This window comes from Dendrobates tinctorius, unplaced genomic scaffold, assembly GCF_039654945.1.
Source record: "Dendrobates tinctorius isolate UK_male_01 unplaced genomic scaffold, ASM3965494v1 ptg000039l, whole genome shotgun sequence".
NCBI lineage: Eukaryota > Metazoa > Chordata > Amphibia > Anura > Dendrobatidae > Dendrobates > Dendrobates tinctorius.
Genome location: NW_027361707.1, coordinates 22,073,297 through 22,361,654, shown reverse-complemented (window position 1 = coordinate 22,361,654; position 288,358 = coordinate 22,073,297). Strand labels below are relative to the sequence as shown.

Sequence of the window (288,358 nt, the reverse complement as noted above, 5' to 3'; positions counted from 1 at the left end):
AGGGGCAGATTTTATAAATGTGGTTAAAAAAACACCAAAGCGATGAACTGCAATTACCTATATTCACCCCGTTGCAAAGTCGCCATGTTAAGATATGTTATAAGTCATTGTTGAAAGAAATATTACTGCCACTGTAATGTTATGTCATTCTTGCCATTGCTGCAAATCCTGCCACTGCTGAATCCTCCAACAAACTGTTGGACAACAGAATTTTAAGAAGTTTTCTTACATGTTGTTCAAATGTTGCAGAGCATGGAGAAAGTGACAGAAGACAGAAGGTAGAGAGTGACAGACCCAGCACTACACATGGAGGGTAGGTAGGGAGTGACAGACCCAGCACTACACATGGAGGGTAGGTAGGGAGTGACAGACCCTGCACTGCATATGGAGGGCAGGTAGGGAGTGACAGACCCTGCACTACACATGGAAAGCAGGTAGGGAGTGACAGACCCTGCACTACACATGGAGGGCAGGTAGGGAGTGACAGACCCTGCACTACACACAGAGGGCAGGTAGGGAGTGACAGACCCCACACTACACATGGAGGGCAGGTAGAGAGTAACAGACCCTGCACTACAGATTGAGGGCAGGTAGAGAGTAACAGACCCCCAAACCCCACACTACACATGGAAGGTAGGTAGAGAGTGACAGATCCTTCACTACACATGGAGGACAGGTAGGGAGTGACAGACCCCACACCACACCTGGAGGGCAGGTAGAGGATGACAGACCCTGTAGTACACATGGAGGGCAGGTAAAGAGTGACAGACCCCACACTACAAATTGAGGACAGGTAGGGAGTGACAGACCCCACACTACACATGGAGGAAAGGTAGAGAATGACAGACCCCGCACTACACATGGAGGGCAGGTAGGGCGTGACAAACCCACAATACACATGGAAGACATGTAGAGAATGACAGACCCCGCACTGCACATGGAGAACAGGTAGAGAGACAGACCCCCCACCACACACGGAAGTTTCAAATAACAGTGTATAGGAAACGGGCAAAATGCTGCGGACACTATGGGTATGTTCCTATGGTCAGTAAACGCTGCTGGTTGGACGCTGTGTCCAGATGTTACAGCATAGTGGATGGGATTGCATGAAATCCCATCTCCACTATGTGTGCTCCAACACCCGCTCCTTCTCTGCATACACGCACATGCGACTCATCTTTCCAGACCGCAACATGTCTATTTATCTTGCAGAGACGCGAGTCTCCGTAAGATAAAGTCACCCATACAATGTATTGGACGCGGTGAATCACATGCGGTATCACCTGCATTCAAAAGCCGGCAGCGCTTTGGATGCAGCAGACATGTGTTGTGTCTAACGCGCTGCCTAATACTGAACGTCTGCACTAGGGTGACCGGATCTCATATGGGGGGGAAAAATGTCAGAATCTTGTTCGTCTGGACCCCACAAAACAATTCCCCTTTCCAGATATTGAGATAGCCAAAATTTGAGCTCGATCAAACAACGTTAACCCGTGCCGCTCGTCGCTCAAAGTTTGAAAAAATCCAAATTGAGGTATTTTAAGATTTAGGTATTTTGCATAGTCTGTTAGACTATAAAGAATGTGACAACAACATTGCAGAAATAGCCCTGACCAAATTTTCGAACCATTTGTGGTATTTGAATGCAGAGTTGGTGGGATTATCGTTTTTTGATCCCACCATTACAGACAATGAAAAGTTGTTAATGGCTAATAAATTGCTCAGTAGCACAGATTATTATTATTATTATTATTATTATTATTTATTGTTATAGCGCCATTTATTCCATGGCGCTTTACATGTGAGGGGGGTATACATAAAAACAAGTACAATAATCTTAAACAATACAAGTCATAACTGGTACAGGAGGAGAGAGGACCCTGCCCGCGAGGGCTCACAATCTTCAAGGGATGGGTGATAATACAGTAGGCGAGGGTAGAGCTGGTCGTGCAGCGGTTTGGTCGATCGGTGGTTACTGCAGGTTATAGGCTTGTCGGAAGAGGTGGGTCTTCAGGCTCTTTTTGAAGGTTTCGATGGTAGGTGAGAGTCTGATATGTTGTGGTAGAGAGTTCCAGAGTAGGGGTGATGCGCGAGAGAAATCTTGTATGCGATTGTGGGAAGAGGAGATAAGAGGGGAGTAGAGAAGGAGATCTTGTGAGGATCGGAGGTTGCGTGCAGGAAAGTACCGGGAGACGAGGTCACAGATGTATGGAGGAGACAAGTTGTGGATGGCTTTGTATGTCATGGTTAGGGTTTTGTAATGGAGTCTCTGGGCAATTGGGAGCCAGTGAAGGGATTGACAGAGGGGAGAAGCTGGGGAATAGCGGGGGGACAGGTGGATTAGCCGGGCAGCAGAGTTTAGAATAGATTGGAGGGGTGCGAGAGTGTTTGAGGGGAGGCCGCAGAGCATGAGGTTGCAGTAGTCAAGGCGAGAGATGATGAGGGCATGGACTAGGGTTTTTGCAGATTCTTGGGTGAGGAATGAACGGATGCGTGAAATATTTTTGAGTTGAAGTCGGCAGGAAGTGGAAAGGGTTTGGATATGTGGTTTGAAGGAGAGATCAGCATCAAGGATTACTCCGAGGCAGCGAGCTTGTGGGACTGGGGAGAGTGGGCAGTCATTTACTGTAATTGATAGGTTCGTAGGGGGGGTCACGTGAGATGGGGGAAAGATGATGAATTCTGTTTTGTCCATGTTGAGTTTCAGATATCTAGTGGAGAAGAAGGATGAAATAGTGGACAGACATTGAGGGATTCTGGTTAGTAGGGAGGTGATATCTGGTCCAGAGATGTAGATCTGTGTGTCATCAGCATAAAGATGATACTGAAAGCCATGAGATTCTATGAGCTGTCCCAGGCCAAAGGTGTAAATAGAGAACAGCAGGGGCCCTAGGACTGAACCTTGTGGGACTCCGACAGATAGGGGGCGAGGTGAGGAGGTGGTGTGTGAGTGGGAGACGCTGAATGTCCGGTCTGTTAGGTATGATGAGATCCAGGAGAGGGCCAAGTCTGTGATGCCGAGGGATGAGAGGGTCTGTAATAATAGGGAATGGTCCACTGTGTCAAAGGCAGCCGACAGGTCCAGGAGGAGGAGGACAGAGTAGTGTCGCTTGCTCTTGGCAGTTAAGAGGTCATTGGTGACCTTAGTAAGGGCAGTTTCAGTGGAGTGGTGTGACCGGAAGCCAGATTGTAAGCGGTCGAAGAGGGAGCAAGAAGAGAGATGGGAGGACAGTTCAAGGTAGACGTGTTGTTCCAGTAGCTTGGAGGCGTATGGGAGAAGTGATATAGGGCGATAGCTAGATGCAGAGGATGGGTCAAGAGATGAACCATCAGAGCACGCTAACCTACATGAGTTGATAATTTTACATAGTTATCTAATCTATTCTAGAGCTTTTGTTAAAGTAGTTTTTGAAACGTCAGAATATAATGCTCGGCATTTGCTTACAACTTGCAGGACATATTGCTTTTGTTCTTCATCTTTTGTCAGAAGGACGTTAAAGTCGGTTACTTCCTACCTCTTTTAATTTTTCTTTCCTAACTTTTGGCTTTACAACCCTAGCGTGCTCTGATGGTTCATCTGTGCTACTGAGCAATTTATTAGCCATTAACAACTTTTCATTGTCTGTAATGGTGGGATCAAAAAACGATAATCCCACCAACTCTGCATTCAAATACCACAAATGGTTCGAAAATTTGGTCAGGGCTATTTCTGCAATGTTGTTGTCACATTCTTTATAGTCTAACAGACTATGCAAAATACCTAAATCTTAAAATACCTCAATTTGGATTTTTTCAAACTTTGAGCGACGAGCGGCACGGGTTAACGTCGTTTGATCGAGCTCAAACTTTGGCTATCTCAATATCTGGAAAGGGGAATCGTTTTGTGGGGTCCAGACGGACAAAATTCCGACATCGATTTTTTGCGGTCACCCTAGTCTGCACATACCCTAAGAGGAAAGGAGCAAGTGTCCAGCATGAGGACTCCAACTTTTGATTGAACCATGAGGGGTTGCTATACTGTTAACAAAAATATTATTGTTTACAAATAGTATTATAATTGTTCTCTAATATATGGCTGACGCTTTCCGGTTTGACTTTAGTTGCGGAACTGCAGTTCCCAGAATGCCAGAATTGTGTGAATGAAATATATAATTATAAGGGAAACTATAATATCAGTAAAATAACTAGTTAAAACCCCCTTCACACATAGCGAGATTGCTAGCGATATCGCTAAAGCTTCACCGATTTTGTGACGCAACAGCGATATCACTAGCGATCTCGCTACATGTGACACCTCCGACCCGGCTCCCCGCTGGATATCGCTGATCACACGAGAACGGGATGGTCCATTTCTCGTCGTCGGCTTCCTTCTGGCGCCGACGAGCGACTCCATGGACGCGGGCGGTAGACACCCTCGCTGTGTGTGACAGGTAAGTGACGACCGCCGACCGCTTCTGCATCGCTGGTGAGATCTGCCTGTTTGGCAGCTCACTAGCGACCATTTAGCAATGCACCAGTGATCCTGACCGGGTCGTATCGTTGTCGGGATCACTGGTGCATCGCTAAATGTAACGGGACCTTAAGGCTGCATCCACATACTGTATCTACACAAAGGAGATAACATCTGCCTACTCTTATTTCAGGAAATCAGATCCACAGGAGGGTCTCCTGAGAGAATACTGAGAGGTGTCAAACATGGCAGCTCAGCTCCTGGACCCTTAGATTCAAAGAACTAGCAGATAGTTTCTGACTAGGTAGAATATTTCCTATTGACTGTATAGAGATGAGGGGGTAGACACAAGATATTTTAAATCCAAGGCCCTTAGCCCGCCACCCAACCACAAACAGCAATTTTTAAATAGTTCAATCCAGGTTGTTATGAGTGGCGGAAGGCACTAAAAAAAAAAATAATTAAAGTGCCTTCGCCACTCAGGGTCCACCGTGCGGCAGATGGCAAAACCGCTGCTAAGGGAGGCAGTGCACTACAGTGGTAGTGTGCACAGGGTTCTAAATCACCCAAGTGCAAAAGAGACAGTCTCTGTTATGGGACACAGAGCTGCACAGAAAAATAATAAAGAAAAGGTAACGCTGAGCCTGTTAAACTCACAGGGACACAGCGGCACACGTACGGTAGCCGAATACAGGAGTAGTTAAAGTGGCACTACAACCAAATGGACTTACCGTGAATTAGCGTGTGCATGGCGTCGCAACTGCGAATGCCACAGAAGTCTGCAACCGCAATAACGCAAGCGCGATGCAGGACGCTTTGCTGCTGAGATGGCTGAAGCTTGAGCGCGCTGCCGCTAGCGCTGCTACTGGCTGACCCAATCACTCACACATTCGTAATAACCGAGGGAAGGGGTTTCATAATGAGTCATCCACCAGACCAAGCATCCATCAACAAACATACAGCAGCAAGTATCAGAAAATACTAGCGCATGGCATAGCGGCCATGCGCACTTTTCATAGCGTACGGGACCTGCCGGAAATCTCCTGAGCCCCGAGCATAACCAATCAAATCAGGAGCAGGACCTGAGCACCTGACTCCTGAACTCCAATGAGAGCTAGTCCCATGAGCATGCTCAGAAGCAGGGCAGAAGGACTTAGCCTCTGGAGATAAATGTGAGAATCTGGGTTGCTGCATATGCATAGAATGACCCAGATTCCTAACATTACCCCCCCCCTAGGGCCCCCTCCTCCCTGAACCCTCCGATCCACCAGCCTGTGCCCGACAGCAGCACAGGTCTCAGACTCGTCAAAAGGCGAGCCTGATCTCCTGGTAGGTGAAACCGAGAACCGGGAGATACGGACGGTATCGGGGGAGACCAGATCACTAGGTCTCAGGAGGGACACCCGGGAGACAGTGGGAGTTTTAGGAGAAGGCCGCCGTGTATCGGCGGGCGTAGCCACTCTCCGTTCGGGAAAGCTATCCCGAGCACACAGGGTGCATGCCCGAATAAATTTTTTTACATCCCGAGCCCTGTGCGGCCACCAATACGAACCGGCCAGTGACTTCGTGGTCTGCATATAGCCACGATGGCCGTCCGCATTGGGCGCGTGTGCCCACGCGAGAACTTTAGGCCGCTGGCGAGGAGGGACAAAAGTCTCGCCTACCGATTCGCAATCAGACCATTGCGGGGCGCTGTCTTCCGGGGAAGCAGCAGGCAGATGGTGACAACCGCACATGGTCTCCTGCGCAGGAGATGTCTCCGAAATGGCACGAGACACCTCCATGGGCTCGGGGGGTGGAACCTCTGGCTCGGACAGATCCAAAGGCTCAAAAAATTTGGGAGCCAGAGTACCTCTACGTTTGGTGTGAGCACGTTCCAAACCACGCTCCGAAAAACGGAGGTCGATACGGGAGGAGATGGCGATTAATTCCTCCAGAGTGGTAGGGATCTCTCTAGTGGAGAGAGCATCCTTCACGTGCTCAGCTAGACCTCTCCAAAAAACCGGAATAAGTGCCTTGTCAGACCACTCTAACTCAGACGCCAGTGTCCGAAAACGGACGGCGTATTGACTCACTGAGAGTGAGCCTTGAGACAAGGCAAGTAATTGGAGTGAGGTATCGTGTGTAACCCGAGGACCGAGAAACACCTGCTTGATAGCGGTAAGCAGATTAGCCGCGGTCCGAACATCCGGGTCACCACGCTCCCAAAGTGGCGTTGCCCATTCCAGCGCCTTGCCTGACAGTAGGGAAATAATAAAGGCCACCTTAGCCCGTTCTGTAGGGAATTGCGCAGCCAGCAGCTCCAGATGGATTGAGCACTGGCTGATAAAACCCCTACAGGAGGCGCCATCCCCAGAATATTTTTCAGGTAACGGGAGTCGGGTAACTGTCGGTGCAAGGGCGGACATGGACATACGACCCACCACGTCCGTAAGTGCCTGGACAGCAGCATCCGTGGCCTGCGAAGCTGCGAGGGCCCTCTCAAGGGTAGTCAAGCGAGCCTCGAGCTATCGCACGCATTGCATGAGTTGCTGCTGATCTGCCATTTAGCCAGACCCTGGCGCTAGTATTATGTTATGAGTGGCGGAAGGCACTAAAAAAATAAATAATTAAAGTGCCTTCGCCACTCGGGGTCCACCGTGCGGCAGATGGCAATACCGCTGCTAAGGGAGGCAGTGCACTACAGCGGTAGTGTGCACAGGGTTCTAAATCACCCAAGTGCAAAAGAGACAATCTCTATTTTGCGACACAGAGCTGCACAGAAAAATAATAAAGAAAAGGTAACGCTGAGCCTGTTAAACGCACAGGGACACAGCGGCACACGTACGGTAGCCGAATACAGGAGTAGTTAAAGTGGCACTACAACCAAACGGACTTACCGTGAATTAGCGTGTGCACGGCGTCGCAACTGCGAACGCCACAGAAGTCTTCAACCGCAATAACGCAAGCGCGATGCAGGACGCTTTGCTGCTGAGATGGCTGAAGCTTGAGCGCGCTGCCGTTAGCACTGCTACTGGCTGACCCAATCACTCACACATTCGTAATAACCGAGGGAAGGGGTTTCATAATGAGTCATCCACCCGACCAAGCATCCATCAACAAACATACAGCAGCAAGTATCAGAAAATACTAGCGCATGGCATAGCAGCCATGCGCACTTTTTATAGCGTACGGGACCTGCCGGAAATCTCCTGAGCCCCGAGCATAACCAATCAAATCAGGAGCAGGACCTGAGCACCTGACTCCTGAACTCCAATGAGAGCTAGTCCCGTGAGCATGCTCAGAAGCAGGGCAGAAGGACTTAGCCTCTGGAGATAAATGTGAGAATCTGGGTTGCTGCATATGCCCAGACCCAGATTCCTAACACAGGTGATCCTGGAAATATGAGCCTAGCCAGGACTATAAAAAGCTGGGTGGCACAAAAGAAATTGTTGATGTAGTGACATGGGGACAGTGTCACTGGGGTTAAGCCTGGAGGCGCTAAGAGGGGAGGTGAACCTCTAGACAGAGTGTGCGGAGACCGAGGAGCGACGTGAGCACAGGACATGAGTAACCTGGGTGAGCGACCTCTAACCGAGTAGGCAGAAGTATCACCGACACTGAACTCAGGAACTACCAACATTTAATAGCTGCCCCAGAACCAATGAGAGGCGGACAGACTTAACCCTTACCTGGATGGAGCCAGAATCACCCCATCTCGAGTCATGACAGTTCACATGTGGGAGCTGCGTATGCTGATGTGATCCTTAACTCATTTCTTCTTCCTTCAAGGTAACTGTAGACGGAAACCTTTAGGTATTTCTGTTATTTCTCCCTTTTTATTTTATAACTGTTTTGCATATTTGTGTGTCGATTTATTTTTTATATATTTTATTGTAAGCACTGTATATTTTTATATTAAAGCTTAAAATCTTTAATACGTTTGATCCTTGTATTCTCTAAAGAATCCATAGCTTTCAGAGAATGTGTGACCTTTTGATTGTCAGACAGCAATATATTTTGGAGACTCAATGAAAGAAAGGAAATACGACATTCCCGCTCAGAAGTAGGTGCCTAGACAGGAGTAGCAAGAAAAATCTGACATTCTGAGGTGAGTATAGTGAAAAAACATGATACTTTTATTACAGTGGTCCTAATAGATGCTGTGTATCATATGTGATGTTTCGGTCAATGGAGACCTTTATCAAACATACATATGTGTACACATACAAACCAAACAGTCACTAATAACTCCTCCAACTCTCCTTCTCATATGTCCTCCTCTTCCTCCATTAGCCATGCAGCAAACGCTTGCTCTGACAAGTATTTGTATCAGAGCTCAGATTATAAAGGGAAAAGGAGTGGCTAACTGAGCTCAGCTGTGAGCACAGGGATTTTCAACATGGTCAATAAACACCTATTCTGCCAGAAGGAATAAACACATTTAAAATGGAAGAGAAGTGCTTCTTCTCAGCTGTGTTTTACAGTGCCAGCAAAAGCTAGGAGATTTCAGAAATCTCATGCAGACACATTGTTATTTTTATTTTTTTTTCCAGGTAGAATTGGAAACTACTGCGTTTTTGAAAACTGCAGCATGTCACTTCTTTCATCGTTTTTGTAGCATTTTTTCACTCTTAGAAAGCAATGAGTAAGTGCAAAAACAAAGCAAAGAATGCAGGTATCAGGTTAAGCTGCGTTTTTGGTGCAAAAACCTAAGAAAGTTGCATCATGCTTTTGTCTATGCACTAAACTTTAGCAGCCTGCACAAGAGACAAATGTACCATGACAAAACCGCAGCCAAAAGACGCAGCAAATACACCTAAAAAAAAAAGCAGCAAAACCTGCTTTTTGTAATCAGCTTTTTTTTACTGAAAAGAGAGCAGGTTTTGGCTGCAGAAAAAAAACGGAGCAAAAACGCAACGTGTGAACATAGCCTTAATGTCCCAGGCAAATGATGTCGTGCCACTGTGCGAGATCACCCGAGAAGCTGTGTGTACATGGATAGTGATGCGTTTCATATGTGGATGGTGAAGAAGCAACACAGAGAAGATATCGATGAGGGTGTTGGTAAACATGCGGAGAAACATTTGCTAGAAGCACAACCAGAAGAAGCTTCTACAGGGGACACAGTGACTAAGGCCTGTTTCACACATCCATTTTTGGTCATCAGTCAAAATCCGCCAATTTTATAAAAAAATGGATCCGCCAAAAAATGGGCGGATCCATTTTTTGCCCCCATTGATTTGCATTAGTAGCGGATTTTGACTGATGGTCGTCCGTTGGGTCCGTTTTTTGACGGATCCGTGAGAATTTTAGCGGCTCCCGGGCGGACCAGACGGACACTGCAACTTTTTTTTGGTTGACAGTCAGCTATTTTTAACTGTGCATGCCCGAAAGGTGAAAGCCGGGAGCAGTTTTAACCCTGAAATGCTGTCCCGGGAGCCGCTAAAATTCTCTCTCTCCCCCCCTTTTTTCCGTGGACGGGTTCCTTTAAAATTCAACCTTCGCCGGATCCGTAAAAACAACAGTCCGGTGCCACACGTTGCTGTCAATCCGCCGACGGATCCTTTTTCCACCATTTTCGCTGATTACAACTGATCTGAAAAACGGATGTGTGAAACAGGCCTAGAAGTGAAAGCCCGCCGAGGCGGGTCCTGATACCATGCGGAAAAAGAAAAACCTGAAGGACAATTGTAGAGATTGAACATGTATTGTTGCTGTAACATTTAGGCCAAGCACCTCCTCTGAATAGAGTTCATTGTTACTCTTGCTAAAAGAGATCGTGTCATGTGGGCGCATCTGCGGAGAAGTGAGACCCCAGGCAGGACCATCTTGTCGGTTATACTGTGGTTGCAACCACGGAAAATATGGGCATTTCTTACACAGTAGATAACACAGGATCAGTCACTCACAATTAAAGTTGAGCGAAACGGGTCGGTCAATTTCATAAGTCGCCGACTTTCGCTGAAGTCAGGTTTCATGAAATGAAACCCGACCATAGCGTGAGGTCGGCCATGAGGTCGGTGACCAGAGCGCCAAAGTCGCGTTTCAAAAGATGCTTCCAGCGCCCTTTTTCAGCCAATGATGGAGGACGCGCACTGTGAGCAACGCGATGACATGGGCAGCGGTCACCACCATCTTTGAGAAGGGCATGCAAGTGATTGGCTGGCTTTGTGTGGTGTCACAGGGGCTATAAAAGGGCGTGCACGCTGACCGCCATCTTACTTCTGCCGATATTAGCATTAGGGAGAGGTTGCAGCTGCTGATTCTGAATAAGGGAGAGCGTTAGGCAGGGAAGAAAAACAAAAAAACTGCTTCTGCTGGTAGCGATTTTCACTGTACAACACAACAGTTTGTGTGCAGTGACAGCGGAGGCTATATTTTTATGCATCAGCTCTGATGGTTATTAGGCTGCCTTATAAGGCTCCCTAATAGCTGCATTGCTGTTTGCACACTGCTGTGCAACTGCTTTTTTAAAAGCAAAAATACTTTTCTTCCTCTTTTCTGCACAGTTACCAAGCGTTCATTTTTCCACACTTTTGTGTGCAGCAGTCCTGCTTATTAGGCTGCCTGCGTCCATACTTGGACTGAGAGCATCATTGTCAGCCTCCTAAGATCTCTAGGGAGCTTCCAATTCTCCCCAATACTATAGACACACCTTGTGCCTGTGACGAGCGTCAGCTTAAGCTGAGTCGTTTTTTCTTGAATTAGTGGACCCTCTGGGCCGTGGCACCCACCCACCTAGGGCTAGCTGACCTAGTGAAGAGCCACCCCCTATACAGGGAGTGTCAGGAGCAAGACCAAGGGGGTGAGCCACCACAGCAGCTGGACCAGACGGCCGGCTCAGGGAAACAAGACAAGGCGAGACAAGACGTTAGTTCTAGGAAACTTCATTAAAGAACACTTCAGGGTACAACAGGTGCAAAACGTGAACACACAAAGTACATAAAGCAAGGTGCGTGCAAGGGCACGCCAAAGTCCAAGGCAGGGTGCAAGGGCATCGGACTCCGGAAGACTGGCAAGGACTGACAGGATCCAGGCATCAGGGTGCAGACATCTGGCTCCAGACCTCCGGCAGCGGTCAGCAGGCTTCAGGAATCCGGCAGACAAACTAGGAGACAAAACAGGGTGCGTGCTAGGACACGCCAGGATCAGATTCACAGAACGGAGGCCTGTCCATGCCGAGGGGCATGCCAGGGACAGGTACAAGGACGGAGGCCTGCGCGTGCAGAGGGCACGCCAGGGACAGGTACAAGGACGGAGACCTGCGCGTGTGAGGGCACGCCAGGGAGAGGCACAAGGACGGTGGCCTGCGCGTGCGAGGGCACGCCAGGGACAGGTACAAAGACGGAGACCTGTGCGTGCGAAGGCACACCAGGGAGAGGCACAAGGACGGTGGCCTATGCGTGCGAGGGCACGCCAGGGACAGAGTACGAGAACAGGGTTAGGGCCTGTGCATGCCAGAGAGCATGACAGGAAATATGGCAAAACCTGCGCGTACTTTTATAGAACCACGGGGAGGTGTGCCATGGGCAGGCAAGGGCCTGTGCGTGCTTTAGAGAGCACGGGAAGCACAGTGTGGAAACAGCGTGAAGTGCAAGGAAGCACAGAGAGCTCGGCTGGGGCACTGGCTAGCTGGACGGGCTGCAGCACTGACAGACGGGCACGACTCCAGCGAACCCGTCTGAGGCATAGCAGGCGACACAGCTGTCACTGACCAACGAGCACGGCTGAGGCACAAGCAGGTGGGCACGGCTAGGACGGGCACGGCTGAGGCACAAACAGGAGGCTAGGAAGGCCAGGCGCATGCAAAGGGCACACAAAGCAACAGAGCAAGGCAAGACAAGAAACCAGGCAGAGCATAGGCAGAGTACGGAACAAGGCATAGCGAAAACAGGCAAGGCAGGGAACATAGAAAGTACTACAAGGAAAAGCAATGCACGGACAAACATGGCACGAAGGACAAACACTAGACAAGACACGAGACAAGAGACAGAGTACGAGCTCGGAGCGTGTGCAGAGACGCACGACGGAGCAAAGTGCAAGGGCACAGAAGAGAGGGAGCGACCCAGTAGGCCAAGCAGCCATGCAGGGAAGCAACACAATACTCAGGCCCTGAGCATAGGAAGGAGCGGTCTGATATAGGGCATAGCACCTCCACTTCCGGGTCAGAACCAGAGAAGAACTTCCAGTTCAGATCCTCCAGGATCACAGGGAGCAGTCATATGATCAGGATTCCAGAAATGCAGGGATGACCGCAGAACCAGTGCTGAAACCTAGGCAGGTCACATGATCAGAATTCCAGACATGCAGAGACGATAGCAGAACCAGCCTCTGCTGGAACAGAGGAAGGACACATAATCAGGGGTTCTAGACATGATGAGACGATCACAGAAGGCAGAGCAGAAACGCAGGCATCCCGCAGCTCAACAGTCATGAGGTGAGTGTGCACACTGCTCTAGGGAACATGCAGGATAGCAGACATGAGATGCACGTGCACACCGCTCCAGGGGTCCAAAACAGACATGGCGAGCATGACAGTGCCTAGTCATACACCTGCCTATTTCAGCCTGTTCAATTGAGGTGTAATCTATAGTGGGCCTGAGGATAGTTCAGCCTCCTAAAATCTCTAGGGAGCTTCCAATTCTCCCCAATACTATAGACACACTTTGTGCATGGTCATACAGCTGCCTATTTCAGCCTGTTCAATTGAGGTGTAATCTATAGTGGGCCTGAGATAATAGTTCAGCCTCCTAAAATCTCTAGGGAGCTTCCAATTCTCCCCAATACTATAGACACACTTTGTGCATGGTCATACAGCTGCCTATTTCAGCCTGTTCAATTGAGGTGTAATCTATAGTGGGCCTGAGATAATAGTTCAGCCTCCTAAAATCTCTAGGGAGATTCAATTTCTCCCCAATACTATATACACCTTGTACCTTGTTTTACAGTACCATATATGGTGGTATTTTGGGTACATTTTTCCAAAAATGAGGAAGTATGGTGGAAGATGCCGTGGAAGTGGGCGGGGGTTGCCAGCTGGTACTGATGGTGGTGGGGGTGGTGGTGCATCTGCTGGTAGTGGCAAAAGCACAATAGCACCTAAGGCAGGAGGTGTTGAGCCTGCTTCGTCTGGCTCCACAAGGCCTCGAAGGCTCCCTTTTCTGGGAGTAGGTAAACCGCTTTTAAAGCCGGAGCTTCAGGAACAAGTTTTGGCTTACATTGCTGACACAGCCTCCAGCTCTATCACCTCCTCTTCTGAAGTGTCAAAAAATTAAAGCACGGAGTCGTCAGTGGAGGCTCCTGGTCAGGAACAACACCTTTCCTTGTGTCCTTCACCCCTACCGAAAGTGAAGGATGCGGCAGGCCACACTACAGATTACTCCATGGAGCTCTTTTCACATACCATGCCTGGGTTATGAAGTCAAATCGTGAATTCCCCTGTCCAAGATGAATCAGACAAGGAGTGTACTGATGCACAGCCACTGCTAGATTTTTCTGCTGGTACATTCACTCAGAGCACTACATTGTCCTCGCAGTGTACTGAGCCAGAATCTGACCCTGATGAAACTCAGGTGCCCCTTCCTGCATACTATACCACCTTACACGGTGCACATGAAATTGAAGAGGAGGTGATGGATGACCCAGTTGTTGACCCAGATTGGCATCCATTGGGGGAATAGGGTGCCGCTGCCAATAGCTCAGAAGAGGAGGAGGATCTGCAGCAGGCATCGACATCGCAACAGCTGTTATCTGGCAGGCCCGTAGCAGTCCAAAAACGGTTTACAAAAACCCAAAGAGTTACAGGACAGCTTGGCCAGACAGTCAAATTAGCACAGCGTGCAAGGCCTCAAAATGTCTTCCATAGTAGGAAGAGTGAAGTGTGGCACTTTTTTGAACAAAATCCTAATGTTCAGGCAAAGGTTATCTATAAGAAGTGCGCAAAGACCTTTAGCCGAGGGAAAAATCTGAGAAATTTGAATACCAGTTGCATGCTTAGACATTTAACCACCATGCACTTGCAAATGTGGACGGACTACCGAACCTCACGTACCACATGTGCACCTACTCCGAATGAAGGTAGTCAGCAACGCTACATCGCTTCCCCCACTGTAAGCCCACCAGTTAGCACACCACCAGCAGCAAATGTTGAGGTGTCGTCGCAAGGCCAAAGCAGTCAGGGAATCACAATGTTATTGCTACAAAAGACTGAATCTAGGCCATCAGCAACACCACCAACACCATCACCATCACCAACCCACTCTCAGTCCGCCATGTCCACCGCTAGTTCCACCATATGCAGCTCTCAAGTCCAGCTCACCCTACCAGAGACTCTCAGTAGGACAAGAAAGTACTCATCCTCTCATCCGCGTACACAGTGTTTGAACGCCCACATTGCCAAACTAATCTCGTTAGAGATGATGCCTTACCGGTTGGTTGAAAGCAAAGCTTTCCGCGAGCTCATGGCCTACGCAGTACCACGCTATGACCTACCCAGTCGGCACTTCTTTTCTCGAAAAGCCATCCCAGCCCTCCACCTGCATGTGAAAGACCGCATTGTCCATGCACTCAAGAAAACAGTGAGTGGAAAGGTGCACCTCACAACAGATGCATGGTCCAGTAGGCATGGCCAGGGCCGTTACGTGTCCATCACTGCGCACTGGGTTAATGTGGTGGATGCAGGGTCCACAGGGGACAGCGGCGGTGGGACAGTGCTGCCTAGCCCTCGGTATAGGAAACAGTTGGCTGTAGGTGTTCGACCCTCCTCCTCCAGAAGCGAAAGCTCGTCCACAGAGCGCAGTCGCATGAGCACTCCATCCGCAGCTGCCAGTGTTGCACACGAGGTGTCCCACTATCGAACAGCTAGTGGTAAGCGTCAGCAGGCTGTGTTGAAGATGATGTGTTTGGGCGACAGCAACCACACCACGGAGGTACTGGCCGACTACTTGCAGCGACAAACTGAGTCATAGCTGGGCAGTCTACATTTTGAGGCAGGCAAGGTAGTTAGTGATAACGGCCGGAATTTTGTGGCAGCCATAGTCCTTTCAAAACTCAGACACATACCTTGCCTGGCTCACACCTTGAACCTGGTGGTGCAGTGCTTCCTCAATAATTATCCGGAGTTAACAGCCCTGCTCCATAAGGCGCGAAGACTGTGCTCGCACATCCGCCGGTCGTCCGTACACTCCAGTCTTATGCAGAAGCTGCAGCAATTGCTCCACCTTCCCAAGCACCGCCTAATTATCGACGTTGCAACAAGGTGGAACTCCACCCTGCACATGGTTCAGAGGCTGTGCGAACAGAGGCAGGCTGTAATGCATTTGTGGGAGGATACATGGGCAGGCAGTTTGAGGGCAGACATGGAGTTGTCTGGTATGCAGGGGTCGAAGCTGAAAGACCTCTGTAAAGTCCTTCAGTGTTTTGAGGAATGCACATGGCTGGTAAGCGCAGACGACGCCATCATAAGCATGAGCATCCCACTTATGCGTCTGCTCATGTAAACTTTGACGCACATTAAGGAGCAGGCGTCTGCAGCCGAGGAGGAAGAGGAACTCGGGGAACTTTCCTGGACGAGGTGGAGGAAGAAGAGGAAGAGGCGGAGGATGATGGGGATGATTATTTAGGGGAGGAGGATGCTTCTGAGGGGGCAAGAGAAAATGTTGGCGTGGCAAGGTCAGGTACAGGGTTTGTGCGTGACTGGAGGGATTTTGATTTGCCAGAAAGTGCTCCTCCACCCAGCACTCGCAGTGCATCATTGACACCTGGAACATTGGCCCACACGTGTGATTATGCCTTGCAGATCCTAAAAAGGGACTCCCGCATTGCCAAAATGATGAACGATGATGACTACTGGTTGGCCAGCATCCTGGATCCACGCTCTAAAGGCAAATTCCAAAACATCATGCCACAGGAGAACCTAGAGCTAATATTGGCTAACAAACAAGCAACTCTGGTAAACCGTTTGCCAGCACACAGCGGCGGTGATGGTTCTCCCACGAGCCGTAAGGGGCAACATGGAAAAGGTGTTCATGGTGTTCACAGCCGAAGTGGCGTTGGACACAGGGGTTTCATGACCATGTTGCGGACTGATTTTTCAAGTACCGCTCACACGACTGGTAATACTGCATCGATTGAAAGTGACAGGAGACAGCAGTTGTCAACTATGGTTACAAATTAATTCTTCTCCAATATCGATGTTCTCCCTCACAGGTCATTCCACTTTGACTATTGGGCCTGTAAACAGGACACCTGGCCTGAATTGGCACAATATACTTTACAGGAGCTCGCTTCCCCTGCTGCTAGTGTGCTATCTGAAAGAGTCTTCAGTGCTGCTGGATCAATCCTGACAGAAAAAAGGACCCGTCTGTCGACCCAAAATGTTGATGATCTAACCTTCATTAAAATGAACCATGCATGGGTTTCAAAGGATTTTCTCCCACCTTCCCCTGCTGACACGTAGGTTGCCAGAAAAATGGCTTGCTTTTGTCCTTCTCTTCCTCGGACTTCTCCAATTCCTACATTTGCAGCTGCTGAATGTCCAACATCAACATATGCCATTTTTTTAACCTCCCTAACTGGGCTGCCTCCCCCCCAGGGCCGGGGTCACCACCTGGCACATGCACCCGTGCAAGTGCCTTTGCCCTGGACAGGTGGGTGGGCCCACTCTTGGGCGACGGCACTGGCACACGGTCCCTCATAGTACAATCAAGTGTCTCTGACGGTGGGGGTGCACACCCGCCGTCAGACACACCGGTGTACTATGAGGGGCCCTGTGCCAGTACCGCCGCCCACGAGTGGCCCCCCCCTGCTTGCTCAGGACCCCAGCACTTGCAATACTTACCTCTCCCTGCTCCACCGCTGCGTTACCAAAATCACAACATGTAAGGATTGATAGGATCGTTTCTGATCCATTCACTAGAATATTGAGACATCAAGAGATGGAGACACGTTTTCAAAAAAGGGGTTTTCCGATTCGGATTTTAGAACAATCGAGGTTATCTTCTCCTCAAAGAAAGAAGACCTCTAAATTAGCATTTGTCAGCACTTTTCATCCCTACAGTACTCTTATCAAAGGCTGCATATTACGCCATTGGGATGTATTGAAAAATTCATATCCCAGTATCCCTGAGTTTATGTCTAGACCCCTTATGTGTTATAAAAGGTCCAATAATATTAGGAATCTTTTGGTGAGGGCTGACGTTGGCTCTGGTAAGAAGGAGATGGTCCAGAAAACTTTGATTACATCACGTAATGGGACTTTTCCCTGTTTGGGATGTCTACAGTGCTCAAACATAATGAAAGGTGATACTTTTACTCATCCCCGTACTGGACGACGTTTTTCCATTAACGGATACTTCACATGTGATTCTTCCTTTGTCGTATACTTGATCAAGTGTCCATGCGGTCTCGGATATGTTGGGGAGACTACCCAACATATCCGCGACCGCATTTCTCAACATAAATCCACCATTAGATGTGGAAAAATATTGTTACCTATTCCGGCCCACTTTGTATCATGTGGGCATTCGGTGGCACAATTAAGGTACCAAGTCATAGACTGGGTGCCAAAAATTAGAAGAGGTGGCAATAGGATTAAAAGATTGAAGGAGCGAGAATCCTTTTGGATTCATACTTTGCAGACCCTAACACCGTTGGGGTTAAATAGAGAATATGAAATCGGGTGTTAGTCTGGTTACTTTTATCTTGGCCATATTTTATATCACCCATGACCACTCTGCTCTGTCTATTATTTATTTATATATAAATATTTTTATGTATATAAATTACTTTCATGTATTGTTTTATATCACATTATATGGAGGTTTTTGTAACCTGTGGTTCTTCTCCAGTGTTTGCCATGTATAGCATGCTTTTTTGCTTATTTTTCTTGTAATTAAACATTGGTGGAAATAATTATTATATATTTGTACATTTTCATATGACCTGATTTATTCTAATTTTTCTTGTTTTTTCTTATTTTTCTTTTTCTTAGTTTGATAGTACACGTGGGAAATGATCCCTTATCCTGATATGTCGGACGGTGGTGGTGGCTTTAAACTCTCCCTCTCTTCAGTATCGGTCTCCGGTTCTAGTTCGGCATTTTCCTGTAAGCCTGCTTACGTCATCTTACAGGCATTCGGATTTTCACAGCCATTTGGCCTTTCACTTCGCTTTTTCCGGCATATGCGGATGACGCATGCGCAGTCCACCCTGTGGGACGCTGACTCTTACCCCGGAAGTTTTCAGCTTTTCCGGTATATGAGAGCCGCGTTCTCTCATGGCAGAGATGGGCCACACTGCACGGATTCGCACAGGTCACCCGGGAGCACATGTATGCAATCCACGGACTTTATTAGGTATTTCTAGACCGAGTTATGTCTGGATATGGGTAGTGAGCGCACCATGTACCTGGATCTTGTTTTTCCACTTTTTCTTCATTTGTTATTATTCTTATGGAGCCAAGTATTTTTCTATATATCATATATTCATAGAACGCACTATGCATTTTCATTGGGATGCTCTTGGCTCTATTGTAATCCTCTGTAATTATTTAGGTGGAGCATATTATGTTCATATGTTGTATATCTGGGCAATTTCTTTTGGTGACGCATTATTCTTTTTTGTACTAAAGAATTTTTTGTCTTTCTCTTCATAAGGCATTCTACACCTACAGTGGGGAAAAAAAGTATTTAGTCAGTCAGCAATAGTGCAAGTTCCACCACTTAAAAAGATGAGAGGCGTCTGTAATTTACATCATAGGTAGACCTCAACTATGGGAGACAAACTGAGAAAAAAAATCCAGAAAATCACATTGTCTGTTTTTTTTTCATTTTATTTGCATATTATGGTAGAAAATAAGTATTTGGTCAGAAACAAGCAATCAAGATTTCTGGCTCTCACAGACCTGTAACTTCTTCTTTAAGAGTCTCCTCTTTCCTCCACTCATTACCTGTAGTAATGGCACCTGTTTAAACTTGTTATCAGTATAAAAAGACACCTGTGCACACCCTCAAACAGTCTGACTCCAAACTCCACTATGGTGAAGACCAAAGAGCTGTCAAAGGACACCAGAAACAAAATTGTAGCCCTGCACCAGGCTGGGAAGACTGAATCTGCAATAGCCAACCAGCTTGGAGTGAAGAAATCAACTGTGGGAGCAATAATTAGAAAATGGAAGACATACAAGACCACTGATAATCTCCCTCGATCTGGTGCTCCACGCAAAATCCCACCCCGTGGGGTCAGAATGATCACAAGAACGGTGAGCAAAAATCCCAGAACCACGCGGGGGGCCTTAGTGAATGAACTGCAGAGAGCTGGGACCAATGTAACAAGGCCTACCATAAGTAACACACTACGCCACCATGGACTCAGATCCTGCAGTGCCAGACGTGTCCCACTGCTTAAGCCTGTACATGTCCGGGCCCGTCTGAAGTTTGCTAGAGAGCATTTGGATGATCCAGAGGAGTTTTGGGAGAATGTCCTATGGTCTGATGAAACCAAACTGGAACTGTTTGGTAGAAACACAACTTGTCGTGTTTGGAGGAAAAAGAATACTGAGTTACATCCATCAAACACCATACCTACTGTAAAGCATGGTGGTGGAAACATCATGCTTTGGGGCTGTTTCTCTGCAAAGGGGCCAGGACGACTGATCCGGGTACATGAAAGAATGAATGGGGCCATGTATCGTGAGATTTTGAGTGCAAACCTCCTTCCATCAGCAAGGGCATTGAAGATGAAACGTGGCTGGGTCTTTCAACATGACAATGATCCGAAGCACACCACCAGGGCAACGAAGGAGTGGCTTCGTAAGAAGCATTTCAAGGTCCTGGGAGTGGCCTAGCCAGTCTCCAGATCTCAACCCTATAGAAAACCTTTGGAGGGAGTTGAAAGTCTGTGTTGCCAAGCGAAAAGCCAAAAACATCACTGCTCTAGAGGAGATCTGCATGGAGGAATGGGCCAACATACCAACAACAGTGTGTGGCAACCTTGTGAAGACTTACAGAAAACGTTTGACCTCTGTCATTGCCAACAAAGGATATATCACAAAGTATTGAGATGAAATTTTGTTTCTGACCAAATACTTATTTTCCACCATAATATGCAAATAAAATGAAAAAAAAAACAGACAATGTGATTTTCTGGATTTTTTTTTCTCAGTTTGTCTCCCATAGTTGAGGTCTACCTATGATGTAAATTACAGACGCCTCTCATCTTTTTAAGTGGTGGAACTTGCACTATTGCTGACTGACTAAATACTTTTTTTCCCCACTGTATGTGACATGTATGATGAATTTGACTCTGATGTCCATGGATGATTATTATTTCCACAGGTATTACTCTGGGTCTATGTTGATCATTTAAATGAATATGATGCTCTACGTATTGGTTTTTTATTTTTATTTTTATTTTTATGTGAATTTTTCATGTATAATGAGTGCATATATTGTTTACTCTGCAGATAAATTCTTGAAAAAGGCACTTTAGCCGAAACGTCAAATTTTTTTCTGTGGAATATTGATATTGATTTTGATGATACTTTGGAAACAATAATAATAAACTCTTTATTCATACTTATTTGAGTTTCTTGAAGTGTGAGTGCCGAGGTTTTTTGATATTATACTCAGCATTGGATTTTACCTCTGGGCACCTAATATTACAGTGAGCACCCCGTTTATCTTTAAATATTCATTAAAATGAACCATGCATGGGTTTCAAAGGATTTTCTCCCACCTTCCCCTGCTGACACGTAGGTTGCCAGAAAAATGGCTTGCTTTTGTCCTTCTCTTCCTCGGACTTCTCCAATTCCTACATTTGCAGCTGCTGAATGTCCAACATCAACATATGCCATTTTTTTAACCTCCCTAACTGGGCTGCCTCCCCCCCAGGGCCGGGGTCACCACCTGGCACATGCACCCGTGCAAGTGCCTTTGCCCTGGACAGGTGGGTGGGCCCACTCTTGGGCGACGGCACTGGCACACGGTCCCTCATAGTACAATCAAGTGTCTCTGACGGTGGGGGTGCACACCCGCCGTCAGACACACCGGTGTACTATGAGGGGCCCTGTGCCAGTACCGCCGCCCACGAGTGGCCCCCCCCTGCTTGCTCAGGACCCCAGCACTTGCAATACTTACCTCTCCCTGCTCCACCGCTGTGTAGTCTGGGCTGTTAAATCCTTCACTGGGACTGCCAATACAAATTTGGTGAACTGATAGATGATGGTTAAGACGTAGCTATGCCCTGTCCTGCTGGGCTCTATCTTCAGATGATCAATGGCTTCCATTTGTTATGGACGTCAACTCACAATGAAATGCAGTGGTGGTTTATCATCAGCTTTCACGGTTTTCCTACTCACAGACGTGTGACATTCCTGCCCACATTTTTAAATGTGTCCTCTCATGCCAATCCAATAGAATCGCCTACGGCCTGTGGCTTCTGTCTTTTGCACTCCAAAGTTACCTGACAGATCATGATAGGCAATGAGGACAATGTCTATGGAGCGCCCTCACTCGCCAGGGCCGTGGGGTACTCGGTACCGGGCCTGTTGTGAGTTCATTTTCCCCTTAGTCACTGAGGTCTGGTGAACTCCCTATTCTGGTAAAGGAAGGTAATGAGCCTGATTATCAGGCACATGAGCCTGATGATGATGACTGGCTGAGTGGAGTCACGGACTGGATATAAGGCTGCCGACGCCCTTCTTCCCTGCGGGTGATTTCTCTGTGGACTTCTAGGAGACCAGTCTGATTCCTGCTCCTCTAAAGCTAAGTTTTCTGCTTTGCCTGTTAGCATTTGTGTTTTGTTTTTGTTTGCCTTGCTTTTCTGGATTCTGCCATTCCCTGCTGGGATGAGCTGAATCTCCTTTTGCCGGTTGCTCTGTCTTCAGAATATTCCTGAGTACTGACATAGCTTTTTGAAGCCTAGCGTCTTCAGGGCCTTTTTCACTGTCAGTTTGTTGGCTCTTATTTTCATAGGGTTTTTCACGGATTGCAGACAGCAGTCTTCCTGTCCTTTCCTATCTAGTTAGCTTGGGCCCCGTCTTTGCTCAGTCTATCTTTCTGTCTGTGTTAGTGTTCTTTCTTCTTGCTTCACCGTCATTATATGTTGGGGGCTGCCTTTTGCTTTGGGGTCTGCTCTGGGGCAGTTTAGATTTCCCTTTCTGTCTTTAGGCTATATAGTCCTCCGGCTGTGATCAAGGGGTCTAGGGCATCGTAGGAACCCCCCACGGCTACTGCTAGTTGTGTTGATAGGTTCAGGGGTCTGCAATCCGATAGCTGCCAACTTCTCTGGTTTTCTGGACTTAGCTAGCATTTCTGTTTTTGCCTCCTACGGTGACTCATTCATAACACGGGCCGTTTGATCTTCTCAACGTTGGTTGTCACGGCAGCAGTGACCCGGTCCATGGCCCTGGGGCTCCATTGTAAAAGGGATTGTTTCAGTGTGCTTATGGTGGTGAAAGTTTCTAAGGGATTCGTGACGCCACCTGTGGTGTTCGGCAACTGTTGAGCCGACGCTGCAGACAAATCCTCTGGGACAGATGGTGTAGTTCAGCAATGATGTTATAGCCCTCCACAGGCAGGGCTGTAGTCCCAGGGCAGTGAAGGTGACGTGACACTTAGATGGTGTAGTGTCGGGCACAGGAAGAATGTAGCAGTGTCGGGCAGGCTGGCTCAGGAATAAGTGGAGGACACCAGGGCATGTAGTTCCAAAGCTTTACTCACAGTCTGTTGTGGTACAGGTGCCCACATCCGTGCCGTGTCCTCCGGGTCAGGAGCTCAGCCAACTTCCAGGCAAGATGAAGTATTCCCTTCCAACACTCCGCCAACATATGTGCCTTTTCTGAACGTCTCCCTCTTAGCGCCTTTGAGTGAAGTACTCACAGTACTGAGTTACACTGGAGTTCCTCCTGTCAGATGTTCCTAAGAATCCTACTTGTACGGCAGACAGCTGTAGCCTACTTCGGGGACTCCTTCTACCTAGTCCCGGCTCACACACGTTGCTGTTGTGCCTCCAAGTCTGGTGTGGGAATAAAGTGGTCACTACTTCTATTCCTCCGGTGTCTGCTGCAGGACCAAGTGTATCCATACAACCTCGGGGACCAGACCCCGGCCTTGCGCTTAGAACTTGGGAAGGGTTCTCCTCTAACCCTGGTCCTTCTTCTCTTATTCTCCTCACGTTCCGTATCAATCCTTTCTTTCTTATGGAGAGTCAGGCTTTCTATCAATGTTCCTTTCTTGTGCCAGCAGACCCAGATCACTGAGGTCGGCTGCAGCACTTCCTTCCTCCATCCCACTCAGGGCATCTCCTTTCACAGACTGACCTCGTCAGACTCCTGTGACTAACTAACTAAATCCTATCCTCTTCCCGCTCTTTTAGTGCAAACTAAACTCCACCTGCCTCCCAACACGCTTCGTGTTCCAAGCAGGGAGCCACCAAAGGATGCTTTGCTACACTACTATGTTGTGTGGGATGCAGGTGTTGGAGCATGATCAAGTGTCTCCACCTTACCTGGATAGTGGGGTACCACACATCAGGAGGAGGTGCAGTATCTCTGTGGCGACTGAACCCTCAGGGGCGCCACATATACATCTCTCCCTGTGATCACAATTTGATGGAGATGAGTAACGTGATGGGATCCATGGTACTGCGATACAGCAAACCTTTCTAAACAAAGAACTGTTTTCGCTGTCTCCACAGACAAAGTAATTGAGGGTCAGCATCACCTCTGAGAATTCTCCCGGGAGTTTTTCCCGTGATTAGTAATTCCAAAACTTCTGCAATCGCTCGACTTTCCGTCTGTACTTGTATCCATCTCGTTTCCTCTTGCGGAGAGTCTGGACTGTCTTACTGAGACTGAAATTTATATGAAGATTGAAAAATACCCCAACAGTGTATACTGGTGTACGCTTCGAATACATTACCCTTTTTCTACTTTTTAGATTCTTGTCTAATCCATACTGAGGCTGTGAGTGTCTTTGTCGGACTCCAGAAATATACACGGAGATTTTTTAATGTTTAAACTATGCTATATATACCTGGTATCCAGTGATACTGTACCCTTTCTCAACTTTCTATAATCTTGTCGAATCCATACTGGGCCTGAGACCGACTGAGTCTGCCTCCTGACATATAGACATAGATTTTTAATGTGTAAACTATGCTACATATATACCTGTTATCCGGTGATACTGTACCCTTTCTCAACTTTCGACAATCTTGTCGAATCCATACTGGGCCTGAGACCGTCTGAGTCTGCCTCCTGATTAGAGATGAGTGGTGTTCGAGTCGACCTATTCACCAAGTTCAAATTCAAGCTGTTTTGGGCGGTGTTCGAGCCGTTCGTCGAACTCGAACACTTTGCTTAAAATTCGGCTGTTCGAGGTTCCGTTCGAGAACGGTTCGTTCACCAAAAGCATAATTTTATTTTCACATTAATAATGGTTTTAAATGTTAATAGACAGTTTCATGGCATAGTAGCGGTGTCTGGTAGCCAGCGGTGTAGTGCACCTGTCAAGGAGCTACACCATGTGTGTTTCTAATCATTTTTTACCGCATCTTGTCCAGAAAATCCTTTTGGGCCTTGTAGCACTGTCTGCTACTCAGCAGAGGAGCCCACCTGTGAACCAAGCTGTGCCGCCTGATTATGTAAGAGCCATTTTTTAACTCCATTTAGCCCAGTCAATACTTTGGGCCTAGTACCTGTGTCTACTGCTCAGCAGAGGAGCCCACCTGTGAACCTAGCTATGCCACCTGTTTATGTAAGAACTGCGTGCTACTCAGCAGAGGAGCCCAGCTGTTAAGCAAGCTACAGCACCTGTGGTTTGGACAATTAATTTTTTCACATTCTTTCTGGAATGGCGGTTAGGCCTAATTCTGGAATTCTGGTTGACCTGCACTTACTGGGAAATCCTCGTTCGCGGGGAAGAATTGGAATCCCAGATCACCATCACTAATGGGGTTCAGCGGGTTATCCGCAACTGTAAGTGACACATGCTGGTCCTTTCAGTGTAGTGCGCATGCAGCCCTGGACATGTAAGGGCATGACAGACCTGTTATTGCTCGATCTCTCGTGCCAGAGCCTCGCGTGTCCCTCTAGTAAGCTGGACGCGGACCGCGGGGTCATGCCGGAGTCTCGTTCGTTAATGGAATTAAGCTGACAAATCGGTAGCACAACTAAAAACGGCCATGCACCACCACACACAGAATCGACAAAGCTTGCAATCTGTCCATCTTTTCCGTAGCTGGCATGGTTGAGGTTGCCCATGTGGAGTCCAATTAAGCCGCAGGCTCCACTCCTGGTGGTGTCCTTCTGGACATTCCTTTAAGGTTCAGCTTTGCAACCATACTGCCCCCGGAAACCAAACACTTTGCCTTCATGGACGTTGTTCGGAAGGTCGTGGGAATAACACCGCCCAATCGGCAGTAGGCATAATTTATGGTGGGAAGTCCAACGGTATATGATCGTCTTCGATTTTAGAATTTTAGATTTTTTTTATTTTAGATTTTTAGTCCAGCCTTTCTTGACTTTATAAGGGCATGACATGCCTATATCTGTGTCTCCTCCTCCTCCTTTTACTCCACCTGTTTTCTATATGTAGTTGCACTTTTCCGTATGTTATTTTTGTCTTCTGAGCAATGTGTCTGCTTTGGGGCACCTTTTAAGGTGTTTTGTAATTGTTTAATTGTTTTCTGTGTGTTTGTATGTGTTTGTATTTGCATGCCATCCTTTTCCATGGGGCTCGATGGTGATCGTCGAACGTTCGCCGAACATTCGAAAACTTGCCTCCTGTTCGACGAACCGAACTCTAGCGGGGTGGCTCAACACTACTCCTGATATATAGACGTACATTTTTAATGTTTAAACTATGCTATATATACCTGGTATCTGGTGATACTGCACCCTTTCTGCCAGGAAGTCCTCCTCCACCCACCACTCTAAGTGTATCATTGACACCTGGAACATTGGCCCACATGTGTACATGTGTAATTATTTCTTGCGGATCTTCTTTTTATATTGTGGTGTGATCCATCCTGAGCGTATGAGAGTCTGTGGGTTTATATGTAAATTTTAAAATTACCCCAACACTGTATACAGCTCTACGCTTGTGATACATTACCCATTTACTGCTTTTTATATTCTGGACTAATCCAAACTGACCAAGTGAGAGTCTGTTTCTGACTGTGGAAATAAATACTGAGATTGACAATGACTAGAGTTAAGCGAAACGGGTCGAACAATTTCAAAAGTCGCCGACTTTTGGCAAAGTCGGGTTTCATGAAACGAAACCCGACCCTAGGATGAGGTCGGCCACGAGGTCGGCGACTTACGCGCCAAAGTCGCGTTTCAAAAGTTTGTTTTGCGCTCTTTTTCAGCCAATCAGGATCCACGGACACTGTGGGCAACGTGATGACATAGGCAGGGGTCACCACCATCTTTCAGAAGGGCATGCAAGTGATTGGCTTGCTTTGGTGGGCGTCACAGGGGGTATAAAAGGGCGTGCACGCCGACCACCATCTTCTGCCCATCTCAGTATAGGGAGAGGTTGCTGATTCTGTAGGGAGAGCGTTAGGCAGGGAAGAAGACAAAAAAACTGCTTCTGCTGCTAGCGATTTGGCCTGCACAACACACCAGTCACTGTGTGTGCAGTGCAAGGGGAGGCTATATAGTGGTGTATCAGTGGTGTTGGTTGTTGGGCTGCCTTCTAAGGCTTCCTGACATTCCTGCATTGCTGTTTACCCACTGCTCCGCAAACTGCTTTTTTAAAAGCAATCCAATCTCCCTTATCCTCTAGTCACTTTTGTCACAGCTGTGCCATCGAGCCTGTGACATAGCGCTCAGATATCAGTGGGCCTCACACAATCCAAAAGTGTCCAGTGTCCAAAAGTGTGTGCAGAGATTCAAAATCTCCCTTATCCTCTAGTCACTTTGGTCACAGCTGTGCCATCGAGCCTGTCACATAGCGCTCAGATATTCATTGGGCCTCACACAATCCAGAAGTGTACAGTGTCCAAAAGTGTGTGCAGAGATTCAAAATCTCCCTTATCCTCTAGTCACTTTGGTCACAGCTGTGCCATCGAGCCTGTCACATAGCGCTCAGATATTCATTGGGCCTCACACAATCCAAAAGTGTCCAGTGTCCAAAAGTGTGTGCAGAGATTCAAAATCTCCCTTATCCTCTAGTCACTTTGGTCACAGCTGTGCCATCGAGCCTGTCACATAGCGCTCAGATATCAGTGGGCCTCACACAATCCAAAAGTGTCCAGTGTCCACAAGTGTCTGCAGAAATTCAAAATCTCCCCTGTCCTATAGACACCTTGTACCTTGTTTTACATTACTATATAGTTTGTTGGATTTGGTCTACATTTCTACCAAAAATGAGGAAGGCTGGTGGAAGAGGCCGTGGAATTGGGCGGGGGTTGGCAGCTGGTAATGATGGTGTTGGTGGTGGATCTGATGGTAGTGGCAAGAGCAAAATAGGACCGAATGCAGGAGGTGTTGAGCCTGCGTCATCATCTGGCTACATAAGGCCTCGAACGCTTAGTTTTCTAGGAGTTGGCAAACCGCTTTTAAAGCCAGAGCATCAGGAAAAAGTTTTGTCTTACATTGCTGACTCAGCCTCCAGCTCTATCGCCTCCTCTTCTTCAGTTGTAAAAAGTAAAAGCACTGAGTCGTCATTGGAGGCTAATGTTCATGAACCACACCTTTCCTTGTGTCCTTCACCCCAACCAAGATTGAAGGATGACGCAGGCCATACTACTGATTACTCCATGGAGCTGTTTTCACATACCATGCCTGGATTATCAAGTCAAAGGGTGAATTACCCAGGCCAAGATGAATCTGACATGGAGTGCACTGATGCACAGCCGCTGATGGATGATTCTGCTGGTACATTCACTCAGAGCACTACATTGTCCTCGCAGTGTACAGAGCCAGATTCTGACCCTGATGAGACTCAGGTGCCCCTTCCCGCACACTATACCACCATACACGGTGACACAGAGGAAGGTGCACATGACATAGAAGAGGAGGTGATGGATGACCCAGTTGTTGACCCAGATTGGCATCCATTGGGGGAAGAGGGTGCTGCTTCCAATAGCTCAGATGAGGAGCATCCACAGCAGACATCGACATCGCAACAGCTGTTATCTGGCAGGCCCGTAGCACTCCAAAGACAGGTTCCAAACATCAAAAGAGTTGCTGGACAGCTTGTCCAGAGGGTCAAAAGATCACAGCGTGCTAGGCCGCAAAATGTCTGCCAAAGTAGGAAGAGTGCAGTGTGGCACTTTTTTTAACAAAATCCTCATGATCAGGCCAAGGTTATCTGTAAGAAGTGCGCAAAGACCTTTAGCCGAGGGAAAAATCTGAAAAATTTGAATACCAGTTGCATGCTTAGACATTTAACCAGCATGCACTTGCAAGCGTGGACACAACACCAAACCTCAAGTGCCACATGTGTAACTGATCACAACGAAGGTAGTCAGCAACGCTTCATTGTTTCCCCCACTGTAAGCCCACCGGTTAGCACAGCAGCAAATGTTGAGGTGTCGTTGCAAGGCCACAACAGTCAGGGAATCCCACTGTTATATCAACGAAAGACTGATTCTAGGCCATCAGAAAGAACACCAACTCCATCACCATCATCAACCCTCTCTCAGTCCGCCCTGTCCACCGCTACTTCCACCATATGCAGCTCTCAAGTCCAGCTCACCCTCCCAGACACTATGAGTAGGTCAAGAAAGTACTCAGTCTCTCATCCGCGTACACTGGGTTTGAACGCCCACATTGCCAAACTAATCTCGTTTGAGATGATGCCCTTTCGGTTGGTGGAAAGCACAGCTTTCCGCGAACTCATGGCCTATGCAGTACCATGCTATGACCTACCCAGTCGCCACTTCTTCTCTCGCAAAGCCATCCCAGCCCTCCACCATCATGTGAAAGACCGCATTGTCCATGCACTCAAGCAGTCAGTGAGCGTAAAGGTGCACCTCACAACTGATGCATGGTCCAGTCGGCATGGCCAGGGCCGTTACGTGTCCATCACTGCGCACTGGGTTAATGTGGTGGATGCAGGGTCCACAGGGGACAGCGGTGGTGGGACAGTGCTGCCTAGCCCACGGTATAGGAAACAGTTGGCTGTAGGCGTTCGACCCTCCTCCTCCAGAAGCGAAAGCTCGTCCACAGACCGCAGTCGTACGAGCACTCCATCTGCAGCTGCCACTGTTGCACACGATGTGTCCCCCTATCGAGCAGCTAGTGGAAAGCGTCAGCAGGCTGTGTTGCAGATGATGTGTTTGGGCAACAGACACACCGCCGAGGTGCTGGCCGAGTACTTGAAGCGACAAACTGAGTCATGGCTGGGCAGTGTACATCTTGATGCAGGCAAGGTAGTTAGTGATAACGGCCGTAATTTTGTGGCAGCCATAGCCCTTTCAAAACTCAGCCACATACCTTGCTTGGCTCACACCTTGAACCTGGTGGTGCAGTGCTTCCTCAAAAATTATCTGGAGTTAACAGCCCTGCTCCAGAAGGTGCGAAGACTGTGCGCGCACATCCGCCGGTCGCCTGTACACTCCGTTCGTATGCAGAAGCTGCAGCGATTGCTCCACCTTTCCAACCACCGCCTCATTATCGACATTGCAACAAGGTGGAACTCCACCCTGCACATGGTGGAGCGGCTGTGCGAGCAGAGGCAGGCCATAATGCATTTGTGGGAGGATACACGGCCAGGCACTTTGAGAGCAGACGTGGAGTTGACAGGTGTGCAGTGGTCGAAGCTGAAAGACCTCTGTAAAGTCCTTCAGTGTTTTGAGGAATGCACATGGCTGGTAAGTGCAGACGACGCCATCCTAAGCATGAGCATCCCACTTATGCGTCTGCTCATGCAAACTTTGACGCACCTTAAGGAGCAGGCGTCTGCAGCCAATGTTGATGAGGAGGAAGAGGAGGAGGGAATCCTTGATGACATTCAGCCATTGTCTGTTCAGGGACCTCTCCTGGACGAGGTGGAGGAAGAAGAGGAGGATGATGATGGGGATGATTACTTAGGGGAGGAGGATGCATCTCGTGGGGCAAGTGAAAATGTTGGCGTGGCAAGGTCTGGTACAGGGTTTGTGCGTGACTGGAGGGATGTGGATTTGCCAGAAAGTGCTCCTCCACCCAGCACTCGCAGTGAATCATTGACACCGGGAACATTGGCCCACATGTCAGATTATGCCTTGCAGATCCTAAAAAGGGACCCCCGCATTGCCAAAATGATGAACGATGACGACTACTGGTTGGCCAGCATCCTGGATCCACGCTATAAAGGCAAATTACAAAACATCATGCCACAGGAGAACCTTGACCTAATATTGGCTAATAAACAAGCAACTCTGGTAAATCGGTTGCTTGAGGCATTCCCAGCACACAGCAGCGGTGATGGTTCTCACACGAGCCGTACGGGCCGGGGGCAGCTTGGCAGAGGTGTTCGTGGTGCACACAGCAGAAGTGGCGTTGGAGACAGGGGTTTCATGACAATGTTGTGGACTGATTTTTCAAATACCGCTCACACAACTGGTAATACTGCATCGATGGAAAGTGACAGGAGACAGCAGTTGTCAACTATGGTTACAAACTACTTTTCCTCCCATATCGATGTTCTCCCACACAGGTCATTCCCCTTTGACTATTGGGCCGCTAAACTGGACACCTGGCCTGAATTGGCCCAATATGCCTTACAGGAGCTCGCTTGCCCAGCTGCAAGTGTGCTATCGGAAAGAGTCTTCAGTGCAGCTGGATCAATCCTGACAGAAAAAAGGACCCGTCTGTCAACCCAAAATGTGGATGATCTAACCTTCATTAAAATGAACCATGCATGGGTTTCCAAGGATTTTGTCCCACCTTCCCCTGATGACACATAGGGTGACAGAAAAATGGCTTGCTTTGGTCCACCTCTTCATGGGACTTCACCTATTTCGCCTTTTGCATCAGCTGAATGTCCAACATCAACATATGCCACTTTCTAAAACTCCCTAACTGTGCTGCCTCCCCCCCCATGGCCGGGGTCACCACCTAGCGCACGACACCGTGCAAGTGCCGTTGCCCTGGACAGGTGGGTAGGCCGACTCTTGGGCGCGGGCACTGGCACAGGGCCCCTCATAGTGCAATCAAGTGTCTCTGACGGTGGTGGTGCACACCCGCCGTCAGACACACCGCTGTACTATGAGGGGCCCAGTGCCAGTACCGACGCCCACGAGTGGGCCCCCCTTGCTTGGGCAGGGCCCCAGCATTTGCAATCTTTACCTCTCCCTGCTCCTCCGCTGTGTAGTCTGGGCCGTCAAATCCATACTGTGCCTGACACCGTCTGAGCCTGCCTCCTGATGTATAGACATATATTTTGAATGTGTACGCTATCCATACATGTTATCTGGGGATACGGTACCCTTTCTAACCTTTGTGCAATCACGTGCAATCCATACTGGGCCTAACACCGTCTGAGCCTGCCTCCTGAGACATATATTTTGAATGTGTACGCTATCCATACATGTTATCTGGGGATACGGTACCCTTTCTAACCTTTGTGCAATCACGTGCAATCCATACTGGGCCTAACACCGTCTGAGCCTGCCTCCTGAGACATATATTTTGAATGTGTATGCTATCCATACATGTTATCTGGGGATACGGTACCCTTTCTAACCTTTGTGCAATCACGTGCAATCCATATTGGGCCTAACACCGTCTGAGCCTGCCTCCTGAGACATATATTTTGAATGTGTACGCTATCCATACATGTTATCCGGGGATACGGTACCCTTTCTAACCTTTGTGCAATCACGTGCAATCCATACTAGGCCTAACACCGTCTGAGCCTGCCTCCTGAGACATATATTTTGAATGTGTACGCTATCCATACATGTTATCTGGGGAAACGGTACCCTTTCTAACCTTTGTGCAATCACGTGCAATCCATACTGGGCCTAACACCGTCTGAGCCTGCCTCCTGATGTATAGACATATATTTTGAATGTGTACGCTATCCATACATGTTATCTGGGGATACGGTACCCTTTCTAACCTTTGAGCAATCACGTGCAATCCATACTGGGCCTAACACCGTCTGAGCCTGCCTCCTGAGACATATATTTTGAATGTGTACGCTATCCATACATGTTATCTGGGGATACGGTACCCTTTTTAACCTTTGTGCAATCACGTGCAATCCATACTGGGCCTAACACCGTCTGAGCCTGCCTCCTGAGACATATATTTTGAATATGTACGCTATCCATACATGTTATCCGGGGATACGGTACCCTTTCTAACCTTTGTGCAATCACGTGCAATCCATACTGGGCCTAACACAGTCTGAGCCTGCCTCCTGAGACATATATTTTGAATGTGTACGCTATCCATACATGTTATCCGGTGATACGGTACCCTTTCTCACCTTTGTGCAATCACGTGTAATCCATACTGGGCGTGGTTTGCACACGTAAGTTTTTCATTTTTTCAGGAATGACGGTTAGGCCTAATTCCGGAACTGCGGTTGACCTGCACTTACTGGGAAATCATTGTTCGCGGGTAATAATTGTAATCAGTGATCCCCATCACTAACGTTGTTCAGCGGGTTATCTGCACCTGTAAGCGACAAACGCTGGCCTTTTTAGTGTAGCGCACATGCAGCCACGGACATGTAAGGGCATGACACACCAGTTATTGGCCAATCTCATGTGCCAGAGCCTCACGTGTCCCTCTAGTAAGCCGGACTCGGACCGCGGGGCATGACGGAGTCTCGTTCGTTAACGGAATTAAGCTTGCAATGTGTGCATCTGTTCTGTAGCTGGCATGGTTGAGGTTTCCCAGGTGGAGTCGAATTTAACCGTAGGCTCCACTCCTGGCGGTGCCCTTCTGGACATTCCTTTAAGGTTCAGCTTTGCAACCATACTGCCCACGTAAAACAAACACTTTGCCTTCATGAACGCTGTTTGGAGGGTCATGACTCGTGGGAATAACGCCGCCCAATCAGTTAACCTGCTAGAGAGATCCTTCGTTGCTCCCAAGCATGACATCACACTCCCTAGGAAGAAGGTAATGCCACTGTGGCGACCGTACTCCTGGGGGGCGACACAAGTGCACTGATGCCCAGCCACTGCTCGATGAATCTGCTGGTACATTGACCCAGACCACTACATTCCCCTCGCACGCTACCCGGCCTGAATCTGACCCTGATAAAACTCAGGTTACCCTTCCCATATACAGTTCCATCTTACACTGTGACAAAGAGGAAGCTGCAGATGAAAGTGCAGGTTCGGCCCACCCGCCATCAGACACACCACCGTACTATCAGGGGCCCTGTGCCAGTGCCGTCGCCAACGAGTGGGCCCCCCCTGCTTGCCCAGGATCACAGCACTTGCAAAGTTGAAATACTGTGCAGTGAGATGGAAGATGGGGACGACGAGGAGTCTAGACTAGTACAGGGATTCCCTAGCGAGGAGACTTATTTCATTGTTTTCAATGTTGGGACAGCAATTTTTGGGGAGCACTATACTCTGGAGAATGATAGATGGGGCCCACCATACACTGGAACATTCCAAAGGTGGACATCAGACACTGGAGCAGCATTTACAGGGCCCATTATACACTAGAGCATTAGAAATGGGGCCCATTATGTTTGGAGCATTATTTGGGCCCATAAGACAGTGGAGCTTCATCCATGGGGACCAACATATACTGTAGCATTATGTGGAGCTCATCATATACTGTTTCAAACATTATATGGGACCAATGATTCTGTATGGAGAAATAGATGGGCCTCGTCATGAGATGTAAAAAGTGAGGTATTTTTCATTGTACTATACCGCTATTTCTCTGCCGTATCGGAGCATGATGAGTTGTGGTATGTGTTAAAGGGGCGCTCTTTCACCCAGGGCACATGAAAACCTGCAGCCAGCCCTCCCCCCCCACAACTTTAGCCAAATAACCCCCATTTTTCAGTGCGTAACTTGTATTATGAAGTTAATTAAGGTTGACAAGCTTAAGTAAGAAGAATTGATGCTTTTGGCATTCAAATGGGCACTGTAGGTGTGTTTCCTGTCCTCCTCTCACTGCCGACTTTTATTCCCCATTGACTTACATTGGGTTTCGTGTTTCGGGACGACCCCGACTTTTCCCTATAATCGGACGATCTTGCTCGACCCGACTTTTGGAAAAGTCGGGTTTCACGAAACGAAACGCGACCCTAAAAAACCAAAAGTCGCTCAACTCTAACAATGACCCCTACACTGTGCACAGCTGAACGCTTCAGATCCATTACCGTTTTACTGCTTTTTATATTGTGTTGTAATCCATAATGAGCCTTAGAGCGTCTGTGCCTGCATCCTGAAATATATACGGAGATTTAGAATGTTTAAACTATACTATACACTCACTGGCCACTTTATTAGGTACACCTGTCCAACTGTGTGTTAAGACTTAATTTCTAATCAGCCAATCACATGGCGGCAACTCAGTGCATTTAGGCATGTAGACATGGTCAAGACAATCTCCTGCAGTTCAAACCGAGCATCAGTATGGGGAAGAAAGGTGATTTGAGTGCCTTTGAACGTGGCATGATTGTTGGTGCCAGAAGGGCTGGTCTGAGAATTTCAGAAACTGCTGATCTACTGGGATTTTCACGCACAACCATCTCTAGGGTTTACAGAGAATGGTCCGAAAAAGAAAAAAAATCCAGTGAGCAGCAGTTCTGTGGCCGGAAATGCCATGTTGATGCCAGAGGTCAGAGGAGAATGGGCAGACTGGTTCGAGCTGATAGAAAGGCAACAGTGACTCAAATTGCCACCCGTTACAACCAAGGTAGGCAGAAGAGCATCTCTGAACGCACAGTGCGTCGAACTTTGAGGCAGATGGGCTACAGCAGCAGAAGACCACACTGGGTACCACTCCTCTCAGCTAAGAACAGGAAACTGAGGCTACAATTTGCACAAGCTCATCGAAATTGGACAGTAGAAGATTGGAAAAACGTTGCCTGGTCTGATGAGTCTCGATTTCTGCTGCGACATTCGGATGGTAGGGTCAGAATTTGGCGTAAACAACATGAAAGCATGGATCCATCCTGCCTTGTATCAACGGTTCAGGCTGGTGGTGGTGGTGTCATGGTGTGGGGAATTTTTTCTGGGCACTCTTTGGGCCCCTTGGTACCAATTGAGCATCGTTGCAACGCCACAGCCTACCTGAGTATTGTTGCTGACCATGTCCATCCCTTTATGACCACAATGTACCCAACATCTGATGGCTACTTTCAGCAGGATAATGCGCCATGTCATAAAGCTCGATTCATCTCAGATTGGTTTCTTGAACATGACAATGAGTTTACTGTACTCAAATGGCCTCCTCAGTCACCAGATCTCAATCCAATAGAGCATCTTTGGGATGTGGTGGAACGGGAGATTCGCATCAGGGATGTGCAGCCGACAAATCTGCGCCAACTGTGTGATGCCATCATGTCAATATGGTCCAAAATCTCTGAGGAATGCTTCCAGCACCTTGTTGAATCTCTGCCACGAAGAATTGAGGCAGTTCTGAAGGCAAAAGGGGGTCCAACCCCTTACTAGCATGGTGTACCTAATAAAGTGGCCAGTGAGTGTATATACCTGGTATCTGATGATACTGTACCCTTTTTCTACTTTTTATATTCTTGTCTATTCCATACTAAGCCTGTGAGCGTCTCGGTGTGACTCATAAAATATATAGGGAGATTGACAATTATCCTTTGACTGTATAGAGCTGTACGCTTCTGATACAATACCATATATCTGATGTTATTTTGGGTACATTTTCTCCAAAATTTGGAAGTATGGTGGAAGAGGCCGCGAACGTGGGCGTGGGGGGCCAGCTGGTACTGATGGTGGTGGTGCATCTGCTGGTAGTGGCAAAAGCACAATAGCAGCTAAGGCAGAAGGTGTTGAGCCTGCGTCATGGTCTGGCTCCGGAACGCCTGGAAGGCTACCTTTTCTGGGAGTAGGTTAACCGCTTTTAAAGCCGGAGCATCAGGAACTGGTTTTGGCTTACATTGCCGAAGCTGACTCCAGCAAATATGACCTCCTCTTCTGAAGTTTCAAAAAATGCAAGCACTGAGTCATCAAGTGCTCGCTCCGGGTGAGGAAGAACCCCTTTCCTTGTATCCTTCACCCCCACCAAAAGTGAATGATGCAGCAGGCCACACTTCACATTAGTCCATGTAGCTCTTTCCCACCTACCATGCCTGGGTTATCAAGTCAAATCATGAATTCCCCAGTCCAAGATGAATCTAACATCGAGTGAGGGTGGCCAGCCAGGGCAATGAGGTTAATCGGTACCGGGCCGGCGTCTCAGAGGGATGTGTCACAGTGGTGGTGACCCGGTCCGTGGGCATGGGCATCTGTTGTGAGTTCATTCTCTGGTTCACCAGTTGTGAGTTCTCCTTCCAGACTCCCTCTGGTGGTAACGGGAGGTAGTGAGGCTGATTTGATCGGTGGAGATCTGCCACCTGAGAATGAGGATGACGATTGGATCTCAGGAGTCTCAGATTGGATTTAAGACAGCCGACGCCCTATTCAGTTGCTGGTGATTCCTTCTGCTTGTCAGGTTTTGGTTCTTAGCTCTGTTCCAGTCAGCTCAAGCTAAGTTTCTCTGTTAATGTTCACACTTGATTTTGTTGTTCTATTCAGTTTTTTGTGTGGTCAGCCAGCCCCGGCTTGGGCTGTGCTGAATTTCCACTCTTATTTATCTGTGTTTGCCAATTTGCTTTTTGTCCCTTATTAGATTGGCCTCTTTTTGCTCTGTCTCAGAATATTTCAGAGTGCTGATATAGTGGGAGAAGTCTAGTGACTTCAGGGTTAATTTTGTTATCAGAAGTGTTGGATGTTATTTTGTAGGGTTTTGGGTAGATTGCAGACAGTGTCTGTCCTTTCCTCTCCTTTCTAGTTAGTTTGGGCCCCATCGTTTGCTCAGCCTATTTTCCTGCCTGTGTTTGTGTTTTCATATTGTTTCACCGTCAATACATGTGTGGGGGCTGTCTATTCTTTTGGGGTGTGCTCTGGGGCAGTTAGTTTTCCCTTTTCTTGCTTTGGGCTTATTTGGTCCTCCGGCCGTGACGAGGCGTCTAGGTTCATCATGGGCACGCTCCACGGCTGCTGCTAGTTGTGTGGTGGGATCAGGGATCTGCAATCTGCATAGTTACCAACCTCTCTGTTTTTTCTGGGCTTAGTATGTTTAGGTTTTTTCCTCCTCGGTAACCCATTCATAACAGAATCACCAGCCATACCGCAGATTCTAGGGTACTCAAAAGCAGGAAAAAGTTGTTAAAAAAAGAAAAAAAAAAGTGTCAGAATTTTTTTTTATATACAGTATATATATATATTTTTCTCTGGGGCCATAGGAGGATTTTTTTTTCTTTTTCCTAATGGAGATTAAGCAATTGTCTGATCGTGTGGAGCAGCTGGCTGCTGAAGTGCAGGGAATTTCCACCTACCTCATTCAGTCACATGCTGCTGAACCTAAGATCCCTACTCCTGATGTGTTTTCTGGGGATTGGTCTAAATTTCTGAATTTTAAGAATAATTGCAAATTATTTCTGGCCTTGAAGCCTAACTCATCGGGGAGCTCTGTGCAGCAGGTTAAAATTGTCATCTCCTTGCTGCGCGGCGATCCCCAGGATTGGGCTTTTTCTCTGACACCTGAAAATCCTATTCTGACTAATGTGGATGCATTTTTTCAAGCCTTGGGGTTGTTGTATGATGAACCTAATGCTGTTGATCAAGCTGAGAGAACCCTGTTGGCATTAAACCAGGGTCAGGATTCTGCAGAGTTATACTGTCAAAAATTCAGAAAGTGGGCGGTCCTTACTACATGGATGATAGTGCATTGGCAGCTCTCTTTCGGAAGGGATTATCAGAGACGTAAAAGATGTTATGGTGGGATTTCATGTTCCCTCTGGCCTGGATGATTCTGTGTCATTAGCCATTCAAGTTGATCGGCGTTTACGTGAACGGAAAACTACACGGGAGGCGCTGCCACCTTTTGAACAAGCGTCTGAACCTATGCAATGTGATGGGGTTTTGTCTAGGGCGCAACGTCAGGAGTTTAGAAGGCGTAATAAGCTGTGTTTTTTCTGTGGAGATGCCTCTCATACTATTTCTGTCTGCCCTAAATGAGAGAAACGTTTTGCACACACATTTGCTGTGGGCAGTGTACAACCTAAGTTCCTTTTGGCAATTACTCTGATCTGCTCCTTATCCACGTTTTCCACTAATGCTTTTGTGGATTCAGGAGCAGCGTTGAATCTGATGGATTTGGACTTTGTTAAACGTTGTGGTTTTTTCATGACGCCTCTGCGGACGCCTATTCCTTTGAGGGGTATTGATGCTACTCTTTGGCGGAATATAAACCTCAGTTTTGGACCCAGGTGACGATGCGAGTTGCCCCAGACCGCCAAGAAAATTGTAAATTTTTGGTGCTGCATAATTTGCATGATACTATTGTGCTGGGTTTTCCTTGGTTGCAGACTCATAACCCAGTTTTGGATTGGAAATCTGGGTCTGTGGTGAGTTGGGGTTGTCAGTGTGTTCTTAGGGACGCTCCTGTTTTCTCCACCTCTCCTCAGTCTCATGATATTCCTGATTATCTAGCCGATTTTTCTGAAGTATTTAGTGAGAGCAAGTCTGCGTCTTTGCCTCCTCATAGGAGTTATGACTGTGCAATTGAGTTGATGCCTGGGTGTAAATTTCCCAAGGGTCGGCTTTTCAACTTATCAGTACCCGAACATGATGCTATGCAATCCTATATTATGGAGTCATTGGAGAAGGGTCGTATTAGACCATCCTTGTCACCTTTAGGTGCTGGGTTTTTTTTTGTGGCCATGAAAGATGGTTCATTAAGACCGTGTATTGATTATCGTTCCCTTAACAAGATGACGGTTAAATATCAGTACCCGTTACCTCTGATGTCTGATTTATTCTCCAGAGTTAAGAGTGTCTGCTGGTTTACTAAGCTTGACCTCAGGGGGGCATATAATCTTATTCGCATCAAGCACGGGGATGAATGGAAGACGGCGTTTAATACTCCGGAGGGACATTTTGAGTACCTGGTGATGCCTTTTGGGCTCACTAATGCCCTTTCTGTCTTCCAGTCCTTTATGAATGATATTTTCCGTGACTTTGTGTTTTTGATCATATATCTGGATGATATTTCGATCTTTTCTAGTGATTGGGATTCTCATGTGGAACACGTCCGGACTGTGTTCCGTATTTTGGGGGAGAATTCCCTGTTTGTTAAGGGTTCGAAATGCCTCTTTGGTGTACAGAGGATTTCATTTTTGAGATTTATCTTATCTCCATCGACTATTGAAATGGACCCGGCCAAGGTACAGGCCATTTATGATTGGGTTCAGCCTACTTCTTTGAAGGCCCTCCAGAAGTTTTTGGGTTTTGCTAATTTCTATCGTAAATTTATAGGTAATTTTTCTGGTATTGTCAAACCACTGACTGATCTGACCAAGAAGGGCGCTGATGTGCTGAATTGGTCTCCTGAGGCTATCTCAGCATTTCAGAAGCTTAAGCAGAGATTTACTTCAGCTTCAGTTTTACGGCAACCTGATGTCTCACTTCCATTTCAGGTGGAGGTAGATGCTTCTGAGATTGGTGCAGGAGCTGTTTTGTCCCAAAAAGACCCTGTGACTTCTAAGATGAATCCCTGTGCCTTCTTTTCTCAAAAGTTCTCCCTGAACGCAACTATGACGTGGGGAATCGGGAATTGTTGGCCATGAAGTGGGCATTTGAGGAGTGGAGACATTGGTTGGAGGGAGCTAGATCAAGTTGTGGTCCTCACCGATCACAAGAATTTGATTTATCTGGAGTCGGCCAAACGCTTGAATCCTAGACAGGCTAGATGGGCCTTGTTTTTCACGCGTTTTAATTTTGTGGTCTTTTTTCTTCCGGGCACTAAGAATGTTAAGGCAGACGCCCTTTTTAGAATGTCCCCATTAGGCAGCACAGGTCCCCATTAGGCAGCACAGGTCCCCAATAGGCAGGTAAATGTCCCCATTAGGCAGCACAGGTCCCCATTAGGCAGCACAGGTCCCCATTAGGCAGGTAAATGTCCCCATTAGGTCCCCATTAGGCAGGTAAATGTCCCCATTAGGCGGCACAGGTCCCCATTAGGCAGCACAGGTCCCCAATAGGCAGGTAAATGTCCCCATTAGGCAGCACAGGTCCCTATTAGGCAGCACAGGTCCCCAATTGGCAGGTAAATGTCCCCATTAGGCAGGTAAATGTCCCCATTAGGCATGTAAATGACCCCAATAGGATCCGGCGTTTAAAAAAAAAAAGTACTCACCTATGTCCCCCGCTGCTCTGAAGAGGCGCCCGCTCATCTCAGTCTTCTTCCTGCACAGGCACACACAGATAATCACGCCGTCTGTGTGCACTGTACTCTGCTGCATACGGAGGGCTGCGTAACGCCTTTCCTCGGCGCCTCGTCCCGCCCGCGATTACAGGGCCCGCCGGCATTGAACTGCAGTGCAGTTCATGAGTTCATTGTCGGCCTGGCGGGGGGGCCGGATAAAAGTCCTTGGCGGGCCGCATGTGGCCCCCGGGCCGTAGTTTGAGGACCCATGCCCTTGCCGGTGCCCAAGAGGCCATGGACCCATATCTCAATGGATTTTATTTCTGATCTTCCTGTCTCTCAGAGAATGACTGTTATCTGGGTGATTTGTGATAGATTTTCGAAGATGGTCCATCTTGTACCACTCCCAAAGTTGCCATCTTCCGCTGAGTTGGTGCCCTTGTTTTTACAACAGGTGGTTCGGTTACATGGGATTACTGAGAACATTGTGTCCGACAGAGGAGTCCAGTTTGTTTCCAGATTCTGGAAAGCCTTTTGTTAAAATCTGGGAACTCAGTTATCCTTCTCCTCCGCGTTTCATCCCCAGACCAATGGACAGACTGAGAGAACAAACCAGACCTTGGAGTCTTATTTGAGATGTTTTATATCTGCTGATCAGGATGATTGGGTCTCATTTTTGCCCTTGGCCGAATTCGCACTGAACAATAGAGCTAGTTCTGCCACTTTGATGTCACCCTTTTTCTGTAATTTTGGGTTTCATCCTCGATTCTCTTCAGGGCAAGTGGAATCTTCGTCCTGCCCAGGTGTGGACACTGTGGTTAAGAGAATGCAGCGGATATGGGACCAAGTGGTGGATAAGTTGTCACTCTCTCAGGAAAAGGCCCAGCGATTTTCCAACCGGCATAGGACCATTAGTCCCCGGTTTAAAGTGGGTGATATGGTTTGGTTGTCGTCTAAGAATATTCCTATGAAGGTTGCATCTCCTAAATTTAAGCCAAGATTTATTGGTCCTTATAAGATTTTGGAAATTCTTAATCCTGTTTCGTTTCGATTGGCTCTTCCAGTTACGTTCAAGATCCATAACGTATTTCACAAATCTCTGTTGAAGAGGTTTGTTGAGCCAGTGGTTCCTATGGCAGCACCTCCTGTCCCTGTGTTGGTTGAAGGCAATGTGGAATATGAGGTTGAGAAAATATTGGATTCTCTTTTGGTTAGACGGACACTTGTTGTGAGTTCATTTTCCCCTTCGTCACTGAGGTCTGGTGAACTCCCTATTCTGGTGAAGGAAGGTAATGAGCCTGATTATCAGGCACCTGAGCCTGATGAGGATGACTGGCTGAGTGGAGTCACGTACTGGATATAAGGCTGCCGACGCCCTTCTGCCCTGCGGGTGATTTCTCTGTGGACTTCTAGGACACCAGTCTGATTCCTGCTCCTCTAAAGCTAAGTTTTCTGCTTTGCCTGTTAGCATTAGTGTTTTGTTTTTGTTTTCCTTGCTTTTCTGGATTCTGCCATTCCCTGCTGGGGTGAGCTGAATCTCCTTTTGCCTGTAGCTCTGTCTTCAGAATATTCCTGAGTACTGACATAGCTTTGTTGAAGCCTAGCGTCTTCAGGGCCTTTTTCACTGTCAGTCTGTTGGCTCTTATTTTCATAGGGTTTTTCACGGATTGCAGACAGCAGCCTTCCTGTCCTTTTCTATCTAGTTAGCTTGGGCCCCGTCTTTGCTCAGTCTATCTTTCTGTCTGTGTTAGTGTTTTCATCTTGCTTCACCGTCATTATATGTTGGGGGCTGCCTATTGCTTTGGGGTCTGCTCTGGGGCAGTTTAGATTTCCCCTTTCTTTCTTCAGGCCTATTTATTTCTCCGGCTGTGATCGAGGGGTCTAGGGCATCGTAGGAACCCCCCACGGCTACTGCTAGTTGTGTTGATAGGTTCAGGGGTCTGCAATCCGATAGCTGCCAACTTCTCTGGTTTTCTGGACTTAGCTAGCATTTCTGTTTTTGCCTCCTACGGTGACTCAATCATAACAGAATCACCCGCCATACCGCAGATCCTAGGGTACAAAATAGCAGGAAAGAATTGTGTTTAAAAAAAAAAAAAAAAAAAAAAAAAAGGTGTGTGTATATTCTTTCCTCTATATCTCTGAGGCCGTAGGGGGAATTTTTTTTTCTCTCAATGGAGATAAAGCAATTGTCTGATCGTGTGGAGCAGCTCGCTGTGGAAGTGCAGGGAATTTCCGCCTACCTTGCTCGTTCGCATGCTGTTGAACCAAAGATCCCTACACCTGATGTATTTTTTGGGGATCGATCTAAATTTTTGAGTTTCAAAAATAATTGTAAATTATTTTTTGCCTTGAAGCCTAACTCGTCAGGGAGCTCCGCGCAGCAGGTTAAAATTTGTCATCTCTTTGCTGCATGGCGATCCCCAGGATTGGGCGTTTTCTTTGAAACCAGATGATCCTATTCTGACTAATGTGAACGCATTCTTTCAAGCTTTGGGGTTGTTGTATGACGAACCTAATGCTATTGATCAGGCTGAAAAGACCCTGTTGGCATTGAACCAGGGTCGAGATTCTGCAGAGTTGTACTGTCAAAAGTTCCGAAAGTGGGCGGCCCTTACTACCTGGAATGATAATGCCTTGGCTGCTCTCTTTCGGAAGGGTTTGTCAGAAGCCGTTAAAGATACTATGGTGGGATTTCCTGTTCCCTCTGGTCTGGACGATTCTATGTCATTAGCCATTCAGGTTGATCGGCGTTTACGTGAACGCAGGATTGCACGAGAGGTGTTGCCACTGGTTGAACAGACGTCTGAACCTATGCAATGTGATAGAGTTTTGTCTAAGGCTCAACGTCAGGAGTTCAGAAGGCGTAATAAGCTGTGTTTTTTCTGTGGAGATGCCTCGCATATTATTTCTGTTTGTCCTAAACGAGAGAAACGCTTTGCACACACGTTTTCTGTTGGTGGTGTTCAACCTAAGTTTCTTCTGGTAATTACTCTGATCTGCTCCCTGTCCACATTTTCCGCCAAGGCTTTTGTGGATTCGGTAGCAGCGCTAAACCTAATGGACTTGGATTTTGCTAAACGTTGTGGATTTCTGATGACACCTCTGCAGACGCCTATCCCTTTGAGGGGGATTGATGCTACTCCTTTGGCTAAAAATAAACCTCAGTTTTGGACCCAGGTGGTCATGCGGGTCGCCCCAGACCATCAAGAAAATTGCAGATTTTTGGTGTTGCATGGTCTGCATGATGCCGTTGTTCTGGGGTTTCCCTGGTTGCAAATTCATAATCCAGTTTTGGATTGGAAATCTGTGTCTGTGGTGAGTTGGGGTTGTCGGTGTGCCTTTAGTGAGGCTCCGGTTTTTTCCACCTCTCCTCAGTCGCATGATGTTCCTGACTATTTGGCGGACTTTTATGATGTATTTAGTGAGAATGAGTCTGCGTCCTTGCCTCCTCATAGGAGTTATGACTGTGCAATTGAACTAAGCCCGGGGTGTAAATTTCCCAAGGGTCGGCTCTTCAATTTATCTGTACCCGAGCACGAGGCTATGCGGTCCTATATTAAGGAGGCGTTGGAGAAGGGTCATATTAGACCATCCTCTTCACCCTTAGGTGCCGGTTTTTTTTTTGTGGCCAAAAAGGATGGTTCTTTAAGGCCTTGTATTGATTATCGTGCCCTCAATAAAATTACTATTAAATATCAGTATCCGTTACCCCTGATTTCGGATCTAGTCTATAGAGTTATAGGTGCTTGCTGGTTTACCAAGCTTGACCTCAGGGGGGCGTATAATCTTATCCGCATTAAGCAGGGGGATGAATGGAAGATGGCGTTTATTACTCCGGAGGGACATTTTGAGTACCTGGTGATGCCTTTTGGGCTCACTAATGCCCCTTCTGTCTTCCAGTGCTTCATGAACGATATTTTCCGAGACTTTGTCGATAAATTTTTGATTATCTATCTGGATGATATTTTGATCTTCTCCAAGGATTGGGATTCTCATGTGGAACATATTCGGACTGTGTTCCGGATCTTGAGGGAGAATTCCCTGTATGTCAAAGGATCGAAATGCCTTTTTGGAGTACAGAGGATTTCATTTTTGGGATTTATTTTGTCTCCGTCAACTATTGAAATGGACCCGGCCAAGGTACAGGCCATTTATGATTGGGTTCAGCCCACTTCTTTGAAGGCTCTCCAGAAGTTTTTGGGTTTTGCCAATTTTTATCGGAAATTTATAGCAAAATTTTCTAGTATTGCCAAGCCATTGACCTGACTAAGAAGGGTGCTGATGTGTTGAATTGGTCTCCGGAGGCTGTTGCTTCCTTTCAGGAGCTGAAGCGAAGATTTACCTCCGCCCCGGTTTTGCGGCAACCTGATGTCTCACTCCCGTTCCAGGTAGAGGTGGATGCTTCTGAGATTGGTGCAGGAGCTGTTTTGTCCCAAAAGGATCCTGTAACATCTAAAATGAATCCCTGTGCTTTCTTTTCCCGAAAGTTCTCTCCATCTGAACGTAACTATGATGTGGGGAATCGGGAACTGTTGGCCATGAAATGGGCATTTGAGGAGTGGAGACATTGGTTGGAGGGAGCTAAACATCAAGTTGTGGTCCTCACTGACCACAAGAATTTGATTTACCTAGAGTCGGCTAAACGCTTGAACCCTAGACAGGCTAGGTGGGCCTTGTTTTTTACACGTTTTGATTTTGTGGTCTCTTTTCTTCCTGGAACTAAGAATGTCAAGGCAGATGCCCTCTCTAGGAGTTTCTTTGCTGATTCTCCTGTGGTGACCAAGCCTGCTACCATCTTAGGCGAAGGGGTAGTTCTTTCTGCCATCTCGCCCGATTTGAGACTTGCTCTGCAAGAGTTCCAGGAGGACAAACCTGAGCGTTGTCCCAGTGGAAAGTTGTATGTTCCTGACCAGTGGAAGAAGAGTTGATGTCTGAAGTTCATTGCTCTGCATTGGCTGGTCATCCAGGTATTTTTGGTACTAGAGATCTGGTGAGTCGCTCTTTTTGGTGGCCCACCTTGTCTCATGATGTCAGGAATTTTGTGCAGTCCTATGGGACTTGCTCCCGGTCTAAATCTTGTTCTCACTCTAGTGGGTTGTTGATGCCTTTGCCGGTCCCCAGGAGGCCATGGACCCATATTTCTATGGATTTCATCTCTGATATGCCGGTCTCTCAAAGAATGACTGTTATTTGGGTGATTTGTAATAGGTTCTCTAAGATGGTTCATCTTGTACCACTCCCTAAGTTGCCATCTTCCTCTGAGTTGGTGCCCCTGTTTTTGCAACAGGTGGTTCGCTTGCACGGGATTCCTGAGAACATTGTATCTGACAGAGGAGTTCAGTTTGTGTCTAGATTTTGGAGGACTTTCTGTTCCAAGCTGGGAATTCAGTTGTCCTTCTCCTCTGCTTTTCACCCTCAGACCAATGGGCAGACAGAGAGAACAAACCAGACCTTGGAGTCGTATTTGAGATGTTTTTTTTCCGCTGATCAGGATGATTGGGTTTCATTTTTGCCCTTAGCCGAATTTGCTTTAAATAATAGAGCTAGTTCTGCCACTTTGATGTCACCTTTTTTTTTGTAACTTTGGGTTTCATCCTCGATTTTCTTCAGGGCAGGTGGAGCCTTCTGCCTGCCCAGGTGTTGACACTGTGGTGGAGAGAATGCACCAGATCTGGGACCAAGTGGTGGATAAGTTATCTCTCTCCCAGGAAAAGGCCCAGCGGTTTTCCAATCGACATAGGACCATGGGTCCCCAGTTTAAGATTGGTGAAATGGTGTGGTTATCATCAAAAAATATTGCTATGAAGGTGGCTTCTCCTAAGTTTAAGCCTAGATTTATTGGACCTTACAAGATTTTGGAGATTATTAATCCTGTCTCTTTTCGTTTGGCTCTTCCTGTCACAAAAACCAGGGGAAGAGTCTTGAGGAGATCATTTGCATATTCCCAGTGCCTTCTGGGATAAGTGAAGAGTCTCCGCGAGCTCAACGATCACTGGGTTTTGGCCGTTGCAGCTGAAAAGAGGAAATCGGAATTGGCTCATCTTTCATCGTTTCTAAGAAATCTCAAGATGGAAGAGGCCAGGAGCCATTTGGTGAGCTGCATTTCTTGCTACATGTTCACAGATTTACCAGTGGAAAAGCCAAACTTCACATGCCACAAATGCAAGCTTGTGTCCCTGTTGGAGGAAAAGTTGCAAAATCTCGAAGAGAGGTTAGCTACATTGAAGATCATTAAGGAAGGTGAAGAGTTCTTAGACAGAGCAGAATTATCTCTTCATGTTACAGAAAGAGAAGAAATTCGAAGTGCACCTGAAGAAACAGAGGAATGGAGACATGTGACCCAGAGAAGCAGGAGGATCAGGAGGCAGTCAGCACCCATACTGCTCAGAAACCAGTACCAGGCTCTCACGCAGGAAAACGATGAAGAAATACATCAGGATAAGACTTTGCCAACAAACAGCAACCTTGTACGCCTTCAGAGTCCTCCCGGATGGAGAAAGAAAAATGTTGTGAAGAAGAAACGGAGAGTGGTGGTCATGGGGGATTCCCTGTTGAGAGGAACAGAGGCCGCTATCTGCAGACCGGATATAACTTCAAGAGAAATGTGCTGTCTTCCAGGTGCAAAAATTAAAGATGTGTCTGACAGGATATCAGGACTCTTCAGACCTACAGATGACTACCCATTCCTGCTACTACACGTGGGGACAAATGACACCGCAAGAAACGACCTGGAAACCATCTGCAGAGACTTTGAAGACTTAGGCAAGAAAGTGAAAGAACTGGGAGCGCAGGTGGTCTTCTCTTCCATCCTCCCAGTGGATGGCCATGGAACAAGGAGGTGGAATAAGATTCTGCAGGTGAACAACTGGCTACGTCGATGGTGCCGTCAGCAACGATTTGGATTTCTGGATCACGGAGTGAACTACTTATACGATGGACTACTTGCTAGAGATGGGGTGCACCTTACGAAGACTGGAAAGCATGTATTTGGAAGTCGCCTTGCTACACTTGTAAGGAGAGCTTTAAACTAGAACAACATGGGAAGGGAAGCAAAAGACCAGAAAAAGCCATACACCTGACAAATGCTATTGAGAACTCTGCTATTAGAAGTGGAAAGGAAGAACAAAGACGAAAGAATCTAATTAATAAAAATATTGGAGAAAGAGAAACCAATCACAAACTAAAATGTTTCTATACTAATGCACAAAGCATGGGCACCAAACAAGGAGAATTGGAACTACTAACACAGGAAAAGAAATATGATGTAATTGGAATCACTGAAACTTGGTGGGACAATACACATGATTGGAATACAAGACTAGAAGGATACAACTTATTTACAAGAAACAGACTTGAAAAACGAGGAGGGGGTGTCGCATTGTATGTTAGAAATGCGTATAACTGCACAGAGATTGAATCTTCAGAGACTGGGAGTTCTGTGGAAACTGTTTGGGTAAGAGTACAAGGACAGAACAATGGAAAGGACACCATTGAAGGCATTTACTACAGGCCGCCTGTGCAAGCTGAAGATATGGATGAACTCTTTATGCATCAAATGGCCAAGTTCTCCAAGAAATATGACATAGTTGTCATGGGAGATTTCAACTATCCAGACATTTGTTGGGAAACTCTCTCAGGCAAAACTAACAGGTCAAGGAAATTCTTATCCTCTCTTGCTGACAACTTTATCTTCCAAAAGGTAAGGGAGAAAACAAGGGGAACTGCTACCTTGGATCTAATCCTTATAAACAGGGAGGAAATGGTTGAGGAGGTAAAAGTGGCTGGGACCCTAGGAGGTAGCGACCATGCTATTTTAGAATTTTGGATAACTAGAGGCGGAAGACCTGTGAAGACTCAGACGTCAAGGTTAGATTTCAGAAAGGCAGATTTTAAGGGATTCAGAAAGAGAATTGGAGGGATCCAATGGCTGGATATCCTAAAAGACAAAAATGTCCAGGAGGGATGGGAAATCTTGAAAAATGAAATTCTCAAAGCACAGTTGTTAACAATTCCGAAAAGAGGGAAGAATAGGAAGCATTTAAGGAAACCAGGATGGATGAACACAGAACTTAAGCACATGCTAAAAAGGAAGAAAAAAATGTTTATAAAATGGAAAGAGGGAGGCATATCTAAAGAAGAATATAATGCTGTCTGCAGAACCTGCAGGGCACAAATCAGATTATCTAAAGCTGAAAATGAATTGAGGCTTGCAAGAGATGTCAAAAGCAATAATAAAGGATTTTGGGGATATGTCAAAAGTAAAAGAAAAGTCAAAGATGCTATAGGATTTTTACAGGATGAAAATGATGAAATGGTAAGACAGGATGTTGAGAAGGCTGAACTTTTAAATTCCTATTTTGCATCTGTTTTCTCTCAGAAAGGAAATGTAACATCAACTTTTATTCACTGTCCTATTAAGGGAATAGAAGAATCCAGGATATCTATAAACAGAAAGATTGTGAGGAAACACTTAGCTAACCTAAATGAATTCAAGTCTCCAGGTCCAGATGAATTACACCCCAGAGTACTGAAGGAGATAGCAGAAGAAATTTTTGAACCCCTCTCCATAATCTTTGAAAATTCTTGGAGAACAGGAGAAGTGCCAGAAGACTGGAGAAGAGCAAATGTTGTTCCTATCTTCAAAAAGGGGAAGAAGGTGGACCCAGGCAACTATAGGCCGGTGAGTCTGACTTCTATACCAGGAAAGATCTTTGAACAAATTATTAAACAACATGTATGTCAATACCTGGATAAGAATGAAGTGATTAAACAGAGTCAGCATGGGTTTGTAACTAATAAGTCATGTCAGACTAACTTAATTTCCTTCTATGACGGTATCACTGATTGGGTGGATCAAGGAAATGCTGTAGATATAGTATATCTTGACTTCAGCAAAGCATTTGACAAAGTCTCTCATACAATCCTTATTGAAAAAATGACTAAGTATGGAATGGACAAGGCAACTGTTAGGTGGATTCATAACTGGCTTAGTGATCGGACCCAAAGAGTGGTCGTAAATGGCTGCACATCCAGTTGGAAGAATGTCTCAAGTGGGGTACCACAGGGCTCTGTCCTGGGCCCTGTATTGTTCAACGATTTAGATGAAGGAATTGAGGGTAAACTGATTAAATTTGCTGATGACACAAAGCTAGGAGGGATAGCTAATACTAGAGAAGAGAGAGAGAGGATTCAAAAAGATATAAATAAACTGGAGAAGTGGGCAGCAACAAACAGAATGGTTTTTAACAGGGAAAAATGCAAAGTACTACATCTGGGCAATAAAAATGAAAAAAGCATATATAGAATGGGAGGAATAGGGCTAAGTGACAGCACATGTGAAAAAGACTTGGGTATACTAATAGATCACAGACTGAATATGAGTCAACAGTGTGATGCAGCAGCAAAAAAGGCAAATGCAATTCTAGGATGTATTAACAGAAGCATACAGTCTAGATCACGTGAAGTCATTATTTCCCTCTACTCCTCTTTGGTCAGACCTCATCTGGAATATTGTGTCCAGTTTTGGGCACCACATTTTAAAAAAGACATCAACAAACTGGAGCAAGTTCAGAAAAGAGCGACCAGAATGGTGACCGGTCTGCAAACCCTGTCTTATGAGGAAAGGTTGCAGGATTTGGGAATGTTTAGTTTGCAAAAGAGAAGACTGAGAGGAGACTTAATAGCGGTCTACAAATATCTAAAGGGCTGTCACATTGTAGAAGGATCAACTTTATTCTCATTTGCACAAGGAAAGACTAGAAGCAATGGGATGAAACTGAATGGGAGGAGACACAGATTAGATATTAGAAAAAACTTTTTGACAGTTAGAGTGATCAATGAGTGGAACAGGCTGCCACGAGAAGTGGTGAGTTCTCCTTCAATGGAAGTCTTCAAACAGAGGCTGGACAGACATCTGACTGGGATGATTTAGCGAATCCTGCTTTGAGCAGGGGGTTGGACCAGATGGCCCAGGAGGTCCCTTCCAACTCTACGATTCTATGATTCTATGATTTAAAATCCATAATGTGTTCCATAAGTCCTTGTTGAAGAGGTTTGTTGAACCAGTTGTTCCTGGGGTGGCACCTCCGGACCCTGTATTGGTTGAGGGTAACATGGAATATGAGGAAGAGAAGATACTGGATTCCCGTCTGGCTAGACGGAGACTCCAGTATTTGGTTAAGTGGAAGGGTTATGGTCAGGAGGATAATTCCTGGGTCTCTGCCTCTGATATTCATGCCAAAAGATTGGTGCGTGCCTTTCATCGGGCTCACCCTGATCACCCTGGTGGCATGGTTGAGGGTTCGGTGACCCCTCCTCAAGGGGGAGGTACTGTTGTGAGTTCATTTTCCCCTTCGTCAATGAGGTCTGGTGAACTCCCTATTCTGGTGAAGGAAGGTAATGAGCCTGATTATCAGGCACCTGAGCCTGATGAGGATGACTGGCTGAGTGGAGTCACGGACTGGATATAAGGCTGCCGACGCCCTTCTGCCCTGCGGGTGATTTCTCTGTGGACTTCTAGGACACCAGTCTGATTCCTGCTCTTCTAAAGCTAAGTTTTCTGCTTTGCCTGTTTAGCATTAGTGTTTTGTTTTTGTTTTCCTTGCTTTTCTGGATTCTGCCATTCCCTGCTGGGGTGAGCTGAATCTCCTTTTGCCTGTAGCTCTGTCTTCAGAATATTCCTGAGTACTGACATAGCTTTGTTGAAGCCTAGCGTCTTCAGGGCCTTTTTCACTGTCAGTCTGTTGGCTCTTATTTTCATAGGGTTTTTCACGGATTGCAGACAGCAGCCTTCCTGTCCTTTTCTATCTAGTTAGCTTGGGCCCCGTCTTTGCTCAGTCTATCTTTCTGCCTGTGTTAGTGTTTTCATCTTGCTTCACCGTCATTATATGTTGGGGGCTGCCTATTGCTTTGGGGTCTGCTCTGGGGCAGTTTAGATTTCCCCTTTCTTTCTTTAGGCCTATTTATTTCTCCGGCTGTGATCGAGGGGTCTAGGGCATCGTAGGAACCCCCCACGGCTACTGCTAGTTGTGTTGATAGGTTCAGGGGTCTGCAATCCGATAGCTGCCAACTTCTCTGGTTTTCTGGACTTAGCTAGCATTTCTGTTTTTGCCTCCTACGGTGACTCAATCATAACAGAGACTCCAGTATTTGGTCAAATGGAAGGGTTATGGTCAGGAGGATAATTCTTGGGTCTCTGCCTCCGATATTCATGCCAATTCGTGCTTTTCACCAGGCCCATCCTGATCGGCCTGGTGGCATGGATGAGGGTTCGGTGACCCCTCCTCAAGGGGAGGTACTGTTGTGAGTTCATTCTCTGGTTCACCAGTTGTGAGTTCTCCTTCCAGACTCCCTCTGGTGGTAACAGGAGGTAGTGAGGCTGATTTGTTCAGTGGAAATCTGCCACCTGAGAATGAGGATGACGATTGGCTCTTAGGAGTCTCAGATTGGATTTAAGACAGCCGACGCCCTATTCAGTTGCTGGTGATTCCTTGCTGGTGATTCTCAGCTCTGTTCCAGTCAGCTCAAGCTAAGTTTCTCTGTTAATGTTCACACTTGATTTTTGTTGTTCTATTCAGTTTTTTGTGTGGTCAGCCAGCCCCGTCTTGGGCTGTGCTGAATTTCCACTCTTATTTATCTGTGTTTGCCAATTTGCTTTTTGTCCCTTATTAGATTGGCCTCTTTTTGCTCTGTCTCAGAATATTTCAGAGTGCTGATATAGTGGGAGAAGTCTAGTGACTTCAGGGTTAATTTTGTTATCAGAAGTGTTGGACATTATTTTGTAGGGTTTTGGGCAGATTGCAGACAGTGTCTGTCCTTTCCTCTCCTTTGTAGTTATTTTGGGCCCCATCATTTGCTCAGCCTATTTTCCTGCCTGTGTTTGTGTTTTCATCTTGTTTCACCGTCAATACATGTGTGGGTGCTGTCTATTCCTTTGGGGTCTGCTCTGGGGCAGTTAGTTTTCCCTTTTCTTGCTTTGGGCTTATTTGGTCCTCCGGCCGTGACGAGGCATCTAGGTTCATCGTGGGCACGCTCCACGGCTGCTGCTAGTTGTGTGGTGGGATCAGGGATCTGCAATCTGCATAGTTACCAATCTCTCTGGTTTTTCTGGGCTTAGCATGTTTAGGTTTTTTCCTCCTTGGTGACCCATTCATAACAGGCGTCCATGCAAAGGGGTGAATAACGTTTATAGGTGAATAATACGTGACTCCACCTGTGGTTTCTGATCAGATTGACCAGCGCTGCAGTGTCGCTTCTCTGGGACAGAAGTTGTGGTGCAGTTAAGATGTAGAAGCCCTACACAGGTAGGGCCGTAGTCGCAGGGCAGATGAAAGAGTTGGTAGATGGTGTGCAGTGCAGGATGTAGCAGAGCTGTGCGCCAGGCGCAGGAGAAAGATGACAGACACAGTTGTGCAGTTCCTTTACCTGTACTTGGTAAGTGCTGTACAGGACCCAGAGTACAGATGGAGAAGGAGTTGGTCAGCCTGGAAGCAAATTAGGAATTCTGTCTCTGCAGATAGGTAGTGTGGCCTCCGTTCTAGCGCTTATCTGAGGTACTCGCAGTACTGAGTTCACTGAAGTTCCCCCTGTTGACTCTCTTTTGAAACTTTCTCGTATGGCAGGCAGCCGTAGCCTTTTCCTTCTGGCTCACACAAGTCGCTGCTGGGGCCTCCGAGCCTTAGTTGGGAACAGAGCATTTACAACTGCTACTTCCTCCGGTTTCTGCTGCAGGACCGTCAGTGTCCCTACAGTCTCGGAGACCGGAATCCGGACCATGCGCTCCAGCTAGGAGTGAGCCTTAACTCTGCTCATCCTCCAGCTCCCCTTCTCACATCCACACACTTCCCCTTCCCTTTACAGACTGCCTTAACTTCCCTCCTCCCGACCACAGAGAGCAGCTCCTCAGCAGTCAGGTTCAGAGCTCTCCCTACTGGCCTGGAGTGGGAAATGTGTTGTGTGTTGGTTTAACTACTAGAGAGATCCTTCATTGCTCCCAAGCATGACATCACACTCCCTAGGAGGAAGGTAATGCCACTGTGGCGACCGTACTCCTGGGGGCGCCACAAGTGCACTGATGCCCAGCCACTGCTAGATGATTCTGCTGGTACACTGACCCAGACCACTACATTCCCCTCGCACTCTACACAGGCAGAATCTGACCCTGATGAAACTCAGGTTCCCCTTCCCGCATACTATACCACCTTACACAGTGACAAAGAGGAAGGTGCATATGAAAGTGCAGGTTGCTTGAGCAAGTGGGGGGGCATACCCATGGGCGACGGCCCTAGCACAGGGCCCCTCATAGTACACAAAAGTGTCTCTGCCGGTGGGGGTGCACACCCGCCGTCAGACACACCGCCGTAATATGAGGGGACCTGTGCCAGTGCCGTCGCCAATGAGTGGGCCCCCCCTGCTTGCTCAGGATCACAGCACTTGCAAAGTTGAAATACTTACCACTCCCTGCTCCACTGCAGTGACGTCTTCCTCGTTTCCTGACAGTGACATTCTGGTCAGAGCGCGGTGATGAGATCACGTCTGTACGCCCTCTGCCTAAACAGTCCAAGTGCAGAGAGATGGAAGATGGTGACGATGAGGAGTCCAGACTAGTACAGGGATTCCCTAGCGAGGAGACTTATTTAATTGTTTAAAGGTTGGGACAGCTATTTTTGGGGAGCACTATACTCTGGAGATTGATATATGGGGCCCACCATACACTGGAACATTCCAAAGGTGGACATCATACACTGGAGCAGCATTTACAGGGCCCATTATACACTAGAGCATTAGAAATGGGGCCCATTATATATGAAGCATTATTTGGGCCCATAAGACAGTGGAGCTTCATCCATGGGGATCAACATATACTGTAGCATTTTGTGGAGCTCATCATATCCTGTATCAAACATTATATGGGACCAATGATTCTGTATGGAGAAATATATGGGCCTCATTACTCTGTATAGCACACTATGCAGTGGCCATAATACTGTATGGAGTAATATACTGTCCGTTTTTGGAGCTATTGGAGAATTTAAAATGGATATCATTCATGAGATGTAAGAAGTGAAGTATTTTTCATTGTACTATACCGCTATTTCTCTGCCGTATCAGAGGATCATGAATTGTGTCATGTGTTAAAGGAGCCCAGTGACACTCTTTGGCCCTGGGCCCATGAAAATCTGGAGCCAGCCATACCCCCTCACCACTTTAGCCAAATAACCCCCAGTCTTCAATGCCTAACTATTATTATAAAGTAAATTAAGGTTGACATGCTTGAGTAATAAGAATTGATGTTTTTGGCATTAAAATGGGCACTGTAGGTGTGTTTCCTGTCCTCCACTCCCGCCGACCTTGGTTCCCCATTGACTTGCATTGGGTTTCGTGTTTCAGTCGGCCTTCGACTTTTCACGATAATCGGCCGATTTCGTTCGACCCGACTTTTGCGAAAGTTGGGTTTCATGAAACCCGACTCAACCCGAAAAAAGGCAAAGTCGCTCATCTCTACTCACAATAGGTGATATCAAAGCTCACCTCCTCGCCCTCCCTTGACAATTTCTACTGCAAAGATCACAGTGCATGCTTTGAACGCTCTTCATTAAAAGTAAAGCATCTTTATTGCTGTCCAATGTCCATGTACAGTGGGTGCGGAAAGTATTCAGTCCCCTTTAAATTTTTCACTCTTTGTTTCATTGCAGCCATTTGGTAAATTCAAAAAAGTTCACTTTTTTCTCATTAATATACACTCTGCACCCCATCTTGACTGAAAAAAAAAGAAATGTAGAAATTTTTGCAAATTTATTAAAAAAGAAAAACTGAAATATCCCATGGTCATAAGTATTCAGACCCTTTGCTCAGACTCTCATATTTAGGTCACATGCTGTCCATTTCCTTGTGATCCTCCTTGAGATGGTTCTACTCCTTCATTGGAGTCCAGCGGTGTTTAATTAAACTGATGCGCCAGGCCAGGGCAGCGTGATTCCACACTTAATGTAAGTTATTAGACAATACTGGCACTTTACCATTGTGTTTATTGAAGCAGCTTATGCACTTTATTTAGCAATAGCATATACTGTATTTAGCACTTTATCCCCCGTTTCCTCACTAGAGGTTTACTTACCTATATTGGTTACATCGGGGTTTGTTTATGCTTATGCAGGCTTGAGTTATTGTGTTACACTATGTTCATTGGTAAATTAGACTTGTTAGGCTGTGTGCACACGCCCGGAATTCCCGCGGATTTTATGCGTTTTTGCCGTGTTTTTTCATGGATGGTACCCAGGGTCTGGAGGAGAGGAGACTGTTCTCCAGGCTCTGGATACCAGATCCCTGTAAAAAAAAGAATTAAAATAAAAAATATGACCCAAGATGACATAGCGGTCGCAAGGCATCACTGGGACCGGAAGATTCCGGGAGCATCGCTGAGGCCTGGTAACGCTGCGTGGGACGCCGGAAGGTGAGAATATGACGATTTTTTAATTTTTTAAATTATTTTTAACATTATATCTTTTTACTACTGATGCCGCATAGGCAGCCTCAAAAGTAAAAAGTTGGTCACACTAGTCAAACACTATGTTTGACTTTGACGAGTGTGACCAACCTGTCAATCAGTTTTCCAAGTGATGCTCCAGATCGCTTGGAAAACTCTAGCATTCTGCAAGCTAATTACGCTTGCAAAATGCTAGTTTTTCACGGGAATTATGCATGCAGAATTCTAGCGTATTTCATACGGCAGGGAGTTGTGGAATTCCCGTGGAAATTTCCGCGGCAAGCCGCAACGTGTGCACATAGCATTAAGGTGCTTTTTTGTTATTTATTTACGCCCTGTGTCACCTGCATTAGCAATAACGCTCTGTTTTTGTTTTAACATATTTTGTCAATAACACTAAGGCATTTCTGCAACTCCCCGACGCGGGTATGCGGAATTCACATGCATTTTCCCACTAAACAGAAGCGTTTTGCAAGCGTTGCTTGGAAAGTGATTGACAGGTTGGTCACACCTGACACCTGCCTATGCAACATCAATAGTAAAAGAATGCTAAAAATAATTTAAAAAAAGTAACAAAATATGGATATACTTACCTTCTGTCAGCCCCCGATCTCCTCAGCAGCAATCCCGGTCCTCAGCGTGACCGCTGCGTCATCAGAGGTCATTCTCGCAACGCCCGCCTGGGAGAGGAACTTGCCGACTGCGCCTCTGAGGACTCCTGGGGCAGACAGAGGGCGAGTATATCCCTATTTTTTATTTTAATTCTATTTTTTACAGGATTATGATACCCAAAGCCCGGAGGACAGTCTCCTCTCCTCCAGACCCTGGGTACCATCCGCACATGAAGCGCTCACTTTATGCATGGTGGGCATAGCCACATGTGTAAAGTGAGCATTTCAATGCAGTCCGCAATCCTGTGGCGATTCTATGGTGGGGGAATCGCCACGATTCTGCAAATTTAATGGACATGCTGCGGATTTTTCCACTATGCGATTCTGCAGCGGAAAAATCGTCAGCATTGGCACAGCAACTGCGGAATCGCATAGGATTCCATGGGGATGTGTTTTAACTAGCGTTTTTTAAGCATTTCCATAGCGGAAAAAACGCAGCAGAAACGATTAAAAAGTGCAACGTGGGCACACAGCCTTAATATTTTAGCTTGAAAACTCTTTTGATTACCGTTCTGCTCAATTGGCTCTGATATTTGAGTTGTGCTATTTATTTTTCATTCCGGTGCATAGGGAATTTTTAGTATTTAATCTGCAAATATCAGCCTGCACTGAACTGCAGCCAATGCATCCGCAATCCAATCTGCTCCAAAGCTATAGTCCTGACGGGATCACATACACTTGGATGAATATACAGTATATACCTTAAGAGATTTTTTTTTTAACTTAAATGCATGTATTTTGGGCACCTTTTCAGGAATTTAGGTTCCCTGTAAATTGCTGGTAGCAGAATGAGTTATTTGAGAATCCATCAGTGAGCTTGTTCTGAGTTTTTAACACTTTTATCTGTTGATTTGTGGTCGTACCAAATTTCAGCTCAACTTTAATGCGATTTGTTATTATAAAAATGCAAAATTTGTAATGAAACCCTGTTGCAAACATTATTTTATCCCAAAATACATGCATTTAAGTAATAAAAAACTAATAAAAAAATAATAATAATTGTTGCCAAAGGCGTCCAATTGCTTTCAGTATTGCTGGACTGATGAAATAGGTTATTGAGCAGCAGTAATGGATATCCAAGCACACTCTGTGAGGTAGTGTAAGGCCGGGGTCACACTAACCTGCGCAAAATACGGTCCGTAGTTTACATGCGTAATACGGATGAATGACCCCTAAATAGTGCTCCGTATGTCATCCGTAAGCAAGGTGTGGTTGCGTATTTTGCGCATGTCTGCATCCGTATGTAATCCGTATGTAATCCGTATGGCGAGATTTTCTCGTAGCCTTGCAAAATGGACATTTAACGGTTTTGAGGCCTACTAACTATTTAAAACATTAGCCTGCACTGTATTTATTGGCTCAGGAACAGGTGGCTGCCTCCATTCTGTCCATTTGTCACCTTGCCTTCACTAGGTGTGTTGGGGTTGTATGTGCAACATGTCAGACAGTCTGACTTTCAACACAACTGAGCAGGTTCTCTTCAACTGGCTTTTGTCATGGTGCTTTGGCCAACCATACCCAGTGATAGTGGATCCGCGGAGGAGGAGACGCATGTGGGTACATCCACTTTTGAGGCAACGACTCACAAGAGGTCATTTTCACCGCCTCTATTATTCTCTGTGGGAGCATCCTGTCAAATTCTACCAATACTGTCGCATGAGCCTTGCAACATTTGCTACACTCTTGGAGACAGTGCGCCCTGGGATAACCTTTCAGGATACAAGGATGCGCAAAGCGATATCTGCAGAGGAGCGACTTGTACTCACAATACGGTATATACTAAACAACCACATTCTCTATGTTCATGATGTGTTGGGCAAAGTTTGAATTTTTGCCTTCATGGAGTAAGTTTTAGGCCCTCATCTTAGTCCACATATGTTTCAACTTACAGACACGAATGTTGGGTGGAATATGGACTGAATATCACTTACTCATTGTGCAAAGCAAGATGTGTGTGTTCTGGCATAGTCAGGTCAATATGTATTGAAATATGGACAAGACTATATCAAGTCGTCATGCCCGAGGTCAGGATGGAAGACTGGTTGAGGATATCAAGGGACTTTGAGGAAGAATGCCAGTTTCCAAATGGTATTGGGGCCCTTGATGGCAAACATATCCGGGGGCGTAATCCGCCGAACTCTGGCTCCCAATTCTTCGATTATAAACAATACTTTTCTGTTGTATTGTTGGCTGTGGTCGACCCTCAATACAAGTTTATAATTGTTGACATTGGGGCCTATGGAAGGACGGGAGACTCTAGAGTCTTCAATACTTCCATTATGGCTCGGCGGCTACGCACCAACCATTTTGATCTACCACCACCACACCAGTTACCAGGCTCCACTCAAGAATCTGTCCCTTATGTTCTTGTGGCAGATGAGGCCTTTCAGTTAACGCGCAATGTCATGAGGCCATATCCCCGGTGCAACCTTCACCACAGGCGCAGGATATGTAACTTGCGCCTATCACGTGTTTGGCGACTGGTGGAGTGTTCCTTTGGCATTCTTTGTGCCAAATGGCGCCTACTCCAGTCTGCCATTCAGCTGAGTGAGCAAAATGTTAATGAAGTAGTGAAAGCCTGTGTGGTACTTCATAACTTCACCAGGATACATGATTGTTCCTCCTCTGCTGGTGTTGTGCGTAGGCCGGACAATGTGTGAAGGGTGAGACCACCTATCAACCATCAACGTAGACCGATCTCTGGCCTCAATGTGCGTGATCATTTGACTAATTACTTTATGGCACCTCAGGGGGAACCTTCTTGGCAAGAGCATGCTGGATCTATGTTGGCAATGTTGGTTTGATGTGTGTCAAAATATATATATTTCTACCCCTTCTGAATCTCTGACTGTTGCTTTGATTTGGTACGCGTATTTTGATATGGGTTTGGACAATTAAGACAGAGACGTAAAGTGTAGTTGGCCAATTTTTACTTTTGCCTTTTTTGTGGGTTTTTTTTAAGTTTGTAAGGCAAACATATTCTTGCCCTATGAAAAACTTGGGCAATGGCCCAAATTGGGCTTTTGGCATATTTCAACATTGTTGTTCAAACAAAATTACTAACATATCCTACAACATACATAGTGCAATAACAACATTGCAACTGTACACATTTGGAATCCAAAGTAAAAAAGAGGAGTTTTCCATCATCAAAATGAGCTACAAAACAGAATACTAACATTTATTATGAATGTTTTCAAATCATATTAATAAGCCACCATGACAGGCAAGGCTACCTTACGCGTTTCTGACACATATTACATGTCTGTAATAAACACAATATTTCACCGCACTATACTGGGAAAGTCAAAGGATCAAAATAGAAGACTGACTTGATAATACATAGAGAGAGCGTGATGGTCTTGAGGCTGTTTGCCTTGATTTTGGAATATAGTTAGCTGGCCTAAATTGGACTAAGAGAATATGGACAGCACGCCTTTTCTATGCATTATCAAGTGAGTACTCTATTTTGATCCTTTGACTTTGCCAGTATAGCCCCGTGAAATATTGTATTTTTTACAGACATGTAATATGTATCAGAAACACATAAGGTAGCCTTGCCTGTCATGGTGTCTTAATCATATGATTTGAAAACCGTCATAAGAAATGTTATTATTATCTGTTTTAGCTCATGTTGCTGCTGGATAAAACCTCTTTTTGACTTTGCCTTGGGATTTTAACCACCAGTTCAAACACACTGCACATCTCCTCCCATCAAAACAATTAACAACAGTCATATACAGTATGGGTTTACTAAGTCCATGTTTTAAGCCACTTATAAATTGTGGAATGTTGGGGAAGGAGAAGGCGGAGGACAGCCTGTGGTTGCTGCTGACTACTTTGAGCAACATCGCCCTGTGTGGGTGCATACTGTTGCCCATGCTGTTGGTAGTAACCTTCCTCCTGTGATTGTTGGGGGTAGTAATACTGCTGAGGGGCATCTTGTTGGGGTGGGTAGGCCCGTGTCTCATACCCACCAATATAGCCATGTCGTCCCCAACCAGGTTGGGACCAGCCTCCAACACTGGGTGGGACAAAGTGGCCATATTGGTGGGGTTGGCTAGAGCCAGAAATCTGTTGCTGGTGTTGGGAAGGTTGGGTAGGGGGAGGAAGGGGGTGAGGTGTAGGCCCACGTATTAGAGGATGTTCGGACCCTGCTTGAGCAAGCATCTGTGTGGATGGTCTTATGCGCATTAGATTTCTGGGGGAAAGCTGCCACCTCTCCAGATATTCGAAAAGCTCATATGGGGTATTGGGGGGGGTGCTTGCATCAAGCAGGATCTGAAAACATCCCCTAATACGGAGCCTGACCTCACGGGTAAGGGCACGGAGATAAAGGGTCAGGCTACGTGAGTAGGCCTCCTCCCCATCATCTGTAGTTACTCGAGATAAATAATTTAGCACCCCTGTGTCCACATTGGTCCTGCTCTCTTGAACAGTGACCTGGCGCCTTCTTCGGGCTCCCTGGGATGTAACAGCAGCCTGTGGGGATCCCCTGATATGGCCAGTTGGGCTGCTGCTCAAGTTGCCCAGCTCTTCCAGGATGGGTGATGGGGCAGCAGCAGACCGTCCTGGTGGTGTTGTGTGTTGGGCAGCCAATGAGTTCTCCTGTGATGACTCATCTTCTGCCATGCTTCTTGTAGGGGGAGAAGATGGGCCAGCCACCTCATCTCCTACAGGATCAATTATGGGCTCTGTCTCTGAGGCCGTTCCTCGATCCGTAAGGTTGGATTGAGTTCTGTTATGAAATAGAACATAGGCAAAAATACATCAATATTTTTGGCCCTGTAAAGTATTTGTGTAATGTTGTGTGAGGTATCTACTTACGGTCTCAGATCCAGAACTGGGGCGAGGAAGGAGAGCCTGTCGTAATAGATATATTTTCTTTTTACGTATCCCGCATCCCCACTCCTGGACTGCTGCTGGCGTTCCCGGCGGTATTGGTCCCGGATGCTTCGCCAGTGTTTCATCACATCTTCCACTGCAATGTAACAGGAAATATTGTCAAATTCACATATTTGAGAGGTCACATTTGCTACCAGTAGTCTAGGCATGGGGCCTTCTGGGGTGTGCTTTCTACCCATGGTGGCATATCTAATTGGGCAGATACACAGGGTCTCTTTAGCTACACTTAATAATTGGTTTGTCTAGGAGGATGAGGAGCTTGTGGCCTAAACCCAAATTATGGCTGTGTGAATCCACGTGTCACATCCAAATCTAACGGCCTCATGAGGCAAAAAGTGCTGATTCTATATTCCTTTTTTGTTGTGCGCTAAGGTTACTCATGTTTTGGCTTGTACTTACAAATTTTATGCTGCTCCTCACGTGGTCGGTCACCAAAGTCATGGTACATCTGGCGACAGATGCGCCTCCATGACACCTCCTTTCTTGCCCGGTTTAAATAATTGGCATCGCGTTGGTCCCAGATTTCGGGACGCTCCTGCACCAGGACTATTAACATCTCCACATTTATGTAAGTGGACGCCATGCTGCTGCTGTACTCCGTAGAGGCTGACTTCCTGGATGTCTGGAGCGCTTTTTGAGCTCATTTGCATGTCTAGGCTTCCTGATGATGGATTGGCCCATTTCCTGTCACCAGCCAAAAGACCTGCGTATTGCTCGCAGGTCACACGTCTGGTCCGTGTGTAATCCGTATTTTTTGCGCACCCATAGATTTGCATTGGCGTACTACGGGCGTAGTACGCTGACAATCGCAGCATGCTGCGATTGGCATGGAGCGTAGAATACGGATGAGAAATATACGCCTGGTGCGAGGGACCCCATAGAGAATCATTTGTCCGTGTCTAATGCGTGCTTTTAGCGCCTCTCACTCGGCCGTATTCCTCGCCAGTGTGACCCCGGCCTAAGGTCAAACTACAGAAAGAAACCTCTTCAGAACTAAGCAGCAGCCATGGTATCCATTATTACTGTGGTTAATTGAAGTTATTATTAATTCTGTACACACGGCGATACACCGGGACAGGTTACCCGGCCAAGTATGGCTCCCTACTTGGATGACATCGCTGTGTCCACACTATTATTCTTTATGGCCTCACCACTAACCGGGAACATGCTGGGATTATAGAGGAATGTGAGTCCATGGCCAAACAAAACAAGCCGAAGCGAAGGAGAGCTGCGGAACACAGCGCCCATGATGGGATCTGGACTTTAAACCTTTCTACACAATTTAACCATTTTAGTCCCTTATGCCTCGCTATCAATAATGTAGTTATTGTGGAAGAAATACTTTAGCCGCCTCTTTTATAAATACTTATAATAATTCACGTTTCATTTTGGAGTGAAGTCTCCATTGTTGGCCTTGAAGGCGACATTCATCAAGTTGGCTCATTTCCTAATTTTGGCTCCTGCTTAGTGTAAGGTTTCACGTGAAGCATGCAAGTAAGACAAGTTCATTCATTTGTCCAAGTAACTTAAAATAATTGGTGCTTTATACATCACATTTTAATGGGGCCACTAATACATAGGAAGGTGACCTATGCTGCTGTCGCCCTTAATGTTATTCTGACTGTTACTCACCTCTGCTGGATCCAGCGCCGGACTCTGCTTCTTCCACCTTCCTCTGTTGACAGGTCCCATTGCTCTTCTGTGTGTTATTTTCCTATGGCAACATGGCGCTCTCCTGTAACATCACTCTTCCAACTCTGCTGTTGACTCAGTTCTCCTACACCAGTTCCTCACCATTGAGTCAAGTCTTCTACATCGCTGTGCCAGCTCTGCCACATTGAGCTCTTCCAAGCTAATCTCTCCTACACCTGTTCCTTTCTGTTAAAGGGTTCGTCCACTACTCGGTCAACCTCTTCTTAATGACTATATTCCACTGCATAAAATAATAACAGCCTGCACTAACCACTGGTGATGGCGCCGTTCTAGCAATGTTGGAGCTAGTCTCTGGAGGCTCACATGACGTCACCTCACCTGAACCCTGGAATAAATCAGCGGCCACTAATGAGCTGCTTCTCCTTCATTTCCTTTAGACAAAACTGACTCTCAGAACAAGTTAGAGAGCAGCAGCGGTTCACAGTTCCTCCAGTGATGTTAGTTTACATCCAAACAAGTGAAGTGGCCCATTAACGTCACCGGAGAACCTGCACCGACATTGCTGGAATGGCATCACATTGAGTATAGGCTGTTTTTACTTTACACGGGGAGTATAGTAATTGATAAGGGGTTGTCCAAGTAGTGGACCCTTTTAAGTCTATTCTTGTTCACCACTATCTGTCACTCTTATGCTTCTACTCCAGTCGCCATTGTTTCCTTTCGGCCACTTCTACCACCATGATGTCACGGGTTTTCCGCAACAGAGAGGAGCGAGAACACCACAGCAATTGATTTCTCCTACTAAAGCACTGATTAGAAGCACTTCACCTTCATATTACACTGTATAAGTTTCTTTTAGCACTGCATGGGTTAATCTGCTCTGTTAAGGCCTCCCTGCCTTTAGGCACTCAGCTGTTCACTGCTAGGCGCTCCTATCTCCTAAATAAACTAGGTAATAAACTAGGTCCTGGCTAGCACTCATTGTCAGAGCTATTGTTGATGGTTGTTGTTGGACAAGGAGTTTAGTGGATTTATCTGTGACTGTTGCTAGGTTTTCTTCTCCTACTTTGGTTTAACCCCATCCTCCACTCCCTGGTGTTTACCTCTGTTGTTTATGTGTGTATATTTGTATGATTGGTATTTTCCTTTATCCCTGTTCGTATTACCTTGCTACTCTGGTTGGCGTATTACGGTACACTACTACTCCCCTCTTCCCTGGATGGGGGAAGGGTACAGATTGAGGATAGATTTAGGCGCTAAGGCAAAGTACATGGCCCTGACGTCTTCACCATCAGAAGTAATCAGGGAACAGAGCAAGCTAGGGCACCCCTAGCGTTAGGGACAGGGAAGGAGCCCCTCGTCTCAGGACATCTGACAACAGAGTCGTGACACGTGGTCCAGCGTGATTGACCTGCTGTACCAGCACCACGTATCCGTGCTTTATAAATAGAATGAACATCATGGATCCAACTCTCCGGTAAGCTATAACAACTTTGCACCAGTAACTATACCATGCAGTGCCAAATTATAAGTGCCAAATAACTTGGTGCCACAATAATAGTGACATATAAAGTATTTGCCAGTTAACACCATACAGTTATCTAAGTAATAATGCTATACAGTGTCACCACCATAGAACAATACTACAATAATATACTGCATAGTGCCTAAGTAGCAGTGCTGCACACCGACAACAAGGTATTCTGCAGTAGAATCGCTATATACTGAAGTGTAAAACTAATACCAAGTGTGCGTACCCCCCTCTCTTCCATTGCATCCGATGATTGCCGACAGGTCCATCGACATACAATAATATAATGATATTGTCAACCTTTCCAATATATTTATAGGAAGTTTGTGATATCCAGTGCCTGCCACAAACAATCACTAAAAACCAAAGCCGAATTGCTGTTTTTTGCCATAAAAAAATATATAAATTAAATGCTAATGTACTTGCATTACATCTAATGTGGTATACTTAATTATTTGTACTAAATGTCCAACTGGGGGTCTGTATGTGGGGGAGACAGGGCAAAAGCTTAGAACAAGGATGAATGCTCATCGTCACACAATAAGAGAAAAAAGAATGGATCTACCTGTGGCAAAACATTTCTGTATCCCTGATCACAGCAGCATGGATATGAAATTACTGGTATTGAAAGGTAACTTCACATCTCAGAGAGAGAGACGAGTTTGGGAGTACAAATTTATGACGAACTTTGACACTCTCAGTGCTGGAATGAATGTGTCGCATGGATTTATGTCTTTTTACATCAATTAAGGAATTTCCTTTTAAAACCTTGCAGGGCAACACAGAACTAGACCCCAATCAGAGGACCATAAAACATCCAGACTCCTTATCTATGAACTGGTCCAATGTTTATATTTATGTTTCTCCCTCTCCCATATTGATAGTTCTGCTTCACGTCACTTGTTTTATCTATTGCATTTTTTCTAGGCTGTATTGTGCATAAATATGTGACTTCAGATTTTGTATTAGTCTAGCCTGATGAAGAGACCTGAGTAGTCTCGAAAGCTTGCAGTTTGTTACCATCTTTTCAGTTAGCCATTAAAAGGTATCAACTACTGAGGACTCTCAATCCTGAATATTATGCTAATGTACAAGAACCTAAAATGGCTTTTCCATACAATACAAATCATCCCACAAAAAACATAAACAGAATGTAGAGAAGAAACATTAAAAAATGTTTTTTTTTTATCCGAAGCTCTCTCTGTCTTCAAGGGGTTAAGAAACACCAGCACTTAAACAAGGAACATTTGGACCGATCCCTCCTTGTAATTTAAGATAAAGAATAAGATGTAATAACATTTACTCCTATTTTGAGATACAGCAGATAAAAGTGATTATAGATGAATCTGCCAGGAGATCACGTTTCAAGCCAGGGGCGCAATTTCTGTCAAACAGAGATGAAAATGTTTATAGCAAAATTTAATGGACACGCCGTCTTTTCCATCCCGTGTGCGATATTTATCAGGTTCTGGTCACAGATGTTCCCACATGTGTCTTGCTGGACCCCTGCCATTCCTGACGATGCCCTGTGGGACTAAACTGTAGAATATTTATATATTGTATTCCTATGGCTTCAGTCACTTCCATTCTTCCAGCTGGAAAACTCTTGTTCAAATTTCCTATTATTAGCTTTCCTCTGTCTAAGGCTGGAGTCAGACACAGCGCATAAAAATACGGTCCGTATTTTACGTTCGAAATACGCAAAAATGTTCCCTGAACAGTGATCTGTATGTCATCCGTTGGCAATGCTAGGATGCGATTTTTGCGCATGTAAGCGTCCATGTGACATCCGTATTGCATGCGTATGACGAGATTTTCTCGCCAGCTTACAAAATGGACATATAATGGATCTCAATGACAGGTTAAAACAAAAACAAAAGAATAGATATAGACACATAGAATATATGTGTATATATATATATATATATATATATATATATATATATATATATAAAAAATATATAAGAGCACAGCAGCACCCTGTGAATGCCAAGACATATGATGGCAATGGAAATATAAACTTCCAAACGCTCTGTCCCTCAGTATGATGTACTTACAAAAGTGAAGGTTCTTAGCGCATGATTTGGCCAATTCATCTGTGCCCGGCAACCGCGGCAAGGTGACACTTCTCTGACGGGTCCTGTCTGAACCCTACCATATCCTACTATATATGCCACTTTCAGGTTAAAAAATAAAACCTATTATAATGGACAAACATGTCTCTCCTGTGCTGCAAGCTGTGGTGTGACGGGTGGTTGCGTGGTTATTGGGAGGTATATGTCACATGGATGAATGCTCCCTGCGATGCAACCCGGAGTATTCTGTCTATAGTGTACATGAGCGCTAAAGATGTCATTTAGTGCACTGGGTCCCGGTTGTGGGTAGCTATGAGAGATGGGAGGGTCTGGCTACCCATATTGCCTCACCTTTGGGTGAGGGTGCGGACTGTACCCCATTTTGCCTGAAGATATGTGTATGTTCAGGACCTGTGGTGAGGTCCTGACCATGTGACCAGCTCATGTGATCCATACTTCACCTATGGGTGTGGTTACACGGCTATGTAATTGAGGTGTTTAGCACAGTGAGTGAGTGTGAGGGAGTCTGTCAGAGTGTGGACAGACTTCCATGTGTCCAGGTGGGACACTACAGAGTGGTTTGTGTTCTAAGGAAGGAGAAGCCTTCCAGTGTCTGCGGCTGCAGATAGAGCTCTGCTATGGACATTGCCCTGGCCTGTGTGCACAGGACCTGAGGGAACACAGCCCGGCTAAGGACTGTTTATGTTACTTTTGCCTGCTGTGAAGGCTGGAAACCGTGTTTTGTTACTGTGAGGTTTATGGAGCAAATAAACCGAAAGGAATCGTCTTAACTCTGAATGTGCCAGTGTTTACCTCCAAGACCTGCAAAGTGGGTAATCCCCGTCCACTCACATGGTGGAACGCTACAATTGGTGACAGACTGCGGGCAGCAGTTCCAAGAAGCACATGTTGCCGTATTGGCGGCTCTGAGCCAGGAGAGCAGACAGTCTGGAAAATCGTAATACTGACCGAGGTCAGAGCAAGTGACTGTTTTGATAGTTGTGGGATACCTCTGAGGAGAAGAGGCGTCCAGGAACCTGTGTGGCTGTCACCAACAGGTAACAGACAGGAGTCTGTGGTATGCTGACCGGGGTCAGGGAAAGACTATTTGAGAAGTCGCTATAGGGTGCCTCTGTGGATGAGAGGTACCCGGGAACCTGTGTTGTCGACACCAGCAGGTAACGGACAGGAGTCCGTGTTGTACTGACCGGAGACAGTGAGAGACTATGCATGGTTTTTTTTTTCTCTCTCTTTATAAGAGCTGAAGGTGTTGCTGTGACTCGGCAGGGTCACAAAGTTTTCAAGGTAGCTTGCTGTGGCTCAGTGGGGTCACGAAGGTGACAAGCATCTGGATGTAACTTGGCGGGGTTACGAAGCTTGCGGTGGATCGGCGGGTCCACAAAGTCTGTGGTAGCAGGAGCTGCAGTTGCAAGTTGCAGCAAGAGGTTCTGCAGCAGCAGGAGCTGCAGTGGCATTAGCAGCAGCAGCTTGTGAGCGGCATCCGGAGGTGCCAGTGGTTTGTGACTGCAACAGGAGTGGTGACGTATCATAGGAAGACAGTGTGAACCAGATCACACAAACTCTTAAAGGAGCCCAGAAAGTCCTAAGTGTACTGTGGTACTGTTGGAGCAGATGGACTGCTGTGTACAGGTCTCTAGAGGGGACATGGGGAAATCCCGAAAAGGGGTGGTTGGCCCAAAAAGGGGTGGAGTCCCAGAGAGACGAGGAGTCCCAAAAGGGGATAATGGCCCAAAAAGAGGCGGAGATTTCAAAAGGGGCGGCACTGGTTACCTCAGTGGACATGTCTGGGGAACAGCAGTGTTTATGTCTTACCTATTCTGAGTGCAGCATAGACTTTCCGACTGATGACAAGCCACAGGTGTGTACCGTGATGCTACAGCGGGAAGGAGTCTCTGGACGGCTGGACTCAAAGAGTCAGGTGACTCTGACAGGAACTCCTCTCGTTTTCTGTCTGACCGAGAAAAAGGTCAAGGTTCGCTGCAAACATGGGGTCACTGTGGATTATACTATGGACAGAGTAATGATTGAGGGGTCCAAAAGCGTTGAGTGCCAAGGTGGCAGTATACCACCAAACTTATTGTATCCCTTTGAGAGGGGCCGGGACTTTGTCTTGTTTGATGATGCATGGGAAGTTGATGAAGTGTGGGGTGGCTCAAAGGAGGAGGTAGCACCACCTAAGATCGATGTTCCAGGTGACTGAGAGAAAGTGTGGGTCTGAGCAATTCGCGGATTTGGCTGGGGTGACCAAACGTGTGACCGTGGGATACAGGGTTCCTCCAGGAAAGGGGTCCGACACCGGAGTGAGTAGGGACTTGCTGTTCCAGGATAACAGGGTGAGTGGGGGTGACTCCAATTCAGACTGTGACTCGAACACAAGGGAAAGAGTGTGTAGTAAGGAGGTCACTTTGTCTCGGACAAACTCCAGCACAGAGGAAGTTAGCGTTGGGCTGGAATTAAAACAGACCTGTAGTAGGCTCGCTGAGACCATAGAGGAGGATACTGGAACAGGTGGAGCTCTGAAGAGGCAGAGTGTACGTGGGCAAGAGAGCCCATGTGAAAGTCTAATTAAAGAGCTGATGGTGCGACACGTGCTGGCCAAAAGAGAGCAGGACCGTGAGGTAGAGCTGCTTAAAGAGACAGTCGAGCGAGAAAGGGTCCTGAGACAAGTGACTGAGCACAGAGTGGATGAGCTGGAGAAGGAAGTCTCTGAGCTCAGAGGTCACCTGTCAGCGTGTAAAACCATGAACAAGACCCTGTTGGAAGATATAGAAGTGCTCAGAGAGACCCAAGAGAAGCAACAACAGGAGATTCTCTGGAGAGAGGATGAGCGTCGCTGCTTGGCAGAGGAGCGAGATGGAGTTCTTCAAGGACTCAAGATAAAGGAGACTAAGGCCCAGCTTCAGAAATCCATGGATGACCGGGAAATCAAACTGTTGCGCTCTCCCGAGCTGATCACAATGAAGGAGAGTGAGCTGGAGAGGCTGACCAAAGAAGGGGCCTCCATGGAGGAAGAAATCCAGCTGGGGAAGTGCCACGCAGATGGCCATACAAGGGATGCCGATGTCTTGGAAAATTGCGCTGACGCTCAGGACGAGGAGGTCCAACAGCATGTCCAAGAAGGGGAGACTTCGCTTTTCAAGTGTATAATAGAGGTACCCGAAGACATGCGAAAAGCGTGTGTCATTGAGAATGTGCATGAGGCCTTTAGGAAGGCTATAGAAGCATGTAGTGTGATCTGGGCACCAGAGTCGAAGCAGTTGGTCATACTGTCAACTAAGGAAGTCACAAGGAAGCGGGTTGCTATCCTGAGGGATATGGATCTACAATGCCTCCGCACAAAGCAGATGATCCTGTTGAAGAAAAAAGAAGCCGCTCGATGTCTAGAGTGTGCGAGGAAAGTTCAAAGTCAGTGGGGCATTGCAGAAGACATCATTCAAGTGCCCGGAGGTCTGGTGAGGAAAGTCATTGGAAGGTTTGGGAAAGTGATGCAGGAGATGGTGAACAGGTCTGGCGTGATGAGAGTGAGGATTCTGGCTGATGACAAAGCCCAGGACATGGGTGAGGATGGGATGGTTCCATTCCTCGTTGTCGGGTCCATGGAGAGCCTTGGGAATTTCCGGATGCTCCTGGAGTATCGCGTGTCATACCTGAAAGAAGTAGAGCAGCTAAGACTTGAGAGGGAGCAGATCAACAGAGAGCTGCAGGAAATGGAAAGAAGATGGCCCCCACCTTCAATTCGCGGTATAGAAAGGTGAAGAGGTTCGCTTAAGACTGGAAGTCCTCAAGCTGGAAATAAGAGAGTACATAGAGATAAATGGAAGGGCTGCTCTCGGGACCATATAGACCTTAGGAGAAATGGCCAGCAGAGAGATGACAGTAGGTGGCCTGATGGAAGAAGAAGTAGTGATGCCTCAGTTAGCTTAGAGCCGAGTGACCTAGGCGGGAGACCCTGTAGAAGACGTGGTGACAAAGAGTCAGTCCAGACAAGAGGTATGAGGGCAAGGGAGTCGCAACACCATACTGACGGCCGGGGATGCGGGTGGTCTGACATGAGCCCATCTTTATCAAAGAACGAGACAGAGTCGGATAATGGACGCCTACTGAAGGGTTCAGTAGCAGGGCCTGACTTTGATAGACGATTCGACTGGCAGAGACGACCGTGAAGGATCTCTGGTTGAGTAATAGAAAGTGCCAAGCCCCACGGCTTTAGGCAGAGGGGGGGAATATGTGGTGTGACGGGTGGTCGCGTGGTTAATGGGAGGTATATGTCACATGGATGGATGCTCCCTGCGATGCAACCCGGAGTATTTTGTCTATAGTGTACATGAGCACTAAAGATGTCATTTAGTGCACTGGATCCGGGTTGCGGGTAGCTATGAGAGATGGGAGGGTCTGGCTACCCATATTGCCTCACCTTTGGGTGAGGGTGCGGACTATACCCCATTTTGCTTGAAGATATGTGTATGTTCAGGACCTGTGGTGAGGTCCTGACCATTTGACCAGCTCATGTGGTCCATACCTCACCTATGGGTGTGGTTACACAGCTATGTAATTGAGGTGTTTAGCACATGTGAGTGTGAGGGACTCTGTCAGAGTGTGGACAGACTTCCATGTGTCCAGTTGGGACACTGCAGAGTGTTCTGGGTTCTAAGGAAGGAGAAGCCTTCCTGTGTCTGCGGCTGCAGATAGAGCTCTGCTATGGACATTTCCCTGGCCTGTGTGCACAGGACCTGAGGGAACACAGCCCAGCTAAGGACTGCTTATGTTACTTTTGCCTGCTGTGAAAGCTGGAAACCGTGTTTTGTTACTGTGAGGTTTATGGAGCAAATAAACCGAAAGGAATCGTCTTAACTCTGAATGTGCCAGTGTTTACCTCCAAAACCTGCAAAGTGGGTAATCCCCGTCCACTCACATGGTGGAATGCTACAAAGCCTACAAGTGAATGGGCTAGTAGAACTGGTTGAGAACACCTGCAGGTTAACTGGAGGAGTGCAAGGGTCAAGCAGAAGGAGTCATACCCCCCTATATTTAGCTATACAAAAAAACCTGACTTGAATCTTCCAAGTGTGAATAGGTGCAAGCTGCAGTGACTGCAAAACATATATAAAAAAAAAAGCACAGCAGCACCCTGTGAATGCCAAGACATATGATGTCAATGGAAATAAAAACTTCCAAACGCTCTGTCCCTCAGCAAGATGTACTTACAAAAGTGAAGGTTCTTAGTGCATGATTTGGCCAATTCATGTGTGCCTGTCAACCGCGGCAAGGTGACACTTCTCTGACGGGTCCTGTCTGAACCCTACCATATCCTACTATATATGACACTTTTTTTTTTGTATAGATATATGTATATTTATCCACATGTCATTGAGGCACATATATATATATATAAATATATTTATATTTCATAGAATTCTACATAGCAGAATAGCCGCTAAATCACTTGCCGGCTTCTGTAAAATCATTACAAAACCCGACATGAAATGACACATGGTTTACATACCGGAAACCATTTCATTTCATTTAGTTTTTTATATGTCTCTGACTATTAATTAGATTAGGGTATGTGTGTAAAATTTTGGACATGTAGGTGTTAAATTAACGGGATAAATTTGTTGTAAAAAATTGTGTGGGCTCCCGCAGTATTTTCTCAGCCAGAGAGGGAAAGCAGGTGAGTGAGGGCAGATATTAATATCCTAGAGAGACCATTGTTTTTGTCCCCCCCCTGGTTAAAAAAATCTGCCCCCAGCCACCCCAGAAAAGGTGCATCTATAAGCCTCTCTATTCCCATTGCCTTTAGCGGTGGCTCGTGGGTTAATAACGCTACCGGCCCCGCTGTAAACCACTGCAGAATGAATTAAATCATGTCTGCTCAGGCGCCCCGGCCTACCAGGGATGAACTGATTAGCGTGTGAAAGTTTCTGAATTTTTTCCCACGCTGTCAGTTCACCTCAGGTCAAACGGGGACTCCGCACAGCCTCACTGACTACCGCTGACGTCACTGAGGCTGCGCGGTGTGCCCAGCTGGCCTGAGGTGAACTCAGGAGCGTGGGAAAAAGTTCAGAAACTTTCCCACACTAAACAGTTCACTCCCGGTCAGCCGGGGGAACCTGCGCAGACATGATTTCATTTATTCTGCAGTGGTTTACAGCTGGGCCCATAGCATTAGCACTGGTCTCTGTTGTAAACTAGTTAGCCCCTTGTGATGGATTGCAGCGGGGGACCTGACTGAATGGCGGAGAGGTATGGATATTGTTGTTTTTTTATTTTATTTTTTTTTACAGGACAATAAGGGATTCTTTTGGATTGGCAGAATAAGGGTATGTGCACACATTGCTGCGTTTTTATCCGCGGATTACCTACGGATTTTGCTAAATCCGCAGGTAAATTGACCTGCGTTTTACCTGCAGATTTCCTACGGATTTGCTGCAGATTTTGTGTGGATTTCCCCTGCGTTTTTACACCTGCGGTCTTCTATAATGGAGCAGGTGTGAAAACACTGCGGATTCCGCACAAAGAATTGACATGCTGCGGATTCAAAACCACAGCAAATCTGCGTGGAAAAATCCACATCATGTGCACAGCGTTTTTTGTTTTACATTGATTAGAATGGTACTGTACATCGCAGGCCAAATCCGCTGTGGATCCGCAGCAGAATCCGCAACATGTGCACATACCCTTATAAATTTTGTCAAAAACTTTGTGTAATTATTTCATTAAAATAATTTTTAATTAATGTGTGTCTTTTTTAACCCTTTACTACTATAGGATTAATAATGGATAGGTGTTTCCATTATTAACCTTAACCTTTCAATAGCAAGGTCACATTAACCCATTATTAACCCATGAGCCACCGCTAAAGGCAATGGGAATAAAGAGGCTAAGTGCCAGAAAAGGTGCATCTTATAGATGAGCCTTTTCTAGGGTGGCTGGGGGCAGATTTTTTGAGCCAGGGGGGGCCAAAAACAATGGTCCTTCTCTAGGCTAGTAATATCTGCCCTCACTCACTGGCTTTCCCTCTCTGGTGGAGAAAATAGGGCGGGAGCCCACGCAATTTTTTACAACGAATTTACCCGTTAATTTAACACCTACATGTCCAAAATTTTACACAATACACTAATCTAATTATTAGTCAAAGACATATTAAAAACTAAATTAAATGAAATGGTTTTCTGTATGTAAACTATGTGTCATTTCATGTCTGGTTTTGTAATGATTTTACATAATCCAGCAATTGATTTAGCGGCTATTATGCTATGTAGAACGCTATGAACTATAAATATATAAATATATAAATATATAGTGTGTTTCAATGACATGTGTATATATATATATACAGTATATATATGTATTCTATGTGTCTATATCTAATCTTTCGATTCTTTATTAAACATGTCAGTGTGATTTTACTGTATCACGCACTGAATTGCCGGCTTTTGTTAAAGGACACCGGTGCGTATTTCTCGCAAGTCACAAGTCTGGTCCGTGTGTAATCCGTATTTTTCTCGCCCCCATAGACTTGCATTGGCGTTTTACGGGCGTAATACGGTGACAATCACAGCATGCTACGATTTTCTCAGCACGTATAATACGGCCGAGACAAAATCGGCTGATGTGAGCTGCCCCATAGATTAACTTTGGGACGAGTGCAATGCTTTTATTGCGCATAGAACTCGTCCATATTTCTCGCTAGTGTGATCCCGGCCTAATACAGGTGGTCCCACATTTAAGACCCCTTACACTGAGCAAAGAGAAACCACAGTGAGCATCTTTTGGTCTTGTGGAGTCAGTGTGACCATGTTCAAGTGAACATCTTCAACCATTAATATGAATAGTTGACCATAGCATGGGAACTGTGTGTCTGGCCACATTCTCTACTGGCTTAACAATTGGGACTTTTCCTATTTTTTCCAAAGGGCCATTTCTTTGCCCTTGTTTGAACTTTACATAATGGTTCACAATCCGAAGCACCAAACCTGCTTCCAAATGTAAGGACTCCACACACCCTCTGTACCTGTGTCACGGTGTGACTGTGGGATAATAGATGTGCACCTATACTGACCCTTCGGCAGGGTGCGCGATGACGTCACTTCATCACGCACTCGCTGTGTTCTGGGTAGTGCAGCTGCTGAGACCAGAGCAGAGCTTGGAGCAGCGGAGGGGAACAAGGAGAGGTGAGGATTGTGTGGTGTTTGCTTTTTTAAACTATATGAGTGAATGAGTACTGGACTGTGGGGCTGTATTATATTCTATGGGGGGAGGGTGGGGGGCTACATTATATTCTATAAGGGTGTGGGCTGTATTATATTCTATGAGGGAGGCTGCATCATACTCTGAGGAGGCTTTATTATACTATATGAGTGGGCTACATTATAGTCTATGGGGGGCTGCATTATACCCTATGCGGGGGCTACATTATATTCTGTGGGGGGTGGCTGCATTGTACTGTGTGAGGGGGCTACATTATATTCTATGGAGAGGGCTGCATTATACTCTGTGAGAGGGCTACATTATATTCTATGGGGGTCTGCATTATACTCTATGAGGGTGCTGCATTATATTCTATGGGGGTCCTGCATTATACTCTATGAGGAGGCTACATTATATTCTATGGAGGGCTGCATTATACTATATGAGGGGACTGCATTATATTTTATGGTGGGGCTGCATTATATTCTATTAGGGTCCTGCATTATACTCTATGAAGGGGCTACATTATATTCTATGGGGGGCTGCATTATACTATATGAAAGGGGCTGCAATATATTCTATGTTGGGGCTGCATTATATTCTATGGGGTGGCTGCATTATATTCTGTGGGGTGGCTGCATTATGCTATATGGGGTGACTGCATTATGATCTATGAGGGGACTACATTATATTCTGTGAGGGGGCTACATTATATTCTATGGGAGTCTGCATTATACCATATGAGGGGGCTGCATTATATTCTATGAGGGGGCTACATTATATTCTGTGGGGTGGCTGCATTATGCTATATGGGGTGACTGCATTATGATCTATGAGGGGACTACATTATATTCTGTGGGGTGGCTGCATTATACTCTATGGGGTGGCTGCATTATACTATATGGGGGCTGCATTATACTCTGTCAGACTATGGGCAGTGCATTATACTATATGTATTACATGCGACCTGCATTATACTGTATTGAGGACTATGGGGAATATATTATACTATATGAAGAACTATGGGGTGCATTATACAATGGGGAGTGAATTGTACTATATGGAGGACTATAGGGGGTGCATTATACTATATGGTGGACTGAGGAGTGTATTTTAATATATGGAGGACTATGAGGAGTGCATTATACTATATGGAGGACTATGGGGAGTGTATTATACTATATGGAGGACTATGGGGCACATTATATGGCGGACTATGGGGCACATTACATTATATGGAGGACTATGGGGTGTGCATTATACAATATGTAGGACTGTGGTGCACTTTATACTATATGGAGGACTGTGGTGGGGTGAATTATATTATAAACAACCAAAATGCTGCCTATCATCGAGAGAGTGACTTATTTATGCCAGAACAAAAATCATTGTGAAAACTGCAGATGTGCTGCTGATAACATGATACTTTATGGGGACAGATTGATCTAATAGTGATTGTTCTGTCCCCATTATTCTTCCTCAGCCGGTGGAAAGAGGCCAGGAAGCAAGCGTCGAACGACTTCAATATTGTCGATCACACTTGTTTAGCGGCCTGAACTCAGAAACATTTTGGTTGTAGTTACATGCGCTGTGTGATGTGCAATATATCAGCATTCGGGGCCCCATTTTAAACTTTTGCCCAGGGACCTACTTTGCCTAAAACCGGCCCTACCCTTAGGCTAGGGCTCCCTGGCTATCCCTGTCCCAGGATTACCCCTGAAGGTGGAGATGCCCGAGCCTTGTTCCTTCCTATGCTCCTGAGTAGCACTAATCTGGGAAATATAAAACAAGACAGACAGGCCAGAAACGGAAGGACAATCATACAACACTCTCTCAGGGAAATTCAGAGAGGAATATAAAGTGTACAGCCCGAGACGTATAATAACCAGTAACCAGTATGCAAACAGCTATGAGCTGATAGTAATAGCTTAGGAACCTTTAGGGCTATTGGCCTGTTTCCAGAATATTAACAGCAGCCACCAGCCGTTGGCTTTCCTTCAGCTGTCTATAACAATAAAGGGGGACCTCACATCGTTTTTTTCATTTATTTTTATATTTTAAGGTTACCGCAGGTCAGAGACATGGTTTCCCATGTTGTCAAACAGACGACATTGTGAGAAACGCAGGATGTTTTGACCCCCCCATTCACTGGAATTGGGTCCGGGTTACCCAAACCAAACTTTTTTAAAAGTTTGTCCCAACCTGCAGAACCCGAACATCCACGGGTTTGCCCATCACTAGTTTCTATATGTGAACAGGATCCAAGGTTTCCCAACAGAGCATTGCTCATAGCATCAGGGTGCCTTTACCAGCTTCTGTTCATGGGGCATCCTGGTGTCATCTCTTCCTGGGTGAATGACGCATATGCATCTGGCCGTCCACATCATGTAAAAGAAAACATGATTCATCAGTCCAATAGCATTTCAGCATTTTGTGCTACTGTAGCTTTTCTGTGTGACTGGACCACACAGGCTAGCGTTCACTCCCCATGCCTATGACCTCATTGCCAGTTCTCCAGTTTTCCTTTCTTGGACCACTTTTGGTAGATACGAACTACTGCATATCAGGAAGACCTGCCATCTTGGAGATGCATCTAGGAATCACAATTTGTCCCTTCTCAAGCTTTTTTTCTACTTCCAACACATAAACTTCAAGCACTGAATGTTCACTTCATTAAACTGTTCCACTCCTCAAAAACCTCTTTAACATGTTTGTCAATGTAAGAATAAGGATCGGACCAGGGGTACCTGTTTTGCACCGGATCTGGAACTGTCAAGGCTGTCTCCTCTGTTGTCCCGGGAAAAGCTTAGAGAACTGCACCAACCTTTGTACTTAGGCACAGGTGGCATGGCTAAGTCTCTGAGGCAACAGCGCGCGTGGGAACAGAGAGACTTGGCGAGAAGGGACAGTGCGCAGCAGAGAGGGGTGAGCGTTCCTTACCTCAAGCACCGTCACGACGCAGGCCCGCACAGAAGCATCCCTGCTGCTGCCAGCAGAAATTGTGAGAAAAGACGTGCAGTGAGCCCGCTGATCGTGACTAATCAAGAAGCTGAGCGCTCCGAGCCCGTGAGTACCACGCGAGTGCCGCTTGAGAGAGACTAAGAGTGGAACTGCTGTCAGCGCTCTGCTTCCCCAGTATACTTTTGCCGGACCACGTTGGGCTGAGACCGTGCGGTGGCTTCCATCCTTCCAGCCACACTGGTACATGGACTAGGGGCTCAGCGAAAGGTACCAGAGACCAACCACTGCCGCCAGAAGGCGGACCACTGTTATTTCCAGAACTTACGTGGACAGTCATCGCGTCAGCTGTTGTTGGCGCCATCATCGCTTCATAACACCCATGGCCTGAGGACCAGCGGATAGGATAAGTTAACCCCCCCACAAGAACTGTCCCTACTGTCTTCATTGTTCTTTAACCCTACCCACAATTTCACCATTGAACTGTTTTATTCCCTGTTTAACCCTTTACCTCCCTGCGTGGAGTATCCCACTGTTGATTAAAAACCAGTTAACCCTTGCTCTGTCTCCTGCCTGTCACTGCATCCCGCAACCTGCTCACATCGATATCCACCACAGTTGGCAATGAGAAGGCCTCCACCACCGTCCCTGCCAAGGCTCATTCTTCAGATCTAATTGTTAAAATCACCCCAAGATTGAGGGAACCAGATGCCCACATCCTACAGGTGCCAGCATGAGTAAATGCCATTATCACATCCACCCACAAGGAGCCCAAGAGAACTTTCTGGACACCAACATAGATATAACACTGGTCCATTGTGAATCAGTTTCCAGAAATAAGATGGTGACCATCAAAGAAAGGGAATTTAGACTGGTGATCAGGATTTCTTTAAAGGAGTTGTCCCGTTTACCTACATTGGAAGGTGAGAGGTGCTACTGACATGGCATCTGTGGCCAACTAGCCAGGTATTGTGTAGACGTCTATTAATAGAGCAATAACTGCCAGCCATGCCCAATATCTGGCAATAGGCCGATTGACAACCCATCAGAAGTGCCTTTTTCCTTTCAGTGTAGAAGTGGGAGGCACCAGATAACTATTTTAATGGAATAATCGAGCTTCCAATCAGCAGAAATCTGTCTCAGCATTCAGTGTGAGCTTTGGGCTATGAAATCTCTTGCAGATGTCACCACTTCATGACATAATAAATACTAGGAGTGAACTCCAACTGTATCTACCAGTAAATATTCCAATCATACATGTGTTTTCTACATCATGGCACAAATTAGGAGGCTCCTGTGCCTCATCCATGAAGCTGGGTTTAAAGCTTGGAAGAAAGTTTACGGAGTATGGAAAAAATGACTCACTCTCCAGTGCTCCATGGATGAAGAAATGAGAAGGTTCAGATCATTTGGTCGGAGGTTTCATGAGGTTTTTATTCTATGAAGAACCAAGCCGGTACATAGACATAATCAATCTGCTGATTGCCTACAGAGGCACAGGTTATGGGCAGACATACCATCCTGGCACATGGATGAGCAATATTGGCCAATGTTCACCAAAGTGGAAAAAAGAAAAAAAGTCCTCAAGGCTAAGAAGATAATTTTCCTATGGTATCATCACTCTATAACAGCTGGATAAAGTCATTGTTAACCTTTTCTGCTTTGACCAATTTTTGTTTTTGCATTTTTATTTTTTTCCTCCCCTTTTTCTAAAAGCCGTAACTTTTTAAAAAATTTTTTTTCATCCACTTTGCCATATGAGGACTTGTTTGTTTGAAGGACGAGTTTTGAATGACATCATTCACTTGACAATTGACATTTTATGAGATCTGTAACTTTTTTACTTTTCTGCCAATGCGGTATTGCCAAGGCTTATTAATTGTGTTGACAACTGATGTTTTCATTGGTACTATTTTGGGATGCGAGCAATGTTTTAATCACTTTTTAATGCCGAGGCCCTGAGCAAGAGGGAAATCTCACTCACTGTTGAGAACACTGGCACGCTACGGGGGGAGTCCAGTGACAGCGACCACGAGTGGGCCCCCCGCTTGCAATATTTACCTCTCTATGTTCCCCTGCAGCTCCGGTGTCTTCTGCGTTTGTGATGCCTCAGGGCAGAGGGCATGGGCATGATGACATCACTACTGTATGCCCTACGCTTTGAGCAGTCACAGTGCAGAGAACCAGAAGACGGTGAAGCTGATGAGTCCGGACCTGCGGCCAGCGAGCAGAGGTCAATATTTGATTTTTTTATGTATGGAGCAATATACGGGGCCCATTCTATATGGAGTCTAATATGGGGACCATTCTCTATAGAGCATTACATAGGGCCCATTATTTTGTATATAGCATTGTATGGGGCCCATTATTCTGTATGGAACAATATTTGTGGACCATTCTGTTTGGAGCATTATATGGGGCCCATTAATCTTATGGAGCACTATATGTGGTCCATTATCCTGTAAGGAGCATTATATGGGGCCCTTTCTGTATGGATCGTTACATGGGGCCTATTATTTTATATAGAGCATTATATGGTGCCCATTAATCTATATGGAGAAGTATATGGGGCCCATTATTCTGTATAGAGCAATATTTGGGGACCATTCTGTTTGGAACATTATATGGGGCTCATTAATCTGTAAGGAGCATTATATGAGGCCGATTACTCTGTATGGAGCATTATATGGGGTCCTTTATTCTATATCGAGATTTATATGGGCTCCATTATTCTGTATGGAGCAATATATGGGGTGTATTATTCTGTATGAGCAATTTATGGGGCCAATATACTGTATGGAGTATTACATAGTGCCTTGCGAAAGTATTCGACCCCCTGGAACTTTTCAACCTTTTCCCACATATCATGCTTCAAAAATAAAGATACCAAATGTCAATTTTTTTATTAAAAAAAAAAAAAAGAGAAAGTGAAATATCACATAGTCATAAGTTTTCAGACCCTTTGCTCAGACACTCATATTTAAGTCAAATGCTGTCCATTTCCTTGTGATCCTCCTTGAGATGGTTCTACTCTTTCATTGGAGTCCAACTGTGTTTAAACTGCTAGGACTTGATTTGTAAAGGCACACACCTGTCTATATAAGACCTCACAGCTCACAGTGCATGTCAGACCAAATGAGAATCATGAGGTCAAAGGAACTGGCCAAGGAGCTCAAAGACAGAAATGTGGCAAAGCACACATCTGACCAAGGTTACAAAGGAATTTCTGCAGTACTCAAGGTTCCTAAGAGCACAGTGGCCGCCATAATCCTTAAATGGAAGACGTTTGGGACAACCAGAAGTCTTCCTAGACCTGGCTGTCCAGTCAAACTGAGCAATCGTGGGAGAAGAGCCTTCGTGGGAGAGGTAAAGAAGAACCCCAAGATCACTATGGCTGAGCTCCACAGATGCAATAGGGAGATGGGAGAAAGTTCCACAAAGTCACTGCAGCCCTCCACCAATCAGGCCTTTACGGCAGAGTGGCCGGACGGATGCCTCCTCAGTGAAACATGGTGGTGGCAACATCATGCTATGGGGGTGTTTTTCAGCTGCAGGGACAGGACGACTGGTTGCAATTGAAGGAAACATGAATGCGGCCAAGTATAGAGATATCCTGGATGAAAACCTCTTTCAGAGTGCTCTAGACCTCAGACTTGGCCGAAGGTTCACCTTCCAAAAAGACAATGACCCTAAGCACACAGCTAAAATAACAAAGGAAAGGCTACAGAACAACTCTGTGACCATTCTTGACTGGCCCAGCCAGAGCCCTGACCTAAACCCAATTGAGCATCTCTGGAGAGATCTGAAAATGGCTGTCCACCAACGTTCACCATCCAACCTGATGGAACTGGAGAGGATCTGCAAGGAAGAATGGCAGAGGATCCCCAAATCCAAGTGTGAAAAAGTTGTTGCATCATTCCCAAGATGACTCACGGCTGTACTAGCTCAAAAAGTGTAGAAGTTTGAGTAGAAGCTCAATACTCAGTATTGAGTAGAAGCTCAATACTGAGCAGAGGATCTGAATAGGTATGGCCATGTGATATTTCAGTTTTTCTTTTTTAATAAATTTGCAAAAATTTCTACATTTGTTTTTTTCAGTCAAGATGGGGTGCAGAGTGTACATTAATGAGAAAAAAAATGAACTTGTTTGAATTTGCCAAATGGCTGCAATGAAACAAAGCGTGAAAAATTTAAAGGGGTCTGAACATTTTCCATACCACTGTATCTCTTGACCTTTGGTGTTTGTATGTTTGTTGCTTTCTGTTATCCGTGTTTTGTCTTTATTTCTTGTTTACCTTATATTTCTATTCCAAGCCTCATGGGGTGGGGAGAGGACAAATCAGAGTTTTACAGGAGCTTATTAAGGTCAGAGACTTTGGGCTTTCTACCTTCAAGAGTACCCTTGGTACTGGGATAGTTCCACGGAAAATTTGAAGCCCCCCTTCTCAACCAAAGTCCCTCATTGCGTGACACAGAGCCTGATCAAATCTTCGGATCGCACTCAGCCATGCAAGTCAATGACTGTGTGGAAACCATCAGTCTGCACTTGTATGACATCTGAGTGCAGTCTGATTTCCATCCAATGACACAATGGAGAAGATGGAGAATTCTTTTCTCCATCTCTTCAGCTGAGAGAGTCGGATCACACTATGATCAAACTCTGATCAGAGTGTAATCAGAGTGTGATTTGCTTAAATCGGGCCAATTTTCTTGGATGAGAAAGCATACGGTCTTCTGCCCTGTCCTAAACATCCCAATTACCAAAACCTCGCCCGTAATGATGCAAAACAAAAAAAAAGACTAAACCAATTACTGGAAAAACTTAAAAGGTGCAAAATAAATAACAAATGAAGTGAAAAATTAAAAAAGTAATTGCTGCAACTATTTAGCCCCTATTCATTAAATATCATTTTGTAGTAAGTGTCTTGAATGTGCTTAACGTATTACTGGTCAGGATCCATATCCATTTTGTTGAACCGCTGCAGGTGAGCTGGCAAAATCCGTTTTTTTTTGTCATTTACGACACCTTGTCTGCTTGTCGTGGTTGGCCATGCCCCATCCCATTTGAGCAAGGCAAAATTGGCAAAGCTGGCCATGACTGGTGTAAAAATTCCAAAAAGTCAAGTTGTACAACATTTTTGAGACCTTTCAAGAAGACTTTTGCCAGAACCTAGGTGAGAAAGTTTGGGTGAATCAGGGCCTTTAACTCTAGAAAAAAGGCACAAAAGCCGGGATGAATCGTCCCCATAGTGCTGGTGCAATTAGTCATAACGTGCATAATAATATACATAATCATTTATATTGATGCAAAAGAGAAGAAAAACAAAATCCATCATGTGCCATTAGTCAGTGCTTCTACATCTGTGTGACTGGTTCTAATAGTGCGGCTGTCAGAATTTAATGGGCTTAAATGCTTCCAAATGGGAATCACATCTGTGTAAATGCATTTTCGTTCCATCTTAAAATTCCATGTAATGAATATTTGCATTCGGGAAATCTCGATACCATTACCGCCCCCTGGAGGCCAAAAAAAAAAACCGTAATTGTAATGCAGTAAGACATTCTATTTACAGTGGGTTGTACTCTCTTATAAAATTACATCTCATTTTCTGGGGTCCTGCAGAGAGAGGGGCCCATCATCAAATCAAAAAAGCAAACAAGGCGCTCCCTACTGTTTAAAGTACGTTGGAAAAGCTGACATTTTTTATCCCATTCATTCCAAAGGCTATTTCCATTTTCCTGACCAGGGTCACTTTATGTTGTTATAACACTGGAACACTTCAACAGATCCCACTGATTCTGAGAGGGTTTTCTTAGAACATCTTATACTTCATGATAGTGGTAAAACTTGTTCAATACAACTTGCATTGATTTGTGAAAATATTGGAAATTTGGTGAAAATGTTGAAAATTTTGCAATTTTCAAACCTTTAATTTTTATGCCCTCAAATAAGAGAGTGATGTCACACTGTATAGTTAATCAATAACATTTCCCACATGTCTACTTTACATCAGCACAATTTTTGAAATTCATTTTTTCTTTGTTAGGACGTTATAAGGGTTAAAAGTTGACCAGCGATTTCTCATTTTTTACAACAAAATTTACAAAACCATTTTTTTTCAGGGACCACCTCGCATTGGATGTGACTTTGACGGGTTTATATGTCAGAAAATACCCAAAAGTGACTCCGTTCTAAAAACTGCACCCCTCAAGGTGCTCAAAACCACATTCAAGAAGATTATTAACCCTTCAGGTGCACACAGGGGCGAATGGAATGTGGAAGGAAATGAATTCTTAACCGTTTTTTTTTTCACAAAAATGTTGCTTCAGGCCCAATTTGTTTTTTTTTATTTTCACAAGGGTAAGAGAAGAAAACTGAACAAAAAATTTATTTTTCAATAGAGTGAAGCATGGTGGTGGCAGTGTGCTCTTACATGGGGCTGCAAGAACGCTGCTGGAGTCGGAGAGCTATATTTCATTGGTGCTTCCATGAATTCACCGATGGACTGCTCTATATCAAAAGAGAAGATGCTGCTATCACCATGCCTAGAAGAATTGGTGATGTACTTTAAAATCATAGCGGTCGTACAAAATACTAGATGCAACTAATTTGAGTAAAAACAAGATTTTTTTTAATGAAAGTTATATTATTAACCTTACTTTAATGTTATGGGTTAAAAAAAATGTCCTGTGAAACTCAGTCTTGTCAAAATTATTAAAATTGTTCTTTTGTTTATTGAGATATTGATTTAACTCTTACTTCTGGAAAGGGGGTGTACTCATTTATGCTGAGCACTGTATATAAGTTCCATCCGCTTTGCTGGAACTGGAAGACGCTGCATTTTTTTTTCGCTCACTGAAACACACAGCAGAAAAAGTCCACCAAATACTCATTGTGGGAACTTGGACTTAAGGGAAGATTCCGGTCCTACTGTTTCTTCAGGATGGTTGTGCAGGGTCACGTCTGAAGTCTTCATAACACCATATTACCCGAAGGGTAAATAGATCCCATATTAAGGAATGTTAAAATATGAATTTTATTAGTTTTCAATTTAAAAATGGTCACTAAAGGATCAATAAAATTATTGCTAAACTGCTCCTATATTATATCACATTCCAACCTCTTGAACCCTAGTGCAATAATTCTTTCATTCTGGTCTATCACGGCTGCAGTCCGTGATCATATAGTAAGCAACAGATGAGTATCAATGTTATTGACCTATCAGAATCATTCAAGCTAGTTAAAAATCATTCATAGCCTCCCTAAAGGGCCTGTCGCACTAAGCGATATCGCTATGTCTGATACTTACCTCCGACCGGCTCCCCCGCTGGTTATCGCTGATCGCGCGAGAACGTCCTGGGCTGTTTCTCGTCAGCGTCCTGCTGGGCTTCCTGTGGCGCCGACGAGCAACGCGTGGACGCGGGCGGGAGGACGTCAGGATCGCCTCGTCTGACAGATAAGTAGCGACCCCCGACCTCTGCTATGTCGCTGGTGAGATCTGCCTGTGTGGCAGCTCACTAGCGACCACTTAGCGAAGGACCAGCGATCCTGACCGCGTCATATCACTGGTGCATCACTAAGTGTGACAGTACCTTTACAAGTTTCACCTTAGCAGGCTTCCTCAGGGGCCTGGGGCTGTAATGACCTCCAAAATGGTATGTTGGATCTTTTGAAACCTTTGTTTCTGACATCTGAGACAAACAGAGTGGTTTTAGCAATTGGCTTTAATACAGAATCAAACACATTGCAGAATTTACACAAGGAAATGATAAAAGTCGTCTTTTCAACACAACCTTTCAGTGGCTGTGAGTCCGCGCTAGATTTTGGCATTGCTGCCCAGGAGACAGGTTTATCCTTCGTACATTCAGCTCGGTGGCGAAGGTTCGGGCTTTCTGATAAAAGTAAAGTGACTTTTCTCGGTCAACTAGAAAATTATGGTAGATGACGGCAAGTCGGGTATAAATCTTCAACTGCGATTTCTTGTTGCCTAAATCCATTGCAGCGGCTAGGGCGAGGTGATAGTATCCAGCGGCATCATAGGGATCCTGCAAGACACAGTAGGGTTAGCTTTGGTCCTGACTCTCTACCAACCAGGATCATTCACACCTATGCAGTATAGGAATGCTCCTGGTAAGGTCTATAGGGGGCAGTATTATATAAGACGACTCTGGTGTTCTTGTATCGGCTTCTGGTGTTAGGAAACCCCTGTCCCCAGCTGCAGTTTATCTAAAAAACAAACTAAGCTTTACTCACTCTCCACAAGTCAAGCACTGCGTCTCTGCTGCTGCTACTGGTGTATGTTATTGTCTGCAGCTAATCATTGGGCTCACTGACATTGCCTATGTTGATGGCACAAGAACTGATTGGACACAGTGCTATGAGAATGACGTAATCGTTGCAGACATTAACACACGCTGAGAGCAGCAGTGGGGACTCAGGTCTGGACCCCAGGAGAGTGAGTATGGCATCGTTTTTTTTTTTTGATAAACTGCAGCGATAAAACCCACATTTTACTCCTCTCTGCACCCAGTTGTGGAGAAGTACAAGTCAGGGTTGGAATATAAAAAGTATCCCAATCTCTGATGATCCCCCTGAGCTCCATCAAATCCAGACTGGAGTATATGTCCATACGACTACAATAAGCCGTACAAGCCATAAAGGTGGACATGTGAAAGACTCCCAAAATGTATGGAGAAAGGTGCTGTGGTCAGATCAGATTAAAATTGAACTTTCCACCACCAAGGTAAACACTATGTCTGGCGCCAAACCAATACAGCTCATCACACCAAGAACACCATCCCCACAGTAAAACATGGTGGCAGCAGCATCATGCTGTGGGGATGTTTTCTGGCAGCAGGTATATGGAAAGTGGTCTGAGTTGAGGGGAAGATGGATGGTGTGAAATACAGGGATATTTTTGAGTAAAACTGGTTTCAGTCTGTCAGTGATTTGAGACTGGGACAGAGGTTCGCCTTCCAACAAGCAAACTACTCAAAGCATACTACTAAAGCAACTCTCAAATGGTTTAAGGGGAAACGTGTAAATGTTTTGGAGTGACTTCGTCAAAGCCCAAACCTTAATCCAAATGAGAATCTGTGGACAGACTTGAAGATTTCTTTTCACCAGAGGAAACCATCTAACTTTAAGGAGCTTGAGCCATTTTTGTTATGAATGAGTCACCGAAGGAGGAAAAAACAAAAATACAAGCTAAGTCCAGAAAACCGGAGAGGTTGGTAGCTATTGTAATGCAGACCCCTGATCCTATCCACAACAACTAACAGTAGCCGTGGGGGGTTCCTACGAGGCCCTAGACCCCTCGATCACAGCCGGAGAACTAAATAGGCCTAAAGAAAGAAAGGGGAAATCTAAACTGCCCCAGAGCAGACCCCAAAGCAATAGGCAGCCCCAACATATAATGACGGTGAAGCAAGATGAAAACACTAACACAGATAGAAAGATAGGTTGAGCAAACGATGGGGCCCAAGCTAACTAAAAAGGACAGGATAGAAAAGCTGCTGTCTGCAATCCGTAAAAAACCCTACCAAAAAATGTCCCAACCGTCTGATAGGAAAAACAGGCCCTGAAGTTGCTAGGACTTCAAAAAGACTATATCAGCACTCAGGTAAATTCTGAAAACAGAGCAAAGAGACAAACTGATCAGAGACAAAAATGGAACTCAGCACACCCCCGACCGGGGATGGCTGAACTCCAAAAAACAAGGTAAACAAAACAAAACTAATAAGTTCAATAGCAGAGCAAAAACTTATCTTTGGGAAGCAGGAATCAGACTGGTCTCCAAGAATCCAGCAGAGAAATCACCAGCGACTCAGAAGGGCGTCGGCTGCCTTATATCCAGTCAGAATTTCCTGTTACCCAGTCATCATCTACCAGATCAGGTGTTTGGTAATCAGCCTCACTACCTGCCTTCACCAGAAGAGGGAGTTCATCAGACATTGACGGTGAAGGGGATGATGAACTCACAACAGTACCTCCCCCTTGAGGAGGGGTCACCGAACCCTCATCCACGCCACCAGGGTGATCAGGATGGGCCCGATGAAAGTCACGAACCAATCTTTCGGCATGAATATCGGATGCAGGGACCCAAGAATTATCCTCCTGGCCATAACCCTTCCACTTAACCAAATACTGGAGTCTCCGTCTAGCCAGGCGAGAATCCAGTATCTTCTCAACCTCATATTCCACATTACCTTCAACCAATACCGGGTCAGGAGGTGCCACCACAGGAACTACTGGCTCAACAAACCTCTTTAACAGAGACTTGTGAAACACGTTATGGATCTTAAATGTAACAGGAAGAGCCAATCAAAAAGAGACTGGATTAAGAATCTCCAAAATCTTGTAAGGTCCAATAAATCTAGGTTTAAACTTTGGAGAAGCCACCTTCATAGCGATATTCTTTGATGACAACCAAACCATATCACCCACCTTAAACTGGGGACCAATGGTCCTATGCCGGTTGGAAAACCGCTGGGCCTTTTCCTGGGAGAGAGACAACTTATCCACCACTTGGTCCCAGATTTGGTGCATTCTCTCCACCACAGTGTCAACACCTGGGCAGGCAGAAGGCTCCACCTGCCCTGATGAGAATCGAGGATGAAACCCAAAGTTACAGAAAAAAGGTGACATCAAAGTGGCAGAACTAGCTCTATTATTTAAAGCAAATTCGGCCAAGGGCAAAAATGAAACCCAATCATCCTGATCAGCAGAAATAAAACATCTCAAATACGACTCCAAAGTCTGGTTTGTTCTCTCCGTCTGCCCATTGGTCTGAGGGCGAAACGCAGAGGAGAAGGACAACTGAATTCCCAGCTTGGAACAGAAAGTCCTCCAAAATCTAGACACAAACTGAACTCCTCTGTCAGATACAATATCTCAGGAATCCCATGCAAGCGAACCACCTGTTGCAAAAACAAGGGCACCAACTCTGAGGAAGATGGCAACTTAGGGAGTGGTACAAGATGGACCATCTTAGAGAATCTATCACAAATCACCCAAATAACAGTCATTCTCTGAGAGACAGGCATATCAGAGATAAAATCCATTGAAATATGGGTCCATGGCCTCCTGGGCACCGGCAAAGGCATCAACAACCCACTAGAGCGAGAACAAGGTTTAGACCGAGAGCAAGTCCCACAGGACTGCACAAAATTCCTGACATCACGAGACAAGGCGGGCCACCAAAAATACCGACTCACCAAATCTCTAGTACCAAAAATACCTGGATGACCAGTCAATGCAGAGCAATGAACTTCAGACATCACTCTCTTCCTCCACTGGTCAGGAACATACAATTTTCCAATGGGACAACGCTCAGGTTTGTCCTCCTGAAACTCTTCCAGAGCACGTCTCAAATCGGGCGAGATGGCAGAAAGAACTACCCCCTCACCTAAGATGGTAGCAGGCTTGGTCACAACAGGAGAATCAGCAAAGAAACTCCTAGAGAGGGCATCTGCCTTGACATTCTTAGTGCCGGAAGAAAAGAGACCACAAAATCAAAACGTGTGAAAAACAAGGCCCACCTAGCCTGTCTAGGATTCAAGCTTTTGGCCGACTCCAGGTAAATGAAATTCTTGTGGTCAGTAAGGACCACGACTTGATGTTTAGCTCCCTCCAACCAATGTCTCCACTCCTCAAATGCCCATTTCATGGCTAACAGTTCCCTATTCCCCACATCATAGTTACGTTCGGATGGGGAGAACTTTCGGGAAAAGAAAGCACAGGGATTCATTTTAGATGTTACAGGATCTTTTTGGGACAAAACAGCTCCTGCACCAATCTCAGAAGCGTGCACCTCTACCTGAAACGGGAGTGAGACATCAGGTTGCCGCAAAACCGGAGCAGAAGTGAACCTTCGCTTTAGCTCCTGAAAGGAAGAAACAGCCTCCGGAGACCAATTCAGCACATCAGCACCCTTCTTAGTCAAATCAGTCAATGGTTTGGCAATACCAGAAAAATTAGCTATAAATTTCCGATAAAAATTAGCAAAACCCCAAAACTTCTGGAGGGCCTTCAAAGAAGTGGGCTGAACCCAATCATAAATGGCCTGTACCTTGGCCGGGTCCATTTCAATAGTTGACGGAGACAAAATAAATCCCAAAAATGAAATCCTCTGTACACCAAAAAGGCATTTCGATCCCTTAACATACAGGGAATTCTCCCTCAAAATCCGGAACACAGTCCGAACATGTTCCACATGAGAGTCCCAATCCTTGTAAAAGATCAAAATATTATCCAGATAGATGATCAAAAATTTATCCACCAAGTCTCGGAAAATATCATTCATGAAGCACTGGAAGACAGAAGGGACATTAGTGAGCCCAAAAGGCATCACCAGGTACTCAAAATGTCCCTCCGGAGTATTAAACGCCGTCTTCCATTCATCCCCATGCTTAATGCGGATAAGATTATACACCCCCCTGAGGTCAAGCTTTGTAAACCAGCAAGCACCTTTAACTCTGGAGAATAGATCAGAAATCAGGGGTAACGGATACTGATATTTAACAGTAATTTTGTTGAGGGAACGATAGTCAATACAAGGCCTTAATGACCCATCTTTCTTAGCCACGAAAAAAAACCCAGCACCTAAGGGTGAAGAGGATGGTCTAATATGACCCTTCTCCAACGACTCCTTAATATAGGATCGCATAGCCTCGTACTCGGGTACAGATAAATTGAAAAGTCGACCCTTGGGAAATTTAAACCCAGGGCTCAGCTCAATTGCACAGTCATAACTCCTATGAGGAGGCAAAGACCACTCATTCTCACTAAATACATCATAAAAATCAGCCAAATAGTCAGGAACATCATGCGACTGGGGAGAGGTGGAGAAAACAGGAGCATCACTAAGGGCACACCAACAACCCCAACTCACCACAGACACAGATTTCCAATCCAAAACTGGATTATGGATTTGCAACCAGGGAAACCCCAGAACAGTGGTATCATGCAAATTATGCAACACCAAAAATCTGCAATTCTCTTGATGGTCTGGGGCAACCCGCATTACCACCTGGGTCCAAAACTGAGGTTTATTCTTCGCCAAAGGAGTAGCATCAATACCCCTCAAAGGAATAGGCGTCCGCAGAGGTGTCATAGGAAAGCCACAACGTTTAGCAAAATCCAAGTCCATCAAGTTCAGAGCTGCTCCCGAATCCACAAAAGCCTTAGCGGAAAATGTGGACAGGGAGCAGATCAGAGTAATTGCCAGAAGAAACTTAGGTTGAACACCACCCACAGCAAATGTGTGTGAAAAACGTTTCTCTTGTTTAGGGCAGACAGAAATAATATGCGAGGCATCACCACAGAAGAAACACAGCTCATTACGCCTTCTGAACTCCTGACATTGCGCCCCAGACAAAACTCCATCACATTGCATAGGTTCAGACATTTGTTCAATAGGTGGCAACACCTCTCGTGCGGTTTTGCGTTCACGCAAACGCCGATCAACCTGAATGGCTAATGACATAGAATCGTCAAGACCAAAGTGAACAGGAAATCCCACCACAGTATCTTTTACGGTTTCTGACAAACCCTTCCGAAAGAGAGCTGCCAAGGCACCATCATTTCAGGTAGTAAGGACCGCCCACTTTCGGAATTTTTGACAGTACAACTCTGCAGAATCCCGACCCTGGCTCAATGCCAACAGGGCCTTTTCAGCCTGATCAATAGCATTAGGTTCATCATACAACAACCCCAATCCTGGGGATCACCGCGCAGCAAAGAGATGACAATTTTAACCTGCTGCGCGGAGCTCCCCGACGAGTTAGGCTTCAAGGCAAAATATAATTTACAATTATTCTTAAAATTCAAAAATTTAGACCGATCCCCAAAAAAACACATCAGGAGTAGGGATCTTTGGTTCAGCAGCATGTGAATGAGCAAGATAGGCAGAAATTCCCCGCACTTCAGCAGTGAGCTGCTCCACACGATCAGACAATTGCTTCATCTCCATTGAGAAAGAAAAAAAAAAATTCCCCTTACGGCCTCAGAGACATAGAGGAAAAAATAAACAAAAAAAAAAAATTCTGACAAACTTTTTTTTTTTTATTTTTTTACAATTCTTTCCTGCTATTGAGTACCCTAGGATCTGCGGTATGGCTGGTGATTCTGTTATGAATGAGTCACCGAAGGAGGAAAAAACAAAAATACAAGCTAAGTACAGAAAACCGGAGAGGTTGGTAGCTATCGGATTGCAGACCCCTGATCCTATCCACAACAACTAACAGTAGCCGTGGGGGGTTCCTACGAGGCCCTAGACCCCTCGATCACAGCCGGAGAACTAAATAGGCCTAAAGAAAGAAAGGGGAAATCTAAACTGCCCCAGAGCAGACCCCAAAGCAATAGGCAGCCCCCAACATATAATGACGGTGAAGCAAGATGAAAACACTAACACAGATAGAAAGATAGGTTGAGCAAACGATGGGGCCCAAGCTAACTAAAAAGGACAGGATAGAAAAGCTGCTGTCTGCAATCTGTAAAAAACCCTACCAAAAAATGTCCCAACCGTCTGATAGGAAAAACTGATCAGAGACAAAAATGGAACTCAGCACACCCCCAACCGGGGATGGCTGAACTCCAAAAAACAAGGTAAACAAAACAAAACTAATAAGTTCAATAGCAGAGCAAAAACTTATCTTTGGGAAGCAGGAATCAGACTGGTCTCCAAGAATCCAGCAGAGAAATCACCAGCGACTCAGAAGGGCGTCGGCTGCCTTATATCCAGTCAGAATTTCCTGTTACCCAGTCATCGTCTACCAGATCAGGTGTTTGGTATTCAGCCTCACTACCTTCCTTCACCAGAAGAGGGAGTTCAACAGACATCGACGGTGAAGGGGAAAATGAACTCAACACATTTTGCCTTGAGGAATGGGCAATAATCCCAAGTGGTGAGATGTGGAAGGCCCACAGAGACTTATCCAAACGACTTGCAGCTGTAATTGCTGGAAAAGGAGGCTCTACAAAGTACTGACTTTAGGTGGGTGAATAGTTATGCACACTGAATTTTTCAGTTATTTTGTCCTGTATGTTGTTTACTTCACAGTAAAAAAGGTTGTAGGGTACTAAAACACGAAAAATGCCAAGGGGGTGAATACTTTCACAAGCCACTGTACATTTATGTCATATGTCGTGTCCCTGACTTTGATGCGGGCACGCTTACCAAGCCTGCATCTTTCTTGGCAGATGATGGTTTATTTAGTCAGCCATTATGTACCTTTACCAGCTCCACCAGAAGATGTTAACCTGTTAAATGTCGCTGTTAGTCTCTGATTGCGGAGCGCCTGTGGCTTGTCATGACAGCCGAGGGTCTGCTGAACGCCCCCATGCGTGTCATTGCAATCCTCCCGTGATAGCCAACATTTTAACTTGCATTCATAGGAGATTCTTATTTTCACTACACATAGCTGTGCTTATGCACTGCTATGTAGAGAACAAGCGATCAGATGATCGCAGCTTCAAGTCCCCTAAAGGGGACTAATAAATATAGTAAAAAGTTAAAAAAAGCTTTTAAAAATATGAAAAAAAGTGAAAAAAAAACACAAAAGTTCAAATCGCCCCCTTTTCCCCCTTTAAAAATAAAACAATTAAAAATGCAAATATTTAATATTGTAAAAATCCTATCTATATAAATTAATCCGATCAGTAAACAGCGTAACAAGAAAGAGAATCGAACTGCCAGAAATATGTTTTTTGGCAGCAATATTACAATAAAATGCAGTAAGAGGCGATCAAAATATCCTATGTACCCCAAAATTGTATCAGTAAAAACGCCAGCTTGGCATGTAAGAAATAAGCCGCCACACAGCCCCATATCTAGAAAATTGAAAGTGTTAAGAGGCTTGGAAAACGGGGACACAAGCAAAAAATGTTTCTTTTTACATATTTCTGAATTTCGTTTTATCATATAGCGTATATTTTAAATTAAAAAACAAAAAACAATTGTTGCACTTTTTTTTGCAATTTCAACGCACTTGGATTTTTTCCCCACTTTCCAATTGCATCACACGAAAAAATGGTATTATTCAAAAGTGCAACTCTTCCTCCAAAAAAAACAAACCCTCACATGGTTATGTGGACAGAAAAATTTAAAAAAGCTATGACTTTGGGAAGAAGGGGCGTTAAAAGTGAAGATGGAAAAACTGATTGTCCCCCTTGGTGCACAGTCCCGCTCTGGAACACTCCTAAATTGAACTGGACTGCCCACTTTGGGTTGATTTTCTACAAAAACCTTCCCGTTTTGGTCCAAACAGCCCTAAAATTTTGTTTCCAAAAAATTTGGACAGTTCTGTAAAGTTCAGGACAATTAGTGCCTTTGCGGGTAGATAACAGAATGTACAGTGAAGGAGAGCTTTAAACTAGAACAATGCGGGAAGGGCCAGAAAAAGCCATACACCTGACAAATGCTATTGAGAACTCTGCTATTAGAAGTGGAAAGGAAGAACAAAGACAAAAAATCTAAAAAATAAAAATATTGGAGAAAGAGAAACCAATCACAAACTAAAATGTTTCTATACTAATGCACAAAGCATGGGCAACAAACAAGGAGAATTGGAACTACTAACACAGGAAAAGAAATATGATGTCATTGGAATCACTGAAACTTGGTGGGACGATACACGATTGGAATACAAGACTAGAAGGATACAACTTATTTGCAAGAAACAGACTTGATAAACGAGGAGGAGGTGTCGCATTGTATGTTAGAAACGCGTATATCTGCACAGAGATTGAAGCTTCAGAGACTGGGAGTTCTGTGAAAACTGTTTGGGTAAGAATACAAGAACAATGGAAAGGACACCATTGTAGGCATTTACTACAGGCCGCCTGTGCAAGCTGAAGATATGGATGAACTCTTTATGCATCAAATGGCCAAGTTCTCCAAAAAATATGACATAGTTGTCATGGGAGATTTCAACTATCCAGACATTTGTTGGGAATCTCTTTCAGGCAAAACTAACAGGTCAAGGAAATTCTCATCCTCTCTTGCTGACAACTTTATCTTCCAAAAGGTAGGGGAGAAAACAAGGGGATCTGCTACCTTGGATCTAATCCTTATAAACAGGGAGGAAATGGTTGAGGAGGTAAAAGTGGCTGGGACCCTAGGAGGTAGCGACCATGCTATTTTAGAATTTTGGATAACTAGAGGAGGAAGACCTGTGAAGACTCAGACGTCAAGGATAGATTTCAGAAAGGCAGATTTTGAGGGATTCAGAAAGAGAATTGGAGGGATCCAATGGCTGGATATCCTTAAGAACAAAAATGTCCAGGAAGGATGGGAAATCTTGAAAAATGAAATTCTCAAAGCACAATTGTTAACAATTCCGAAAAGAGGGAAGAATAGGAAGCGTTTAAGGAAACAAGGATGGATGAACATAGAACTTAAGCACATACTAAAAAGGAAGAAAGAGATGTTTATAAAATGGAAAGAGGGAGGCATATCTAAAGAAGAATATAATGCTGTCTGCAGAACTTGCAGGGCACAAATCAGATTAACTAAAGCTGACAATAAATTGAGGCTAGCAAGAGACGTCAAAAGCAATAATAAAGGATTTTGGGGATATGTCAAAAGTAAAAGAAAAGTCAAAGATGCTATAGGATTTTTACAGGATGAAAATGATGAAATGGTAAGACAAGGATGTTGAGAAGGCCGAACTTTTAAATTCCTATTTTGCATCTGTTTTCTCTCAGAAAGAAAATGTAACATCAACTGTTCTTCACAGAAGAATCCAGGATATCTATAAACAAAAATATAGTGAGGAAACACTTAGCTAACCTAAATGAATTCAAGTCTCCAGGTCCAGATGAATTACACCCCAGAGTACTGAAGGAGATAGCAGAAGAAATTTTTGAACCCCTCTCCATAATCTTTGAAAATTCTTGGAGAACAGGAGAAGTCCCAGAAGACCGGAGAAGAGCAAATGTTGCTCCTATCTTCAAAAAGGGGAAGAAGGTGGACCCAGGCAACTATAGGCCGGTGAGTCTGACTTCTATACCAGGAAAGATCTTTGAACAAATTATTAAACATGTATGTCAGTACCTGGATAAGAATGAAGTGGTTAAACAGAGTCAGCATGGGTTTGTAACTAATAAGTCATGTCAGACTAACTTAATTTCCTTCTATGACAGAATCACTGATTGGGTGGATCAGTGAAATGCTGTAGATATAGTATATCTTGACTTCAGCAAAGCATTTGATAAAGTATCTCACACAATCCTTATTGAAAAAATGGCTAAGTATGGAATGGACAAGGCAACTGTAAGGTGGATTCATAACTGGCTTAGTGATCGGACCCAAAGAGTGGTTGTAAATGGCTGCACATCCAGTTGGATGAATGTCTCTAGTGGGGTACCACAGGGCTCTGTCCTGGGCCCTGTATTGTTCAACATCTTTATCAACGATTTAGATGAAGGAATTGAGGGTAAACTGATTAAATTTGCTGATGACACAAAGCTAGGAGGGATAGCTAATACTAGAGAAGAGAGAGAGAGGATTCAAAAAGATATAAATAAACTGGAGCAGTGGGCAGCAACTAACAGAATGGTTTTTAACAGGGAAAAATGCAAAGTACTACATCTGGGCAATGTAAGGAACACCGCACTGCACTTGCCCACTGAGCCAGTGCGTGTGTCCTGAGTACAAGAACAGTGCTCAAAGATACCTTTGGAGCGGGCAGAAGCAGTGACGGGGGCGTGGCCTAAGCTCCACAGAGCTAGGAGCTGCAGGGAAACTCCTGGAAAGGTAACTACAGGACAATGTTACCAAGGGGCATAGACAGAGACAGAAACCAGATCAAGCCGGGTCAAAGCATGAGATAGCAGGACAGTACCAAAGGGTTAGACAGAGCAAATAGTCAGGACGTAGCAATAGATCAGAAAACCAGAACGGGCAATGGACGGTACAATAGGGACAAACTGCAACGGAGTAACAATAGCCAAGCCAGGAGGTCCGAACCGGAGAAGACAATAATACCAAAACTTGAGACAGAGAACAGCGTGAGGGGACAGACCGGGTCATACACGGGCATCAAACAAGCAATGCAGAATACACGCACACGGGGGGGTTGGTCAGACACACAGCCAGAATAACAGTATAGCTGACAGAGAATGCTAGTCTGGAGTGAGTATAAATACCCCTCCCAGATCCAAAGAGAGGCCGGCAAAGGTTAACCCTGTGAGAACAAGACATTTTCCATGTCCTAACCATGACAGTACCCCCCTCTTAATGGGGAGGCCACTGGACCCCCAGGTTTCTCAGGATATCTGGCATGAAAAGCCCGCACCAGTCGATCAGCGTGCACCGAACTGGCCGGAACCCATGACCGATCCTCCACGGAATATCCCTTCCAATGAATAAGGTACTGAAGTCTCCGGCGCACCCACCGTGAATCAATGATGCGCCCTACCTCGTACTCCAGTTGACCCTCTACCAACACTGGTGGAGCCACAGATGAGGGATCTTCTCTCTGTCCCCACAGGTTTTAATAGGGACCTGTGGAAGACGTTAGATATTTTGAAGGAGGTGGGCAACTAATCTGTATGCCACCGGGTTGATCACCTCTACAATCTTGTATGGGCCAATAAATTTTGGGTCCAACTTCGTAGAGGGTATTTTAAGTTTGATGTTACGGGTGGACAACCAGACTTTTTCCCCCACTGTCAACGCAGGACCCAACCCCCTCCTCCTGTCCGCAAAATGTTTATACTTCTTCTGGGCTTTGGAGATGTTCCCCTGCACCTCCCTCCAGAGGGTTTTCAACTGTTGTACCATCCCCTCGGCACCAGGGCAATCCGAGTTCATATGGGAAAATTCCCCAAACTGCGGAACGAACCCATAAGTGACCTGAAAGGGAGACTTTCCGGTAGACTGATTAATAAGACAGTTGAATGCAAATTCTCCCATGGGCAATACCTCACACCAGTCCTCCTGTGTGGAGGAGTCCAGGCATCTCAGAATCTGCTCCAATGACTGGTTGGTGCGTTCAGTCTGTCCATTGGATTCCGGGTGATAGGCAGAGGAGAATGACAACGTGACCCCCAACTTCATAAAAAACGCTCTCCAAAACCTGGCCACAAATTGCACACCCCTGTCCAACACCGAGTTCACGGGCACTTCATGCAATCGAACAATGTGCTGTATAAACAAGCGGCCCAAGGTTTCAGCAAATGGTAATGCAGGTAATGGCACAAAGTGGGCTTGCTTAGAAAATCTATCAACCACTACCCATACCACTGAGTTGCCCTTTGAAGATGGAAGATTAGTGATTAAGTCCATGGACAGGTGTGTCCATGGTTTATCCAGAATTGGCAAAGGCACCAATTCCCCGGCCGGCTGGACCTGAGAGCTTTTAGAGCGCGTGCACACCCCACAAACCTTTTTATATCAGTACCCATAGAGGGCCACCAAAAGCCCCTAGCTACTGCCCCCCGGGTAGCTGCAATACCAGGGTGTGCACTTAACACAGAATCAGGAAATTCTTGAAGGAGTGTGAGACGGAATTGTTCGGATACAAACAATTTACCTGGGGGTTTATTCCTGGGAGCTTGTGCTTGTGCTTCCAGAATCTCTCTCTGTAACTCAGAGGAGATTTCAGCTACAACCACTCCCGGTTGAAGAATGGAGGAAGGAGGTTCTGGAGGAGACACAGAATCAAAACTTCGGGATAAGGCATCTGCCTTTACATTTTTAGACCCTGGTCGGAACGTGATGGTAAAATGAAATCTAGAAAAAAAAAGTGCCCACCAAGCCTGTCTGGGGGTCAATCTCTTAGCAGACTCGATATAGGCCAGGTTTTTATGATCAGTGATGACTAATGGGATGAGCACCCCCTCCAAAAAATGCCTCCATTCTTTGAAGGCCAATTTAACCGCTAACAATTCCCTGTTACCGACATCATAGTTTCTCTCGGCCGAAGAGAACTTCTTAGAGAAAAAGGCACAGGGTTTGAGATTAGTCAGGGTAGAGGGGCCCTGTGACAATACTGCCCCCACCCCCACCTCCGAAGCGTCGACCTCGATGGTAAAAAGTCTTGACGAATCGGGTTGTACCAACACAGGGGCTGTGGTAAAACACTTCTTTAGTGTAAGGAAGTAATTTTTTGCGGCCACGGACCAATTTTTTACATCTGCCCCTTTAAGAGTGAGGTCCGTCAAGGGTTTCACCACCTGCGAGAACCCTTTAATGAACTTAGATCAGGTTTCACATTAAGTTTGTGGAACATTTGGGTCAGGTGCTTGACCTGATCAGCCAAAGCTTGTATGGGATCCATGAGGATAACACACTTTTTTTTTTTCCTTCAGAGAAAAAAACCTGAAAGGGTCAGCTGTAATGTCAGGAACACTGTACTGCACTTGCCCACTGAGCCAGTGCGCGTGTCCTGAGTACAAAAACAGTGCTCAAAGATACCTGTGGAGTGGGCAGCAGCGGTGACAGAGGCGTGGCCTAAGCTCCACAGAGCTAGGAGCTGCAGGGAAACTCCTAGAAAGGAAACTACGGGACAATGTTACCAAGGGGCATAGACAAAGACAGAAAACAGATCAAGCCGGGTCAAAGCACAAGATAGCAGGACAGTACCAAAGGGTTAGACAGAGCGAATAGTCAGGACGTAGCAATAGATCTGAAAACCAGAACGGGCAATGGACGGTACAATAGGGACAAACTGCAACGGAGTAACAATAGCCAAGCCAGGAGGTCAGAACCGGAGAAGACAATAGTACCAAAACGAGAGACGGAGGACAGAGTGAGGGAACAGGCCGGTTCATACACGGGAATCAAACAAGCAATGCAGAATACACGCACACTGGGGGGGTCGGTCAGACACATAGCCAGAATAACGGTATAGCTGACAGAGAATGCTAGTCTGGAGTGAGTATAAATACCCCTCCCAGATCCAAAGAGAGGCCGGCAAAAGTTAACCCTGTGAGAACAGGACATTAACCATGTCCTAACCATGACAGGCATTAAAAATGAAAAAAACATGTACAGAATGGGAGGAATAGGGCTAAGCAACAGCACATGTGAAAAAGACTTGGGTATACTAATAGATCACAGACTGAATATGAGTCAACAGTGTGATTCAGCAGCAAAAAAGGCAAATGCAATTCTAGGATGCATTAACAGAAGCATACAGTCTAGATCACGTGAAGTCATTATTGCCCTCTACTCCTCTTTGGTCAGACCTCATCTGGAATACTGTATCCAGTTTTGGGCGCCACATTTTAAAAAAGACATCAACAAACTGGAGCAAGTTCAGAAAAGAGCGACCAGAATGGTGACCGGTCTGCAAACCCTGTCTTATGAGGAAAGGTTGCAGGATTTGGGAATGTTTAGTTTGCAAAAGAGAAGACTGAGAGGAGACTTAATAGCTGTCTACAAATATCTCAAGGGCTGTCACATTGTAGAAGGATCAAATTTATTCTCATTTGCACAAGGAAAGACTAGAAGCAATGGGATGAAACTGAATGGGAGGAGACACAGATTAGATATTAGAAAAAACTTTTTGACAGTTAGAGTGATCAATGAGCGGAACAGGCTGCCATGAGAAGTGGTGAGTTCTCCTTCAATGGAAGTCTTCAAACAGAGGCTGGAAAGACATCTGTCTGGGATGATTTAGCGAATCCTGCTTTGAGCAGGGGGTTGGACCAGATGGCCCAGGAGGTCCCTTCCAACTCTACAATTCTATGATATAATTATTTGATCCCTTGCTGATTTTGTAAGTTTGCCCACTGACAAAGACAAGAACAGTCTATAATTTTAAGGGTAGGTTAATTTTAACATTGAGAGATAGAATATCAAAAATAAAATCAAGAAAATCACATTGTATAAATTATATAAATGTATTTGCATTTTGCAGTGAGAAATAAGTATTTGATCCCCTACCAACCATTAAGAGTTCTGTTTTCTACAGACCAGTTAGACGCTCCTAATCAACTCGTAACCTGCATTAAAGACAGCTGTCTTACATAGTCACCTTTATAAAAGACTCCTGTCTTTTGCATTGCATCTAGGATTTCACTGTGATTGAGCGCCTTTGCCGGCTGCCGCAGTGTTTTCTTTGACTGGTCTCCCTGAGGTCAGTGATTGCTTTGTGATGTTGGTCTACTTGGCATTGCTCCCACCTAGCCAGACTCCTACTCCACACTGATGAGGGGCAACACCCCGAACAGCTGTCTGTGGATGGATACCTGGCCTTGGTATTTCCCTTGTCATATCTGTAAACTCGTAAAGAGCTGGATATTGACTTAAAGGGCCACTTAATATGGTGGTAATGGTGATTTCCGAAAGGAGCCACTCCTTGGCTGGGTCCTTCCCTGGAGGAAGATCTGGCTAGTCTCATGTTTGAGACTATTAAATGAGGCTCCACGGACTTTATTTGCATATTCGCATTTCCCAGGGAGCAATGCACCTAGGATTTCACTGATTGAGCGCCTTTGCCGGCTGCCGCAGTGTTTTCTTTGACTGGTCTCCCTGAGGTCAGTGATGGTTTCGCGAATCTGATTTTGACATATTTGGGCCGTATTCGAACATTATTCGGGCCGAGTGTATGTCTTATGATCGGTTCCGAACATATTCGGTAATTTCTACTCCCACTGACGTTCGGCTGTGTTCAACAAATATTGAAAAAACAATATTCGAATACGATCGTATTCGGAACCAAATCCAAATAAATTCGCTCATCTCTAGTCCTCACCTTCAGGTCGTAGAATATGATGTCTCCTAAGACCAGGTACACCCTCATGTAGTACACGGACTCCTCTTCTAGCTCCAGGGGCGATGAGCAGAGAGACAAAGCCTTCAGGTAGAAATGTTCAGCGAGTTCGGACTGATTCTGGTGGCTGTAAATTCTGGCTAGTCGGTGATAAGAGACCCGTTCATTCAGCTGATTCCCTGTAATGGCAGATATCATCACTCATGGAATTGATCATCCTGGAATTATAACTAGAGATATAAAAAATAATAATAAAAACATAGTTTCTTTCTTTTATACACAGCGCCACACCTGTATTCAGGCCATTTCTGGTATTGCAGCTCAGTTCCATGGAATTGAATTTGGTACACAGCTGCAATATCGCACACAACCTGTGGTAGGGGAGGTGCTGTTTTCGGAAGATAGCAGCTATATTATGCAACGCCTTTGACTCGAAGGGTCGTTTTTTTTAACTTTAAATGTATGTATTTTTGGCTAAAAAATTTCTTTGCCATCGAGAGATTAATTAAAACATTGCACCATTTGCCTATTATAACCTCTGTGTTACACGTTCTATTTCTAGGCTGCAGAATGAGTTATCTGAGAATTTGTCAGTGAGCTCGCTCTGACGATGCAATGGGAGAGTTTGTAACTCATTTATCTGTCTTTTTCTGAGCTGCTATCAGCTGATTTATGACCACAGACAACATCAAAGTGGAACGCCGCAGAGAAGCAAAAAAAAAAAAAACACGTGTCAATATTATTAATGAAACCCTATTGCAAAAATTATTTTTGGTGCCAAATTCATGCATTTAAGTTAAAAAAAAAAAAAAAAAAAAAGGTCTCCCAGAGCTGCACTACCCCCTCTAATCTTGGTAATATTGGAATTTATCATACACCAACCTGCTGGGATAAAGTACCCAAAATATATTAAGAGGTGCAAGCCCTTTAATAAATTTGGCGCATCTGTGGACTGTTTGCGAGGTAGAAAAATTAAAAATATGCCAGGAATACCAGTTTTTTTAGATCGACTATCAGCGTTTTAGAAAAGTGGCATAAAAGGGCAAAAAGTAATTTTTTTTTATTATGTTATTATTATATATATTAATTTTTATATATTTGATTATTTTGATTTATTTTTGAGGACAAATATGCATCATGCCGAATAATGTGAATGTTTAACACAAGAAAACTGAGGCAAGGTAAAGTATACATTTGGTATACTATCCACTTAAAGACCACCTGTCGCTTTCTATAAACATGTCATTTGTTTGAGCTGGTGTAAATGCTCCTGTTCTCCTGACTCTAGTGATGTTTTTCTTTTTTTTCTACACCTCTCCATTCACGAGATATGGCCTCCTCTTCCCTGTATGTAAATCTAATCTTTTTTAGCCAAAAGGGCAGGGCCCTGGAGAACACGCCCACAGAGTAGAGTTCAGTGCCGCGCCCACTTGTCACAAGACCACTTGCTAACAAACAGGGAATAAGAGGCCGTATCTCAGGAATGGAAAGTCACAGAAACAAAAGAAAAGTAACCCCAGATTCAGGGGAACGGCGGCGTTTACGTCAGGCGACTTTCTTTGCTTGTACCCTCTCTATAGTTATTCCTCCTTACTATCCCATACACATGTACGCTCAATTTGGCTGACTATGTATGTGTTTTCAGTGGGGGAGAAGGCTGCTTCCAGGTACTTCTTTAACTTTCTAGAAAATAAAAGGATCAGGCATGTTAAAATTCAACATGCTCAATCTTTCTTACTTTCACGTCATCTGTTGGTAGAGAGTTGTTCAGGCCCCGACACTTGTGATTTTTTACCTAAATTGACACTCAGGACCAGAGCCATTTTTGCATGTTCCAGGGCTTCCTCGTAGCTTTCCCCGCTCATCAGTATCTCCGTGAGTTTATTACACAGCCGCAGTTCAGCCGTCACATTCTCTGTCTTCACAGCAAGCGGCAGAGCGCAGTCCTGAAAGGTAAAGAACATACAACGCGCCCGATTCGTTATTGCATTTACACCTTCTTTATGATCATTTTTGGCTGTTTTTTGCCTCTTTTTTGATTTGCACAAATTTCCTCTTTTAATTTGTGCCATCTTTTGAAGTTCACCTGTTTTTTTGTTTTTTTTTAACGTTCATCATTGTGAGCGGGTTTTCTGTTTTTTTTTCCCATATTTCATCAATTGCAACTTTTTTTTTTCCATTTTAAAACTTTACTAAAACTTTTAGCAAATATATTTCAGTCTCTCCTTGAAGTTACTTTGTGTACCCCTGAAATTTTTAACGCTAATTTTGCATCATTTTAGCTGAACCTGCAATTTTTTGATCTAAAAAGGCTAAAACGAATGAGAATTTTTTTTATTTTGCGCAAAATTCATGGAGCACGTGCCCCATTTTTTTGAGAATTTGTCATAAAAAAAGTCAAATACCCCAAAAGCAAGACAGAAAAAAGTGACCTTTGGGTACATTGAAATGCATGTATTTGGGGGCTAATTTTTTTTTTTCCATTAAAAAAATGTTGCACCATTTGACTTTTGTGGGCTGTTTCCCTGCATTTTCCACTTTGATGTGGTCTGTGGTCATAAATCAGCTGAGAGGAGCTCAGAAAATAGAAAGAACGGTTATAAACTCCCTATAGGATCAGCATAGCGAGCTGGCTGACAGATTCTCAGTTAACTCATTCTGCAGTCAGCAATAGACGATGTAATATAGCGGCTATAGAAAACAAATGGTGTAACTTTTTTTAATGAAACCCAATTGCAAAAATGATTTTTAGCCCCAATGACATGCAGTTAAGTAAAAAATAAAAATTGTCCCCAAAGGTGGAATTTTTGATTATTTTAAAAGAAGAATAAATGAATAATTTCTCTTTTGTATACTATGGTAGCTGAATATTCACCAGCTCTGCAACCTGTGGGGGAAAAAAACTGCTTCCATTGCTTTATAGTAAAGAGATGACATAGAAAAGGTTTTGTCCCCACCTGCTGGTCAGAGACTCTCATTGCAAAAAAAAAAACATCTAAAAAGCAACAATCATCAAAATTACAAATATGTATAAGCCGAATAAAACCTATTATAATAACTAAAGTCTTTTACGTTGGTTATGCCATCAATAAGTTAGGGATTCCCAATCTCATGCTGGGCAACTTTTAGCATCCAGGAAAGGATAAATGTTGTGGCACTGATCGTACCAGTTTTGTAGTTCACACCCCCTCCATACCATTCTCCAGCCACTCTGTGCCTCCCCTTGTTCTGAAGACCTCCAGAACTCTCCAGTAGAGTCGACACATATGATCTATATGGAGTGGCCACTTTATTGCAGCAAAAGTGAAGAAAAGGGTCAGAGGAAGATGTCAGGACCCTTAAAGGAGTCCTATATGAGAAAGTAAAATAAATGGGGAATGCAGCTTGCTCAGCTATTTTCTATAACTTCCATAGAAGTGAATGTCGAGAGCGGTGCATTCACTATAGGTCATGTCCCAAAAGGCAGGTCATGCATCTGACACTTGTGGCACATCCTGTGGATATCCTGCAGCTAAGTTGGAAAACCCTTTAAGCACATGAGAATATATTAAACAATGACTCAGATCTTTTACACCCCTCAGCAGTCACTATTTCTACCTCTGGGACCCCCACCTCCCAGGAAATCATAGGGTCCCATAATAGGCGTTTTGCAATTGCATCCAGTCTAGAGGAGGTGGAAACGTGTAACTCATACTTTACAAAGGATTGTTGTGAGGTTCCCTTCAACTTCAATAGACCTTAAATGGAGAAGAAGAAGCAAAATTGGTCTGAAAAAGAAATATCCCATCACAGACCAATAACATACAGTATATTATACTCACCCTGTAGAAGGTCGTTGCCTTACTTCTGTCCCTGTCACCATTGAAGAATATATCCCCGCCGGCTTCATACAGCTGCATGCCGAGATGTGGATCCCCCGTGCAAAGAGCAACGTTCTGCGCCACCTGGAAAGGAGAATATTAGAATCATAGAATGTTAGAGTTGAAAGAGACCTCCAGGGTCATCGTGTCCAACCCCCTACTCAATGCAGGATTCACTTGTATACCCAAGTCTTTTTCACACGTTCTGTTGCTTAGTTCTATTCCTCCCAATCTGAAGATGTAATTTTCGTTTTCCTTGCCGAGATGTAAAATTTAGCATGTCTCCCTTGTTAAATACCATTCTATTAGTCGCTGCCCATTGTTCAAGCTTATCTAGATCCTTCTGAATCCTTTCTCTGTCTTCTCTAGCGTTAGCTATCCCTCCTAGCTTTGCAATGTCTGCAAATTTGATCAGTTTAACTTCAGTTCCCTTACCTAGATCATTTACTCAAATGTTGAACAACACTGGGGCCAAGACAGAGCCTTGTGGTACTCCACTTGCAACACTCTTCTAATTGCATGTGCAACCATTTTTACTTCTCTTTGAGTACGATCGCTGTGCCAGTTATGAATCCACCTAATCGTAGCCTTGTCAATCCCATACTTCATTTTTTCAATAAGGATAGTATGAGATACTTTATCAAATGCTTTGTGAAGTCAAGATATACTATATCTACAGCATTTCCCTGATCCACCTAGTCAGTGATTCCATCATAGAAGGAAATTAGATTAGTCTGACATGACATTACTTACAAACCCATGCTGGCTCTGGTTAATTACTGTATTCTTATGCAAGTACTTACATACATGCTGTTTAATAATTTGTTCAAATATCTTTCCTGGTATAGAAGTAAGGCTGTCTGACCTGTAATTTCCTGGTTCCATCTTCTTTCCTTTTTTGAAGATAGGGACAACATTTGCACTTCTCTCCAATATTCTGGGACTTCTCCTGTTCTCCAGGATTTTTCAAAGATTCTGTCTAGTGGTTCTGCAATTTCCTTTGCTTACTCTTTCAGTATCCTAGGATGTAATTAATCTGCACCAGGAGATTTAAATTCATTTAAATTAGCTAAGTGCTCCCTCACCATCTCTCTGTTTATGGATAGAGTGGATTCTTTTATTCCCTCGTTAGCACTATGAAGGCATAGGGAAGAATCGTGCACTTCCCTGAGACACTCGGAACAACGCGATGTGCTCCTCCCTGCAGGCCCCCATATTCAAGATGGCTGCGGGTGCCTTCGGGGTCCTGTAGGGAGGTGGCTTCTCAGTGCCTGCTGAGAGCAGGCGCTGAGAAGCCAGCTTCACTGCCTGTCAGATCGCTGATCTGACACAGTGCAGTGCAAAGTGTCAGATCAGCGATCTGACACTATATAGTAATGTCCCCCCGGGACAATGTAATAAAATAAAAAAAAAAAAAACACGTGTAAGAATAATTTTTTAAAAACTCCTAAATAAATTAAAAAAATCCCTAATTATTTTTTGTAAATAAAAAAAACAAAAACAGTAAATGAAAACATATTTAGTATCTACGCGTCCATAATGATCCACCCTATAAAACAGTCCCACTAGTTAACCATTTTAGTGAACCCCTTAAAATAAAAAACAAGGCAAAAAACAATGCTTTATCATCATACCGCCGAACAAAAAGTGCAATAACGCGATCAAAAAGACGGATATAAAGATGGTACCGCTGAAAACGTCATCTTGTCCCGCAAAAAACGAGCCACCACTCAGCAAAAAAATTAAGAAGTTATAGCTCTCAGAATAAAGTGATGCAAAAATAACTATTTTTTATATAAAATTGCTTTTATTGTATAAAAGCGCCAAAACATAAAAAGTTATATAAATGAGGTATCGCTGTAATCGTACTGACCCGAAGAATAAAACCACTTTATCAATTTTACCACACGTGGAACGATGTAAACGCCCCCCCCCCAAAAAAAAAGAAATTCTTGAATTGCTGGTTTTTGTTCACTCTGCGTCCCAAAATCGGATTAAAAAGTGATCAATAAAAAGATGTCATGTGCCCGAAAATGGTACCAATAAAAACGTCAACTCATCCTGCAAAAATTAAGACCTCACATGACTCTGTGGGTCAAAATATGGAAAAATTATAGCTCTGGTGATATGGTGATGCGAAAACTATTTTTTGCAATAAAAAGTGTCTTTTAGCGTGACAGCTGCCAAACATAAAAACCCGCTATAAATAGTAAATCAAACCCCCCTTTATCACCCCCTTAGTTAGGGAAAAATAATAAAATAAAAAAAAAGTATTTATTTCCATTTTCCGATTAGGGTTAGGGATAGGGTTGGGATTAGTGTTAGGGGTGTGTTGGGGTTAGGGTTGGAGTTAGAATTGGGGTGGTTTCCACTATTTAGGCACATCAGGTGCTCTCCAAACGCGACATGGCATCTGATCTCAATTCCATCCAATTCTGCGTTGAAAAAGTCAAACGGTGCTCCTTTCATTCCAAGCTGCCTTGCACCCAAACAGTGGTTTACCCACACATATGGGGTATCAGCCTACTCAGGACAAATTGCACAACAACTTTTGGGGTCCAATTTAACTTGCTACCCTTGAGAAAATAAAAAAAATGGCACTCCTTCCCTTCCGAGCTCTGCCATGTGCCCAAACAGTGGTTTACCCCCACATTTGGGGTATCAGCATACTCAGGACAAATTGCACAATAACTTTTGGGGTTCTGTTTCCCTTGGGAAAATAAAAATTGGGTGTGAAAAGATCATTTTTGTGGAAAAAATATGAATTTTTAATTTTACGCTTTACGCTATAAACTTCTGTGAAGCCCTTGGGGGTTCAAAGTTCTCACCACACATCTAGATAAGTTTCTTGGGGGGGTCTAGTTTTCAAAATGGTGTCATTTATGGCGGGTTTCCACTGTTTAGGCACATCAGGGGCTCTCCAAACGCTACATGGCATCCAGCCAATTCTGCATTGAAAAAGTCAAACGGCGCTCCTTCCCTTCTGAGCTCTGCCATGTGCCCAAACAGTGGTTTGCTCCCACATATGGGGTATCAGCGTACTCAGGACAAATTTCACAATAACTTTTGGGGTCCTGTTTCCCTTGGGAAAATAAAAATTGGTGGTGAAAAGATCATTTTTGAGGAAAAATTATGATTTTTTAATTGTACGGCTGTACGTTATAAACTTCTGTGAAGCCCTTGGGGGTTCAAAGTTCTCACCACATATCTAGATAAGTTCCTTGGGGTCATTTGTAGGGGGTTTCCACTGTTTTGGCACATCAGGGGCTTGCCAAATGTGACATGGCATCCAATCTCAATTCCAGTCAATTTTGCGTTGAAAAAGTCAAACGGCGCTCCTTTCCTATTGAGCTCTGCCATGCGCCGAAACAGTGGTTCCCATATCAGGTATCAGCGTACTCAGGACAAATTGCACAATAACGTTTCCAGTCCGATTTCTCCTGTTACCCTTGGTAAAATAAAAAAAATTGGACCTGAAGAAATTTTTTTTTTAAAAAAAAGTTAAATGTTCATTTTTTTTTTAAACATTCCAAAAATTCCTGTGAAGCACCTGAAGGGTTAATAAACTTCTTGAATGTGGTTTTGAGCACCTTGAGGGGTGCAGTTTTTAAAATGGTGTCACTTTTGGTTATTTTCTATCATATAGATCCCTCAAAGTGGCTTCAAATGTGCTGTGGTCCCTAAAAAAAAATGGTGTTGTAAAATTGAGAAAACGCTGATCAACAAAAAAAAAATTTTGGTTCCAAAATTGTGCTGATGTAAAGTAAACCTGTGGGAAATGTTACTTATTAAGTATTTTATGTGCCATATCTCTTTGATTTAAGGGCATGAAAATTCAAAGCTGGGGGTAAAGGGGTTAACTTTTCTTTTTATATATTCTTCATTTGTGTATTGGTATGTGCCATGTATATGATCCAGGGTCTTAGAAGTATCCAGAAGAAGTATGTTAGGTTACTTTCTATAAAAATCAGCAAGAAAGGGGTCCAGGTTAGGGCAAAGAGAAGACATAACAGCCGAAGGTCCTCTGATTGGGGCCCTATCATATGAGTCAGATCAGACAGCAGCTCCGATTCTGGCAAACGTGAACAGTCCTTGTATTACAAGGATGGTCATTCATCTGAAAGACCGCCATGTAATACTACTTTTTCCCTGCATATCTCCTGCAGCAAAATCAGCTGTTTGGTGGGAACAAGCCGGGATCAGCTGAATCTACTGGGTATCACATTTCCAATAAAAAACAATTAAACTACCAAATACTACTTAATGGTTATCAGAGCCAGGGGTGCGTAAAAGGGCTGTCTCGGGCTAGAATATTAACCCCTTCCTGACATCAGAAGTACTATCCCGTCCATGGGACCCGGGCCCCTATGCCCATGGACGGGACAGTACGTCTCAGCGATAAGCGGCGCCCACGTAGTGAGCGCCGCTGATCGCGGCCGGGTGACAGCTAATTATCACAGCTGACACCCGGCACAATGTGTCAGGGGCGGTCACGGACCGCCCCGACACGTTAACCCCTTGCACACCGCGATCAAACATGATCGCGGTGTACCGGGGTTAAAAGGAAGCATCGGCAGGGAGGGGGCGCCCTCTGTGCTTCACTGAGCCCCCCACAGCAGCGCAATGTGCAGTGCTGCTGCGGGGGGCTCCTTCCCTGCAGGCCCCCGAATCCAAGATGGCGATGGGGGCCTTCGGGGGCCTGCAGGGAGCTGACTTCCTCAGTGCCTGCAAAGCGCAGGCAAGAGGAAGTCTGCTTCTATGCCTGTGACAGATCGCTGATCTGTCACAGTGATCTGTGATGTGACAGATCAGCGATCTGTCACAGGACAGTGATGTCCCCCCTGGGACAACCTAATAAAGTTAAAAAAAAAAGTGTTAAAATAATTTAAACAAAATCGCCAAATAAATTAGAAAAAAAAAAAAATCCATTTTTTGGAAATAAAAAAAAACAAAACAATAAAAGTACACATATTTGGTATCGCCGCGTCCGTAGCGACCCGCCCTATAAAACTGTCCCATTAGTTAACTCCTTTAGCGAACCCCTTAAAAAATAAAAAACGAAGCAAAAACTAATGATTTATTATCATACTGCCAAACAAAAAGTGCAATAACGCGCGATCAAAAAGACGCATATAAATATCCATGGTACCGCTGAAAATGTCATCTTGTCCCGCAAAAAACGAGCCACAACACAGCATCATCAGTGAAAAAATAAAAAAGTTATAGCTCGCAGAATAAAGCGATGCAAAAATAATTATTTTTTTATATAAAATTGTTTTCATTGCATAAAACCGACAAAACATAAAACAATGACATAAATGAGGTATCACTGTAACTGTACTGACCCGAAGAATAAAACCGCTTTATCAATTTTACCGCACGCGGAACAGTGTAAACGCACCCCCCAAAAGAAATTCATGAAACGCTGGTTTTTGTTCATTCTGCGTCCCAAAAATCGGAATAAAAAGCGATCAAAAAATCTCACGTGCCCGAAAATGGTACCAATAAAAACGTCAACTCGTCCCGCAAAAAATAAGACTCGGTGGGTCAAAATACGGAAAAATTATAGCTCTCAAAATGTGGTGATACAAAAACTATTTTTACAATAAAAAGCGTCTTTTAGCGTGCGACAGCTGCCAAATATAAAAACCGCCATAAATAGTAAATCAAACCCCCCGTTATCACCCCCTTAGTTAGGGAAAAATAATAAAATTAAAAGAAAATGTATTTATTTCCATTTTCCCATTAAGGTTAGGGCTAGGGTTAGGGCTGAGATTAGGGTTAGGGGTGTGTTGGGGTTAGGGTTGGAGTTAGAATTGGGGATTTCCACTGTTTGCGCACATCAGGTGCTCTCCAAATGCAACATGGCGTCTAATCTCAATTCCAGCCAATTCTGAGTTGAAAAAGTCAAATGGTGCTCCTTCCCTTCCAAGCTCTGCCATGCGCCCAAACAGTGTTTTACCCCCACATATAGGGTATCAGCCTACTCAGGACAAATTGCCAAACAACTTTTGGGGTCCAATTTCTCCTGTTACCATTAGGAAAATAAAAAATTGGGGGCAAAAATATCATTTTTGTGGAAAAAAAATGTTTTTTTTATTTTCACGCCTGGGCGTTATAAACTTCTGTGAAGCACTTGGGGGTTCAAAGTGCTCATCACACATCTAGATAAGTTCCTTGGGGGGTCTAGTTTCCAAAATGGTGTCATTTGTGGGGGGTTTCCAGTGTTTTGGTACATCAAGGGCTTTCCAAACGCGACATGGTGTCAGATCTCAATTCCAGCCAAAAACGTCAAATGGCGCTGCTTCCCTTCCGAGCTCTGCCATGCGCCCAAATAGTGGTTTACCCCCACATGTGGGGTATCAGCGTACTCAGGACAAATTGCACAATAACTTTTAGGGTCCTGTTACCCTTGGAAAAATAAGAATTGAGGGTGAAAAGATCATTTTTGTGGAAAAAATATGATTTTTTAATTGTACGGCTGTATGTTATAAACTTCTGTGAAGCCCTTGGGGGTTCAAAGTTCTCACCACACATCTAGATAAGTTACTTGGGGGATCTAGTTTCCAAAATGGGGTCACTTGTGGGGGGTTTCCACTGTTTAGGTACATCAGGGGCTCTCCAAACCTGACATGGCGTCCGATCTGAATTCCAGCCAATTTTGCATTGAAAAAGTCAAACGGCGCTCCTTCCCTTCTGAGCTCTGCCATGCGCCGAAACAGTGGGTCCCCCCCACATATCAGGTATCAGCGTATTCAGAACAAATTGCACAATAACTTTTGCAGTCCAATTTGTCCTGTTACCCTTGGTAAAATAAAAAAAATTGAACCTGAAGTATTTTTTTTGTGAAAAAAGTTAGATGTTCATTTTTTTTTTAAATATTCAAAAAATTCCTGTGACGCACCTGAAGGGTTAATAAACTTCTTGAATGTGGTTTTGAGCACCTTAAGGGGTGCAGTTTTTAGAATGGTGTCACTTTTGGGTATTTTCTATCATATAGACCCCGCAAAGTGGCTTCAAATGTGATGTGGTCCGTAAAAGTAAAATGGTGTGGCAAAAATGAGTAATCGGTGGTTAATTTTTAACCCTTATAACTTCCTAACAAAAAAAAATTTTGGTTCCAAAATTGTGCTGATGTAAAGTAAACATGTGGGAAATGTTACTTATTAAGTTTTTTGTGTGCCGTATCTCTGTGATTTAAGGGCATAAAAATTAAAAGTTGGAAAAATGCGAAATTTTCAAAATTTTCGCCAAATTTCCGTTTTTTTCACAAATAAACACAAGTTATATGAATGAAATTTTACCACTAACATGAAGTATAATATGTCATGAGAAAACAATGTCAGAATCACCGGGATCCATGGAAGCGTTTCAGAGTTATTACCTCATAAAGGGACAGTGGTCAGAATTGTAAAAATTGGCCCGGTCATGAACGTGCAAACCACCCTTGGGGGTGAAGGGGTTAATGATATATCATAATATTAGTGCCAGTTCTTGAGTTCTGAAGCTCAGCTCCCGTTCACTTCAGTAGGTAGGAGCTGAGCCACTACACAGTGTATGGAGCTGTGGTGTTTTGGCACCTTACTCGGTTTATAGCCAGTGCCTGCGGGATCTGCAAACAGCTGATCAGTAGGGTTGCTGGGTGCCAGGTACCACCGTTCTAAAACGGATGACCTATCCTCAGGATACGTCATCAATAATGTATAGCTGGATGACTTCTTTAATCATTGAATGCCAAGAATGTGGGCATTAGCCACCTACTGGAACAAGTAAGGCCTCTTTCACACTTCAGTTTTTTGTGTCAGTTAAAATCCGCCAAAAACCGCTGAGAGAGAGAGAATTTTTTTCCTCCACCAGAAAGGATTTCAGGGTTAATTTTCTCCCTGAGTTCCTTTCTCTGGGCATGCGCAATGGAGAATGCGGATCCAACAACAAAAAAAGTTAAAAATAAAATTCAAAGATGGTTTAAAATAAAAAACCAGGATGAAAAAGATGGTAAAAAATAATAAATAATAATAACAATAATAATAAGTAAAAATGCCTTTATTGGAATATTGGCACAACAATTAAATGCATTAAAAATGTATATATATATAAAATAAAATAAAATAAGATAATAGCATATACAACCACAAAAGCAATATATTTATGGACAATGAAAAAGCCAGTCCATAACAAAAGGCTTAATTAATGATCCAGGTACAAAAAAGTGCATGAATAAAGTGACATAAAATATCTAATGATCTATCCCCCTGACGAAGGAGATTCTATTTCCGAAACGCGCGTCGGGGCGCGTTCTTATACTGCCCATATAGCACCAATTGGCTTACAGGTATTAATTATTTTGTGTCTTGCACACGCCTCACGGCGATTTGTATGCATAATTCTTTTGCACAACAGCACTTTTTTGCACTTTGGGCACATTCATTAGATATTTTATGTCACTTTATTCATGCACTTTTTTGTACCTGGATCATTAATTAAGCCTTTTGTTATGGACTGGCTTTTTCATTGTCCATAAATATATTGCTTTTGTGGTTGTATATGCTATTATCTTATTTTATTTTATTTTATATATATATACATTTTTAATGCATTTAATTGTTGTGCCAATATTCCAATAAAGGCATTTTTACTTATTATTATTGTTATTATTATTTATTATTTTTTACCATCTTTTTCATCCTGGTTTTTTATTTTAAACCATCTTTGAATTTTATTTTTATTTATACCCGGATGGTCTGCCATCCTTTGTTTGAGGGATTGATTCTATCACACTTTTGATATTGATAATTGCATTATTACATACTCTTTTTAAATTATTGTATCTTATATAGACATTGTGTGATTGGTTCTTTTCCCTTGTTTATTAACAAAAAAAAGTTGCAGGGTCCGTCCAGGCATGCCGGCGGACGAAAAAATGTTGGTGGATCCTCACAAAAACGGATCCAGCGGATGGCCATCCGTCAAGATCCGCTAGTAATGCAACTCAATGGGGAAAAAAACGGATCCGCAAAAAAAAATGGCAGATCCGTTTTTTTCAAAACCTGACGGATTTTGACTGATGGTCAAAAACGGAAGTGTGAAAGAGGCCTAACACTGCCATATTTCCAAGGATACTTTCACAATCCTAGACACACCACACATGACAATGATATCTCCAAAATTCAGATTGATATTAAATTTATGTGATTTCCCAAGGCCGAAAATCCACTTGGAACCCCAGAAGCAATTCTGCCCTCCGATTAGAGATGCATGTAATAATATTGCGCTTCCATTGTGCCATGTGATGTCCCTGGTATGGACTGGAGACGTCCAGGCTCCCTAGGGGCAATGATCTTCTTCTGCGTATATTAGCATCTCTTTCTGGCGAGGAAATACTAAGAAAGCATTTGGTCTCCCTGTAGACTGCCTGACACGGTGCTAATTTATGGTCTACTCACAGAGGAGATTCTGCCCAGCAGGGGCGGGCTGGGCCGGGATGCTGCCCGGCAGGGGCGGGCTGGGCCGGGAGGCATATGCCCCCCGGCCGCTCCCCCAGGCGCACACGTCGGGCCATTGCTGTCTGCGCAGCTCCGACTCTCTCCCTCCGCCCTCCCTGGACTTCTGGTCATGTGACATGGCTGTAGTTAGAATGTAGGGGCTCCTTGCAGTCCTGACTACATCCCATACATTCTAGCTGTCTCAGTAGTGAATGTGCTAGACTGTAGGGGCTTCTTTCAGGGCCTCTCAGCATCCCATACAGTCTAGCTGATTCACTGCTGAAAGTGATACAATGCATGGGGGCTCCTTCCAGGTACAGCGTCTACCATGACAAGAGGAGCTGCAGCTGTGCCTGCTGGGGATCACTGGTGAGGTAAGTATGAAAAACGTTATTTTTTTCTTTATCAGATGAATTAAATGGTGGAGGGGGGCTGCCAATGATGGAGAGGTGCTGCAAATGATGGAGGGGGTGCTGAAAATGATGAAAGGGGGGATGCAAATGATGGAGGGGGTGCTGCAATTTGCAAATTATGGAATGGGACCTGCAAATGTTGGAAGGGGCTGCAAATGGGAGGGGATAGGGGACTGCACATGAAATGCGGGGAGAATGGGGGACTGCAAATGATGAAATGAGGGACGGGGACAGCAATTGAATTGAAGGTGTGGGATGGGGAGAACAAATGAGGACCTGGGGGGGAGCAAATAATGAATTTTCAGGGTGATGGGAGTAAATGATGTATTGAATGTGGGGTAGAGCAGTTGATAATGAATAGAGGGTGGGAGAGAAAGACATGACAATGAATTGGGGCAGAAGGGGCATGTAAATATAATGAATTGGGGGAGCGGTAGGCACATATTGGGGGACGTTGAGGAAGCAGTGACTGGTAATGAATTGGAGGAAGAGTACAGGGGCTAATTAATGTATATATTTATTAGGTGTGGAAATTACTATTTATTGTTGGTGGGGGCGCAGTGGTGAATTATAATTTATATTTGGAATGGTGGATTATTATATATTAATGGTGGGTGCACGTCTGTATTTAGATGTGTAGTGTAGAAGAAAGGGGAAAAATGGGGAATGTGCTCTGGAAGCCGTGCTCAAGGTAACTTTGTGTTATTTTATGCAGAGACGAGTCCTGGCTGAAAGAAATGATGGTGGTCTGCCCTGCATAAAAAAGAAAAGCAAAGATGAGGGACATCAGCTGGAGACGTCACTGGTGAGTCAGTGTGCTACCTGTACACTGACACTATAACCTGTTCACTGTGCACTATATACAGAGCTTCTGTGTATAATGTCACAGGTAATCACTGTATTACCTGGACACTGACACTATATACAGAGCTTCTGTGTATAATGTCACTGGTGATCACTGTATTACCTGTACACTGACACTATATACAGACCTCCTGTGTATAATGTCCCTGGTAATCATTGTATTACCTGTACACTGACACTATACACTATAACCTGTTCACTGTGCACTATATACAGAGCTTCTGTGTATAATGTCACAGGTAACCACTGTATTACCTGTACACTGACACTATATACAGAGCTCCTGTCTATAATGTCCCTGGTGATCATTGTATTACCTGTACACTGACACTATATACAGAGCTCCTGTGTATAATGTCACTGGGGATCACTGTATTACCTGTACACTGACACTATATACAGAGCTTCTGTGTATAATGTCACAGGTAACCACTGTATTACCTGTACACTGACACTATATATAGAGCTCCTGTCTATAATGTCCCTGGTGATCATTGTATTACCTGTACACTGACACTATATACAGAGCTCCTGTGTATAATGTCACTGGTGATCACTGTATTACCTGTACACTATACACTATATACAGAGCTCCTGTGTATAATGTCACAGGTAATCACTGTATTACCTGTACACTGACACTATATACAGAGCTCCTGTGTATAATGTCACTGATGAGCTCTGTATTACCTGTACACTATATACAAAGCTCCTGTGTATAATGGCATTAGTGTTGTGTATTTTTTTTAATAATGATCTGTATTGTAGTATTCGGTCACTATATGGTGGTAGTATGTGATCTGGTTATGGTGTGGAGGTATTTCTCCCTGTATGTGGTATTATTTGGCACTATGTGATGGTAATATGTGGTCTGGTCATGGTATGGAGGTATTTGTTCCTTATATATGGTATTATTCGCTCGCTATGTGGTGGTAATATATGGTCTGGTCATGGTGTGACAGTTTTTGTCCCTTGTATAGTATTCGGTCACTATATGGTGGTAGTATGTGATCTGGTTATGGTGTGGAGGTATTTCTCCCTGTATGTGGTATTATTTGGCACTATGTGATGGTAATATGTGGTCTGGTCATGGTATGGAGGTATTTGTTCCTTATATATGGTATTATTCGCTCGCTATGTGGTGGTAATATATGGTCTGGTCATGGTGTGACAGTTTTTGTCCCTTGTATGTGGTATTAATGGTCATTCTAAAAAATATATGCGACTCATTCCCTTAAAGAAAAATAAATAAAAATAAACCTAAAAAGAGTATTGGATATTTTAGGAAATGTTTAAAAAGTAAGAGTAGAATATGGCCCGGCCAAAAGAGTCTACCTTGTTGTGGTGGTGGCTTAAAAATTCTTTTGGCCAAAACAAAAGCTGCTGGTTATGTATGTGATCTGGTGTTTGCTGGGAACTGTTAATAGATTGGTGAGGACGTGGTGTAGAAGATGAGTTTTTCCAAGAGAGGGCGGTGGGACTGTGGCAGGCTCGAGGTGTGGAGGCAGAACTGGGGTGGAGCCTGGGTGGAGTCTCAAGGGGTCCCGTAAATTTTGCCAGTATGGGGCCCCGAAATTCCTAGTGGCAGCCCTGACTATAATCATGTATGTGTTCTGCAGGACTGGTATCTACCAATATATGGTTCCTGTAAGGTGGGACTAGTGCTCTTTTTAGTAGCCTTTGTTTTTTTTAATTTATTTAGTAACAGCTTAATGTGTTTCGGTCATTATGTAGTAGAAGGTGTATGGTGGTGTCATTGGTCTTTGAATAGAGTGTTTTGTTATTTAGAGGTAGGCATTGTGCAGACGTATTATTTTGGCCTTTTATAGTAGTAATATTGATCATATTGGTCTTTGCATTGTGTGTTTTTGGGTAGCAACAGTGGTATACTGTAATTATATATACATGCTATTTTAAATGGCTAAAGGTTGGTCTTATGGGGAGACATGCTTTTTGGGGCTTGGGCCCTTGAGCTTTAAGGGCCCTGGCAATGCCCCTGCCATATTGTGTGTTTAAATGTCTGTGTTCCTGGAGTTGTATGTTTGTAAGTAAGCTCAGTTATGGTACCATATCTAAGCCTACGGTGGCTTACAATTCTCTCACTCCCCGAGACACACAAACAGACCTGGTGGTGGAGTCGGCATACTCCTGTCCCCACAATGCACTTTCCAGGTCATCCCCCCAGTTCCATCACTCTTATTCCCTTCTTTTGAGGTCCACACCATCAGGCTCTTCAGTCCCCTCTCCCTCAGAGTAGCGGTCATATACCGGCCCCCAAGCTCACCCACCCACTTCCTTGACCACTTTTCAGCCTGGCTGCCGCACTTCATGTCCTCCGAACTACCAACCCTCATCCTGGGAGACTTCAACATCCCCATTAACAGCCCTACTTCCACATCTGCATCCCAGCTTCTATCACTAACCACCTCTCTAGGCCTCTCACAGCTTTCAATCTCTGAGACACATAAGGACGGTAACACCCTTGATCTGGTCTTCTGCCGGCTCTGTTCAATCTCCCACCTAAATAACTCACCGCTTCCACTCTCTGACCACAACATTCTCTCCTTCACGCTCACAAATCCTCACCCACCCCAGCACACTCCTACCTATCACACATTCAGAAATCTACAAGCCATTAACCCTCACACACTTTCAGATTCCCTACACTCATCACTGTCCCCAATCTCCTCTCTTTCCTGTCCTAATCTGGCTGTTCATCACTACAATGACACTCTTAAGGTACTGTCACACTTAGCGATGTACCAGCGATCCCGACCAGCGATATGACGCGGTCAGGATCGCTGGTGCATCGCTAAGTGGTCGCTAGTGAGCTGCCACATAGGCAGATCTCACCAGCGACATTGCTGGGGACGGGGGTCGCTACTTACCTGTCACACCAGGCGATCCTGCGTCCTCCCGCCTGGCTCCACGCATCGCTCGTCTTCACAGCAGGAAGCGCCGCAGGAAGCTGACGACGAGAAACGGTCCTGAATGTTCTCGCGCGATCAGCGATAACCAGCGGGGGAGCCGGTCGTAGGTAAGTATCAGACACAGAGATATCGCTAGCAATATCGCTATAACGTCACTAGTTATAGCGATATTGCTAGCGATATCTGTTAGTGTGACATGCCCTTTAGAAGCACCCTTGACCAAGTAGCTCCCCTCACCCTCAGAACCTCCAAACACAGAGTAAAACAGCCCTGGCTCACATCGCAAACTCAACTTCTCCAGCGATGCTCCAGGAGTGCTGAACGCCTATGGAGAAAAACCCGCACACCAGAAGACTTCATCCACTTCAAATTTATGTTAAGAACCTATAACGCTGCCCTTCACCTCGCCAAACAGACCTACTTCACCACCCTGATCTCCTCACTAGCCAACAACCCCAAGAAACTTTTTGACACTTTTCACTCCCTCCTCAGGCCAAAAGCACAAGCCCCTATCACAGACATTTGTGCTGATGACCTGGCCTCCCACTTTACAGAAAAAATAGATAATATCCATCATGAAATCTGCTCCCAACCACCAAGTGCTGTGACTCCCATCCCTTCCTGCATCTCCCCTGGCTCACTTTCCACATTTGATCCCATCACAGAAGAAGAAGTCTCCAGACTCCTCTCTTCTTCTCGTCCGACCCCATGCCCTCACATCTCCTCCAGTCTCTCTCTCCAGTCGTCACAACCCACCTAACTACAATCTTTAATCTCTCCCTCTCCTCGGGCATTTCCCCATCCTCCTTCAAACACACAATTGTTACTCCATTACTAAAGAAACCTGCTCTCGACCCATCCTGCACAAACAACTACAGACCAGTCTCCAATCTCCCCTTCATCTCTAAACTTTTGGAACGCCTAGTTTACTCCCGCCTTACCCGTTACCTCTCCACTCACTCCCTTCTAGACCCTTCACAGTCTGGCTTCCGCCCCTTACATTCGACTGAAACTGCACTCATCAAGGTGACCAATGACCTTCTGACAGCAAAACGTAACGGTGACCACTCTCTGCTCATTCTTCTTGACCTATCTGCAGCTTTCGATACTGTTGACCACCATCTCCTACTCTCTAGGCTCTTGTCACTAGGCATTAAGGACACTGCTCTCTCCTGGTTCTCTTCCTATCTCTCTGACCGCTCCTTCAGTGTTTTGTTCTCTGGCTTCACGTCATCTCCTCTTCCTCTTGCTGTTGGGGTACCTCAGAGCTCAGTCCTTGGCCCCCTTCTTTTCTCTCTCTACACGGCCCCAATTGGACAGACCATCAGCAGATTTGGCTTTCAGTACCATCTTTATGCTGATGACACACAACTATACACATCTTCCCCCGACCTCACCCCCGCTGTACTACAGAACGCCAGTGACTGTCTGTCCGCAGTCTCCAATATCATGTCCACTCTCTATCTGAAACTCAACCTCTCTAAAACTGAACTTCTTCTGCTCCCGCCGTCTACTAACCTCCCTAAATCTGACATTTTCCTCTCCGTGGATGGTACCACAATAACACCCCGGCAGCAGGCACGCTGTCTGGGTGTTTTGTTTGACACCAATCTCTCCTTCACATCCCATATACAATCTCTTGCCCGCTCTTGCCGCTTACACCTAAAGAACATCTCTAGAATCCGCCCTTTTCTCACTATGGAAACAACAAAAACCCTCACTGTTGCATTGATCCACTCCCGCCTGGATTACTGCAATGCTCTATTAATTGGCCTCCCCGTCACTCGACTATCCCCCCTCCAGTTCATACTTAATGCAGCGGCCAGGATCGTCCATCTGGCTAATCGGTACTCGGACGCGTCCGCTCTTCGCCAGTCCTTACATTGGCTGCCTATTCATTATAGGATCCAATTCAAAGTACTTGTTCTCACCCACAAAACTCTCCACAGTGCGGCACCCCTTTACATTTCTTCCCTCATTTCTGTCTATCGGCCTAGCCGATCGCTGCGCTCTGCAAACGTCTTTCGACTAACCTCTGCACTAATCTGTACCTCCCACTCCCGACTCCAAGACTTCTCCCGTGCTGCTCCTATCCTCTGGAATGCTCTACCCCAAGAAATCAGGACTATCCACAATTTGCATAGTTTTAGGCGCTCCCTCAAAACACACTTGTTCAGAGCGGCCTATCACGTTCACTGATCAAAGTAATTCTCTGTGTAAGTGTGCTTGTGTAGCCCATTCACTATCTCCATCCATCCTTCACTCCCTCAAGATGGCTGGACCGTCATTGTAAATACACACTTGTAAATACACACCTGTACTTTGTATCTCCCTCACCTCATTGTAGATTGTACGCTCTCACTAGCAGGGTCGTCTCATTTCGTCTTATTTTGCTTCAATTATTGTATTGTTAACATTGTTACTAATGACTTGTGTTTTGAAACTGTTAAACTGTAAAGCGCTGCTGAATATGTTGGCGCTATATAAATAAAGATTATTATTATTATTATTATTATTGAGCAGTAACCTTGGTTCTGATACTGTATTGATGTAGTAATCTAGATTCTGGTACACTATGTATGCCATAAGCTTGGTTCTGTTTCTGTATCTTGTAGTAGACATAGTAAGCTATGTTCTGCTTCCTTATCTTTGTAGTAAGCTCGGTTCTGCTCCCATATCTCTGTAGTAAGCTCGATTCTGCTCCCTTATCTCTGTTGTAAACTCGGTTCTGCTCCTTTATTTCTGTAGTAAGCTTGGTTCTGCTTCCATAGCTCTGTAGTAAGATCTGTTCTGTTCCCATATCTCTGTAGTAAGCTCGGTTCTGCTTCCATATCTTTGTAGTTAGCTTGCTTCTGTTACAGTATCTGTGTAGGCAGCAAGCTTGGTTCTGCTCCCATATCTCTGTAGTAAGCTCTGTTCTGCTCCCATATCTCTGTAGTAAGCTCCAGTCAGTTTCCTTGTCTACGTAGCAATCTTGGTTCCGGGCTCATGTCTATGTAGTCAGCTTGCTTCTGTTACAGTATCTATGTAGGCAGCAAACTTGGTTCTGCTCCCATATATATGCAGCTAGCTCCGTTCTGTTCCCATATCTATGTACCAGCCTGTTATTAAAGCCTGTAAATCAACCATAAAAAAGTGTGCGCTTGGATAAACTCAAGTGTGGGTGGTACCAAAAAGGGGATGAGTAAGAATAAAGCTATTTAGGACGCTGTTTATTTGGCAGATAGCAGCGGTTTTCAGAGTATTAGCGGTAGTAGTTAAATGACCTCAAACGGTCCCTAGAAGACTAAACTGTTAGCGCCTCAGAAATAGTCAATACAAGACAATACAGATAAACAGCGTCCTAAATAGCTTTATTCTTACTCATCCCCTTTTTGGTACCACCCACATTTGTGTTTATCCAAGCGCACACTTTTTTATGGTTGATTTACAAGCATTCTTCTGACACTGCTGTGACGGGTGTCTTAGTGTTGCTGCTGGAATCAATCTCTCACATAAGCGCCACTGAATCTCCATTTATATTTGTTATTAAAGCCTGTTATCTCTGCTGCTTTAATGCAGCGGCCAGAGATAAGCAGGGGAAAAGCACCACAATTGGAGGGCCACTGGCTTGTGATTGCCCCCAGGCTGAAAAGTGTCAGCCAGCCCCTGCTGCCCGGTGTCCGGTGATATCAGATTTTTATTTTTGGAATCCATAACATGATCCATAACATAGAGGAGAAATATTCTCTGAATGTTAATCAACGTTAAACCCACCGGTGTCATATAAAAGTACCTGAATATATAGATCCACCAGCTCGTTCTGTTCCAGAATGTAATAAATCTTGCCAGCCATTAACCAAGCTCGGGCTTCTCTCTCTTTAGATTGAAGATCAATAAAAATGCCCAGACTTCTTTTGGTATATTCCAGTGCCGATCTACAAGCTCTAGACCAATGACAGGAGGACATGTTATTATTATTATTAATATTATTTATTATTATAGCACCATATATTCCATGGCACTTTACATGTGAGGAGGGGTATATATAATAAAAACGAGGAAAGTAATCTTACACAAAACAAGTCATCGACTGGTACAGGATGAGAGGGGACCCTAACCAAGAGGGCTCGCAATCTACAAAGGATGGGTGAGGATACAGTAGGCGAGGGTAGAGCTGGTCGTGCAGCGGTTTGGTGGATTGGTGGTTACTGCAGGTTGTAGGCTTGTCGAAAGAGGTAGGTTTTCAGGTTCTTTATGAAGGTTTCCATGGTAGGCGAGAGTCTGATATGTTGTGGTAGAGAGTTCCAGAGTAGAGGGGATGCGCGGGAGAAATCTTGTATGCGATTGTGGGAAGAGGAGATAAGAGGGGAGTAGAGAAGGAGATCTTGTGCGGATCGGAAGTTTCGTGCAGGTAAATACCGGGAGACGAGGTCACAGATGTATGGAGGACTCAGGTTGTGGATGGCTTTGTATGTCATGGTTAGGGTTTGGAACTGGAATCTTTGGGTAATGGGGAGCCAGTGCAGGGATTGACAGAGGGAGGTGCAGATCACCAAAGATCAATTACCTAAAGGTCAACATGTTGCAAGGGTGAATATTAGGGCAGCAACAATTTTAGGTAAAATGATTTAATGTCTAATGAGCTTTCTCCACATTCCTCTGGATCAACCATGGGAAACAAAATTGTAAGATTTTCCTCCTTACCTTAATTTTACCAATATACTTACCCCTTGTAAAACTTGATGGACCAATGTAAATTAAAATTGCTCAATAAATGTGTTATTAATATAAGACAGGTGTAATCTCATGATACTGTAATAAGAATTTGTCACCATTAAACCCCTTCACTAAATTTACCATACTAGTACTGCGCATGTCATGTCCCTCTCTTTGATGTGGGCCCCAGCGCTGATCCCACATCTTTCCCGGAACATGTCAGCTGTTTTGAACAGCTGACATGTGCCCCCAACAGCCTTGGGTGGAATCACCATCCACACGCAGCTGTTAACCCATTAAATGCCGTTGTCATTCTCTGACAGTGGCATTTAATGTGATTGCGACGGAAGCGAGTCACTAATCCCGCCCATCGGTGCCCGTGTCACGTGACTGTGGGACGCCGATGTGTTGGAATGAAAACTCTGCAGGAAACCCCTGTAGTTGTCATTGTTTGGATTGCTATGAGCGCCACCCAGCAGTCAATGATCTGTGTGTAGCACAGGCGATCAGACAACTGCAGCTTCTAGTCTCCCATGGAGACTATTGGAACATGCCAAAAGTAAAAAAAATATGTTTTTAAAATATTAAAAAAATAAAAAATATATAAATGTTGAAATCACCCCCCCTTTCGCCCCATTCAAAACAAAACAATGTAAAAAAAAAATCAAATATACACATATTTGGTATCGCCGCAATCAGAATCGCACGATCTATCAAGCTATAAAAAGAAATAATTTGATCGGTAAATGGCATAGCGAAAAAAAAGTCAAAACGCCAGAATTACATTTTTTTGGATGCCACAACATTGAATTAAAAAGCAATAACGAGCAGTCAAAAAATCGTTTCCACATCAAAATGGTATCAATAAACACGTCAGCTAGGCATGCCAAAAATAAACCCTCATCTAACCAGAGATCACGAAAAATGGAGACGCTACGATTTTTTTTTTTAGCAAACTTTGGATTTTTTTTTACCATATAAACAAAAAACAACCTAGACATGTTTGGTATCTACGAACTCAAAATGATCTGGAGAATCATAATGGCAGGTCGGTTTTAGCATTGGTAAACGTGGTAAATAAAAAAATCCAAAAAACAGTTGTGGAATTGCACTTTTTTTGCAATTTCACAGCACCTTGAATTTTTTTCCTGTTTTCAAGTACACAATATGGCAAAACCAATGGTGTTGTTCAAAAGTACAACTCGTCCCGCAAAAAAACAAGCCCTCACATGGCCATATTGACAGAAAAATAAAAAAGTTATGGCTCTGGGAAGAAGGGGAGCAAAAAACGTAAACGCAAAAATGAAAAAGGTCTGTGGCGTGAAGGGGTTAAACTAATGAGAAGTGGATGGTTCTGTTGATTTTTTTGTTTGATTTTAAGTTACTCAGAGAATGACATCAGAAAAAATTCTACTACCACTGCTGTATATTTTTAGGCTATTTTCACATGAGTTGACTTTGTCATGAATTTAGATTCGAATTCTGTATAAAAATAATCCATGTCAAATCCGATGACAATCTGCATACCATATGAGTGATTAGGGTTTGCACAAGTCATTTACATTCAAAAGAAAATTTCAATGTGTATTTTTCACGTCTGTCAAAATAAATGCACCAAAATAATAAGTAAACTGTAGATACACCATGCAGGTAAAAATATTAGCTTATAGTGTCAGAATCATGTACGGGTGTTTCCAGTTCCAACAACCATCTTCTGAAAAGCAGACATGGAGATCAAATCTTTGGCAATACCTGGATTTAAAATTCTCACCAGCTGACGTGCTGGGAAAGATGTGGGTTCAACGCCGGAGCCCACATCAAAGGGAAGGAGTCCAACATCGGCGTACATTTATGCCCGATGTCGGAAAGGGGTTAAACCCATTTTCAAATACACTATTAGGGTATATCGAGGGGACCTTTGCTTAGGATCCTCATCTCTTGGCTAGAATGGGAAGTTCAATCCTCTTAATGTGCATTGTGTAATGCTTCATTTTTCCTGTAAATCCTTTGTTCTCCCATAGATAAGCCAATGGCAGAGATGTCAGTTGGTGACTTTCTCATAAAGAACATAGGACTTTAGGCCGTACGAGTGCCGTGACTGAGATGGTTGTCACCACGTTTGACTCGCACTGTTAGTGGACGTCATCAGACTCACTGTGTTCGCCACTCTGCTCCTCTTTGTGTCAAGCCATCTCGCTGAGTTACCTCTTGCAGCACTCCCACACTGCTGCATCTTCCTGCTGTCTCCACTGGACTATAAGGAGGCACGGCCAGACTCTGCAAGTATTTAACCCTGCTATGTCCTGTGGAGGTTTGCTTCCCCGTCCTATCCTCTGCCAGCAGGTGATACATTAGGCAGCTTCTCCCTCCACACCTTACCTGAACTTAGGTTCCTAGCTGCACTGCATTCTCTGGTATCTTGTCTAGGTGCATTATAGTTTTAACTCTCCTGTTACTGACCTGGCTTGTGTACTCCTTTCGTCAGACCTCTCCACTCCTGATCAGAGCTTTGTATTTTGTACCTGTGCTGCATGCCCCGACACCGGACCTACTGACTATGTTTCTGTTTACTCCTCTGTGCCTTGCATTTTTGCCTCTGACACTTCGGCCTGGTGGCTATCCTAATAGCTCAAGCCTATCCTCACCATCAGAGGCTCTATTGAAGCATAAGCCCAGCTAGTGGTCTATTCCACACCCACCGTTGTCACAATGGTTGTCGGATGAACGATTGGCCAAAGCATTGATTATATGACAGGCTTCTAATGTGCATTGGGGGCTTAACTAGACATTTATTTTAATGGAGGTCCCAACAGCAGAACATTTTGTAAATAGCGTATTGTCAAGGACCCCTTCTATTAAGTATTGATAACCCCCTTTTAAAGAGCTTTAAAACTTCAAATCCTTCCTCTTTTTTCAACTATAAGGTCAAAAGGGCACTTTCACAATTGGAGAAAATGAGGAAGACGTCTCACTGAACACAAGTGTCCACAGACTTCTTACAATTTATTGTGGCATTACCAATATTGGTTCATGTTCTTCTTCAGAAACACAGATCATCACAATTACATGGATCATAAAATATACTGATCTCTACCTTTACCTCCTCTCTTACCTTTCTGTGCCTAATGATAGATACAGCTGGCTGATTGTTTCGAGCACGTGACCCTCCAAAACTTTGTCAGCTAGTTTCTTGGCTAAGGACAACTGGTATTCATTATAAATAATACACTGAGCCTCATTTACTGCAAGAGTCTTGTAAAAATGACAAAGGAGCTGGATGGCATGAAGTTGACCTGTCCAAAAAAAAGAGTAAAGAATGCTTTTATTTAATTTGCATCTAAAAAAGTCTACATAAGTGTAAAATAGTTGCATTGTTTTTTAGTATGCAAATGGAAGGGTCTTCATACGATTTAGCCATTTAAGGGATTTTCCCACTAACTAATGTGTAGCTGCTGATACCCCCTCTGATCACTAGAATTGGGACCCTCAAGCCTCTTACTCCCCACATTCACTCCTTGTAATGAGCAGAAGCTATAATGGAGCAACGCTTGATCAGTTATGGTGCCAATTCCTAAAATCTCCATGGGACCATTCAATTCAAAGTTGTCCTTGTAGGGGGAGTGGACTGACACGTGGACCTGTCTGATGGAAAAAGTGAGTGTAAAATGTGTAGTGTACAATGCTTAACGGGAATTGGTATATATGTGTGAGGAAACAGCTGGAATTAGTAAGAGACGGTGTAGTACTGAGTTTTGGTCACTAGAGGGAGACACAGGCCAGTGAGAAAAGGACGTAATAGCAGCTGAAGCTAGAAAACGCTGTCATGATGGGCGGAGCTACGGGACTAAGAAGGGGAATTCCAAGGAAAGGGAATAAAAGGAGGGAGAGTCCTAGGATTAGAGAGAGCTCAGGAGGAGACAGAGGAAAGGAGAGCTCAGGAGGAGACAGAGGAGAGAGACGGACAGTCGGGGGGTGGCCCTGACAGGACAGCTGCAGGACAGAGGACGCCTGGGGTACCGGACGGCTGGACACCGAAAAGGTAGTAAGTGTCGCAGCGCACAGACGGACTAGACCAGAGGAAGCACTGTGGCCATGGGCATAGCGGCAGCCACAGTGAAAGAACCTAAAAGGCCATCGCAAACAGGAGAAGGAGGAGGTGGCAGGTACCCAGGCCAGTATGCAGGAACTGTCGTATTGCTGTGGATGTCGAAGAAGACACCCAATAAAGAGGACATTGATTGAACGTACTTCTGCGTCTGTCTCCAGTCTGTTTCGCAGCCGAAAAGGGACCACCCCCCAGTCAGCACATGTTCCTATATCCTCACTTCAAGGAGTGCAACAAAGAAGAATAAAAGGTTCAAAAACCTGTTTCCAGTGGGTGATGGGGGTCCCAATAGTGGAGCCATGAGTAATCAGAAATATATCACTTGTCCTTAACCCTATAGTTACATGCACATTTAATATACTCTACCTTCCAAATGATCTGTTTCCATTGCAACAAGGAGTGCCCATTCATAATAACATCTTCCGTTTTCTTTATCGCCTCCAGTGATGTAGTGGCTTCCAAGCATTAATAAGACATATATAAAATTGGCACCATTTTCAAAAATTGAAAGCCCAGAATAAAGGGTCATTGATTTTTGCAAAAACACTTCTGACAGAATTCGAGCTTTTAAGTGCAAAAATAAGATCCCGAAGTTAGCCAGCATGGCTGCCTGGTTCTGCAAATTATCTAGCTCTCTTGAGATCTGTAAAGCTGTGCTGTAGTGTCTAGCTGCTTCTTCAATTTTATCTCCTCTTCTTAGAGCAATACCAAGAAGGTTATGTGCGATTCCAAACTGGTGTTGAGTACAGGAAGGTAAGGACAGCATTCTGGTCAATAAATCAAGAGCTACATCATTCTCTCTGTCAAGCAAATAGAGCCAAGCAAGTGACACCAATATATCCGCCCTGTACATTGCATCCATGGAGAAAGTGTCCATTGCCTTCATGATATAGGAACGAGCCTCTTTGTACAATTTTTGCCTTGAGCACATGTCCGATAAGCTCAGATAGATGAAACAGCACAGCTCCCGGTCTTGTTCAGAGACCACTGATTTAAGGGCTTGTCTTAAGTGATATGCAACTTGCGATGGAAATATCTGCCTTTTCCTTTTCACTCCGCAAGGTCTAGAAGTATTTTCTATGATGACACTAATCCTTTTTAAAGAGTCCACGATGCTACAAGAAGTCGGAGAAGCTACTTTAACGCAGCTTAAGGTCAAGTTTGGCAAACACTTTTTAGTGTAGATATCGGCTAACTGAAAGTAGTATCCTGATGAAGTCCTCTTACTGGAGTCCATTGAGTTCTCCAAGGTTTGTAGCCTCTCGATAAATGGCAATGCTTCATTGTGTTGCCTCAAGTCAATGAAAGTCTTGACCAGAAGCTGACACACTTTGATCTCAGTCTTCCGGTCTTGACTCAATATTGCTTTTTTCATGGCATACTTCAGAAATGAGGACTCCATATCAGTGCTGCTTATATAGTTTTGTAATCCAAGGAACAACGCTGAAGACTTGTCAATCATTTGACAACTTTTTTCCTTCGATTTTTGCTTTAAGTAAATGGCGTTGAGGTTCATGTGGACAGTGGTAAACAGAAAGATATCTGATAAATCCCCATTAATAACTCCCATTGCTTCTTCCAAGTAAACCCGAGCTTGGGAAAACTTGTTCTTCTTGGTACAGAGCCTGCCCAGAAGAAAGCAAATTCTTGCCTGTGCCCATTTCATACAAGACTTCTTAGCTGCTCCTCGTGCTATACTAAGGTACCGAACTAACTCTTCATCTTCATTGTATCCATGAAATGAAGTTTGTAGGAAAGTGCATGAGACATCATAAAGTTTTTGGAAACTTGGTTGATACTGTTCACTGTTCAAAAATAAGAGCAAAGGTTTTAATGAGTCATGATTCTCCTCTTCTGCATGAATGTAAAAGATGGGTTCCTCATATTCATCAAGTGGGGTCTGGATATGGGAAGGAATGGAGCTCGTATCTTGAAAGTCACCGGAGGGATCCAAACAAGGTGGGCAAGTGACAGAAATGCTCATGAATGTCTCCAACTTTTCTTTTAAGTTGCTGGTGTCACAGCTTGACAATCCATGTAAATTTTCTAAAATTTACAAAATCAAAATTAGTATTGTAAATATGTAAAATCTGTCACCAGTAACTACTCACCTTCTTTACAATATCTGAAAAGATTTACAGTTTTTTTCTTTAAATTTTGTTAAAGTTTTGCTTTATAAGGCTACTTTCAGAATTGCATTAGGAGGCGCAGCGCAGGGCCACCGCAAAGCTCCGCCCCCGACCGCGCCTCCTCCGGTCAGCTCCTCCTTTGGGCGCATGACGCTGCATGTGATCAGAGCACCCTATATTTAGCATTGGCCGTGCGCTGGTATGTTTTTGCCAGCGTACCCAACACCAAATATAGGGTACGCTGATTGCATGCAGCGTCGTGCGTCCATAGGAGGAGCTGACCGGAGGAGGCGTGGCCGGGAGCACAGCTTAGCGGCAGCCCTGCGCTGCGCCTGCTAACGCAAGTCTGAAAATAGCCTAATATACATTTTGAAAAGAGTAAGATAAATAATAAATCTAACCCTTCTCAGCATCTCAACCATCCCGAACTGCCAGGAAAAAAAATGAAAAGATAAATGTTTAAACAAGACAGAACTATATTTCTTTCAGGTGTCCCGATATTTTTGGCAATGGCGGACGTATCGCCGATGCCGGTGGTGCAACTGCACTAGGACCTGGAGGCAGAGGTGGGTCTGCCGCCACAAGCGACTAGTTTAGATGCATATGCGTCCTCGGATATATTGCAGTGCAGAGAACCCGTCGGCTCCCTACGCTGCAATACATGCTGCCAGCCAATCAGAGTTCAATACAGATAGCAGTGGTGTATCCACTCCTCTTATATTATTATAGCAGCCAATGGATAGGAATAATTATAAAATATAACTTTTATTTCACAACTATAAAATCTGAAAGAGTGCAAGGTGCTCAAGTGAATAATGAACAAACAAAACAAAAGAAAAGCTGGTAAATACAGCATCAATCACCAATTCTATTGCATCCTTTTAGTCATACAGACTTTGATTGGATGCTGTAAATTGATCCTGTATAAATAGACTGCCCTCGGGCACAAGGTATAAACACACGGATGTTACCCAGAATCACCACTATACCTTGGTACAGAATATTGCAATTTGCCCACACGGCCTTAAAACAATGGCATCCGGTGGGAATGAATAACCAAACAACATCAGGATACAGGAGATTTGGCATATGAAATATTCACCTCACTATATAGTAAATACCACACTCTGATTAGATAGACTTTTTCTAATATACTGCCCTAATATGGTGGATAAATACCAAAACCAGCTTTTTCTAAAAAACCTCAGTTTTATGCTCACTGCAGGCTCTATTTAGAAGCATAATGCACAAATAATCATTACATCATAGTGCTTCATTTGTGTCACGTTTGAGGTATTATATTAGACATATCGGAACGTATCCCCTCAATCTGGGTATTAAATTTCACATATATGAATGTAACCTCATTATTCCAATATACACCTCCTACTTACAGTTTAGGCGTTTTTTGACACAGATCTCGTGACATGTATACAAAAAGGAACGGTCTCACCAAATTAGCAGGGTTGTGCTCAGGTATGTTACCATCCCCATAAGTGGTGAACGCGATACCCCTTTCTCCCGACGCGTTTCGTTATATCTCATCAGGGGAGTCGATTGGGGCCATAATTACTGTGTATCACAGGTGGCCGTTTCATATCCAGACTGACATCATGTGTGCATATAGTAGCGCGTTACCTCCTTTTATATGTTCGCGCCTTGCCGTCCAGGGAAGCCAACACTTCCGGTTCCTTGTTTATCTCACATCCTATGGCTGGGCCGCATACGTCATCAGCGCGTTCGCTCTGTGGAGTGCATCACGCGCTGGGAGCGCGCCAGACAGCCACCGGGCATGCGCTAAAAAGCGCTGCCCTGATTGGAAGGGAGCATGACATCACACATGTCATTGCAGCGCTCATTTCTTAGGACGTATAACACACTAACATAGCGGAACATTCTTAAAAGTATAGGCGCTCAGTACTACTGCTAGCATAGTAGGAATATACACAATTGCTTGTTTCAAATATCCTACTTTAATCCTTCCTATATTAATTTAAATATTAGAAAAATCCATACAACTTTCCTAATGGATTATTCACCACTATTTAGACCATATGCAAGTACCTAGACACAGGAGACTTTTTAGGATTTCTCTTAGAGATTTTCAATGTATGCGTTCAAGTTGCCCTTTCCTCAGTTTGAAATGTAATTAAGAAATCATAGAATCGAAGAATGTTAGAATTGGAAGGAACCTCGAGGGTCTTCATGTCCATCCCTTGCTCAATGAAGGTTTGAATAAACCATCTCAGACAGATGTCTGTCCATAATATGTTTAAAGACTTCTACTGACGGACAATTCACAGTCTGTCTCTAAGACGAGGAACATGTTTGTGCCTTGGGGCAGGACTGTGGGCAGGTCTTTGCTTTGTTTCTCTGGCTTAGAGCAGGTTAGGGCAGTAAGATAAGACTCTGTCTACAGTCCCACCCCGGAGCACGAGCATCTCATTAACTTCTAACACTGATTACACAAGAACCACAATACGGACTTATTCTCCCCAGGTATCATTTTAATTAGTGTAATAGTGCCAACCTGAACGTGTCTGTAGGTTACTTAGCAAAATCCTACTAACAGGTTCACATTATATACCATTCTATCAGTTCTGCCCATTATTCAAGCTTATGTTGTACCTTCTGAATACTTTTCCGGTCTTTTCTAGTGTTAGCTATCCCTCCTAGCTTTGCATCGTCTACAAAATTGATCAGTTTACCTTCAGTTCCCTTATCTAGATCATTTATAAAAATGTTGAACAACACTGGGGCCAGGAAAGAGATTTGTGGTAACTGACTTAAAACACTCTTGAAATTGGATGTGCAACAGTTTATTACTTCTCTTTGACTACGATTACAGAGTTAGTTATGAACCCACCTAACCATAACCTTGTCAATCCCATACTTGGCCATATTTTCAATAAAGATAGTATCAGATACTTTATCAAATGGTTTGCTGAAGTTGAGATATACTATTTCTACCGCATTTCCCTGATCCACCCAGTCAGTGATTCCATCAAAGAAGGAAATTAAATTAGTCTGGCATGGCTTGTCTGCTCAAACCCATGCTGGCTCGGGTTATTTACTGCATTCTTATCCAAGTACTTACATTCATGTTGTTTAATAATTTATTCAAAGATCTTTCCTGGTATAGAAGTAAGGCTCACAGGCCTGTAATTTCCTGGTTACATCTTTTCTTTTTTGAAGATAGGGACAACAATTGCCCTTCCCCAATCTTCTGGGACTTCTCCTGTTCTGCAGGATTTTTTGAAGATTCTGGCGAGTGATTCTGCAATTTCCTCTGCTATCTCTTTTTAGTACTCTAGGAAGTAATTAATATGGACCAGGAGATTGAAATTCACTTATAGATAGTATGGATTATTTTACACCTTTGATAGTTCAGTGAAGATTAGTGATGAGCGAGTATTCTCGTTGATGGGTTTTCCTGAGCATGCTCGGGTGTCCGAGTATTTTGGCGTGCTCGGAGATTTAGTTTTTGTCGCCTCAACTGCATGATTTGTGGCTGCTGGACATCCTGAATACATGTGGGAATTCGCTAACAAACAGGCATTCCTCACATGTATTCAGGCTGTCTAGCAGCCACAAATCATGCAGCTGCATTGACAGAAACTAAATCTCCGAGCACGCCAAAATACTCTGAGGACACCCGAGCATGCTCTGGAAAAAACGAGCAACAAGTATACTCGCTCATCACTAGTGAAGATCGGTTAATGTTACAGTTGCTATCTTAGAAAGTACAGATGCAAAATAGAAATTTAAAATTTTCGATCTTATCAACATCATTTTTGAACACCTCACCCATTTCATCCTGTATAAATGCTATAGCATATTTGCCTTTGCTTTTGATTTGACATACCTCCAAAATAATTTTTTATTGCTTTTGGTCTTTCTTGCAAGCCTCACTTCATTACTGGCTTTAGTTTTTCTACCGCTTGTCCTGCATTCTCTACAGACAGCATTATATTCTTCTTTAGATATGCCTCCTCTTTTCATTTGATATGCATTTCTTTATTTTCTTTTTAGCAAGTGTTTAAGTCTGTGTTCATTAATCCTGGTCTCTTTAAATGCTTTCAATGCTTCCTTTTTTTCACTACTGATTGTGCAGTGAAAATTTCATTTAGCAAAATCTCCCATCCTTCTTGGACATTTCTGTCCTTTAGAACATCCAACCATTGGACATTTCCTACCCTCTTTCTGAGCCTATTAAAATCTGCCTTTCTGAAATCCAAGCTTAAAGTCTGAGTCCTCACAGGTCTTTCTCAACCATTTAGTCCCTGTTAGTAAGAACTAGGTTCAAGATGGCAGATCCTCTTTTCTCCTCTACAGCCCCGTTACACACTGCGATATCGCTAGCAATATCGCTGTAAAGTCACCGATTTTGTGACGTTATAGCGATATCGCTAGCAATATCGCTGCATGTGATACTTAACTCCGACCGGCTCCCCCGCTGGTTATCGCTGATCGCGCGAGAAGCTGCTGGACCATTCCTCGTCGGTCACTTCCTGCGGCGCTTCCTGCTGTGACGACGAGCGACGCGTGGAGCCGGACGGGAGGACGCAGGATCGCCGCGTCTGACAGGTAAGTAGCGATCCCCGTCCCCTGCGATGTCGCTGGTGAGATCTGCCTGAGTGGCAGCTCACTAGCGACCACCTAGCGATTCACCAGCGATCCTGACCGCGTCATATCGCTGGTCGGGATCGCTGGTGAGTCGCTAGGTGTAACGGTACCCTACCTTTTGAAAGATAAAGTTGTCAGCGAGAGAAGATAAGAAGTTTCTGGACCCATTGCTTTGCCTGAGAGAGATTCCCAACAAATATCTGAATAGTTAAAATCTCCCATGATCAGTATGTCAGAATTTTTTGAGAACAAAGACATCTGATGTAAAGAGTTCATCCATAACTTCAGTCTGTCCAGGTTGTCTGTAAACACCTACAATAGTGTCCTTTCTGTTCTTCTCTCCTTGTATTCCTACCCAAACTGTTTCTACAAAGCTACCATTCTCTGAAGCTTGGATATCTGTGGAAGTATACATTTTCCTAATATCCAGTGCAACACCTACTCCCCTTTTGTTAATCCTGTTAATAAAAAATAAGTTGTAGGCTTCAAGGTTTGTATTCCAATCATGTGTATCATCCCATTAAGTGTCAGTGATACCTATGACATCATATCTCCCTTCTGGTGTTATCAGCTCCAATTCTCTTTGTTTCACATGCTTTGTGCATTTGTAATGGCAATTAACAGGAACAGTGGAGACCAAGATAAAGTCTGGAAGACTAAGCAAGATTTAAGTGAGAACTGCTCGTAGGATTGTTAAAGAAGCATCTCAGAACTTCCGCTTGATTGCAAAATGCTCTAAGAAAAATTTAGCAGATTCTGGAGTTGTGGTACATTCATGCTCAAATATGGCCTTCATGGAAAAGTCATCAAAAGAAAACCTGTCCTGCTTCCTCACCATAAAATTCAGTCAGAAGTATGCAAAATAACATCTAAACAAGCCTGATGCATTTTGGTAACAAGACTGATGAGGTTAAAATAGAACTCATTGGCCAAAATGATCAAAGGTATGTGTGGAGAAAAAGGCCACAGAATTTCAGGAAAAGAACATGTCGACAACCATTAAGCATAGGGGTGGATCCATCATGCTTTGGGGTTGTGTTTCAGCCAATGGCACGGCAAATATTTCATGGGTAGAGGGAAGAATGGATTCAATTAAATTTCAACAAATTCTTGATGCAAGCATAGCACCATCTGTAAAAAAAACCTGAAGTTGAAAAGAGTGTGGCTTCTACAAATGTAGTGTCTCTGCTACATACAATACATTCATTTTTGGACAATGATGGAACTGTAGTGCGCGCCATGTTCTTTGATTTCTCTAGTGCTTTCAATACCTTACAGCTGCTCTTATTCCGAAATAAGTTGACTGATATGGCAGTAGATGAGGGGATGGTGAACTGGAAAAGCGACTACCTGACGGACAGTCCGCAGTTTGTAAGGATGGGAGAGGTGGTATCTGGAAGTACGGAGCAGTGTGGGAGCCCCCCTCAGGGTACAGTGCTGTCACCCTTCCTCTTCACATTGTAAACAGCTGACTCTCAGTATAAATCCGATTTCTGTCACCTCCAAAAATTCTCTGATGACTCAGTGATTATAGGGGGAATTGTGGGGTACCGGGGTGAGGAGGAATATAGAAGGGTGGTGTCACGTGGACCCGTCCTGTGTGACACGACCCGCAGGCTGGTAACTAAAACAACAAGACAAGGGGAAGGGAAACAGTTACAACGGTGGGCCCTGCGATAGGGAACGGGGACGTGGAGACCTCCTGCACTCCCCTGAGTCAGTGTCCCTCACACTCCTAACGTTCCCTAGGCCGGTTCCACACCGGGCGCCGATCAGGATACCTGTCACCCTAGCACACCCTACACCTATCCCTTGCTAGGGAGCTGGGTGGTGCAGGTGTTGTGTTTGCAGGTATGCAGGATGCAGTGACGAGTCACGAGACAACCTGGTGCTTTCTAAAATAACTTTTATAAGACTGGGGGAACTTTCCTCAGTCACGGATTGGACACCAAAAAAAGGGGTAACTGTTATGAGCTCATTTTCTCCTTCACCTTTGATGTCCGATGAATTCCCTCTGCTGGTGAAAGGAGGTAGTGAAATTGATTTGGATGGGAAAAACCTGTCATCTGAACAGGTGGAGTGTGATTGGACATCCGGAATCTCTGAGTGGATATAAGGCCGCCGACGCCCTGCTGGGTTGCTGGTGATCCTCTCTGCTCTGAGCTCTGGCCTCCAGTTTAGTCCTGTCTACTAAAGCTAAGTTTTTGCTCTGCTATTTTTCCATGAGATTTTGTCTGGCTTACTTAGTGTTTGTGTTCAGCCAGCCCTGGTTGGGACTGGCTGAACTCCATTTTTGTCTCTGATCAGTTGATCTCTTTGCTCTGTTTTCAGAATATACCTGAGTGCTGATATAGTGATTTTGAAGTCTAGTGACTTCAGGGCCTTTTCTATCAGACATGGTGGACATTATTTTTGGCAGGGTTTTTGCGTGATTGCAGACAGTTGCTTTTCTTTCCTGTCCTATCTAGTTAGTGAGGGCCCCATCGTTTGCTCAGCCTGTCTTTCTGTCTGTGTTTGTGTTTTCATCTGTTTTCACTGTCAATACATGTTGGGGGCTGTCTATTGCTTTGGGGTCTGCTCTGGGGCAGTTTAGATTTCCCCTTTCATTCTTAAGGTTTATTTAGTTCTCCGGCTGTGAACGAGGTGTCTAAGACCACCGTAGGAACACCCCACGGCTACTGTTAGTTGTTGTGAATAGGATCAGGGGTCTGCTAGCTACCAACCTCTCCGGTTTTCTGGACTTGGCTTGTATTTTTGTTTTTTCCTCCTCCGGTGACTCATTCATAACAGAATCACCAGCCATACCGCAGATTCTAGGGTACTCAATAGCAGGAAAGAATTGTAAAAAAAAAAAAAAAAAAGTGTCAGAATTTTTTTTTTTAATGTATATTTTTTCCTCTGGGGCCGTAGGAGGAATTTTCTTAATGGAGATTAAGCAATTGTCTGATCGTGTGGAGCAGCTGGCTGCTGAAGTGTGGGGAATTTCCACCTATCTTGCTCATTCACATGATGCTGAACCAAAGATTCCTACTCCTGATGTGTTTTTTGGGGATCGGTCTAAATTTTTGAATTTTAAGAATAATTGTAAATTATTTCTTGCCTTGAAGCCTAACTCATCGGGGAGCTCTGCGCAGCAGGTTAAGGCTAGTTTCACATTAGCGCTTTTAAGAGCAGCGACGGCCTGCGCACGGCCGCCGCTAAGCCCCGCCCCCTGCCGCGCCTCCACCTGTAGCTCCGCCTACCGGCACATGACGCTGCATGCGTCCCCTATTTTTATCACTGGGGGCGCAGGCCGTGCGCAGTATGCGTTTGGCGGCGCATGCGTCCTTTTGACGGTGCGCCGACCTGCGCCAAACGCAACCTGCTGCAGTTTGGTTGCGCTTGGCGCACCGTCAAAAAGGCGCATGCGCCGCCAAACGCATACTGCGCACGGCCTGCGCCCCCAGTGATAAAGATAGGGGACGCAGGACGCATGCAGCATCATGCGCCGGTAGGTGGAGCTACCGGCGGAGGCGCGGCAGGGGGCGGGGCTTAGCGGCGGCCGTGCGCAGGCAGTCGCTGTGCTCAAAAGCACTAATGTGAAACTAGCCCAAAATTGTCATCTCTTTGCTGCGCGGCGATCCCCAGGATTGGGCGTTTTCTTTGACACCTGATGATCCTATTCTAACTAATGTGGACGCCTTTTTTCAAGCCTTGGGGTTGTTGTATGATGAACCTAATGTATTGATCAAGCTGAGAAAGCCCTGTTGGCATTGAGCCAGGGTCAGGATTCTGCAGAGTTATACTGTCAGAAATTCCGAAAGTGGGCGGTCCTTACTACCTGGAATGATGGTGCCTTGGCAGCTCTCTTTCGGAAGGGTTTGTCAGAAACCGTAAAAGATACTATGGTGGGATTTCCTGTTCCCTCTGGTCTTGACAATTCCATGTCATTAGCCATTCAGGTTGATCGGCGTTTACGTGAAAGTAAAAGTACACGAGAAATGTTGCCACCTGTTGAACAAATGTCTGAACCTATGCAATGTGATAGAGTTTTGTCTAGGGCGCAACGTCAGGAGTTCAGAAGGTGTAATAAGCTGTGTTTTTTCTGTGGAGATGCCTCTCATATGATTTCTGTCTGCCCTAAACGAGAGAAACGTTTTGCACACACATTTGCTGTGGGTGGTGTTCAACCTAAGTTTCTTCTGGCAATTACTCTGATCTGCTCCCGGTCCACATTTTCCGCTAAGGCTTTTGTGGATTCGGGAGCGGCTCTGAACCTGATGGACTTGGATTTTGCTAAACGTTGTGGGTTTCCTATGACACCTCTGCGGACGCCTATCCCTTTGAGGGGTATTGATGCTACTCCTTTGGCGAAGAATAAACCTCAGTTTTGGACCCAGGTGGTAATGCGGGTCGCCCCAGACCATCAAGAAAATTGCAGATTTTTGGTGTTGCATAATTTGCATGATACCATTGTTCTGGGATTTCCCTGGTTGCAAATCCATAATCCAGTTTTGGATTGGAAATCTGTGTCTGTGGTGAGTTGGGGTTGTCGGTGTGCTCTTGGTGACGCTCCTGTTTTCTCCACCTCTCCCCAGTCGCATGATGTTCCTGACTATTTGGCTGATTTTTATGATGTATTTAGTGAGAATAAGTCTGCCTCTTTGCCTCCTCATAGGAGTTATGACTGTGCAATTGAGTTGAGCCCTGGGTGTAAATTTCCCAAGGGTCGACTTTCCAGTTTATCTGTACCCGAGCACGAGGCTATGCGATCTTATATTAAGGAGTCGTTGGAGAAGGGTCATATTAGACCATCCTCTTCACCCTTGGGTGCTGGTTTTTTTTGTGGCCAAGAAAGATCGTTCATTAAGGCCTTGTATTGACTATCGTTCCCTCAACAAAATTACTGTTAAATATCAGTATCCGTCACCCCTGATTTCTGATCTATTCTCCAGAGTTAAAGGTGGTTTGCTGGTTTACCAAGCTTGACCTCAGGGGGGCGTATAATCTTATTCGCATTAAGCATGGGGATGAATGGAAGACGGCGTTTAATACTCCGGAGGGACATTTTGAGTACCTGGTGATGCCTTTTGGGCTCACTAATGCCCCTTCTGTCTTCCAGTGCTTCATGAATGATATTTTCTGGGACTTTGTGGATAAATTTGTGATCATCTATCTGGATGATATTTTGATCTTTTCCAGGGATTGGGACTCTCATGTGGAACATGTTCGGACTGTGTTCCGGATTTTGAGGGAGAATTCCCTGTATGTTAAGGGATCGAAATGCCTTTTTGGTGTACAGAGGATTTCATTTTTGGGATTTATTTTGTCTCCGTCAACTATTGAAATGGACCCGGCCAAGGTACAGGCCATTTATGATTGGGTTCAGCCCACTTCTTTGAAGGCCCTCCAGAAGTTTTTGGGTTTTGCTAATTTTTATTGTAAATTTATAGCTAATTTTTCTGGTATTGCCAAACCATTGACTGATTTGACTAATAAGGGTGCTGATGTGCTGAATTGGTCTCCAGAGGCTGTTTCTTCCTTTCAGGAGCTGAAGCGGAGGTTCTCTTCTGCTCCGGTTTTGCGGCAACCTGATGTCTCACTCCCATTTCAGGTAGAGGTGGGCACTTCTGAGATTGGTGCAGGAGCTGTTTTGTCCCCAAAAGATCCGGTAACATCTAAAATGAATCCCTGTGCTTTCTTTTCCAGAAAGTTCCCCCCATCCGAACGCAGCTATGATGTGGAGAATCGGGAACTGTTAGCCATGAAATGGGCATTTGAGGAGTGGAGATATTGGTTGGAGGGAGCTAAACATCAAGTTGTGGTCCTTACTGACCACAAGAATTTGATTTACCTTGAGTTGGCCAAACGCTTGAATCCTAGACAGGCTAGGTGGGCCTTGTTTTTCACACATTTTGATTTTGTGGTCTCTTTTCTTCTGGGCACTAAGAATGTCAAGACAGACGCCCTCTCTAGGAGTTTCTTTGCTGATTTTCCTATTGTGACCAAGCCTGCTACCATCTTAGGTGAGGGGGTAGTTCTTTCTGCCATCTCGCCCGATTTGAGACGTGCTCTGGAAGAGTTTCAGGAGGACAAACCTGAGCGTTGTCCCATTGGAAAATTGCATGTTACTGACCAGTGGAGGAAGAGAGTAATGTCTGAAGTTCATTGCTCCGCATTGGCTGGTCATCCAGGTATTTTTGGTACTAGAGATTTGGTGAGTCGGTCTTTTTGGTGGCCCGCCTTGTCTCGTGATGTCAGGAATTTTGTGCAGTCCTGTGCGACTTGCTCCCAGTCTAAACCTTGTTCTCGCTCTAGTGGGTTGTTGATGCCTTTGCCGGTGCCCAGGAGGCCATGGACCCATATTTCAATGGATTTTATTTCTGATATGCCTGTTTCTCAGAGAATGACTGTTATTTGGGTGATTTGTGATAGATTCTCTAAGATGGTCCATCTTTTACCACTCCCTAAGTTCCTCAGAGTTGGTGCCCTTGTTTTTGCAACAGGTGGTTTGCTTGCATGGGATTCCTGAGAACATTGTGTCTGACAGAGGAGTTCAGTATCTTTCTAGATTTTGGAGGACTTTTTGTTCCAAGCTGGGAATTCAGTTGTCCTTCTCTGCGTTTCACCCTCAGACTAATGGGCAGACAGAGAGAAAAAAAACAGACTTTGGAGTCTTATTTGAGATGTTTTATTTCTGCTGATCAGGATGATTGGGTTTCATTTTTGCCCTTGGCCGAATTTGCTTTAAATAATAGAGCTAGTTCTGCCACTTTGATGTCACCTTTTTTTTGTAACTTTGGGTTTCATCCTCGATTCTCTTCAGGGCAGGTGGAGTCTTCTGCCTGCCCAAGTGTTGACACTGTGGTGGAGAGAATGCACCAGATCTGGGACCAAGTGGTGGATAAGTTGTCTCTCTCCCAGGAAAAGGCCCAGCGGTTTTCCAACCGACATAGGACCATTGGTCCCCGGTTTAAGGTGGGTGATATGGTTTGGTTGTCATCAAAGAATATCTCTATGAAGGTGGCTTCTCCAAAGTTTAAACCTAGATTTATTGGACCTTACAAGATTTTGGAGATTCTTAATCCGGTCTCTTTTCGATTGGCTCTTCCTGTTACATTCAAGATCCATAACGTGTTCCATAAGTCTCTGTTAAAGAGGTTTGTTGAGCAAGTAGTTCCTGTGGTGGCACCTCCTGACCCGGTATTGGTTGAAGGTAATGTGGAATATGAGGTTGAGAAGATACTGGATTCTCGTCTGGCTAGACGGAGACTCCAGTATTTGGTTAAGTGGAAGGGTTATGGCCAGGAGGATAATTCTTGGGTCTCTGCATCCGATATTCATGCCGAAAGATTGGTTCGTGCTTTTCATCGGGCCCATCCTGATCGCCCTGGTGGCGTGGATGAGGGTTCGGTGACCCTTCCTCAAGGGGGAGGTACTGTTAGGAGCTCATTTTCTCCTTCACCTTTGATGTCCGATGAACTCCCTCTGCTGGTGAAAGGAGGTAGTGAAATTGATTTGGATGGGAAAAACCTGTCATCTGAACAGGTGGAGTGTGATTGGACATCCGGAATCTCTGAGTGGATATAAGGCCGCCGACGTCCTGCTGGGTTGCTGGTGATCCTCTCTGCTCTGAGCTCTGGCCTCCAGTTTAGTCCCATCTACTAAAGCTAAGTTTTTGCTCTGCTATTTTTCCATGAGATTTTGTCTGGCTTGCTTAGTGTTTGTGTTCAGCCAGCCCTGGTTGGGACTGGCTGAACTCCATTTTTGTCTCTGATCAGTTGATCTCTTTGCTCTGTTTTCAGAATATACCTGAGTGCTGATATAGTGATTTTGAAGACTAGTGACTTCAGGGCCTTTTCTATCAGACGTGTTGGACATTATTTTTGGCAGGGTTTTTGCGTGATTGCAGACAGTTGCTTTTCTTTCCTGTCCTATCTAGTTAGTGAGGGCCCCATCATTTGCTCAGCCTGTCTTTCTGTCTGTGTTTGTGTTTTCATCTGTTTTCACTGTCAATACATGTTGGGGGCTGTCTATTGCTTTGGGGTCTGCTGTGGGGCAGTTTAGATTTCCCCTTTCTTTCTTTAGGTTTATTTAGTTCCCCCGGCTGTGAACGAGGTGTCTAGGACCACCGTAGGAACACCCCACGGCTACTGTTAGTTGTTGTGAATAGGATCAGGGGTCTGCAATCCGCTAGCTACCAACCTCTCCGGTTTTCTAGACTTAGCTTGTATTTTTGTTTTTTCCTCCTCCGGTGACTCATTCATAACAGGTAACACGTGTTGCCCTCGCAGGGGCTCTAGACAAGCAAACACCAAAGAGTAGAACACGACTACTTCCGGCACTAGCCGGTCACTATAGGGCCGCAGTTTGGCCGACTATGGGTCCTTAATTGGAAAGTCAACTTAGCTGCTGTCCAGACGTCCCTCGCTGTTCGGGTTGGTGGTCTTTCGGCATAGTAGTTGCTGGGCCCAGTTGCTGAGGCGTTGTCGGAGTCTTCGCGCCCTCCGGTGTGCAGGCGACACTGGGGCCCCACAGGGCCCGGCGAAGTCCTTGGACGGGTGGGCCGCAGCCACCGGACTGGGGCCAGCGGCAGCGATGTGCGGTGGCAGATGACAGGCCACCTGCGCAGCTAACGGCTGTGACGGGGAGTCCGCGGTCAGCAGAGGCCCGGCTCCTGCTGCGGGCCTGAGCGGGACGGTGGTGACTGCCGACGGCACGGTACTTGCTGCAGTCACGGGCGAGCACGGGGCGGTTGCGGGTGGCAGGGAACAGGCCGCAGCCACAGGCAGAGTGGAGGCGGCAGCAGCTGTGGGTGACCGCGGATAGGCCGCAGCCGCAGGCTGAGAGGAGGTGGCAACCCGCCTCCTTTATACTAGTCCCTCCCCCAGCCCATCTGTCTTTCAGAACGGTCCGTCCTCGAATTCTGTCCCCCGGGAACAGTTTCCCCCGGAACCCGGATGATGGCTCCCTTGGTTCCGGCCCGGACACTCAACGGGGGCCGTTCCTCCCATACTCCCCCGCCCTGTATGCTCGCCAGTCCTCGGGCGAGGGTTTTTGTAGCCTTGGGTTAGTCTTTTGAGACAACGGTCCTTGTCGCCATACGAACTGGTCCTGTTAGTAACGTTCAGGGGGTTTGCCAGCTGTTGACCCCTCGGAGCGTCGAAGCTCGGGTGTAGTGGAGTCTTCTGGGGTGGTGGAGGGTGGTCGACTAGTTGGTTCTGGTGGGATTTCAGGGTCTACGGTAGTGCCACTGCTGGGGCACCCCGCAGATGTGACGGGGAAGTCCTCTTCGTCATCCAGGTCCCTGACCATAGGCAGGGGGTCAGGGACCTGGGGGGTCGGTTCGGGTCGCGGGGGATCGGTAGACGTACATGATCGTAACATGTTACGGTGCACAACCCGAACGAGAGGCGCGTTGTTTCCTTCAGATTGTATTTCGTACACAGGCCCGTCGGGGCTTATTCGCCGCAACACTCGGTACGGGTTCACCTCCCACCGGCGCTCTAACTTATTTTGGGGGCGTTGATCAAGTACAAGTACCCGATCCCCAGCTTGAAAGTCAATGGGTGGGGGTAGTGCTCCCCCTTGGTGTTCTAGATCCTGGAGCTTCGTATGGACGATACGGTGGAGGGTCTGCAGCCGATGCCCGTGGTTTCGGACCCACGAGGATACCCCGGTCCAGGGTTGTGGTTCCTCCGGGTTCAATTCCACCTCCATAATGCCTTTGCCTTCTCGTCCGAACAGCAATGAGTAGGGGGTGTAACCAGTCACTCGATGCACCCGATTGTTATACACCCACACCAGCTCGGGGACATATTCAGGCCAGCAGGCCTTGCGGTTGCTCTCCATGGTGCACATCATTTGGATTAGCGTACAATTGAATCATAGAATCATAGAATCATAGAATCATAGAATCGTAGAGTTGGAAGGGACCTCCTGGGCCATCTGGTCCAACCCCCTGCTCAAAGCAGGATTCGCTAAATCATCCCAGTCAGATGTCTGTCCAGCCTCTGTTTGAAGACTTCCATTGAAGGAGAACTCACCACTTCTCGTGGCAGCCTGTTCCACTCATTGATCACTCTAACTGTCAAAAAGTTTTTTCTAATATCTAATCTGTGTCTCTTCCCATTCAGTTTCATCCCATTGCTTCTAGTCTTTCCTTGTGCAAATGAGAATAAAGTTGATCCTTCTACAATGTGACAGCCCTTTAGATATTTGTAGACAGCTATTAAGTCTCCTCTCAGTCTTCTCTTTTGCAAACTAAACATTCCCAAATCCTGCAACCTTTCCTCATAAGACAGGGTTTGCAGACCGGTCACCATTCTGGTCGCTCTTTTCTGAACTTGCTCCAGTTTGTTGATGTCTTTTTTAAAATGTGGTGCCCAAAACTGGACACAATATTCCAGAATCGCTCGCAAGCTCCATTTCCCTGCGGGTGGTATGGCGTAGTCCGCGATTTATTGATACCGTAAAGATAGTGTAGCTCTTCCATGACTTTTCCTAGGAAGCACGCCCCTTGGTCCGAATGTATTCATTGTGGACAGCCGTACACTTGAATAAAGTTCTTACAAATCGGATAGGCTGCCGACTCCGCTGTTTGGTCTCGGGTGGGGGTGACCACGGCAAACTTGGTGAAATGGTCCACCATAACGAGGCAATGTGCATACCCCTGATAGGCAGGACCTATGGTTAGATAGTCCACCGTAAGAAGCTCCAGAGGGGCTGATGTTACAATAGTTTGCACCGGGGCTCGTTGCGTGGGGGGTTTAGCGAGCTCATACGAGCGGCAGGTTCGACAAACTTCTTCTACAGCAGCGTGCAAGCGTGGGTGGTACACTATCTGCTGTAGCCATTGTAAAGTCTTTCGAGCACCGAAATGAGCCCCCTTTTCATGGGCTACCCGGGCCAGTTGGTTGAGAATGTCTCCGGGCACGATCACCTGCCACATCGTAGCTGACGTGGTTCGTGACGTGGCTTTTCGATATAAAAGTCCTTTTTTGATGGCTAGTTTTTGCCACTGGCTCAACATCAGCAACATATCTTGGGTCAAAGTCTGTCTTTGTGAGCCCGTGGGCAATTTACCGGTGGCCACCAATCGGCGCAGGAGTCCAATTTCTGTATCTTCTTGTTGCTGCTGGATCCTGTTGTCGCGGGGCTGTTCCAGCATCTCTCCTAGGAGTCCCAGATGAGGCGATTCCTGCGCGTAGATTGTAGGCGCGGCGGTGGTAAGGGCGAATGGCATCTCGTCTGCCACTAGTTCGTCGTCTCGACTTCTCCCTGGGGTGGTGTGTCAGATTCTGGAGAGCGCGTCGGCGTGCACGTTTTCAGCTCCCCGTTTGTAGTTGATCTTATTATTGAATTTGGCCATCCGAGCCACCCACCGTTGCTCGACGGCCCCCAGTTTGGCGTTCTCCAAATGGGCTAACGGGTTGTTATCGGTCCGCACTACTACCTTGGAGCCCGCCAGGTACTCTGCGAACCGCTCCGTCATTGCCCACACCACCGCAAGGAGCTCGAGCTTAAAGGAGCTGTAATTGTCTGGGTTGCGTTCTGAGTCATGCAGCGACTGGCTACCATAGGCGATCACTCCCTCCCGGCCGCCCTGCACCTGTGACAACACAGCTGCTAGTCCCTGAAGGCTCCCGTCGGTATTTAGGATGAACGGTTGCGAGAAACCCGCATATGCCAATACTGGGGCGTCCGAGAGCGCAGCCTTGAGATCTTGAAATGCATAATCTTGCAGTTGCTGCCACTGGATCTTCCGATCATTCGCCCCGGCGGGAGCCCCCTTCAGCAGGTCCTGCAGGGCTCGCACTCGGCGTGCAAAATTTTTCACAAATCGATGGTAATAGCCGGCCAGCCCCAAGAAGGCCCGCACGTCCTTCATCGTCTCGGGGGTAGGTCACCCCAGGACGGCAGCGACCTTTTCCAGGGATGGTCGGACGCCCTCTGCCGAGACGATATGCCCCAGGTACTCGATTTGGGTGCAGAACAGGTGGCATTTCTGGGGCTTTAGATGATAATATCGTCCAGGTATATCAACGTGGCTTCAAAGTTGAGGTCTCCTAGACACCGCTCCATCAACCACTGGAAAGTTCCTGGGGCGTTGGCCAGCCCAAACAGCATCCGATTGAACTCGATCAGTCCCATGGGAAGGATGAATGCCGTCTTGGCCCTGTCTTCCTCCGACATCGGCACCTGCCAGTACCCACTGGCCAGGACAAGGGTTGAAAAGTATGTTGCGTTCCCCAGGGCGGACAGAGATTCTTCTATACGGGGCAGTGGATATGAATCCTTGATGGCGCAGGCGTTCAACTTCCGATAATCCACATAAAAATGCAAAGTGCCATCTTTTTTTCAAACCAGGGCAATAGGGGCCGCCCAAGGGCTCTGGCTTTCTCGTATGACCCCCTTCCGAAGCATTTGGGCTAGCAGAGTTTTCACTTCCTGGTATAGCTGCGGTGATATTTGCCGATATCGCTCCCGGATGGGGGCCGCTCCTGCCGTGGGGATGCCATGCGTGATGGCCGTGGTACATCCGAAGTCGTCCTCGTGACTGGCGAAGACACTGTAAAATTGTCCAAGAAGTGACTCTACTTGGAAAAGCTGGGCTGGCGCTAGGCTGGACAGTTCGGCCCGCATTCTCTCCAGGATGACTCGACCTTTTTCTTGTGTCGAGGATGCGGCAGCCTGTTGGGCTTGTACCGTCAATACCCAGGGATCTTCGGGTTGAACCCTCAACTGGACCGTGGGGTCCGGCAGCATCTCCTCCAATGGCCTCACTAGTTTGGCCATCTCGGCCCAGGGCTTCAGGGCGATATCCTGATCTTCCAGGTTGACACAACGTACCAAAACAGTCCCTTCCCGCACTGTGGCCAGTGAGCGGGCCAGCAGGATGCCAGGGTGCAGGCGCTCCGAGTAACATGGTTCCTCCTGCACCTCCACGCCTTTCAGTGGCTTCCAGCTCCGAACGGCGTCCCCCATGCCCAGAGCCCTCTAGTTTAATGTCCGCCGGGGTGGGTATCTCCCACGCTGGACAGTCCCGTGCGAAGTGGCCCAGTTCTCCACACTCATAACACCGGGGCGGTGAGGCTCGGCCACCCTGGGTGTTGCGAGGCCCCCAAGGCCGGGAATTGTAGCTAGGTCGGCCAGGCGCGGGCTCTGTTCTCTTCTTCACTTCGGCCAGCTCACCCCGGATACTCTTCAGTTCCTGTCTCATTTCCTCAATCCATTGAGGCTCTTCGACCACGCTTACGGAGGACTCCATGCTCCGGGTCTTCCCCACAGGAGCAGTCATCCCCTGCTCTTGCTCTCGCACCCAGGCCTGACTCCCAACTTCAGAGAAGGCTAAACGTGGGTTCACTCGGACCTGTTCCCGCATTGCCTGCATGATTAGCAGGTCCCGGAGTCCAGTCACTAACAGGTCACACAATGTAATGTCGATGGGCCCTACCCCCATTCCGTCCTTCCTTTCTGTGGCGGTGTGTAGCTCCTGGAGGGCGTTCATATACTGGGTGATGTTCTCCCCCTCCCCTGCATCCGACTGAACAACCGGGTTCTCAACCCCCCCACGTCTGTTGGATCTCCGTGGGTTTCTTCCAGGATCTGTAAGACCCTGGCAAAGGTGTTGCGACGCCCCTGGGGTCTCAACATAACCGACTTCCAGGCCTCCCCATCCAGCAGCATAAGGGCCACCTCAGCCTCTAGATCGGGGGTCATGGGGTGCATACGGAAGAGGCCCCGCATACGTTTGGTCCAGCTCCACCATAGGGTATTGGAGCCAGAAAACCAGGGCAAGTTACTTAGCATAGCCCCCAGGGAGATGCTGGAGCGGGGACCCCCATCATCCGCAGCGTCCGCAGCCCTCCTCTGATCAGGCGCACCGCCATCTGCACTCGGAGACTGCATCCTGCCGACTACGCCAAATGTTGTGTTTGCAGGTACGCAGGATGCAGTGACGAGTTGCGAGACAACCTGGTGCTTTCTAAAATAACTTTTATAAGACTGGGGGAACTTTCCTCAGTCACGGATTGGACACCAAAAAAAGGGGTAACACGTGTTGCCCTCGCAGGGGCTCTAGACAAGCAAACAACAAAGAGTAGAATACGACTACTTCCGGCAATAGCCGGTCACTATAGGGCCGCAGTTTGGCTGACTATGGGTCCTTAATTGGAAAGTCAACTTAGCTGCTGTCCAGACATTCCTCGCCGTTCGGGTTGGTGGTCTTTCAGTGTAGTAGTTGCTGGGCCCAGTTGCTGAGGCATTGTCAGAGTCTTCGCTCCCTCCGGCGTGCAGGTGACACTGGGGCCCCCATAGGGCCCGGCGAAGTCCTTGGACGGGTGGGCCGCAGCCCCCGGACTGGGGACAGCGGCAGCGATGTGTGGTGGCGGATGACAGGCCACCTGCGCAGCTAACGGTTGCGACGGGGAGTCCACGGTCAGCAGAGGCCCGGCTCCTGCTGCGGGCCTGAGCGGGACCGCTGATGGCACAGTACTTGCTGCAACCATGGGCGAGCATGGGGCGGCTGCGGGTGGCGGGGAACAGGCCGCAGCCACGGGTGGAGGAGAGGCGGCAGCAGCCGCGGGCTGAGAGGAGGCGGCAATGGCCATGGGTTGGACTGGGGCCGCTGTGGCCGTGGGCTGGAGCAGGGCAGCAAGTCTTTGATGATCCCCTTGGCACCGACCCTCCGGAGTCCTCAGTGAGCGTCCTCTATTGCACTGGTTAGTCGCTATAGCTTCCCGTTGCTCCCACGCTCTCCTGCAGTCTCTGTCCCGGTCTGCTGACTCATCGTCCGGGGAATTCTCCGCCTCCTTTATACTGGTCCCTCCCCCAGCCCATCTGTCTGTCAGAACGGGCCGTCCTCGAATTCTGTCCCCCGGGAACAGTTTCCCCCGGAACCCGGATGATGGCTCCCTTGGTTCCGGCCCGGACACTCGACGGGGGCCGTTCCTCCCACACAGGCACTGGCCCCACCGCTGTAGTAATACACACCAGGGAAAAATACAAACAGGTATTCACCACTTAGCTTTGCTCTGTTGCTATTGCTCCCAGCAACAGAGTCCACCACCAGAATGCAGCTTTCCCCTGAAGATCGACACCTGAGTTCAACTTCCACCAGAAGCTATACACCAGAGCTCCCCTGAGCTGCCAGGAACTATTCTCTGTAGTTCCTTTCTCCACTAGACTTGGTTGGGAAAGAGCAATATCACCAACACCTGCTCATAGACCATGTGACCCTATATAGGAAAAGAGGATGGTCAAATGATCAGGGGCAAAAAGCTGCTATAACCCCACTGACCACCGGGGGCAAAAGACAAAGCAAAGAAAACATCAAGTACAATGACCCTAACGGCCACCGGGGCAAAACTATCATTAAGCACATAGCTTAAGGGAAAAAAAGGTTCTTAGTGCTTTTTATCTGTCATGATCCAGCATGGATCATGACAGGTGGTTTCTGACTTTATACATTGGTGCCGGACTAAGGCTAAGTGCACACGTACCGGAACTCTCGCGGAAATTACAACGAGAATTCCGGAATTCCATTCCGCGGGAAAATCGCATTTTAAATTCCCGCGATTTTCCCGCGGAAAAACTAGCATTTTGCAAGCGTAATTAGCTTGCAAAATGCTAGCGTTCTCCAAGCGATCTGTAGCATCGCTTGGAGAACTGATTGACAGGTTGGTCACACTCGTCAAACATAGTGTCTGACGAGTGTGACCAACTTTTTACTACTGAGGCCGCCTATGCAGCATCAGTAGTAAAAGATAGAATGTAAAAAAAAATAAAAAATGGTGTTATTCTTACCTTCCGACGTCCCGCGCATCCGTTCCCAGTAATCCTTTGCGAAAATGCCCGCGATGATGTCCATTCTCGCGGGATCGCGATGTCTCGCGGTAATTCGCGATGACGTCGCGCGAATGACCGCGAGACTTCGCGTTCTCGCGAGAACGGACGCCATCGCGGGCATTTTCACAAAGGATTACTGGGAACGGGAGCGTGGAGAGAGGCGGGAATACTGCACGGGATGCCGGAAGGTAAGAACAACAATATTTTTTTATTTTAAATTCTATTTTTTACAGGGATATGGTACCCGAAGTCCGGAGGACAGTCTCCTCTCCTCCGGACCATGGGTACCATCCGAAAATGTTCTGCTTACTTTCCGCATGGTGTGCACAGCCACATGCGGGAAGTAAGCGGAACAATGCATTCCTATGGCTGCGGGAACGCCGCGATTCCGCAAATTAATGAGCATGCTGCGTTTTTTACCGCAAAGCGATTCCGCCGCGGTAAAAACCGCAGCATTAGCACAGCATTGCGGAATCCCATAGGAATGCATGGGATGCTTATTTTTCGCGTTTTCGCGACAAAATCGCGCGGTTAAAACCGCCGCGGAAACGCGAAAAAAACGCCACGTGTGAACTCAGCCTAACTGTCTAGAACTAAATGTAAAGAAAACAAGGAAGTTGTGGTGAGTTATAAAAGGAAAAAGGATATCTACTTACCGATCACTATTGCTGGCCAGGAGGTAGAGATGATTGTGAGCTACAAATATTTGGGGGTTCACCTTGACAGCAAACTTGATTGGAGGTGTCATACAGAGAAGATTTACAAGAAGGGAATGAGCAGACTGTACTTTCTGCGGAAGCTCAGGTCGTTCAATGTGTGCATTAAAATGCTGGACATGTTCTACCAGTCCGTTGTAGCAAGCGCCATCTTTTTTGCTATCATTTGCTGGGGCAGTGGGGTGCGAGTAGCTGACGCTAATAAGCTCAACAAACTTATCAATAAGGCAAGTGCAGCTGTTGGCCTCCATCTTGACTCTTTTGAGGAGGTAGTAGAGGATAGGATTCAAAAGAAGTGCAGGGCTATAATGAACAATAATACACACCCACTATATGGGCTGTTCTCGAATCAGAAGAGCACATTCAGCAGCCGTCTAATCCTACTAAGGTGCAAGAAGGAGAAATTCAGGAAATCGTTTGTGCCTACTGCTATGGGGATGTATAGCAATTCACTAAGGGTGAAAGATGGCTACAACCTAGGGACGGCGCACTAAGGGAAATGTCAGAGATTTCTGTACGTTTTTTACGTATTGTGGTTAGTCATGTGCAAGACCTGTGTCTAGTAGTTACTCTATGTAATGCTGTTTGTAATGTTTTGTTCGTAATGCTGTTGTAACACTGCTGTGATACAAATAATTTCCCTCGGGATCAATAAAGTGTATCGTATCATATCATAAATGGATAATGATTCTAACTACAAAATTCACAATAGACTACCTCAAAAGGTGCAAGCTGAAGGTTTTACAATGGCCCTCACAGTCTCCTGATATAATGAACTGTACCCCAGTATGGGGAACATTATTACTCAGAGGGTCGTTTCTTATTACATATCATTCTCTCTAGTTAAGTCTGGGGCTGATCCTTATTATGTAGCGTCCTCTATTGTTATGTACAGGGCTGTCCATTATTACATATCATCAAGTCTTGTTAAACTGTATATAGCTAATTCCCTTCCATAGTGTATTCTCATTATTTTTGGTATTCACATCACCATTTGTTTATTAGCACTTAGAGTACTCTCTTGTTAGATATTAAATAAAATGACTGCTGATAGAGCACCAGAACACGAGTCCATCAGCCTCCAGCATGAGTAAAGAAGCTTTACCATGTTCCATCAGCAGCCATTTCAGTTTATATCTAACAGGAAAGGACACTATATGATAAAGAACAGCGCAAATTAAATAATTAATATTTTATATGCAACAGACGGTGCTGTATATAACAAGGGAGGGCACTGTGTAATAAGGGACGGCAACATACATAATGAGAGGAGACTATGTAATATGTATATATCTTTATAGCTTGGTTGCAATAAAAGGAGGGGGACCCAAACACTTTCCTTACACAGGGGCCCCAAGTTGTCAGTGTCCGCTCCTGATCTCTGGTATCCACAAAATTTAACATTTCACTAATTTTGGTCTGAAAGTAAATATCTACCTTGCTTTATCTTGTTTTGCGCTGATTCATTTCATTAGATATTTTTAAACATGGATTAAACAAGGCTATGCGCTGACTGCCTTCAGCCACTACTAGGGGAAGCTTAGGAGCTGCCAATGTGCGGCATAACAGCTTCAGCCACTACTAGGGGAAGCTTAGGAGCTGCCAGTGTGCAGTATAACAGTATGCACTAAGCTCCATAGCTCCCTCTAGTGGTGACTGTAGGCAGCACTGAGAATCAGCCTAGCATTCAAGTAACATCTCAAGATGATATCAAGCTCATCTTTATTTCTGGACAACTTTGATAAAATTGCATAAGCATGTCTCCTTTCTGACAGACAACACCTTTTAACACCCCATTCCAGCCCCTGAATGTACCTCAGAATATTGGGGCTTTGTGTTATGGTAATAAAAAGTTATAGGAGATTCCCGAAGGCTTTTGGGGGAAACCAGAAGATTTATCAACTCTTCTAGGAGTCTAATAGAGACTCCCAGATGTTCCAAGAGTGTTGGCAATTATGGCCTTAAAGGGGCTATCTAAGCAAAATAAAAATTTTCTTGATGGCTTGGTATGTTAAAAAATAACAAAGTGATATCCACCTTCTGTGACTTACTTGAATGCAGCGCTGGCAGCTTCATGGGCTGTCTTTAGCCGGGAGGAAGATGTCACCGGTTAACCAACAGTAGGACCTCATTAGCCTTTGATGGGTTGCCGCAGTCAGATGACCTTTTGCAGCACATGATCAGTGACATATCGCTTCGAGAGTGGCCTGTGCTGGATCTAGGTGAATGTTATTTTTTTTTATATATATATATATATATATATATATATATATATATATATATATATATATATATGAAGCCACCCGGAAAATATTCTTTTAGCTTAGGGAACCCCTTTAACTGTTATGCATCAGTCCTATGAGTCAGCAGGTCTTTTGATCCCACTCTGCTACCAGGATCCCTGTGTGACAATCAAGCTTATGCCTCTATTGCCTTTGCATAAAATATTATCAGGTTCTGTGGATGTACAAATCGAGTAAAAATGACCACCAGGGAAATATTACTTATTTCAATTATTAATTTTTATAAACTTACCTTTATTTTGGCAAATTTCTGATTCCTCAAACTGATCTGTTATAAAAGATAATAGCAAGAAGACAGTTTTTTTTTAATTTCATTGTATAATTTTCATAGCTTACTATACAATACCCATACTATATGTTAGTATTTCTTTCCCTCTTCTCACATGCAGCATGCCAATTGTCCCAAATTTTCTAGGACTGTCCTGATTTTTTCAGAAAATTTGCTGTGTGATGGGCTTCGTTCGGGACTGGAGCAATCAAATGTGGGACCTCAGGGCAGGACTAAAACTTCCTTAAAGGGAATCTGTCACCCCATTTTTTGAGTATCAGCTGCCGGCACCGCCATCAGGGGCTTATCTACAGCATTCTGTAATGCTGTAGATAAGCCCCTGATGTAACCTGAAAGATAAGAAAAATGACATATTATACTCACCCCGGGGCGGTCCGGGTCCGGTTTTGGTCCGATGGGTGAAGCGGTCCAGTCCGGCGCCTCCCATCTTCTAACGGTGATGTCCTCTTCTTTGCTGCCTGTCGTGGCTCCTGCGCAGGCGCACTGCTCTGCCCTGTTGAGGGCAGAGTGGAGTACTGCAGTGCTCAGGTGCCGGGAGAGGTCCGGCGCCTGCGCACTGCAGTATACTGCTCTGCCCTGCGCAGGAGCCATGACAGGCAGCAAAGAGGACGTCACTGTTAGAAGATGGGAGGTGCTGGACCGCAACACCCATAGGACCAAGACCGGACCGCCCCCTGGTGAGTATAATATAACTCATTTTTCTTCTCTTTCAGGTTACATCGGGGGCTTATCTACAGCATTACAGAATGCTGTAGATAAGCCCCTGATGTCGGTGCCGGCAGCTGATACTCGAAAAATGGGGTGACAGATTCCCTTTAAATTTCCAACAACAGTATTGGTAAGCCATGAAACCAATGTGGCAGTCACGATACAGTTGGATTTTTCCCTAAAAAATATTACGGTAGATGTATGAAACTACATATGGGTAACAGTCACTTTAACCCCTTCTTGATGTACCATAGGATACTATCATTTTCTCTATAAGCTACAGTATTGCAGTATTTAGAACGGGATCAAAAATTTCAGGTTCAAAATCCCACAGAGGAATAAAAAAAGCGAAAAAAAAGAAGAAAAATAAAAACAGAATTCAAATACCCACCATCACCCGATTAAAAATATATAAATAATAATAAATTTTTTTTTATAATTACTGAATTTGTAAAAGTCCAATCTATCTGAATATAAACTTTTCGAACCCGTATGAAAAAAAAGCAAAATGCCAGAGTTTACATTTTTATTGTCACCATCATTTTTCCACAAAAAATGCAATAGAAAAACGATACAGTGTTATATAAAACCCAACACATGGTGCTTAAAAAAAAGTCGACTAACCAAACGAAAAACAAGCCCTCACACAGCTCCATTGAGGAAAACAAATGATATGGGTGTCAAAAAATGGCGACGCACACAGATTTTTAACCACTGCAAAGAAAATATACAAGTTTAGTATCACCATAATCATACTGACCCACAGAGACATTTTTGGCAGGTCATTTTTACTACACCCTAGATGAAGCTGGTGCGAAACATGGGTCTATTCTGTGTGGGTTCAGAGATTATGAATATTTTGTCTTTGATCTCTAGGTTTCATCTTTTATGGCATCTTGAGGTATCTGTCTACTCAATTTTGGATTATTCTGCACCAAGATTTTTTGACTTTTTTTTCTCATTGAATTATGGTCATCATCTGTGGCTCACCCACTTGTGTATTTTCTGTTTCTAATGTGTTTATGGACTTTTTTTTTGAGACTTGTGAAGTCACTTGTGAAGTGATGGTGGCGGAGATACGTGTCACTGCGCATGATTGCGTCAGTGATGTAAAACCAGAATAGTTTCCTCCAGCACACTGCATGTTGGGACTGGCAGAGCTTCCAGTATTCAGTGGTTTCTGGAGAGATAGGACTCCAGGGAGTGGAGTGCTCTAACTGAACTGTGGACATTGCTGCCTGTTAGCGGGCTGATCCCACTAGGAAAATGATTGTGTTTCTTTCTTTTGTTTCTTCACTTTGCTGTTTTGCCCAGAGGACTGTGTTTGTTTTTCAGCTTGGTTTATGCTGCTACAATAAACCATGCATTTTCTTAAAGGGAACCTGTCACCCCCCCCAGGTGTTTTTAAGTAAAGGAGCCACCTTGTGCAGCACTAATGCTGCATTCTGTCAAGGTGGCTCTGTTACTTAGCTTCCGTTCCACCGCAGTAATAATCGTTTATAAAATTGTTCAAAAATACCTGAAGTTTGACAGGGGGGGGCAGGTCTTTCCCCCTCTGACAGACGCCTCGCATCCATCACTCATTTCATATTTCAGTTTTCTTTTGAAATGCTGGCGCCTGCGCTGTACTATAGTTTCGTGGGCATGCGAAGTTAGCGCTGCCCGACGTGCCCGTGCTCTCAGATCACATCCTGGCCTTCATATCGCGCGGCCACAGATCCCGCCCCGCAGTCGCTTATGATTTATTCACACTGGGGGCAGGGATTCTTGGGCATGAGAGCCGCAGATAACTACTTCACATGCCCGAGATTCCCAACCCCGCAGTGTGAATAAACCATAAGCGACTTCGGGGCGGGATCTGTGGCCGCACGATATGAAGGCCGGGATGTGATCTGAGAGCATGGGCACGTCGGGCAGCGCTGACTGCGCATGCCCACGAAACTATAGTACGGAGCAGGCGCCAGCATTTCAAAAGAAAACTGATGAGGCGGCGCCAAATACGAAATGACTGATGGATGCGAGGCGTCTGTCAGAGGGGGAAAGACCTGCCCCCCTGTCAAATTTCAGGTATTTTTGAACAATTTTATAAACTTTTATTTCTGCGGTGGAACGGAAGCTAAGTAACAGAGCCACCTTGACAGAATGCAGCATTAGCGCTGCACAAGGTGGCTCTTGAACTTAAAAACGCCTGGGGGGGGGGGTGACAGGTTCCCTTTAAAGAGACAGTGTTCCAGATATACAGTACCTCTGTGTCCAGCCGTGTGAGGGCTCTATCACGCTAGTTATCTATTTTGGATAAATTCCGGGTCTGCTTTTCTATTCTCTAAGAGAAGTTACACAATGAGTGCTGTAAAAACAAAAAACAATGGAATAATGGCACTTTTTTTTTATATAATTTCACCACACTGGCAGCTTGGAATGTCACCATCCATTCATTCTACCATATAATGTATTGAAAAATAGGGAAAAAAATTCAAACTTGTCCTTACTTAAAAATAAAACAAAACAGATGGCTCTTGGAAGAAGATGAGGAAAAAAAATGAGCGTGAGTCTATCTTTAGGCGCCGAGAAGAGTAAATAATAAGTATACGCCACGTGGCAGCTATAGATGGGCAATACATGGATTCCTATTGCACGGCATCATGCTTGTAGAGTCTATAAAGCAATGTCCTGAGAATCTGCCGCACTCTACCACATTACCGCATAGCCAAGGCTTACCGAGCTTGTACAAGTGGCAGACATCAGAATGGGATATTCTTTGCAATAAAGTCTTTGCTGCCTCAAAGTCAAAGTCTTCTTCTTCGGCCCCGTTTTTGCTCAGTCCACTCTCATTTATGGGGAGGAATGTGCTGTTCTGTCTGTATAATAAGACAGCATTAGAATCACCATATTCACAAATCATATGTATTCAAAGGGCACCATTTCTTATAGAACCCTATTATTTCTAAAGAATAAGAAGGAATCACTATGTATCTGGTGTTAGAAAACAAATGGCACTCATTTACCCCCTAATGAGCGAATCACCACAACACGTAGACATGACAGTGGCTCTTAGGTCCCACATGGGAACCCCTTCTTCCTCATGGACACCCTTACGGGGCAAAGAGAGGAGATGATCATTTGCCCTCAGCTTCCCATCGTTTGTAGTAGGGAGGGACAGCATGACCCTGGAATTTAGTTCAGTTTCCAAATGTTGGTGCAGTAAGACCTAAGTTATAAAAAAAACTATTTTAACAATTTTCTTACCCTTTTTCTGACGTATATGGTTTCATATTGCAGGTTCTTACGAATCCAACGCTTCCAGTGGTAACATTTCTTCCCACAAACCACTCCATGCATTCAATATACGTAGTGATGATTTCCACCATGTCTCCACTCTGATACCCGATCTCATCCGGGGCGTCACTTTCATGATTGACTATGGCTTCTACCCAACCTGTGTGTACTAGCATAGAACATATAAAAATATCACTTTACATGATAAAGTAATGAGTTAACAACATGGACAAAAAAAATCCTGCTGCCCCCAAGACCGGTGTTTTGAAAACAAGCAAAACAAAAGACCAAGACCTACCTGCTATATACATAAGCTTTATGTTAGGAACGGCGGAATGCACTAAATAAAAATAAATAATAAAGTGCGTTTGCCGCTCGGGGTCCACCGTGCAGTAGATGTTACACCGCTGCTAGGTAATAACAGACAAGCAATATGGCGGTGTAATGCGCACGTGTTAGACTTCACCCGAAGTGTGCAGAGCGGGCTCTGTTCACACACAGAGGCGCCGCAAAATAAACATACAAAAACACTGAGCCTGTTAGTATCACAGGCCTCAGGTGGATGCACACACGGTATCAGGTCACAGGAGCAGGACCTAAGACAGAGGAGCTGTGTCCGTCTAGACCTACCGTGTGTGCGGCATCGCTACTGCGAACGCCAAAAAGGGCTGCAACTGCAGCACGGCGTAGGACACTGCCGCAGGACGACACAGCTACAAAGCAGGCGCAATGTCGGACGCTAGCGCAGAGGTGCGGTGTGCACAGTGGCCTAAGGCTTGCCACTGACTGGCGCTGACTGCTGAACTAATTCCCTATCCACATGCGTAATATCAGAGGGAAGGGGTTTCTTAATAAGTCAGTCACCAGAATCATACATCCGTCACCATTCACACATAGCAAGTATGGTCTATACTAGCGCATGGCCGAACGGTCACTTTAAGAGGCAAAGAGGCACCACCCGCTCAACAACGACTTACCCTCACTGCCCCTAATTGACCTTGTAAAGAAAAGAAGAAAACACCACCGTGAAACAAAATATTTATAACTGACCCATATACACCAGATTATTAATGACACAGTAGTGGTCTAAACATAAGACCCAATCATAACCAGCTCTTAAATGTCCATCCGGACTTCGATGGCGGGATTTCAGGAAATTTATCAAGAGCAAGCCGTAATGAAAAAATCAATATCTTAAAAAAAATTATAAAAAATCAAAAATAGAAATAAAAAAAAATCGAAAAAATAAATAGAAAAATCAGTAATATGAATGTCCCTGAAATCCCGTCACTTCACCGGAACTAGGGCCAGTACCACTACTTCTGTTAGGGCTGGCTGAATGCACCAAATTATAAAATAGTAGTAGGTGCGTTCGCAGCCCGGGGCCCACCGTGCAGAGGTGGTACACTGCTGCTAGATAATGGCGGAAGAATTACGTGGTGTGAAAACAGTCACACGTGGGTTACGTCACCCAATGTGAACAGGAGCGAACTCTGTTAATGCACAGAGCCGCACAACCGCTGAACGTAGATGTCGGAGCCTGTTTAGCTCACAGAGCCCGGCCAAAAGAGCGCACAGTGTACGGCCACAGAACTCTACCCCAAGGACACAGGGTTAGAGTCCCTCTAGGCCCACTGAGCGCTATGAGGTGTGGAGCACGTGCACTGAGGCGTGCCGAGTCCCTGGTGAGGACTGATGCCTGACTCAACCTCTGACCTACCTACGCCTAAGCCTGGACGCTAGCAGGCTAGGCTGCACGACACATGCGTACCAAGGGTAGGGGTTTCTTAATGAGTCATTCACCAGAGACATTCATATGTGCATACATCACTCACTCCACATAGTCTGTAAATACAGTCTATCCTAGTGCATGGCCGAGCGGCCATGCGAACCTTTTATAGCCGCGAGCGTCCGGGACCTTCCTGGCTTCTCAGATAGGCCAATCCGAACACGAGCAGGACCTGAGCACGTGACCTTCGATCTCCAATGGAAGATCACTCCACGGAGATGCTCACTGGCCCGACATGGGGACTTAGTCCCTGGAGAATCTCGCTGCTGAGTAGCATGTATTGCCATAGCTATGCCAGAGGTGGCAGCAACAAGCAAACCCATGGAGCTGGTCTGGGCAGAGCGCCTGGACCGATGAGTTTGCTGAGCAACCTCCTCTGCAGCTGGAGAGGAATGGGAGACCGCTGGAAGTAAGGCTCGGGGTTCCCGCTGTGCAGCGACAGAAATCCGATGGCTAACAACTTCTCACTTCGTCAGCTCCCCCTGTACATTATAAAAGCCCCTTCTTTTTAATTATTGGTTCAATATAGCTTATGTATATAGTAGGTGGATCTTAAGGCCCCATCTCACATAGCGAGATCGCTGATTTGTCACAGATTTTTGTGACGCGCCAGCAATCTCGCTACATGTGACACATAGCGGCGGCCGTCCCCCAGCTGGATATCGCTGATCGTGCTCGAATGTCCTGGGCCATTTTTTCATCGTCGGCGTACCGCTGGCCAGAGCGCATCGCTTTGTTTGACGCCGACGAGCGACCTCGTTGGTGATGCAGAACTCAGGGATGCAGGTCGGTCGCCCTCCCAGGGCTGTGGGGTACTCGGTACCGGGCCGGTATCAGTGGGATGTGTCACAGCAGCGGTGACCCGGACCGTGGCCCTGGGTGCCCAAGTAATAGGAAGATGTAATGATGGAATGTAGTTAAATGAATAGTTTGTGACGCCACCTGTGGTGCTCGGCAATGGAGGTGTTAAGCTGACGCTGCAGACAGATCCTCTGGGACAGATGGTGCGGTGCAGCAATGGTGTTATAGCCCTCCACAGGCAGGGCTGATGTCCCAGGGCAGTGTAGATGTGGTTGGCATGGGGATGTAGCAGTGCCGGAAGGGTAGGAAGCAGACAAGACACAGCGGGGTGCAATTTCTGTACCTTTACTTGATAAATGCAGTCCAGGGTCCTGATTACAGATGGTATTGGAGCAGGCTAGCCTGGAAGCAATTCAGGAATTCTCTCTCAGCAGACGGGCTGTGCAGTCTCCTTACTAGCGCTTTTAAGTTTGAAGATCTCCTAGTACCGAGTTACACTGGAGTTCCCACTGAAAGATGTTCTCAAGAACCTCACTTGCACGGCAGACAGCTGTAGCCTATGTCGGGGACTCTTTTCTCCTGAGTCCCGGCTCACTATCCAAGCTGCTGTTGTGCCCTCAAGTCTTAGATGGGAGTAGGGCATTTACAGCCTCCTACTCCTCTGGTGTCTGTTGCAGGACCGTTAGTATCCGTACAACCGTGGAGACCAGGCTCCAGTTCATGCGCGCTCTCCAGAGATGAGCTCGTCCTCTGCGCTCTATCTCAGTGCTCCTTCCACACGTCTGCACACTTCTACCTCCGCAGACTAACTCACTAACTCACCACCCCTTCCTCTTGGCCCTCAGAGAGCACTCCTCCCCTTAATCCCAGTTCAGAGTTCCCCCTGCTGGCCTGGAGTGGAACTGTGTTGCATGCATAGATTGACTGCGAGAGAGACCCATCATTGCCTCCAAGCCTGGCATTACCCTTGCTTCCAGGACCATTGATGCCTCTCTCTTTGGGACTATCATCTGCCAAACCAGCTCATGAGTACTCCTCGACACAGCTTTCCTTCATAGATGAACAGCCGGCCTCTCTCCTTCCACAATTGCTGAGTTTCCTAAGGAGCATCCGACTCTGGGCGTGAGTCAGCTTGTGACAGTAACTCCTTCACCAGGTGGACTGCAGGGTCACTATCTTGCGTTTCTGCCCAGTCATGATGGGTTAATGGATTCAGGGTGACCTCCTTCAAGCCAGACCGTCTGTTTCTCACTCCTTGAGCACGCTGGGCCGCAAGTGGCCGGTGGAAGGGAGGTAACTCTATTTCTTCAAGAGCCTCAGGGTCTTCTCCTGCATCGGGTAGGTTAGGCATTCTGGACAGTGCATCAGCAATCTTGTGCCCTGCCCGGTACTTGATGGTAAACTCATAGCTAGAGGGCCGAGCCATCCATCGCTGCTCCAGTGCACCTAGTTTTGCAGTGTCCAAGTGCGTCAACGGGTTGTTGTCCGTGAAGATAGTGAACTTGGCGGAGGCTAGGTAATGTTTGAACCTTTCAGTGACTGCCCAGACTAGGGCAAGGAACTCCAGCTTGAAAGAACTGTAGTTGTCAGGGTTCCTTTCAGTGAGGCGCAGCTTCCTGCTGGCGTAGGAGATCACTCTTTCTTTCCCATTCTCTACCTGCGACAGTACTGCTCCTAGTCCCGCGTTGCTGGCATCAGTGTACAGCACAAAGGGTTTGTCATAATCTGGGTAGGCCAGAACTTCATCTCCTGTGAGAGCCATCTTCAATCTGGTGAAGGACCTTTCCAACTCTTCAGTCCATTCAAAGGTGGAATTTTTCTGTTTAGTCTTTTTGGACTGCTCCACCAGAAGATTTTGCATAGGGGTGGCTATTTCAGTAAAGCCTTTGATGAATCTTTGGTAGTAGCCTACCAGTCCCAGGAATTGGCATACTTCATGAAGGTTGCAGGGCTTCGGCCAGTCCCGGATGACTGTGACCTTTTCAGGATCTGGTGCCACACCTTCTGCACTGACCACATGACCGAGGTACTGCACCTTGGGCTTCAGAAGGTGGCACTTGGAGGGCTTCACCTTCAGGCCAAAATTGGACAAAGCTTCAAACACTTCAGCCAGATGTTCCAGATGATCTTCATAGGTTTTGGAGAAAACAATGACATCATCCAGGTACAACAGGACCGTCTCAAAGTTCATGTGTTCCAGCCAGCACTCCATCAGCCGTTGAAATGTTCCTGGGGCTGTACAGAGCCCAAATAGCATATAATTGAACTCACAGAGACCCATTGGAGTGGTAAATGCTGTTTTCTCCTTGTCTGCCTCTGCCACAGGAACCTGCCAATACCCACTAGTGAGATCTAAGGTGGAAAAGTAATTGGCAGTTTTAAGTGCAGCTAATGATTCCTCAATTCTAGGTAGTGGGTAGGCGTCTTTATGTGTAATGCTGTTTATTTTCCTGTAATCAACACACATTCTCATGGTACCATCCTTTTTCTTTACAAAAACTATGGGAGCTGCCCATGGGCTACAACTATCTCTGATAACGCCTGCTTCCTTCATCTCCCTCAACATACTCTTAGCACATTGGTATTGTGTTGGGGGTATAGGTCGGTACCTCTCCTTTATGGGTGGATGGTCTCCAGTGGGGATATGATGTTGAACCCCTTTTGCCTGCCCAAAATCTAGTGGGTGTTTGCTGAATACCCGCTCATACTCTTGTGTCACTCTGTAAACCCCATTTTTCTGGTAGGGCGTAGAGTCAGTTCCCACCTGCAGTTGCTGGCACCACTCCTCCATCTGCTTCACAGAGCCATTGTCCTCTACTTGATCAGATGAGACCAAGGGCTCTGCTGCCTGCAAAGAGTTGTTATTGACAGTGAGCAGCTTAGCAACTGTGGCGTACCAAGGTATCGTGGCCTCCTCCCTCCCACAATTCAAAAGTCGTACAGGTACTCTCCCTTTTCATACATCAACCACCCCTCTGGCTGTCAGGACAGTGGACCTGCTATCGGAGTATACTGGTTCTACCAATGCCTGGTAATCTCTCCCTCTAAGACCTATAGCTGCCCGACACCAAACCAACATTTCACATCTGGGGGGTATTGCAATGGGGAAGGGATCACTCACTCTGACACTGCCAATTTCTCCACCAGAGAGTTCTACCTGTTGTGTTTGCATCAGGGCTCTGATCTCCTTCTTCAGGACTCGTTGTTCACTGGAACCAGCAGTCTCAGCCACCTGTTGCAACAAGACAATAACCTCGGACAGACAGTTTTCAATTACATTTGTACCAAGAGTCATCATGGGATTACATTCACGTCGATCAATATCAACAACTATCAGACCTTGAGACTTTAGCTCTACCCGACCCACTTTGACAGTAAATTCTTTATATCCTATCTGCGGCAAAGACTGACCATTACTGGCAACTACTGTCAGTTCATCGTTGGGCCACGAGTAAGTTCTGAATCAGCCCAATACATCTTGTAAAGAATGTACGGCATAGTGGTCACCTGAGAGCCAGTGTCCAGCAAAGCGTTCATGGGGATGCCGTCAATCACCACAGGAAGGATCGGTCTTCCTCCCACATACTTGGCTCTCCAGTTCCTTGGGCCTGGGGATCCTATTCCTGGGGTTTGGCCCTCTGCCCCAGGGGTTGCTCGTTTAAAGGACAAAATCTTGCAAGATGACCTGCCTTGTAGCAGCGACGACAGATGGGACGTCCGTCCTGGTCATAACGATCGTTGCCTCGAAGTGGCGGGGCTCTCCTCCTCCGGAGCCACGGGACATCCTCTGGACTGGAAGCAAGCTGGATCTTTTCTTTGGAGGACACCTGCAGGGACTGCACGGTTTTGGTAAGTGCAGCCATCCCTTTGGCCAACTCCTGGACCTGAAGACGCAGCTCCTCAGTTGGATCTTTATCCAGAGTCTGTGCATCAGCCTCTACAGGGATGGAAGGAAAAGATGTTGCTTCCTGATGGTAGGTGATCACTGGGCGCCTAGGGAGCACTGGGCGGCTGTCAGTTGATTCCTGCAGTACCCGAATAGCCCTGTCCTTAAAATCAGCAAGGTTATGATACGCAACTGTCCTCTGTGGGTACTGGATAGGAGTCCTTCAATGAACTGCTCCTTTAACAGCTTATCCTCCTCCTTCACACTGTCAGGATCAACTTGCTTAAGTGCTCGCAGCTTCTCCTGCAGGTTGAGGGCATAGTCCCTTATACTGTCCTGCGCCTTCTGTTTACAGCCAAAGAACCTCATCTTGATTTCAGCTGCAGTCGGGTGCCAAAGGTGCTTCTCAGCTTGGCCAGGATCTTTGCAACAGTCTCTTTATCAGTGTCCTGCCAGGCTTTCACTTCTCTCTGCTCTGCACCCGTTAGCTGTCCAATCAGGATATTCACTTTCTGGTTCTCAGACAGAGAGTATACTTTAAACAAACTGCACAGTCTCTCTTTAAATTCACTCAGGGTATGTGACTCACCCGAGTACTGCGGTAGCCAGGCCGTTCCCGATATGTAGGGCATGGACAGCGGTATTATGGTGACCTCTGCGGCAGGTGCTCCTCCTTGGGGCGCCGCCGGGTTGGCAGCGGCGTCCGCCGCTGCATTGTCTTGTGGCACGGACGTTCTCTTCCTCCCCCCTAGTTAACGTTAGCCAGGGCCGGGGGTTGTGTGAGCTCACCGGCGACCGCTGCGCGGGCCCGATGCTCCGGGCTGTAGGCCTCAGCTCCTCCTCTTCTCGTGCGCTGTCCTCTCTTCCCGCACGGCACTTCACTTCTTCGCGCTCTGTGGTAGGCTCCGCCCACGAAGGCCTGCCCCTTCTTCCCATGCGCGCCAAGCAGCACGGCAATGGCGGCAATTGGCGCCAATTTCACACACAGTCTTCTACACAAACACAGTCTATGGCACACAGGACCCGGGGGTACCGGGCTCCGTAATCCTGTTCGTGACGCCAAATTGGGTCGCCCTCCCAGGGCTGTGGGGTACTCGGTACCGGGCCGGTATTAGTGGGATGTGTCACAGCAGCGGTGACCCGGACCGTGGTCCTGGGCGTCCAAGTAAGAGGAAGATGTAATAGTGGAATGTAGTTAAATGAATAGTTTGTGACGCCGCCTGTGGTGCTCGGCAATGGAGGTGTTAAGCCGATGCTGCAGACAGATCCTCTGGGACAGATGGTGTGGTGCAGCAATGGTGTTATAGCCCTCCACAGGCAGGGCTGATGTCCCAGGGCAGTGTAGATGTGGTTGGCACGGGGATGTAGCAGTGCCGGAAGGGTAGGAAGCAGACAAGACACAGCGGGGTGCAATTTCTGTACCTTTACTTGATAACTGCAGTCCAGGGTCCTGATTACAGATGGTATTGGAGCAGACAAGCCTGGTAGCAATTCAGGAATTCTCTCTCAGCAGACGGGCTGTGCAGTCTCCTTACTAGCGCTTTTAAGTGTGAAGATCTCCTAGTACCGAGTTACACTGGAGTTCCTACTGACAGATGTTCTCAAGAACCTCACTTGCATGGTAGACAGCTGTAGCCTATCTCGGGGACTCCTTTCTCCTGAGTCCCGGCTCACTATCAAAGCTGCTGTTGTGCCCTCAAGTCTTAGATGGGAGTAGGGCATTTACAGCCTCCTACTCCTCTGGTGTCTGTTGCAGGACCGTTAGTATCCGTACAACCATGGAGACCAGGCTCCAGTTCATGTGCTCTCTCCAGAGATGAGCTCATCCTCTGCGCTCTATGTCAGCGCTCCTTCCACACGTCTGCACACTTCAACCTCCGCAGACTAACTCACTAACTCACAACCCCTTCCTCTTGGCCTTCAGAGAGCACTCCTCCCCTTAATCCCGGTTCAGAGTTCCCCCTGCTGGCCTGGAGTGGAACTGTGTTGCATGTATGGATTGACTGCAAGAGAGACCCATCATTGCCTCCAAGCCTGGCATTACCCTCCCCTGGAGGAAGACAAAGCCACTGTGGCGACCATACCCCTGGGGGCGCCACACAGGCGGAAATCGTCAGAAAAGCTGCTGTGTGACAACGCACCAGCGATCCTTACCAGGTCGTATCGTTGTCGGGATCGCTGGTGTGTCGTTGAAGAGATCTGCCTGTTTAGCAGCTTACTAGCGACCATGTAGCGATGCACCAGCGATCCCTACCAGGTCGTATCATTGTGGGGATCTCTGGTGCATCGCTATGTGAAACGGAACCCTTAGGCTTTTGAGTTGCTGAGTTTTTTGTCCTGCTAAGGTTTATTGTTCATTTGTATGTTTTGTAAGCCAATCTTAATCAACAAAGTCCTTGAGAAAAATGTGTCAAACTGGCATTTGACAATTATTAAAGGGAAAGTGTCAACAGTTTTATTTCATGTATGAATAAATATCACCACCTTCCTCAGCACCTGACAGCTGTGAATTCCCAACGATCCCAAGAATGTCACCCAATCAGAATGGAGCGGAGGTCGAGCATGTGCAGTGCTTCTCCATTCACTGTCTATGGGAATGCTAGAGACGGCGTATCACGGCCCTATAAATGATGAATGGAGCAGAGGTGTGCATGCTCAACCTCCCAGTAAGATATCGCCTAGCCTGTGAATAGAATAACTTGAAATCCTACTGCATCAGCATTAAGCCAATTACAAGCTATTCAAGAAAAGGTCATATTCTCTCAACTTACCAATCTGATTTCCTGAGCCAGAATCAGCTTTGTCCATTAGGTCAGAATTTACATTTGTTTTCAGGAACCACCTAAAAATTTATAGAAAATAAGAGCTACAGAGTCATATAATGTATTCAGCATACAGACATCAATCAGAGCCTTAGCTAAGCTTTGCTTTACCATGAGGTTAAATGTATAGCATAAGCTTTGTATCCAAATTCTGGAGCCAAGACAAAGTGGCACATAATTACCCCACTCCCGAGGAGCTAGTAACCCTGATAACCCACATCTATACCCCTGCATAAGGTGCTTTATATAATTGTAACTCAAACAGTATAGATGGGTAGAATTCAGCGTTTACAAATACTTTATAAAAAAAATGGATGAAAAAAGCAGCTACCTACTGATGGAATGGACAAAGCGGCTCAGGGACAGTCCTTGGGCCCAATGGTTTATCATCATCATTTGTGGAAGGATTCGTCTCTGTCCAAGCCGTACTTGGACCATCAGCAGCAACACTGGACTGAATGATCTGCACAGTACCATCGACAACCACAGCCTGCTGTATAGAGTTGTCAGAACAGAGGACAAAGAACATCCCTATGTAAAGAGAGGTTTAATGGTTTAATGTGCAATGTCAGATCACTTTTTCTACACATCTACATTATAGTTCTTGCCTATAGATTGTGGTTTAATAGTAATTAGTGCTTGTGTGAAAAGAGAAGTTCCTGATTTTGTATGCCCCTGAGAAATGAAACAAATTAAAGTACGGTAGCTATTACTTTCCTTCCTGCACTTCTATTGGCAGATCACACAAAAGTGCAGGAGACAAGAAAAAGGTCAAGAAAACTTCCACCAGGATAATTACAGTGATCACACACCCTAAGGCCCATTTACAATGGCCGAAAATCTGCCGAATGTTCATATGAATGCTCAGTCCCGATCATTATCCATTTAAACATTCTAGTGATCGACCAACAATCTATAAAAATGCCTATTTATTGGTAGATTGGATAATTTACAAGAGCCGTAAAATATTCATTCTCAGCACCAGCTTCCTCTGTATAAACAAGGGACGGACTGCCAACAATTTGCAATTGGTATGGAGAGCATTGCATTGACCTATAAAAGGCTATAGACATCTTTGAAATCAAGTTTCAGTTTTCCTCTCTGATGAGAGTGTCTCTCCCAGTAATTTAGGCTGGATGAAGTTTGTGTGAATCCAGATTGCTGCAGTCTTGATTAACCTGAACAACAGGATCCCAAGTACAGAGTACATAATAATGGTATCTCTTATGTCACCCTGTAATAGCTTGGAGAAAAATCCCCTATCTCCTTTAGTCTTGATTAACCTGTATAATCAGCACAGCTTCTAGTCTGCACATATTTCCTCTTCATGTGCTTTCCTCCTTTGTTATTACCTAGCTTGTCAGCTCTCCCTGAGATACTTTTACCCCTCTTCACTGCAGATCAGTATACAACTCCAACCCCATCCTGCAGCTATTTGTAAGACATGGTAAAGCTGAAAGTCTTCAAAAGCTGAAGCTTTGATAGATTTGTAACATTTTTGCAAAAGCATTCAGCTAGATTTCTGACATACACCCCGAAGCTGTAAAATGGTAGAACATTTTTAATGAAGACTATTTAGAGATTTGCTTAACTTTGTACAATTTCAATCAAAATTTTTCACCCATCTCAAATTAATTTTATTAGCAAAATTTATATTATAGCAAAATGAAGAAGCTATCACCAGATTTGTGGAAGCAGACACTGAGGTTTCAGTTTGCACATTAAGGGGCATGCTAAATGTTGAAGATCTCCATGTCTGTACTGGAAGAGGCACATCTCTAAGAAAATCGAAAAACACAGAAAAGAGAAGTTCTTGGATTCTGTTCTGTGAAGCGAGGAAACAAAACAAACTTTTGGGGTCTATGGAGCAGCAGTATGTCTGGATTAAGAAGAATGAATTGTATGCTGAGTAGAATACCCTACCTACAATGAAGCATGGTGGGGCTTATGGATATCCACAGCGAAGCATGGGAATGACTCAGTGATGCCTACAATGATGCATGGTGGCTCAGTAATGCCTACAGTGAAACATAGCAGAGGTTCTGTGATGTCTTCAGTGAAACATGTATGTGGCTCATGATGTATACAGTGAATCATGGTAAGTGATCAGTAAAATCAACAGTGAAGCATGACCATGGCTCGGTGATGTCTACAGTGAAGGGAGGCAGTGGGTCAGTGGTATTTACAGTGATGCAAGATGGAGGCTCACTAATATCAACAGTGAAGCTTGACAGGGTCTTGCTGATGCCTACTGTTAAGCATGTGTGTGGCTGGGTGATCCCTACAGTGAAGTATGGCAATGGCTCAGTGATGTTTACATTGAATCATGGCAGTGAATCGGTGATGCCTACAATGAAACAAGTTGATGGCTCAATATTGTCTACATTGAAGCATGACAGGTTCTTGTTGATGCCTATAGGGAAGCATGGCAGTAGGTCAGCGATGTTAACAGTGAAGCATGGCAGTGATGCGGTGATGTCAACAATGAAGCCAATACCTATAGTGCAGCATGGCAGTGGCTTTGCACCTTTTTGAAGTATAGCTGTGGTTTGGTGATGTCTATATTGAGCATGGCGGTGAATGGTGATGCCTACAGTAAAGCATGACAGTGGCTATGTGATGCCTACAGTGAAATATGACTGGGGCTCGATGGTAACTACTGTGAAGCACTGCAGTAGCTCTATGATGCCTACAGTAAAGTGGGGCAGGGGCTCGATGAGGCCTACAGTGAATAATGGTGGTGACTTTGTAAATATTACAGTGACGCATGTGGATGACTAGGTGATGCCTACAGTGATGTGTGAGGTTGGCTAGATGATGCACTGAGTGTCATGATTCCTGCACTGGGTGAATGATTGCTATGCTCTTCAATGGAAACTCTCTTGCTGAGCTGTCTGTGTCTTGATTGACAGCTTGGTTGTCCAATACTGGGATGGGGTTGCTGGGCTGGTGGTGCCTTCATTGACAGCTTAGCTGTCCAATCTGTGTCTGCGGCGTGCGGGACTTCCTGCAGGTGATCAGTGTTCTGGAAATAGCATAGCTACTTAACAGAGCTGTATGCCCCTGATCCCTGCCAGATGTAGTTTGTGCTTCTCGGTGTTAGCCTTATTCTGTGGCTCTGAGTTCTGATCTTCTGCTGTCTGACCCTTTGGACCGTGTTCTAACTACCCGTTTGTCTTGTCCTTCAGCTTTTGATCCTCTATCTCATGTTATGGACCCTGTACTGTTACCTGACTTACTCCTTCATCTTTTCCCTTGGTTATCTACGTACTCTCTCTGTATTGATCCCGGAACGTCTAACTCTTCTGCCTCACGACCTGTCCTTGAGTAGTGACTAGCATCACACTGGAGCTGCTTTTCTCCCACTGGAACAGGAAACCAATGGCATATGGGAGACAAGATGGATTTAATGAAGTTGTAAGAAATTCTAGCAGAAAATGTCATGCTTTATGTGAGGACTTTGAAGACTTGGCATCATTGGACCTTCCAGTAATGGACTCAAGCAGAGATGAGTGGATTAGGCCAAATTTGAATTTGCCTGTTTGCGTTTGTTTTCCAGAGAAGCTATTTTTCCACAAAGTTATTCTCCACAAATGTAATTTTCCTTGTAAATGTAAGATATAAAAAATAAAAACATCCTGATACTCACATCATCATTCACATCTCTGTTATCTCCCCTCCTCACCATCACTCATCTGATCCTGATAGCATCTTCTGATCACTCACAAGCTAGGCTGAGACTTTTGGCTCTGATGAGGCCTGGGGGGAGTTCTGAAGAAGTGCGCAAAAAGTCTTGATGTTATGATATTACAACATGCGCAGCAATATTGCACGCACATGCGTACAACTGTCCTGAGCCTCAGAGCTGGAAGTTCCTACATCGATAGAGAAGCCTGGGGATTTCAACACTCACTTTAGCAATCAGCTGATTCAATGAGGACCGGGCGGGTGATGGTGAAGAGAGGAGGGGTAAGAGAGGTGAGCCGTAAGATGAGTATAAGTATTTATATTTTTAACCTTTTCATGGCTCTTTATCATTCAAAAAGACAGTAATTTTTCTGAATCTGCAGGGAAGTTTATTGAGAAAAAATGCATTTTTGTAAAATTCTAGTGGAATTCAGTTTCACGCAATTTTATTTTCTCATTTCTATTCTCAAGCATACCTCAAAGCCCACAAAGGTTTAGTTTTAGAAGAAGTCTCTGGAGTGGCCATCGCATCACCTGCCTTGAATCCCATAAACATTTTTTTTGTGGGATTTGAAGATGATGTGCTGGACTCTCGAAAAATGGCCGCCGGATGCGGTACATGTGTAGGGGGATGGGCTGTGTTGCGTGTTCCCGTCGTTCCGATACCTCCTGCATTGTACATATTCTTCTGTGTTTCCCCTGTATTGTAAAATGCTTATGCGACTGTCGGTATTGCTACACAAATATGTGTACTACTGCCTTAACACCTTGGTACTGCTACACAAGAAAGTGTATTACCAACATGTAAAATGTGATATATATATATATATATATATATATATATGTATATATATATATACATATATATATATATATATATATATATAAATAGTCCTCAAGATGAAAGCAGCACACCAAAAGAAATCCAGTCAAAGTGCTATTAGTCCATCTAGTTGCCCATACAGTGACATTTCGGTCCTGGGAGTTGTGGACCTCTCTCAAGTCCACAACTCCCAGGACCGAAACGTCACTCTATGGGCAACTAGCCTGATGGGCTAATAAATAGCACTTTGACTGGATTTCTTTTAGTGAGTTGCTTTCATCTTGAGGACTATTTTTGAGGTTTGGTATATGCCTGGAAAGCTTGCACCCGCATTGTTTGTTTAATTTTTGTGCTGCTTTTTCCTTTTTTCACACACACACACACACACACATATATATATATATATATATATATATATATATATATATATTTCTATGTTAGATAGGGAGAGTGCAGTGTTTAGGATAGCCACTAGATGGGGGGCATCCTAGCACAGACAAGTTACAGTTAGTGGATAGAGTTAGCTTATGGTTAATCACATAGGAGGAGCTGCTGTGGAATAAGATAGTGATGAGTGTAAGAAGTGGGGTAGAAGGGCAAGAACACCCGAAGTGTCTACAAGGGCTCTAAGCCCATGACTGCACATCAGCTACGAAACGTTGAAAAGTAGTAAGAGAAACTCAGGAAAGGCAGCCGGGTAAAGGGCAGCAAGAAAGACAGAAGGTGCTGCAGTTGAATAGCAGACTACAGCTGGAACAGCTGGACCAAGAGACATGCAGGGCGCAGGAGTTTACAATGTGGCAGTTCATCACAGAGGCTGAGGCAAGATCTGGGGCGAAACAAGTTGTCTATCCTACGTGGTGAGAATGTAAAAACGTGATACTGCGGTACCGCCTAAGGCACGACTACCATGAATGTACGTGAGATTGGGCAGGAAGTAGAAGTAGGGAAAGTACAGGAAGAATGCTGCATGTCTTGTAATGTGCCTGCCTTGACTGAAGGGAACAGTAAAGTTGAAAGTTCTGCATTGACCACCGTTTCTGCCTCCATTATTCAGCGACCGTATGCAAAACCGAGCTCATGGAAGCACTGTGGTATCCCTGATGGCGTCCCAGTTGAAGCACAAGGTATGCAGACAGGTGCAGAATACATTTCTGTGGGAAAAGGCCAGGACACCCAGCCAAAGGTGTCTTCGGCCAAAACTACACTCATGGCCCCTTCCTACACATGCTCAATTGAGATCTCAGGAGACAAGATCTCTGTGCTGTGATCTCAATCTGCGAATGCGCTGCCTGAGGTGACCATTTTCCCAGAGTTCAAAACCATGGAAAGTGCGGGGGCTTCGGGCCTTCACAACATTTCGGTGGAGCCACCACACTGCTGAACACCCCCTCTTACCTGCCTGGCACCCACAGCATCGCCCCACTCTGCCACCATCGCCAGAAGCTTCCTGCAGCAGCGACCCTGTGATCTCACTCCACTGCAGCCGGTAAGCTACATTCGGACTATAAGACTCACTCCCATTTTGCCCTCAAATTTGGCTGAAAAAATTGCGTCTTACAATCAGAAAAACATAGTTTTTACTTCATTGATTTATTGAAAATCATACAAAGGTTGTTTATTTTGCTAATAGACCTAGTTTTCAATGGGGATTGAATAATTGTAATTTTAACTGTGTTTTGGAAGCAAAAATATGTATACAAAGGCATACATAGTCTTTAAACAAGCGCTGATGAATCTGTTAAGTTGTACCATATTATGTTGAAAAATCTTCCTCTACGAACCCAACGTTAGTAATGGAGCTGAACAGTTGGCATCACAGTAGTCTATTGCTATAACATTAAACTTATCTCATCTTGATAAACTATCCCTATGATGCAGCTTTATGGTTACAGTATTCTCACCAAGGTCGGACACATTGCCCTTGTGGTAATATTGGTTTTTCTTTGGTTCATGACCATAAGGCAGGTGTCAGTTCGCGCGAGTTGGGACCGGAGTGTGCGGCTGTGTAGGTAACAGCAGGTTCACAGGATGCAGTGACAAGACACGAGACTGAGTGTTGATTTGGAAAAATAACGTTTATGAACTGGAGCCACTAGGGCTATACTGAGCAACCAAAAAGGGTAACACTAATTGTCCTCGCAGGGACTCAACAATAACAACACTTTTCTTTTACGAGAATGTGACTGACCCAGCAAGGCCAGCTATTATGGGGCCACGAAACGGCCAACTACGGGTCCTTATTTCCTAAAGTCAACTTATCCTTCCTGACGTCCCTCGGTGTCGCTGGTGTGGCTGCTTTGGTGTCGCTGATGTGGCTGCTTTGATGTCGCTGCTTTGATGTCGCTGATGTGGCTGCTTTGACGTCACAGCCGCTGGGCCCAGCTGTTGAGGAATTGTCGAAGTCTTCAGGTGTCCAGCACCCAGGAGAAGTTGGGGCACAACAGGCCCTAAGGGAGTCTTTCGTTGCGGTAACCCCCTGTAGCCACAGCAGGGTCCCGTTCGTGAGCGAGTCCACGGGGACTCCAGTTCCCCCAAGCAGGGTAGTGGGGTAATGGCAGCCCTGGGCGGTGATGCACAGGCCACAACTGCAGACTGTAGTGGGGCGGCAGCAGGCAGGCCACCACTGCGGGCAGGATTGAAGCGGCGGCGGCCGCGGGAGGCAGCGGTCAGGCTGCAACGGGCTGGAGCACAGCAGTACCGGCTGCGGACGACCGTGGGCAGGTCGTGTCCCCGACTTGGCGGGGGGTGACAGTCTCTGGTCGGTAAGTTCAGTACCTCCTCTCTGACGGGCACCGAGAATCTCCTCTCTGCTGCCGTTCTCCCCTCTGGTCACTGTCGGCCGCTCTAGCTCTCTCACAGTCCCACAGCATCTTGTTCAGTGTCTCACGTGCCACCAACTGTCTCCCCTGTGCACCCCCTGCTCCTTTTATACTCGCCCCTCCCCTTGCTGCCCAGTCACGCTCAGTCATCTGCTTTGCTCCTTTGTTCCCCGGGTACTGTTTCCCTAGGAACCCAGATGGCGGTTCCCTTGGTTCCGGTCCAGACAACCTATGGGGGTCCTCCTCCCTACACTCCTCCACCCTGTAAGATCACCAGTCCTCGGGCGAGGGCTTCAGTGTACTTGAGTTGATCTGCGGAGGTGCCAGTTTTTGTTGCTATATGAACTGGTCTTGTTTGTATCGTTCGGGGGGTTTGCCGAGCGTCTTAATTCGACTGGGGTGGAGTCTTCTGGGGTGGTGGACGGTGACGAGTTAACTAGTTCGGGCAGGTTAATTGTGTCAGTTGGTTCGTCATTGAGTAGAGAGCCCCTGGTTATTGGGGAAAAGTCTTCTTCGTCGTCCGGGTCCCAAAACACAGGCAACGGTTCAGAGACCGGAGGGGCAAGTTCAGCTTGTTCTGGGTCGATCGAGATACATGTACGTAACATATTACGGTGCACAATGCGAGTGGGCAGCGTTCCATCCTTCTCAGGTTGTATTTCGTACACAAGTCCCTCAGGATTTATACGGTGTAGGACCCGATAGGGACTCTCTTCCCAGCGTGGCTCTAATTTGTTCTGGGGGCGTTGATGTAGTACGAGTACTCGGTCTCCGCGTTGGAGGTTTAGAGATGTAGTTGTATTCTTTCCTGGATGTTCTAAGTCTTGGAGTTTGGTATGTACGAATCGATGAAGAGTTTGCAGCCGGTGTCGATGATTTCGGACCCATGAAGATTCTCCAATCCAGGGCTGGGGCTCCTCTGGGTCCAACTCTACCTCCGTGATCCCTTTGCCATTCTCGTCCAAACAACAGAGAGTAGGGGGTGTAGCCGGTAGCTCGATGTACTCGGTTGTTATAGACCCATACTAATTCAGGGACATATTCGGGCCAACGGGCCTTCTTGCCACTCTTCAGAGTACGCAACATTTGGATTAATGTCCGATTAAATCGTTTGCAGGCAACGTTTCCCTGCGGGTGATACGGCGTGGTCCGGGATTTGTCAATACCATAGAGACGGTGTAGTTCCTCCATAACTTTTCCCAAAAAGCATGCTCCTTGATCTGAATGTATCCGTTGAGGACAGCCGTAAACTTGTATGAAGTTTCTGCACATTGCAGAGGCGGCCGACTCCGCGGTCTGATCTCGAGTGAGGGTGACCACAGAGAACTTAGTGAAATGGTCCACCATGATGAGGCAGTGTTCGTACCCCTGGAATGCGGGACCAATGGTCAGGTAATCCACCGTCAGAAGCTCGAGGGGCGCTGAGATCACAATTGTTTGTACTGAGGTTCGCTGTGCGGGCGCTTTAGCTAATTCACATGGGCGACAGGTCCGGCAAGTCTCGTCCACAACAGCCTGTAAGCGTGGATGGTAAATTTTCTGTTGTAACCATTGCAAAGTCTTTTGAGCCCCGAAATGAGCCCCTTTTTCGTGGGCTTCTCGAGCCAGGTTGTGGAGTAGGCCTCCGGGCGTAACTACCTGCCAGATTGTCATATAGGTTGTTCATGGTGTCATTTTACGATACAATAGTCCCTTTCGGATTACCAGCCTCTCCCACTGTCGTAACATTAGCGACATGTCCTGAGTCAAAGTTCGTCTCTGGGGGTCAGTGGGCAATTTGCCAGTGGCGGCCCACATCCGGAGAAGTCTAATTTCTTCGTCTTCTTGCTGATGCTGGATCCACTCGTCCTGGGATTGCTCCAACATGCCTCTGGGTCCCCCCAGCCCGGAGCCATCTAGTTTAATGGCCGCCGGGGTGGGTATTTCCCACGCCGCGGACACTCTCGGGCGAAGTGGCCTGGTTCTCCGCACTCATAACACCGGGCCTGCGCAGACCGACCGCCCCGCGGGGAGCGGGACCCCCCAGGGGCCGGGTTTAAAACTAGGCCGTCCAGTCCCGGACTTGGTCCTTCTCTTCACTTCGGCTAACTCGCCCTTTATGTTCTTCAACTCTTGTTTCATCTCTTCCACCCATTGAGGCTTCTCGACTGCGTTCACGGAAGCCTCCACACTCCAGACCTTCCCCATGGGAACCGCCATCCCCTGCTCTTGCTGTTGAGCCCGTGCTTGACTTCCCACCTCTGAAAAGTCTATACGGGGATTCATTCTGATCTGCTCCCGTAATGCCTGCTTTATTAATGGGTCTCGCAGTCCAGTCACCAGTAGGTCGCTTAGGGTAATGTCAATAGGTCCTACCCCTACTCCGTCCTTTCTTTCAATAGCCGTATGCAATTCTTGGAGGACATTCATATACTGGGTGATAGTCTCCCCCTCTTCCTGCATTCGACTGAACAACCGGGTCCTTAATTTTCCCACATTAGTTGGGTCCCCATGGGTCTGATCTACTATCTGCAAAACGTTATCAAAGGTGTTGCGGTGTCCCGGGGGCCTCAACATCACTGACCTCCGAACCTCCCCGTCTAATGCCATGAGAGCTACTTCGGCTTCCAGGTCAGGAGTCATTGGGTGCATCCGAAAAAGCCCCTGCATCCGCTCTGTCCAGCTCCATAGCATAGTATTGGAGCCGGAAAACCTAGGCAGGTTGTTCAGCATAGCCCCCAGCGAAATGCTGGAACGGGGGTCCTCATTATCTGTAGAGTTCACAGCCCTGCCCTGGTCTGGGGCACCATTGTCCGCGCTCGGAGACTGCATCCTGCCGACTACGCCAAATGTAGGTAACAGCAGGTTCGCAGGATGCAGTGACGAGACACGAGACTGAGTGTTGATTTGGAAAAATAACGTTTATGAACTGGAGTCACTAGGGCTATACTGAGCAACCAAAAAGGGTAACACTAATTGTCCTCGCAGGGACTCAACAACAATAACGACACTTTTCTTTTACGAGATTGTGACTGACCCAGCAAGGCCAGCTATTATGGGGCCACGAAATGGCCAACTACGGGTCCTTATTTCCTAAAGTCAACTTATCCTTCCTGACGTCCCTCGGTGTCGCTGGTGTGGCTGCTTTGGTGTCGCTGATGTGGCTGCTTTGATGTCGCTGATGTGGCTGCTTTGACGTCACAGCTGCTGGGCCCAGCTGTTGAGGAATTGTCATAGTCTTCAGGTGTCCAGCATCCAGGAGAAGTTGGGGCACAACAGGCCCTAAGGGAGTTTTTCGTTGCGGTAACCCCCTATAGCCACAGCAGGGTCCCATTCGTGAGCGAGTCCACGGGGACTCCAGTTCCCCTAAGCAGGGTAGTGACGTAGTCTGGAAGAGTGGCGGTTGGTAGGCCACGCGCACGGACTGGGCCTGTGCAAAGAGTCTCTCCGTAGGCGAGGAGCAAGCCCCAACTGCCAACTGTAGCGGGGTAATGGCAGCCCTGGGCGGTGATGCACAGGCCACAACTGCAGACTGTAGTGGGGCGGCAGCAGGCAGGCCACCACTGCGGGCAGGATTGAAGCGGCGGCGGCCGCGGGAGGCAGCGGACAGGCCGCAACGAGCTGGAGCACAGCGGTACCGGCTGCGGACGACCGTGGGCAGGTCGTGTCCCCGACTTGGCGGGGGGTGACAGTCTCTGGTCGGTAAGTTCGGTACCTCCTCTCTGACGGGCACTGAGAATCTCCTCTCTGCTGCCGTTCTCCCCTCTGGTCACCGTCGGCCGCTCTAGCTCTCTCAAAGTCCCACAGCCTCTAGTTCAGTGTCTCGCGTGCCACCAACTGTCTCCACTGCGCTCCCCCTGCTCCTTTTATACTCGCCCCTCCCCTTGCTGCCCAGTCACGCTCAGTCATCTGCTTTCCTCCTTTGTTCCCCGGGTACTGTTTCCCTAGGAACCAAGATAGCGGTTCCCTTGGTTCCGGTCCAGACAACCTATAGGTTGTCAGCTGCATGTATTTCTATGCAGCTGAATGCTCCAGTCCTGAGTGCCGGCCTCAGTGCTGGGTATTGAGGCGAGAGACTCGAGCGAGCTTCTCGCATTGCAGTTGCAAGTGTGACCCCGGCATAACTCAGGGGCTAGACCGCATGCGTAGAACTTAAAAGTATAACGGCAAGACACAATCAAATGGGTCATCTATAAATGTATACAGTCTCAATTCTAGTCCATTGATCAAGTAGTATTGCCCCCGACTCTATAAGCTACAGTATATCAGACACAGGCAAAACTTATGAACAAATATTCCTTAAAGGGAACCTGTCACCCCCCAGGGTGACCCAGCCCCGCAGTGTGAATACATCATAACACACAGCGGGGCGGGATCTGGGGCCTCCACAACACGCAGGTGCAATAGCCTGATGTCGGTTCTCGGGCAGCGCGCACTGCGCCTGCCCGAGAACTCTTGTCACAGCGCAGGCGCTGGCCGCTGGCATTCAAAACAGGAGGATGCAGCGACGCACAGGGGCATCATGATGGACGGATGGTGGGCGGCGCCGAGACACCGGACAGGCATGATGGACGGATGGTAGGCGGCTGATACAGGGGGACACAACATACCTATGGGACACATTACAGGTGTGAGGAGCTAGTTATAAAAGTCGATATTTCAGCGTTGCTAGGGGTCAGAAAAAGAAGAGCCACCTTCACAGAATGCAGTCTTAGTGCTGCTGAGGGTGGATCTTTAAATGAAAAACGCCCTGGGGGGGGGTGACAGGTTCCCCTATAAAGGGGTTTTCCCACAAACAAAAGTAAATTTCACTCAAAAAATCTTGATATTACACAGTACACAGCATTATCTCAGGATAGGAGCATTTTATTTAAACACATCCAATTGTAGAAGTTATTATTATTCCAAGAGCTATTGGTTAAAATGAACTTTTGTTTGTAGGGGAAAACCCTTTAAGTAGGTGATTTTGCAATACAATATATAACCTTTTCAATCCACTTCACAATACTTAAAACAGTTGCATTGCAAAATAGGGTACAGAGAGGAGGGTTCAGTTTTACAGAACTCCTTCCCGTAGATTTATTTACCTATGTTTCGTTAAAGACTCATTAATTTCTAATTTTTACAGACTGAGCACATTTTCATGACTTACTAGTGAAGCTTTTGACAGTGCAATTTCAGCACAACCACTGGATTGCCAGAAACATACACGTATGAGATAAACGCCTCCAAACATAATCATGTTTGTTTAATATTTTTTCAAAGCCGGTTATCTTATACACCACTCATCTTGGGATATCAATATATTTCTTTGCCCAAATTATCGGATAGTTGATCTTGGGATATGTCGAGTCAAGAGATTATGGAAAGGAAGCACTCAATTGTTTTATAATGCAGCTTAAACAATGCTTCTCCAAAATCCTGGCACTGTGATAGGACAGATATTGGCTAGGTCATCTCTGTTAAACATTTAGCATCTCCTGTATATACTCCTTTCATACTCCTGTATATACTCATATACTCCTTTCCTTGGCATTTAATAGAGCTCTGCAAAGTATTTTTCTTTCCCTGCTGTCGGGACGAGAGCTCACCCTTCTCCTGCAGAGTACCAACACTGTGAAGCTCATCAAGAGTACCAATGCTATGAAAACTAGGGCGCTCTCACCAAGGTCGGGATTTTAGGCTGAACCGGGGAGTAGTAAAACAGCCCCCACTGAAGGACCCATATCATCCGCGCAAAGAAACATAGAAGGGAGGGCACCCTGGAAAACAACAGTGTCGCACTTAAGGTATTTCCTAAAGTAGGGAGGGGAAAATGCAGAATGAAATCTCCCGACCTGTTGTTTTCTGAGGGGTGGTACAAATATGTTCAGGTTAATGCAGGACACTTTCCTATCAAATTTAAATATTAATTGTGTTGTAAACAAACTAAGGTCGTTCAGAACAAGAGAGCTAAGATTTACAAGCCAGAGCTATGAATTCAAGCTCACTAATTGATTTGCCAGTAACTTATTCTCCAGTCTGTTATGCAAGCTCAGACTGACCAACAGAAAAGCAGGTAAATTCCCAGGTAGGCCTCTGTGAAGGAGTGCTAATTATTAGCAGAGAAAGCCATGATTTAATCATTCTTTATGCAAACTAAAAGGTTTAATATTATATGGAAGAATAATTAAATTTGAGGTCTAGAGTCAGGTAGTTATTGAATGTGCCTGTACTGTGGGACAATGTTACTAGTGGGCCCTTGCCACTGTAGTCCAACACTGATGCTAAGTAGTTACACTAAGAATATGTAGAAGAAAATTCTCAGCACTTTTAATCAAATTCTATTGTAAAAATGATTTACAAACAAAAATGCATGCCGTAATGCTGGTGGGTGTGGACTCACTGTGCCACAGGCTGGGATTACCCTGAAGGGGCGTAATAAAGTGTCTACTGGGTGTTCACAAGGGCCTCTGATGGTGAAGATAGGCTGGGCTGCTGCCAGACAACAGGTACCACACCAGGGCAGTCTGCGGGACTACAGCAGCTGACTGGAGGGTCAGAGGTGCGGGTAGGAGGTACAGGAGGGCAAGACAGAAGCGTAGTCAGACGGTCTGAGATAGGCGCAGGCAGCACGGGTTCACAATACAAAGCTGCATGGGACAGACAAACAGAGCTGATAAACAAGCTGGATCGATAACGGGAGCCAGAATACGGAGATATGCATAAACAGGTACAAGCAGGCTAGGTATCAATGTTCGGGCAAGGAATGGTGGGAGGAGCTCACCTTGTTTGCACAGCATAGGGAAGGGAACCTAATCTCTGCAGGACACAGTAGGATTAAATTCCTGCAGAGACCAGCCACACACCTCTAAAGCCAAATGGAAACAGCATGCAGATGCAGCAGTGCTGAGGAGTGCTGCCAGAGGCAAACCCAGCGAGAAGGCCAAACACGAGGAGAAGCAGAGCGGTGACCACGGTGAGTAGGGGGACGCTGAGGAGGCATGCAAGTTACCGCCGTGACACATGCAGTTCATTAAAAAATGTCCCCAAAGGTGTTTACATTCTGAAAAATCTTACCAACCTTCCTCCATTAAAAGGCTTTTGTAAATAAGACTTAGTGACCCTTCATTTAACAAGACTTGAATCCCCGCGTCTTCTTCCTCTGGAGAAGTCAGCCAAAAAGACTGGTCTAAAAATATGTTCTCCATGCAGTGATCCAGGAATCCTGTAAGGAATAATGTGCCACTTTACTATGATTGTAATATTATTTATAATGCTGTCTTATGTAGCACCGTCATATCCATAACACTTTACAGATATTGTCTTCACTGTGCCCATTGGGGCTCACAATCTAAACTCTTTATCAGTATGTCTGTGGAGTGTGGAGGAAACCAGAGAACCAGAGCAATCACAGGGAGAACATGCAAACTTCTTGCTGGGATTTGAACCCAGGATCCCAGTTCTGCAAAGCAACAGTGCTAACCACTGACCACTCTGCTGCCCAAGAATATTATACATTAGTGAACCTTGGTGATTTATAGGTTAGCATTATTGTTATGCGACAGTGGGTCCAAGTCAAAGAAGGTCAAAAGTTGCATAAAACCTGTATGATGTTGCATGTTTCCATGGGATTAATTGGGGTACTCTGCTTTCTTTCCACATTTCAAAAAGCCTAGTGATGAGTTATTTACTTCCTAGAAAATCAGCCCTAGTGTGTATGAAATTGAGAAATTAGATTATGAGCACCATTGGGGATTTGGAGTGATGTGAGAGATGACAAGACTTTGTACTGTATTGCCAAATTAAAAAGATGCAAAAGGCAAAAATGTAATGGTGCATTTTAATGAAGAAAGACAATGTGGCAAGTTAAAGGGAAAACCTTAGTATAGGTGCCCAAAACTAAAGTACATGTCTAAAAACTAAAACCACTGACGCTAACATGTGTATAAGCATTAAAGTGAGTTTTTCCCCATAAACTTCATACAATATAATATAATGTATATCAGCAAGATAAATGTATGATCAGGGGAATGTGTCACAGCAGCGGTGGCCCAGTCCATGGCCCTGGGCGCCCAAGCAATGGGGGAATGTAGTTAATGGAATGGAATAGTTCGTGACGCTACCTGTGGTGTTCAGCAAGGGAGGTGTTAAGCCGACGCTGCAGACAGATCCGCTGGGACTGATGGTAGGGTGCAGCAAGGGTGTAAAAGCTCCCCACAGGTGAAGCTATAGTCCCAGGGCAGTGTAGATGTGGATGGCATGGTGATGTAGCAGTGCCGTAAGGGTAGGAAGCAGACAAGACACAGCGGGGTGCAATTTCTGTACCTTTACTTGATAACTGCAGTCCAGGGTCCTGATTACAGATGGTAACGGAGCAGGCTAGCCTGGAAGCAACTCTGGGATTCTCTCTCAGCAGATGGGCTGTGCAGTCTCCTTCCTAGCGCTTGTTTGAATGAAGTACTCCAGTACTAAGTTACTCTGAAGTTCCTCCTGTAAGATGTTCCCAAGAACCTTACTTGCATGGCAGACAGCTGTAGCCTCTCTCGGGGACTCCTCTCTTGAGTCCTGGCTCTCTATCCAAGCTGCTGTTGTGCCTCAACTCTTAGATGGGAGTAGGGCATTTACAGCCTCGTACTCCTCTGGTATCTGCTGTAGGACCGTTAGTGTCCATACAGCCGTGGAGACCAGGCTCCAGTTCTTGCGCTCTCAAGCTGAGGGAGCTCTCCGTCCTAGCTCAATCTCCAGCTTCTATCTACACGTCTGCACACTTCACCCTCCGCAGACTAACTGACCACTCCTTCCTCTTGGCCCTCAGAGAGCACTCCTCCCCTTAATCCTGGTTCAGAGTTCCACCTGCTGGCCTGGAGTGGAACTGTGTTGCATGTATGGATTGGCTGCGAGAGAGACCCATCATTGCCTCCAAGCCTGGCATTACCCTCCCCTGGAGGAAGGCAAAGCCACTGTGGCGGCCATACTCCTAGGGGCGCCACAAGCTCCCAGGTGACCACTATACCCTATATCATCTACAAGCGGTATTGGGCTGATTCTGAACTCACCCGTGGCCCAAGTGATGAACTAACAGTAGTTGCCAGTAATTGTCAGTCTTTACCACAAGTGGGATGTAAAGAAATTACTGTTAAAGTGGGGAGGGTGGAGTTAAAATCTCAAGGTCTGATAGTTGTGGATATTGATCGACGAGAATGTAATCCTTTGATGACTCTTGGTACAAATGTAATTGAAAATTGTCTTTCCGAGGTTATTGTCTTGTTGCAACAGGTGGCTGAGACTGCTGGTTCCAGTGAACAACGGGTCCTGCAGAAGGAGATCAAGGCCCTGATGCAAAGACAGCAGGTAGAACTCTCTGGCAGAGAAATTGTCAGTGTCAGAGTGAGTGATGCTTTCCCCATTGCAATACCCCCCAGATGTGAAATGTTGATTTGGTGTCGGGCAGCTATAGGTCTCAGAGGAAAAGATTACCAGGCATTGGTAGAGCCAGTATACTCTGATAGCAGGCCCACTGTCCTGACAGCCAGAGGGGTAGTTGATGTACGAAAGGGGAGAGTACCTGTACGCCTTTTGAATTGTGGGGAGGAGGAGGCCACAATACCTTGGTATGCCACAGTTGCTAAGCTGCTCACTGTCAGTAACAATGCAATGCAGGCAGCAGAGCCCTTGGCCTCATCCGACCAGGTGGAGGACAATGGCTCTGTCAAGCAGCTGGAGGAGTGGTTCCAGCAACTGCAGGTGGGAGCTGACTCTACACCTTCATACCAGAAAAATGGGGTTTACAGAGTGACCCAGGAGTATGAGCGGGTATTCAGTAAACATCCCCTAGATTTTGGGAAGGCAAAAGGGGTTCAACATCATATCCCCACTGGAGATCATCCCCCCATAAAAGAAAGGTACCGGCCTATACCCCCAACACAATACCAATGTGCTAAAGGCATGTTCAGAAAAATGAAGGAAGCTGGGGTTATCAGAGACAGTTGTAGCCCCTGGGCAGCTCCAATAGTTTTTGTAAAGAAAAAGGATGGTACCATGAGAATGTGTGTTGATTACAGGAAAATTAACAGCATTACACATAAAGATGCCTAACCATTACCTAGAATTGAGGAGTCCTTAGCTGCACTTAAAACTGCTAACTACTTTTCCACCATGGATCTCACTAGTGGGTATTGGCAGAGGCAGACAAGGAGAAAAGATCATTTACCACCCCAATGGGTCTCTGTGAGTTCAACTATATGCCATTCAGGCTCTGCACCGCCCCAGGAACGTTTCAACGGCTGATGGAGTGCTGCCTGGGACACAAGAACTTCGAGACAGTCCTGTTGTACTTTGATGATGTCATTGTTTTCTCCAAGACTTATGAAGACCATCTGAAGCACCTGGCTGAGGTGTTTGAAGCCTTGTCCAACTTTGGCCTGAAGGTGAAGCCGTCCAAATGCCACCTCCTGAAGCCCAAGGTTCAGTACCTCGGTCATGTAGTAAGTGCAGAAGGTGTGGCACCGGATCCTGACAAAGTCACAGTCATCCAGGACTCGCAGAAGCCCAGCAACCTCCATGAAGTACGTCAATTCCTCGGGCTGGTAGGCTACTACTGAAGGTTCATCAAAGGCTTCACGGAGATAGCCACCCCTATGCAAAATCTTCTGGTGGGGCAGTCCAAGAAGGCCAAACAGAAAAGTTAAACCTTTGAATGGACGGAGGAGTTGGAGAGATCCTTCACTCGACTGAAGATGGCTCTCACGGGATGAAGTTCTGGCCTACCCAGATTATGACCAACCCTTTGTGTTGTATACTGATGCCAGCAACGTGGGAATTGGAGCAGTACTGTCACAGGTACAGAATGGCAAAGAAAGAGTGATCTCCTATGCCAGCAGGAAGCTTCGTTCCACTGAAAGGAACCCTGACAACTACAGTTCCTTCAAGCTGGAGTTCCTCGCCATAGTCTGGGCTGTGACTGAAAGATTCAAGCATTACGTAGCTTAAGCTAAGTTTACCATCTTCACAGACAACAACCCTTTGACTCACTTGGAGACTGCAAAGCTAGGCGCACTGGAGCAGTGATGGATGGCTCGGCTGTCTAACTATGAATTCACCATCAAGTACCGAGCAGGGCACAAGAATGCCAATGCTGATGCGCTGTCCATAATGCCTAATCTGCCAGATGCAGGGGAAGACCCTGAGGCTCTTGAAGAGGTAGAGTTACCTCCCTTCCACCGGCCAATTGCGGCCCAACGTGCTCAAGGAGTGAGAAACAGGCAGTGTGGCTTGAAAGAGGTCACCCTAAATCCATTGCCTCAACATGACTGGGCAGAAACGCAGGATAGTGACCCCGCAGTTCGCATGGTGAAGGAGCTACTGTCACAAGCTGACTCACTCCCAGAGTCGGATGCTCCTGAAGAAACTCAGCAGTTGTGGAAGGAAAGAGGCCGGCTGTTCATCTATGAAGGAAAGTTGTGTCGGAGGAGTATCAATACCCGCACTCATGAGCTGGTCTGCCAAAGAGAGAGGCATCAATGGTCCTGGAAGCATACCACAATGGAGCTGGCCACTTTGGATAGAAGAAGTTGGAAGCCTTGCTCCGGGAGAGATTCTACTGGGCTGGTATGAGGAAAGCCATTGAAAAGTGGTGCCGGGAGTGTGGACAATGTAATCTGCGCAGAAAGGATCGAAACAGCCAGAGAGCTCCTCTACCGCCAATAGTAACCAAACAGCCACTTGAGTTGGTCGCTCTGGACCATGTGACGCTGGTCCCAAGCTGTTCAGGCTACGTCTGTGCTCTTACCATCGTGGACCACTACTCAAGATTCCGGGTAGTCGTGCCTGTCAAGGATCAAACAGCCAGGACAGCAGCCAGAGCCTTTCAACAGCACTTCTGCAGACCACTTGGATATCCTGAGCGAGTGCTCACAGATCAAGGTCCAGCCTTTGAGGCGGAAGTGTTCCAGGAATTCTGTAACTTGTATAGTTGTAAGAAGATCAGGACAACACCATACCACCAACAGAACAATGGCATGTATGAAAAGATGAACCAGGTGGTGATAGACCTGCTGAAGACCTTGCCTTTGGAGGAGAGTAATCTTTGGCCAGAAAAGTTGCCAGATCTGGTAGACCTCTACAACCATATTCCTGTGAATTCCACCAACTGCACTCCAGCCTACCTAATGAGAGCGAGGCCTGGTAAGCTGCCTATTGATTTGGACATGGGAGTCCTGACACCTGAAGTGACACCCCCAGATGCTGATTGGGACACAGAACGGCAGCAGCAGTACAGAAGAGTACAAGAGCATGTGGAGAAGAGTCTAGCTCAGGCGAGACAAGAACAAGAAAGGCACTACAACCAACATACGCCTGCAGTTCCCTTGTCACCAGGAGAACAAGTCCTCAAGAGGAAAAGAAGACTGCATAAATTGGATGACCAATGGGAAGTTGAACCATACACCATTCTACCCTCAAACTTTGACAATACCAAGGTGTGCCTTATTAGTAAAGATGGAGGAGAAACCTCAGCAGCAGTATCAAGTGATAATTTGAAATTGTGCCCTGACCAGTTAAAAGAAAGGATGGAAGAACAAAACAATCTTCAGCCCATTGAAGAAGAGGAAGAAAAGGTCAGCACTGTACTTGGTGAATTCCCTGCAAACTGGACAAGAATGGGTCCAGCCATCGTAGTTCCCGTCCTAACCTTTCCCCAGCCAACTGCAACTGAGGTAGCAGAGACTCAAGAGAACGTTGAAAATCAGGAAATTCAGGTAGCAGATGCCACACAAGCAGTGGAGCCAGAGAATCCTCGCCCTTCGAGTGGTGAATCTGTCGTACCCATGGTGAGTCTAAGAGTTCGCAGGCTACTACCCAGTTTACCTACCCCAGAGTTACGCAGGTCTACCCTCACAACACAAGTTATACCACCCATTAGATTCCGCATATAACCAAGTTAAAGTAATGTAAGTAATGTAACTGTTAAATTGTATATATATAACTGGCCTCAAGTTTTCTGCCTACAGATAATCTGTAAGAGTTTTCCAGTTTTGTTTTGATGGACATTGGACCATAGGACTTGTGTGGTCAAAACCAACCTGTATATAGTTCATCAATTGCCCAGGAATGGACCATGGACATTGATGCTTGGACTTATCATCATAGGACCCTTTTTGAGTATTTGTTTTTTGTAAATTTTTCCTTTTTAAATCTTGTACATTTATATTGTTCATATTTGTTTATGTTTTACACGTTTTTCATGGAGTCATGCTGACTTGCACTAGGGGGGAATGTGGCGCCCCCAGGAGTATGGTCACCACAGTGACCTTCCTCCTAGGGAGAGTGATGTCACACCTGGAAGCAATGAAAGGTCTCACTAACAGTTAATCAATTTCATGCAACACAGGTCCCACTCCGGGTCAACAGAGGGAGCTCTGAACCAGGATTGGGGGAGGAGCGCGCTCTGAGAGCCAGGAGGGAACAGAGTCAGTCAGTGTGAGGAGGGCCACGTGTGTAGACGTGTGGAGAGAAGCTGGAGGTTGAGCTGAGGAAAGAGAGCTCCCTCCCAGTGAGAGCGCATGAACTGGAGCCTGGTCTCCACGGGTGTATGGATACTGACGGTCCTGCATCAGAAACCATAGGAGTAGGAAGCTGTAAATGCTCTATTCCCAATTAAGACTTGGAGGCACAACAGCGACATGTGAACCAAAAGAGCTGTCTGCCATGCGAGGTAGTTCTGAGAGAAGATAATAAGAAGGAACTTCAGTGTAACTCTGTACTGTATGTACCTCAAGCCAGCGCTAGAGAGGAGACTACACAACCCATCTGATAGAGAGATTCCTGATTTGCTTCCAGGCTAACCATCTCCTATACCACCTGTAACCTGTACCCTGGACTGCGTTTATCAAGTAAAGGTAAAGAAATTGCATCCCATTGTGTCCTTGCCTCCTTGCTGCAATCTCCCCGGCACTGCTAAATCTCTGTGCCTGACACTGCACCTTCCTTACCAACACCCATCCACACTGCCCTGGGACAACAGTCCTGCCTGTGGAGGGCTACATCATCACTGCTGCACCACACCATCTGTCCCAGAGGATCTGTCTGCAGCGTCGGCTTAACATCTATATTGCCGAACACCACAGGTGGCGTCAAGAATCACCTATAAACTTTATTCCACCACTCAATTCCCCTTTAACATGGGCGCCCAGGGCCACGGACCGGGTCACTACTGCTGTGACATTTCCCCTCTGAGAGACCGGCCCGGTACCCCACAGCCCTGGGAGGGCGACCCAACAGGATGGATAGAAAGGTTAATGATATGCAAATGATGAAAACATGGAAACTACATTTTCAAAACATCTTGATTTAGTAAGTATGAGCGCCACACATTTACATGCCTTATCTGTATCAATGAGGATACTAATGGTTCTGTGAAAGATGTTTTGCCATGCTGAATGCATTTGGGCAAATCATCAAGATCTGCTTCTGGCAGCTCCTTTGCAATTGCTAACCAATATATGCTTGATGGGAGACAAGTCAGGAGATGCTGCAGGCCATGATAGCACATTTAGGCTTGTAGACTATTCATAGTAGCATGAGAAACATGCGGCCTGCCAGTGTAAAAAAAAATAACTTCTGGGGCACTTTGTAGAAATGGCCACTAGTTCCATCACTCAGTCAACATAACTCCCATCTGTTAGTGTACCTGGATTGGAATGAAGATCAGAGGTGTCAAGCTACTGTACATTATGCCACCTCACACCATAATCCCGTGAGCAAAACTGGTATGATGTTCCCTTGTGAAGGCTTAATCATTGTGTTGCCATTATGGTCTCCAGATTAATCTGTGGCTATCATTGCATGCAAGACAAAAGTAGGACTCATCGATAAAGAGGATAAGCCTTCGTTCAATGCACCATGATAGCCTTTAAGAGCGGTGGCATGAGGTCAATGGAACAGCTGAAGCTGGACCTCTGGTTTGTAGCCCTATGTAGTGCTAATGGTTTCTGTGTGTTTCAGTAGACACTGCTTCAAGTCTTACTCTTGGTATGTGACATCTAATTTCATCTGCAGCACAGAACTGATCAATCATGGAACCAGTAGTACGACCATTTCTCTAAAGTGTCCCTGGAGCTGTCAGGCCACATGTTGCTCTTGCTACTATGAGCAACATGCGTGGCCTAAATGTGCTACCACTGCCTGCAGCGTCTCTGGAGTTGTACTCCATCAAGCACACCTGGGTTTTTATTGGTCGGCAATTGCACAGGCAGCTGCCAGAAGCGGCTCTTGATGATTTGCCCAAGTGCATTCAGAGTAGCAAAACATTCCTCCTACAACCATCAATAACTTCACTGATAGCAGCTAAGGTGTGTAAGTGTGGGGATTTCTGTGCTTGAAAATTATGCTCCATTTTTTTATCATTTGCATATCTTTAGCATGTCTATCCCTTCTGTGATTTCCAATTATTCCACAGCTTTCCCTTCTTTGTGTGGCAATTTCAATGTTGAGGAGTGTAAACAGTAATTCAACAAATAAAATCCTCCAAATATTTTTTTTTTAAGTTGGAGTGACAATAGAGGCTAAGTAGAGCCCAACAAACCATTAAAGGTGCCGACTAATGGCTTTGCATAACTTTAAGGTTCTATAGATCCATCATAATGCCATGCACTTAAACCCAAAGGGATCACATTGAAGAAATATAGAACCATTTTGTCTCAATATACATAATAAAAATTCATATCTTTTTTTCAATTACCAAGGGAATAGTAGGTAGAAAATTTCCATATCTCCTCAAACGTTCGGAATGTCACCGTTATTAAGTCCTTATCACTCTCAATCGACAGCAGTCGAGCCGACAGTTCCTAAAAAACAGCAAGACAATTTATTATAGACTTTATTTAAAAAAAGAAAAACTGAGTAAAAATAGATTATAAATTACCCTATTTATGATAGTTTATCATAGTGATCAAAATGAATGAATGGAATCTGCCAGCTGGAGTCGGCAGATTCCCGGCGGGCGCACTGCGCATGCGCCCGCCATTTTCTTCTGGATCCAAGATGGCGCCCACCGGAGGACGCCAGCGGGATGCGGGACCACCGGGAGGGGACCCTGGACCACGGAGAGGTACCGGGGGGGGATCGGGGACCCTAATTCTCTCTCCTCTGACGTGCAATCACATCAGAGGAAAGAGAAATTTAATGCAAAATTGCGGCTTTTTTTTTTTTACGGTCGCCGTTATAGGGTTAATAACGTCGATTGCAAAAGCGGGGTCAGTAAAAACTGACAGATTCATGTTCTCTGGGGTCTCGGCTACCCCCGGCTGCCGAGACCATGGAGAAAATCCGACACTGGGGGGCGCTATTCACTTTCTCCACAGCGCCATGAATTAGCGGCGCTGTGGTTTATGTACACTTAATTACCGCCGTTAAAAGGCGTATCTGCAGTCGCTAAGGGGTTAATGATGTTTCATTTGAGAATCCCCAGTGCATGTTGAGGTACTCAAACAGGGTGCCATTAGGGGCAGAGACTGTGGTTACTGCCACAGCCACTATCTCACCCTGAAACTAATCATCATCAGTGACATCCGTTTCAGGGGCTGGGATAGTCCCTGCTCTACTGAGCATGTGTCAGTTGTCAATTCCGACATATGCTCAATACAAGCTTCCTCCTTACTGTGCAATATGCTTCTCAGTGCACAGTGACAGTGCGCTCCTTCGTCAGTGTCAGTGCACATTGTAAAGCGATAACGTGGCGAGCAGAGACCAACTTCTCCCTGGCAAGTTAGGTCTGTTTTGGGGTCGGGTCTAAATTACAGAGGGAAGTGCAGGAACTTTTTAATTAAACCATATTAGAAAAACTATCATATTTTTAAAATAGAGAGTCTGTCACAATCCGTTTTTGGATTTGTGGCAGATCTTGTAACACTCTATTAAACTTTTTTTCCTTTCAGGCCAGCCGGGGGGGGGTTAATGTCAGTCTTTTCCCGATGGCAATCTGGTGTTACTGCAGTGCCGCTGGGTCAGCTGATGTGGGTGGTGACCACTCCCACCATGCTTTAAAAGATCACCTGATGCATCAGCTGACTGTTGGTGATAGAGTTTCTCTGGAGACCAGCCAGTGTGTGAGGAGCTCTCTGGTGCCTGTGTGTATCAGCTGCTAGAGGTCCTGGTGTCTTATCCTACGGTGCGGGGATTTTGGAGTCCGGCTTCAGTGTCATCTAAGGAGTGGAGCTCAGCAGCAGCGTCAGGAAGCTAAGTGTGGTGTTTTTTCACCTTGTCCCTTTGGCATTTGTCACTTTCCCCGAGTGTATTATCTGCAGAGGTGAGGCTAGTGCTCCTTGCCAGCCAGGGCAGTAACAGGTGACTACTAGGGACTAGGTTCGTTTCAGTGGCGGGGGAAAAGACCCACATAGGGCGTTAGGGGAGAGCAGGGACAGGCTTAGGTTTGAGCTCAGGTGGTGACTATCCCTCATTCCCTACAGGTAGGGCTTTCTTCTCTCCTTTTCCATCCTGTTGTTTGTGAGTTGTGGCGTTCACTGACCCACCATCCGCTGGATCTAGTCACACCATGACAGACACACTGTGACATTATCACCAACCGTTACATTTTTTCTGGTGAGCCATGGCCCAAATGCAGGCCTTCACCCAACTGATCCAGACCCTCACTGATGAGCTTAAGGAGCTGCGGTATCAGGTGACGTAGCATCTGCAGTTGTCGGGGATCTGGGTCTCGGCTCAGGTGCAGGCTTAACCGGAACCCAAAATATCTCTCCCTGACTGTTTTTCTGGAGGGATAGATAAGTTTGTTGTGTTCAAAGAAGCCTGCAAGCTGTATTTTAGGCTTCACCTTTGTTCTTCAAGGAGTGAGGAACAGCTGGTGGGGATTATAGTCTCCCTTCTTAAGGGTGACTCCTAATCCTTTTTAAGTTTATGCTTAGAACATACAACACTGCCCTTCACCTCTCCAAACAAACCTATTTCAACACCCTCATCACCTCACTGTCCAATAACCCGAAACGTCTCTTTGACACTTTTCATTCTCTACTCAATCCAAGAGTACAGGCCCCAACCACGGAGCTCCAAGCTGACGATCTGGCCAATTACTTCAAAGAAAAAATTGACCAGATCCGACAGGAAATTATCTCCCAATCACCTCATACCATGCATTGTCCTCCCTCCCCCACTGCATCTAACTCACTCTCTGATTTTGAACCAGTCACAGAAGAAGAAGTAAGCAGGCTCCTTGCATCTTCTCGCCCAACTACTTGCACCAGTGACCCATTTCCGTCACAGCTCCTCCAGTCCCTTTCCCCTGCTGTCACCCCTCACCTAACTAAAATATTTAACCTCTCTCTCTCTTCTGGTATTTTTCCCTCCTCATTTAAGCATGCCATCATACATCCACTACTTAAAAAACCATCCCTCGACCAAAACTGTGCCGCTAACTATAGACCTGTCTCTAATCTTCCCTTCATCTCTAAACTCCTGGAACGCCTGGTCCACTCCCGTCTTATCCGCTATCTCTCAGAAAACTCTCTTCTCGACCCTCTCCAATCCGGTTTCCGCTCTTTACACTCCACTGAAACTGCCCTCACTAAAGTCTCTAATGATCTGCTAACAGCTAAATCAAATGGTCACTACTCCATGCTAATTCTCTTGGATCTCTCTGCAGCATTCGACACTGTGGATCATCAGCTCCTCCACACTATGCTCCGTTCCATTGGCCTCAAGGATACCGTTCTCTCCTGGTTCTCCTCCTATCTCTCCGACCGCTCCTTTACTGTATCTTTTGCCGGTTCCTCCTCCTCTCATCTTCCCCTTACTGTTGGGGTCCCCCAAGGATCGGTTCTAGGCCCCCTCCTCTTCTCCTTGTACACTGCCCCTATTGGTCAAACAATCAGTAGATTTGGTTTCCAGTACCATCTCTATGCTGATGACACCCAATTATACGCTTCTTCTCCTGACATCACGCCAGCCTTTCTAGAAAACACCGGCGATTGTCTAAACACTGTGTCTAATATCATGTCCTCACTATATCTGAAACTGAACCTGTCAAAGACTGAACTCCTGGTGTTTCCTCCCTCTACTAATGTACCTATACCCGACATTGCCATTTCTGTGTGTGGTTCCACTATTACTCCCCAGCAACAGGCCCGCTGTCTTGGGGTCATACTTGATTCCGAGCTTTCCTTTGCCCCCCACATTCGATCACTGGCTCGCTCTTGTCATCTGCACCTCAAAAACATTTCTAGAATTCGACCTTTTCTTACCTTTGACTCTGCAAAAACTCTTACTGTTTCTCTTATTCATTCTCGTCTCGACTATTGTTACTCTCTTCTAATCGGTCTCCCTCTTACCAAACTCTCCCCTCTCCAATCTGTCTTGAATGCTGCAGCCAGGATCATATTCCTCACCAATCGTTACACCGATGCCTCTACCTTGTGCCAGTCATTACACTGGCTACCCATCCACTCCAGAATTCAGTATAAACTTATTACCCTCACTCACAAAGCCCTCCATGGCTCAGCACCACCCTACATCTCCTCCCTTGTTTCAGTATACCACCCTACCCGCGCCCTCCGTTCTGCTGATGACCTGAGGTTAGCATCCTCAATAGTCAGAACCTCCCACTCCCGTCTCCAAGACTTTACACGTGCCGCGCCAATTCTTTGGAATGCACTTCCCAGGTCAATACGATTAGTCCCCAATCCCCACAATTTTAAGCGTGTCCTGAAAACGCATTTATTCAGACTGGCCTACCACCTCAACACATTAACCTAATCTATCCCTGTGTGGCAGAGCCAAAAGTTTTACCATAACCAGGTTCCCCGCATCATTCTCCCACATGCTTTATGCATCCATTAGCCCTCTGTGTCCGTACTGTCACACACCTAACATTATGGCTGGTCCATACAATCAGGGCAACTGTTACCACCCACCTTTCGTGTCTACCTCTTTCCTCATAGACTGTAAGCTTGCGAGCAGGGCCCTCTTTCCTCTTGGTATTTGTTATAATCTACTGTATGTGATTATTGTTATGCTGTAATGTCTATTGTCTGTACAAATCCCCTCTGAAATGTAAAGTGCTGCGGAATATGTCGGCGCTATAAAAATAAAATTTATTATTATTATTATTATTATTAATCCTGGGCCTTCTTCCTGCCAACCGATTCTCCATCTTTGCGGTCGGTGGATGAGTTTTTTGCGGCTTTGGTGCTGGTGTATGTGGATCCTGATGACGTCTCCCTGGCGGAATCTCGACTACGTAAAATCAAGCAGGGGCCCCGGCCGGCTGAAGAGTACTGCTCAGAGTTTAGGAGGTGGGCCACTGACACGCAGTGGAATGACCCTACCCTTAGGAGCCATTATTGTCAGTGTCTGTCACCTAGGCTGCAGGATACTCTGGTGCAGTACGCTGCCCCCAGGTCATTGGAAGCTGCCATGTCCCTTGCTATTCGGGTGGATAGATGCCTCTGGGAGAGGCATACACCAAATCTGCCCCTGTTGTCCTTTCTAGGGAGGAGGACACATCGGTGCAGACGGACGAACCTATGTAGATGGGAGGAGTCTCAAACAGGGTTGCCTGCGGTTCACCGTGGTATGGGGGCATGTTTCTACTGTGGGCAGACAGGTCATTTTATCAATATCTGCCCAGCTCATGTCAAAGTACCTGCTTCATCTCAAAAGCCATGTTACCCTGGTCGTGTGGAGGGAGGTGACCAGGGTGTGTGTATTTCCTCCATCTTCTAATCTCAGTGCACCATTGCTGCTGAAGTTGTGGTTGGTGAGGTTACTGAGACTGTACTGTGCTTGTGGACAGTGGAGCGGGAGTCATTTTCGTGGGTTCATGCTTTGTCCAGACCAGTCTGAGAGTTAGGACGCTAGCGAGACCCCTAAGCGTTCAGGCCATTGACTCTGTCCCACTCAGCCAGGGGAGGGTGACCCAAGTCGTAGATGATATACACCTGTGTATAGAGACTTATCATGAAGAGACCCTGTTGTGCTACATCTTGGAGAGTATGCCAACTCCCATCATTTTAGGACTCCCTGGGTTGAAAAAACACAACCCGTTGATAGATTGGCGGTCCAGGGAAGTAGTCAGCTTGGACCAGTCATAGTCATGTAAGCACTGCTGCCTGGGAGCTACGATCTCTGCCGTCCTTCTCCAACCTACCCCTTCTCTGTTGGGGCAGCGAAGGTGCTGCCAGGGTGTAGGGAGAAGACTCAATCCTCACCACAAGTAAACCCTGAGTATCGGAGGGGTCAGGGGAGGGTCCTGGTTCCCTCTGTGTGTAGTGGGGGTATGAGCGTGGTGACATAGGGGGACGCCTCTGTTGTCGGTTCATTAAAGAGTTCACCATCTTGCGGCAAACGCATGTGTGGCAATAGACATTCAGGTCCGCACCTGTGTGTGAATGAGTATGTGTGGGTGTCCACCAAAAACATCAGGTGGAAGTATGCTATGGGGACCTAGAGTTCTAGGGTGATCGGGCCATATTGGGTGTCGACCATTCTCAGCCAGGGGACTTTCAACTTGGAGTTACCCCCAGTTATGCATGTACACAACTCATTCCACAGGTCGGCGCTCTGTAGACTTGTGGCGCCTCTGGAGCCTCCATCATTATCCTCTCCATTGGGCTGCGTTTGCCGTAAAGCTGAGGATCAGGTGACTGCAAAGGTGAACTCTGCTGGATCGAGGCATCCTCACCGTATGTCGTTTCTGGTGAGGTCCAGTGTTGAGGGTCCAGAGGCCCCTCATTGAAAGGGGGGTACTGTCACGATCCATTTTTGGATTTGTGGCAGATCTGGTTCCACTCAATGAAACCTTTTTTCCTTTCAGGCCAGCGGGGGGTTAATGTCAGTTTTTCCCCGCTGGCAATCTGGTGTTACTGCAGTGCCGCTGGGTCAGCTGATGTGGGTGGTGACCACTCCCACCATCCTTTAAAAGATCACCTGATCCATCAGCTGACTGTTGGTGACAGAGTTTCTGTGGAGACCAGCCGATGTGTGAGGAGCTCACTGGAACCTGTGTGTATTAGCTGCTAGAGGTCCTGGTGTCTTATCCTACGCTGCGGGGAGTTTGGAGTCCGGCTTCAGTGCCATCTGTGGAGTGAAGCTTGACAGTAGCATCAGGAAGCTAAGTGTGGTGCTTTTTCGCAGTGTCCCTTTGCTGTTTGTCACTTTCCCCTGTGTTTATTATTTGCAGAGGCGAGGCTAGTGCTCCTAGCCGGCCAGTGCACTAGCCAGGGCAGTAATAGGTGACTACTAGGGACTAGGTTTGTGATACCGGTGGAGGGAAGAACCCGCTTAGGGCATTAAGGGAGTGCAGGGTCAGACTTAGGTTTGAGCTCAAGTGGTGACCATTCCTCATTCCCTATGGATAAGGCCTTCCTCTCTCCTTTTTCACCCCGTTGTTTGTGAGTTGTGCCGTTCGCTGACAGACCACCCGTTGGGTCGAGTCACACCGTGACATGACAGAGTCATTTACATTGAAAATCAATATTACTTTCTGTCCTCCCCTTTAACTAGTGCTCTAGATATAGACACAAGTGAAGGTTGCAAAAAGATATACCTTCTTTCTGATAGCATTTTTCTAACCTAATTTTTAGTTACTTATATTATACTAGATTATGGCCCGATGCTATCGCATCGGGAGGATGCGATAGCATCACACCTCTTGCCATGTTAACCCTCAACACACACACTCCTCTCACCTTTCACCATCTCCACTCACTCCTTCAATCCACATACGACCCCTTCTCTCACTCCGTCTCTCATACTCACGCCGTCATCGCCGCTGCTCCACGATCCCCGACATCTTCTTCCGCCGGCGCCATCCAGGATCCAGACATTGTCCACGCCGGCGACATGTTCTTGCGGCGACGCCATCTTGAGTATCGTGAAATCCCGTGATAGTCAAGATGGCGTCGCCGCAAGAACATGTCGCCGGCGTGGACGACGTCGGGATCCAAAATGGCGTCAGCGAAATCTTGCGAGATTTCGCCGACGCCATTTTGGATCCCAACGTCGTCCTCGCCGGCGACATATTCTTGCGGCGACGCCATCTTGAGTATCGCGGGATTTCGCCGATCCAAAATCGCGTCGCCGCAGGAACATGTCGCTGGCGTGGATGCCGTCGGGATCCAAAATGGCGTCGGCGAAATCTCGCGAGTTTTCGCCGACGCCATTTTGGATCCCGACATCGTCCACTCCGGCGACATGTTCTTGCGGCGACGCCATCTTGACTATCGCGGGATTTCGCCGATCCAAAATGGCGTCACCGCAAGAACATGTCGCCGGCGTCGAGGACGTCTGGATCCAGGATGGCGCCGGCGGAAGAAGATGTCGGGGATCGTGGATCAGCGGCGATGACGGCGTGAGTATGAGAGACGGAGTGAGAGAAAGGGTCGTATGTGGAGTGAAAGAGTGAGTGGACGTGAGTGGAGATGGTGAAAAGTGAGAGGAGTGTGTGTTGAGGGTTAACATGGAAAGAGGTGTGCGGTGACGTCACCGGTTACAACTGGACGGAAGTTGTTACAACCGGAAGCTGCTTAGGGCATTTATTATTATAGATGTGTGCCAAGCACATTTTCAGTTATGGCAGCTGTCTTTGTGTCTATCTTTTTAAATTGTTGGGAAGGAGTCTATAGAAGCCACTATCAAATGTGAGAACTTACACAAAAGACTGCAACCACTTCCTTGCTATCATTCTCCAGTAGACGGAGTCTGTTCCTGAGCTTTGCTTGGAGTTTTGGATCAGGGATACCTCCTCGGACCATAACAAGATGGATGTTGAGATCTGTGAGACAAGAGTATGGGTTATTTCAACAGCAACATAGGCTGAAAACGAAAATGGGTTGCCCCTGATGGCTGAAAATACATGGGATCCCTATCCCGTTCTCAGTATGCCTCTCCACTTCTCTTGGGTGTGGTACTGGAACCATTTTTGGTACTAGTCCCTTCGTAATGTTTTAGATTTGTTTTGTCATATGCTTTTTTGAGTGATATTTATTGATATTCCATACAGACGTAACATTTGGTGGGAAATAAAGCCTGGCTCAATAAGGAATATCATTTGCCAGAATAAAAATTCCCACCCCAGTGCATAAGGCTAATATATATACACTCACTGGCCACTTTATTAGGTACACCTGTCCAACTGTGTGTTAAGACTTAATTTCTAATCAGCCAATCACATGGCGGCAACTCAGTGCATTTAGGCATGTAGACATGGTCAAGACAATCTCCTGCAGTTCAAACCGAGCATCAGTATGGGGAAGAAAGGTGATTTGAGTGCCTTTGAACGTGGCATGATTGTTGGTGCCAGAAGGGCTGGTCTGAGAATTTCAGAAACTGCTGATCTACTGGGATTTTCACGCACAACCATCTCTAGGGTTTACAGAGAATGGTCCGAAAAAGAAAAAAAATCCAGTGAGCGGCAGTTCTGTGGCCGGAAATGCCATGTTGATGCCAGAGGTCAGAGGAGAATGGGCAGACTGGTTCGAGCTGATAGAAAGGCAACAGTGACTCAAATTGCCACCCGTTACAACCAAGGTAGGCAGAAGAGCATCTCTGAACGCACAGTGCGTCGAACTTTGAGGCAGATGGGCTACAGCAGCAGAAGACCACACTGGGTACCACTCCTCTCAGCTAAGAACAGGAAACTGAGGCTACAATTTGCACAAGCTCATCGAAATTGGACAGTAGAAGATTGGAAAAACGTTGCCTGGTCTGATGAGTCTCAATTTCTGCTGCGACATTCGGATGGTAGGGTCAGAATTTGGCGTAAACAACATGAAAGCATGGATCTATCCTGCCTTGTATCAACGGTTCAGGCTGGTGCTGGTGGTGTCATGGTGTGGGGAATTTTTTCTGGGCACTCTTTGGGCCCCTTGGTACCAATTGAGCATCGTTGCAACGCCACAGCCTACCTGAGTATTGTTGCTGACCATGTCCATCCCTTTATGACCACAATGTACCCAACATCTGATGGCTACTTTCAGCAGGATAATGCGCCATGTCATAAAGCTCGAATCATCTCAGATTGGTTTCTTGAACATGACAATGAGTTCACTGTACTCAAATGGCCTCCTCAGTCACCAGATCTCAATCCAATAGAGCATCTTTGGGATGTGGTGGAACGGGAGATTCGCATCAGGGATGTGCAGCCGACAAATCTGCGCCAACTGTGTGATGCCATCATGTCAATATGGTCCAAAATCTCTGAGGAATGCTTCCAGCACCTTGCTGAATCTCTGCCACGAAGAATTGAGGCAGTTCTGAAGGCAAAAGGGGGTCCAACCCCTTACTAGCATGGTGTACCTAATAAAGTGGCCAGTGAGTGTATATCAAAATAGAAGCATTAAAATGTAATCTTAGGTTCATACATGTGAATATACTCTCTCACTTGAGTCATCTTGGACTTTTCATGGTCATTCTTCTCTAATCATAGTCCTCTCCATCTGTTGGACCTTTATGAGCGGGTTTCTAACTAGTCCTAAGAAACAACAGTCTCCCACTATCACCCACTCCTTACAGGAATGGCACTTTCCTTAGTAGGAACAGAGTCAGAAGACACAAGTTGGTCAACAAAACAACCAAAGGCTTTAAATCTTTCAACACGAAGGCATATGCCTAAGGCTGTGTTCACACACAGCGTTTTTTTAGCGGTATTTTTAGCGGATTTTCCAATAAAACCGCTATAAAACCGCTAAAAATAAGCTTCCCATTCATTTCTATGCATTTTGCACTTTTTGTGCATACTGATGCGTTTTTTACCGCGAAAAAAACGCTTCGTGGTAAAAAATGCAGCATGCTCTTTAATTTCGCTAATTTTTCCATGTTTCTGGCTCTTTCTTTGCGTCTTGAAAACGCACTAAAAAAACGCATAAAAACCGCGCGTTTTCTGCGCAAAAACCGCGCAGAAAACGCACAGAAAAAAACGCGCGGTTCCTGGGAAGGGAGTCAGGTTTTTCAGCAGAAATTTTCTGCTACGCGTGCACATAGCCTAAATGTTTCAACAGTAGAACTCATGAAGGCACCATTCACATAGCAAATAGGAGGCTGTGGTGGCTTTCCTCTGCTCAACTTTCTCTCAAGTCAGTGTTGCAACCTCTGACAACAGGAAGGGAAAGGATCATAGGAACAGTGTCAATTAGAGATCCTATACTTAGTGTCCATTAATAAAGGGAATTTCTCACTAGGCTTTTGCTATGTAATCTAGGAGCAGCATGTTGACAGCCAGATCCCAGCGATGTGACACTTACTGGGCTGCTTGCTGCAGTTTTGATAAAATCTTTGCTTCATCTGCGGCAAATCTTACTCCCAACGGTGGCACATGTGAATTTGTGGACCCACTGTGCCACAGGGTCGGGCCTGCCTAGGAAAAATCATAGCTAAGCAGCTACCAGGTGTTCAGTGCAGCTCCTGATGGTCGAGACGGACTGAGCTGCAGGTAGCTGCCAGGTACCACTCCTCATCAGAACCCAGAACTGCAGCTTCTGAGGTTTGCGGAAACAGTTTAGAGCTATGTTCAGACACACCAGTCTAGGATACTGGATCAAGAACTCGGAATAGTGTACAATGTTCAGGCACTGGCCGCACTGGGACTAGGGGACTACGGATTCAGGACTTAAGACTCCAGGATTGGGGACAACATTTGGGCACTGGCCACACTGGGACCAAGGGACAACATTCAGGACCTGGCTGCATCGGGACCAGGGATTCAGGTTCAGGACACTGGCTGCACTGGGACCAGAGGACCTCACAACTGCACTGGTAGAACACCAAATGTCTAGTGACTTAATTCATCCCTAATTGAGAGGGTGTCTTTTATACAAGATGCCTCCCAGCTATTGTCTGGGAGCCATCTTCTAGGTGAACACATTATGCTAAATGCATCCTGACACGCGTTTCGGACAACGTCCTTCGTAAAGGGTGTGTGCCGCACATACACAGCCAGCGAGGTAATACCACCTTACTCTAATATCACTACCACCACAGAGTATAATCTAATAGGCACAATCTTTGTTTAACCATACAGTACACTATAAAGATAATTAAAAAGTCTGCTAGATACCAGGTTGCAGGTGAAAGGTTACATAGAAGATTGCAGAACAACCCTCTTTTAACAAATTTCTCATCATACAGTACAGACCAAAAGTTTGGACACACCTTCTCATTCAAAGAGTTTTCTTTATTTTCATGACTACGAAAATTGTAGATTCACTCTGAAGGCATCAAAACTATGAATTAACACATGTGGAATTATATAATTAACACAAAAGTGTGAAACAACTGAAAATATGTCTTATATTCTAGGTTCTTCAAAGTAGCCACCTTTTGCTTTGATTACTGCTTTGCACACTCTTGGCATTCTCTTGATGAGCTTCAAGAGGTAGTCACCGGAAATGGTCTTCACTTCACAGGTGTGCCCTGTCAGGTTTAATAAGTGGGATTTTTTGCCTTATAAATGGGGTTGGGACCATCAGTTGTGTTGTGCAGAAGTCTGGTGGATACACAGGTGATAGTCCTACTGAATAGATTGTTAGAATTTGTATTATGGCAAGAAAAAAAGCAGTCAAGTAAAGAAAAATGACTGGCCATCATTACTTTAACCCCTTTACCCCCAAGGGTGGTTTGCACGTTCGTCACCGGGCCAATTTTTACAATTTTGACCACTGTCCATTTATGAGGTAATACCTCTGAAACGCTTCCATGGATCCCGGTGATTCTGACACTGTTTTCTTGTGACATATTGTACTTCATGTTAGTGGTAAAATTTTATTCATATAACTTGCGTTTATTTGTGAAAAAAGTGGAAATTTGGCAAAAATTTTGAAAATTTCGCAATTTTCCAACTTTGAATTTTTATGCCCTTAAATCACAGAGATACGGCACGCAAAAAACTTAATAAGTAACATTTCCCATATGTTTACTTTACATCAGCACAATTTTGGAACCAAAATTTTTTTTGTTAGGAAGTTATAAGGGTTAAAAGTTGACCAGCGATTTCTCATTTTTACAACACCATTTTATTTTTACTGACCACATCACATTTGAAGCCACTTTGAGGGGTCTATATGATAGAAAATACCCAAAAGTGACACCATTCTAAAACCTGCACCCCTCATGGTGCTCAAAACCACATTCAAGAAGTTTATTAACCCTTTAGGTGCGTCACAGGAATTTTTTGAATATTTAAAAAAAAAAATGAACATTTAACTTTTTTTCACAAAAAAAAATTTCAGGTTCAATTTTTTTTATTTTACCAAAGGTAACAGGAGAAATTGGACTGCAAAAGTTATTGTGCAATTTGTCCTGAGTACGCTGATACCTTATATGTGGGAGAAAACTACTGTATGGGCACACGTCAGGACTCGGAAGGGAAGTAGTGACGTTTTGGAATGCAGACTTTGATGGAATGGTCTGCGGGTGTCATGTTGCCTTTGGAAAGCCCCTGATGTGCCTAAACAGTGGAAACCCCCCACAAATTACACCATTTTGGAAACTAGACCCCCTAAGGAACTTATCTTGATGTGTGGTGAGCACTTTGAACCCCCAAGGGCTTCACGGAAATTTATAATGTCCGGGCGTGAAAATAAAAAAATCTTATTTTTTCCACAAACATGATCATTTAGTCCCCAATTTTTTTTATTTTCCCAAGGGTACCCGGAGAAAATGGACCCCAAAAGTTGTTAGAGGAAGAAAAAAAAGTGATCCAGCTGGAGATGGAGGCGGCTGCAATTTACAAAGCTTTATTGGACAACTTAAAAATATGTTGGTTCTTTAAAAATTTCTTACAGCATGATCATGACTAAGACTATTTTTTAGTTGAAACGCGTCGATCCTCCTCACTGGTGTGCTTGGTGTTTGCTATAAGAAATTTTTAAAGAACCAACATATTTTTAAGTTGTCCAATAAAGCTTTGTAAATTGCAGCCGCCTCCATCTCCAGCTGGATCACTTTTTTTTCTTCCTCTTGCTCCTAATTCATGTGGATGCTCACCACAGTCCGTGCTGGGCGTTGGCAGGCTTGGGGATTGCTTTGCAGACGGGTAAGGCCTCTTTCACACTTCAGTTTTTTGCATCAGTCAAAATCCGCCAAAAGGACGGATGGCGGATCCGTTTTAGTACTGATGACAACGGATGCCACCCGTCCGGTTTTTTGACGGATCCAACAAATGAAGAATTTTAAAGGAATCGCAGCTTGGAAAAGGAGAGAGAGAGAAGAGAGAGAGAGAAGAGAGAGAGAGAGAGAATTTTTTTTTTTTGGCCGGCACCCAGAAAGAATTTCGGGTTAAATCAGTGTCTGGAGGATCCGCCAGAGAAAAAAACGTTGCAAGCTCCGTTTTGAAATCTTTGAAGATGGTGACGGACAGCAACTTTTGGCGGATCCGCAAAAAAAACGGATGCAACGGACGGCAATCCGCCTATAATGGAAGTCAATGCGGAAAAAAACGGATCCTCAAAAGAAAATTGCAGATCCGTTTTTTTCAAAACCTGGCGGATTGTGACTGATTGTAAAAAACTGAAGTGTGAAAGAGGCCTAAGCTGACTACAACCTTTTTTTTTTAACCCAAAAGTTGTTGTCCAATTTGTCCTGAGTACCCTGATACCCCATATGTGGGAGAAAACTACTGTATGGGCACACGTCGGGGCTCGGAAGGGAAGTAGTGACGTTCTGGAATGCAGACTTTGATGGAATGGTCTGCGGGTGTCATGTAGCATTTGGAGAGCCACTAATGTACCTAAACAGTGGAAACCCCCCACAAATGACCCCATTTTGGAAACTAGACACCCTAAGGAACTTATCTAGACATGTGGTGAGCACTTTGAATCCCCAAGGGCTTCACAGAAGTTTATAACGCCCGGGCGTGAACATAAAAAAATCATTTTTTTCCCACAAAAATGATATTTTTGCCACCAATTTTTATTTTCCTAATGGTAACAGGAGAAATTGGACCCCAAAAGTTGTTTTGCAATTTGTCCTGAGTAGGCTGATGCCCCATATGTGGGGGTAAAACACTGATTGGGTGCATGGCAGAGCTTGGAAGGGAAGGAGCACCATTTGACTTTTTTTGACGCAGAATTGGCTGGAATTGAGATCAGACGCCATGTTGCGTTTGGAGAGCCCCTGATGTGCCCAAACAGTGGAAACCCCCAATTCTAACTCCAACCCTAACCCCAACACACCCCTAACCCTAATCTCAGCCCTAACCCTAATGGGAAAATGGAAATAAATACATTTTTTTTAATTTTATTATTTTTCCCTAACTAAGGGGGTGATAACGGGGGGTTTGATTTACTATTTATGGCGGTTTTTATGTTTGGCAGCTGTCACACGCTAAAAGACGCTTTTTATTGTAAAAATAGTTTTTGCATCACCACATATTGAGAGCTATAATTTTTCCGTATTTTGACCCACTGAGTCATGTGAGGTCTTATTTTTTGCGGGACGAGTTGATGTTTTTAATGGTATCATTTTCGGGCATGTGACATTTTTTGATCGGTTTTTATTCCAATTTTTGGGATGCAGAATGAACAAAAACCAGCGTTTCATGAATTTCTTTTGGGGGGGGGGCGTTTACACCATTCCACGTGCGGTAAAATTGATAAAGCGGTTTTATTCTTCAGGTCCGTATGGTTACAGCGTTACCTCATTTATGTCTTTTTTTATGTTTTGGCGCTTTTATGCAATAAAAACAATTTTATATAAAAAATAATTATTTCGCATCACTTTATTCTGCGAGCTATAACTTTATTTTTTTTCTGATGATGCTGTGTGGCAGCTCGTTTTTTGCGCGACAAGATGACGTTTTCAGCGGTACCATGGATATTTATATGCATCTTTTTGATCGCGTGTTATTGCACTTTTTGTTCGGCGGTATGATAATAAATCATTATTTTTTGCTATATTTTTTATTTTTATTTTTTAAGGGGTTCGCTAAAGGGGTTAACTAATGGGACAGTTTTATAGGGCAGGTCGGTACGGACACAGCGATACCAAATATGTGTACTCTTATTGTTTTTGTTTTTTTTATTTCCAAAAAATGAATTTATTAGGGAATATATATATATTTTTTAATTTATTAAGCGATTTTTGGTTGGACATCACTGTCCTGTGACAGATCGCTGATCTGTCACATCACAGATCAGCAATCTGTCACAGGAAGTGTGCAGGTTTCCTCCTTGCCTGCGTTTTGCAGGCACAGAGGAAGCCAGCTCCCTGCTGGCCCCCGAAGGTCCCCGTCTCCATCTTGAATCCGGGGACCTGCAGGGAAAGAGCCCCCCCGCAGCAGCGCTGCACATTGCGCTGCTGTGGGGGGGCCCAGGGAAGCACGGAGGGAGCCCCCTCCCTGCCGATGCTTCCCTTTAACCCCGGTACACCACGATCGTGTTTAATCGCGGTGTGCAAGTGTTTAGCGTGTCGGGGGCATTCCTTGACCGCCCCTGACACATAGTGCCGGGTGTCAGCAGTGATAATCAGCTGACACCCGGCTGCAATCAGAGGTGCTCACCACGTGGGCGCCGCTGATCGCGCTAGACGTACTACCCCATCCATGGGGATAGTACGTCTGATGTCAGAAAGGGGTTAAGGAATGAAGGTTAGTCAGTCCAAAAAATTGGGAAAACTTTGAAAGTGTCCCCAAGTGCAGTGGCAAAAACTATCAAGTGCTACAAAGAAACTGGCTCACATGAAGACCGCCCCAGGAAAGGAAGACCAAGAGTCACCTCTGCTGCGGAGGATAAGTTCATCTGAGTCACCAGCCTCAGAAATCGCAGGTTAACAGCAGCTCAGATTAGAGACCAGGTCAATGCCACACAGCGTTCTAGCAGCAGACACATCTCTACAACAACTGTTAAGAGGAGACTTTGTGCAGCAGGCCTTCATGGTAAAATAGCTGCTAGGCAACCACTGCTAAGGACAGGCAACAAGCAGAGGAGACTTGTTTGGGCTAAAGAACACAAGCAATGGACATTAGACCAGTGGAAATCTGTGCTTTGGTCTGGTGAGTCCAAATTTGAGATCTTTGGTTTCAACGACCGTGTCTTTGTGCGACACAGAAAAGGTGAACAGATGGACTCTACATGCCTGAAACAAGGAGGAGGAGGTGTGATGGTGTGGGGGTGCTTTGCTGGTGACACTGTTGGGGATTTACTCAAAATTGAAGGCATACTGAACCACCATGGCTACCACAGCATCTTGCAGCGGCATGCGGTTTGCGTTTAGTTGGACCATCATTTATTTTTCAACAGGACTATGACCCCAAACACACCTCCAGGCTGTGTAAGGGCTATTTGACCAAGAAGGAGAGTGATGGCGTGCTACGCCCGATGACCTGGCCTCCACAGTCACCAGACCTGAATCCAATCGAGATGGTTTGGAGTGAGCTGGACCGCAGAGTGAAGGCAAAAGGGCCAACAAGTGCTAAGCATCTCTGGGAACTCCTTCAAGACTGTTGGAAGACCATTTCCGGTGACTACCTCTTGAAGCTCATCAAGAGAATGCCAAGAATGTGGAAAGCAGTAATCAAAGCAAAAGGTGGCTACTTTGAAGAACCTAGAATATAAGACAAATTTTCAGTTGTTTCACACTTTTTTGTTAATTATATAATTCCACATGTGGAATTCATAGTTTTGATGCCTTCAGAGTGAATCTACAATTTTCATAGTCATGAAAATAAAGAAAACTCATTGAATGAGAAGGTGTGTCCAAACTTTTGGTCTGTACTGTACAAGAAAGTGATATTATAGTGAATCTATGTACATATCATGAAAAATATAATATAAATGGCATACTATCCCATAACAAAAGTTACTGATAATATATGGCTCCAAGTGACAGCGCAAAATATTATTAATATAAAAAAAAGTGCCAATGCCAAATATTTTAAATAGCAAAAGGTTGCAATGTGTATATAACCTGGAAAATGTAATATATTAGGCCAAAAAGATAGTAAAGGGATTATTTAGCCAGGATAAAAATAGACATGAATGCATTTAAGTAAACTATTATGATACATAGATAATCAGCTCTATAGGATGTGATGTGCAGGTACTTCAATCACTAACTCCAATATAGCTTATTATCTATGTATCATAATAGTTTACTTAAATGCATTCATGTCTATTTTTATCCTGGCTAAATAATCCCTTTACTATCTTTTTGGCCTAATATATTACATTTTCCAGGTTATATATACATTGCATCCTTTTGCTATTTAAAATATTTGGCACTGGCACTTTTTTATATTAATAATATTTTGTGCTGTCACTTGGAGCCATATATTATCAATAACTTTTGTTATGGGATAGTATGCCATTTATATTATATTTTTCATGATATGTACATAGATTCGCTATAATATCACTTTCTTGTATGTTGAGAAACTTGTTAAAAGAGGGTTGCTCTGCAACCTTCTATGTAACCTTTCCCCTGCAACCTGGTATCTAGCAGACTTTTTAATTATCTCTATAATGTATTGTATATTTAAATAAAGATTGTACCTTTTGGATTACACTCTGTGGTGGTGGCGTTACTCCCTCTATGATTAGTGATATTCTAGTTTTTAGCTCTCCTGTCTATAACCAATATATGTTTGGTCATTTTTGTGTTAAACACCTTACTCTAATGTATGGACTTATCAATGCTATTCTCAATTCATGGTTAACACCGCGGGTACTTTGTTGCTTCTTCACTTATGCAATCAGCTGTTTTATATGTGCAGTTATTTCTTGTATGTATGCCCTGGCTTCCCACACTTGTGTATCCCTGGGCTACTATTACTCTACTTATATTTTTAGCACTTTAGCCCATGCTTTTTGGATATCTTGACTTGTGCCCTATATTTGTCCACTTTGATGGTGCCATAATATACTTCTTTCTGTGTATATTTATTACCCGGCTTTCACTTTTTTATCCACCTCTTTTTATCTACTGTGGTGTAGTGACCACTGTGTCCACTAGGGGGCGCTGTGTGGGTGTCCCAGGGCGAACGGATAGCCATGTCCAGAGTGGTAACAGGAGCAGAGTCCTAAATGACCGTTATGTATCCCAAGGTGGGTGGCCTTGGGATGAAGGCTTGACTATGTGCTGATCAGCAGAGCTGATGTTTCGTTCCAATGTGTTAGGGAGAAGCCTTCAGGTGATTGGTGAGATGGGTGGGATCAATCACCTACAAACCCATCTAGGGGCGTGTGTCTGCAACGCCATAGTAAAGTATATATGTGTGAATGGTTGTAGGACCTGTGATGAGGTCATAGCCATGTGATCCGGTGGGCGTGGCTACGGACCATATAAGGTGGCCAGGGTAGGTCACATGAGTGAATGCTTGGACCCAGTTGTTCCGTATGGAAGGTCTCGTCTGACTGCCAGGAAGATGTGTGTGCCTTCCTGAGTGCACGTGTAGAACCTGTGTAGCATGGCTGCACATGTCTGAGAATTCCTAGGAGAGGGAATGAACGTCAGGACTGAGAAGCAGCTATGAGATAACCCAGACAGGGGAAATAACTGTGAGGCTAGAGAGCCTGCGTACAGGAGATAACAAAGCCTGTGTGACCACAGGGTTAACAGAGTGGAGCTCTGTCATGGACGCTATGCTGTTTTTGATATGAACTTTCTGTTGCTGTTGATGGTTTATGCTGCATAATAAACCAAATGGACTGAGTTATGTTGAGAAACCTACGCTGGACCTGATTTATCGGCTGCCTAGCGAGTATCCCCTATCTGAATGACACTACTTAATTTCTTCTTTTAAATAACGCATTTTATTGTATGACTCCAATGATTTCATTTCCTTCCTGTTTGTATGTTTAGTCACCCATTGTTAGTTGTGCCACCACTTCACCATGTATCCATAATAAAGGTGTTTTAATACATAATTTCTTAATTCACTCATCCTTTATTTATATTTCAATCTTTGAGCTTTATTTGGTAATTTATTGGGTTTACTTTTATTCCAAATGGTCCGCCATTCCTCCATGCGCACATATGCATCACTATTTACAATCTTACACTAATATATTATTTGGTTGATGCATATGTATTGCTTTGGTTCAGTATTTTGCATGTGGGTGAGATTTCTGAAACCTAGCTTTTGCTGGTACTGTAAAACAAAGCTTATAATGTGTATAAAAAAAATGCTGCATGTGAACATAGCCTAAGTGCTAGTTTGAATTTTTAGACATGTGAAGTTCCCTATATCAATGTACAGTATATTTAGTCTAAAAGGCATTTTGGGGGTGACAGACTCACTCTAAGACATACATAGCTGTTACAAAGATTAAATGTACATGTCAGTATTAACACTTAATAATGTGTGTTAGCGTGAGTAAATTGACCCAAACAAGCGCCGATGCGCATTTGACCCTAGCTGCCAATGTGTCAACATGTGTGACTAAACACCAACATAACCTGATGTACGTTTCACCCTGGCTTCCTCAGGGAACCACAGTGAAACAAACATCGAAATGGGTGGAGTTCTATCTTGGTAGTCAAGGTATAAAGGCGCGTCAGGGCTCTGAAGTCTTATAGAAGTTAGACTGTTGTGAGTTCATTTTCTGGTCTACCAGTTGTGAGTTCTCCTTCCAGGCTCCCTCTGGTGGTAACAGGAGGTAGTGAGGCTGATTTAATAAGTAGAGATCTGCCAGCTGATAATGAGGATGACAATTGGACCTCAGGAATCTCAGATTGGATTTAAATTTATTCAAACTATAGGTAGAAAAGAGCGCAATAGGGTCTTATCCGGGTAATTTATAAAAAAGACAATAAAGAGATATACTCACCCTTTCCAGGAGAGAGCCAAGCATATAGAATCAATTTGTCAGCCTGCTGCATGTCCAACCGTCCACACAGTGACCGCCACGTAAATCTCTTATGGAGATTTAAGTCCAAGAATTTTATTCCATAAGAGATTGGATTTAAGACAGCCGACGCCCTACTCTGGTGCTGGTGATTCCTTCTGCTTGTCAAGTCTTGGTTCTCAGCTCTGTTCCAGTCAGCTCAAGCTAAGTTTTTCTGCTAATGTTCACACTTGATTTTGTTGTTCTATTCAGTTTTTTGTGTGGTCTGCCAGCCCCGGCTGGGGCTGTGCTGAAATTCCACTCTTATTTATCTGTATTTGCCAATTTGCTTTTTGTACCTTATTAGATTGGCCTCTTTTTACTCTGTCTCAGAATATTTCAGAGTGCTGATATAGTGTGAGAAATCTGGTGACTTCAGGGTTAATTATATTATCAGAAGTGCTGGACATTATTTTGTAGGGTTTTGGGCAGATTGTGTCTTTTCTTTCCAGTTAGTTTGGGCCCCATTGTTTGCTCAGCCTATTTTCCTGCCTGCGTTTGTGTTTTCATCTTGTTTCACTGTCAATACATGTGTGGGGGCTGTCTATTCCTTTGGGGTCTGCTCTGGGGCAGTTTTCCCCTTTTCTTGCTTTAGGCTTATTTAGTCCTCCGGCCGTGACGAGGCGTCTAGGTTCATCGTTGGTATGCTCCACAGCTGCTGCTAGTTGTGTGGTTAGGATCAGGGATCTGCAATCTGCATAGTTACCAACCTCTCTGATTTTTCTGGGGCTTAGCTTGTTTAGGTTTTTTCCTCCTCGGTGACCCATTCATAACAGAATCACCAGCCATACCGCAGATTCTAGGGTACTCAAAAGCAGGAAAAAGTTGTTAAAAAAAAAAAAGTGTCAGAATATTTTTTTTGTATTTTTTCCTCTTTTTCTCTGGGGCCGTAGGAGGATTTTTTTTCCCCTAATGGAGATTAAGCAATTGTCTGATCGTGTGGAGCAACTTGCTGCTGAAGTGCAGGGAATTTCCACCTACCTCATTCAGTCACATGCTGCTGAACCTAAGATCCCTACTCCTGATGTGTTTTCTGGGGATCGGTCTAAATTTCTGAATTTTAAGAATAATTGTAAATTATTTCTTGCCTTGAAGCCTAACTCATCGGGGAGCTCTGCGCAGCAGGATAAAATTGTCATCTCCTTGCTGCGCGGCGAACCCCAGGATTGGGCTTTTTGTCTGACACCTGAAAATCCTATTCTGACTAATGTGGATGCTTTTTTTCAAGCCTTGGGGTTATTGTATGATGAACTTAATGCTTTTGATCAAGCTGACAGAACCCTGTTGGCATTAAACCAGGGTCAGGATTCTGCAGAGTTATACTGTCAAAAATTCCGAAAGTGGGCGATTCTTACTATATGGAATGATGGTGCCTTGGCAGCTCTCTTTCGGAAGGGTTTATCAGAGACCGTAAAAGATGTTATGGTAGGATTTCCTGTTCCCTCTGGTCTGGATGATTCTATGTCATTAGCCATTCAAGTTGATTGGCGTTTACATGAACGTAAAACTACACTGGAGGCGCTGCCACCTTTTGAACAAACGTCTGAACCTATGCAATGTGATGGGGTTTTGTCTAGGGTGCAACGTCAGGAGTTTAGAAGTCGTAATAAGCTGTGTTTTTTTCTGTGGAGATGCCTCTCATACTATTTCTGTCTGCCCTAAACGAGAAAAACGTTTTGCACACACATTTGCTGTGGGCAGTGTACAACATAAGTTCCTTTTGGCAATTACTCTGATCTGCTCCTTATCCACGTTTTCCACTAAGGCTTTTGTGGATTCAGGAGCAGCGTTGAATCTGATGGATTTGGACTTTGCTAAACGTTGTGGTTCTTCCATGACGCCTCTGCGGATGCCTATTCCTTTGAGGGGTATTGATGCTACTCCTTTGGCGGAGAATAAACCTCAGTTTTGGACCCAGGTGATAATGTGAGTTACCCCAGACCACCAAGAAAATTGTAAATTTTTGGTGCTGCATAATTTGCATGATACTATTGTTCTGGGTTTTCCCTGGTTGCAAACTCATAATCCAGTTTTGGATTGGAAATCTGGGTCTGTGGTGAGTTGGGGTTGTCAGTGTGTTCTTTTGTCTGCATCTTTGCCTCCTCATAGGAGTTATAGCTGTGCAATTGAGTTGATGCCTGGGAGTAAATTTCCCAAGGGTCGGCTTTTCAACTTATCAGTACCTGAACATGATGCTATTCGATCCTATATTAAGGAGTCATTGGAGAAGGGTCATATTAGACCATCCTCGTTACCTTTAGGTGCTGGGGTTTTTTTTGTGGCCAAGAAAGATGGTTCATTAAGACCGTGTATTGATTATCGTTCCCTTAACAAGATGACGGCTAAATATCAGTACCCGTTACCTCTGATGTCTGATTTATTCTCCAGAGTTAAGAGTGCTTGCTGGTTTACTAAGCTTGACCTCAGGGGGCGTATAATCTTATTCGCATCAAGCACGGGGATGAATGGAAGACGGCTTTAATACTGCGGAGGGACATTTTGAGTACCTGGTGATGCCCTTTGGGCTCACTAATGCCCCTTCTGTCTTCCAGTCCTTTATGAATGATATTTTCTGTGACTTTGTGGATAAGTTTTTGATCATCTATCTGGATGATATTTTGATCTTTTCTAGTGATTGGGATTCTCATGTGGAACACGTCCGGACTGTGTTCCGGATTTTGAGGGAGAATTCCATGTTTGTTAAGGGATCGAAATGCCTCTTTGGTGTACAGAGGATTTCATTTTTGGGATTTATCTTGTCTCCATCGACTATTGAAATGGACCCGGCCAAGGTACAGGCCATTTATGATTGGGTTCAGCCCACTTCTTTGAAGGCCCTCCAGAAGTTTTTGGGTTTTGCTAATTTCAATCATAAATTTATAGGTAATTTTTCTGGTATTGTCAAACCACTGACTGATCTGACCAAGAAGGGTGCTGATGTGCTGAATTGGTCTCCTGAGGCTGTCTCAGCATTACAGGAGCTTAAGCGGAGATTTACTTCAGCTCCGGTTTTACGGCAACCTGATGTCTCACTTCCATTTCAGGTGGAGGTAGATGCTTCTGAGATTGGTGCAGGAGCTGTTTTGTCCCAAAAAGACCCTGTGACTTCTAAGATGAATCCCTGTGCCTTCTTTTCTCAAAAGTTCTCCCCATCTGAACGCAACTATGACGTGAGGAATCGGGAATTGTTGGCCATGAAATGGGTATTTGAGGAGTAGAGACATTGGTTGGAGGGAGCTAGACATCAAGTTGTGGTCCTCACTGATTACAAGAATTTGAGTTATCTGGAGTCGGCCAAAAGCTTGAGTCCTAGACAGGCTTGATGGGCCTTGTTTTTCACGCGTTTTAATTTTGTGGTCTCTTTTCTTCCGGGCACTAAGAATGTTAAGGCAGACGCCCTTTCTAGGAGTTTCTTTGCCGATTCACTTAATGTGACCGAGCCTACTACCATCCTAGGTGAGGGGGTAGTTCTTTCTGCCATTTTGCCCGATTTGAGACGCGCCCTGGAGGAATTTCAGGAGGATAAACCTGAGCGTTGCCCTATGGGAAAATTGTATGTTCCTGACCAGTGGAGAAAGAGAGTGATGTCTGAAATTCATTGCTCTGCATTGGCTGGTCATCCAGGTATTTTTGGTACCAGAGATTTGGTGAGTTGGTCTTTTTGGTGGCCTGCCTTATCTCGTGATGTCAGGAATTTTGTAAAGTCCTGTGGGACTTGTTCTTGGTCTAAACCCTGTTCTCATTCTAGTGGGTTGCTGATGCCCAAGAGGCCATGGACCCATATCTCAATGGATTTAATTTCTGATCTTCCTGTCTGTCAGAGAATGACTGTTATCTCGGTGATTTGTGATAGATTTTCGAAGATGGTCCATCTTGTACCACTTCCAAGGTTGCCATCTTCTGCTGAGTTGGTGCCCTTGTTTTTACAACAGGTGGTTCGGTTACATGGGATTCCTGAGAACATTGTGTCCGACAGAGGAGTTCAGTTTGTTTCGAGATTCTGGAAAGCCTTTTGTTCCAGTCTGGGAATTCAGTTATCCTTCTCCTCTGCGTTTCATCCCCAAGACCAATGGACAGACTGAGAGAAAAAAACAGACCTTGGAGTCTTTTTTAAGATGTTTTATATCTGCTGATCAGGATGATTTGGTCTCATTGTTGCCCTTGGCCGAATTCGCGCTGAACAATAGAGCTAGTTCTGCCACTTTGATGTCACCCTTTTTCTGTAATTTTGGGTTTCATCCTCGATTCTCTTCAGGGCAAGTGGAATCTTCGTCCTGCCCAGGTGTGGACACTGTGGTTGAGAGAATGCAGCAGATATGGGACCAAGCGGTGGATAAGTTGTCACTCTCTCAGGAAAAGGCCCAGCGATTTTCCAACCAGCATAGGACCATTGGTCCCCGGTTTAAAGTGGGTGATATGGTTTGGTTGTCGACTAAGAATATTCCTATGAAGGTTGCATCTCCAAAATTTAAGCCAAGATTTATTGGACCTTATAAGATTTAGGAGATTCTTAATCCTGTTTCTTTTCGATTGGCTCTTCCAGTTACGTTCAAGATCCATAACGTATTTCACAAATCTCTGTTGAAGACGTTTGTTGAGCCAGTGGTTCCTATGGCAGCACCTCCTGACCCTGTGTTGGTTGAAGGCAATGTGGAAAATGAGGTAGAGAAAATATTGGATTCTCATTTGGTTAGACGGAGACTCCAGTATTTGGTCAAATGGAAGGGTTATGGCCAGGAGGATAATTCTTGAGTCTCTGCCTCTGATATTCATGCCAATAGATTGGTTCGTGCTTTTCACCGGGCCCATCCTGATCAGCCTGGTGGCGTGGATGAGGGTTCGGTGACCCCTCCTCAAGGGGGGGTACTGTTGTGAGTTCATTTTCTGGTCTACCAGTTGTGAGTTCTCCTTCCAGGCTCCCTCTGGTGGTAACAGGATGTAGTGAGGCTGATTTAATCAGAGATCTGCCACCTGATAATGAGGATGACGATTGGACCTCAGGAATCTCAGATTGGATTTAAGACAGCCGACGCCCTACTCTGGTGCTGGTGATTCCTTCTGCTTGTCAGGTCTTGGTTCTCAGCTCTGTTCCAGTCAGCTGAAGCTAAGTTTTTCTGCTAATGTTCACACTTGATTTTGTTGTTCTATTCAGTTTTTTGTGTGGTCAGCCAGCCCCGGCTGGGGCTGTGCTGAATTTCCACTCTTATTTATCTGTATATGCCAATTTGCTTTTTGTCCCTTATTAGATTGGCCTCTTTTTGCTCTGTCTCAGAATTTTTCAGAGTGCTGATATAGTGGGAGAAGTCTAGTGACTTCAGGGTTAATTATATTATCAGAAGTGTTGGACATTATTTTGTAGGGTTTTGAGCAGATTGCAGACAGTGTCTTTCCTTTCCTTTCTAGTTAGTTTGGGCCCCATAGTTTGCTCAGCCTATTTTACTGCCTGTGTTTGTGTTTTCATCTTGTTTCACCGTCAATACATGTGTGGGAGCTGGCTATTCCTTTGGGGTCTGCTCTGGGGCAGTTAGTTTTCCCCTTTTCTTGTTTTAGGCTTATTTAGTCCTCCGGCCGTGACGAGGTGTCTAGGTTCATCGTAGGTACGCTCCACGGCTGCTGCTAGTTGTGTGGTTAGGATCAGGGATCTGCAATCTGCATAGTTACCAACCTCTCTGATTTTTCTGGGGCTTAGCTTGTTTAGGTTTTTTCCTCCTCGGTGACCCATTCATAACATTAGACTGTTTTTTGTGTATAGATGCATTGGACAGATTGGACAGTTACTAACTCCTTACAGCAGTAGACCTTAAAGAGAACCTGTCACCCCCCCAGGCGGTTTTAAGTAAAAGAGCCACCTTGTGCAGCACTAATGCTGCATTCTGTCAAGGTGGCTCTTTTATTTAGCGTCCCTACCATCGCAGAAATAATCGTTTATAAAATTGGTCAGACATACCAGAATTTTGATCGGTGGGCAGGTCTTTCCCCCTCTGACACCGATGCCTCATATCCATCACTCATTTCGTCGTTAGGTCTGTGCTCCGCCTCCTCTGTGTTCATTTTCAAATGCTGGCGCCTGCCCTGTAATATATTTTCTTGGGCATGCGCAGTTAGAGCTGCCCGTTCTCACATCACTTCATGGCCTGGCTATCGCGCCTGCGTGGACACGCTGCCAGAGATCCCGCCCCGCAGTCGCTTATGATTTATTCACACTGCGGGTCTGGGAATCTTGGGCATGCGCAGTAGTTCTCTGCGGCTCTCTGTACTGAATTATATAACATGTGTATTATCTTTGAACTACTTTGTGTTTTTTTTTTTTGTATATTAAGCAGTTTTATTACTTCTTCTAAGTCTCTTATAGTACATTATATTATGTTGAAATTTTGCGGTTGGATCGGACCTTTTCGTTGAGAATATTCCATTATAGCAGTATTATAGAAAATACGGTATTATGGTCTACTAAGATATTACATTAGTCAGCGGGTTACATTGTTTATCAGTCTCACGGACTGTTGTGTCATGTCAAAACCTGTGAAATACATTCATATCCTGGCCAGTTTCCTTCCCTCAGAGGTAAATCGCTAAAAAAACACTTCCTTTTCTGTACAAATTAGTTCCCCTAATCTCACGGGATGTAGCTAAGCAGATTTGTTATCAAAGGAGAGCTGAGCATGAAGGATTGTTAGCTCCCGAGAGGGATGTATAGGGGGGCAGAGGCAGCACTCAAATCCAGGACCCGGTGCCCATAGGAGCCCAAAGATCGTAGTGCTACATAAGACCTCATTATTATAAATGATACATGGTAGGTGGCAGTGACCTCTAAAAGGGGCTTATAAATAAAATGGGATGACTAAATACTAAATATAATCAGATCCCAATATTAAGATCAGCACCCAGACCAGAGCCCTTATATTAAAAGCAGCCCCCAGAGCTAGCCCATATTCTCAGGCACCATAAGAGATCCTTGAATCAATTTCAAACTTCAAACCAGATGTTTTAAATTAATACAGGCCTAAATATTATTAGACCCCGAGAATTAGTCTCAGACCCTCTTAGAATCATTGTTTGGTGTCATGGCATTGTATCATTACCAATACATTGTACAGTGTGGTACATTGTAGCTTTTTGATACACTTGATCCATCGGTAGCCTCTCACTATGGAGCACATGCACCCATCGAAAAGTTACCGTATTTGTCGCACAGGAACAAAATCACTTTGAGCTGAGTTCTGTATTGTACAGAATCGACATCCAGTTTAGTATTATCCTTCATTTGTAGATGAGAAAGTCTTTACCTGACATAAAGCTTTCCATTTGAACGGGGATTTTTTCAGATCTTTCTATAAAGCAGTCATTAATATGGATGAAATCTGGAACTGGAGAGTCAGCTGTAAAGAAATATGGTAGACTTGGTAAGATATCTTCGAAGACAGTAGAATGTGTAACATGTACTGTATATCTCCGAACTAATTTCTCGATATCTTCCCACACGCAAACTCTGGTCCTCCCAAGATCTCCTTCTTTCCTCAACACTCGTACGTTCCTCACCCAGTCACCACCAAGGTGTCTACATCCTTTGGAATTATGTTCCCTGTTATGATTGAGTCACCGTAGGAGGCAAAAACAAAAATGCTAGCTAAGTCCAGAAAACCAGAGAGGTTGGCAGCTATCGGATTGCAGACCCCTGATCCTATCACAACAACTAACAGTAGCCGTGGGGGGTTCCTACGATGCCCTAGACCCCTCGATCACAGCCGGAGAATTAAATAGGCCTAAAGAAAGAAAGGGGAAATCTAAACTGCCCCAGAGCAGACCCCAAAGCAATAGGCAGCCCCCAACATATAATGACGGTGAAGCAAGATGAAAACACTAACACAGACAGAAAGATAGACTGAGCAAAGACGGGGCCCAAGCTAACTAGATAGGAAAGGACAGGAAGGCTGCTGTCTGCAATCTGAGAAAATCCCTATGAAAATAAGAGCCAACAAACTGACAGTGAAAAAGGCCCTGAAGACGCTAGGCTTCAAAAAGCTATGTCAGTACTCAGGAATATTCTGAAGACAGAGCAACCGGCAAAAGGAGATTCAGCTCATCCCAGCAGGGAATGGCAGAATCCAGAAAAGCAAGGAAAACAAACACAAAACAAAAATGCAAACAGGCAAAGCAGAAACTTAGCTTTAGGGAAGCAGGAATCAGACTGGTGTCCTAGAAGTCCACAGAGAAATCACCCGCAGGGCAGAAGGGTGTTGGCAGCCTTATATCCAGTCAGTGACACCACTCAGCCAGTCATCCTCATTAGACTCAGGTGCCTGATAATCAGGCTCATTACCTTCCTTTACCAGAATAGGGAGTTCACCAGACCTCAGTGACGAAGGGGAAAATGAACTCACAACAGTACCTCCCCCTTGAAGAGGGGTCACCGAACCCTCAACCACATCACCAGGGCGATCAGGGTGAGCCCGATGAAAGGCACGCACCAATCTTTTGGCATGAATATCAGAGGCAGAGACCCAGGAATTATCCTCCTGACCATAACCCTTCCACTTAACCAAATACTGGAGTCTCCGTCTAGCCAGACGGGAATCCAGTATTTTCTCTACCTCATATTCCATGTTACCTTCAACCAATACAGGGTCTGGAGGTGCCACCCCAGGAACAACTGGTTCAACAAACCTCTTCAACAAGGACTTATGGAACACATTATGGATTTTAAATGTGACAGGAAGAGCCAAACGAAAAGAGACCGGATTAATAATCTCCAAAATCTTGTAAGGTCCAATAAATCTAGGCTTAAATTTAGGAGAAGCCACCATCATAGCAATATTTTTTGAAGATAACCATACCATATCACCAATCTTAAACTGGGGACTAGAGTTGAGCGAAACGGGTCGAAAAATTTCAAAAGTCGCCGACTTTTGGCAAAGTCGGGTTTCATGAAACGAAACCCGACCCTAGGATGAGGTCGGCCACGAGGTCGGCGACTTACGTGCCAAAGTCGCGTTTCAAAAGTTTGTTTTGCGCTCTTTTTCAGCCAATCAGGATCCACAGACACTGTGGGCAACGTGATGACATAGGCACGGGTCACCCCCATCTTTCAGAAGGGCATGCAAGTGATTGGCTTGCTTTGGGGGGCGTCACAGGGGGTATAAAAGGGCGTGCACGCCGACCGCCATGTTACTCATGCTGATCTCAGAATAGGGAGAGCTGCTGCTGATGATGATTTTGTAGGGAGAGCGTTAGGCAGGGAAGAAGACACCAAAAACTGCTTCTGCTGCTAGCGATTTTGCCTGTACAACACACCAGTCACTGTGTGTGCAGTGCAAGGGTAGGCTATATAGTGGTGTATCAGTGGTGTTGGTTGTTGGGCTGCCTTCTAAGGCTTCCTGACATTCCTGCATTGCTGTTTACCCACTGCTCCGCAAACTGCTTTTTTAAAAGCAATCCCAATTTTTTTTTTTGTCCTGCTGAGAAGAAAAAAAAACTGCTTCTGCTGCTAGCGATTTTGCCTGTTCAACATATCAGTCACTGTGTGTGCAGTGCAAGGGGAGGCTATATAGTGGTGTATCAGTGGTGTTGGTTGTTGGGCTGCCTTCTAAGGCTTCCTGACATTCCTGCATTGCTGTTTACCCACTGCTCCGCAAACTGCTTTTTTAAAAGCAATCCCAATTTTTTTTTTGTCCTGCTGAGGTACTGAGCGTGCATTTTTTCACACCATACAGCGGTGTACGCTCCTCACACAGTACCGTGTAACGGCTGTTATCACAGCCACAGTGAAGCTATCAGTGTGTCACTCTGTGAGAATAAAACGAGGACATGTTCCGTTCTTACAGACCTGCACTCTAGGGAGATTCCTATTCTGCCCAATTCTACATACACCTTGTAGTTTGTGATACACTAGCCAATTTCTGCCTGTGACATAGCGCTGTGAAATTCAGTGGGCCTCACACAATCCATAAGTGTCCAGTGTCCACAAGTGTGTGCAGAAATTCAAAATCTCCCTTATCCTCTAGTTACTTTGGTCACAGCTGTGCCATCGAGCCTGTGAGAGAGCGCTCAGATATCAGTGGGCCTCACACAATCCAAAAGTGTCCAGTGTCCACAAGTGTCTGCTGAAATTCAAAATCTCCCTTATCCTCTAGTCACTTTTGTCACAGCTGTGCCATCGAGCCTGTGACATAGTGCTCAGATATCAGTGGGCCTCACACAATCCAAAAGTGTCCAGTGTCCACAAGTGTCTGCAGAAATTCAAAATCTCCCTTATCCTCTCGTCACTTTTGTCACAGCTGTGCCATCGAGCCTGTCACATAGCGCTCAGATATTCATTGGGCCTCACACAATCCAAAAGTGTCCAGTGTCCACAAGTGTCTGCTGAAATTCAAAATCTCACTTATCCTCTAGTCACTTTGGTCACAGCTGTGCCATCGAGCCTGTCACATAGCGCTCAGATATTCATTGGGCCTCACACAATCCAAAAGTGTCCAGTGTCCACAAGTGTCTGCTGAAATTCAAAATCTCCCTTATCCTCTAGTCACTTTTGTCACAGCTGTGCCATCGAGCCTGTGACATAGCGCTCAGATATCAGTGGGCCTCACACAATCCAAAAGTGTCCAGTGTCCACAAGTGTCTGCTGAAATTCAAAATCTCCCTTATCCTCTCGTCACTTTTGTCACAGCTGTGCCATTGAGCCTGTCACATAGCGCTCAGATATTCATTGGGCCTCACACAATCCAAAAGTGTCCAGTGTCCACAAGTGTGTGCAGAAATTCAAAATCTCCCTTATCCTCTCGTCACTTTTGTCACAGCTGTGCCATCGAGCCTGTCACATAGCGCTCAGATATTCATTGGGCCTCACACAATCCAAAAGTGTCCAGTGTCCACAAGTGTCTGCTGAAATTCAAAATCTCCCTTATCCTCTAGTCACTTTTGTCACAGCTGTGCCATCGAGCCTGTGACATAGCGCTCAGATATCAGTGGGCCTCACACAATCCAAAAGTGTCCAGTGTCCACAAGTGTCTGCAGAAATTCAAAATCTCCCTTATCCTCTCGTCACTTTTGTCACAGCTGTGCCATCGAGCCTGTCACATAGCGCTCAGATATTCATTGGGCCTCACACAATCCAAAAGTGTCCAGTGTCCACAAGTGTCTGCTGAAATTCAAAATCTCACTTATCCTCTAGTCACTTTGGTCACAGCTGTGCCATTGAGCCTGTCACATAGCGCTCAGATATTCATTGGGCCTCACACAATCCAAAAGTGTCCAGTGTCCACAAGTGTCTGCTGAAATTCAAAATCTCCCTTATCCTCTAGTCACTTTTGTCACAGTTGTGCCATCGAGCCTGTGACATAGCGCTCAGATATCAGTGGGCCTCACACAATCCAAAAGTGTCCAGTGTCCACAAGTGTCTGCAGAAATTCAAAATCTCCCTTATCCTCTCGTCACTTTTGTCACAGCTGTGCCATCGAGCCTGTGACATAGCGCTCAGATATCAGTGGGCCTCACACAATCCAAAAGTGTCCAGTGTCCACAAGTGTCTGCTGAAATTCAAAATCTCCCTTATCCTCTAGTCACTTTTGTCACAGCTGTGCCATCAAGCCTGTGACAGAGCGCTCAGATATCAGTGGGCCTCACACAATCCAAAAGTGTCCAGTGTCCACAAGTGTCTGCTGAAATTCAAAATCTCCCTTATCCTCTAGTCACTTTGGTCACAGCTGTGCCATCGAGCCTGTCACATAGCGCTCAGATATCAGTGGGCCTCACACAATCCAAAAGTGTCCAGTGTCCACAAGTGTCTGCTGAAATTCAAAATCTCACTTATCCTCTCGTCACTTTTGTCACAGCTGTGCCATCGAGCCTGTGACATAGCGCTCAGATATCAGTGGGCCTCACACAATCCAAAAGTGTCCAGTGTCCACAAGTGTCTGCTGAAATTCAAAATCTCCCTTATCCTCTAGTCACTTTTGTCACAGCTGTGCCATCGAGCCTGTGACAGAGCGCTCAGATATCAGTGGGCCTCACACAATCCAAAAGTGTCCAGTGTCCACAAGCGTCTGCTGAAATTCAAAATCTCCCTTATCCTCTAGTCACTTTGGTCACAGCTGTGCCATCGAGCCTGTCACATAGCGCTCAGATATCAGTGGGCCTCACACAATCCAAAAGTGTCCAGTGTCCACAAGTGTCTGCTGAAATTCAAAATCTCACTTATCCTCTCGTCACTTTTGTCACAGCTGTGCCATGGAGCCTGTCACATAGCGCTCAGATATTCATTGGGCCTCACACAATCCAAAAGTGTCCAGTGTCCACAAGTGTCTGCTGAAATTCAAAATCTCACTTATCCTCTCGTCACTTTTGTCACAGCTGTGCCATCGAGCCTGTGACATAGCGCTCAGATATCAGTGGGCCTCACACAATCCAAAAGTGTCCAGTGTCCACAAGTGTCTGCTGAAATTCAAAATCTCCCTTATCCTCTAGTCACTTTTGTCACAGCTGTGCCATCGAGCCTGTGACAGAGCGCTCAGATATCAGTGGGCCTCACACAATCCAAAAGTGTCCAGTGTCCACAAGTGTCTGCTGAAATTCAAAATCTCCCTTATCCTCTAGTCACTTTGGTCACAGCTGTGCCATCGAGCCTGTCACATAGCGCTCAGATATCAGTGGGCCTCACACAATCCAAAAGTGTCCAGTGTCCACAAGTGTCTGCTGAAATTCAAAATCTCACTTATCCTCTCGTCACTTTTGTCACAGCTGTGCCATGGAGCCTGTCACATAGCGCTCAGATATTCATTGGGCCTCACACAATCCAAAAGTGTCCAGTGTCCACAAGTGTCTGCTGAAATTCAAAATCTCCCTTATCCTCTAGTCACTTTTGTCACAGCTGTGCCATCGAGCCTGTGACATAGCGCTCAGATATCAGTGGGCCTCACACATTCCAAAAGTGTCCAGTGTCCACAAGTGTCTGCAGAAATTCAAAATCTCCCTTATCCTCTCGTCACTTTTGTCACAGCTGTGCCATCGAGCCTGTCACATAGCGCTCAGATATTCATTGGGCCTCACACAATCCAAAAGTGTCCAGTGTCCACAAGTGTCTGCTGAAATTCAAAATCTCACTTATCCTCTAGTCACTTTGGTCACAGCTGTGCCATCGAGCCTGTCACATAGCGCTCAGATATTCATTGGGCCTCACACAATCCAAAAGTGTCCAGTGTCCACAAGTGTCTGCTGAAATTCAAAATCTCCCTTATCCTCTAGTCACTTTTGTCACAGCTGTGCCATCGAGCCTGTGACATAGCGCTCAGATATCAGTGGGCCTCACACAATCCAAAAGTGTCCAGTGTCCACAAGTGTCTGCAGAAATTCAAAATCTCCCTTATCCTCTCGTCACTTTTGTCACAGCTGTGCCATCGAGCCTGTCACATAGCGCTCAGATATTCATTGGGCCTCACACAATCCAAAAGTGTCCAGTGTCCACAAGTGTCTGCTGAAATTCAAAATCTCCCTTATCCTCTAGTCACTTTTGTCACAGCTGTGCCATCGAGCCTGTGACATAGCGCTCAGATATCAGTGGGCCTCACACAATCCAAAAGTGTCCAGTGTCCACAAGTGTCTGCAGAAATTCAAAATCTCCCTTATCCTCTCGTCACTTTTGTCACAGCTGTGCCATCGAGCCTGTCACATAGCGCTCAGATATTCATTGGGCCTCACACAATCCAAAAGTGTCCAGTGTCCACAAGTGTCTGCTGAAATTCAAAATCTCACTTATCCTCTAGTCACTTTGGTCACAGCTGTGCCATCGAGCCTGTCACATAGCGCTCAGATATTCATTGGGCCTCACACAATCCAAAAGTGTCCAGTGTCCACAAGTGTCTGCTGAAATTCAAAATCTCCCTTATCCTCTAATCACTTTTGTCACATCTGTGCCATCGAGCCTGTGACATAGCGCTCAGATATCAGTGGGCCTCACACAATCCAAAAGTGTCCAGTCTCCACAAGTGTCTGCAGAAATTCAAAATCTCCCTTATCCTCTCGTCACTTTTGTCACAGCTGTGCCATCAAGCCTGTGACATAGCGCTCAGATATCAGTGGGCCTCACACAATCCAAAAGTGTCCAGTGTCCACAAGTGTCTGCTGAAATTCAAAATTTCCCTTATCCTCTAGTCACTTTTGTCACAGCTGTGCCATCGAGCCTGTGACATAGCGCTCAGATATCAGTGGGCCTCACACAATCCAAAAGTGTCCAGTGTCCACAAGTGTCTGCTGAAATTCAAAATCTCCCTTATCCTCTAGTCACTTTGGTCACAGCTGTGCCATCGAGCCTGTGACATAGCGCTCAGATATCAGTGGGCCTCACAAAATCCAAAAGTTTCCAGTGTCCACAAGTGTCTGCAGAAATTCAAAATCTCCCTTATCCTCTCGTCACTTTTGTCACAGCTGTGCCATCGAGCCTGTCACATAGCGCTCAGATATTCATGGGGCCTCACACAATCCAAAAGTGTCCAGTGTCCACAAGTGTCTGCTGAAATTCAAAATCTCCCTTATCCTCTAGTCACTTTTGTCACAGCTGTGCCATCGAGCCTGTGACATAGCGCTCAGATATCAGTGGGCCTCACACAATCCAAAAGTGTCCAGTGTCCACAAGTGTCTGCAGAAATTCAAAATCTCCCTTATCCTCTTGTCACTTTTGTCACAGCTGTGCCATCGAGCCTGTCACATAGCGCTCAGATATTCATTGGGCCTCACACAATCCAAAAGTGTCCAGTGTCCACAAGTGTCTGCTGAAATTCAAAATCTCACTTATCCTCTAGTCACTTTGGTCACAGCTGTGCCATCGAGCCTGTCACATAGCGCTCAGATATTCATTGGGCCTCACACAATCCAAAAGTGTCCAGTGTCCACAAGTGTCTGCTGAAATTCAAAATCTCCCTTATCCTCTAGTCACTTTTGTCACAGCTGTGCCATCGAGCCTGTGACATAGCGCTCAGATATCAGTGGGCCTCATACATTCCAAAAGTGTCCAGTTTCCACAAGTGTCTGCAGAAATTCAAAATCTCCCTTATCCTCTCGTCACTTTTGTCACAGCTGTGCCATCGAGCCTGTCACATAGCACTCAGATATTCATTGGGCCTCACACAATCCAAAAGTGTCCAGTGTCCACAAGTGTCTGCTGAAATTCAAAATCTCACTTATCCTCTAGTCACTTTGGTCACAGCTGTGCCATCGAGCCTGTCACATAGCGCTCAGATATTCATTGGGCCTCACACAATCCAAAAGTGTCCAGTGTCCACAAGTGTCTGCTGAAATTCAAAATCTCCCTTATCCTCTAGTCACTTTTGTCACAGCTGTGCCATCGAGCCTGTGACATAGCGCTCAGATATCAGTGGGCCTCACACAATCCAAAAGTGTCCAGTGTCCACAAGTGTCTGCAGAAATTCAAAATCTCCCTTATCCTCTCGTCACTTTTGTCACAGCTGTGCCATCGAGCCTGTCACATAGCGCTCAGATATTCATTGGGCCTCACACAATCCAAAAGTGTCCAGTGTCCACAAGTGTCTGCTGAAATTCAAAATCTCCCTTATCCTCTAGTCACTTTTGTCACAGCTGTGCCATCGAGCCTGTGACATAGCGCTCAGATATCAGTGGGCCTCACACAATCCAAAAGTGTCCAGTGTCCACAAGTGTCTGCAGAAATTCAAAATCTCCCTTATCCTCTCGTCACTTTTGTCACAGCTGTGCCATCGAGCCTGTCACATAGCGCTCAGATATTCATTGGGCCTCACACAATCCAAAAGTGTCCAGTGTCCACAAGTGTCTGCTGAAATTCAAAATCTCCCTTACCCTCTAGTCACTTTTGTCACAGCTGTGCCATCGAGCCTGTGACATAGCGCTCAGATATCAGTGGGCCTCACACAATCCAAAAGTGTCCAGTGTCCACAAGTGTCTGCTGAAATTCAAAGTCTCACTTATCCTCTAGTCACTTTGGTCACAGCTGTGCCATCGAGCCTGTCACATAGCGCTCAGATATTCATTGGGCCTCACACAATCCAAAAGTGTCCAGTGTCCACAAGTGTCTGCTGAAATTCAAAATCTCCCTTTTCCTCTAGTCACTTTTGTCACAGCTGTGCCATCGAGCCTGTGCCATAGCGCTCAGATATCAGTGGGCCTCACACAATCCAAAAGTGTCCAGTCTCCACAAGTGTCTGCAGAAATTCAAAATCTCCCTTATCCTCTCGTCACTTTTGTCACAGCTGTGCCATCGAGCCTGTGACATAGCGCTCAGATATCAGTGGGCCTCACACAATCCAAAAGTGTCCAGTGTCCACAAGTGTCTGCTGAAATTCAAAATCTCCCTTATCCTCTAGTCACTTTTGTCACAGCTGTGCCATCGAGCCTGTGACATAGCGCTCAGATATCAGTGGGCCTCACACAATCCAAAAGTGTCCAGTGTCCACAAGTGTCTGCTGAAATTCAAAATCTCCCTTATCCTCTAGTCACTTTTGTCACAGCTGTGCCATCGAGCCTGTGACATAGCGCTCAGATATCAGTGGGCCTCACACAATCCAAGTTTCCAGTGTCCACAAGTGTCTGCAGAAATTCAAAATCTCCCTTATCCTCTCGTCACTTTTGTCACAGCTGTGCCATCGAGCCTGTCACATAGCGCTCAGATATTCATTGGGCCTCACACAATCCAAAAGTGTCCAGTGTCCACAAGTGTCTGCTGAAATTCAAAATCTCCCTTATCCTCTAGTCACTTTTGGAACTCCACCCTGCACATGGTGGAGCGGCTGTGCGAGCAGAGGCAGGCCATAATGCATTTGTGGGAGGATACACGGCCAGGCACTTTGAGAGCAGACATGGAATTGACCGGTGTGCAGTGGTCGAAGCTGAAAGACCTCTGTAAAGTCCTTCAGTGTTTTGAGGAATGCACACGGCTGGTAAGTGCAGACGACGCCATCCTAAGCATGAGCATCCCACTTATGCGTCTGCTCATGCAAACTTTGACGCACCTTAAGGAGCAGGCTTCTGCAGCCAATGTTGATGAGGAGGAAGAGGAGGAGGGAATCCTTGATGACATTCAGCCATTGTCTGCTCAGGGACCTCTCCTGGACGAGGTGGAGGAAGAAGAGGAGGAGGAGGATGATGGGGATGATTACTTAGGGGAGGAGGATGCATCTCGTGGGGCAAGTGAAAATGTTGGCGTGGCACGGTCTGGTACAGGGTTTGTGCGTGACTGGAGGGATGTGGATTTGCCAGAAAGTGCTCCTCCAACCAGCACTCGCAGTGCATCATTGACACCGGGAACATTGGTCCACATGTCAGATTATGCCTTGCAGATCCTAAAAAGGGACCCCCGCATTGCCAAAATGATGAACGATGACGACTACTGGTTGGCCAGCATCCTGGATCCACGCTATAAAGGCAAATTACAAAACATCATGCCACAGGAGAACCTTGACCTAATATTGGCTAATAAACAAGCAACTCTGGTAAATCGGTTGCTTGAGGCATTCCCAGCACACAGCAGCGGTGATGGTTCTCACACGAGCCGTACGGGCCGGGGGCAGCTTGGCAGAGGTGTTCGTGGTGCACACAGCAGAAGTGGCGTTGGAGACAGGGGTTTCATGACAATGTTGTGGACTGATTTTTCAAGTACCGCTCACACAACTGGTAATACTGCATCGATGGAAAGTGACAGGAGACAGCAGTTGTCAACTATGGTTACAAACTACTTTTCCTCCCATATCGATGTTCTCCCACACAGGTCATTCCCCTTTGACTATTGGGCCGCTAAACTGGACACCTGGCCTGAATTGGCCCAATATGCCTTACAGGAGCTCGCTTGCCCAGCTGCAAGTGTGCTATCGGAAAGAGTCTTCAGTGCAGCTGGATCAATCCTGACAGAAAAAAGGACCCGTCTGTCAACCCAAAATGTGGATGATCTAACCTTCATTAAAATGAACCACGCATGGGTTTCCAAGGATTTTGTCCCACCTTCCCCTGATGACACATAGGGTGACAGAAAAATCGCTTGCTTTGGTCCACCTCTTCCTGGGACTTGACCTATTTCACCTTTTGCATCAGCTGAATGTCCAACATCAACATATGCCACTTTCTAAAACTCCCTAACTGTGCTGCCTCCCCCCCCATGGCCGGGATCACCACCTAGCGCACGACACCGTGCGAGTGCCGTTGCCCTGGACAGGTGGGTAGGCCGACTCTTGGGCGCGGGCACTGGCACAGGGTCCTTCATAGTGCAATCAAGTGTCTCTGACGGTGGTGGTGCACACCCGCCGTCAGACACACCGCCGTACTATGAGGGGCCCAGTGCCAGTACCGACGCCCACGAGTGGGCCCCCCTTGCTTGGGCAGGGCCCCAGCATTTGCAATCTTTACCTCTCCCTGCTCCTCCGCTGTGTAGTCTGGGCCGTCAAATCCATACTGGGCCTGACACCGTCTGAGCCTGCCTCCTGATGTATGGACATATATTTTGAATGTGTACGCTATCCATACATGTTATCCGGGGATACGGTACCCTTTCTAACCTTTGTGCAATCACGTGCAATCCATACTGGGCCTAACACCGTCTGAGCCTGCCTCCTGATGTATAGACATATATTTTGAATGTGTACGCTATCCATACATGTTATCTGGGGATACGGTACCGTTTCTCACCTTTGTGCAATCACGTGTAATCCATACTGGGCGTGAGAACGGCTGGCGAGCTGTTAAGCAAGCTACAGCACCTGTGGTTTGCAAACGTAAGTTTTTCATTTTTTCAGGAATGACGGTTAGGCCTAATTCCGGAACTGCGGTTGACCTGCACTTACTGGGAAATCATTGTTCGCGGGTAATAATTGTCATCAGTGATCCCCATCACTAACGTTGTTCAGCGGGTTATCTGCACCTGTAAGTGACAAACGCTGGCCTTTTCAGTGTAGCGCACATGCAGCCACGGACATGTAAGGGCATGACACACCAGTTATTGGCCAATCTCATGTGCCAGAGCCTCACGTGTCCCTCTAGTAAGCCGGACTCGGACCGCGGGGCATGACGGAGACTCGTTCGTTAACGGAATTAAGCTTGCAATGTGTGCATCTGTTCTGTAGCTGGCATGGTTGAGGTTTCCCAGGTGGAGTCGAATTTAACCGTAGGCTCCACTCCTGGTGGTGCCCTTCTGGACATTCCTTTAAGGTTCAGCTTTGCAACCATACTGCCCACGTAAAACAAACACTTTGCCTTCATGAACGCTGTTTGGAGGGTCATGACTCGTGGGAATAACGCCGCCCAATCAGTTAACCTGCTAGAGAGATCGTTCGTTGCTCCCAAGCATGACATCACACTCCCTAGGAATAAGGTAATGCCACTGTGGCGACCGTACTCCTGGGGGCGACACAAGTGCACTGATGCCCAGCCACTGCTCGATGAATCTGCTGGTACATTGACCCAGACCACTACATTTCCCTCGCATGCTACATGACCTGAATCTGACCCTGATGAAACTCAGGTTACCCTTCCCATATACAGTTCCATCTTACACGGTGACAAAGAGGAAGCTGCAGATGAAAGTGCAGGTTCGGCCCACCCGCCATCAGACACACCACCGTACTATCAGGGGCCCTGTGCCAGTGCCGTCGCCAACGAGTGGGCCCCCCCTGCTTGCTCAGGATCACAGCACTTGCAAAGTTGAAATACTGTGCAGTGAGATGGAAGATGGGGACGACGAGGAGTCCAGACAAGTACAAGGATTCCCTAGCGAGGAGACTTATTTGATTGTTTTCAATGTTGGGACAGCAATTTTTGGGGAGCACTATACTCTGGAGAATGATAGATGGGGCCCACCATACACTGGAACATTCCAAAGGTGGACATCAGACACTGGAGCAGCATTTACAGGGCCCATTATACACTAGAGCATTAGAAATGGGGCCCATTATGTTTGGAGCATTATTTGGGCCCATAAGACAGTGGAGCTTCATCCATGGGGACCAACATATACTGTAGCATTATGTGGAGCTCATCATATACTGTTTCAAACATTATATGGGACCAATGATTCTGTATGGAGAAATAGATGGGCCTCGTCATGAGATGTAAAAAGTGAAGTATTTTTCATTGTACTATACCGCTATTTCTCTGCCGTATCGGAGCATGATGAGTTGTGGTATGTGTTAAAGGGGCGCTCTTTCGCCCAGGGCACATGGAAACCTGCAGCCAGCCCTCCCCCCCACAACTTTAGCCAAATAACCCCCATTTTTCAGTGCGTAACTTGTATTATGAAGTTAATTAAGGTTGACAAGCTTAAGTAAGAAGAATTGATGCTTTTGGCATTCAAATGGACACTGTAGGTGTGTTTCCTGTCCTCCTCTCACTGCCGACTTTTATTCCCCATTGACTTACATTGGGTTTCGTGTTTCGGGACGACCCCGACTTTTCCCTATAATCGGACGATCTTGCTCGACCCGACTTTTGGAAAAGTCGGGTTTCACGAAACGAAACTCGACCCTAAAAAACCAAAAGTCGCTCAACTCTACTGGGGACCAACGGTCCTATGTCGATTGGAAAACCGCTGGGCCTTTTCCTGGGAGAGAGATAACTTATCCACCACTTGGTCCCAGATCTGGTGCATTCTCTCCACCACAGTGTCAACACCTGGGCAGGCAGAAGGCTCCACCTGCCCTGAAGAAAATCGAGGATGAAACCCAAAGTTACAAAAAAAAGTGACATCAAAGTGGCAGAACTAGCTCTATTATTTAAAGCAAATTCGGCCAAGGGCAAAAATGAAACCCAATCATCCTGATCAGCAGAAATAAAACATCTCAAATAAGACTCCAAAGTCTGTTTTTTTTCTCTCTGTCTGCCCATTGGTCTGAGGGTGAAAAGCAGAGGAGAAGGACAACTGAATTCCCAGCTTGGAACAGAAAGTCCTCCAAAATCTAGACACAAACTTAACTCCTCTGTCAGATACAATGTTCTCAGGAATCCCGTGCAAGCGAACCACCTGTTGCAAAAACAGGGGCACCAACTCAGAGGAAGATGGCAACTTAGGGAGTGGTACAAGATGAACCATCTTAGAGAACATATCACAAATCACCCAAATAACAGTCATTCTTGGAGAGACCGGCATATCAGAGATGAAATCCACTGAAATATGGGTCCATGGCCTCCTGGGGACCGGCAAAGGCATCAACAACCCACTAGAGCGAGAACAAGATTTAGACCGGGGGCAAGTCCCACAGGACTGCACAAAATTCCTCACATCATGAGACAAGGTGGGCCACCAAAAAGAGCGACTCACCAGATCTCTAGTACCAAAAATACCTGGATGACCAGCCAATGCAGAGCAATGAACTTCAGACATCACTCTCTTCTTCCACTGGTCAGGAACATACAACTTTCCACTGGGACAACGCTCAGGTTTGTCCTCCTGGAACTCTTGCAGAGCAAGTCTCAAATCGGGCGAGATGACAGAAAGAACTACCCCTTCGCCTAAGATGGTAGCAGGCTTGGTCACCACAGGAGAATCAGCAAAGAAACTCCTAGAGAGGGCGTCTGCCTTGACATTCTTAGTTCCAGGAAGAAAAGAGACCACAAAATCAAAACGTGTAAAAAACAAGGCCCACCTAGCCTGTCTAGGGTTCAAGCGTTTAGCCGACTCTAGGTAAATCAAATTCTTGTGGTCAGTGAGGACCACGACTTGATGCTTAGCTCCCTCCAACCAATGTCTCCACTCCTCAAATGCCCATTTCATGGCCAACAGTTCCCGATTCCCCACATCATAGTTACGTTCAGATGGAGAGAACTTTCGGGAAAAGAAGGCACAGGGATTCATTTTAGATGTTACAGGATCCTTTTGGGACAAAACAGCTCCGGCACCAATCTCAGAAGCATCCACCTCTACCTGGAACAGGAGTGAGACATCCGGTTGCCGCAAAACCGGGGCGGAGGTAAATCTTCGCTTCAGCTCCTGAAAGGAAGCAACAGCCTCCGGAGACCAATTCAACACATCAGCACCCTTCTTAGTCAGATCAGTCAATGGCTTGGCAATACTAGAAAATTTTGCTATAAATTTCCGATAAAAATTAGCAAACCCCAAAAACTTCTGGAGGGCCTTCAAAGAAGTGGGCTGAACCCAATCATAAATGGCCTGTACCTTGGCCGGGTCCATTTCAATAGTTGACGGAGACAAAATAAATCCCAAAAATGAAATCCTCTGTACTCCAAAAAGGCATTTTGATCCTTTGACATACAGGGAATTCTCCCTCAAGATCCGGAACACAGTCCGAATATGGTCCACATGAGAATCCCAATCCTTGGAGAAGATCAAAATATCATCCAGATAGATAATCAAAAATTTATCGACAAAGTCTCGGAAAATATCGTTCATGAAGCACTGGAAGACAGAAGGGGCATTAGTGAGCCCAAAAGGCATCACCAGGTACTCAAAATGTCCCTCCGGAGTATTAAACGCCATCTTCCATTCATCCCCCTGCTTAATGCGGATAAGATTATACGCCCCCCTGAGGTCAAGCTTGGTAAACCAGTAAGCACCTCTAACTCTAGAGAATAGATCCGAAATCAGGGGTAACGGATACTGATATTTAATAGTAATTTTATTGAGGGCACGATAATCAATACAAGGTCTTAAAGAACCATCCTTTTTGGCCACAAAAAAAAAACCGGCACTTAAGGGTGAAGAGGATGGTCTAATATGACCCTTCTCCAACGCTTCCTTAATATAGGACCGCATAGCCTCGTGCTCGGGTACAGATAAATTGAAGAGCCGACCCTTGGGAAATTTACACCCCGGGCTTAGTTCAATTGCACAGTCATAACTCCTATGAGGAGGCAAGGACGCAGACTCATTCTCACTAAATACATCATAAAAGTCCGCCAAATAGTCAGGAACATCATGCGACTGAGGAGAGGTGGAAAAAACCGGAGCCTCACTAAAGGCACACCGACAACCCCAACTCACCACAGACACAGATTTCCAATCCAAAACTGGATTATGAATTTGCAACCAGGGAAACCCCAGAACAACGGCATCATGCAGACCATGCAACACCAAAAATCTGCAATTTTTTTGATGGTCTGGGGCGACCCGCATGACCACCTGGGTCCAAAACTGAGGTTTATTTTTAGCCAAAGGAGTAGCATCAATCCCCCTCAAGGGATAGGCGTCTGCAGAGGTGTCATCAGAAATCCACAACGTTTAGCAAAATCCAAGTCCATTAGGTTTAGCGCTGCTACCGAATCCACAAAAGCCTTGGCGGAAAATGTGGACAGGGAGCAGATCAGAGTAATTGCCAGAAGAAACTTAGGTTGAACACCACCAACAGAAAACGTGTGTGCAAAGCGTTTCTCTCGTTTAGGACAAACAGAAATAATATGCGAGGCATCTCCACAGAAAAAACACAGCTTATTACGCCTTCTGAACTCCTGACGTTGCGCCTTAGACAAAACTCTATCACATTGCATAGGTTCAGACATTTGTTCAACAGGTGGCAACATCTCTCGTGTGGTTTTGCGTTCACGTAAACGCCGATCCACCTGAATGGCTAATGACATAGAATCGTCAAGACCAGAGGGAACAGGAAATCCCACCATAGTATCTTTTACAGTTTCTGACAAACCCTTCCGAAAGAGGGCTGCCAAGGCACCATCATTCCAGGTAGTAAGGACCGCCCACTTTCGGAATTTTTGACAGTACAACTCTGCCGAATCCTGACCCTGGCTTAATGCCAACAGGGTCTTTTCAGCCTGATCAATAGCATTAGGTTCGTCATACAACAACCCCAAAGCTTGAAAGAATGCGTTCACATTAGTCAGAATAGGATCATCTGGTTTCAAAGAAAACACCCAATCCTGGGGATCGCCACGCAGCAAAGAGATGACAATTTTAACCTGCTGCACGGAGCTCCCTGACGAGTTAGGCTTCAAGGCAAAAAATAATTTACAATTATTTTTGAAACTCAAAAATTTAGATCGATCCCCAAAAAATACATCAGGTGTAGGGATCTTTGTTTCAACAGCATGCGAACGAGCAAGGTAGGCGGAAATTCCCAGCACTTCCGCAGCGAGCTGCTCCACACGATCAGACAATTGCTTTATCTCCTCAGAGATATAGAGGAAAGAATATACACACACTTTTTTTTTTTTTAAACACAATTCTTTCCTGCTATTGAGTACCCTAGGATCTGTGGTATGGCGGGTGATTCTGTTATGATTGAGTCACCGTAGGAGGCAAAAACAAAAATGCTAGCTAAGTCCAGAAAACCAGAGAGGTTGGCAGCTATCAGATTGCAGACCCCTGATCCTATCACAACAACTAACAGTAGCCGTGGGGGGTTCCTACGATGCCCTAGACCCCTCGATCACAGCCGGAGAATTAAATAGGCCTAAAGAAAGAAAGGGGAAATCTAAACTGCCCCAGAGCAGACCCCAAAGCAATAGGCAGCCCCCAACATATAATGACGGTGAAGCAAGATGAAAACACTAACACAGACAGAAAGATAGACTGAGCAAAGGCGGGGCCCAAACTACCTAGATAGGAAAGGACAGGAAGGCTGCTGTCTGCAATCTGAGAAAAACCCTATGAAAATAAGAGCCAACAAACTGACAGTGAAAAAGGCCCTGAAGACGCTAGGCTTCAAAAAGCTATGTCAGTACTCAGGAATATTCTGAAGACAGAGCAACCGGCAAAAGGAGATTCAGCTCATCCCAGCAGGGAATGGCAGAATCCAGAAAAGCAAGGAAAACAAACACAAAACAAAAATGCAAACAGGCAAAGCAGAAACTTAGCTTTAGGGAAGCAGGAATCAGACTGGTGTCCTAGAAGTCCACAGAGAAATCACCCGCAGGGCAGAAGGGCGTCGGCAGCCTTATATCCAGTCAGTGACTCCACTCAGCCAGTCATCCTCATTAGACTCAGGTGCCTGATAATCAGGCTCATTACCTTCCTTTACCAGAATAGGGAGTTCACCAGACCTCAGTGACGAAGGGGAAAATGAACTCAGAACAGTTCCCCAACACGTCCAATTATTATCCACCATGTTCGGAACTTTCAGACAGAACTTGGAAACACATCTCTTCAAAAAAGCTTACAGCCTGTAATGATTGAGCTACCAGGTCACCACTACCACCGAAACTGGCGCAATCCCCCAACCTACTGTCTCCTTCCCCATTATCCTGTAGACCGTAAGCCCACAAGGGCAGGATCCTCTCCCCACTGTACCAGTCTGTCATTGTTGTTTTGTCCATTGTAATTTTTTTATTTGTTTTTGTATGTAAGCCCCTTTTATCATGTACAGAACTACGGAATCAATGGTGCTCTAAAAATAAATAATAATAATCTGATGAGACACATCGGGCCCAATTAATTATTGCACTTGTGCTTTTTTTTGTCTAATTTTTAGTTTTAATTTGTGCCTTTTTAAGTCTTTTTTTATTTGGGTCCACCTGCTTTTTTATATGGGGAGATTTGGGACTTTTCAGGTGTTTTCAGCAGATTCATTTAAAAAAAATGTCTACATATTTTGCGTCAATGTGCTCTTGTACCCTCTGGGAGTGAATTCATGTATGTCTGAAAATTTTTACAAATTTTGTAACATTTTAGGAGAACATGTGACCGTTTGTGTTTAAAAAAGACACAAAAACGGTTAAAGATAAAAATGTTGGGCAGTTTTCTATTTGGAGCAAAATTCATCAACCACGTGCACCAACTTGTAAGTATGACGAAAAATCATTAATAAATGTAACAAGACAAAAAGAAAAGTGACCTAAACCCCACCCCTGCATTGGGTCCATAGAGTTAATATCTACACTGGAGTGCCAATATGTGTTATCACTGTGACCTCTAATTAAGAACGTGCTTCTGTCCAATTTCTGCATCTCCCCATTGACCAAATTACAGTAGTTCTGTATCCCATGGGTTAGTTACACAAGAATCTCTGAAGGGGATTTTTACCACTTTATAATTAATGACAAACCTCTTCCAATCACCGCTGCTCAACTGAATCTAGAAGAGGTTTTCTTTTTTTTCTGTGCTCCTCCTTTCCAAAGTTGTACCCCCTGGAAATAAGGTTTATTTTTCTACCCAGCTTTCCTTATTTGCTTTTTCAACACAGAGGGCCCAATTCATTATCGCATTTGTGTCATATTTTTCTTTCGATGATTTGATTTGCACCAAATTCTTTTAGTTTACACCTTTTTAAAGTCTATTTTACGGTATGTGTTTGCTTGTTTTTTTCTTTTATGTTGGACGATGATTTGTTTGGATTTTGCTTTCTACATGTTTGCATTTGATTTATCAATTGCAACTTTTAAAAAAGTACAAAATGTCCGTACCAATACTCCAGTCCCATAGCCCTGCAGAGTAGTTTTATGTGTGCCTGAAATTATTTGTGCAAATTTTTCAACATTTTAGCGGAACATGCGACTTTTTGCTCTAAAAGGGTGCAAAAAAAGGTAAAAAACTAAAATTAAAAGCATTTTTGATTTGTGTCCTCTCTTGATGAATTAAAAAAACAAACAAACATCAAAGAATACCATATTGTGACGCCGGCTAGGGCCTTGGGGTACTCAGACCAGGCTGGTCAGTTCTTCAGGGGATGTTACGGCAGCAGTGACCCGGTCCGTGGCCCTGGGCGTGAAATAAAATGTAAGGGGGTAAGTTTATAGGGGATTAAGTTGTGACGCCACCCGTGGTGTTTGGCAATAGATGGCTGACGCTGCGATTCAGATCCACTGGGGCTGTTGGTTGTGCAGCAGAGATGTTGCAGCTCTCCTTGAGTAGAGCGGGCCCCAGGGCAGTTATAGGGTTAATTTTATGATGGCAACTGTTGTAGTACAGGGAAGGTTACGCAGTGAATAAATCTGAGGACACAACAGGGTGCAGACTTCACACTTTTACTCACGGTCTTTCAGGTTACAATCGCCAGCAGGGGTGCCGTGTCCTCTGGGTTGGTGGTCCAGCCAGCTCTCGGGTAATTTGCTGTACACTTTACCAGGCCACCCTTCTTATGTTCCTTCTCTGGTCATCTCTGTGTGCTGACTCCCGCCTCTCCTGCCCTGCGCCTCACACACAGTGTCTCAAGCCAACAGCCTCGGATCCAGTCGGGTGGCGTCCTCTTGGTCCACTTGATCCTATGTGGCTGTCGCACTTACAGCCACTACAGCCTCCGGTGTTCTAGCTGAGTCCTACAGTCTCTCTACTAGTCTGGGGCCGGTCCCCCACTGCGACCTGGTCCCTCCACCCAACTACAGTCAGCGTGGATATGGGCGCCACGGGTGGATTCTTCACTTCCCGTGCCCCTAGGACCCCTTCTTACTCTCTGGAGCCCCTCTCTGACTCCTTCATTACTCCTCTCTAGTCCTGGGATGAGCTCTTCACTACTCCAGTCCCCTCCACCAACTGTCTTCTCTTCCTGACTCCTCCCCCAACTGTCACTCTACCTCTGGGCCTCCTACTCTATCCACTTCCTCCACCCACACCCTCTCCCTAATTCCCCCCCTGGCCTAGAGAGGTGTGGTGTTGGGTGCTAGTGTGTGGGTACCGGGTAGTGCCCCCTCCTTACCCGAGAGTGGGGTACTACACCTCTGGCTGAGGGGCAGTACCTCTGTGGCGATTGGACCCTCAGGGGTGCCACAATAAGACAAAAAAGGAGAATAGTCTTAAAAAACCCTGCAAATAAGAAATCGGGACCAGAGGCTATAGAATGCAAATGGGGCAATATTTATAATGAAACTCAATAGCAAAAGTACATGCATTCAAGTATTAAAAACTTGCCCCTTTAATATAATGTATTTATAAAGTCACTAAAAAAATACAGAATTGTATATGAAAGATGGGGCTCGAAAGAGAATATAAACATATTACCAGGGGTAATAAATGCAGTCATCTAATAATAAGTTACAGAATATTTACACTGAAATTGTTTCTTCAGGTCACAAAGTTATTATGTTTTCTCACCAGGATTAAAAAAAAAGGTTTCTCCATTAAAGTGAAGCTAAGCAGATGTTATAATCTGGCAGCCATGCGGAATATGCTGTTACTTTAGGACAGAAGCCAATACTATCTGCCCTTTCTGCATGGCCCATAATGATGTTTCCGTACAGTCTCTCAGTAACTTAATCATGAACCGGTTTCCTGCATTGTTCATTTTAATAAAATATAGCCGCCAAAAAATACATTCACACAATTTACCCCAAACTGCAGATTTGGGGACTGAAGCCTCCTGGTATAGGAGACATTACTGAAAGCCTAAATGTTATGTATCCACGAAAACAAACTGAAGGTCCCATTAGTGGTTGCAATAAGGTGGTCATTATGGAAGATCTAGAGGGGTTACACTAAGGAGTGAGCTCACATGAGCAATCAGTGGGATCGTCAAGATCCCAAATGATCAGAAAATCAGAGTACTTGGCACAGAAACTTCAATCCAAGTGTGACTGTTACTGGTACTGCAGCTCCATTGGTTGAGGGAGCATGAAAAATACCCCAAAGCAATGGGGGAACATGGAGGCAAATGTGTCAGCTCTACTTAACATCTTGGCGACTTGTACACTGCTGCTATGGAGGGGACTAAGGAATCCCCTCTATACAATGCAGATCCCAGCCGTGTTACATAGCTAGCACCAGACAGCGACTATGCTAAATTTTAACCTTTTAAAATGTACTTTTTAGTGTAACTCTACTCCAGTGCTTTACAGGAGTACAAAGGCCCTGATTGATCAATTCTGTTGCTAGGTTAGACAGACATCGGTCTGAGATGGTTTAGTGAATCCTGCATTAAGCACGGGGTTGGACATGATGATCTTCCAATTCTAGGATTCTCAATAAGGGTCAATTCAGATGACCACATTTTCCGTCCGAGTGTGATCAGACAAAACATTGGATCACACTCAGACCAATGGTATTCTATGGGGTTATGCGCATGTATAATTCTTTGCCTCATGATCTAATTATTAATGAGTCCGTGGAAAACATTGAACTATACTCGGATGACTGACAGAGTGGAGGAGACGGAGACATTTTTTTTTCCATCTTCTCCTCATCCAAGAAAATTGGATCACACTCTGATCACACTCTCATCAGAGTGTGGTTTACATAATCATCCCAATTCTCTTGGATAAGAGAAAATACGCTAGTGTGAGCCTAGCCTTAGGATCGTCCAGAAACCAGGAACAGACAGCTCAGCAGAGCACAACTGAGACCAAGAAGAGCATAGGGGAACAAGAAGTAGAGTTAAGGTTTTGACGGAACTGTTTCTGTAGACATACTCAGTTCCTTGTTCAAGATTTAGCCATATTCAGAGTAGAGAAATTACCTAAGAAAAGGATTTTATTTTGTAAGAATCCAATAAAACAAATTACATTCTCTGAAATATAAGGTCTAATTTTTTATTTCTATTAATGTATTTTAAGCTATATTTGTGAACAAATTTGGCCACCGAGCCTCCAGATAAAAAATTTGAGGTAATCCCACTCTTGTGCAAGATTAACACAAGGCACTGGCGTTGCTGCGGAGCGTAGCAGTGGTCATTCTTTCTTTTCCGACAGAGTTTGTAAGGCAAATGCTGGAACCCAACTGCTGGCCAATTTCCTAGAACAGATTTAGTTTGCAGATCATAGATACAAAATCCTCAGACAGTTCTCTTTTCCTCTTTCTGTTCTCCATGCTTAGTGTGACGCACAAAGACACACAATGCAAAGATTGAGTCAACTTCTCTCCTTTCTGTCTAATTTCTGGTGTGATTTTCATTTTGCCAGCATCTATTACTTGCCACAGGTGAGTTTGAACAAGCCTCATATTAGTGAAACGAAGTTGATTACCCACATTTTTGGAAATGTGCCAACAACTTTTGAATGGACCATTTTTGGGATTTTGTGAGAAATTATATCCAATATGCCTTTTTTACATGTGTAATTGCAAGGATTTTCTGGGAGAAATACGGTACTTCATTTTCAGAGACAATTTCAAGGAAGTCAACACTTTCGGTCATGACTGTATGTACAGTATATAACAATTTTTGTCATATTGGTTGGGGAGTTTTCTTCCTATTTTGGAACACCATCAGTTTTTGTACATTTTTTTTCCTTTTTTTAGTGTTTCTATTTTATTAATAAAGTATTTATTTTTCTGCATTCTCCCCCATTTTGTGCACACTTTTCTTTCTTTTTGTGCCTATAAATTAATTAAAATGGCAGAAGAACACGGGTGGACATACCATTGGTGCAACCTGTGCAGCTGCGCAAGGGGCCAAGAGATAAGGGAGCCCACTACCACTTCCAAAGCCCATATACTGTTCTTACAGAGGTACCCTCTTCCGTCGTTCACAGGAGTATCGTAATGGCAGGCACAGGGGTCTTCAGCAGGACACCCCGGTCGGAGCATCACGGTCATCTCATGGGCGCGCCGATGGGAGCATAGAGTGATGCTCAAAGGCACATGATAGCTTATTAAGTCAGCCAACATGAGCGAAAAAAGTTGTGGGCTCAGCGTAAATATACATGACCTGTCGTGAAGGAGGTAATTGCTTGGTTTATTTGGAAACCTGAAGCGGTTAAAAGACTCTCCAAAGCCTGAAAATATGAACAACAAGTAATTTTAAAACAGAAATTAATATTTTAATTTTGTTAGCATTTTTTAGGCTTTTTTTCCCAGTGTTTTCTGCACTAAATAGTTTTAAAAAATGTATGCACCTTTAAAAGACTAGCTGAAAATGGAGTTTTTAAAAAAATGCTCCATGAGAAAAAAAGTATTCAAATGAGCTGCCTTGCAAAACAGTTATCCCTGGTCATGTTGCAGGACTCGATAAAGGGCTATCGTTGACTGATAGGTGTGACGTAGCGTTCACTGAATGTGTTGGGGGACACTCACTTGGAAGTTGGATTAACGCACACAGGAACGATTTTTCACTTAAAAAGTCTGGTTTATTTACACAGCATAAACCACATAAAGTATAGCCCATTACATTACATCAATGAAACATGTTATGACCACCAGTCCATTCCAATAGCAGATACACCTGTCTGCCTTTCTTACAACCCCCTTGTCTGAGGTTACCTTCCCGGAGCTCCGCTCCACACGCTGACTTCTTGTCAATCCTGGCTTCCAGGGGAACTGCCTTACTGGGATCACTGACCTGTACTCTGACTTGCTCGACAAGCTCCAACCCGTCTGTTGCAGACCCTCAGAAGGACGGTAGCTTTCCCCAAACTTAGATAGCCATCATGGACTCTGCAGGCACATGTCCTCTACGTGTGCTATCCAGGTAACCTGTCCTCTTCCAGGACCTTCCAACACAGAGACCATGTGACCAAACAACAGTCTCATTATATCCCATGAGACACACCCATTGATGGGAGGTAGGTGGTTAGCCAGACCCTCCCAGCTCTCCGCCTAACCTGCAAGCCCAGCCCCTCATATACTAAACAAGGCTCGTGGAACTATAGGTCATTCATTTTTTTCTGTTTGTTTGAATGCTTTTCTGAAGAGGTTTCGTAAAACGCCTGGTGAAAATAAAACAGAGTTCATGCCACTTTTTTGAAGTGGATCATGAAGAAATTGGCTCCAAAGTAGACATTGTGCAATCAAGAAGATGGCAAGAAGACATCCAGCATCTGCCATGGAAAGCATTATCAAAACATTATTTATCAGTAACTATTAAAATATCAAAATGTATAAAAATAAACACACTAGGTCTACGCGTTTCAAACACATAGCTATGCTTAAACGTTGCAGTGCTCGAAACTCGTAGGCCTAGTGTGTTTGTTTTTATTTTTACCTTTTGATATTTTAACCCCTTTACCCCAGAGGGTGGTTTGCACGTTAATGACCGGTCCAATTTTTACAATTCTGACCACTGTCACTTTATGAGGTAATAACTCTGGAACGCTTCCATGGATCCTGGTAATTCTGATATTTCTTTGATATTACTTGCGTTTATTTGTGAAAAAAATGGAAATTTGGTGAAAATTTTGAAAATTTCGCAATTTTCCAACTTTGAATTTTCATGTCCTAAATTCACAGAGATATGTCACACAAAATACTTAATAATTAACATTTCCCACATGTTTACTTTACATCAGCACAATTTTGGAACCAAAATTATTTTTTGTTAGGAAGTTAAGGGTTAGAATTTAAACAGCGGTTTCTCATTTTTACAGCATCATTTTTTTTTAGGGACCACATCACATTTGAAGTCGCTTTGAGGGGTCTATATTTTGGCCTACAAAGTCATGTAGGACTTGTTTTTATTGGTACCATTTTCGGGCACATGTCATTTTTTGATCACTTTCTATTCCGATATTTCAGAGGCAGAATGAACAAAAACCAGCAATTCATAAATTTCTTTTAGGGGGGCGTTTACACCATTCCGTGTGCGGTAAAATTGATAAAGGGATTTTATTCTTCGGGTCAGTACGATGACAGCGATACCTCATTTATATCTTTTTTTATGTTTTTACAATAAAACCTATTTTTCATATAAAAAATAATTATTTTTGCATCGCTTTATTCTGAGAGCTATAACTTTTTTATTTTTTTGCTGATGATGCTGTGTGGTGGCTTGTTTTTTGTAGGACAGGATGACGTTTTCAGCGGTACCATGTTTATTTATATCTGTATTTTTGATTGCGTGTTATTCCACTTTTTGTTCAGTGGTACGAAGATAAAACATTGTTTTTTACCATTTTTTGTTATGGTGTTTATTAAAGTGGGACAGTTTTATAGGTCAGGTCGTTATGGATGCGGCAATCCCAAATATGTGTACTTTTATTGTTTAGTTTTTTTTTTCATTCAAATATTTATTTAGTGTTAGAATATGTATTGATTATTTATTATTATTTAAAAAAAAATATTTTTACAATTATTGAATTTTTTTTTAACTTTTTTCTAACTTTTTTACATTGTGCCACTATGGGAAAATCATTTTTTGCATGCTATAGAAGCTGTCAGCGCTGCACTGACCGGGAAGTTTCTTAACTCTGGTGACCCGGATGTTGTCATGATGACATCGGGTTACCATGGCAGCGATCGGGACCCCGTGTCACGCCGTGGTGTCTCCGATCCAAAGGCAGAGGGGCTGTCAGCCTTGTGTCGGCTTCTGGAATGCTGCGATCATGTTTGATCACAGAATTTCGGGGGTTAAAGAGCTGGGAATGGTCACAGACTGCTCCTGGAACCTAGTGCCGGGTGTCAGCTGTGAGAATAAGCTGACACCCGGCAGCGATTGGCCGCGCACCCCTCGAGTGCGCAGCCGATCGCTCACACGTATTATTCCATCCATGGTCAAATTGGCCCAAGTCACATGGACGGAATAGTACGTCTGATGGCAGAAAGGGGTTAATAGTTCACTATATAAACAGTATTTACTGATAACTATTAAAATATCAAAAAGGAAAAAAATAAAAGTAAACTCACTAGGCCTACGCGTTTCAAGCACTAGACCTAGTGTGTTTGCTTTTATTTTTTCCCTTTTGCTATTTTTAGTTACCAATAAATTATGTTTTCATAGTACTTTCCATTACATTTTTTGGATGTCTTATTGCCTTCTGGCTGATCACTTTCACCCAGGAGCCGGCCCGTGGTTTCTGTCCGTGCCCCGTGCCCTTATTGAATGACACCTGGACAGGGTGAGCTAATGTGATATTTTTTCTTTGACTGTTTGTGAGGCAGTGAGGGGAATCATATATGAGGGCCGGTATGTGTCCCCCAGGATGCGAATAGAGACATATTGAGCCCGATTGAGCGTATTGTGATTACGGCAATGTCTGCGAATTACAAGGCAGAATATAAATGAGTGTAGATTTGGTAAAAGTAGTTGACCAAGTCAGATTTTAGGTAAACCCGACATGGGCTTTTCTTTTTGGAGAGATTTTGCAGGTTTGGTAGTGGGGTGAATCTCCTCCTCCGCTCCGGGTTTTGGGATTGGCACATGTCCCCATGTGTTTTGTTTTGCAAGCTGCAGAGCAGGAGGCTCTGTTTGACTCAGGCCTTTGTGAGGTTGAACACAGAGTCAGGGACTTCAAAGCTGCTGACGCACCCAAGAGGTATATAGTGGTGCAGTTGGTTAGGACAAGGACTGTTTTGATGACCGGGCTGTGAACCAGAGGATATCACTTACCTGACTTTCAAGAGTTTTTTGTATACAGATGTTTTAGGTTGAACTTTTGTGGGTCACTACTCTCTGTCACACTGTGTAACCACTACACTGTGTAATCAATGACTGCAAAAGGCACACGAGGAAGAAAAAAAATATATTCCAAATCCTTTTCATGAAAAAAACCTCCTCCCTCCCCCCCAAAAATAATTTTTTAATCGGTTTCTGTATGGAAAAACCTGTTGTTTCTGAATGTTTTTTTTGAGCAATGTATGACCATGTCGTAGCACATCATCTAAGGGAGCAACACTCTCTAGATTTGTCTGTTGGATATCAGAACGATAGTGAGGCCCCATAGCCTTCTATGGGTTCAGAATAACGCAGAGATGTCGTGCACACAACATAGGCTGCTTTAACATTATTGGAATACATTTCAGAGTCTGTATTTCGAGCGCATCACCCATGGATCTGCTGATCCAACCTCAGATTACAGAGAAGTTGATTGCTGGTTCACGTCCAATCTTTCAGGACATTAACAATTATTGGGTGTTAAGCCCATATTCTTACCGTTGGGTCCAAGGGATGATATCGTTTTTTTCATAGATGCAACGATGGACCTAGAGCTATGGACGGCTGCTCTAATTCCGGACACCTGACTTCCTCCATTGGCGCGTTCCTCTAAATATTCTTGACTCTTATCTTCTGGAGGTGATTGGTTTGCAGGTGCCACCACCGGTTCTTTGTCCTCTAACTCATCTTCTGCAATTGTGTGTAGTCTATGATGTTTTGAATAGGTGGGGACGGTGTGTACATCATCAGGATCCATCATTTCGTCCTGCCTTATGATACCTGCCTTGTATTAATAAACTGCCCTGACCTGCAGAAACAAAAATTGTTCCATACATTAGATCAGGGATCATGAACTATTTCTCCAAATAATGAACTAAGAAAAGGATCTTATAAAAATATGTGTAGATACCTGACGAGATCTTTGGCTGCCAATCAATAGCATTCTCTGTACCATGTTACAACCTACCACCGATTCCTACTGGGAAAGCCTCATAAGGTCAATGACCATGACTGACGTTATGAAAAAAGTTACTATTACAGGTCCAGAGACTGCATAGATAAAAGATTTAGAAGTCTGTTCTGTACAGGAACTCTCTTAAACAGCAAGAAACACAACTATTAGTGCACTTTATTATTAGACCGCTGACCCTTTGTAGTCCAGCAAAAAAATGACTGTTGACAAGTAAGGAGCATAACAAATAATAATAATAACAATCTTTATTTATACAGTCAATAACTTAGCCACGATTTTCTCCTTGTCTTATTAATTTTCATTGGGAGCAGAATTATGTTGATGAAAGCTCCTTCCCTGTAGGTGTGTTATTAGTTCTGTCTCTATAAGAAATGTTCCTATATGTTACTAGTACTGTTTCTATAGGAATGTGTATCATACTGTCTCTATAGGAGTGTTACTAGCACGATCCCTATAGGAATGTTACTAGTGCTGTATCTATAGGAATGTTACTAGTGCTGTATCTATAGGAATGTTACTAGTGCTGTATCTATAGGAGTGTTACTAGTGCTGTATCTATAGGAATGTTACTAGTGCTGTATCTATAGGAATGTTACTAACGCTGTATCTATAGGAATGTTACTAGTGCTGTATCTATAGGAGTGTTACTAGTGCTGTATCTATAGGAATGTTACTAACGCTGTATCTATAGGAATGTTACTAGTGCTGTATCTATAGGAGTGTTACTAGTGCTGTATCTATAGGAGTGTTACTAGTGCTGTATCTATAGGAATGTTACTAGTGCTGTATCTATAGGAATGTTACTAGTGCTGTATCTATAGGAGTGTTACTAGTGCTGTATCTATAGGAATGTTACTAGTGCTGTATCTATAGGAGTGTTACTAGTGCTGTATCTATAGGAATGTTACTAGTGCTGTATCTATAGGAGTGTTACTAGTGCTGTATCTATAGGAGTGTTACTAGTGCTGTATCTATAGGAATGTTACTAGTGCTGTATCTATAGGAGTGTTACTAGTGCTGTATCTATAGGAGTGTTACTAGTGCTGTATCTATAGGAGTGTTACTAGCGCTGTATCTATAGGAATGTTACTAGTGCTGTATCTATAGGAGTGTTACTAGCGCTGTATCTATAGGAGTGTTACTAGTGCTGTATATATAGGTGTAGTGAAACCTCCACAGGGGGGAGCTGGTGAGGGAAGAGAGGTTACACACTAAGAACAGCAACCCTGAGCAACAGCACAGGTGCCACAGGTAATGAGAGAGAATAGTCAGACGAACCGAGTCAGAAACTAGCAGGAGCAGACGTACCAGAAGGAGCAGCAATACACGTAGTCAAAATACCAAGCCGAGAGTCAGAAAGCCAGAACATGAGCACGGGGTCCAAAACGTGAGGCCAAATACGTGGTCGGGGTACAAGCCAGGGAGTCAGATGCCAGAGAGGGAACGTAACAGCAGAGACGAATACCAAGAGACGAGGTCAGAAATCAGTCCGGGTCATACACGTGAATATCAGTCAGAGGCAGGAGGATCACCAGGGTACAAGGGTCAGAGGCTCTAAACTGGAAGCTTGAGCTATCACTAACACTGGTCAGCAGGCTGTGAGAGACTGAAATAGCCCAGCTAGCTCCAGAAAGAGGCTGAGGAGATTAACTCCCGCATGACCAGTACGGAGTGAAGACAGCAGAAAATAAACTCCGGACTGGACCGTGACAATAGGAATGTTACTAGTGCTGTATCTATAGGAATGTTACTAGTGCTGTATCTATAGGAATGTTACTAGTGCTGTATCTATAGGAATGTTACAAGTGCTGTATCTATAGGAATGTTACTAGTGCTGTATCTATAGGAATGTTACTAGTGCTATATCTATAGGAATGTCACTAGTGCTGTATCTGTAGGAATGTTACTAGTGCTGTATCTATAGGAGTGTTACTAGTGCTGTATCTATAGGAATGTTACTAACGCTGTATCTATAGTAATGTTACTAGTGCTGTATCTATAGGAATGTTATTAGTGCTGTATCTATAGGAATGTAACTAGTGCTGTATCTATAGGAGTGTTACTAGTGCTGTATCTATAGGAATGTTACTAGTGCTGTATCTATAGGAATGTTACCAGAATCATAGAATCATAGAAACAGAGTTGGAAGGGACCTCCTGGGCCATCTGGTCCAACCCCCTGTCAAAGCAGGATTCGCTAAATCATCCCAGTCAGATGTCTGTCCAGCCTCTGTTTGAAGACTTCCATTGTAGGAGAACTCACAACTTCTCTTGGCAGCCTGTTCCACGCATTGATCACTCTAACTGTCAAAAAGTTATTTCTAATATCTAATCTGTGTCTCCTCCCATTCAGTTTCATCCCATTGCTTCTAGTCTTTCCTTGTGCAAATGAGAATAACGATGATCCTTCTACAATGTGACAGCCCTTTAGATATTTGTAGACAGCTATTAAGTCTCCTCTCAGTCTTCTCTTTTGCAAACTAAACATTCCCAAATCCTGCAACCTTTCCTCATAAGACAGGGTTTGCAGACCGGTCACCATTCTGGTCGCTCTTTTCTGAACTTGCTCCAGTTTATCGATGTCTTTTTTAAAATGTGGTGCCCAAAACTGGACACAATATTCCAGATGAGGTCTGACCAAAGAGGAGTAGAGGGCAATAATGACTTCACGTGATCTAGACTGTATGCTTCTGTTAATACATCCTAGAATTGCATTTGCCTTTTTTGCTGCTGCATCACACTGTTGACTCATATTCAGTCTGTGATCTATTAGTATACCCAAGTCTTTTTCACATGTGCTGTTGCTTAGCCCTATTCCTCCCATTCTGTATATGCTTTTTTCATTTTTATTGCCCAGATGTAGTACTTTGCATTTTTCCCTGTTAAAAACCATTCTGCTAGTTGCTGCCCACTGCTCCAGTTTATTTATATCTTTTTGAATCCTCTCTCTCTCTTCTCTAGTATTAGCTATCCCACCTAGCTTTGTGTCATCAGCAAATGTAATCAGTTTACCCTCAATTCCTTCATCTAAATCATTGATAAAGATGTTGAATAATACAGGGCCCAGGACAGAGCCCTGTGGTACCCCACTTGAGACATTCTTCCAACTGGATGTGCAGCCATTTACGACCACTCTTTGGGTCCGATCACTAAGCCAGTTATGAATCCACCTAACAGTTGCCTTGTCCATTCCGTACTTAGTCATTTTTTCAATAAGGATTGTATGAGATACTTTGTCAAGTGCTTTGCTGAAGTCAAGATATACTATATCTACAGCATTTCCTTGATCCACCCAATAAGTGATTCCATCATAGAAGGAAATTAAGTTAGTCTGACATGACTTATTAGTTACAAACCCATGCTGACTCTGTTTAATCACTTCATTCTTATCTAGGTACTGACATACATGTTGTTTAATAATTTGTTCAAAGATCTTTCCTGGTATAGAAGTCAGGCTCACCGGCCTATAGTTGCCTGGGTCCACCTTCTTCCCATTTTTGAAGATAGGAACAACATTTGCTCTTCTCCAGTCTTCTGGGACTTCTCCTGTTCTCCAAGAATTTTCAAAGATTATGGAGAGGGGTTCAAAAATTTCTTCTGCTATCTCCTTCAGTACTCTGGGGTGTAATTCATCTGGACCTGGAGACTTGAATTCATTTAGGTTAGCTAAGTGTTTCCTCACTATCTTTCTGTTTATAGATATCCTGTATTCTTCTATTCCCTTAATAGGACAGTGAAGAACAGTGGAGGTTACATTTCCTTTCTGAGAGAAAACAGATGCAAAATAGGAATTTAAAAGTTCGGTCTTCTCAACATCCTGTCTTACCATTTCATCATTTTCATCCTGTAAAAATCCTATAGCATCTTTGACTTTTCTTTTACTTTTGACATATCCCCAAAATCCTTTATGATTGCTTTTGACATCTCTTTCAAGCCTCAATTCATTGTCAGCTTTAGAAAATCTGATTTGTGCCCTGCAGGTTCTGCAGACAGGGCACAAATCAGATACTAGTGCTGTATCTATAGGAATGTTACTAGTGCTGTATCTATAGGAATGTTACTAGTGCTGTATCTATAGGAATGTTACTAGTGCTGTACCTATAGGAGTGTTACTAGTGCTGTATCTATAGGAATGTTACTAGTGCTGTATCTATAGGAATGTTACTGGTGCTGTATCTATAGGAGTGTTACTAGTGCTGTATCTATAGGAATGTTACTAGTGCTGTATCTATAGGAATGTTACTAGTCCTGTATCTATAGGAATGTTACTAGTGCTGTATCTATAGGAATGTTACTAGTGCTGTATCTATAGGAATGTTACTAGTGCTGTATCTATAGGAGTGTTACTAGTGCTGTATCTATAGGAATGTTACTAGTGCTGTATCTATAGGAATGTTACTAGTGCTGTATCTATAGGAATGTTACTAGTGCTGTATCTATAGGAATGTTACTAGTGCTGTATCTATAGGAGTGTTACTAGTCCTGTATCTATAGGAATGATACTAGTGCTGTATCTATAGGAATCTTCCTAGTGGTGGATCTATAGGAATGTTACTAGCGCTGTATCTATAGGAATGATACTAGCGCTGTATCTATAGGAATGTTATTAGCGCTGTATCTATAGGAATGTTACTAGTGCTGTATCTATAGGAATGTTACTAGTGCTGTATCTATAGGAATGTTACTAGTGCTGTATCTATAGGAATGTTACTAGTGCTGTATCTATAGGAGTGTTACTAGCGCTGTATCTATAGGAATGATACTAGCGCTGTATCTATAGGAGTGTTACTAGTGCTGTATCTATAGGAATGTTACTAGCGCTGTATCTATAGGAATGTTACTCGTGCTGTATCTATAGGAACGTTACTAGTGCTGTATCTATAGGAATGTTACTCGTGCTGTATCTATAGGAATGTTACTAGTGCTGTATCTATAGGAGTCTTACTAGCGCTGTATCTATAGGAATGTTACTAGTGCTGTATCTATAGGAATGTTACTAGTGCTGTATCTATAGGAATGTTACTAGTGCTGTATCTATAGGAATGTTACTAGTGCTGTATCTATAGGAATGTTACTCGTGCTGTATCTATAGGAACGTTACTAGTGCTGTATCTATAGGAATGTTACTAGTGCTGTATCTATAGGAATGTTACTAGCGCTGTATCTATAGGAATGTTACTAGTGCTGTATCTATAGGAATGTTACTAGCGCTGTATCTATAGGAATGTTACTCGTGCTGTATCTATAGGAATGTTACTAGTGCTGTATCTATAGGAATGTTACTAGTGCTGTATCTATAGGAATGTTACTAGTGCTGTATCTATAGGAATGTTACTAGTGCTGTATCTATAGGAATGTTACTCGTGCTGTACCTATAGGAATGTTACTAGTGCTGTATCTATAGGAATGTTACTAGTGCTGTATCTATAGGAATGTTACTAGTGCTGTATCTATAGGAATGTTACTCGTGCTGTATCTATAGGAATGTTACTAGCGCTGTATCTATAGGAGTGTTACTAGTGCTGTATCTATAGGAATGTTACTAGTGCTGTATCTATAGGAGTCTTACTAGTGCTGTATCTATAGGAATGTTACTAGTGCTGTATCTATAGGAATGTTACTAGCGCTGTACCTATAGGAATGTTACTAGTGCTGTATCTATAGGAATGTTACTCGTGCTGTATCTATAGGAATGTTACTAGTGCTGTATCTATAGGAATGTTACTCGTGCTGTATCTATAGGAATGTTACTAGTGCTGTATCTATAGGAATGTTACTAGCGCTGTATCTATAGGAGTGTTACTAGTGCTGTATCTATAGGAATGTTACTAGTGCTGTATCTATAGGAATGTTACTCGTGCTGTATCTATAGGAATGTTACTAGTGCTGTATCTATAGGAATGTTACTAGTGCTGTATCTATAGGAATGTTACTAGTGCTGTATCTATAGGAATGTTACTCGTGCTGTACCTATAGGAATGTTACTAGTGCTGTATCTATAGGAATGTTACTAGTGCTGTATCTATAGGAATGTTACTAGTGCTGTATCTATAGGAATGTTACTCGTGCTGTACCTATAGGAATGTTACTAGCGCTGTATCTATAGGAATGTTACTAGTGCTGTATCTATAGGAATGTTACTAGTGCTGTATCTATAGGAATGTTACTAGTGCTGTATCTATAGGAATGTTACTAGCGCTGTATCTATAGGAATGTTACTAGTGCTGTATCTATAGGAATGTTACTAGCGCTGTATCTATAGGAATGTTACTAGCGCTGTATCTATAGGAATGTTACTCGTGCTGTATCTATAGGAATGTTACTAGTGCTGTATCTATAGGAATGTTACTAGTGCTGTATCTATAGGAATGTTACTCGTGCTGTATCTATAGGAATGTTACTAGTGCTGTATCTATAGGAATGTTACTAGTGCTGTATCTATAGGAATGTTACTCGTGCTGTATCTATAGGAATGTTACTAGCGCTGTATCTATAGGAGTGTTACTAGTGCTGTATCTATAGGAATGTTACTAGTGCTGTATCTATAGGAGTCTTACTAGTGCTGTATCTATAGGAATGTTACTAGTGCTGTATCTATAGGAATGTTACTAGTGCTGTATCTATAGGAATGTTACTAGTGCTGTATCTATAGGAATGTTACTAGTGCTGTATCTATAGGAATGTTACTAGTGCTGTATCTATAGGAATGTTACTCGTGCTGTATCTATAGGAATGTTACTAGCGCTGTATCTATAGGAGTGTTACTAGTGCTGTATCTATAGGAATGTTACTAGTGCTGTATCTATAGGAGTCTTACTAGTGCTGTATCTATAGGAATGTTACTAGCGCTGTATCTATAGGAGTCTTACTAGTGCTGTATCTATAGGAATGTTACTAGTGCTGTATCTATAGGAATGTTACTAGTGCTGTATCTATAGGAATGTTACTAGTGCTGTATCTATAGGAATGTTACTAGTGCTGTATCTATAGGAATGTTACTCGTGCTGTATCTATAGGAATGTTACTAGCGCTGTATCTATAGGAGTGTTACTAGTGCTGTATCTATAGGAATGTTACTAGTGCTGTATCTATAGGAGTGTTACTAGTGCTGTATCTATAGGAGTGTTACTAGCGCTGTATCTGTAGGAGTCTTACTAGTGCTGTATCTATAGGAATGTTACTAGTGCTGTATCTATAGGAATGTTACTAGCGCTGTATCTATAGGAATGTTACTCGTGCTGTATCTATAGGAATGTTACTAGTGCTGTATCTATAGGAATGTTACTAGTGCTGTATCTATAGGAATGTTACTAGCGCTGTATCTATAGGAATGTTACTCGTGCTGTATCTATAGGAATGTTACTAGTGCTGTACCTATAGGAATGTTACTAGTGCTGTATCTATAGGAATGTTACTCGTGCTGTATCTATAGGAATGTTACTAGCGCTGTATCTATAGGAATGTTACTAGTGCTGTATCTATAGGAATGTTACTAGCGCTGTATCTATAGGAATGTTACTAGCGCTGTATCTATAGGAATGTTACTAGTGCTGTATCTATAGGAATGTTACTAGTGCTGTATCTATAGGAATGTTACTAGTGCTGTACCTATAGGAATGTTACTAGTGCTGTATCTATAGGAATGTTACTCGTGCTGTATCTATAGGAATGTTACTAGTGCTGTATCTATAGGAATGTTACTAGTGCTGTATCTATAGGAATGTTACTAGCGCTGTATCTATAGGAATGTTACTCGTGCTGTATCTATAGGAATGTTACTAGTGCTGTATCTATAGGAATGTTACTAGCGCTGTATCTATAGGAATGTTACTAGCGCTGTATCTATAGGAATGTTACTCGTGCTGTATCTATAGGAATGTTACTAGTGCTGTATCTATAGGAATGTTACTAGCGCTGTATCTATAGGAATGTTACTAGCGCTGTATCTATAGGAATGTTACTAGCGCTGTATCTATAGGAGTGTTACTAGTGCTGTATCTATAGGAATGTTACTAGTGCTGTATCTATAGGAGTGTTACTAGTGCTGTATCTATAGGAATGTTACTAGCGCTGTATCTATAGGAGTGTTACTAGTCCTGTATCTATAGGAATGATACTAGTGCTGTATCTATAGGAATCGTCCTAGTGCTGGATCTATAGGAGTGTTACTAGCGCTGTATCTATAGGAATGATACTAGCGCTTTATCTATAGGAATGTTATTATCGCTGTATCTATAGGAATGTTACTAGCGCTGTATCTATAGGAGTGTTACTAGTGCTGTATCTATAGGAGTGTTACTAGTGCTGTATCTATAGGAATGTTACTAGTGCTGTATCTATAGGAGTGTTACTAGCGCTGTATCTATAGGAGTGTTACTAGTGCTGTATCTATAGGAATGTTACTAGTGCTGTATCTATAGGAGTGTTACTAGTGCTGTATCTATAGGAATGTTACTAGCGCTGTATCTATAGGAGTGTTACTAGTCCTGTATCTATAGGAATGATACTAGTGCTGTATCTATAGGAATCGTCCTAGTGCTGGATCTATAGGAGTGTTACTAGCGCTGTATCTATAGGAATGATACTAGCGCTTTATCTATAGGAATGTTATTATCGCTGTATCTATAGGAATGTTACTAGCGCTGTATCTATAGGAGTGTTACTAGTGCTGTATCTATAGGAGTGTTACTAGTGCTGTATCTATAGGAATGTTACTAGTGCTGTATCTATAGGAGTGTTACTAGCGCTGTATCTATAGGAATGATACTAGCGCTGTATCTATAGGAATGTTACTAGTGCTGTATCTATAGGAGTGTTACTAGTCCTGTATCTATAGGAATGATACTAGCGCTGTATCTATAGGAATGTTACTAGTGCTGTATCTATAGGAATGTTACTAGTGCTGTATCTATAGGAATGTTACTCGAGCTGTATCTATAGGAACGTTACTAGTGCTGTATCTATAGGAATGTTACTAGTGCTGTATCTATAGGAATGTTACTAGTGCTGTATCTATAGGAATGTTACTAGCGCTGTATCTATAGGAATGTTACTAGTGCTGTATCTATAGGAATGTTACTAGTGCTGTATCTATAGGAATGTTACTCGTGCTGTATCTATAGGAATGTTACTAGTGCTGTATCTATAGGAATGTTACTCGTGCTGTATCTATAGGAATGTTACTAGTGCTGTATCTATAGGAATGTTACTAGTGCTGTATCTATAGGAATGTTACTAGTGCTGTATCTATAGGAATGTTACTAGTGCTGTATCTATAGGAATGTTACTAGTGCTGTATCTATAGGAATGTTACTCGTGCTGTATCTATAGGAATGTTACTAGTGCTGTATCTATAGGAATGTTACTCGTGCTGTATCTATAGGAATGTTACTAGTGCTGTATCTATAGGAATGTTACTCGTGCTGTATCTATAGGAATGTTACTAGTGCTGTATCTATAGGAATGTTACTAGTGCTGTATCTATAGGAATGTTACTAGTGCTGTATCTATAGGAATGTTGCCAGTGCTGTATCTATAGGAATGTTACTAGTGCTGTATCTATAGGAATGTTACTAGCGCTGTATCTATAGGAATGTTGCCAGTGCTGTATCTATAGGAATGTTACTAGTGCTGTATCTATAGGAATGTTACTAGTGCTGTATCTATAGGAATGTTACTCGTGCTGTATCTATAGGAATGTTACTAGTGCTGTATCTATAGGAATGTTACTAGTGCTGTATCTATAGGAATGTTACTCGTGCTGTATCTATAGGAATGTTACTAGCGCTGTATCTATAGGAGTGTTACTAGTGCTGTATCTATAGGAATGTTACTAGTGCTGTATCTATAGGAGTCTTACTAGTGCTGTATCTATAGGAATGTTACTAGTGCTGTATCTATAGGAATGTTACTAGTGCTGTATCTATAGGAATGTTACTAGTGCTGTATCTATAGGAATGTTACTAGTGCTGTATCTATAGGAATGTTACTAGTGCTGTATCTATAGGAATGTTACTCGTGCTGTATCTATAGGAATGTTACTAGCGCTGTATCTATAGGAGTGTTACTAGTGCTGTATCTATAGGAATGTTACTAGTGCTGTATCTATAGGAGTCTTACTAGTGCTGTATCTATAGGAATGTTACTAGCGCTGTATCTATAGGAGTCTTACTAGTGCTGTATCTATAGGAATGTTACTAGTGCTGTATCTATAGGAATGTTACTAGTGCTGTATCTATAGGAATGTTACTAGTGCTGTATCTATAGGAATGTTACTAGTGCTGTATCTATAGGAATGTTACTCGTGCTGTATCTATAGGAATGTTACTAGCGCTGTATCTATAGGAGTGTTACTAGTGCTGTATCTATAGGAATGTTACTAGTGCTGTATCTATAGGAGTGTTACTAGTGCTGTATCTATAGGAGTGTTACTAGCGCTGTATCTATAGGAGTCTTACTAGTGCTGTATCTATAGGAATGTTACTAGTGCTGTATCTATAGGAATGTTACTAGCGCTGTATCTATAGGAATGTTACTCGTGCTGTATCTATAGGAATGTTACTAGCGCTGTATCTATAGGAGTCTTACTAGTGCTGTATCTATAGGAATGTTACTAGTGCTGTATCTATAGGAATGTTACTAGTGCTGTATCTATAGGAATGTTACTAGTGCTGTATCTATAGGAATGTTACTAGCGCTGTATCTATAGGAATGTTACTCGTGCTGTATCTATAGGAATGTTACTAGTGCTGTATCTATAGGAATGTTACTAGTGCTGTACCTATAGGAATGTTACTAGTGCTGTATCTATAGGAATGTTACTCGTGCTGTATCTATAGGAATGTTACTAGCGCTGTATCTATAGGAATGTTACTAGTGCTGTATCTATAGGAATGTTACTAGCGCTGTATCTATAGGAATGTTACTAGCGCTGTATCTATAGGAATGTTACTAGTGCTGTATCTATAGGAATGTTACTAGTGCTGTATCTATAGGAATGTTACTAGTGCTGTACCTATAGGAATGTTACTAGTGCTGTATCTATAGGAATGTTACTCGTGCTGTATCTATAGGAATGTTACTAGTGCTGTATCTATAGGAATGTTACTAGTGCTGTATCTATAGGAATGTTACTAGTGCTGTATCTATAGGAATGTTACTAGTGCTGTATCTATAGGAATGTTACTAGTGCTGTATCTATAGGAATGTTACTCGTGCTGTATCTATAGGAATGTTACTAGCGCTGTATCTATAGGAGTGTTACTAGTGCTGTATCTATAGGAATGTTACTAGTGCTGTATCTATAGGAGTCTTACTAGTGCTGTATCTATAGGAATGTTACTAGCGCTGTATCTATAGGAGTCTTACTAGTGCTGTATCTATAGGAATGTTACTAGTGCTGTATCTATAGGAATGTTACTAGTGCTGTATCTATAGGAATGTTACTAGTGCTGTATCTATAGGAATGTTACTAGTGCTGTATCTATAGGAATGTTACTCGTGCTGTATCTATAGGAATGTTACTAGCGCTGTATCTATAGGAGTGTTACTAGTGCTGTATCTATAGGAATGTTACTAGTGCTGTATCTATAGGAGTGTTACTAGCGCTGTATCTATAGGAGTGTTACTAGTGCTGTATCTATAGGAATGTTACTAGTGCTGTATCTATAGGAATGTTACTAGCGCTGTATCTATAGGAGTGTTACTAGCGCTGTATCTATAGGAGTGTTACTAGTGCTGTATCTATAGGAGTGTTACTAGCGCTGTATCTATAGGAGTCTTACTAGTGCTGTATCTATAGGAATGTTACTAGTGCTGTATCTATAGGAATGTTACTAGTGCTGTATCTATAGGAATGTTACTAGTGCTGTATCTATAGGAATGTTACTAGCGCTGTATCTATAGGAATGTTACTCGTGCTGTATCTATAGGAATGTTACTAGTGCTGTATCTATAGGAATGTTACTAGTGCTGTACCTATAGGAATGTTACTAGTGCTGTATCTATAGGAATGTTATTATCGCTGTATCTATAGGAATGTTACTAGCGCTGTATCTATAGGAGTGTTACTAGTGCTGTATCTATAGGAGTGTTACTAGTGCTGTATCTATAGGAATGTTACTAGTGCTGTATCTATAGGAGTGTTACTAGCGCTGTATCTATAGGAATGATACTAGCGCTGTATCTATAGGAATGTTACTAGTGCTGTATCTATAGGAGTGTTACTAGTCCTGTATCTATAGGAATGATACTAGCGCTGTATCTATAGGAATGTTACTAGTGCTGTATCTATAGGAATGTTACTAGTGCTGTATCTATAGGAATGTTACTCGAGCTGTATCTATAGGAACGTTACTAGTGCTGTATCTATAGGAATGTTACTAGTGCTGTATCTATAGGAATGTTACTAGTGCTGTATCTATAGGAATGTTACTAGCGCTGTATCTATAGGAATGTTACTAGTGCTGTATCTATAGGAATGTTACTAGTGCTGTATCTATAGGAATGTTACTCGTGCTGTATCTATAGGAATGTTACTAGTGCTGTATCTATAGGAATGTTACTCGTGCTGTATCTATAGGAATGTTACTAGTGCTGTATCTATAGGAATGTTACTCGTGCTGTATCTATAGGAATGTTACTAGTGCTGTATCTATAGGAATGTTACTAGTGCTGTATCTATAGGAATGTTACTAGTGCTGTATCTATAGGAATGTTGCCAGTGCTGTATCTATAGGAATGTTACTAGCGCTGTATCTATAGGAATGTTACTAGCGCTGTATCTATAGGAATGTTGCCAGTGCTGTATCTATAGGAATGTTACTAGTGCTGTATCTATAGGAATGTTACTAGTGCTGTATCTATAGGAATGTTACTCGTGCTGTATCTATAGGAATGTTACTAGTGCTGTATCTATAGGAATGTTACTAGTGCTGTATCTATAGGAATGTTACTCGTGCTGTATCTATAGGAATGTTACTAGCGCTGTATCTATAGGAGTGTTACTAGTGCTGTATCTATAGGAATGTTACTAGTGCTGTATCTATAGGAGTCTTACTAGTGCTGTATCTATAGGAATGTTACTAGTGCTGTATCTATAGGAATGTTACTAGTGCTGTATCTATAGGAATGTTACTAGTGCTGTATCTATAGGAATGTTACTAGTGCTGTATCTATAGGAATGTTACTAGTGCTGTATCTATAGGAATGTTACTCGTGCTGTATCTATAGGAATGTTACTAGCGCTGTATCTATAGGAGTGTTACTAGTGCTGTATCTATAGGAATGTTACTAGTGCTGTATCTATAGGAGTCTTACTAGTGCTGTATCTATAGGAATGTTACTAGCGCTGTATCTATAGGAGTCTTACTAGTGCTGTATCTATAGGAATGTTACTAGTGCTGTATCTATAGGAATGTTACTAGTGCTGTATCTATAGGAATGTTACTAGTGCTGTATCTATAGGAATGTTACTAGTGCTGTATCTATAGGAATGTTACTAGCGCTGTATCTATAGGAGTGTTACTAGTGCTGTATCTATAGGAATGTTACTAGTGCTGTATCTATAGGAGTGTTACTAGTGCTGTATCTATAGGAGTGTTACTAGCGCTGTATCTATAGGAGTCTTACTAGTGCTGTATCTATAGGAATGTTACTAGTGCTGTATCTATAGGAATGTTACTAGCGCTGTATCTATAGGAATGTTACTCGTGCTGTATCTATAGGAATGTTACTAGTGCTGTATCTATAGGAATGTTACTAGTGCTGTATCTATAGGAATGTTACTAGCGCTGTATCTATAGGAATGTTACTCGTGCTGTATCTATAGGAATGTTACTAGTGCTGTATCTATAGGAATGTTACTAGTGCTGTACCTATAGGAATGTTACTAGTGCTGTATCTATAGGAATGTTACTCGTGCTGTATCTATAGGAATGTTACTAGCGCTGTATCTATAGGAATGTTACTAGTGCTGTATCTATAGGAATGTTACTAGCGCTGTATCTATAGGAATGTTACTAGCGCTGTATCTATAGGAATGTTACTAGTGCTGTATCTATAGGAATGTTACTAGTGCTGTATCTATAGGAATGTTACTAGTGCTGTACCTATAGGAATGTTACTAGTGCTGTATCTATAGGAATGTTACTCGTGCTGTATCTATAGGAATGTTACTAGTGCTGTATCTATAGGAATGTTACTAGTGCTGTATCTATAGGAATGTTACTAGCGCTGTACCTATAGGAATGTTACTAGTGCTGTATCTATAGGAATGTTACTAGTGCTGTATCTATAGGAATGTTACTCGTGCTGTATCTATAGGAATGTTACTAGCGCTGTATCTATAGGAATGTTACTCGTGCTGTATCTATAGGAATGTTACTAGTGCTGTATCTATAGGAATGTTACTAGTGCTGTATCTATAGGAATGTTACTAGCGCTGTATCTATAGGAATGTTACTCGTGCTGTACCTATAGGAATGTTACTAGTGCTGTATCTATAGGAATGTTACTAGTGCTGTATCTATAGGAATGTTACTAGCGCTGTATCTATAGGAATGTTACTCGTGCTGTATCTATAGGAATGTTACTAGCGCTGTATCTATAGGAATGTTACTCGTGCTGTATCTATAGGAATGTTACTAGTGCTGTATCTATAGGAATGTTACTAGTGCTGTATCTATAGGAATGTTACTAGCGCTGTATCTATAGGAATGTTACTCGTGCTGTATCTATAGGAATGTTACTAGTGCTGTATCTATAGGAATGTTACTAGTGCTGTATCTATAGGAATGTTACTAGCGCTGTACCTATAGGAATGTTACTAGTGCTGTATCTATAGGAATGTTACTAGTGCTGTATCTATAGGAATGTTACTCGTGCTGTATCTATAGGAATGTTACTAGCGCTGTATCTATAGGAATGTTACTCGTGCTGTATCTATAGGAATGTTACTAGTGCTGTATCTATAGGAATGTTACTAGTGCTGTATCTATAGGAATGTTACTAGCGCTGTATCTATAGGAATGTTACTCGTGCTGTACCTATAGGAATGTTACTAGTGCTGTATCTATAGGAATGTTACTAGTGCTGTATCTATAGGAATGTTACTAGTGCTGTATCTATAGGAATGTTACTAGCGCTGTATCTATAGGAGTGTTACTAGCGCTGTATCTATAGGAATGTTACTAGTGCTGTATCTATAGGAGTGTTACTAGTGCTGTATCTATAGGAATGTTACTAGCGCTGTATCTATAGGAGTGTTACTAGTCCTGTATCTATAGGAATGATACTAGTGCTGTATCTATAGGAATCGTCCTAGTGCTGGATCTATAGGAGTGTTACTAGCGCTGTATCTATAGGAATGATACTAGCGCTTTATCTATAGGAATGTTATTATCGCTGTATCTATAGGAATGTTACTAGCGCTGTATCTATAGGAGTGTTACTAGTGCTGTATCTATAGGAGTGTTACTAGCGCTGTATCTATAGGAATGATACTAGCGCTGTATCTATAGGAATGTTACTAGTGCTGTATCTATAGGAGTGTTACTAGTCCTGTATCTATATTAATGATACTAGCGCTGTATCTATAGGAATGTTACTAGTGCTGTATCTATAGGAATGTTACTAGTGCTGTATCTATAGGAATGTTACTAGTGCTGTATCTATAGGAATGTTACTAGTGCTGTATCTATAGGAATGTTACTAGTGCTGTATCTATAGGAATGTTACTAGTGCTGTATCTATAGGAATGTTACTAGCGCTGTATCTATAGGAATGTTACTAGTGCTGTATCTATAGGAATGTTACTAGTGCTGTATCTATAGGAATGTTACTAGCGCTGTATCTATAGGAGTGTTACTAGTGCTGTATCTATAGGAATGTTACTAGTGCTGTATCTATAGGAATGTTACTAGTGCTGTATCTATAGGAGTGTTACTAGCGCTGTATCTATAGGAATGTTACTAGTGCTGTATCTATAGGAATGTTACTAGTGCTGTATCTATAGGAATGTTACTAGCGCTGTATCTATAGGAGTGTTACTAGTGCTGTATCTATAGGAATGTTACTAGTGCTGTATCTATAGGAGTGTTACTAGTGCTGTATCTATAGGAATGTTACTAGCGCTGTATCTATAGGAGTGTTACTAGTCCTGTATCTATAGGAATGATACTAGTGCTGTATCTATAGGAATCGTCCTAGTGCTGGATCTATAGGAGTGTTACTAGCGCTGTATCTATAGGAATGATACTAGCGCTTTATCTATAGGAATGTTATTATCGCTGTATCTATAGGAATGTTACTAGCGCTGTATCTATAGGAGTGTTACTAGTGCTGTATCTATAGGAGTGTTACTAGCGCTGTATCTATAGGAATGATACTAGCGCTGTATCTATAGGAATGTTACTAGTGCTGTATCTATAGGAGTGTTACTAGTCCTGTATCTATAGGAATGATACTAGCGCTGTATCTATAGGAATGTTACTAGTGCTGTATCTATAGGAATGTTACTAGTGCTGTATCTATAGGAATGTTACTCGAGCTGTATCTATAGGAACGTTACTAGTGCTGTATCTATAGGAATGTTACTAGTGCTGTATCTATAGGAATGTTACTAGTGCTGTATCTATAGGAATGTTACTAGTGCTGTATCTATAGGAATGTTACTAGCGCTGTATCTATAGGAATGTTACTAGTGCTGTATCTATAGGAATGTTACTCGTGCTGTATCTATAGGAATGTTACTCGTGCTGTATCTATAGGAATGTTACTAGTGCTGTATCTATAGGAATGTTACTAGTGCTGTATCTATAGGAATGTTACTAGTGCTGTATCTATAGGAATGTTACTAGTGCTGTATCTATAGGAATGTTACTAGTGCTGTATCTATAGGAATGTTACTCGTGCTGTATCTATAGGAATGTTACTAGTGCTGTATCTATAGGAATGTTACTCGTGCTGTATCTATAGGAATGTTACTAGTGCTGTATCTATAGGAATGTTACTCGTGCTGTATCTATAGGAATGTTACTAGTGCTGTATCTATAGGAATGTTACTTGTGCTGTATCTATAGGAATGTTACTAGTGCTGTATCTATAGGAATGTTACTAGTGCTGTATCTATAGGAGTGTTACTAGCGCTGTATCTATAGGAATGTTACTAGTGCTGTATCTATAGGAATGTTACTCGTGCTGTATCTATAGGAATGTTACTAGTGCTGTATCTATAGGAATGTTACTAGTGCTGTATCTATAGGAATGTTACTAGTGCTGTATCTATAGGAATGTTACTAGTGCTGTATCTATAGGAATGTTACTAGTGCTGTATCTATAGGAATGTTGCCAGTGCTGTATCTATAGGAATGTTACTAGTGCTGTATCTATAGGAATGTTACTAGCGCTGTATCTATAGGAATGTTGCCAGTGCTGTATCTATAGGAATGTTACTAGTGCTGTATCTATTGGTATGTTACTAGCGCTGTATCTATAGGAATGTTGCCAGTGCTGTATCTATAGGAATGTTACTAGTGCTGTATCTATAGGAATGTTACTAGCGCTGTATCTATAGGAATGTTACTAGTGCTGTATCTATAGGAATGTTACTAGTGCTGTATCTATAGGAATGTTACTAGTGCTATATCTATAGGAATGTTACTAGTGCTATATCTATAGGAATGTTACTCATGCTGTATCTATAGGAATGTTACTCGTGCTGTATCTATAGGAACGTTACTAGTGCTGTATCTATAGGAATGTTACTAGCGCTGTATCTATAGGAATGTTACTAGTGCTGTATCTATAGGAATGTTACTAGCGCTGTATCTATAGGAATGTTACTCATGCTGTATCTATAGGAATGTTACTCGTGCTGTATCTATAGGAATGTTACTAGTGCTGTATCTATAGGAATGTTACTCGTGCTGTATCTATAGGAATGTTACTAGTGCTGTATCTATAGGAATGTTACTCGTGCTGTATCTATAGGAATGTTACTAGTACTGTCTGGGTGATATTAGGTGTCGTAGGACTGAGTTGTAGCAGAGGTGAGTGTTTCTGACAAGTTATCTGCATTCACATGTCTGTGTTACATTTCTACACAAATGTAAAATTGACCGTCTGGTTTCATCCTCCTATTTCTCATCCTTTTTTACTCCGTGGAGCAGGTATATTTTCTGGACTTTTTTTTACTCCATTGACTCTCTAAAATGGATCAGTTTAAATCGGGTGAAATTAGGAATGAGAAGTGAGCTACAGAGTCTGTCTTTGGTCGGGGTCACACTTGCGAGTGTGATAATCGAAAGTGGCGCGAGTCTCTCGTATCAATACCCGGCACTGCCACCGGCGCTCGGGACAGGAGTGTGCGGCTGCATAGAAATACATACACTCTGGTCCTGAGTGCCGGCGGTAGTGCCGGGTGTTGATGCGCGAGTTTCTCGCATTGCACACGCACGTGTGAGCCCGGCCTATCTCGGATTCTCACAGACTTTAATGGCTGAACCCGATTCTCAAAGAGAATGAGAGCAGACCCTGATCTGAGTCTCCGAGAGCAGAGACATGAATGTTTGTACTACTAATGTGTACATGGATCAATGACGCTTTATGGGTCCATGTTCTGTCCGAGAGAACAATGGCAGCACGAGGACGTGTCACACCGGTATGTGAATGCCGCCTACAGCCGCAGTCTACTTGTTGTGACATTTCAGTCAGCAATTAGTGATTTTACAGAAATGATCGCAGTCGCCACAGCGATGGGACAATCCTTCTCATGATGAATATAGAAGGCTATGGAGGTGATCAGACTCCTTCTCTTCCCCAGCGCTCCCCTGGTCCGACGTCCCGTGCCCATGGATTATTTTCTGAGCACATTCTGGGACTCAGTAAAAAAGTAAAACAAACATGGAGTGCGGCCACATTGCCATATATTAATCTCACACCTGCGACCCGCTAACGTTCTCTTCCTGCAGTTACTCTTTAACTTTTGTGTTTGCTTTTCAGTAACGATCTGCAGAGTGACGAATCATTCAGAACCATTTATGTTTTTATGTTGTGACAGCGAACGGATGATTTATTGGTGATGGCGAATTTCGTGGAATTTTTTTGTTTTTTTTTAAAAAAAAATACAAAATTTTTCAAGCACTAAATGTATTTTCTGAATTCCAGATAATCTCAGTTTAGTGAATGTAAATTACAGCTCCACAGTCGTATCGTTAGGATCATGAGAATACCCCCGAGCTTTCACTTCTGACACGGTGATTCCAAACTTGGAAAGGGTTTTTGAAATTAAACGGCAAAACTAAAAATTCACAGATTTGTAAAAGAGAAAAAAAATTGGTTTTTGGGCTTGTTTGTTTTTTTTTTTTGCATTGCAGGCTGACTTTATTATTACAATTTTACGGTATATATGATGTGCTGAAGAATGGAAATTCTGGCATTTCGATTTCTTTTTTTATTCATTTATTTAATGCTTTAAAGTGTTTTTATTGTCCTTATCAGCCTGCACAAGAGACAACAAAAACGCAGCAAATACGCAGCAAAGTCTGCTTTTTTTTGCAGCAGGTTTTGCCAGCAGAATATAAACGCAGGAAAAATGCAATGTGTCAACATGGCCATAAGGGCTTGAGCAGAAGTGATCAGCACTAGCTCTGGTCGCTGTTCTTCGGCTATGTTCCTATGATGAGTTTTTGATGTTGCAGATTTTCTGCACCTATTAAGTTACCGGTAAACTGGGTACTTGTATTTTTTAAAAATACGCAGCGTTAAAAACTCACCAAAAGCTAATTGCACTAACGTCGCCTTAGAGATGGATTCCGGCTGTAGTGCGGAGCTGTCTTTCTCCATGTGCGCAGCAGAACCAGCGACTGACCTCTCGCTCCATACATCAGCGCTCCGTGTCTGAATCACATGTACTGGCATATCAAGGAGGTTTCAAGCGTGTTTAAGTTTTTAAAAACTTGCATATGTCATAGAGAGATGTCAGTCTCAGCTCCACTGGTCCAGACTGCTATCTCACAGTGCGTGACGGACAGCATGGTGCTATACTGATGACGGGGGTCTCATCATCCCGATCACCACCGATCAAAACCTCCAATTTTTTTTTAAAGCGACAGTTACACTTTGAAACCAAAACAGAACATAGTACAAGTCATAACATTCAGCATTGTGTATCCAATGAACTATTTGGGTAGAGAGAATGTGTTAAACTTACCTGCAGTCCTATGTAAAACCACAGCATACAATGTTGTAACAAACCTAAACCTAAATCTATTACATCTGACAAACTCAGCTCTGCTGCATCTGTATTTAAAGATCCAGTTTAGTCTAAAATAGTGTGAATATGTCTTACCTCTGCAGTTTCGTTCTTGCTCTCCGACGGACTAGCATGAGAGCAGCTCCGATCTCAGCGCTGTGGACAGGACTGCAGGAACTGCCTCTGATACATCCCTTCCTGTGTGACCTCTTACCTTTCCTGTTGACTGAACTACCCAGAGCGAAGCCCGGACTCTCTGAGCTAACAAAGAGTTGAGTTGACCATTAACAATGTCTCCAGATGACCATGGCGGCTGCACAGTATTGCATTATAACTGTCTCTGCCGACTCACGTAAGCTCTGGGCTTACACTGCATGGACAAAAGTATTGGGACATCTCCACAACGGCCGGCGCGGACTATAATAACAATACTTTTATTTCTATAGCGCCAACATATTCGGCACCACTTTACATTATAGAGGGGAGTTCTACAGACAATAGACATTACAGCATAGCAATAATCACATAGATCAAAACAGATCCCAAGATGAGGGCCCTGCTATGAGAGCAAATGGCTCCTGTGCCACAATTGTGCATGGGTCTCACTCTCATAAAGACGAAGCAGCTACAATACATGTGGCAGTTGCAGACATTTACTGGATGTGGCAGATTGTGCCATCTATCACGGCATGATCACTGAATTTCGTGATTGGCTGCAGTGGTCATTCATCCACTCAATGCCGACTTTTATTTCCCATTGACTTGCATTGGGGTCGGGTTTCGGACGAAACTCCGACTTTTTTTGCCCTAGTCGGACCAGTTTCATCTGAAACAAATTTTGTTTCATGAAACCCGATCCGACCAAAGTCGCTCAACTCTAGTCGTGGACATGGGTGTTGTAGTTGTAATGTCACTGCAGCCTGTTAACGACGACCGGCGCTGAAGGAGGGAGACATCAATATTATTACGGTATATTTTTTCCCTAGCGCAAGCCTATGATAAAGGGATTTTTAATTTACATTTTTTTAAGTAACATGTCATACTCTAAAAGCATGCTGAGCACACATCAGAAAACCACAGTGCACATTTAACATATAGTGGGTACGGAAAGTGTTCAGACCTCTTTAAATCTTTCACTCTTTGCTTCATTGCAGCCATTTGGTAAATTCAAAAAAGTTCATTTTTTCTCATTAATGTACACTCTGCACCCCATCTTGATGAAAAAAACAGAAATGTAGAAATTTTTGCAAATTTATTAAAAAAGGAAAACTGAAATATCACATGGTCATAAGTATTCAGACCCTTTGCTCTCAGTGTTGAGTAGAAGCACCTTTTGAGCTAGTACAGCCATGAGTGTTCTTGGGAATGATGCAACAAGTTTTTCTCACCTGGATTTGGGGATCCTCTGCCATTCCTCCTTGCAGATCCTCTCCAGTTCCGTCAGGTTGGATAGTGAACTTTGGTGGACAGCCATTTTCAGATCTCTCCAGAGATGCTCAATTGGGTTTAGGTCAGGGCTCTGACTGGGCCAGTCAAGAATGGTCAAAGAGTTGTTTGAAGCCACTTCTTTGTAATTTTAGCTATGTGCTTAGTGTCATTGTCTTGTTGGAAGGTGAACCTGTAAGGAGGAAGACCGGGCTGCAGGTACCTGAATTGAGCCAGGTCCAGAACTGTCGAGGCTGTGTCCCTTGTTGCCCGGGGAAGGAATAGTGAACTGGACAGACCCTATGACCCAGGAAGTGGGGGCATGTTTAAGCCGGAAACAGCCGAATGCGCGCAAAGAGTTGGTCAGGTTCCTGCCGTCAGGGAGAGTGCAGGAGTGTGAGCAGTGCGCTCCACACCCCGAGCATCAGCGCTGCGACTTACTGCGGCCGGCATCTCCTGGCCACTCCAGCAGGATGGTGAGCATAGAGAGCGCCGTGCGCCCAGCTAAAAGCAAGACCGCATTCATGCAGAGAAGTGTAGGCTGGCTACAGGACTCTAGTTTGTGGTCCCCTCTGTTGAACAGCACGCATCAGCCCACACTTTATCCCGGGATTTCTGCAGCCCTCTTTCCTTTAGCTGCACAGGCTTATGGACTAAGGGCTCAAAGGGCAAAACCAGAGACCACCCTTTGCTGCCAGAAGTTGGACCGTTATTTGAGGGATCCATCCGAGGGGATCCGTGACCCAATATATGAACGCGTTACAAGAAGTGCCCGTGGTGATCGCCAAGCGGGATGATGTGGGCGAGGGACCTCCTGAAGTGATCTTGAAAGACCAACTTGTGTAGCAGGCCTCAGGGATGCACCCCTTAAGCAAGCTTTGCGAGAGCACCTCCGTACTAATCAGCACTTGACTTTCTTAGAAACCGGGGTGGAAGCGCGCGAGAGCAGGAGCAGGGGACGGAAGCCTCAGCAGGGAAGGTACAGAGTAGGAAAGTACCCGCCTCGCACGCGGCTGAGCCAGGATGGGTCAGTGATATCTGGAAGGAAATACAGGAAATGCGGGAAGATTGGTTTCAGCCACAGAAGAGCCCCCCCCCGTATCTCCAAATCCATCCAGTGACAGGACTCACCCCGAGTCTCACCCACTGCGCATCACCAGAAAATGGGGCAAACCCGAGTGTAAAGACAACCGACCTGTTTCAAGACATTGGACACTACCTGAGGGTGCGCAAGACAGGGGCACAGGGGCGTCCACTTACCCAGCAGCCGTTAAACTTGTGAGCTCCATGGCCGGGGGAGGTCGCCCAGAGCCTGAGCAGTCAAGGAGGAGAGAAGGCAGTCCTGAAAGTTTAATTTCCCTGAGCCCCCTCGTATGGGCTGAAATGGATGATAGAGCCATCCGCTTTCTAGATGATACCAGTTCCCAGGTGACCACCATGCCACAAACATATTTTAGATGTCATTTTCCCAAGGATACGTGGCCCAAGTGGGGCCCAGTGATCAAGTTAATGGTGGCCAATCAATTGCCCATCCCGGTCGCAGGTGTGGTCTGGATGCAAATTACAGTGTGCGGCAAAGAGACCTTGGCAATTGCAGTGCAGTGACTTTGGGGATGAATGTGAATGAATGAATGAATGAAAGAACTTGGGAATCTCCTGATAAGCAAATCACCAGATACTTTTCTGGACTGATGGAGCCCACAAACTCCCCAGAGGTAGGTGTTTCAACAATTGATACGGGTTGCCCAGGCCCAAGAAATGTTGAGTGAAGGGAAAGTTTTAGGAAAGATAACAGTCCCTGCCGCTACTAAATTCGTTCTGCTGCCTGGTCAGACTGTGCTCATGCTGCCCGTATGAGCTTGTGCACACCTCGAAGGGGTGGAAGTTCAGATAGAGCCAACATTAATGGACCAACTACCCTCGGGACTCCTCATTGCTCAGACATTAGTATCGTCCATGACGGTAACGTAGTGGTGCGGTGTGTCAACCTGGGGGAAGACGATCTTACTCTCTCGCCCAAGAGTGAAGTGGAACAGGTGCCGGGCATGCCAGAAGAATTGATGCAACTGGAGGCCGCCCAGTAAGCAGTAAAACAACGAGACCCTTGGACTGTAGCCATTACCATGACCCCGGAACACCCATCTGGAAGCATGAAGAAGGGGGCATCGAATCTTGGAGCAGATGCTGGCTGAATTGACGGGACTTTCTCCGCAACAGGTGGAAGCTGTACTGAAGTGTTACCGGGATGTCTTCGCCCGTCATGAAGATGACTTCGGGTGCACAACAGCCACGAGATACTCACAGGAAGTGCCGCACCAATCCGGGAGAAATATCCCGCCACAGATGTACAAGGAAGTGAAAGAATTGTTGGCACACATGCTGCAGAGTGGGGACATATGGGAGAGTCAGAGCCCGTGAGCAGCTCCCATCGTTCTAGCTCGAAAAAAGAATGGGACCCTGTGTTTTTTTGTCGACTATAGGCGACTGAATGCCTGTATGGTGCATGACTCCTATCCCCTACCTAGAATTGAGGAGTCGTCCGTTTTGAGGAAGTATTTCTCATTCCTAGATCTGGCCAGCGGATATTGGCTGAACACGATCAGCCAAAGACAGCATTCATACTACCCATGGGATTATTTGAATTCAATTGGATGCCCTTCGGAAGGATGCTTGGGAGATCTGAACTTTGAAGCTACACTCATCTATCTGGACAATATCATTGTCTATGCAGCCACCTTTGAAGAACACCTCTGGCGGTTGGAGCAAGTGTTGAGTCGACTACAGAAATACAGCCTGAAAGTGAAGCCCCAAAAATGTCAGCTTTTCCGTAAGCAAATCGAGTGCCTGGGGCACGTCGTATCAGCTGAAGGAATGAGACCTGCACGTTAGAAGATAGCGGCAGTACAGGACTGGCCCACCATGAAGAACGTGAAGGACATTCAAGCCTTTCTGGGGCTTACTAGGTACTACTGAAGGTTCATGAAGAATTTCACTCGCATCACTAATCCGCTGCTGGAACTACTAAAAGAAGTGCCATCAGGTGCAAAGAATCGGACCATTCAGTGGGGAAATAGCCAGGAAGAAGCCTTCTGGGCATTGAAGATGGCATTACTGAAGCCCCAATACTCACCTATGCAGACTTCTCCCAGCCCTTCATTCTTCACACCAATGGAAGCCTACATGGTCTGGTGGCTGTGCTATTACAAATGCAGGAAGGGAAGGAACGAGTGATTGCCTACGCGACTTGGATCGGAACCCAGACAATTACATTTCCTTCAAGTTGGAATTGCTTGTGTTAGTGTGGGCAATGACTGAACTGAAAAGTTTGCCGAATACTTGTCAGGATCCGAAGTCTTGGTGCGCACTGATAACAATCCCCTGTCCCACCAAGAAAATGTGAAACTGGGGGCCTTGGATCAACGATGGGTAGCCCGCATGGCGAAGCATCGATACAAGATCGCATATCAGGCAGGAGCAGAGAACACGCATGCTGATGCTCTGTCCAGAGTGACCTATGACCTGGACGTGACTGAGATGAAGAGTTGGAGGCGGAAGAGATTCCTGGTTTTCAGGACCTCGCCAGGTCGTTGGTGGCAACGTAGAGACAGATTGGAGAGGTGTCTGGAGAACAGGTGCTGGTATGACCTCGGGATTACTGGGTACAACTCCAACAGGAAGATAGGGAACTTCACCAATTGAGATAGTGGGTGGCATTGAAGATATTCCCTAGCCGGAGTGAAAGGGATGATCTGTCCCTGGGGACTCTGTAGATTCTCTGCAGTGGGAAAGTCTCCAATTAAAGGATGGTTTGCTGTATAGAAAAGTGCAGTTAGTACGAGAGTTGGTGATCACCTGGCAAGTGATGCTCCCAGAAAAGTTGATCTTTGGTAATAATAAGAAAGAGATTATTATTTTTATTATTATCCGTGCGGTAGCTATGGAAGCCCATGTGAGAGGAGCCCACTTTGGTCCAGGAACACACGTTCCAGTGGTTACAGAAGCTGGTATATCATCCCCGATTGAAGACTGCAGTCAAGGAGGCTTGTCAGTGATGCCTAAGCTGTGAACTGGCTAAACCTCCAGAGCAGAGAGCTCCCACACAGACCATTATGACTTCTACTCCCTTGGAGCTATTAATGATCAACTACTTGACAGAGGGTCCAGCTCATATCAGGTACAAACAATGTCTGGTGATGACCGACCACTTTACCAAGTTTGTTGTGGTGACCCCGACTCGAGATCAGACTGCTGAGTCAGCGGCAAGGGCTATCTGCCGAGACTTCATCTGTTTGTATGGATGCAAGAAGAGGATCCATTCCAATCAAGGTGCTTGTTTTCATGGCCGAGTGATGGAGGATATACATCGTCTGTACAAGATTGAGAAGTCAAGAATGACGCCCTATCATCCTCAAGGGAAGGGAGCCTGTGAATGCTTCAATCGGAAGCTAATCCAGATGCTGAGAACATTGGAAGAAGGTTGGAAAGTACGATGGCCTGAGTACGTGGCTGAATTGGTCTGGGTGAACAACAATCGAGCGTACAGTACAACCGGATACACTCCGTATACCCTGCTGTTTGGGTGAAAAGGATGGGAGATCACAGAGCTGGAATTGGATCCAGAAGAAGACTACCCATGGATGGGGGTGCAGACTCTTCACTGGCTGGTGCAGACCAAGTTCCATTAACTCGAGCATCATGAAGTGACACCCATTCGAGGGACAGCTCTCAAGGCCAGAGATCAAGTGTTGGTCTGAGACAAAGGGCCTCAGGACAAGATAGAAGATCGATGGAAATAACTCCGTATCGGGTGAAACGCCAAGTTGGATCCGGTGGTCCAGTGTATGAAGTTCAACCCGAAGGGGAAGAAGGGCCATTGTCTTAGCTGCTTTTGTTCCGACCAAGCGCCAGCTGTCCAGATCACCAGTGAGTCCGAATTGTGAGGTTTTTCGCCCTTTCTGTTGCAAGCGCTTGGAGACAAAGAGACTTCAACACACAAGCCGTGGTCAAATCACTTTATCTGATGTAATGAAATACAAGACATGTTTTTATACCATTTACAACAATATGTGACTCTATGGAGCTTATTTGGCCCCCACCATCACCTCAGGGTCGTACCTTGTTTACAATATACCCAGAACACGTTGTTGAGAACAAATATGATAACAAGTATAGTTTCCTTGAAGACAGAGACTACTAGTCTACATAAGAATAATTCTAGCAATAATAAGGCAAAAGGCAATTGAAGTCTTAATGGCATTTAAAGGGATATAAAGGCAAACCATTAACTCTTCTATATCAATTTCCCCCTTTTGTAAATGGTATAACCTTTGCCACAGGGTCAGCTGATGTCCACAAAGGAGCTACTGTCTCATGGGTCTAGTACCCATAAGGGGGCTTCCTACCTGCTTCACCCATCCACCCTCAGTGTGGACACTCACTTTCCCCATCAGCAATGGTCACCTGGGGTCTATGATACACTACAGAAGGTTCAGCCTTAGATTCTTTTTTATGCATACATTATTCAGTAGCTTAAGTAATACATATATTAGCGCTTTTACGGCTACATAAAACAATAAGCAAAACAACAAAATTTGCATATAAGTCTGTACAATGCCAAAAATCCATCCTGCAAGGCCATTAAACCAATTTGCTGGATTTAGGAAAGAGAATGCGTTACCCCACCAGGAGTCTCTGCTTGCACTGTGTTGTTTTAACCATTGGTCTCTAAGTTCACCTATTTTGTCTATACTGGCCCTGATCTGGTGATTGCCAGCAGGGTCGATATAATTACAACAGGTAGGACCAATTATTTGACACATTCCTCCTTCTTTTGCGGTCAGGTAATCTAGTACTATAGTATGTTGGTTAGTAACTACGATTAATTGTCTCTGTATTGTATTAGTTTCATTAAGAACTTCAAGAATCTGAAAAGTCTGATCGTCCAGGTAGTCGGTAGCTTCCACTAATTTATCCCACAGTAGTGTTATGAAGGGGTATATTAGAATACTACGGAATATTTGTTATCCCCACTTCTACTAGATGCGGCCTACCATTTGGCTTATTGTCTGCAGCCCTTCTATACGAGGTGTGAATTGGAACTGCTGCTGTGTCTATTTTACTATGAGGAACTATGAAAGTGGCTGGTGTCAGTTTAGCAAGAGTGCAAACCTCTCTTATGTCCGGGCTCACTCACCTGTAGGCACGATGTCCGCAAACCAAGAATACTCCGTCAGGGAGAACACAAACGTGACCCGGGGTCTGTATACATTGGTATAAACTCAAAAGTCCTGACCTACTGTAGGCTTATGGGCGCACGAAGTATTATTCATTTGTTTTCCACTTACACCAGATGTACATTTACCCATTTCTTTCCTTATTATTTTACCCGTAGATGCTCTACAGCCTTCAATACCATCCTGGTACACCGTCTTACTAACCTGTGTTTGATCATGAGTGTATATGCGGAAGCAATTATTGTCCTCACCACAGGTGTTTGCTCCAGTGTGTTGAAGACTGAACCACAGTCCATCATTGGGAATGAGGTCTGAGTGAGGGATTTCAGTCCTCCTCTTGGCGACCATATTTCCGACATCTGAGTCATATTCCCGCCACCACATTTGTACCTTAGGCCGCGTTATATTAAACTGAAACCAGGGATTAGCGACCCATCCGATTATAGCCAATGAGGCAGATATATCACGGGGCACATCTTTTCCCCAAAACCTAGATTGAGTCCAAGCCTCATTGTGTATGCAGTGTGGGGTTAATACCTCCCATGGCTCCAGAGGTAAGGCCAAGTACAGCATAGTCCTCGCAGATACTGGGCTGTGTGTACAGATCCAACAGTCTTTCGGTTTCTGTCCTTCCATGTCCTTTATAAGAAGAGCATGATGCCGAATAAGTTTGTTGTCCCAGTCAACATTTAGAGTTTGTCCTGTGTCTCTGTAGAGTGCAGTAACCCTGTCACTGCCAGCAAGGTGATGAGGAGAACAGTCATTCTGCTGTTGACAGGACCTTCTTGCAGTGACTGGCGTGGATCCAGGTTGGCTTTCCCTCAAGTTTTACTGAGGTGGATGTGGTCAGCTGGACTTGGAAGGGGCCGTCAAATCGTGGGTCCAGGCTCCTTCTCACGTGTCTGCGTATAACCACCCAATCACCTGGATTCAGCTGGTGCACATCTGCACTGGCATTAGGATCTGGAATGGATGAGAACACATGTTTATGCACCTCATTAAGTCTTTCCTGCAAGGCCTGGACGTAGGCTGTCATAGACCCGTGTTGCATTTGCAGCACCTGTGGGAAGTACAGACCAGTCTTTGGTGCACTACCAAACAGGACTTCAAAGGGAGACAAGCCTGTCTTTCTATTCGGAGTGTGTCTGACTGAAAAGAGTGCAAGAGGCAAGCACTCTACCCAGCTCTTTCCTGTGTCTGCCATGGCCTTTGAATTTTCAGTTTAAGTGTCCCATTTAGTCTTTCCACTTTCCCACTACTTTGTGGCCTATATGGTGTATGAAATGTTTGCTGTACACCTGGGGCCTGCATGACTTCCCTCATTATTTGTCCTGTGAAGTGTGTACCCCTATCTGTTTCTGTGGCTTCTGGGACACCATACCTGCAGATCAGTTCTTTCATCAGTTTGTCTGCAGTCGTTTTAGTACTTGCACATTTTACCGGATAGGCTTCCGGCCAACCAGAGAAGAGATCTACACATACTAGGATATTTGCATACACTCCTACCGTGGTAGCTGTATGTCGTCAATCTGCAGTCTCTGAAACGGGTAGAGAGGCCTAGATGTCGCTTTCTTAGGGACTTTTACTGTTTTACCTGGGTTGTGCTGTGCACAGATGAGGCATGATTGTACAAGTTTCGCGGCTGTGTAACTGAAACCAGGAGCGATCCAGAAGGCATCTACCATGGCACACATGTGACTTTTTCAGGTGTGAGTGGGGCCATGTGCTGCTTGCGCCATGATTGGGAACAGGGACTTTGGTGGGCACATTTTATCTTTATTCTCCCATACTCCATTTGAGTTCAGCTCAGCTCCCAGTCTCCCCCGGTGTACCTTCTCTGTTTGGGCAGCCTTTTGCCGGAGGGATTTCAGGACATCTAGACCCAATGTGGCTGGAATACGCTGACTCCCCGCCACCGTCCACTGCTCTCTCTAGGCCGCCTTGTGCTATTTTAGCAGCCTCGTTCGCCCTTCTATTGCCCTCTACCTCCACGGAGTCACCTTTGTGTGTGCTTTTACCTTGACAATGCCAACCTGGACTGGTAACATCAATGCCTCCATCAATTGTTTCACCAGCTCTGCATTTTTAATGGGCTTCGAATCTGTGAAAATATTAGCGACTTTACCTGCAGCGGCTCTACATGCCTCAGTGAGTGCCTTCAACTCTGCCTCCTGCGCCGACATGTGAGGAGAGAGTGGTTCCGCTCGGATTACCTCATTTGAGGATACTACTGCATATCCAGTGTAGAATCGTCCATCTTGGTGGTATCTGGGGCCATCTACAAAAAAGAAACTCAAAGTCTGCATTAGGAACAGGTTTTTCATGAACGTGTGCAAACCCAACTGTCTCCTGACTCATCAGTTCTATGCAGACATGTTCATGCGTCATGTCAAAGTATCCTTCCTCACTCACTAATACGGTCACCAATTCCCCCTTTTCTGAATCCACAGGCAGGTGGGTGGCTGGATTCAGAACGTTACATCTTTTGAGGGTGACATACTCAGGAATTAGTAGAGCACACTCAAGTCGGAGCTGTCTGGCCATAGACAGATGTTTTGGTTGAACTTGTACGAGTATGGCATGGATGTCATGTGGGGAATAGATTGTCAAAAGAAATGTCAGTGTGATCTCACATGCCTTTCCTAGTGGTAGTGCAGCTGCTCCTACCGCACAGACACAATCAATTGTATTTTGTGTGAGGTCCCGGGTCTGATGACAAGCAGTCATAAAGTGGTTGGAATATTTGTGAAGCGGACCTTATCCAAGGCCTACTGTAGGTCACTAAACCTAGGAAAGTGCATAGATGCTGATGTGACCTGGGTAAAGGGAGATCTTGAATTGCCTGTTTCCTGTCAGGTGTCTGGTACCTTCGGCAATATAATGTCCCAACAAATGTCACCTTTTGTTTGTAATACTGTAATTTGTCACGTGAGACCTTGCAACCCTTAGGGTCATCCACGTACTGTAATAGTACAATCAGCGGATGAGGTGATTGCCACTACTCAAGGATCCCTGCCATTGCTGCTGAATAGATGGCGGGGAATTTCTTTCCCCCTTTGTGGGAGGACTGTCCAACAATATTGTTCACCTTTATGAGTAAAGGAGAAAGATACTGACAGTCAGGGTGCAGGGGTACAGAGAAGAATGCACCTGCTAAATCAATGACTGTGAAACATTTTGACATTACTGGGATCTGTGACAGTACTGTGTGTGTGTGTTAGGGACGATTGAGGTCACACTCACTGTATCATCATTAATAGCCCTTAAGTCATGAACCTTTCTGTAAGTGTCAGCACACGTTCATGAAGATCTTTGCAGTCCGGGGGGGGTTTCCTTGCACCAGAACCCCTGCCTTAACATACTCTCTAATATCTCTGCTCGGGGCAATTGATTTGGCTAGGCTCAAGGGGTATTGCTTAAAACAAGGAGGAGTGGTTCCTTTTTTTTTTTTCAATTTAATCATGACAGGGGGAATGGGCAGCCGACCCACATCATTTTTCCCCCCTTGCCCAAACAGTGTCTGGCACCTGTCCCATTTCCTCATCCTCAGGCATTTTGGTGTCAGGTGTTAGTTTCACCGCTTTTGTCATATACACCATTGCCGCAATCTTACACAAATGTTTATCTGAGAGGGGACTTGTGACTGTAATACCCTCAGGAGAGTACTGTACGATGGCCGGGATCGCACTCAGCACATCTGCTCCCAGTAATTTCATAGGGGTATTGTCACTAACAATAAGTTTTGTAAGTACCACAATTCCAGCACCTCACTGTTTCTAGGTCCTTAGGTCCCTTATTATGTCTCCATTCAGGTCTGGTTGTCTGTACTGCGTCTCGTAAGTCTTTGTTCATACCGTCAATGAATGCATTCGCCAGTATTCTAACATCAAGTGGGTTTATGCAAATGTACCCCATGTCTGCCCATTTCAGCTGTATCCGTCCAAAGTATATCTCTAAACTCTCTCCTTTTTGCTGTGTCACATTAGTCAGGAGTACGGACTGCTCTGATTGTTTCACTATAGCCCATTGTTTTAGTGACTCACAGTACGTCTCCCCAGACAGTGCAGATTTATCATCCATGCCCCAAGCCTGATTCTTTGTCACATCTGTGTGTGTCTTAATTATATGTCTTAGTGCGTCACCTGCCTTTAAACTCACCAACCTCTCTAGGTCTGCCCAGGTACACTTATATGTCTGCTGTACTTCCTTTATGTGTCTGTAAAACGGGAATGGTTGGTCTTCAGGGTCAGGCAACTGCTTCAACAAAGCTAGCTGGTCAGAGGGGCTCCAGGGATAATACACCTGCATCTTTCTTATTCTAGTCCCACTTCTAGGTCCTGATGGGGTTGGTCATATGATGTCTACTGTCAGCTTACTCCTCGAAGGTCAATGTCCCCACTACCCTCTATCCACACTATTATGTCAGCTTCTTATGATCTTGTCTGGATAGGATTTAGCGCAACTCGCTTAGGTCAGTAGCACAGGTCACAAAAGTAGCTATTCAGTCTGGGTTTGTCTGAGTCTGATCACAGTGTTTACAAGTCCATCTGTTTTGTCTGGGTCTCTGGTTAAATTTTGTCAATCAAAACATTCATAATACACCTTCCATACTGCTGCACATTCATTCTCAAGCATCATTTATTCACTTGCTATTTTCTTCCCTTGTCTGTGCCTTTTTGTACATCCAAACATTCACACTCTGGTATTTTTGCCATTTTAAATATTGGTCCAACCTGTTTCACTGCTTCCTTTCTTCTCTGTCTTTTACAATTTGCATAGCTGTCTTGGATCTCATTGGGGGCACCGACTGTACACAGAAAAAGTTGCCATGGCTTCAACCTTTTTCTGCCGACAGCTCACCTTTCTTCTGAAATGCCCTCCCAGTGTGCCTGGACCTCTGTCTTACAGGCCACACTTAGCAAGTCAGAGAGAGCCTGCCAAGGTGTAGTGGGAAGGCTCCTTGCCTCTCACCCGGTAGACCTACAGGATGTAACGGGAAGGCTCTCTGCCTCTCACCTGCTAGATCAGCTGACTAGATAGGAATAGGCCTTTTTCCTTCTAGCCCAGCTCCATGGATTGTGGGAAGGCTACTTCAACTTAGACAGCTCACCTTTCTTCTGAAATGCCCTTCTGTGTGTCTGGACCTCTGTCTTACAGCCCACACATAGCAAGTCAGAGTGAGCCTGCCAAGGTATATCCAGAGGGCTCCTCGCCCTCGCCTCTCACCCACAACAAAAAAACCCGCTGACTAAAGTAAGAAGGCCCAGGTGTGATAGGCCTCTGACCTAATTTATCTGCCATACAGTCGGCTACCTCCTCTGTTGATACACAATTTGCTATACAAATCAATCACACAACTAGAAGCAGGTTCAAACACATTAATGACCAAACAATCACTTACAATGACCAAACAATCACTTATAATGACCAAACAATCACTTACCATTTCCTTCTAAATTAGGCACCATATTTTACTTTTAACTTCCAACTTCAATTAAGTACTGTTGCTTTAAAATGCACAAATCTTTCAGCGCGTACCTTACGGATAGAATTACAGAGAATTTTGAGCACAGCTCACACTCAGCAGAGATAAGAGCGAAGGGAGAAGAAAAACTGCGCAGCGGCATTATTCCCCCCTCCCATCAGAATGCAGCGTCATTCACAGAATTCCGTAGTTCTTTAGACTTATCAAAATCAATTTCTACAAAGAATCTCAAAATCACGGGATTTCACTGTAAGAGCAGATAACTGTATAATGAGATTAACTGAGTCTTGCCCTTTTTCTGGCCAAATGCATTCAGGAAACTTTACAATGTAATGCCACATATAACAAGAACTATATCATTACTCAATTCATTCAGTCTCAGATGTAGATTTGAAATATCTATAACGCATCTGTCCAGGATTCCACCACAACTAGAAAGGTAACAAATCTCTTGACACAAAAATGATGTGTGATGATTCATTCATACGTGCTCATTCAGGGATTTATTTATAACCCTTATACTCAATTACTCATCTCTCAACTCATTCAGAGGTTCTCATAGACATACACACAAGGATTCACACAGCCTGCCTTTCTTGGACTTTGGATTTGACACCTTAACCTACAGCAGTGTCCACTGACACTCTGAGAACACCAAAGCCAACTTTTTAACAACAAGAATCAATGAAAACCAAACCAACGTCAGAAGGTCCAAAACAACCAAAAACCACAGCCCTATACAAAATACAGCCTCATATGGTTTACTGCCAATCCAAAATAGACGCTGCACAGAGCTCTGTGCTACACAGTACACCAGTACACAACCAGTTAGTATATTAGTATATTACCAGAACAGATTAACAGAATAATACAAATGACAATTATTATCTTATTACTCTATTATTCAACTCTCATACAGACATACTCACCACTCACTGGTGATGTGGGTTCTTTTGAACCGTGTTTGTACAGTCTTACCCAGAGATATGTAGACATCCTTAGAAAGGTTGCAGATGCAGAATCAATGTAAGAATAAATGTTCTCACCTGCTGCAACCTTTCTAAGGATGTCTACATATCTCTGGGTAAGACTGTACAAACACCATCGACCCGAATAGTTCACCGAAGCATGTTACGTCCTTGCCTGTCACGATATCCTGAAGAAGAGGAGAAAGTGCCAAGCATCACTGAAACGCTTAGTCTCACGGTTCACGACTGTGATGAGGTAGAACCACTTGCCTCGTTCTTAGACTTGGATAGTTCGCCGCCTGCCAGTCCAGGAGAACTACGTAGGCCTGAAACTCCAGAGAAGGTTGCTCCATTGAATCCGGATGTTCTCCCATTTTCTACTACCTAACCTGACACTGCCACTCAATCCGAATTACGCCGTACTGAATGGACGACAGCTGGAATACTTCCCACTCATTATGAACAAGATCAGTTTATTTGGCAGCGAATTGTTCAAGAAATGGAAGAGTGTGAACATCTGATGAAGGAGCTCTCGCCCATGGAACGGCGAGCTAAAGGACAGGAGGATGACCAGGCTGCGGGTACCTGTATTGAGCGGCTACGGAATTGTCGAGGCTGCGTTCCATGTTGCCTGGGGGAAGGAATAGGGGACTGGACAGACCCTATGACCCAGGAAGTGGGGGCGTATTTAAGCCGGAAGCAGAGCCGAAAGCAAGTGAAGAGTTGGTTAGTTTCCCACCGTCAGGGAGAGTGAGGAGGGGGAGCATCACACTCTGCACCCCGAGCAGCAGTGCTGCTACTTTAGCTGCGCAGGCTTATAGACTAGGGCCTCAACGGGCAAAACCGGAGACCACCCGTTGCCACCAGAAGTTGGACCGTTATTTGAGGGATCCCATCCGAGGACACGATAAGTTTGATAACTGGACTGTTGTTACATTGCAGTTTCACTTTTCAATTTAACTATTATCTCCCTGTGAGGAGTTCCTTTCTTGTTTTAATTAAATTGTTAACTGTTATCCCTTGCTCTGCCTCCCTTGCGTCACTTAAACAAGATAAATTGGAGTCCTAAGTCCAAAAAAATTGGTAAAAAGGTATAAATGTATTTAACATGTACTAAATATGATTATATAAATCAGTAAAATATCAAAAACAGTACAAGAGTCACATAAAGCAGCAGAATCAGGTAGACAATGGCTAAGGTGTTCTGGCTATAACAAATACATCCATAGTAAAGTGTTTAGTGCTTATTATAAATGGGAATATGTCAGGTGGACGTCAGTTTTTTCAATGTATAATCGCCATAATGCGTATAAAGACCCTAGGTCTATAATCCCCCATATCCTAAAGGCGCTTACCCATATTCCGTTACTGCCAAACACGCTCCACGCCGCCATCTTAACCATTGCCTTCCTGATTCTGCTGCTTTATGTGACTCTTGTACTGTTTTTGATATTTTAGTGATTTATGTAATCATATTTTCCTATTCAGTACATGTTAAATAAATTTATACCTTTTTACCAATTTTTTTCGACTTAGTACTCCAATTTATCTTGTTTAAGTCTGTACAGGAGTGTGTTATTCTAATGTTGCACCGAAGACTTGACCACAAGGCTTCAGATCTTTTTGGCTATTGGTTATTGATGGTTCCATTTATGGTTTACATTGTCTCCCTTGGTCTCTGCATCCCGCAACCTGCTTACAAACCTTCGGCCAAGTCTGACGTCCAGAGCACTCTGGAATATGTTTTAATCCAGGATATCTCTGTACTTGGCTGCATTCATGTTTCCTTCAATGGCAACAAGTCGTCCTGTCCCTGCAGCTGAAAAACACCCCCATAGCATAGATGCTGCCACCACCATGTTTCACGGTTGGGATTGTATTGGGCAGGTGATGAGCAATGTCTGACTTTCTCCACACATACTGCTGAGAGTTATCACTAAAAAGGTCTATCTTCATCTCATCAGACAAGAGAATCTTATTTCTCATGGTCTGGGAGTCTTTCATGTATTTTTTAGCAAACTCTATGCAGGCTTTCATATGTCTTGCACTGAGGAGAGGCTTATGTCGGGCCACTCTGCCATAAATGCCTGACTGGTGGAGGGTTGCAGTGATAATTGACTTTGTGGAACTTTCTCCCATCTCCCTACTGCATCTGTGGAGCTCAGCCACAGAGATCTTGGGGTTCTCCTTTACCTCTCTCACCAAGGCTCTTCTCCCATGATTGCTCAGTTTGGCTGGACAGCCAGGTCTAGGAAGACTTCTGGTGGTCCTAACTTCTTCTATTTATGGATTATGGAGGCCACTGTGTTCTTAGGAACCTTGAGTACTGCAGAAATTATTTTGTAACCTTGGCCAGATGTGTGCCTTGCCACAATTCTGTCTCTGAGCTCCTTGGCCAGTTCCTTTGACCTCATGATTCTCATTTGGTCTGACAATCACTGTCATCTGTGAGGTCTTATATAGACAGGTGTGTGTCTTTACAAATCAAGTCCTATCAGTTTAATTAAGCACAGCTGGACTCCAATTGAGGAGTAGAACCATCTCAAGGAGGATCACAAGGAAATGGACAACATGTGACTTAAGGTACTGTCACACTTAGCGATGTACCAGCAATCCCGACCAGCGATATGACGCGGTCAGGATCGCTGGTACATCGCTAAGTCGTCGCTAGTGAGCTGCCACACAGGCAGATCTGACCAGCGACATCGCTGGGGACGGGGGTCACTACTTACCTGTCACACTAGGCGATCCTGCGTCCTCCCGCCCGGCTCCACGCTCGTCGCTTGTCTTTCCACAGGAAGCGCCGCAGGAAGCTGGCGACGAGAAGCGGTCCTGAATGTTCTCGCGCGATCAGCGATAACCAGCGGGGGAGCGGGTCATAGGTAAGTATCAGACACAGCAATATGGCTAGCAATATCGCTATAACGTCACAAGTTATAGCGATATTGCTAGCGATATCGCTTAGTGTGACAGTACCTTTAAATATGAGTGTCTGAGCAAAGGGTTTGACTGCTTATGACCATGTGATATTTCAGGGTTTTATTTAAATATATTTGCAAAAATTTCAACATTTCTGTTCTTTCTCAGTCAAGATGGGGTTCAGAGTGTACGTTAATGGGGAAAAAAGGAACTTTTTTGAATTTACCAAATGGCTGCAATGAAACAAAGAGTGACAAATTTAATGGAGTCTGAATACATTATGTACCCACTGTAAGTACACAGCACACTTCACACAAGCACAGTGCATGCATCAGGCATGTCACAAAAGTACAAGACACAGACATATCACACAAGTGCAATGCGCACAGCAGACACATTACAGAAGTACAATGTACAAATCAGACATGCCACACAAGCATAGCGCATACATCAGACACATCACACAAGTGTAACAAGAAGCCATGAGACATCTGGATAACTTGTGCAGAATGTGACATTAATGAGCAGAGACATCCATTTGCTGGCCCGCCAAAATCAAGCGGAATCAAAGTGTGCTGTAAGATTTGCAGGGGGAACGACCTCATGTGCGCTGTAAAATTTGCAGGGGGAACGACCTCATGTGCGCTACTGCATCAGATGACTCACATGAAGGACTTCCCAAACACAAGGAGCTTTGGTGCCAGGGAAGAGAGCGCGGCAGACGTGCTCCAGAGACACCACTGAGACCAACGTGACAGGCCTCAGTGGAAAGTCTGTGCCACCTAGGGGCCATCATTGCCCAGCAAGGTCCGGATTCCCCAGAAGATATCACTAAGTACCGCTTATGCTGGTCAGAGTCAGGATCTGCACCCTGTACTGGTCAAGCGTCCAAGGTCCGACTATGCCTGTCAAGAGCTGAAGCCTAGCCTCTCCGCCTCGAGACTGAGATACTTCTGCTGACTGTCATGCTAAGAAGAGCCATGTGGAGACTATGACAGGAGAGGCAAGTCTGTGATTGTGCACAAACAGTGCGAGTGAGCAGGTCTGTCACTTCCAGCTATCACCTATGTTACCAGGGTCAGATGTGATTAGGAGTATAGGTTGGTAGGGGGCCAGTTAGTGCGTTAGTGGCTCAAAGGGCTTTAATAGACTACATCAGGAAGTGACTTGTTGCCTAGCTGGCCTCTCCATTACTAAGCTGTGGGCTTGATGTCACCTGACAATACAAAGGTGACATCAACCCAACAAATATGAACTCTACATGCCACCACTACAGGGTAAGTGGGAAGAGCCGGGCAAAGCACTAGAATTGGTGCATCTAATAGATGTGCCTTTTCTGAGTGGCTGCGGCCTGCTATTTTTAGACTGGGTGAGGCCAATATCCATGACTCCTTACCAGCCTGAGAATACCAGCCCTCAGCTGTGAGCTTTAGCAAGGCTGGTTATCAAAAATGGGGGTGGACCCCACACCATTTTTTTTTTTAATTATTTAAACAATTAAAAAATACGGTGTGGGGACACCTCTATTCTTGATAACCAGACTTGCTGAAGCTGACAGCTGAGGGTTGCAGCCCCAAGCTGTGAGTTTTGCCTAGCTGGTTATCAAAAATACAGGGGAACCCATGCCATTTTTAAAAAAAAATTATTTATTTACAGCGGGAAGTGGAACATTCAAGTTGATTCCCCATGTCAGGTGGACAATTTCAGCCAGGGGACCTTGTGTTTGTGCAGGCCAAACGACTTAAGAATAAGCTGCATCATCGCTGGGAAGCGGTACCCCAGTGAGTGGTGAGGAGGATTTACCCAAATAACTCAGTCTATGTGGTTAGACCTGAGGGAGATGAAGCTGTGGCGATTCATGTGGAATATGCACAGGAATATGCTGCAACACTGCTCTTCTGAAGCAAAAGACCATACAGATGCAGGGCCCCCAAAAGAAGTGGTTGGGGTCCTACAATAGGGAGTCTTAGAGGAAGAGGAAGAATGGCTTGCAGGGCCGATGAGTTAACCGGAGATGCCGCTTTTGAGTGGGACAGAAAACAAACTCAGTCAATTTACCACACCCGGTGACTAAGACTCCAAGTACCCCAGATGAGAAGGGAGAGCTCCGCAGGACTAAGCAGGTCAATGCCAAGATTCCCCCTAACTGGCATGTTCAGGATGAATTTGTCTGGTCCCAGAAACAGCAGAAGACCCAGGAGTGCACTCAACTGTTGGCTGAACTCTGCCTATCTGTGGGGGAAATTCAAACTTGAAAGAATTCCACTCGCCAGAGGACTGGTGAGTAGAGATGGAAGAACCCAAACAGTAAAGTTCAGCATCAGTACCGAACACCTACTGTTCGGGCACGGACACCGAACACTGAACACAGACTTCATCAGGAAGTCTGTGTTACTGTTTGGGTTAGGCTGCCCGAACACCGGGTGTTTGTCAAGCTGTCATGTGCATGACAGCACGGCAAACAGAGCTTCTGATCGGCTGTGAAACCATTCTCGCCGGTGAAAGAACAGCGGTTCCCACGCTGTCAAAAGACAACATGAGCGTTCAGCTGTGATCAGAGGTATACATTTTACCCCCGGTCACTGGTTTCAGCGGATGGGACTACAATTCCCATCATCCAACACCTGCTGCCGCTAATGACAAGAACTATGTAGGAAAACAAAAGTCCTCCAGCAACTGAATACAACAAAATATATACAACGCAGGATGCATAATAAATAGTGCACATCATAATTCAAGGTAAGTGAGTATAAGGCATGTGAGTTAAAGACATATAAATATCTAAAGTTAGGAACCATCCAGTGTACATCCTGATGCGCATTTCATTTTAATTTTACTAATTAATATTTATTATGCATCCTGCGTTGTAGCACAATTATATTTTTTGCACTATGCACTTTATGTATTAGATTAGTGATACTCTCAGGTCTAATTTCATAAATATATATGTAGTGTTTGATGCAATTTTTGCTTTGAATCTTCTTGGACATCAGTATTTTATCTGTCCAGTGTTTTGCTTTTCCAGTTTCTATATGGTTAGCCTTCATCTCTGATATTTTTTATGAATTAATTTTAACCTAATAAAGATTATACTTTGTTGTCTTCAGTTGCTGGAGGACTTTTGTTTTCCTACATAGCTCTTGTATTGTCTCACGGTCCTCCGTATTGTGACTATTAGGGCATCTTTTATGCCGCTAATAAAAGCAAGAGCTGGAGCGGCTGATGGGAGTATTCATTAGCCGACTCTTGAGCTGTAAATAAATAATAATAAAAAAAAATGTTGTGAGTTCCCCTGTATTTTTGGTAACCAGCCAGGCAAAACTCACAGCTGGGGACTGCAACTCTCAGCTGTCAGCTTCAACAAGGCTGGTTATCAAGAATTGAGGGGTCGCCATGCCGTATTTTTTAATTATTTCAATAAATAAGTTTAAAAAACGGATTGAAGTCCCCCCCATTTTTGACAACTAGTCTTGCTAAAGCAGACAGCTGGGGGCTGGTATTCTCAGGCTGGTAAGAGGCCATGGATATTGCCCCCTCAGCCTAAAAATAGCAGCCCGCAGCTGCCCAGAAAAGTCACATCTATTAGATGCGTCATTTCTGCCGCTTTGCCCGGCTCCTCCCACTTGCCCTATAGTGTTGGCAAGTGGGGTTCATATTTGTGGGGTTGATGTCACTTTTGTATTTTCAGGCGACATCAGACCCACAATTTAGTAATGGAGAGGTGTCTGTAAGACACCTCTCCATTACTAATCCTACAGTTATATGGTAAACAAAGACACAGCCAGAATAAAAAATTTTATTAGTAATAAAACAAAGCACAGTTTTCCAGCTTTATTTAAAAATATCAAACCCAGTTGTACTCACCTAACGCCTAATTCCACTGAAGCCCTCGTTCTTCTGTAATAAAACTAAAATAAAAAACAATATCCCTCACCTCTCCGTTGTTCTGTCCCATGCCGTAATACATGTCTGGGGGAAAAACAACTTTCAACCTGGAAGGTGCCAAAACGCGACCGTCCAGGCTGAGAACCACTTAACTGCTGCGAGTGCAGACTCAGTGACCGGCGGTGACATCATTGAGGTTACCTCCATTCATTGAGGCTGCGTTGCCAGCCGGGATGAACTGCCGTGACCGCGGTAAGATCCTCGCTAGCACTGTGAAAGTTTGTCTGACCCTATGATAAGTATTACAACACAATTAAAGCTATAAACCAAACCAAAGTATCCTCCTAAAAAAAAAAAGAACTTTATCTGTTTGGGACTTCTTGCCACTCATGGGGTGAATTGTACAAGTTGGCGGGGCGAGAGGCATTTATTGTAGGTCTTTAGTGCTCCTACCCATTTGCGAGAAATAGGGACTAGTGCAATCCGATAAATAATCGGATTGCACTCGGACCAATGTTATTCAACGGGTGACATCTCATCTGCGATTTTTTTTCTCAGCTGAAATTGGACTGAGAAAAAAATCGCGGCATGCTGCGTATCTCAGACGAGACTCGCCAATGCAAGTTAATGGGTGCGAGAAAAAAATCGCACAGCACTCACCATGAGAGTGCTGTCCGATTTTTATGTACCGGTGTCCTTTGAAAAGCCGGCAATTCATGTGAGGGTATTGTAAAATCACACTGCAGGTTATAATAGAAAAGATAGAATAGATATATACACATACAATACATCGTTGGCAGACTTACCACATGTGAAACGTGTGTGGCTGCACCGGGCATGGAGGTGGAGGCGGGCCCCTGCAAGGTGGCTCATGTGCAGTGGGCAGGGAGCGATCTCTTCAGCTCCACTGCGGCTTGGGTACAAGGCAAAGTAGATTGCGTGCTGGGATGTATGCCTGGGTACAAGGCAAAGCAGAGCGTGTGCTAAGAAGCACACCAGGGCACATGGCAGAAGCAGAGCGTGTGCTAAGAAGCACGCCAGAGCACAGAGCAAGGGACCTGAATACAGAGGGCGGCCAAGCAGGGACCGAGCAGCCCTAGCTTGGAAGCACAACAATAATCAGGCGCCTCTTACAGGAAGAGGCAGCCTGATATAGGGCATGAGCGCTGGGACTTCCGGGTCGGGTCCTCCAAGACCATAGAGACGTCAGAGATGGCGTGGCTGCAGTCAGGGTAGAGCAGTGAGCGCATGCGCGTTAGACTAAGCCGTGCAGCCATGGAACCAAGTGCGAGAGATGCGCATGCTGACCTGACGGGATCCCCGGACTGGCCGTGGCACCAGAAGTGGTGACGTCGGGCGCTGAGTCCGGACCCGGTTAAATGCGGTGAGAGGGGAATGACAACACCCTATTATACACCTCT

At 45.0% G+C, this 288,358-nt stretch overlaps 1 protein-coding gene across 2 annotated transcripts; it reads right to left on the bottom strand.

Annotated features, from left to right (window-relative positions):
* Nucleotides 1-85,988: 85,988 nt before the first annotated feature.
* On the bottom strand, nucleotides 85,989-266,229 carry SH3TC1 (SH3 domain and tetratricopeptide repeats 1). Of its 2 annotated transcripts, XM_073574548.1 has the most exons (18): nucleotides 266,119-266,229; nucleotides 245,298-245,607; nucleotides 217,932-218,024; nucleotides 198,481-198,602; nucleotides 190,560-190,665; nucleotides 181,905-182,048; nucleotides 167,866-168,061; nucleotides 167,480-167,550; nucleotides 158,203-158,401; nucleotides 157,675-157,814; nucleotides 154,192-154,227; nucleotides 128,724-130,403; nucleotides 127,365-127,545; nucleotides 123,330-123,480; nucleotides 105,827-105,949; nucleotides 103,801-103,951; nucleotides 101,988-102,184; nucleotides 85,989-86,327 (listed from the first exon to the last, which is right to left on the bottom strand). In XM_073574548.1, exons 2-18 carry the CDS (start codon nucleotides 245,557-245,559, stop codon nucleotides 86,079-86,081), a joined length of 4,101 nt encoding a protein of 1,366 aa, XP_073430649.1. In that variant the 5' UTR covers nucleotides 245,560-245,607; nucleotides 266,119-266,229; the 3' UTR covers nucleotides 85,989-86,078. The 2 variants fall into 2 exon arrangements, with proteins under 2 accessions (XP_073430649.1, XP_073430650.1); XM_073574549.1 differs by lacking the exon at nucleotides 217,932-218,024.
* Nucleotides 266,230-288,358: the final 22,129 nt, after the last annotated feature.

Coding starts and splice junctions, on each gene's coding strand:
- SH3TC1 (XM_073574548.1), bottom strand. CDS start 245,559: ATGATGGATCCTGATGATGTACACACCGTCCCCACCTATTCAAAACAT. Junction 167,551..167,865: donor CCGCTTTGTCCATTCCATCA/GTAGGTAGCTGC, acceptor ATAAATTTTTAG/GTGGTTCCTGAAAACAAATG. Junction 103,952..105,826: donor AGGCAACGACCTTCTACAGG/GTGAGTATAATA, acceptor TTTACCTTTCAG/GACTGCGCTCTGCCGCTTGC.